The following is a 265,802-nucleotide window of genomic DNA, read 5'->3' on the forward strand; positions in this document are numbered from 1 at the left end:
AACTTCATCAGCACTGAGTACATGAGTGCGCTGTTCTCGTCCAAGGGAGCCCCACAGTGCACAATAGTCACGCTTTAAAAATCTCTTTCTCTAAGCCTCTTTTTAGGTGTAAAACTCAAACATTTGAGGAGAAAACCTTCAATAATGATCATAATAAACAGAATATAAAGAACCTATATGCTAAAACTATGTGTTCTTTTCTAGTAAACTGAATTTTATATATATATATTTATATATATATTCTGTAATTAGTTAATTCAATGAATGAATGGACCTCAGGCTTCATCCGGTTCCACTCTGCCCTTTACGAGGGAGGGAAACAGCCCTCTGAGTGAATGAAGGGGGAAGCCTGTTTAATATTGAAGGGATTACTTTTTCTCCAACGTCTCCCTCCCCTGGTAGAAGAGGCCAGCACGTCCTAAAATCAGGACCGTCTGTCTATTCAGGGTCATCCTGTCTCCCGACCCACCCTCCCTGATTCTCTGTTTTTTCACGGGACAGTCTCATCACAGAAGTTCTCTGGACTCCAACTCTGAGAACTTTCTGATCAGTTCTCTAGTTCCCATGAGCAGCTGTCACTGAGCACGGCCTCACAGTCGGAGTGGAGGCTTGCGTGCGTCTGTGTGAGCCACACGGCGCCTCGTGACTTCCTGAGAGCCAGGCAGGTACATGACAGAAGCAATTAAAGTTGTCCCCAGGAGACCAAAACTGCAACATTCCAAATGTTGGCTCCTGAACACAACAAGAAAAAGGAAGTTACTCTTCATGGGAACTCCACCACATACTTTGTGCTAAAAGCATCATCAGGCCCTGACCAATGTGGCTTAGTGGGTTGGGTGTCATCCCCCAAAGCAAAAGGTTGCCGGTTCGATTCCCAGTCAGGGCATATGCCTGGGTTTCAGTTCAGTCTTGGTTCCGGTTGGGGCACAAACAAGAGGCAACTGGTGTTTCTGACTTCCCCTCTCTCTAAAAATAATAAGTAAAAATCTTTAAAAAATAAAAAATAATCAAAGCATCATCGGGATGATGAAATCACAGGATTATGACAGAATTGTACAGCCAAATTTGACTCATAGCAGCCATTGTTCATGCTTTGTATCACTGAACTAATATTTTCTGGCCTGTATATTCTGGATGCATTGGTATAAAGTCATAAAAAAAAAAAGCCACTGCTGAAAGTGGCTTTCGAGATTATCTATGGAGTTTTAAAGTGGTGAAAAGGAGAAGGGTGAGCATGAATGTGTATTCACTGAAGAAATGGCATCATTCTAAAATGGCATTCAAAGTCACATCAGCAATTCTCAAGACTCACAATAGGCGAAACTATCATACTAACAAGATGTTAAGATCATTAGCACAAATGTTTCATAGGGATAGGAAACAGATGGTGTAACAACATACTTAAGAAGGCAAACATAGTTAGCATTAAAAGAAACAAGATTAACGTGAAGAAAAATGTTTTAAAATACCTTATGGTGTTTAAAAACATACTTTAAAAATGTTTTCATATCTCATTTTAAAAAACAAAATGGAAAAGTCTTTCCACTAAAGACTATTAAAGTCTTTGAAATTTTAATAGAGGAAGGCATAAATAGAACAAAAGAAAGTTTCAAATTCAGTTTAAATTATGGTTGCTATAATTTAACATCATCCCTAAAATTAGGAATCAATAAAACAGGTGTGTCTAAAGATTCAGAAAGAACAACAGCGCTCTCTAGTGGTAATACTCTTGTATTTGCATGGAAAAAAATCCACTCTCAGAAGTACAGCAAAATATGCAATAGATAATAATGTTTTAAGAATTTCATTCACTATTTGCATGCAGTCAGGTTGCATTCTTTGAGCATGAGTTTATTATAATAGTCCAGAATACACGTATAACCTGTATTACGTGTATTCCAGGACGGAATTGAATTGTATAGAAAATTCAATTCCGTCCTGGGGCTAGAGCTGGAATTCTGTCTGTGCTCCCGAGTGCTTTGATGCAGGTGAATGGAGGTGGTGAGGGGGCGGGGGGGCGGGTGTTAAGGCATCTGTGAGGAAGGGCAAGGGAGGAGCAAGGCCCTGCAAACTCAGATGAGGGAGTCAGGGCTGTGGCCATCCCTGACTTCAGGCACCACCCAGAAGCCAAATGACAAGTGTGTGGTGTCTCAGTGGGGACACATCTCTGACGTGTTTGGCCCTGTCCCCTAGAGCTGCTGTCCAGTCATATAAACTCGGAACTTGTAAGATTTGTCTCAAATAGAAAGATAGATAAATGAGTCAATACATTATCTAGGACATAAGGTACAAAAGCCGAGGTGGCAGAGTGGGACAGGGGGTCACGTGTTGGTTAGGGCGGGCCTCTGTTCCCGGGCAGATCAATAAAACAGGAGATGGACTATGAGCCCAGCAGGCAGACAGTGACCTCTAAGTGAGGGGCTCGAGGTGAATGGAAGGAAGTTCTTTCCAAGCCCATCAGACCCCAGTTATCATTCTTACAACGAAACGAAACAATTCTTAAAATCAAGCTAGCTAACATTTTGTAATAACCTGACATTGTCTTTAAAACAAACCTAAAGCCTCATTATTATTCAAATATTTTTGTAATACCCTCTATCATTTTAAGTGGAAATCAAAGATTATATCATCTCCCTACACAGGAGACTTTTAAAAATCAGTTACTACACAACTGTCTTCTAGAAGGGAAATAAAGGAAAGTCATGTTTCCTTTTAAAACATGTGTTGCAATATAAGTAGCCAGGTGACATAGCAAATAGATCCGTGAGTGCAAGGTTAATGCAGGCTGCTACCGAGTTATGATTATCTGGTATCAGTGTCTCAAACACCATGCTCTTGTGAACAAATCTTGCCACATAGCTATTAAAAATGTATACTTTTACCCTGGCTGGCGTAGCTCAGTGGATTGAGTGCAGGCTGCGAACCAGAGTGTCACAGGTTCGATTCCCAGTCAGGGTACATGCCTGGGTTGCAGGCCATGACCCCCAGCAACCGCACATTGATGTCTTTCTCTCTCTCTCTCTCTCCCTCCCTTCCCTCTCTAAAAAGAAAAAAACTTTTTTCCTCAATTGGCTTGCCTGTTGCACTTTTGAAAAACTTAGTAAATCTTAACTGACACCATGCAAAAATACTTCGTGTTTACATATAAAATGAAACGTGTCTAAATTCAGGTCAATGAAAACAGATTTTCAGCTCCAGGGAGGTATCTCGGGACCTTTGAGATGTCTGACACTCGGGACAATTATTCATTTTGTAAGCCTTTCCGCGTACGGAAATGGTCTCTTCTCCACGTTCTTTTCCTGTTAAACGCTAGTCGAATGTCACCTTATCATAACAACAATCAAGCCCTTCAGAAAGCAATGTCATCCAGAGACCCCTGCGCCCTGCTGAGAGCCAGTACTGGGACAAGACGTGGTCCAGAAGAACCACGGGCCACCTGGCTGATTCGATGTCCCCACTCAGCATGTCAGGGGAACCAGGCAGGGCTCTGTGAGGTCGTCTTGAAATCCTTAACAGTTTAATATTCAGATGTCGATTTTGTGTGTCCAGTGGGGTACGGAGCATGCTCCGGATGCTTGGAGCACCCTGCCAGTCCCCCACCTCTGTAGGACAAGTTCTTGGCTGCTGGCTTCCCTCCCGAGGCCCTGCCGTCCCTCAAGCCCCTGACTAGCCGCTGCTGTTCTTTGCCTGGAGTAGCGATCGGGTCCCACTGAAGGGGGGAGGCTCATATTTTACAGACCCTCTCTGTCTGCAGGGGGACCTGGGCCCTGACACAGGGAGGGAGGGCCTGGGCCGGCAGCACCGCAGTGTGCTGGGCAGGCAGCTCAGTGGGGGCGAGCCTCTTGGCCCCCCTGGACCAGGTACTGAGAATGAACCAGCTCACGGACTGGCATCCCCTGAAAGTCATCCGCGTACCGTGGGTGAGGCAATAAGCCTTTGGGAGGGGAAGATGATCTTCCCTGACCCTGCTGGGGCCCAGAGCTTGCTTCCAAGGATGGCGGAAGGAAACCAGCACGCGCACGAGTGCACGCGCACACCTCGCGTCCCGCAGCTGCGGTCCTGGCAGCGGCGAGGGTCTACCCGTGCCCTGTCAGTGTCTCCGTGTCCAAGGGAGCGTTACACTCAACGACAAATACGAACCACCAAGACAAGAAAAACTTGTATATCTTTGTACCTTAGATGGACCATTTTGTTGTGTTTTGAATAAAGGACCCTCCAAAATTATGTAGTCAGCCCTGGCCAAATTCCAAACACCTAGACCCAGACTGGGCCTGCGTCTGAGTTGGCTCACAGAGCGTAATGCCCTCAAGACCCATGCGTGTGGTTGCAAATGGCCACGTCCCTTTCTTGGTATGGCTGAACGATACTCGTGGGCATGCGAGTGTGGTGGGACACACTCGATGTTAGATAGAGATAGGTATATATGGTGTATGTATAGATATCTCTCAAAATATATCTCACCATTCCTTTATCCGTTCATCGGCTGATGGACACTGCAGCTGTTGCCACAGCTTGGCTGTTGCAAATGATGTCGCAATGAGCATGGAGGTGCATATATTGTTTAGAGTTAGTGTTTTCATTTCCTCCAGAGAAATAATCAGGAGCGGCATTTCTGGGTCATCTGATAATTCCACTTTAATCTTTTTTTTTTTTTTGAGGAACTTCAGTGCTATTTTCCGCAGTGGCTGCACCAATATACACTCCGCCAACAGTGGGCAGTGGGTCCCTTTTCTCCACGTTCTCACCAACACTTGTTACTTGTTGCCTTTTCTATACCATTCATACCGACAGGTGTGAAGTGGTATCTCGTTGTGGTTCTGATCTGCATGTCTCTGGTGACTCGGGGTGCTGAGCAGCTCTTCATGTACCTGTTGGGCGTGTATGTCTTCTTTGGAATGCATGTCTCTTCAGGGCCTTTGTGCGCTTCTTCATCTCATCGTTTGGCTTTTTGCTCTTGAGTTGTACGAGTTCTTTATATATTTTGGATATTAACCCATTTTTGGACATATGACTTACACATATTTTCTCCCATTCACTAGGATGCCTTTTTGTTTTGTCGATGTTTTTTCTTGCTGTGCAGAAGCTTTTACATTTCCTGCCCTCCCACTTAATTGATTTTTGCTTTTGTTTCTTTTGTTTTTGGTGCCAACCCTTGGGAGTCATTTAAGAAACCAGGACATGTTTCTTTATATATCTTGTAAACTGGTACTTGCATCTAGAGGGCTGATCAGATTCAGGTTAGACCTCTATGGCCATCATACTGCCCTGGTGCTGCTGTGTTTGTCTACCAGGAGAATCTGAGGTTTGGTTGGTCCCCTGTGCGATGACAGCAGGTATTTATGTTCGATGTTCGTACCGAAACATGATGATATTCTAATATTTCTTTTCCATTAACTGGGCTACCTCTGTTCACAGAAAACTATTTGATTATCCAGTAGTACACTTTGTATTTTAAACAGGCAGGATGAATGATGGATTCTTTCCTTTATTTGTCATTTCAAAATAATGAGTTGGTTTATTAGCAAACTCCAGCAGTGACTAAGGGTCTTTATTTTAAACATATATTAGAACTCATGGATTTAAACATATTTTGTCACGATCCCTTATTGAACTGTTCTACAGTAGGGGTTTGTTAAATAAATTATGGCATTCTATACGACGGAGTAGTAGTACATTGACACTGAGGATAATGATGTAAGTGTATGTTATTCACCTAAAAGTTATTCATGATATTTTATTTAAAATAACTTTAATGTTAAATACATAATCATGGTACCAAAAGGAACATGGTGAGAAATTTCTCTTTCACCTTGTTGGCAAGCCACCCAGATTTCCTCCCAAGCGCTCACTAAGTGTGGGTGTCCTTCCTTTGTAGCCTTCCGGATGTGTTAGAGCTGATCATTCAGTGGCGGTGCTCTGGCGTGGCCACGTGCGTTGTTAAAATAATTAAGGACTTCCGTAAGTTTGTACACAGTCACTTCCCTGGCACCCGAGTGCTCTCCTTTCCCTTTTGGGCACTCCAGCCCCTCCCCCATCGCCCTCCAGATGCTGTCCACCACCCAGCAATCGAGGGTGAAAGTCTGGGGTCTGGGGGAGCTACAGCGCCCCGCTCAAGCTACAGTTTTATCCGTTCTGTTGGTCTTGGCCTGTTCTGTACAGCCGCAAATATTTAATGTTACCTCTGGAGATTTCTATAAGATCAAATCCACCATATATATATATATATATATATATTTAAGGAGAAAAGTTGCATTATAGAAAAATATAAATATATTCTTAATACATACTAAACTTATAAAACATATAAACTTACATTTGTAATGTAAATTCCATGTTTAAGTGGAATAGATTCTGACCTGATATGTAAGAAAACATTAAAAGTAATTTTCTCTGGTGGCATGATTATGATTGATTTTTTTCTTTTTCAAACTTAACTGCCTTTCCAGATTTGTCTACAATAAACACATTATTTATTAACACATCAAAAAAGAATATACCTAAGGTGGTTTATTTTATCAAACTATATATATTATATACATATATATTTATTTAAAGTAACATTAATATTTTCAACAGCTCCATCTGCTGGCTGCTGACAAAAGTTTATTTTCCAATATTACCGTATTAGTTTTTACTGTAGCCAGGAGAAGGAAATGAATTCCTGTACTTAAACAAAAGATGCTTCTTGCATTCTATGAACAATAAGTATCAGAAATCAAAGCTCTGGTTGGCGTAGCTCAGTGGATTGAGCGCGGGCTGAGAACCAAAGCATCGCAGGTTCGATTCCCAGTCAGGGCACATGCCTGGGTTACAGGCCACGGCCCCCAGCAACCATACATTGATGTTTCTCTCTCTCTCTCTCTCTTTCTCCCTCCTTTCCCTCTCTAAAAATAAATGGAATCTTAAAAAAAGAAATCAAGTTAATTTATCTGGGATGAAACATGGTACAAAAACAGGCTGTTTGCCTAGAACAGAAACATAACATTGAAAACTCAGTTTGGTGTTTTGGCTTAGACTGGCACACTGATTTTGTTGATTGTGCAAAATAAAAACACCAGTTAGTAATTGTGGGTATGCATGAAATGTGTTTTAGAATTTCATGTGCCTTTGCACAAATATTCAGAGCTGCAGTCTAAACTCCTATGTCATTCTCATTATTTTTCAAGTGACATTGCTCTTGGTTTCATAGCTGTTTATTATTTCCTGAAGTTGAATAAATGATAAATGCTTTGCTAAACACACATCTCTCCTTTTTAGACTACAAAAACCTCTCTTTTGTAGTGAGAGGTATGAAATTTTGTATAAATATCTCCCAGTCCTCTAATTTTAGAACTCTTAAAAAAGATCTATCATTATGTTGAGACGAGACCTGTAAGACAATGTTTAAAGCAGAAAGAAATTCAGAAGGAAACTGCTTTGACGGATGTTTTCTAGCCCTAGCACGAAGCAGCATTATAAGGCCAAGGTCACGTCCCAACCCCTTTCCCTAACTTTCCCTTGTGGCCTCCTTCCGCCTCCTAGCTCTTCCCCCGCGCTGAAAATCCTTGTGCCTATCTCAGCCCTGCCTCTAGTATCTGTCTCCACAGAAAGAAAAAAAATAAAAAATAAAAAACAAACAAAAAAACCCCTCTGCAAATGGAAAGCCAGAAAAGCAGTGTGGGCCGACAGGCACGTGCAGCTTGCAGATTTGGGGGTTCCTCCACCCCACTCCAGCCTGGAACCACTGTTCCACACCATAGGGGAAAGTAGACTTCTTCCAGGAATAATTGCATTTTTAAAAAGATTTTATTTATTTATTTTTAGAGAGGGAAGGGAGGGAGATAGAGAGAGAAACATCAATGTGCGGTTGCTGGGGGTCATGGCCTGAAACCCATGTATGTGTCCTGACTGGGAATCGACACTTTGGTTTGCATTTTAAAGAGAGTGTCGGCATGGGCACTGGGCGAAATGCAGGGCACTGATCCTGGGAGGAGGGGTTCTAGGCACTGGAGCTGAGTTAGGGGTGAAGGTTGGGGAGGGCCTCTGTGTTTTCTCAGCGAGGCAGCGTTGTGAACAGGGTGTGACTTCGGGGGCTGGAGAGGACTGCCCCAACCCTTCACCCTGGGCCCTAATGCCTAACGTATCACAGAGTTAATGTCTGCTTAGCTTCATCTCTGCTCATAAATACTGATGGGCTAATAACTGGTTCTTTTTAAACTAACGCAACCGCATTTCCACGTGTGTTCTGCACGTCCAATGCCTTAACCTGAAGAATTAGTCTGATGGCAATCTCAGCACTGACCACTGCAGGCTGGTGGGGGCGTATGTGCAGCTTGGCTGGACTTCAAACTACACAGAGTAAGTAACAACCTATGTATCCAGGTGGGATTCAGTCTCCTCATTACTGACTATCTGTCATGCTTTCCTAAGGATGATAAACGTCTCACTGCTCTTGGAAGTGAAATAGTAATGTAAAAAAGGAAAATGATATATTTGCTCTGATCAGACATGGCCTTTCAGAAATTCTCTTTGTCTTTTTTTTTCTCTTTTATACACTGATACATATCTGATTACCACTGCATTTTGAAAGTGATTCTGACTTACAATATTTTTGCTATTCGGATATTTCAATCAATATAAGTACAAACACTAAGCACTATATTTCCAGAGGACCACATTCTTGTAGCATTTCGTTTACTTCTTAACATGCACAGTATTTTGTTTCAAATGGTAGAAGTTCAAAAAGTCCGGAAGATGAATTCTCCCCTAGGCCCTGCAGAAAGGAATGCAGCTGGGCCAACGTCTTGGTTTTAGCTCGGAAAAACCCGTGCCAGTCCTCTGAGCAATGGAGCTGTAAGACAAATTTATGTTGTTCCAAGCTACAAATGTTGTGATTATTCGTTAAAGCAGCAATAGAAAAACTAGTACAGATGGTGACTGGATTTGTGGTCCCTTATCATCAAAGGTAATTTTCCTAGCCAAGTTTATATAAAATCGCCATTTTAAAACATCATTCCCATACAATTTCTCTTTATCAGGGTAGACAACGTTCACAACTGATTTTTGAATGACTTATGTTTTTTAACAAAATTATACCACATCCAATTATATTGCTCCTGATGAATTTCAACTGGCTTACATTTTGGACTTAATTTTTTTTTTTTTAGAATGGTTTTAAGCTCACAGCAAAATTGAGAGGAAGGTAGACACTTCCCATATACACACTGGCCCCCTCACTCCGGTATCTTAAAAGCCCTAAACATAGTTTATTTTTTGTTTTAATACCAATTGCACACTCCAGTTTTCCTAAACAGCGTTGCTTTAAATGAAGGTTTTCATGACTAATTTTTGTGAATCCATTTGCTGTTGTATAAAACATACAAAAAGTATTTTTTGTTAGGGACTACGTCTCAGTGAGGCCTTAGATTTTTTGTCTCCCTCCGTCCTCATAGCAGTCGCCACATCAACTGCTAACTCCCCGACGCTGCAGGAGCGCGGAGCCGCAAGTCTAGGAACCCACCCCCTGGACATCCTCGTGGTCTTCGGACTGTTTCTCCCGACAGTAAGGGCATTTGTGACCACACAACGAATGAATAGAATGTTTTGTTGCAGGCTGTGTAACTGTGCCCCGCACTGCCTTCCCCCCAACTAAGCAATTCTTCAAAAGGGGAGAGCTGTGAGATGAAGTCAAATCGTTAACACACGCCTGTACAAAAGCTATTTTATGGCCCTTAGAGATGATTAGGTCGGAGTTAGGAGCAAAGTAGTTAATACCAATCTTATTTACTTAGGACAACATCAGTACTCCATTTCCGTGTTTTGGCTTTTTTTCATGCCCAACTTTTATCCAAAGAGTTAGAGAGATGGATGACAATTTACGTGGCTCTCAACAGACGAGCTGCAGAGGTACAGAACGCATTTGCAGAGGCCGGTCTCTCCGCGATCCGGGCCGCAGCGGCGGCGCCTTGGCCGTGTGGCTGCGTGCGCGCGCGACGGGGCGGAGCGGAGCGGAGTCGCGCGCACGTGCGCGCGCACGGGCGAGGCGGCGCGGAGAGCGGCGCGCGCTGGGGCTGTCGGGTCGGCAGGGGGCGCTGCGCCCCCACGCCGCGCTCTGCCTGCCCCCGGGTGCCGTCCGCGGCGGTTCGATTGGAGCAGCCGCCGAAGAGCGCTTGGCGCCATTTTGAAGCGAAGAGGAGGAGGAACGGCCGGGCTGGCTGCGGAAGGGGAGGGGGGGGAGGAGGCGATTGGATGCGGCGGCGGCGGCGGATCCCGGAGACCAGCGGAGTGAGAGGAGTAGGGAGTCGGGCCCCCGGAGGTAGGAAACAATTCAGTTAACGGAAAGGAAAAGTCTCTCTTTTCTGGTCGCCGCGTTCCATTTTCCAGCGCCCGCCACCGCGGCGGTGTCTGGCCGAGCTCCGCGCCGCCCGTCTCCCAGCCGAGCTGAGCCTCCCGGCTTGGGAGACTGCCGCCGCCCGCTACCTAGCGGCAGCCGGGGCCCAGGGCGGCGGGGCGCGGGCCGGGGGCGTGGGCCGGGCTGAGCGGTGGGGGTGGGGAGGCCCCGCGGCCGGCGCGCGCCCTCCACGCCGCGGGCTCCGCCGCAGCCTCGGCAAATTGAACTTGCCGCCCTCGGCCCCGGCCGCGGCGGCGGGGGCGGCGGGCGGTGACCTTGCGCGCGGGCCGGGGTCCGCGCCGGGCGGCCGGGCCGCCCCTCCCCCCGCGCCCCGGCCCCGCGGCCCTCGGCTGTTTCCCCGGCGGCGGGCGGGCGGGCGGGCGGGCGGCGCGGCGCTCCTGTTGAATCCTCGCGCTGGCGGGTTTCCCCCCTTCCGGGCGAGGGGCGGGGAGCGCGGGGCGCCGGGCCCGGCGGAGCCCTGCCCGGGCGGCGTGCGGGCCTGCGGCTGCCTCGCGCCCTCCGCCGGGCCCCCGCGCGCCTCGCCTGCGCCGCCCAGCCTGTGCTCGGGGCGAAGAAAACGCGCCGTGCGGTGACATTTTCACGCGGTCCCCTGCCAGAGGGCGGATAAAGCGCGCTCGCCGCGCCTCTCGGCGCGGGTGTTAAAGGAGCCAGAGGACCGACCGAGTGGGGCCCGAGCCCCGCACTGGGGAGGTGTCCCGGGCGGCGACTGGGTGCGCGCTCTCCTCTGGGAAACCTCGGAGTCGGGGCGGCTGGGAACACTGTGTGTGTGCCATTGCAGTGAACGGTTTTGCACTCTCGGAGCTCCGTGACACTCGAAAAGTTTGTGGTCGGGAGGAAAACCTTGTCGCCGTTGCGGCTGCTGCTGACTTTTGGCGCTAGAGCCACGCTCGGGAGCGGGACAGTTACTCCGGGGCGTGAATTGGAGCCCCCGAGCGCCGCGGCTCGTCGTTGTCAGCGGTGCGTGCGCCTGCGCCCCTCCGCGCCGGGCGGGCGGCTCGGCTCTCGGCCGCTCCGCGGACGCTTTTGGCGTCTCCAGCCCCCAGGAGCGGGGTCCCCCCCGGTTTTTTTTTTCTTTTTTTTTTAACTTGGAAGAACGTACTGCAAGCGTTCTGCTCACACTGTGGTAAAATGATGGATGGTCACTGCTGTCCTGAACGGCCCTGCCCTGCTCGTTAGCAGTTTCGGAAACTTGGGACGGAGCCCCTAATTCCAGGCGGGGTCTGCTGCCTGGAGTGAGTGGGGAGCCTTCTCCCGCCGAATAACCGCTACGTGCTCAAGTGTGTTCATAAATGAGACGAACTGCAGATAAACCGAGACTTTTTAAAACTTGAAGGGTAACGTAATCATTGCTCTCAATTCGTACATGTTCCAAGATAGAACATTTTCTGTATTAACTCATGCAGTAGTCAAATAAAATAATTAAAAATGGAAAAGTAGTATTAAGCAAAATAGGGCTGGAGAGGGTGCTCTTAGCTATGCAGTGCTCCTTGTGTCAGGGGTGTGAGCGTTTTTCCAGACAGTAAAGGAGAGCGCAGGTGGGGTGCGCAGGTCAGGGTGTGGGGCGGTTAACCTTGTGTCTCACCTGTGTGCGGTGCTGGGCAGGTGAAGGTTTCAGTTGCGGACTTATGTTAAAGATAGACTTATTCTCAAAAACATGGTATCTTAAGTCAGAGCATTATGCCTTCAAAATAAACCTACAGGTATACCCTGCATGTTGAAAAGGCAAACTTCAGATTCTCTTTGATCACTTACGTAGCTGAAGTAGTAGTAGGTTTTTTTTTCTTTTTTGCCTTTTTTATGGTTCAATAATTACCCTCTTCTCAGCTGGGTTTTACTTGAAGGTGTACGTTAAATGACAGTGTGGTGTTTGTGTTGGCCTTTTTTAAAGAAGCACTTTTGTGTCCCCCCTCTTTATTTTCTCCCTTTTTGTTGAGGTTGATTCTTTTTGCATTAACTTTGTTTCCATAGCAGCCTTTGTTCATTTTGGCAGGTTTTATTCCTGTCTGGTTCCCTCCTCCTTTTCCCTCCCTTGCCCGAGAGTTGGAGGAGATAGCACGCGTGGAGGATGCTGATTGTCGTGGTCACGAGACAGTTTGCACTGGGCTTGTTTGACATGTAGTTCTACTGAGTTGGCTGTTGGATAAAGTTCTTGTAATTTTTTAATCTTATTGAAAATTGCTCTGTAGCATTAACAGTGACAGAGTAATATTTTTGAGGGCTAGGTTTACCAAAAACTTGTTAAGCCTAAAACCAAGTGAAATGTGTATTAGACAGGCGGTGCCTGCTAAACTAGAGTGCAATGGTAGAATGTACCCAAAGCTTTGTACTCCTTTGTACCCCAAGGGGAGTGTTTTAGGAGGTCGTGTTCTTTCTGTGGCTTGCAGTATTAGGGCGGTCTTTGGCTTCCTGGGTACGACTTTCTGATCGTGTGTTCCTGGAACTGATGGGAATGCTCACTGTGATTTGGCTTGGATGACAGGTACTGTATTTAGTTTACATTAGAAGAGAGTAAATTTGTGTTTACTTTGTTCGAGTTAGATAGCTACAAGGAAAATTAAACATGATCTCCAACCCACTCATCATATACATGAGGAATTAGGTTCAGTTTGTAACTTGATTTATTCAAAGCCATAGTCATAGTCATGGGGTGGCATTGGGGCAGCCCTTAGGTCTCCTGGGAGCACAGAGGCGTCCCCATGGTCTGCGTTGTTCTATTTAGGACTTAAGTGATATTTAAAATTATTGCCAGGTTGCCGTTATTGTGCGTCTCCTTCTCCCCTTTTCATTCATTCAGCCAAGAAATAAAGTTCCAAGGTTCCACGGTTGACCATCTGTTTCAGAGTCTGGTTCTAATTTCTGCCCGGGACTCAGTCCATTAAGTTGTTTCAGAGATAATCTCTCGCTTGTCTCTGTCTCCTGCAGCTGCTGGCTCTTCCTTGTGTAACATTATTCAACATGGCATTTATTTGTTCTGTGTAAAAGTTATAAGCCAGAAGGTTTGGGAAAGCTAGTATGGAATTTTACTTTGTTATAAGATGTATATGGTATATGATTTTTTTTTTTTAAACACAAGTTTCTACACAACTCATTTGTCACTTATAATATCAGTAGGTAATTGATTTAAATATTCCTGTTTGGGAATGCTAAAAATTAGAAAAGTAGTTTAAAGATAAACTCAGTAATTTCTGTGAGAATTTGTAAGCCTACTGAAGAAACGGTCAGCGGTTTGCACTTCTGACCCCTTGGGTCTTAGAGGTCAGCTCTTTCCTTGTGCTGCACTGTTACCAAGCATCTGGTCATAACCATTTCCCCCCATATGGGGAAAGGGTTTTAAAACCCTTTCTCAATAATTAGCTCAGAATTAAGGGTAAGTTTGCTTTTTTAAGACTGTAGTTCTTTTAATTGGCAGGGGTGATCATGTACAGTGAGAATATCACAGGTTAAACTCAGATGAATAAAACTTAGTTGTTTAAAATCAATCTTGCTCTGGCTCGGGTGGCTCAGTGGATTGAGTACCAGCCTGAGAACCAAAGGATCGCTGGTTCGATTCCCTGGCGGGGCACATGCCTGGGTTGCAGGCCAGGTCCCCAGTTTGGGGTGCATGAGAGGCAACCACACATAGATGTTTGTCTCCCTCTCTTTCTCCCTCCCTTCCCCTCTGTCTAAAAATAAATAAAATCTTTTAAAAACATAAAATAAATCTTAAAGCTATTAATTGAGATATTTAAAAATATCTAGAGTAGATGCTGTGCTCTAATGATTAACCATTAATAGTAAGTGATACTTAGATATACTTGATTCATCCAAGGGCAGTGGAGGAAAGACTGAAGCAGGAAGATATTTTGAGGCATCTTTGAGAGGCCTGTGACCTAGAAGTACTCCACTAACCTCCCTCTCCCTGGGACAGAGAATGTTCTGGACAGATTCAGTTACAATGAACATGTGTTAGGCTTCCACACACACACAGCACCCAGGCTGAGAGGCTGCCTAGAGAAGTGAGGAGCGCGGCTGACGCCCGCACCAAGGGGGTGAGAGCACCAAGGGGGTGAGAGCCGAGGGAAACCAGAGTAGGGTCCCTGCTGTGAGGGATGGTGTGGGGGCTGCGTTGTTTCCTTAGTGTGGGAGAGGGAGGTTGGCCGGGACTAGATACAACACTGATGGGGGGAAGGGGGGGGAGGGGGATATCATGACCACAACCATTCTCTCCTGGAGGGAGCGGTTAGGGCCTGGAAGGACCCGGTCATGGCTCCCTGGCAGTGCAGGGATTCTTTTCCTCTTCTTTCGTGTGTGTGGGGGGGGGGGGGGGATTTAGAGAAGTGGCGAGATTTTCAAGAAAGCCCGAGATATATATCCAAAAATATACCCCTGAAATTCTGTCACGGCCTTTCAGTTCACCTTCGATACCGGGTAGGCATGGGGGTTGGATAATTGGCGGTGAAGGTTCGGGGGAATCGAGTGCATTGAAGAATTGTGTATTTTAAGTTATAATATGAAAAAAAAATTCTAATGCTCCAGAAAAGTAAAAACAAAAGCTACCTTTCTTCCTTTAAAAGGTAACTCACTGGATTGAGCGCGGGCTGGGAACTAAAGTGTCCCAGGTTCGATTCCCAGCCAGGGTACATTCCTGGGTTGCAGGCCATAACCCCCAGCAACCTCACATTGATGTGTCTGTCTGTCTGTCTGTCTCTCTCTCTCTCCCCCTCTCTCTCCCTCTCTCTCTCTCTCTCTCCCCCCCTCCTTTCCCTCCCTAAAAATGGATGAATAAAATCTTTTTTAAAAAAAAGTTAACTCGCTATTAACTGTTTCCAGAAAGTTTACTTTTTCAAAAAACTTTATACAAATTGTACTATATCGTACTATTTACTTTTTTTAACTGCAGTTTACTGGTTTTCAATAGTTAATGTCATAGGTCTTTTTATATTGGCATATATAGATCAACATAATTTAAATATTACTAGAATAATTTATTATATGGAAGTACAGTAACTGTTGTCACCCCTTGTGAGTGATAATTTAGGTTGAACAATTTACAGTGGCCACCAGTAGTGTATGAGTACACTTATTAAAGCATGCTGGTATTGGACTTCATTAAACTTTATGCTTTTTGCCAATTTAATATGTGACATTTATATCTTGTTTTGGGTTTGCATTTCTTTGATTATAAGTGAGGTTAAACATTTTTTAAATATGCTTATGGGGCAGCAGAACCTTGCAGCACATACAGGGTTGACCAAAAAGTTCTTTATGATTTTTCCATAAAATAAAAGACATTTTCACCAAGAACTTTATTGATGTGGCTATTTTGAGTATGTCGGCTATCTCCTGTTATTGACTTCTAGTAGGTAGAGGCCAGGGCTGCTGCTAAACATCTTCCGATGCATGAGACAGCCCCACAGCAAAGCATTATTTGGCCAAAGTGTCAACAGTACCTAGAAACGTCAGTAACCACTTATGCTACATGTGATCATTCACAGCGCCTTCTCCATACAGTGCACAAATCCTTCTTTTTGCATTTCAGTTGTGTTTTTATCGTTCTTGAAATAAAGCATTATATGCCAAAAATGTACTTCTTCCATCTTCTATATTAAAATGGCTGCACAAAAGTTCACCAATTTAGGTGGTTTTTAAATGCACGGTGATATGACAGCTGTTACAATACAGTCTAACAAAGTAGTTTTGAATGATGTTAAACACAACTAAGCGCTACTGAAGCCATCTTATGGAGAAATGTAACGGACTTTTTGGCCAACCCAGTACTCCAGATTGAGTCGCTTACTTTCCGTGTGTCCCATAGGGAGGTGGGACTTTTAGAAGGGAATAAGGTTTTGGAGTCCATGGCCCCTGGAGCAGCGCTCTGAATGGAGAGGCTACTGGGGTAGGCCGTGGACAAAGGCTTCGTCTTTCTCATCAGGGAAGTTGACTTTTCGTCAAAAGGAGCAGTTGTTTTTTTTTAATTATTGATTTGAGAGAGAGAGAGAACACATCGGTTTGTTGTTCCACTTACTTGTATTTTCATTGGTTGATTCTTGTATGTGCCCTGACAGACAGGGATTGAACGCACAACTTTGGTATATAGGGCTAATGCTTATCAAACTTGGCTACTCGGCTGTGTTAAAAGAAAAGCGGTTCTTGCGTGTCTCCATTTGGCAATGTCTGGAGACACTCTGGTTGTTGGGGCGGGGTGGGGTGGGGAGACTGGTGCTGCTGGCATCTCGTGGGTAAGCGGCGAGGGATGTTGCTAATAAACATCCTTCATGTTTTGGAAAGCCCTCCACAATGAGAAATTACCTGGCCCAGAATGTCAACAGTGCAGGGACTGAGAAAGCCTAGTCCCAGCAGAACCAGTCCAGGAAGCCCGCTGCAATTAGGCCCGGCTCAGCCTCGCTAGGTATGTCCCTGCGCAGCCGCAGTTAGCCTCGGCTCAGTTGGCCGGCCAAGGCTCCGCGCAGCCGCAGTGGGCCCCGTAGGCTCGGTTAGATCCCGCGCAGGCGCAGTTGGTCCCGCGCGGCCACGTTAGGCTCACTCACCAACTTAAAAAGCAGCAGTTGTGAAGCAGGCGTCGAGAACAGCGACCTTTTGTGTGATCTCGTGCTGAAAATGGCTGTGGCCTCATTCTCAGGATGGTAAGCGTTGAAATGTAGCCGTTGAATATTTTCTTTTTCTCTTCGGTACCTTCCTTTTCAGGTCTTGACTTCTTCCCTCCTTGTGTGGTGTGACATCATTGGGTTAAGGCTTTGCAGTTCTACTTGGAGTTTAGAAGGCCACTGGCATTTAAGATGTGAACCCTAGTGGGAGCACTCGAATATTGTGGAATTTCATATGATGCGTGATGCGCCAAGGCCCTTTGCAGGGAAGGCAGAAGAACGTGGCGGTTAAGCTTAAGGACTACTGAAGAGTCGAGACTGTGTGGGACAGGATATCTCCGCCGTGAGCTAGCTGAGTCACCGTGAGCAAATGACTTAATCTTGCCAAGCCTCTGTTTCTTAATTTTTAAAGTGGGGATAGTAACAGATACCCATTTTGAAAGACAGATTTATTGATATAATTCTCATAGTGTAATTAACTCATTGAAAGTGTGTAATTCACTGTTTTCTAGATACTTGAAATTGAAAGTTTGATCAAAAGAGATTGATTATGTTAGGCCAAGAGTGCGAGAACCACAAAAAACTTCTAGAAGGAGGGACCATTCTGGCCAAGTATTAGATGATAAATATGGGACTTGAGCTCCCATTGTGCTTTTTCAGGTAGTGGCAGTAGTTTCATGGTGTAGTATCTTTTTGCTGCATTTTGCTGCTGTCAAATGATTGGCTTATTCCCACACCCTTCTTTAATATTGCTAATCTGTTGTAAACTTGGAAAATTATCTAAGTTCTTGGTGGGAATTTAGCTCTTACTAACTAAGCTCTTGGTGGGAGCCTGATGTCGGTGAGAAAAGGATATGGGTAGGTGGCCTTGCGCTCTTGGCAACTTTGAGTTGCCTTTTCAGTTTGTTCTCTGGGGTAATTGGGTTTCTAGGATAAACAGTCTCTAGATAAATCAGGCTCATGTAAACATTTTCCTCTCCAAGGCTTGTGCTCACACCTGTATCCCCCACTCCTGCCCAAGTTTCCTGCCTTCTCTTATCGGTGTGCTGTTGGACACAGCACCTCCAGCACCGTGGGCCCAGAGACTGCGCTGCCTTCCTGCGCCGCTTACCGTCAGCTGTGGTTACTGACGCGCACCTTTCTAGGCTCTAACGGTCGGCCGGGTCGGCCGGGTCTGTTACCGGTCAGGAACCTGGGGGTCGGCCTGACTGCTCGTCTCCTTTACTTCGCACATCACACGAGCTGCCAAAATCTGTTGGATGTTACAGCATTTTCAGTTTATTTTTACACTATACACAGTACTCCAAAAGTAAAAAACCAAAAAGAGAAACAAAATGCAATGAAAAGTCTGTCCATCTGCCTAGTTCCCAGATTCCTGCAGTGGTTTACTAACATTATTGATTTCTCGTCTATTCTACTGGGATTTAAAAAAGTGCAGCCAGATAGAATGTGTTTAGTCTACTTCGCTTCTCCCTCCACCCCCATTTTACACTAATTCTGGAAACTTGAACTGTTCTGTCCTTTACTTTTTTCATGTAACAACATTCCTTTGAGATTCTTTCCATGCCATTATGTAAAGTGCCGGTGTGTGCTTGGGCTGTCAACAGCCACAGTGTTCATCTCTACTTACATACTCCGATTTAACGAGCCCATTGGAGGAAAGTGAGATTGTTTCTAGTTTTTAGTTTCACACAAATGCCCCATCGGCACCTTGTACATGTATCATTTATTGTCAGATATTGTCACTTATGCACATGCAGGTATGTCTGCAGGACAAATTCCTGAAAGTGGAATTGGTGGGTTACAGAATTTAGCAGATACACCGTTGATACATACTGTCAAATTGTCCTTCACAGAGGTTGTAAAAGTAATGTATGTGTGAGAATATTTGTTCTCCCATACCTTTCCAGCACAATGTATAATCCCGCTTTCTGGATTTTTGCCAACACAATAGGTACAGAATGGTCTCATGGTGTAGCTTTAATTTACATTTCTATTGTGAGTGAAACTGAGTATCGTTTTTGACTGTTTAAGAGCTATTTCTATCTACCTATTTATTTCTGTGAACTGCCTGATCTTAATCTTTATGCATTTTCCTATCCGTCTGGGGATTCTTTAATCCCTGCCCAGTCTGTGTGCCATTGGGTGTTGTGCTAAGAGTGGGCGTGACTCGCTGGCTCTGCAGCTGCCTTCCGACGGGTCTCTGCCTCCAGCCGCACTGCCTGCGGGCCCGCCCCCGCCGCTCACGGAGCGGCGGCTCCAAGGGCTCCTTTTAATGTGCCTTTCCCGGCTCACACAGCTGTTCAGTGGCGCTTCCCTGCTTGTGATCCGGACACCTTGGCCTCGGCGTGGTGCCTGCCCTACCTGCCTTGTCCTTCCTCGTAGGGTCTCTGCACTTGGAAAACACGCGCCGGCTCCTAGCTCCCTGTTGGGTGAGACCCTTCGTCTCCGTGTCTTTGCACGTGTCACCCCTCTTCTGTAATGGTCCGCGTGTCTGGAGTCCAGCTCTTCATCCCGCACCTCACTGGGGGCTGTCCCGAAACCCGACTCTTCCGTCAGGTGCCGGGGTGCTCTCTGTTCCTCGTGGGACCTGCGCCGTCTCTGTGAGGGAGACCCTCCCCTCGTGGGGTGTCGTTTCTTTCACGAGGAGTGTGTTTCCTGGTTAGCTTTGTGAGGGCACAAGCTTTTAGTTGTCTTAGAACCCCAGCGTAGTGCTGGGCGCATAGTAGGTGACAGATGCGTGCGTCTGCATACACCAAGTGCGCTTCTGTTGTGAGACAGGTGCCGCAGTAAGGTGGTCAACACGTTTGTCGCCTCCCACAGTTCTCACCTGTGTGGGGGCGCGCGGAGACTTGGAAGATTGCTCTCAGCAACCTCCAGGCGGGCAGTACAGGACTGTTGGCTGCGGTCGCCATGCTGTGCACGAGGGGCCCAGCGCTGTTCATGTACTTGGAGGTTGCACTCTTTGACAACAGAATCTCCCCATTTCTCTTACCCCACACTGCCCTGGCAACGACTCCCTTACTCGGTGTTTGTGGGGGTTTGAGTTTTTTAGGGTCCACAGTGTGAGATCACACAGTGTTCGTCTTTCATGCCGTGACACTGGGCATCATGCCCCCAAGGTTACTCGTGTTGTCGCCGATGGCTGAGTGACATTTCATTGTAGGTGGGCGTCCCATGTCCCCTGCCCATTCATCAGCCAGTGGGCCTCCCGGGTGTCTCCGGTCCTGGTTCTCACGACGGACGCTGCAGTGAACGTGGGGTGCAGATGGAGTGAGTCCCGTTTTCAAGTTCTGTGCCCTTCCGTTCCAGCATTTTATTTAGCTGTTTTTTAAAAACCTTTTTTTTATCCTCACCTGAGGACGTGCTTATACTGATTTTAGAGAGATGGGAAAGGAGGGAGAGAAACATTGATGTGAGAGAGAAACCTCAGTCGTCCCAAACAGGATGGAACTTGTAACCTAGACATGTGCCCTGACTGGGAGTAGAACCCGCAGCTTTTCCATTTGCAGGACCATGCTCCCGTCAGGGGGGCCACCCCCGCAGGGCTCAAAAAACTGATTCCATTTGTTTGTTGAGATTCCCCATTGTGACCATGTTTTCATAAGGTCTGTGACCAGATTTATAGTATTTGCTTTAAAGTCCCTGTTAATTCCCTCATATGAATTACTTCATGATCTGTTTCTGTTGACTGCTTTTTTTACCCTTGACCATAGGTCAGTTTTCTGCTTTTCATGTCTAGAAAGTCCTTATTGTAGAGTGGAGATTGTGGATGATATATCACCTTCAAATTTTCTTTATTCTTGTCATATGAGTATAGTTAAGTCATTGGCTGGTTCCCTTGAACTTGGGAAGGCTCAGTCTTACACGTCTAGATGGGTCTGCAGAAAGCTTGGGCTGTTTTCTGAGTCGTTGCAAGTTGGTCAGACTCGGACTCCAGGCTCATGGCCGCTGTGCAGTGGGCAGCAGCCGAAATTGCGGCTGAGTTACTTCAGTCTCCCGGTGGTTTTCTGCAGGGCAGCCTGGAATCTTCCCTGAGCGCGTGCAACTCAGGGGCCGGTGCAGCGTCCCGGGCTGTTGTGTAAGCTTTGGAGCCCTCCCCTCATGTGGCCTGCTCCCCTCCTGACTTTCCCCTCTGGCTCTCGGGCCCTCCGTGGCCGGACCTTCCTAAAACGGCGGCTCCTGGCTTGGGTTCTCCGCCGCAGCTGTGTAGGGCCTGCAGCGTGCTGGGGGCGTCTGCGATCTGGGCGTCTGCGATCTTCCTCCTGCGTCCGCCTGGTGTCCGCCTTCTTCCGCAGTCCGACCTCCGGCGTCGGCCTGCTCCTGCGTGATTGCCTGCTGTTTCGTCTTCAGGTCGTTTTTTAAGTGTTCTGCTGGGAGTTCATCGCTGTTACCTGCGGGAGGCCGGCTTCAAGAGGTGGGGGGGGCGGGGGGGCGGTGCTCCTCCACCGTTAGAGCCGTGTGCAGACTCATTTTCATTCTTGGCGCCCGGGGCCTGTAGGCACGGTCGCTGGCTTACACGCCTTGTTTTCGGGCTGCACGTTTTTAGAGTGAGATACACATTCACTGTAGCTTTGGTCACTTACACCTGGTGCACATGGTCAGAAGCTTCAGTTCTGGTGTGAGAAGCCTGGTGTGAGCGGTGAGCACGTGTCCACCGCCGCTGCTTTCCTCTCCCCGGGCAGCAGCGGGACACCTGGTCCCGGATCGCATGGGAAGATGCCAGGGCCAGCCGTCTTTGACCTGTACTTCCTTTGGTATTTCTACTCTGAGGAAAAGTACTAAAATGTGAATGTTTGCCTCAACTGCTCCTGTCTCCGAATCCATGTTCGTGATGGGGCTGTTAGATATTTATGTAACTTTAAATGGTAGCTGGACTAGGTCAGGTCCAGAGGGCCCGTTAGGATCATCCTACAAAAATCTGAGTTTATGGCTGTGACTTGAGCTGGGCGAAATTTTTCCTTTAAGTGCGTCCCTGAGGAAACGGGCGAGTGGTGGTGGAGGTGGCACGCGCATCTTCAAGGTCATTGCCTGTCCCGCAGGTCTGAGGCCCACACCACGGCGGTCTAAGCACATTGTGAAGGTGCGCTGACTCTGACTTTCTTCTTGAATTTGGGCAGTGCCCATTTTGTTGTAAAACTTTGTGAGAAGGTGGGTTCTAAAGCTTGAACTTGCTATTTCAGAAGTAAGTATAGATGCTTTGACAACTTAATGTTCTTCATGCAAATCCCGAAGTACCTGCCGGTGGGAGGAAGGTGAGGTCCATGGTAACCCTGGTGATGATATTTGACTTTTTTTCTCTTTAGTTAAGAGATGGGTGGACTCAGTCCGCCCTTTCTACTGCAGTCTGACCCTAAATAACATTTCCATCTCTGTCAGTCAGGGTTTGAAGACAAGTGAGATTATTGCAGAGGTTGGTTTCACCAGCTGTGAGACTGGTTATACACTTCGGAGTCTGTGCTTGGAGTCAGCGGCCGGCAGACGGGAGGTGGGGGGTGAGGTTGGACCGGAGCCCGCGAGGGTGGCGCTCGAGGACAGAAGCCGGACCCGTGTCACTCCCTCGCTGCTTCCCAGGCTGCAGGGGGGTACGGGTTGCCGGCAGTCGCCGTGGCACGCCTCATCCGGGGCTGCTGCTGCGCAGAGGCCTGCCCCGGTGCGGTCGCACGGGCAGAGGAGGGCATCTGACCGCAGGTGGAGGGGCTGTGGGCCGGGCTGCTGCCCCGTGCCAGCAACGGTGAGCCCAGAAGTCCTGGAGGGTGTGTGAGAACTGCAGCGTGCCTGACCTTCTTTTGGCGTCTTGGACATTTCTGCTGCTTCCCTTTTGTTTTCTAAACCTCAGGGGAATTTCTTTGTAGGCCAGCGCTGACCCACAACCATGCAGGCAGCAGAATTTGGAGAAATGTACTTGTAACTTTGATGAGATGGCAATAAAAAGCCATTGCAGTTCATCCCGTGTCACCATGGCACCTGCACACACTACTTTTAATCATATCTAACTTATAAAGACGTGAAATCATACTTTTAAAAATAATCCTCCTTTTTTAATTATTTTATATGTTTTTATTTGAGAGACAGAAACAAAGAGAAACGTGGAATTGGTGTTGCGGGTGCTGACACACTCAGTGGGTGATTTTCGTGTGTGTGCCCCGGCTGGGGATCAGACCTGCAGCCTGGGTGTGTCGGGCGTCACTGCCACCGACTTAGCTATGTGCCCAAGGCCACAAAATTAACTGTTTTTAAAAAAATTCTCACTGGGAGATACGTTGTTGGTTTTAGAGAGGGAGAGAAGCATCCATGTGAGAGAGACACATCGATTGGTCGCTTCCCACATGCGACTGGGGCACAAACCTGCAGCCGAGGTGTGTGCCCTGACGGCGGGGGTCAACCCGCACCCTTTGGTGCGTGGGTGATGCTCCCGCCAACTGAGCTACCCGGCCAGGGCACGAACTTACACTTTTGATGAACAGTAGTGTCCTTTGTTTAAACATGCAAACCTTTTCCTTAACAGAGGATACAAAATTACTTTATCCATAGTTGAGTTCATCTTAATATTTTATAACTTAAATACTTCGAGGTGTGATACGAGATGAACTATTATTAGATGATTGCAGAAAGGGAGATAAAAGTACGTTGGTTAAGATACATGTAAAATTTTTATATCAAAACAGGGAAGATACACTCGTTAGGATCTCCATGTCTTCAGCCAACCGTGTGGCCGTAGTTGCTGCCTGTAAGCCCCTTCTCCTGCTCTCATTCCACATGCCCCCTGTTCTGGCAGCTGCTCATGGGCATGGGCCGGGGGGGGGGCCTCATCGCATCCCAAAGGGCCTGGACCCACAGCATCCTGCCCACCTTGCTGCCACCGACCTGAACCGCAGTGCCGCGCAGGGAGCTCTAAATGGCGTCCCCGAGGAGCTCCTGCTTTTCAGACGTGCTACTCCTCATCTGTGTGGCGGTGACCTGGCCTCCCCTGGGGGAAACAAAGACCCCCCCCCCCACTCCCCCGCCAGGGAACTGTGTCAGCGCAGAAGCACACCGATGGGGAGAGGATGGGCTGGGCCCTACGCTGGTGAACTGGGAAGCCAAGCACATTGATTAAGAGCGAGAATGAGTTAGTGCAAATTAATAGATACATTTCACAGTACTTGGGGAGTTTATCAGGATACTCTAGACACAGGTATTTATTTACATTGAAAGTGTTGTAACTGTATCCAGGGAAGTGTATGGAGTGTTTTATGCAGTACTTAATAAAGTAATGGGCCAATGGTTGTTCATAATTGAGTTCTAATTCTAGGTCTGCTGTGTTTTTTGGATTTTTTGGTGTACTTAAAGAAGGAAACGAATTATATTTACTATTTTGAACTTTTATATACATGATTTTAAAGTCATAAAATAGTACAAATACTTTCTTCCTTTTTCCCTAGGGAAAGTACTCAGTAGCACTGCATGGGGGGTCTGCTCTGAAACTGGAAGTTACGTAATACCGTGGTTCAGGGGGGTCTTGGGGTCGGGCTGCCGGGCTTCAGTCCCAGCTCTGCTGCCTCCCTGTGAGCTGCGTGTGGCTCTCGTTCTGTTGCCGCAGCCCCACTTCAGTGGCTTACAACTAGTGAGTGTTGTCACTCATTAACCGGTGGGTCACATGGGTGTTTCTGTCGTCTGGGGTACATGGGCCCCCTTCAAGCGGGGTGCTTTCATCCAGGATCACTCCTCCTCCGTGGTCACTCGGCAGGCGGGTGGGGGCCTGCTGGTGCAGGGCGGCTTCCTGGTTCTGGTGTTGGCCGCCTGTCCTCCCGGCGGTGCAGGGCGACTGAGGCGTGTCTCTCACCACGCGTCAGGCAGGCCCGTGCCGGTTCGTGCGGTGGCGGCGGCTGTGTTCTACGAGAGGTAGTGGGGGCGTGCAGTCTTTTGAAGTCTACACTTGGAACCGACACAGTGTCCCCTCTGCCTTGTTCCCTTGACCAAGGCAGGTGGTGAGGCCAGCAGGGTGCAGGGTGTGGGGACTCGAACTCTGCCTCTTGCTGGGAGTGAACTTGCAGGAGTGTGGGTACCGGGTTGGGGGGGTGGAGAGTTGGGGTCGATTTATATCATTCCGATCTTGGTCAAGTTTCTTCATCTCTCTGAATCTGTTTTCTAGCCTGCACAAATGATACTTTCAGCAATGATACTTTCCGAGACAGTTTAGAGGGTCAGGTGAAATTACCCTGTGTGAAGTGCTTGGGGTAGGTGGGGTCCTGGTGCGTGCCAGCGTGTGCCCAGGAGAAGGAAACGATTGTGAGTGCGGCACCCACGCAGATGTGCTGTGGTCCTGACCACACACTCGGTAGTCCCCTGACACTGTCGCTGCTGCCTTCCGACCATCTTCAGTTACCAAGATGCCAAAGGTTGGTGGTAGATCTGACATTTGAACCAAGGTTTTGTTTTTTGTTTTTTGCTTTTGAAAATCTAGTACTTACCTTTGAGAACAGCATGGTGGCTAAACATGTGGGCTCTGGAGCTGCCCGAGTCCCTGCCCCACCCCTGCGAGCTCGGCAGCCGTGGGCAAACTGCACAGCCTGTGTGTGCTGCGCTCCTGGAGAAGGGGTCGCTGGCCTGCGGGGCCCGGGGGAGAATCAGACGTATTGACACACGTTGCACGCTTTGGACTGTGAGCCTCGAGTGTGGTAGTTTGTTTCTCATGTGTTTGGAGCTCCTTGAGTAAGACCAGATTTTGTTGTGCTTAATATGTGGGAAATTTGGGGGCCTAAATTGAGATTTTTAAAAGCTCCACAGAGGATTTGCTGTAGCACTCACTAAGAACGGGATTCGTTACATACTGGAGACTTTCTGGGGTCTTTGCTGAGAGGGGACCGCGGTCCGGCTGTGCGCACAGCGGGCACAGGGCTGACAGGGACGAGTGTCCTCCCGCGGGCAGGGTGGGGGCGAGGGGGCGGGGTGGAAGCGTCCCCGCAGACCTCCTCACTCGGGAGCGCGGCGGTGTGCTGACTGTTTTCTGCGGGGTCTGGGGGCCCTTGATGTGTGCGCTGGCGAGCGGGGTGTTCGCTCGGTCGAGCTGGGATTTAAAGCCAGGCAGCCTGGCGTCGCCGCCACCACCACCGACGTCGCCGCCGTGTCATCGCCCGTCCCCCCCGCCCCCTTGCAGCTTGGACTGCCTGCTCACGGCCGGAATTCTCTTGTTTATGGTCGCTACTCTTCGCATACAAATATCTCCATACTTCACTGAGCTTACTAATTAAAATTTAAAATTCTTTTGTGTCTTTCTGTGTTACCATTGTGTTTCATTTGGCCTGTTTTGTACACCTTTTTTAGACTCTGTCTCCTAATGTGCTTTTTCATTTATCCCTATGCAGTTATATTTATGAAGGGAATTCTAAATGAGTCATTTTTGGTAGCGGGTGTGGGCTTCTTTAGCAGTTTATACCAATTAGTATTATTTTCTTTAGATGAATTCTCCTAAGGGGATGGGTAAGTCTAGTTTTGTCTCTTGTGTGGGTTATCCCTGCTTTGGTAAATGAATTGACAGAGAAAGAAGCTTTTAAAAAGTTGGAGTATTTTTAGGGTTGTGCGGGCTGGGAGCGTACTGCCAGAGCGCGTGTCCCCCTGAACAGGACAGATGGCCGAGAGAACGCCTGGGTCACAAAGTCCCAACGTGCTTTATCTTGCGGAGTCTGCGCCGAGCCCGGAAAGCAAAATCTCTGCCTATCTTCATTTTGTTTTGGTGTCTGGTGGACTTTCAGAATCTCGTCTGCCTTGTTCTCTCAGCTGAGACTGTTATCAGGGGTTGGGAGAGGGGCGGCTGTGGGGGCCGAGCTTGCTGTTGGGAGATGCAGGTGTGTGTTCTAGGCGGCGGCCTGAGGCCCGGGACGCGCCGCCTCCTGTCTGGAGTCCTGCGGCCGCCTCCCAGCGAGTCCAGCGAGTCCTGAGTCTGCGCGTCCCGACTGTCCGCATTGTAAGTGGTCTTCTGGTTTCTGGCTCTGCTCTCGTTTTTCTCCTTACTGTTATATTTCTTTGGTCATTTTAATGGGTTTGGGGAAGAAGAGAGATGAAGTTATAATGCAGTTGTCTACCATAAAGTCAGAAGTTCTATTGAGAAAGAGGTTAAGATTTATCTCTTGTTTTCAGCTTGAAAAGTTTTTTAACCACAGATAAGATTTTGATGATTTTATTTTTTATATTTAGCTCTAATGCATGCACCCCCCTTTTTATTGTTTTTGTTTGGTTTTTGGTTTTATGCATGATGAAATGGAAATTTTATGTTTTTTTGTTTGTTTGTATTTGTTTTTACCTCTCTTCTGTCTCCACTCACATTAATTTTCGTTTTCTTGGTTGTGAAGTCATTGAGGTAGTTTTTAGGCCAGAGTTTTGTAAACAGGGTTTCAGTTGGAGTAGAAAATCTCAGAATGAATGACACACAAGAAGAATATTCTGTAATCAGAGGTGTTTGCTTTCTTTCTTTCTTTAATAAGTGTGCTTATGTACTGGGTTGTATTGCAACTTAAAAAAAGTTTGAAAGTGATTGCCCTGGCTTTAGCCTATGGCTTGTAACTTGTGCTTTTCAAGTAAATCGTTCTTTAAGCGAGATCCTTTGTAAAGCTGAGCTGCTCTAATTGAAGGCTGGCCCCCTTCCCTGTAACAACCTTGACGCCACATGTGGAAGCCCCGTGAATACCACCGTTACCACCACTGTTACCGGCGTGGAGGAGGAGGAGGAGGAGGAAGGCGGGTCTGGTCTGGGGCTCTCCTTCCCTCCGCCACAGAGGCTTCTGCTGAATATTTTGTAACTTAGAAGTTGGTGGGAGATTTTGTTTCAAAGTAGGGCTCAGCTGCTGAAGATAGTGAAGGCTTTGAGACTGAATTAGCCTTGTCTTGAAACAAACCAACATAATATGGGGCTGGCCAAAACGTTTTCTCTGTTTAGTTTTTTCCATAAAAGACACATTTTTCATTCTCACCAATAACAGTACTGATTTGGATATTTTGAGTATGCCGGCTGTCTCCTGTGTGGTAGAGCACCGATTGTTCTCAATTAATGTCTCGATTTGATGGCTATCCACTCAGCTGGTCTACGCGACTGTGGAGCGTCGTCCAGCGAGAAATCTCCACAAAACTCCGCAGGCCACTTCTGACACGTTCGGTCAGTCCCACACCTCCTCCGTACGCTGCATGAATCTGGTTCTGCGTTTCAGTTGTGTGTTTGCCTTTCCTGAAATAATACAACATAACATTTCAAAAATGTTGCTTATTTTCTTCCATCTTCAATACTAATATGGCTCCACAAAAATTCACTTATTTTGGCAAGTTATTTTCTTTGCTGCACCGCTGATGTGACGGCTGTCGCGATCCAGTGTAGCATAATTATTTCAGATGACGTTAAAGATGACTGAGGGCAACAAGAGCTATTTTATGGAAAAACCCAAACAACCCTTTTGGCCAACCCAGTATAAGCAACGTTTGGGTATTTTTTCTTCTTTAAATATTGTCTTCAACCTTTAGTTTTGTCTACTGCTTTTCTAGAATGAAGTGTGGTAGAGAGCAGCCTGTTGCCCTAACTCATTTTTGGGATTTTTTTTTCAGTCTTCTTGGTTTGTATAAAAAATTGTCTCTACCTGCCACCCGCGCACAGAGGGTGCAGACGACGCGCCCCTGAGCTGCTCGGCCGGGTCCGGGGCCTCCGGCCGGCATGGCCGGCATCGGCGAGAGCGGCCCCGTTCTGGTTCCCGCGCGGCACCCGTGCCCGCGGCGTTCCGCTGTGTTTCGTGTGGCGCCGAGAAGCGATACCTAGCAGTTCTGTTTTAGTTCGGTACGACAAGCTTAGTAAGTAGTAGAAGGTCTAAGAATTGTACATACATGGAAACAAAAAAACGCTGCTTTTTATTCTTAAATAGCAACAGCCACTTACTGACGGAATGGGATGTCTGCCTGTTGGGCATGGGCAGTATCTCACGTCTCAGAATCAGGGTAGACAGCGCCACCTCGTATTCTGTTTCACACTGACTTCCATACAGTATTGTTTTGTCTCATCAGTTGCCCCAAACCCAGTTTCTCAAAGATGCAGTACCTTTAGAAGGAGTACAGAATGTTGATATGGAAGTACCTGGAGCTAGTAGTTCACCTGGAATCTGCCGGATCTTAGGACCGCTGTGTTCTTCTCCACAATCAGAAATGTCCCGCAACGCCTGTGAGTTTGCTGTGGGATCTAGGGTGTTCGAGATGTATTGGTGGACACTCTAGTAGCCACAGGCGCAGTGCTTTGCAGTTTATACAGCAGTTAAGCGCACAGTTACTGTCCACATTTTATAGAACAGAAAAGGGAGCTGTCTTTGCGGTACACACTCACAGGTGTTTGTACAAAGCTGGTCTACTGAGCTGTCTATTTGCATCTCAGAAGACAGTCGACGTTTTAAAGTTTATTTCTGAGTGGTATTTTTGCAACAAAGTTCATTTTCTGAGTTTTACCTTTTTAATGGAGGAAAATTTGTTTGCCACGGGATTGAAAAGACATATCTTCTTTCAAAAGTGGAAGATAGCAAAACCATTTTTACATCAATGTCTTTATGTTGCTAGTTTGTTTTCCTGAGAAAATGTAGGAAAGAGGTCAAAATTAATGTTCAGTTGAGTAACGGCAGTTATTAATGTGCATGGGTGGATGAATGATGAAAGGAAACGTGTGTGGTTTTCATCCATTAAAAAAGGTGGAAATCTGACTATTTGTGGCAACATGGACGGACATTGAGGGCATCATGCTGTGTGAAGTAAATCAAAGGAAGAATCTTAAAAACAAAAACCAAAAAGTCCCAACACGCACATACAAAGAGCAGATTGGCGGCTGCCAGAGTTGAAGGGGTGGGTGAAAGAGGTCGGAAGGTGCAGACTCGCACAGACAGACAGACAAGTCGTGGGAGGTGTTGTAGCGCACGTCCGTGGTGGTGCAGCTGCAGTGGGTAGTGCTGCATCATTCACTCACGCTTGCTGCGAGAGGAGCTCTCGGAAGTCCTCCTCACAAGACCGTTTGTAACTATGGTGATGGATGCTAACCCAGTATCTACATAAATTGAATAATTAGAAATTGAATCATTACATCATATGCTGGAGACTAATAATGTCAGCTATATCTCAATAAAAATTTAAACAAATCATAAAACGTGGGAGCACATGTTGTATTTTAAGTTCTGTTGGATCTAGGCGTCTGACAAAAAAAATTTGCTAGTGTTATTGTGCTATGAAGGAAGATATGCCCTGTGAGTGCTCCATAGATGCGGTGCAAAACCCTGAAAAACCCTTTGTGAAATTGCCTTTGCTTATTACACACAGGAGATTTAATCGTTTGGAGAATCCCTAATCTTTTTTATTTTTTTTTGTTTTAATTTATTGATTGATTTGAGAGAGAGAGAGAGGTTTGTTGTTCCACTTATTGATGCATTCATTGGTTGATTCTTATAAGTGCCCTCACTGGGGATTGAACCTGCAACCTTGGCATCTCAGGACAGCCCTTTGACAAACTGAGTCGCCCTGCCAGGGCAGTAGTGTTTCTATACGAAGCTACCTGGTACAGCTTAAAGTGCATGTGAAATATCTGTGAGGTTATTTTCCCCACATTTAACAAAAATTTGCTGTCACTGGATTAAAGTTTTAATGTTGCTAAAAAATTTTTCCTAGTACAGATAAGTATCTTCAAGGAACAATCTTTAAGGAGAAAGCCTGACTTCAAGATTTAGGACTGAAAAATTTTATGATGTTGGGAACAGATGCCAATGGGGACTGACTATGCTAGTATTTTATTAGGATTGTTGTTTTGCTAATGTTCTGTCCATTATTTCTAAAGTGGGATTCTGCAGAATGTCAGGTTTTCCTGGAAACACACATACATTATAACAGATAGTTGTGCTTGTTTCGTTCTTTGCATCGGGCATATCTTTGTACTCTCGTGTTACTCAGCGTCTCCACTGCCAGGACCCTCACCCAGCCACCTCGTTGGGTCACGCAGTGTAGCTTAAATTCAAGCTCTCTGTGACCAGCAGCTGGGACTTTCTCTTCGTCTTCGACAGGACGAGTTGTCCCTTCTTTTGTGTTTCCTTTAACACACTCATCTTCTGTGGACACGTCAGCGACCTTCAGTAAATTTAGTGTGCGCCCAGTGTCCTTCAAAGACCACTCTCGTTCACGTGCAGCCACTTCCCTCCCGCCAGCCCCCCGGGGTGACGGGCCTGTGTTCTGTTTCTCCAGATTTACCTCTTCCAGATGTTTCGTATGAACGGAATCATACAGTATGTAGTCTTCTGTGTCTGGTTTCTTTTCCTTGGAGTTTTTGAGGATCATCCATATTGTTCCTTTCTGAGTAGTATTTCATTGTGTGCGTATAACAAATTTTATTGATACGTTCATTGGGTAGTAGGTATTTGGACTGCTCAACTTTTGGGCTGTTAGGATGCATTGTTAGTCAGCTTTGCATGTAAAAATACTCATGGAAATTTTTTCAAGTCCAGGTTCAGCCTGAGTGTTAGGGGATGCAAGTGTGCTCCATAGACTGAGAACCATTAAGGTAAGGGGAGAGGCCTTGGGAATCATATATAGGTTAGTTCCAGCTCAGTTGCTGGATAACTTTGACATAATTAATCTCTCTAACCCTCAGTTTCCTCACTTGTTAAATGGGCATCATTTTATGATTCACTATTAAGGATATTTGTTGAGCTCTTGCTTTTTGATTATCATTGTATTAGGTGAACAAAATAGGATTCTTGCTCTCACACACATTACATTTTAGAAGGGGAGCCAGATATTAGAGGGTAAATCTTCACAGTTATGGGGAGTTCTTTGGAAAGGGACAGGAGCAGCGGGACAGCGTGTGGTAGGGACTTAATGTAGCTTGGGTGAGTGGGGGGCCGTGTCCCAGAGAAACGGGTGTGGGAGTCTCGAAAATCCGCAGCAGCCAGGCAGGAGCAGAGCGACAGCGAGCAGGTGAGAGTCGCAAGTGGGAAGAAGAGCACACTCTAAGGCAGGCCCAGAGGGCGGTGGGAAGGCGGTCAGAGGGGTGTGGGAGGAACTCACTCTCGGGACAGAGTTGTAAGCGAGGCAGTGCTGTGCAGCCATGCGCCTGTTAAGACGGATGTCGCTGCTCTGTGGGGGATGACTTGGAGGGTGGCTGAGATTCGGTAGTGGTGAAGTGACGGCCTCGTGGGGGGGCGTCCTTTATGTTTTGCAGTTAACGTTTACAGGACTCAGTGATAGCTTTTAAATGTTGGAAGAGAACTGTCAAGGGTCACTTCCAGTTTTCTGGGAAGAACAAGTCAGGGCACACTAGGGACCAGTTACAGGGAAAAGATTGAAAACGGGGGGGGTGTGAGTGTGTGTTTCAAGAGGGAAGGGGTTAGGAGAAAGTATGTTGTTTGGTTTTGGATATTTCGTGTCGGAGGTGCCTCTGAGGGTAGCCGGGGCAGGTGCTAAGTGCACAGCGGCCCTGCGCACGGAGGGGGGGGGGTGGGGGGGGAAGGAGGGCTGTGGGTGCGGAGCGTGTGACTGCTCTGAAGCCTCCAGAGTGCGCTGGGAAGACCCAGGGCGGGCGGGCGCCGGGGAAGAGAAGACGCGTGTGGGTTAAACAGGGAACGGAGGTTCCGGAACCGAACTCCTGCAGGAGGAGGGGACAGGACACAGGCGTGACCAGTAGGGAAGGAGAAGAAGGAGCGCCGTGGGGGGGGGGGGGGGAAGGGTGGTTTGAGGAGGAGGCTGCAGCCGGCTGTCTACACACTGCTGAGATCAGTACAGTGAGATTAGAAAAGTGTTTCTTTGATTTGGCAGCATGGAAGTCAGTGACTTTTAAAAAGTTATCTGTTCAACATTTATTGCATAAGCCCCAAAATGTAATGGCTTAAAACCACCGCCATTTGTGTAGCTCCCGACTCTGCAGGTTGGCAGTTTGAGTTGGGGCAGTTCTGCGGGGTCTCGGTCACCGAAGCCGATGCTGCTCGTGCACCTCCAGGTAAATGCCTGTGGTCACCTGGTGGTTTGGCTGGGGCTGGCCTGCTCATGGTGGTTGTGGTGGGAGTGTGGGGGCCTCGCTCCGGGCTGCCTCTCCTCACCTAGCGGGATAACTTCGGGGCTGTGCATGTGTTAGGAGCAGAGCTCCGAGAGCTCGTAACCCAGCGGCATAAGCAGCCGTTAAGTTGCCCAGCATCCCATTGGCGAAAATAAGTTATAAGAACATGTCACATTCAACTGCTGGGAAATACTCTTGCTCCCCTGCCCCCGCACCCCCCAAAATGTCCACCACTAATAATCTTTTTAACTCTCTCACCTCTTGATGGGAGGAGCAGCACAGTCACCTTGCAAGGGTGTGGATGCAAGGAAGGGACAATCTGCCGTCCATTTTGACGCCGGCCACAATGATTATGGCAGAAGCATTTCTGTGGGCGGCGGCGGTGGGTGCTGGACACAAGATTAGGTCGGTATGGAAAGTGGGTGGAGCTGAAGATTAGAAGGGAGAAAGTGTGGCTGCGCTCTGGGAAGGTCGGCTGGGAAGGTCGTGGGGAGAGGAGACAGTAGCTGGGAGGGCATCTGGAGTTGAAGCAGGTGTGTTGTGTTTTCTTCCCCTTCCTGCCGTTCTTCTCCTCAAGAACAGAGTATCATTGCACACTGAGAGAAAGGGCCTAGTAGAAATGGAGGAAGTGGGAGGCAGCGAATGAAGTGGAGGCCTCCGAGGAACCTGCAGTGGGTGCGATTTTGTGCGCCTGTGAGGGCGTCGGGTTTGATGTAGTGGTGGTGATGGGGCGGGGTGGGGGAGGCTGCGCGCCCCTGGTGCCTGGAAGGAAGCAGGGAGTGGGTACCAGCAGAGATTTAGTGCCAGGGTCCCAGGAGGGTTCCTGTGGGCAGCTCTGTTTTCTGGGCGAAGTGGGGGCGGCCTGAGAGAGAGGGTAGTGCAAGAATGTGTGCCCGAGGTTTGGCGTGAACCGCAGAGTGCATGATTCTGTCCCCCCACTGAGGGGGCAGCGAGCTGACCACCTACTAGAGAAGCAGCAGCCATCCAGGGGAGGAGAGGCAGTGCCATCATTAGTGTGAAAAGGGCTGCTGTAAAGCGAGGGGACAGAACACTTTGTGTTGCCAAGTTAGAACCTGGTGTTAGCTGAGGTGTCCCAGGGCCTGGGCTTCTTTCTGTTTGAACTGGCTGCTGTAACTCGATTCCCTTCTAGAACACTGGTTTCCTTAAAAAGAGCGAAAACAAGAGAGTAAAACTGTGTTTAACCTTTTATACATAAACATTAACTAAAATATGAAAAGAATGGGTCAGCTTTCTAAAAGGTCTTCCTTAAGCATTGAAATTACTTTGTTTTTACCAGAACGCATAGGAAAAACAGGGACAACTTCAATGTAGTTCATTTGAATTAATAAGGATTAATTCAAGTCGAGTGGTGGGTGAGTGGTAACATTGCACATAGGGAAAAAGCAGCTTTTCAGTTGGAATAGTTGGGAAGTATGTAAACATGGCCTAAAAGTTTTATCTTAGGGGATAACAAGGTAATCTAATTTGTCTTATTTTCTCTTGGAAAATACTCCAATTAGCTCTTCAGTTGCCCCTGGCCAAGAATGCCCAACTCCTGTGCAGTGACTGTGTAGTGCGGGGTTGTGTTTAAGGAGGGTGCCATCTGCTGGTTGTGTGAGGTACCGGTGGTGGGAAAACTGCTTTTTGCAGTTGACCAGGCTCTTCACAAAACTTTGTGTTCCTTTCCTTCTACTTAAACCTCGGACCTGGAGTAAAGTCTCAGGAGGGAAAACAGCTTTTAGTAAACGTGGTCAGGCTGGGATTTTAGTAGTGGTATGCTTCCATTTCTGTGACTGAACTTCTTGGTACATACTAGAATTTAAAGGAAAATCGTCATGAAAATGACAGATCCCTGTCTTTATTTCTTCCTAGATCAATTAAAAAACATGATTATTGCTGCTGCTCTTGCCCCTGCCCTTTAACCCAGTCAGTGTTCTGTTCTCTTGTGTTCCTTGAAAGGGCCTTCACTCTTGTGCTGCTGTCTCTTGTTTAGGGTCTGATGCTCTTTCGCTTTTTCCTTCCCAGAGCCCTTAGTGTGATTTAAAACAAAATCAGTGGTTTCTTTAATGGCCGTTTTATTTGAACTTATTCAAAGGTTGTAGAAGTTGTTTAATATTAGAGTGTTGTGTTTTCCTTACTGTTCATGTGGACCTGTAAATATTTATGACTGCATATATTATTTTCTAAACCTAATGGCTTTTGAAAATATTTGTTTCAATGTACCCATTAAAAGTAGGGAAATCCTACATTATTTTAGTTTTACTGTAAACTGGTGGTCCATTTTAAATGAAAAAAGAACTTAATTGACATGCTGTGCTATAGTGCATGCAGTGTATAAAGTGGATCCTGACAGGTTGGTTTCCCGTAGATTGTTTCGTAAGTAGTTTCTGTTTTCTCATCTTCATGGTATCTGCCGTACCTGACATGTGAATAATTGAGATTCCACAAAGATGAAAGGGATTAGGTTAGATAATTTCTGTGACACTCGTTTAAGTTCAGAGGAGGAGCTATGAACCAGTACCGTTTCGCCATTGATTTCCAGTAGCCGTCAAAGATCCTGCTTCTTTGGTCTCCTCCTCCTCCCTGCGTCCGCATTGCCTGCTCTCTCCTCCCTGGTCTCCTGTCCACCTCTTTTCTCTTACCTTCTAATTTGGTGTTCGTTCTTTTTCTTCTCTGGACACTCTTAAAGATCACCTTACCAAGTCCAAGAGAGGTCCGCCATCTTCGAACTTAAAAAACCCCCACCTCATTCTTATTTTCTACCTTTCTTGACTTCTGTCTTCCTTCCCGATTTCCCCCTACTCCCATAGCTGTATAGATATTTCCTCAAGGTTCATTCTCAGTGTCTCAGCTCACTCCACACATTTTCTTTATTGATCTTGTAAACCCACAAAGCTTAAAGCTGACATCATCCTAAAATATTTCCTGACCTTAACTTTTTCCTAGAACTTGACATCTACATCTCCACTTGCCTTCTAGACCAAACATAATTTTCCCAAGCTTTGATCTCTGATTTTTCCCTATTTTTATTACAATGAGGATAGAGATTTTGTTTTATTATGCATTTCTGATGCCTGGCATAGTACATTGCACCAAGTAAATTCTCAATAAATGTTTAATTGACTTTCCAGGAACAAGAGCTTTGAATCTTGTAATAATCTTCTCCTTCCCTTATAATCATTCATAAGTCTCTGAATCACTTTTCTTGTTTTCAAGTCATCACTTGCCAGCAGCTAGTCATTACTTCCTGCTGGGGATCGGGCAACAGCTCCCTGACTGGTTTTCCTGTACTGAATTCTCCTCTGTCTAGCCTGACTGCCAGTGGGGGCCACCGTTTCCCGGCGTAGTTCTGGCCATCCACTCAGCAGGTGTTTTCTGAGCACCTACTTTGTGCTGCGGTCTGCAGTAGATGCCAGCGTAAAATAATATACTGTTCTTGTCTTAAGGAGCTTATAGTGTAGTAGAAGGAAGAGACACAAATAAAAAGTTCACTAAGTATGATGTGATGAAGGCTAATGGTGCTAATGTTCACCGAGCTCTGTGGGAAGGAGCCTAATTCTGCCTGGAGAGGCCAGGGAAAGTTTACACCTAGACTTGAGACTTCAAGGTACAACACAGAGAGTTTGCTGACTAGACAAGGGCCAGTGAGCACGTCTTACTGGGAGGAGCAGCCTGCGTGTTTTCACGAGGTGCTCCAGACCTCTGCCCACAGCGGCGTTGCTGTGGGGGCTGAGGGGCGCCCTGTGCAGCCTGCTCCTTTGTTGGCGCTTATCTCCCCCACCCCCAGCTCCTTCTGCTTCCTTCCAGCGTTTCCTCCAAGTCTCGCTTCCACACTGGCACCAGTGCACACTTTCTTCGTGGAGATTTATTCACTTTGTTTTGTCTGACCTTTTTACCCTTTCTCCCCCACTTGTTTATAGAATGGGCCTTCTGTCAGTCTTTTTTCCCAAGCTTGTTTTAAATTTTAGAGTTTATTGTGATTTAGTTACTTAGGGAACATCTGTTGCCTTTAATAGATTTTGAGACCCATCCCACTCACTGCCGAAGAGCTCTGAAAGTAATAGACACCTGATCAATTTGGACTGCATGGGTGAATATACTGTCCAAAGGCACACGGTCCGCATACTGAGCTCCAGGCTGCAGGCTGTGCTCACAGTGTGTGTCTGTTGTTGTGCACAGCGGGTGTGCAGCTTTTGCTTTCCATGAGGCGAGGTAGAGAAAGTTTCTGCCACTCTGGCTCTGGGGAAGACTGGGAATCCTGGCCCCGTTGTTGACCTGCCGCTGGCACGGTTTGTCTGCAGCACTGTGTTCTCTGGTTGGAGGAACACAGCCCTGAGGTTGCTTCTTGCTAGACGGTTCGTGCTCTTGCTAGCCTGAGGTCATGGCATTGCTCTCCTGTATCACATTCGGAAAGCTTTCACGTTTTGCTTCCGTGTTTAAGTGACTCATCTGCCTGGCATTCGTTTTGTGTAAGATGTAAGGGATGGCTGCAGTACCTTTCCCCCATGTAAGTATGGAAGTGTCTCGGAATTTACCAGAGTTTATTGAAAATAATAAAAAGTTAAGCAACTTTATTGAGGTGTAACTTACATGCCATAACATTAATAAAATTCACTCATTTCAAATGTACTATTTCATAACTTTTAGCGAATTTAATGAAATGTGCAACCATCATGCCAGTTACAGCTAATCTCTTAATGGAGTCCCTGTGAATTTTCATCCTGAGATCCCTGCAGCATCTAGGACTGTGGGCCGGTCCCTGTCCTGAAACTTGGTGTACACCTTGCTTTCTGACCCAGCTTTTTCCAGGGTCCTCCATCTACCTCTTCAGTAACTCTCAGATTCTTTTGCAAGCTCTTTTGCCTCTGTCCATTTGTTGAAGCTAGATCTTCTCATCTCTTTTTAGGCCTGCCACTGGTCCCACTGGACAAGTCTTTCTGAATGCTTTTACCGGTGTCCAGGTTTTCTGTCACTAAGTACTCCTAACCTTTCTCTAGCTCAGACACCGCTCTGCAGGTATAACTGCCTACTGGTCATTTCTGTTTTCCTTCTTCCCTTCTTCCTCTTGTTTTCCCCAGCAAATGGGGGGAAACATTTATTTCCCAAAGGGTGCCTGGAATTTTTCTTAAATCTATTTTTACAGCTTTATTGAAGTGTAACTGATACACAGAAAAACTGCACATATTTAATGTATAATTTGATGAGCTGGGACAGATGCACACACAAATGATACCAGTGCCACAGTAGAGGTGACGGACACAGCAGTCACTCCCAGGCTTCCTGGTGCCCTTTGCTTTTTTATTTTGTGAGAACACTTAACACGAGGTCTGCCTTCTCGGCCAGTTTTTGAACGTGCACGGCTGTCGTGTGTAGAGGCCCGAGGTGGTCCAGCCAGTCCCTGGAACGCAGTCATTCTGTGTAACTGCAATTGTGCACAGCTGATCGGCTCCCCGTTTTTCCTTCTCCCGTCCCTTGGCAACCGCCAGTCTGTCTTCTGCTCTCAGTTAGACTGGTTTATATACCTCATGTGAGGAGGGTCATGCGATATTCGTGACTGGTTCGTCTCACTCAGCATGTCTCCCAGGTCCATCCATGTTATTGCAAGTGGCAGGATTTTTTCCCTTTTTTGTGAATAATGCTGCAATGAATGTGGATGTGCAGATAATCTCTTACGGATTTCCATTCTTTTGGATAAAATAGCCAGGTCTGGGACTGCTCAATCATACGGTAGATGTAGCTTTAATTTTTTTAAAGAAACCATTACAGTGTTTTCCCTAGTCAACAATGTCATTTTACATTCCTACCAACAGTGAACAAGAGTTCTAGTTTCTCCACCCTCAGCAGTACTTGATTTTCTTTTCTGTTTTTTTGGTTATGACCATTCTAACAGGTAGGAAGTGATACCTCCTTATTTTGATTTGCATTTCTCAGCGGTGAAAAATGGAAAGCTTTTCCTCTAAGACCAGGACTCCCACTTCTGCCTTTCCTACTCAGTGGTCCTAGCCAGAGCAGTTAGGCAAGAGAAATAGATAAAACATATTCAGATTGTAGAGGAGGAAGTAAAATGACTGGTTTGCAGATGGCATGATGTCATATGTAGAAAGCCCTAAAACCCTGGGAAAAAGTTCTTAGAACCAATAAACAAATTTAGTAAAGTTGCAGAATACAAAATCAACATGTAGAAATCAGTTATGTTCCTATATACTAACAATGAACTATGTGAAAAAAGTTAACAAAACAATACTTTTATAATAGCATCAAAAAGAAAAAGTAACTTGGGAATAAACTTTACCAAGCATGTTAAAGACTTGTATACTAAAAACTAACAATACAATGATGAAAGAAATAAAAAAAAAATTGAAGGAAAGACATCTAGAGTTCATGGTTGGAAGACTTACTGTTAAAATATTAACTGGTAGTCACAACTTTTTATTTTGTTCTCCCTGCCCTTTTCTTACTGATGCACCCTGCCTCTGTTTTTATGTGTAAAGTTTTGTGTTGTGTAGGTCTGTTTTTAGGGTGTCTGATATTCCCCATTGTGCTTTCTCTGTGCCAGTCCCACACCATCTATAAATTACTTGGGCTTTATAATGGGTTTTACTACCTGGTAGAATTCCTCAGTCTCCTGTGTTTTTCTTTCATTATCTTGGCCTTGTGCATTTGCCTTTAAGTTTTTTTCAAAAATGTAAACCTGTCGATGAAACTTGAACACCTTTTGTTTGATTTATTCCTGGGTAGCTTACGCTTTTCAATGTAAACTATTTTTAAACGTTTAGTTGCTATTCCTATGAATATAATAGATTGACTTTGGCTTTTGGCTTTTAAACCCCTTTTTTGTGTGGAATAATTATAGACCAAGTTGCAGAAAAATAGTACATAGAGCCGTGTGAACTCTTCACCCATGTTCCACCAGTGGTGACATGTTATTATGTAACTAGAGCACAGTATTAAATTTGGAAATTGACTTTGGTGTGACAATGTTAGATTACAGACCTTACTCTGTTTTTTTCATTTTTGCATGACATTTTCTGTGTGTGTGTGTGTGTGTGAAGTCCTGCACTCACCTCACAGCACAGAGTTATTGGACTGTTGTTGACTACGTTCCCTCCGCTGCGTTTCACATCCCCGTGACCTTCCTGTTAACTACCAGTCCGTACCCCGCAGTCCCTTCATCTTTCGTACCTGAACTCCCCACCCTTCCGCATCTGGCAGCTGTCCAGATGTTCTCTGTATCTATGAATCTGTTGCTGTTCTGCTTGTTTGATTTTTTAGATTCAGTTATTGATATGTGTTTATTGCCACTTTGTTCATATTTTTCATCTTTTTATTTTTCTTAAAGAACACCCTTTAATATATCATATGATACTGGTTTGGTGGTGATGAATCCTTTAGCTTTTTCTTGTCTGGGAAGCTCTTTATCTGAGCTTCCATTTTAAATAATAGCTTTGCCGGGTAGAGTAATCTTGGTTGCAGGTCCTTGCTTTTCATTGCTTTGAGTATTTCTTGCCACCCCCTTCTGTTGTGAAAAGTTTCTGTTGAGAATCAGCTGACAGTCTTATGGGAACTCCTGTGTAGGTAACTAACTGCTTTTGTCTTACTGCTTTGAAGATTCTCTTTTTGTCTTTAACCTTTTGCATTTTAATTATGATGTGTCTTGGTGTGGGCTTCTCTGGGTTCATCTTCTTTGGGACTCACTGTGCTTCCTGGACTTGTGTGTCTGTTTCCTTCAACAAAATAGGGATGGTTTAGGTCATTATTGTTCAAATAGATTTCCAGTTTCTTGCTCTCCTCTCCCTCCAGCACCCCCATGGTGTGAATGGTGGTGTGCTTGAAGTTGTCCTAGAGGCTCCTTACACTGTTCTCATGTTTTGGATTGTTTTTTCCTTTTTGTTGTTCTAGTTGGGTGTTTTCTGCTTCATCTACACCACTATTGATTCTCTGTAAAATGTATTCATTTCAGTTATTGTGGTCTTCATTTCTGACTGGCTCCTTTTTCTAGTTCTGCTTTTATATTTCCTATGTCTTCGTTTACAGTCATCTACTCTTCCCATAGGTTCATTGAGCATCCTTCCATCCAGCGTTTTGAACTCTGTGTCTAGTACAATAGATTGCGTGTTTAGTTTTTTTCTGGAGTTTTGTTCTGTCCTTTCACTTGGGCCATGTTTCTTTGTCTCCTCATTTTGGCAGCCTCCCTGTGTTTGTTTTTATGTGTTAAGTAGAGCTGCTCTGTCTCCCTGGCTTGGTACCGTGGCATTGTGTAATAGGTGTTCTGTTGGGTCCAGTGGCACAGCCTCCCTCCCTGTACTTGACTGTCGGTGAGTGATCAACGAACCCTCTAGGGGACTCACCCCTTGTGTGGGCTGTGTACACACTCCTGTTGTAGTTTTGCCTTGATTGCTGTTGGCACATCAGTGGGGAAGATCTATTCCCCAGGCTGATCGGCTGTAAGGGTGGCCTTGACCACCGACCACCAGCCTCCAGTCACTGGAGAACCAGCTGTGCAGGGGCCCACCTGGCAGAGCAGGACTCACCTCAGTGGGGCTCTGGTGCCCCTGAGTCTGCTCCTGAAGTGTTTTGCTTCTGGGGGTGGTTGCGGGTGGTGCTTCCACGTGGTCCGAACCTGCCCACTGGGTGCACTGGCGCTGGGGCCTCCTGGGAAGTGCAGTCCAAGGTCAGCCACCGCCTGTGTTCTGTCCAGGATAAGCCACAAAGTGATCTGCATCTGGCTGCTACTTTTGCTGGACTTGTGCCCAGATGAGGCCGAGCTGCAAACCAGGGCTGTCAGCTGCTAGTGCCGGTCCTGGCGCCACTTAGCAGAGCTTTGGGTGCTCCTTGAGGCCAGATGCTGCTTGTTTGAGAAATTTTGGGAAAATCTGAAGCATGGACCAAAACAGGCCATTCATAAGGAAAAGCCACTGGAAACAGTTTGGGTGGGCCGTCGGGTTGGGTGGGGCGGGGCCTGAGAGAGTCACGGGGCGGGGCCAACCAGGTGAGCCAGGGCGGCGGAGGCTCACACGTGGCGCCGGCCTGCTGGCTCTGGCGCGGGTTGAGAGGGGCTCAGCGAGGGAACAGGGGCCTCCGCCTGCACTTCTGTCCGGGAGAAAGCCGTCCCCCAGCTCCCGCCGGGACACTGAACCCCTATGGCTCTGTGAGTCTCTGGTGGCGTCGGGGCTGCGGGCCCAGCGCTGAAGCTCCGAGGGAGGGGGGCCGCGGGAGTCCAGGCCTTCAGAGGGGAGCGGCCCGGGCTCCGGCAGCCTCTCCCGCTCAGCCGCCGCCCCGCTGGGCCTCCCGGCCGGACGTGTGGGGACGTCTCCCCCGGCACTGGGGCCCTGGGGTGGGCCGCCGTGGGGCCGGGTCCCCTCGCTCCCGGGGGGGGGGGGCGCCCCCGCAGCTGAGATAGCTCTGCTGGTGTTCGTCTGCCGCGCATGCGTGCGTGTGGGGCCGGCCCGGCCTGCGTCTCGGTCCCTCTGCCCGTGTCGCCGAGGCCCCTGTGATTTCCTAGCGCTGGGGCTCTCGGTCAGCCAGGGCCAGGAGGTCCGTAGATCCGGGTGGCTGCGGTGGTGAGCGGCGGCGGGCTCCGCGCTGCCGCCCCGCCGGGAAGCCGCTCTCTGCTGAGTGCGTGTGGGGTGGGTCCTGGCGCCCACTCTCCAGTTTTTACCTTGAGATTTCTGTGGAGCGGGGACTTCCGGCAAGATGGAGGCTTAGGTGGACCCACCGTACCTCCGCGCACGGCCAAGATGAGAACAACAATTTAGAGCTAGAATAACACCCAGAACTGACAGAGAATTTATCTGAATGGAAGTGGGACAGCCAAGAAGTTTAAGTAGACCGGATCATCCAGACCGGTAGGAGGGGCTGAGAGGAGGAGTGCGCGCGCGGGGAGATGGGGAGAACTGGGTGCAAAAGGCAACCGGGAGCGCGCAAAGCCTTCTGGGGTGCGCGAGATCGCAGCGCAGCGGAGGGTCCTGAGTGCGCAGGCGGCGGCTGGCGGACCCAGTGAGGCGCATTGTGGACCAGGGTGGAGCGCGCAGCCCAGGATCCCAGAGAAGGGACTGAGATCCCAGGAGAAGGGAGCTACCGCCATTGTTCCCTCCTAATCCCGCCCCCACGTACAACGTCACAATCCAGCGACTGGGGTGCCCAGCCCAGGGGAGCACCTAAGGCTCCGCCCCTCTCCATAACAAGAGCGACCAGACCAGAAAAAAAAGGAGGAGGAGAAGCTTAGGAACCTCCAGGGCATCTTTAAATGTTCCAACATCCGGATTATAGGGGTACCAGAAAGGGAAGAGGAAGAGCAACAGATTGAGGACGTATTTGAACAAATAATAAAGGAGAACTTCCCCATTTTGGCAAAGGAAATAGACTTCCAGGAAATCCAGGAAGCTCAGACAGCCCCAAAGAAGTGGGACCCAAGAAGAAGCACACCAAGGCATATCATAATTACATTAGCCAAGGTAAAAATGAAGGAGAGAATCCTAGAAGCAGCAAGAGATAAGGGGACAGTCACCTACAAAGGAGTTCCCATCAGACTGTCAGCTGATTTCTCAAAAGAGACCTTACAGGCAAGAAGGGGCTGGAAAGAAGTATTCCAGTCATGAAAGGCAAGGACCTACATCCAAGATTCCTCTATCCAGCAAAGCTCTCATTTAGAATGGAAGGGCAGATAAAGTGCTTCTCAGATAAGGTCAAGTTAAAGGAGTTCATCATCACCAAACTCTTATTATATGAAATGTTAAAGGGACTTATCTAAGAAAAGAAGATAAGGAAAAGACATGTATAGTAAAAGGACAGCAAGCTCACAATTATTAACAACCACACCTAAAGCAAAACCAAAAGAAACTAAGCAAACAACCAGAACAGGAACAGAACCACAGAAATGGAGATCACATGGAGGGTTAGCAACAGGGGAGTGGGAGGAGGAGGGGGGGGGAAGGTACAGAGAATAAGTAGCATAGATGGTAGGTTGAAAATAGATAGGGGGAGGGTAAGAATAGTATGGGAAATGTAGAAGCTAAAGAAATTATAAATATGACACATGGACATGACTAAAGGGGGGGAATGTAGGTGGGAGAGGGTGTACAGGGTGGAGGGGAGTGAAGGGGGGAAAATGGGACAAGTGTAATAGCATAGTCAATAAAATATATTAAAAAAGAAAAAGAAAGAAATTTCTGTATAGCTTAGGGTGCTCTCCTGTGGTTAGTCATTGCACGATGGATTTTTCCCTTCTTTTACTTTTGGCGTCTTGTACCTGCATAGTTTACTGTGTTTTGGTAAGAATTCTATATTGAAATTTTAAACTGTCATTAGTCTTTTAACCTGATCGTGTATATCATACTTACTGTGTTAAGCAATGTTTTATGTGATATATGTATATGTAAATTTATTATAGCTTTTAATTTTTGTTTGGCTAATTTGTTTTTATTTCACTATATTCTTGAAAATTACGTTCCCTGAATGTAAACTTGAACTTTGCAGTCACACGCCTTTCCCACGTTGAAGATGATGTTTTGCTGTCTTTTGGATCGTACCGTTACCCCGGAGAAGTCGCTTGTGACTTGAGCTCGCATACTCGTCCTGTCAAGGGGGTATGCCTGCCTTAAGGTTTCGTTTGTTTCCTGGAGTTCTTATGAACGATATTTGGAATTCAGTTGTGTAGCTTCTTGAATTTGCGGACTGGCGTTCTCCAGTGTTCTCAGATGGGGCCTCGCCTCGTTGCTTCCTGCACTCCCACGAGTCACGAGTTAGACCTTCTGTCCTTCGTTTTTCTGTTCATTCCGTTGTTCTGTTTCTCTTTTCTGTATTTTTGGGTACTTTTGTCTGTGATGTTTCTTCCAGGTCACTAATTTTAATACCTTTTTATAATCTGCTAATAAACTCATCCATTGAGTTTTTAATTTCAGTTCTTTTTAAAATTTTTGTAAGTTCTGCTTTTTTGTTCAAATCTTTGTCTACTTTTTGTCATTTTTATTCCTTATACACTTTAGTGTTGTCTTTTATTTCTTTGAAACGGTAAATACAGATAATTTGTAATCTGGTCACTGACATCCGCAGTCATCGTGGTAGGTCAGTTCTCTGAGGTCTGGCCCTCCTGCCCCAGGTGCTTTGGTTATTTTTGACTTGGTGATACTCTTGGTCCTAGAAACACCGCAGTGGATGCTCTTTGAGGCACAGAATGAAAACACTGTCCAGGCCGGACTGGGAATTACTGATGCTAGGTGCCTGGGACACCACCGGCCGGCCGTCAGTGAGTTCGTGTGCTTAGATTTCTCTGGCCTAGTTGGGTAGTGTGAACCTCAGTACATAAGCAAGGCCATGGCCAACACTCATTAGCTCTTGTCCCTTGTATCAGTTATTACTTTACTTACTATCAAGATAGCTTTTTCTGCTGTTCCCTGGGCGGAGTCGGGGGTGATGGGGACATGGGCACATTTTGATTTCTGGTTTACTCTCTCCTTTGCGGGTGCTTATCTTTCGGGGGTTGGCATACTGTTCACATTAATGTCAGGAAGGTCTGTCACTTCCTGTTGTGCTTTGCCAGGTCTTGGCTTTTCTGCTCTCAGTGCCTTGCAGGAACACCACAGCTGACCTCTGGGTCTTTCGGGGGTACCGGTGCCCGTGGGCGTGGGTGGGCGTGCTGTACCGCTCCAGTGAGCCGTTTACCTGTGCGGGCTTCTGCACACTCTTAGATTTCGATCCACGCTGTTTGTGGTGCTTTAAAATATGCTCATTTTGGACATTTTTCTCTCGCACGTATAGTTTTTGTAGTTGGAGGGTTAGTGCAGATAAATTAGTTTACCACTAATGAAAACGAAAAAGATTAAAATTAAAAATTTGGGAAATGTTCAGTAAAATGCTTTTCATTAATTAGGTAAGTGAATTGCTGTAGTAGATAGTTACAAATTATTGGGTGGGCAGGTTAGTTTTCATGTTTATTATGAATGTTGTTTATATTTATTTTTTGGTTTGCATCTAACAGCTTCTTTGTTTCAGGGGTAAATATATGTCCATCATGGCTCATTCAAAGACGAGGACCAATGATGGAAAAATTACCTACCCTCCTGGTGTCAAGGAAATCTCAGATAAAATATCTAAAGAGGAGATGGTGAGACGGCTAAAGGTGAGTAAAGTTGGGTTATGGTTTCTGGATGTCCCTTAGGGGTGTGGGGCTCACAAGGTGCTGTATCTTGTTAAGGCGCCATGAGAAAGCAAATCCAGGCAGACAGTGGCCGAGAAAGGATCTCCGGGAGGGGGGGCAACAGAGAACTGTAGGGTTTCCGTGGCTGCTGTTAATGGGAGAGAATAGTCAGAAAGGTGAGGCTCAGAGCTCCTTGGGCCCCTGTACTTGGGTATAAAGAACAAATCCACAATCCTCAGTCATTTTTGCATGTGGAAAGTTGTCCCCTACTTCTGTCATTTATTTGATAAAAACAACTATTTTCAGAAATGTTTTAAGTTTTTGTACTTACTCAGGCTGTACTTTATTTTTTTATAAGTTATTTGAGAGGAGGTTAAGGAGCTTTAATGTAAGCTCTTTCCTCTGCTTCTGACCTGCAACAGTGAATCAAGATTGCTGGGGAACGCGTATAGATAAGGAAGATTATTCAGAATGGGCCCCTTTTCTCTGTGACCTGCATGGTCTCTGTGATTGTTAAAATGGTTAAAGGAACCAAGTGGCCAAGGAGAATGTCAGTCTGATTTATCAGTCAGTTCAGATGGGTTTTGGTGTTTTTTTTGGTTTCATGAATTACCTTATTGTTGTTAAATTACAGTTGTCTGCATTTTCCCTGCACCACTCCCCCCCACCCCTTCCAAACCCACCTCCCTCCCTTGCTTCCACCCTCCCCCTTGGTTTTGTCCATGTGTCCTTTATAGTAGTTCCTGAAAACCCTTCTGCCCACAGTTGTTTTCTATTTGAGTATGTTTTTTCCTTTACAGGTTATATCTGCTTAGTCACTTATATTGCTTGGTATAGTGTTATTTACCTATATTTCAAGACTGGAAGGAAGACTTGCCGTAATTACTTATTGAAGGCCCAGGAACTTTAAAGCAGTAGTTATTTTGTAGTTATTGCTGCATGGCTTATTTTCATCAGCAGTAAAGAACCCTAATACTACTATGAATTTCATGTAAAGTCTTAGTGTTATATATCTTTATGCATAAAATATTAGGGTGTCAAATATCAGATGTTTATTATTAAAAGGGATAGATATTTTTTAAGCAGATTCAATTTACCAGTATGAGTATTTTCTCTAGTTAGGAACTTCTGTATATTTTATTTAAAATAGTCAAGCTACGAGCCCTTTCTGTGTGTCAACATTCTCTTGACTTGATGATAGAATTTTTAGGGCAGTGGATCCGTTCATGTCCTCAGATTTGTCCCTGCCTCCGCAGTGACGGGCGCACAGCCGGTGGTCTGCTGAGAGCCTGGCAGTGAGCCCAGAGACCACCTGCAGGCGCTGACCTGCGCCTGGGGACTTTCGGGGGCCTCATTTCCTCAGACTGCTTTTTTCTTTTCGGGGACCCACATGAGCTCCTGATGCGTGTCTGGCACCAGCCTCGGCCGTAGGCAGCAGGGAGGGAGCCCCGTTACCGAGCCCCGAGCAAACCTGCTGGTCGGGTCTGAGACCGGTGCTCACACCTGGTGTTCGCAGCGCGCTCATCATTTTGTAGGTACTTTTGCCCAGCAGTGATCTGGTTAATATACTTTATCTCCTTTAAATTTTCTAATTTGTACTTCCCGCTCTTTTAGCAATCTTCTTAGAGAAATACGAACAAGATTTAGTGTGGGATAATGATAATTTTTTACATGTACAAGTACAGTTGTAAGTTTTATAAATTGCAACAATTTGTTAACATGTCAGGTGTCCTTGTTTATATCATTTCTAGAGTTTCCTATAACATTTCATTCAAAATATACTTAACCTCTCACTCTTGTGTGGCTAAATTATAGAGAAAGGAATAGTTCTTCGCATAGAGGTCTTTTTTCCCCTTCGACTCTCTTTGTAATACATTAGGCCCTCAAAGCGTGTATCTTAACAGCGATTAAATTGAAACGTTAGGAGAGTGGCCCTGGACGTGGTGGCCTGGAACTCACTGCAGTGCTAGGCTGGAAGGACAGTCTGCTGCTCGCCCTGGCCCCGGACCCAACGGGACCAAGGGTGTCCCCGGGAGCACGCGCCCCAGGGCTGCTCCGAGGGTCGGCCGACACGGTGCACGTGTGCCTCTCCCAAGTCCGGCTTGGCAGCGGAGTGGAAGCCCTTGCAGCTCGTCTCCAGGACCAAGTCCCAGACGTGGATACCTGGCGGCCAGCACTGCTGGATGATCAGTATTTGCAGCACCACCTAGTGGATGCCAGAGGGCCACTTTTCCTGCCCCTGCCAAGTCAGGCGCTTTTGTTAAGTCTCCTGTGAAGTGGGAATAGTACAGACCAAGGTTCATGGTAACTACTGAGACTGAGATTAGAGAAGACACTTCAAGAATTCAGACTATACTGTTCCTCCTCATTCTTGTTTTCACCCCACTTTTATGTAAACGTTTTTGAAAAAGGAACCATTTCTTCTCGGTTCCCTAGGCTCACGCTGTGCATGCCACCAAGTCTGGTGAATGAGCTATCCGTATCTTGTTCTCTGTTACTGTGGAGTAAGAAATACTTTGTTGGATGCTGTGGTAGCCTCTCGTGGTAGCTTTTTCACATATAAGGATGCATCTTCATCATACTTTCTGTTTCTGAATTCTTTTTTAGCTGAGTATATCAATCCCTGTATCTGGAGTGGTTTATGGTTCAAATGGAACAATAAATTGTCACTCTAGGTTTCTGGTGAAAGGTACACTTTTTCTCCTAATAAAAGGATTAGCTATATTATTTTAGAAGGATGCTGTTAAGGAGGACATACTCCATGTAGTTCAGTTGTAACACCGAGATCAAAAGCACTACATAAGGATAGTTTTAAACTTTTAAAATCTGGTTAACATGTATGATGGGTAAGTTAAAAATATTTTATTTACTCTTTTAAAAAAAGTTACCCTGTAGGTTTGGAAGGATCTTGTTCTCTCAGATCCTTTAGGGAGGAAAATGAAAACATTTATTGGAAGCTTAACCTTTGTAATTAATACGGCTTTTATTTCAAGTGACTTTTTTACATGAAGGATTTCATTAATTGATTATTGTGTTTGTGTATAGATGGTTGTCAAAACGTTCATGGACATGGACCAGGACTCGGAAGAAGAAAAGGAACTTTATCTAAACCTGGCTTTACATCTTGCTTCAGACTTCTTCCTCAAGCACCCGGACAAAGACGTCCGCCTGCTGGTGGCCTGCTGCCTCGCGGACATCTTCCGGATCTACGCCCCCGAGGCTCCGTACACGTCCCCCGACAAACTGAAGGCAAGCACTGAGGGCGGCGCTGCCGGGCTGCGGCCCTCCCCGAGTCTCTGGCTGGGGCGGGGCGGTGTCGAGGCGGTGTCTTCGGGTCCCCGGGCCTGGCTGCAGCCGTCTCTCGTTGGGCTGCTTCTGTGTCCTGTGGAGCTTCCAGCGCCACAAGCCCGGTCCGTGTGGTGCTTGCTTGTGTGGAACGCGTTCTGGTCTTCCGGCGCCTCTCTGCTCTTGATGTCATCCTTAGCTCTGTCTCGGTGTCACTGGGGGTGCTTCCTTCTCCCTTTCAAAAGGAAGTCTGTGTTCAAGACCATGTTTGTTATTTAAAAGGAGGTATCTAGTGTAAATCTGAATTTGTATGAGTCCTAATTCATTTAGTGGAAGGTGTGATGTACATTGCGTTGAAGAAAATAAAATAAACAAAACTGCAGTGAAAAGGTAGAAAAGACATTCCGTATTGGCTACAGCAGTCGTAAGTAAAGCCATATGCGTGGGAATTCTTTAAGAGATGAGAAAGGAGGTGGAAGACCATGCTTCGTCTGTCTGGTGGAAGGCATGCCGTGAGTATATTGAACGAAGCAAGTTCAGAAAGTCAGAAAAAACAATAATAAAAGATAATTATGGAAACTAAGGGTTAGAGAGTGAGCCCACAGGAAGATGATTCATCCTGAATGTGGAGAAATGGCAGGCACCTCGGGTTTATTTTATTTAACAGACACTGATGTTGGTTACGTGCCAGGAACAGGGTTTACAGTGGCGAACAGAGGACCTCAGGTTGGAGGTGGTAGGGAGCAGACTTTGTCATTGGAAAGCCGAATCGAATTGTAAGAGTTGAGAGTGTCCCCAGGCTTAAAATAGATGGGCGAGCTGGTCTGTGGGGTTGTGTGCCCCGGTGTCTTACTCTGGCTGCGAGCATCTCATTTTGACGCACCGAGCTGGTTTCAGGAGTGACCGCATCGGATGGGTGGGTGGGCGGCGGCCTTCCCTCACCAGGTGTCTTTCCGGCACTCGAGTGGAGAGGGGGGTGTGGCTTGAAGAGCGCTGCCCGCGATCTCCCCCGCCCCCTGGTTGGGTTTCCCAGTTTGCGTCACGGGAGCACGGGAGACCTGCGTCAAGGCTCTGGGTGACGGGAAGCCCTCCCCGAAGGACAGCCACAGGCCTGTTCTGTTTAGGACGGGACCAGCATGAGCAGAACGGGGAAGGGCTGGGGTTCAGTTAGAGCCTCTGCGTTACTGTGTGGCTGCGAAATTTAAGGTTAACTTGTTTTTTCTGGTCAGTTTTTGGGTCTTAATTTAAATACCTCTTTATTTTATTGAGGTAGTACGTATAAATTACTCACGTTGAGGCAGTTTTCTAAATATTTATGGGATGGTTCTAACTCTCTCTGCATCGGAGTTGTAGTTTTCTCTGCTGCAGAAGTAGCGAGAGAAAAGGGTCACACCTGGATCCACACCTGCCGCCGTCAGGTTGGCGTCGTCAGAAAGCCCTTCACGCGCTGGACTTCACGTGTAGCTCAGTGATGGCCGGAGAGATCGTCAGTCACGGTCTGGCCTCTGCGTCGCAAGGCAGGGTCAGCGCGGCGGCCAGTTAGCGCGGCCAGACCAGCAGGGCCCGTCCGCGGGGGACACGTTTTACACAGCACCGTGGGAGTGACCGTTCTCGGAGGGGGCGCTCCGTGGCGTGTTTCTTGCACATCTGTTTGGTCGTCTGCATATTACAGTTCTGCCCTTTTAAAAATAGGCTGTTTATCATTTTACTTCTAAGAGAAACATTTTTTCTCTTTTTATTTATTGATTAGCATGCTTCCTTTGCAGAATTAGCTTTTTTAATTTCAACCTTTTTCAAACTTTTCTAGAACATTATTTTCATAAAAATTTGACCCAAAGTGACATTGAACCTATTTCTGTCCAGGTACGAAGGAAGTTGTAGCAAAAAAGCAAAGCCAAGAGATAGGGGTAGACTGAAAAATGGTGGGGAAAAACAATTACATTAATTAGATAGGAAGCTTGACAAATTAACTTTAAAGGTGCTTTTAAAATTTCTAAGCTTCTGTGATCTCTTGTCTTTTGATTTGGTGGTTTTATTTTGGAATGTTACTGCTCCTAGACAGTGTTCTTGCTACACACTTACCACATTGAGTGCTGTTCCCTCCCGTAAAGTTGGCGTAAATTTCAGTCTGCTCAGTTTTCAGGTCTATTTTTTTTTAACTTGCTGAAAGGTGAAGTTTTCCTGGACAGTCCAATGATGGTGAATGAGTCACTGTTTTCCTGTGAAGGGTATGAAAATAATTAATTGGTGTTTTCCTACAATGATGTCCTTTTAAAAACTTACAGCCAAATATAGCTTTTCTGTTGCTTCTTTACAGTGTATCGTGATAGATACACGTGAGCGCGGAGCGTGCTTTAGGAGTGCAGGGGGTGTGTCGAAGGTGCGTTCGTAATGTGGTCAACCCTTTGTTTTCAAGGACATATTCATGTTCATCACGCGGCAGCTGAAGGGGCTCGAGGACACGAAGAGCCCGCAGTTCAATCGGTACTTCTACTTGCTCGAGGTAGGCGGCGCCGTGCGTCTCGGGACGGTGCTTTAAACTGTTGCTGTGCTTCTTGTGACTGTACGTTTTCACTGATTAAAATGTGTTTCTTTCCTCTCTTTTCCTCTTATTTTTAGAACATTGCCTGGGTCAAGTCATATAACATATGCTTTGAGTTGGAAGATAGCAATGAAATTTTTACACAGTTATACAGAACATTATTTTCAGTTATAAAGTAAGTTTATTTTATTAAGAATGTAACTTTTTTAAATACAAAGAATTTGTAATTTACAAGTTAATCTGGTTAACTCTGTTATGCATATTGTAAGGCTAAGAGTTGTAATTTAAGACTTCATCAGCTTTTTTTATAGATGCTTTAAAAACATTATAGAACTTAAATAGAACTTAATCACTTTGGTGATGTAAATAATAATGCAAGAGTGGCATTAAGGCTATCTTATACCTACTGTAAAATATATTTTGAATTGTATTTCAGTCTTTTATTTAAATTACATATTGCTGATCCCTTAATGCATGTGAATATTTGAATTATTTGTGCTCTTTAAAATTACTAAAATTACCTTCAATAAAACAATTTGATTTTCTGAATTTAAAACAAGTTGCAATTTTGATTTAATGACTTTTGCTTGTGAGACTGGTTAAAATTAAGGAAAAGTAATCATGGAAATGTAGTATAAAAATAGATTTTGGGTATTAAATAAGGTTTGGGGGTGAGAGAAGCTTTAAATGAGTATAAAGAATTTAATTTCATTAATATTTTAATATCATTTAAAAATAAAGTATAATACTTGTTAGTATCATGTTATGAGTAAATAATGAATCCTTTAGTTATACCCTAAATACCTTATTTTGAATTGCAGCAATGGCCACAATCAGAAAGTTCATATGCACATGGTAGACCTTATGAGTTCTATTATTTGTGAGGGTGATACAGTATCTCAGGAGCTTTTGGATACAGTTTTGGTAAATCTGGTACCTGCCCATAAGGTATGTATTAGTTTATACTGCAATATGTGTAAAGCCTGTTAATGTTAAGCCCCAGAATTTGTGCTTCTGGTTCTAAATGTAATTTACTCATTAACTTTAGTTTTGGAGAATGTTTCATTGGTTAATATTAATAAATATTAATTGTGTTTAATGTTGAAGAGATGTACTTATTAATCACAAATGAAAGTGATAAAATATCTGTAATAACTCAGTTTTGAATAATAAGATATGTTTCAAGAAGTGAGTTTACTGGCTACTTAAATGCTATTGCACAACTTTAGGTGCTGGGAGATGCATAACCAAATAAGACCTGGTATAGATGAAGAGGAGGGGTAAAGTTAGTTTGGGGACAGGGGATAAGATGATGACAGTGTTTCTTCCTTTGGTGTTGTTGATCAAGGAGAAGGGGTGTGTGTTTGTGTGTGTTCTTTGAAAATAACTTTCAACTAAGCAGTTGGAAACATTGTTCTGTGATTCACAAGGGTCAAGGTTAAAGAGGGGGCACGGGAAATACTGTATAAAGATCTGTGCAAACTTAAAACCTTTCTGGGAAGGTATAATCTAAGTTTATAGGAACACAGCATTCACATAAATAATGTTTCAATAAGAATGACCTGCTAATTCAAAATTTCCAAACATTTAAAATAATCTATCAGTGCCAAAACTCAGACACTGGGAAAAGCAAGATTAGGTCTAAAAATTCAGATAATTATTAGGTAAAAATAATAAAGTACCCTCAAAAGGATTAAAGATATAAAAATAAGAATTAGCAAAACATAGCTAGACATGTGAAAGGAGGTTAAAAAAATAGAAATGAAAAAATCGTCATTAAAATTCAAATCTTTATTGGATTATAAAAAGATAGAGAAATGAGAGATAGGTCTGTGGAAATCATATATTGGGTTACCCAAAAAGTCCGGTTGGTTTTTTCCATATGATGACTCTAGTGGTGTTTAACTGTCTTTAACATCATTTGAAACAATTTTGTTAGACTGTATTATGTTAGCTGTTACATCAGTGTGCATTAATAAAAAACTTAACCAAAATTGGTGAATTTTTGTGTAGCCATTTAAAAATATTGAAAATGGAAGAAAACATGCAACATTTTCAGCATATTATGCAATTATTTAAAAAAAATTAAAAATGCAACCGAAACTCAAATAAAAGATCTGTGCAGTGTACGGAGAACGTGCTGTGACTGACTGACTGTGTCGAGAGTGGTTGTGAAGTTCCGTGCTGGAGATTTCTCACTGGACGGTGCCCCATGGTCAGGTAGACCGGTTGAAGTTGATAGTGATCAAATCGAGACATTATTGGAGAACAATCAACATTCTACCAAGCAGGAGATAGCCGACATCTCAAAATAGCCAAATCAAGCTATGAAAATCATTTGCACCAGCTGATGTTAATTGCTTTGATGTTTGGGTTCCATATAGATTAAGCAAAGAAAAAAAAAAAAACTTCTAGACCTTATTTCCACATGTAATTCTCTACTTAAACGTACCAAAAATGTTTTGTCTTTAAAACAAATTGTGATGGATGATGAAAAGTGGGTACTCTACAATAATGTTGGACCAAAAAGATAGTGGGCAAGTGAAGCGAACCCCCACCAACCACATGAAAGGCCAGTGTTTATTCAGAGAAGGTGATGTTGTGTATATGCTGGGACGGAAGGGAGTCCTCTCCTCTGAGCCCCTTCCGGAAAACCACATGATTGATTCCACCTGAAAGCAGCAGCGCTCGATGAAAAGCATCCAGAGTTAGTCAACACAAAGTGCGTAATCTTCCATCAGGATGCCGTGAGAGTGCGTGTTTCTTTGATGACCAGGCGTACACTGTTAAAGCCTGGCTGGAAAAGTAGGATTCATCCACCATACTCGCCAGACACTGCACCTTCAGATTTCCATTTATTTCGGTCTTTACAAAAATTATCTTAATGGAAAAAAATTGCAATTCCCTGGAGGACTGCAAAGGTACCTGGAACAGTTTGTTGCTCAAAGAGGTAAAGAGTTTTGGGAAGATGGAAGTATGAAGTTGCCTGAAAGATGGCAAAACGTAGTGGAACAAAATGGCGACTACATTGTTCAGTAAAGTTATTGGCAGGACGTGAAAACTGAACAAACTTTTTGGCCAACCCAGTAGATATGGTGAGATAAAGAAAACATTAAAGATACTAAGACATGAAAAATATGTGGAAAGGTCCAATATGTTTAATAGTAATTTCAGAATACCAAGTAGAGAGTGGAGAAGAGATATTAAAATAGAAATATGCTTAATATGTTCCAGAATTGATGAAGGTAATGAATTTATGGGTTAGGAAGCAAAAGGGTCATGAGCAGAATAAATAAAAACCCCAGTCCAGGCACACTTGGGGATAGTGTGGAATGCTAAAACAGTGTGTAAAGCACCTCGAGGGGAAAGGCATACTTTCTTACCCACGGAATGAAGGTTAAACTGCCGACTTTTTGGTAACAAGGATAGATGTCAGAACATAATGGAACTGTATTTTCACAGTGATAAGATAAAATCAGTTGTGGGGGGGTGTGCCTATCCAGTATGAGTGAAATTGAGACATTAAATGTTCATTTGTCAATAGATGTTTCCTGAAAGAACTACTTTGTGAGTACTCGACAGTGATGGGAATTGGATTTAAAAGGAGTGAGGATACAAGAAATAGTGGCAAAGAAATCCTCTAAATGCAAAAGTAGCAATCATGATTATAATGATTAATTAAGGAGGTATTAAGATGATCTTAAAACGCTGGGTACAAATAAACATAAAGTTGAAGGGAGTTCAGAGTGATGGGATCCTTGTGATGTCAGGAGTATAGATCTGTTGGTTAACTCTTAACTTAAAGAGGTATGTAAGTTAAAAATCTAAGGATTACAATAAAAGGAAGAACTACAATGAATGTAAATGGCCCAAATTTAGTACTTATGGCAGATGATCAGATCAGACTGAAAGTAATCTAACTGGTCGTTGTTAATAAGAGATCACGCAAAAATACCGTCACAAAAATGCTGGAAACAAAAGTATAGAAAAAAGACTGCCAGGCACATAGTAACTGAAAGGAAACTGAGGTAGCTTGTATTAGTATTAGGTATAAGAGTTTTTACTGGGTAAAGAAGGGATTTATGCAGTGGATTAGTTTGCAGGAAGACGTCTAACTTTTTATGTACATAGGCTCAAAATGTGTAAATCATAAATTGAAAAAAGAAACTCAGTTTGGTGGGTTTTTACACGTCTTAGTGATGATAAATCAAGCTGGCCAACAGTTTGTAGGAATATCGAGGATGTGAAACCCAAGACTAATAAGTCTATAGCAATCATACAGATTTTATCAAAAAAGAATCATAATGGCAATTATAGACTATTTAGAAATGATTAAAATGACCATACTAAAACTTGCAGCAACTTAAAATGTTTTTTTAAATTTAACTTTATAGCTAAGCGTCCATTCAGGAAGCTATAAAAATATCATCAGAATCTACAGAGTGTAGGAGGAAGAAAACAGTGGAGAAAGCACAGCAGTGACCGGAGCACACAGCGACGTGCTGCCGCAGACCAGAGTGGGTGGTCTGAGAGCGTGCCACGTAGACAGACCCTGCACAGGGCGAACCGGGAGAGGGCAGATGGTCGCAGCCAGCGCAGGGCAGGAGTGCATCACACACGGTTCATTCTTGTGTCGTTACTGTTCGCTGTGCTGTTCTTCACACGAACAGCTGTAAATCTCCCTTGTCCGCCCTGTGTGCAGCTTCACAGTGAGGTGGGGGACAGCCGACGGTACAAAGGTCAGAAGACAACTTCATGAACAGCACTTTTTGCTAACATATTTGGAAGTAAACAAATTCCTGAGAATTATAACGTGCCCAGTTTGTTTCGAGAGAGAAAATCCTAACCTTTAACCGATAAGATATTTTAATTTATTTTTAAAACTATCCATAAAACAAAACTTTTCTTTCCTAACAATGGTAGTAGTAGCAGCATCAGCAGTAGTGCTTAAACTGACCACAGAAGCACTTCAACTTAGCACCAGGAGACTTTTGCTAATCGTTTAAATGGCATATTCTATATTCAGCAAACTTTTCCAGATTATATAGAAAGAAGGAATATTCCACAACTCACTTTGAGTTTATAATCTTTATAGGGAAGCTAGACAGAATCACGCAACAAAGGAGAATCATAACCCCTTAAATAACAAAGGAGAATGTTCTTTAAAACATAACATAAATTCAATATAAAATAGCAGTAGTATCCAGAATAGTATAAAGTAATACTGATAAGCAGCAAAATGGCTTTGTTTTAGTATTAAAAGATGGGGTAACGTTAGAAAATGTTAGCAATAAACGAAGATATTTATGTAAATTAGTAGAGCAGAGAAAACACCAGTGGATGCAGAGAAGAACATTTGGTAAAGCTCAGTATAAAAGTACGGAAATTCTTAGCGGATGTGAAGCAGAAAGGACCTCCCTTCGACCGGTCAGGGTGTGTGAGCGGCACCGCACTCAGCGGTGAGGTTGGGGACACTGGGAAGACGCTGCTTCCGCTCAGAAAACAGGCAAGCGTGCTGGTGCTCAGCACCGTTAACTGGAAGTCTTCAGTGGAATAGGACGAAAGGAACAAATAAAAGGTAAAAGGATTAGAGAGATGAAACAAAACGGAAATTATTTGCAGATGGTAAGGCTGCCTGTGCTGAAAGCAGGGTGCAGAGTTTCCAGCATGAGAAGATTCTTCAATGTTGCTAGATATAAGATCAATGTATAAAAATCTGTTAGTATCACTTCAAAAATGTTCACTTGTTGCCTTAAATAAAGACTTGAACTGCTTAGAAATTTAAAAAAATGTGCGTGCATTTTATGTTGAAAGTCATTGAATTTGACTGGAGAGTACAAAAGACTTAAACCTGTTGTGCTTTATTATTTACGGTTTGGGGACCTCGGCGTCATACTGCTGTCAGCTCTCTGCACATGAATGGATAATCCAATCAAAATAGAAACGGAAAATGTCTGTGTGCGTTTGTCTGCAGTTTGACACACTGATTTAAAATTCACATGGAAGAGCCAATGGCCAGTAGTACCCAAACAACTTTGAATAGGAGTGAGAAAGCAGGGACTCACCTACCTGGTGTTAAGACAGTGTTCCCTTCGGACAGTGGTGGACAAAGAGGCGTGGCAGCGATGGGGAATTCACAAATGGAGGCGCGGCTGTAGGGAAACCTGAGTGTGTGGGTGTTACATGTCACGGGAGGGGATAATGGTCCATTTAATGAATGGTTTTAGGGTCATTGAATATTCATATGGGAAATAATATTAGATTCTTATTTTATACCATACCTAAAAAATAAATTACAGGTAAAATAAAGATTTAAACCTAAAAAAGCAAGTCTTTAAAATTTTAATCGAACTTGACGTGGGGTGGTGAACACAATGCAGTACACTGATGATATTTTATAGATCTGCACACCTGAAACCTCTATAACTTTATTAACCAATGTCATCCTATTAAATCAAATTACAAATTTATTTGAAAGCATAAAACACCTTAACCACAGTGTAGAAAAGAATTTCTTAAGAGAGAGAGAAAGCACCGGGAAAACAAGTGAAGATTGCATTGAGTTTGGGAGCTTCCGTGTGCTCCGCGATGCCCCGACCTGTGTTGGAGAGACAGGTGCAGACCAGGACATGTTGTGAGCCTAGCTGGCTGAGGTTTAAGTGCACAGAATTTATAGAAAAACTCTAAAAACAGAGGAGGAGGGGAAAATCAGATAAAATTTTGAAAAATAGAGATAGAATTTACAGAAAATAATTTCATGTATGTATGAGGAGTCGTGTGCAAGACATGTAATTCAGTGTCTGTGAATAGGGAATGAATAAGCTGTAGCATGTTATGTAGTAAAATACTAAATACCCATTCGAAATGAATGAAATAATACAAAACAAGCATCAATACAAATCTAAAAATTTGCTGAATGTGAGCTTCAACTTTTTAATTCATTTATCTATCTATATCTATCTTTCTATTTTTTCTTTATTTCCTGGCTTCTGTCATATGTTTAAACGAGAAGTTGTACTGATTCCATTTTAGATTTTTGGTCTTGAATCCTATTATCAAAATCTGTTCAGAAATACATATTCTTTAATATACTTTTTCTCGCACCCTTTTTCTTTTCATTCCTTGTTGTGTTTGTTGTTGTATACTTGAACTTAACCGTGCTCTGAGATGTGCTGGAGTAGGTCTACTCCCCACAGCTGCTCTGAACACTTGTCTTTCCCCTCCTGTGGACATCCCTGTGCGGCCACACTGCCACCCCCACCCCAGTTCCTGCCCACACGGGACCCCAGTTCCCCTTCCTAGGGTGTTGCAGTTCTTCGGGGCCTGAAGGGAAACAGCCTGTATTTATCCTTGGCTGAGCTGATTTGACCTTGGGTCTCGATTTAGAATGACTGTCTCCTCTTGAATCTACCATACATTTATTGACCTTTTTATATGGTTTACATTATGTTTTAAATAAAATAAGAAGAACATATATAATTACCCTTGCTTGGAAGAGATGTCAGGCATTAGACCAGTTAGTCTTAAGAGAAAAAAAGTGATTTTGCCTTCTCTTTTTTGAGTCTGAGACAGTTTCTCATTCATTTGTTTGAGTGACTTTCTGCTTTTGTTTTTTCAGTGGCTTTTTGAATACAGGTAATATTTTGTTTTTCATAGAGAAATATAACACAGATAATATTTTTATTTTTCAGAACTTAAACAAGCAAGCATATGATTTGGCAAAGGCTTTACTGAAGAGGACAGCGCAAGCTATTGAACCATATATTACCAATGTAAGTCTTACTTATTAGATTAGTTGTCTGAAGAATTAGCCAAAATTTTAAAGACTTCTGGAAGCAAATTTTGGAAAGTAGTATGTACTTGTAATTTTGTGTTGTGTTTAATCATTAAGTAATGTATTTTCTTTCTTCTTATTTAAAATGTTTTTTGGTTAATATTTTGTAGAAGGTTAACTCTCAACTTGCTTAGTCATTCATTTGCTACTTTCAGATTGCCTAGGAACTAAAACAGCTTTTATTTTGGTTAGCAAGATACACTGTTTTCTACTGTTAGAAATGTAATTAGGTAAAACGTGGGACTTTTTATTATTCAGAGAAATTGTTTATGTATGTACGAATGGCACAGGTTGGGCAAAAGTGGGCCGTCTTGCTCTGCCTGGGGTAGACCCTTTAAAGCTGCCTTTTCTTAGAAAAGGAAAGAGCTGCAGTGAAATGAGCCCTTTCAAAATTGTTCCAGTTCTACTTGATGTACAGTTGACATCCTCATGTTTGTTTTTAGGAGACGTGATTTCAGCAGACGAGCTCACGTGTGGAAGGTGACCATGTGCTTATTCGGGGGCGGAGCCGGAACCGCTCTGCTCTAGCTGGCACCGTTCCCGCCCCGCCCCGCCCCGCCCCAGGGTCCCCGCGGGAGCCAGGCCAGCACGGGGCCTCGGCCTCCCTGGGCAGAGAGAGGCCCTGCCTCCCTGCCTGCTCTCCGCTCCCACCCACCTTCCCACACTTACTGGGTTGGCCCTTTCTTAAAGTTCCTTTGTTTTTTTCCATGCGATGGCTCTAGTGGCGCTTAGTTGTCTTTAACTTCATTCAAAACAATTTTGTTCTATTGTGACAGCTGTCATATCAGCATGCATTTAAAAAATTATCAAAATTGGTGAATTTTTTGTGTAGCCATTCTAATATCGAAGATGGAAGAAGATACCCAACATTTTTGGCATATTATGCTTTATTATTTCAAGAACGGTAAAAATGCAGCTGAAACCCAGATTTGTGCAGTGTGTGGGGAGGTGCTGTGGCTGACTGAACGTGTCAGAAGTGGCTTGTGAGATGGGGTGAGGGGGACCCCCCTCTGGATGGTGCTCCCCGGTCGGGCAGACCGGGCGAAGCTGACGGCGACCAAGTCTTGACTGAGAGTTGAGAGTAGCCAATGTTATGCCACATGAGAGGTAGCCTACATATTAAAAATATCCAAATCAGTAGTTATTGGTGAACGTGAATAATGCGTGTTGTAGTTTAAGAAAAAAACCTTACTTTATGGCCACCCCAATACATTGTTTAAATCTGTTCTGGAAAAACTGAGAAAGCTTCTTGGAATTACATATATACTTAATTTTCCTGAAATTTATTGATGGAGAATTTTTCATATATTGAATAAAAATTAATTCAGTGTATAAAATACATCATGAAAAGGTATGCTTTGAAAAGTGATGTGCTTTATTTAGAAAACAGTACCTTGGTAAATCTCGATTTTCGTTTTTGGTTTATACATTGTTTTAGAGGGTGAGCTTTCAGAAACTGGAGAATCAAATTACATAATCTATCTTAATAGCTCAAAGATTGGCAGGGAATTCTGAGTGTTGATTTCTGTAAGTTTTGTGAGTCTCGGGTATTGGCTGGAGTAAACTGGTTAGATTGAATGGATTGAGTTTTTTCCTTGATGGGTTTACTGGCACTTGCAGTGACCTGAGCCTGCTGTCTCCATGGCCCATTAGATACACTGGGTGAGCTCCTCCTGGTGGTTATTTATTTAATTGACATTGCCAATCCCATGCTTTGTAGGAGAACACAACTTCTTGGATGCCTTCTTCTGGCGTGAAAAGAAGAGAATACTATACCATGCTAATATTTTTTTATGGGATTGGGAAATAAAAGGGCAAGAAAGTTCAAGATAGAATGGTGGTGTTTGTTGGCGCCACGTTCTTTACTGTTGTCACAACATTTGTGCATGCTTCAAAATATTGACACTAAAAGTTAAAGATAAAAGGGCCAAGGTAGGGCTTAAGTGATCCCAGATAAATCCAGGTAAAAAGGGTGTTCCCATCACTGACGTCTAAGTTCCTGTCCCCCCCTCCCCCCGCCCTACACACACACACACGCACACTTGCTGTGGCAGCTTCACCAGAAGCTGAGCGGGAGGCGCAGCCTTGGTAGACTGGTCCCAGCACGCATGCAGCTAAGCGCTTGTTCCCGTACTTTGCTGTTTCCTTGTTTCTCCTGTCCTCTTCTCCCTCTCCTTACCTGCGGCTTAGCTGAGACGTTAGTAAGAATTACCGTTTTTCTCCTCCTTTACTCCTTTATGAGCCTTATTTTTGTGCCTCACACCTGTACATGTGAAATTACTTTCTAATGAACTTAAGTGTCTTGTAAAATAAAATTTAGCACCGATAAAAGGTATTCTCGGCCTTTTGAACTTGTACATGTAATAGCCATTATTCATTTATCTTCCTAGTAGAAAATTAGCAAAAATAGAGGTAGGATACCGTGGTAATAATAACCCTGCTTTATTCCTTGTTTTTAAATTGGTGTCTTTTTCACTCTTATGCATGGACACATTGAAGTTTGTTCTTTAGTTTACGTTTTTAGATTTTATTTATTTATTTTAAGACGGGGAGGGGAGGGAGAAAGAGCGGGAGAGAAGCCTCACTGTGTGCGGTTGCCTCTCATGCGCCCCCAGCCGGTGGCCTGGCCACAGCCCAGGCCTGGGCCCCGACGTGACACATAGTGATTCCTACATGTAAGAGACTTACGACACCGCTATGGTGTTGTAGGTTATTTTTTCAGATAGAATTTGTTGTAACTTGACAATTCAGAAAACTAGAAACTGTATATATATTTTTTAAAGTTAAAACAGTATCAAACAAAAAGTACATAGTGACAGTTCATAAAATTTCCTGCATGGATCACTTCTTGGTAATACTATTTTCCACCAGATCATTTTAATCAGAAGGTTCAGAAAATAGCACAAAATTCTTTTGTTGTATTGAAAAAAATTTTTCAGATCTACCTTGATGTAGGTAAAGTTTGATTAAATTGCTTAATCTTCCTCAGCCTCAGTTTTTGCATCTGTAAATAGGGTTAATAATGCTTGGGTGCGATGCTAGAGAATGCGAAAACGCTTCTGTAATTAAAATTGAATGCTTAACTCGAAGGTAGAATTTATTACTGACCTTTAACTCATACTCCTTCCACTAGGAGGTAATTGTTATAAAATAATTTAATTTCTAGTATGAATATTAGTTACCCATTTATAAATGAAAAATTAACTTTTTGGATGGACCTACTTAATCAAATCTGTTTTCACTTCCTCCCTAAACTGTGGGCCCTCGTGTGGGCCTTGGGTGTTTATGTCTGTGAGACAGCACCTGTCACACGGTCCTTGCTCGTTTGCTGGGGACGTGTCGGTCACGTACTCTGCAGGCGCGGCGCTAGGCTCTTGGCACACGGCGGAGGCGGCTGACTCGGCCCTTGCCTTTACGGAGGTGATGCAAGTGTTACTGTTTTTGATGGAATTTGTAAGAAGTTAAACCTGGGAATGATTTTTTCTTTTAATTTGCAAGTGAGTTTTCCCTAGACTGATAGAAGAGGATGGTTTGATCATCAAGGTGGTCATATTGGAAAAATTAGTTTTTTGTTAAGGAAAAGTAGATTTATCATTTTTAAACAGGAGGAGATTTGTGAATTTAAACAATGAAGCCACTTTATTTTCAACCTAAATGAGAATTTAATGTTTGATGTCATGAAATCCTTTGCCACAAAATTGATAAACAAGGAGGGAAAACAAGTTATTTTTAAAATCAATAAAGAAAGCATAGTAAAACAGAATCTGAACAACCCAAGAACTGGAAGGAAGCGGGAGAGACACAGAACCATGAGGTCCTTGGCCTGCACTCGGCATGTGGAAAGCCTCTTCAGACCACGGGGCCCACGGGGCCCACGGGGCGAGTAGGGCAGCCAGCGAGGTGCGAAGTCCTTGCCTCCTCCTTCAAGGAGACAAGCTGCCGTCAAGACTGCGCGGTGAACACCCTGGGTTAATCTTTAAATGCAGAGGAACTTGCCCATTGTGCCATGTGTCTTTGCTAGTTAGAGCAGTGCTGTGGTCTGAATGTGGGAATTAGAGATGGCTGCTTATGGAAACGAAGTTGTGGAAATTTGAATTTTCTCTGTGCGTGTGCTTTTAATTGGATTTTAATTAGTGCTATAAACCTTGTATATTATTTATTTCACCTATGAGAACATAAAAGAAGACAAAAAGGATTATAAAGAAGTTTTGCGTTATAAATGTAACGTTCCATATTTTAAAAATGGAATTGGCTCTTACTGTAAAGGTGTTAAGGCTTTGTCTCTGCTGTTCTCTCATACGTGATAAGGTGAGCAAGAAGTGATCCCTTATCCCTGAGCAATTTATCTGGTAGAAGATTAAGACAACTAATCCAGGGTACAGTATAGCAAGCATTGTGAGGGAGGATCAAGTGTGTTGGGCAGTAGGGTGCTTATCAGTATGCTAATTGATGGGCCAGTATGAGTTACCAGTTTTTAATTGTGTACAAGGTAGATTCCGTGCTTTATCTTTTCATAGAGTTCATGCTGGTTCCCCACCTGCTGTTAGAAAATATCTTGATACGTGTAGTTTGACTTTGTGTAAAATAATAATGAATTTAAATGCATAATAGTTAAGATTTTAGAAAATCCATTTTGCCTGTGGAGTTTCTATTAATGGTACCATTTCTGTTTCAAAAGTTTTTTAACCAGGTTCTGATGCTGGGGAAGACATCCATCAGCGACCTGTCGGAGCACGTCTTCGACTTGATCCTGGAGCTCTATAACATTGACAGTCACCTGCTGCTCTCCGTGCTACCCCAGCTGGAGTTTAAACTAAAGGTAACATCTGGAAATGGCGCGCTCCTGTGAATTGAGTTGGCAGAGGGTTCCTTCTTGTCCTGGCTTCATCTGAGTGTGACCGATGCAGTGGTGCATTTCCGTGGTGTGTTCATGCTTGTGCCTTGCCTGTTTGTGGGTCTCCAGGGCCCGCCATGGCTCCTGACAGGTAGTGGCAGCTTAACTAATGATTGAGAAGGATGGTGTTTTCCAAATAAAGTCTCACTTTCCCGGTCATAGCTATACATTGAACTTAATGTTTTCCAGACACAGTGCATAGCGGTTCCCCAGACCCCTTGTTCAGGCCCTGACAGCAGCGTGGGGTCCGTCCTCCCCGTGTGCACTTCGTGTGCACTTCTCGCACACTCGCCTCGGGGGTGCGGGCACTGCTGTTCAGTTACGGCCACAGCCTTGAGTGTCCCTCGTATGTTGGGGATGTGCTTTTCTCTTTCACGTTACCATGGGAGGAGTAAACAAAGCCGGTGCACCCCAGTGGTGAACCCCAGTGCACCACCCAGAAGAGTTCTTAAATCATTTGTGTTATATTGGTGGTTTCTAAAAATTTTGATTTGCTTTTTTCAAAATAACAAAATCAGCAGTCCACGTTGGCAGTGGGATAACCCTTGTGTTACTCGTGGGCATCTTTCCGTCTGTTTCTCGGGGGGGCCGTCGGCTCGCCTGCCTCCCTGCCCTGCTCCCCCCGGGCAGTCGGTGGTTTCGGTGAGGCGGAGTCGGGCACACCTGTGACTATGTGTCGGTCTGATTTTCTCTAATAAAAACATTGAGTACCCTAAGAAAGATAAAAATAAGAATTGTCATCCCTGCTTTCAGCAAATTTAACATCTAGTATGAAAGGAAGAGGGAAAATAACCCAGACCTAATGAGGCCAGACACTATAAATGTCACGAAGATACAGACAGCTCACAGTTGGAGCAGAGGGAGCACCGTGCAGAAGCGCGCGGAGGCAGGAAGGTGCCGGGGGCTCGTGGGGCGCAAGGGGTGCGCAGTTGGTGGTAACGTGGGGTCAGTTGAAATCGTTCCCGGCCGAATGGTGGAACCTGCAGCGGTGGGGCCTTAACAAACAGTAAATGTTCAGGCATTAAACCAACCAGTTGATCAGAGTATCTGGCATAGGGTTTAGGTATCGGTTGCCTTTTTACTTTGTTTTGGAGTGTCTTGTGTGCATGCTTTTTAAAAAAAATATAACCTTAAAGGTCATTCTAATGTTTGGCTGGGGTTGACAAGTATCTCTGTGGAAGGAAAACGAGAGAGGTATTAGAGATAAATGAGGTAGGTCATATTATGGGAGCTCTTAAGGCATGGCCAAGGCATTGGTTTAAAAATTTTTAAGAAATTGTGCGATGCTGTCCATCACCCCTTGAATATCAGTGCTCTTTAATATTCCCGGTGGTCACATTTTGTGTTCAGTTTCAGAGTTGTGCTGGCTGTCATTAATCATTGTCATCTGTTGGAGGTACCAAAATCTGTAGTGAAACTGAGTTCTTGTCCCCAGGCTACCCACGATACAGTGTAGAAAGCAGAAATTTTAGTTTTTGCATGTGCAAGGCACTTCATACTGTGAGGCTCCGTCACGAACCCAGTGTGCGAACATGAGCTAGGTGCTCTGTCGGGCGCCTTCGGCGCGTACTTGTTTCTGCAGACAGCTGAACCGGCGCAGCCGCGTGGAATTCTCTCCGTCCCGAGGGCTCGGCCTCTGTCGGCCTCTGTTCTTACGAGCCCCAGCCACTCTGTCGAGTGTCCTACGTAGGTTTCAGGAACATTAGTTTTTGGATTTGACTCTGAACGAAAATAAGCCTTGATTGTAAGGGAGGCGGGACTTCTAACATTTGTTCAAACTTTAGAAGGTGTTTTCACGGAGGGAGTACTGCTTTCCTGTAACCTGAGATGAGGGGCGCGGTGGGGGTGCAGTTTATAAAGGGTCTGGGGAGCATCCTGATGTATGGTGTTTCAGCCGGGGCTCGTGGACGGTTTTGCGCGCAGCTGGAGGGCGCAGAGCTGTGAGAACGCTGCTCTGGACGGGCCTCCCCGCGGCCTCAAAGCTGCGGCACTTTCGTTTCAGAGCAACGACAACGAGGAGCGGCTGCAGGTGGTCAGGCTGCTGGCGAAGATGTTCGGGGCGAAGGACTCGGAACTGGCTTCTCAAAACAAGCCCCTCTGGCAGTGTTACTTGGGCAGGTATATGGTTTCGGTGTCCTGTTGAAAGTACCGTGTGTGTACACCTCCGTGCATCGATGTGTTGACAACACCACATCCACAGTTAAATCGTTCTCTGGAATCATAAAAAAATGAAGTATTCTGTGTTGGAATTTTTGAATGCTCGTAATGATTGGTTATATTTGTAATTTTCCTTTTCTTTTCATCTTTTCTTTGGTAATTTTTATTTTTTTAAATGTATTTTATTGAGTATGCTATTACAGTTGTCCCATCTTTTACTCCCCTTTATTCCCCTCCGCCCTGCACACCCCCTCCCACCAGCATTTCCCCACCTTAGTTCATGTCCGTGGGTCACGTGTTTAAGTTCTTTGGCTTCTCTATTTCCTATACTATTCTTAACCTCCTCCTGTCTATTTTCTACCTCCCATTTATGAGATGCATTTCTGTACCTTTGCCCTCATTTTCTGTACCTTTGCCCTCATTCCTCCTCCTCCCACTCCCCTGCTGATAACCCTCCATGTGATCTCCATTTCTGTGGTGCTGTTCCTATTCTGGTCGTTTGCTTAGTTTGTTTTTGTTTTTCTTTAGGTTCGTTTGTTGTTAGTTGTGAGTTTGTTGTCATTTTACTGTTTGTATTTTTGATCTTCTTCTCTTTCTTAGATAAGTCCCTTTAACATTTCATGTAATAAGGGCTTTTTGATGATAAACTCCTTTAACTTGACCTTATCTGGGAAGCGCTTTATCTGCCCTACTGTTCCAAAAGATAGCTTTGCTGGATAGAGTCATCTTGAATCTAGGTCCTTGCCTTTCACGACTTCGAATACTTTCCAGCCCCTTCTTGCCTGCAAGGTTTCTTTTGAGAAATGAGCTGGTAGCCTTATGGGAACTCCTTTGTAGGTAACTCATTTTATAAGTGTAATTACATTATGACACTCAATTTAAAATCTGTTTTATATAATGTAACAAAATTACAATTTTTACACAAAGATACTCAGTATATCTTTAAATCAGGACTTGGGTTTCCCAACTTTATTTTATAGCTTGTTTGGAAGAAAATGCCTAATTTAAATTTGTTACTTTTTTATTACTTTGCATTTTTTTCTTTTAGTATCAGTGACATAAAAGTCTGTGCAGAGCCGTGTAACCAGTGGCTTGATTTCAGTGGGTGTGTCGTGCCTGTGGTGGTCAGATGGGTAGGGCCAATGTGGGCGTGGCTTCCAGGTCGCGCCCAGGGGTGGGTGTGGGGTTTGCGTGAGGTCCGCCGACCGTTTGCGAGTGCGCGTGTTCGAGAACGAGCACTTCGAGGGAAGGCTCTCTTCCCACACTCATGTGGGGTTCATGTGATACATGTGGGAACTGCATGCACACACTGTACTGTCATTAAACATGTATTGGAAAGTATAACATTTTAGGAAAAATTTTGTCACTTTAACTTTTGTATTTAAGCCAAATATGTATTGTTCCTTGAAAATACAGAATTCTCATGGACATTGTCCTAGTTTGATAAGGAGGTTTCAAAGCATTTGTACACAAACAGTATGTCACAAACTTGGATAAATTGTCTGATTCCACTGAGAATTATCCTACATAGATTTTTCTTTTAATCAAAGAAATAGGTGTAAGTGCTAATTAAACGCATTTGTTTCTCTGATTTTAAAGATGACTCTGCCTTTTTATTTTATCAGGTTTAATGACATTCACGTACCAATACGCCTGGAATGTGTGAAATTTGCTAGCCACTGTCTCATGAACCATCCTGATTTAGCAAAGGACTTAACAGGTACTGTGTACCCATAACAACAGATACTTCTGGATGCTCGGAGAAAAAAATTGGTTTTGTGTATTGGGGAGAAAAAACAACCTTTTTGTTATTATAGGTAACATCTTGTTTCAGTTTGTCATCATTAGAGTTTCTCTCTGAAGCTGGAATTTTTTTACCTGCTGGTGCTGACTTAGGCTAGAAGTGCCTATAAAATGTTGGTTATACCGGAAATAAGATTAATTTCATAGTTTAAGGACATTGAATAAAAGAATTTCAGGCATTTCAATTTGAACACGTCTTATCTTTGAGTAAATTATAAACCTTTAACATTTTCCAATATTTTGAGAACTTGAGTGAGAGTCATTAATATGTAAATTAATTTAACTATCCTAAAATGAATTTAAGTTTTTTGAAATACATATAAGGCAGTTCAGAATTTTATATTGATGTAGTAATGAGAATATCACGTATTTGACTATTACTGTTCTGTTAAGTTTTTTAAAAGTTTGGAATAGTTCAGAAAATACAGGTAAATATATAGCTACTGTGTATTTCTCAGAAATAGCATTTTGATGTGTTTGCTTAGAGATTTAAAGAAGGAAAATAAATTTTAGATATTCTTAAAATGCCCCTCACAAACTACCCTCCTCCTTACTTCTCCAGAGGGTGACCACTGTACTGAACTTGGTTTGCGTCCTGTTAATGTTTTTCTGTCTAGGCCACAGGTGTACCGCTCCATAAATTATGTATAGTATTGTCATGTGACTTAAAAGCTTTATTTAAATATCATTTGAATTTAATATAGTTGATCTTATTCCTGATACCTTATTTTTGTTCTATTTTTCATGCTTTTTTCTGTATTTCTCCCTCCTGCTTAATGAATTTCCTTCGGCTCATTTTCTCCCGCATGCACTTGGAGGCTAGGGCGGTGAAGCCTGTAAAGTTAGTCGGAGTCCTCTGGCTTCTTTCTGCTCAGTCGGGGGCCTTCGAAGCTGTAATTCCTAGCGCTGGCCTCATAAGTCACACTGTTGCTTGTTACTTACTTCCTCTTCTTTAAACTTTATCAACTTGTAGTAAACTTGTAACTGCTTTTCTATACAGTATTTGCTCACAGTTGCTTCCTAAATCTTCCTTCTGATGGAAATCAAAGTGTAGCTTTTGGTAATATTTTTAACAACAGATTGTCATAGTAACGCTTTCAGGTTTGTTAAATTCCTATCAGCTTTCAACAGTAGGTGTTTATCAGTTTCATCTTTTGACAGGGGTCGGGTGGGGGTGGATACCCTGCTTGGAACCCTCTGCCCACCCACTCACATCCGAAAGAGGACTGCTTGCGCGGGGGCTGCTTCACAGCACCAGGCGGGGGCGGTCTGCTCCCCCCTGTTCACCAGCCCCCCCCCCCCCCGCCTTCTCTCCCCTGCGGTGCGGTGCGCGCAGGCCGCTCAGGGCCTCTGTGCCGCTGTCTCCCTCCCTTTGTCCTCCTCCTCCTGGCTCCCCAGCGGCGTGCCTTCTGCTGCGGCCTCCTCCTCCGGCGTCTCGTGTCGTCCGCGCAGTGGCCTCTGAGAAAATGAGTGGCCGTGCTTTGCGCAGGTTTTCTTCTTCCTGTGGAATGTTTCAGCTCACTTGTTTTTCCCACTTTATATTTGCTTTTCCATTCCCCACATCAGAGGCTTTTTGTAAATGCTTGACAGTCTGGCTATTTGCTCATAATGAGGAGTCGGGGGGCTAAGTAGAGAGCGGGCCAGCAAGCTCCGCAGGGGCCGATGGGGTTGTGGACTCCGGCCTGTACGCTAGGACAGCTGGTGCGGGCTGTCCTCGGAGAGCCTGTGGATGATTCCCCTGGAACTACTCAGACGCCCCAGGGGAGGGCGTCCTATCAGGAGTTTAAAAGTCTAGTTGCTAGTGCCCGAGATTCTTATATTCTGAGTGTATTTATTTTTTATTATTGAGTAGCATTTTATTGTTACAGATGCACCATAATTTGTGGATTCATGTTTTCCTCTTCCTGGATGTGTGGGTTGTTTTGGTTTGGGGTAATTGTGACCACGATTACTGTGAGTATTCTTGTACTGGTGTTTCTGTGGACTGACGTTTTTATTCCTCTTTGGAACCATTTAGGAGTGGAATTGCTGGTCATAGGATAAATACGTGTTTAACTTTATAAGAAATGACTAAGTTTTCCATTTTGCTTGTACTGTTTTCCACTTAACATCAGAAATGTTTGAGAGTTTCAGTTGTAATGTGTATCTTACCAACACTTCGTGTTGTCAGCCTTTTTTGTCTCAGCCGTCCTCGTGGGTCTTGCTCTTTGGTGGTCTTCATTGGCCTTTTCCTAGCGACTAATGAGATGGGGCATCATTCTGTGTGCGTATTGATGCGTTATGTTTTGTGTGAAGGGTCTGTTTCAGTTTTGAACCCATTTTTTAAATCTTGTTTATTATTTTTGTTGTTGAATTACAGTTATTTTATATGTATTCTAGATTTCTTTTTAAAGTATAAAAAATTTTAAGCACTTTTCCATAGTCAGAACTTCAAAGCAGAGTTGTTATTGGCTAAGTAGTAGGTGTTTCAGTTTTTTATAGCTATCTAAAAAATACTTTAGATATGAGTTATTTCACCACTTACCTTATTAGTCCTTCCAATTACTTTGAATGTGTCTGTCGCTGTGAGAAACATCCAGACTGGTAGTGAATTTGCATAAGAGTGTGTGTGAACCAAACCGACAGCACAGGTGGGGCACACGGTCTCACACGCTCCTGAGGGGAACGGTTCTGCAGCTTCTGTTACACGGTGGAGGCTGGGGAACCTGAGGAAGATCATGAAGGGGTGAGGGAGCAGTTTGGGAGTTGGCTTACAGGGTGGTTAACAAGATTACGTGCTCTCTTGAGGGTTAGTATCCTTAATACTAAGGATATTACTGTTTTTAGTTTTTTAAAATTTTATTATTTTATTCAATCTTTTTATTTTTTAATTTTACTTTAATTGTTGTTCAAGTACAGTTTTCTGCCCTTTACTCCCACCTCAGCCCACCTCCCCTTATTCAATCTTTATTGTATTTTTTCCCATTACCATTTAGTACCCTTATCACCCCATCTCCACACTGTCGTCCTTTTCCCTGAGCCCTTTTTCCTTTTTGCTTGATCCCTCCACCCCCTAACCTACCCCCCCTTAGCTGTCATCTTGCTCTCTGAGCCTGTCCCCATTTTCCTTGTTAGTTTAGTTTGTTCATTAGACTCCACATACAAATGAAATCATACGGTATTTGTCTTTCCTGACTAGCTCATTTCTCTTAATATAATGTTCTCCAGGTTCATCAAGACTGTTGCAAAGGGTAACAGTCTTCTTTTCCTTCTTTTTTAATGCCAAGTAGAGTTCTATTATGTACATGTGTCCCAGATGTTTTATCCACTCATGTACTGATGGACGCTTGGGCTCCTTCCATATCGTGGCCATTGTCAATAACGCAGCACTGAACCCAGGGGTGCTTATGTTCTTTCGAATTAGTGTTTTGGGTTTGTTCAGATATATTTCAAGAAGCGGGATAGCTGGGTCCAAAGGGTATGTATTACTCCTGGTATTTCCAAGGTGTGTAAACCTGGGTGCACAAGGACAGTAGACATGGCTGGCTTAAAGCCCTTCCTTAAAGAAGTTATGTGCCTGGGCCTAACTGCCCACCATGACCTGCTTGCTGAGTGAGGAATTATGATCAGATCACCTGGAGGGGTTCCTTTACACAGAACCTCCTTTTTTGGTCTACTGTTTGCTTTAGCTGAAGACAGGACAGTTGTCCCTCAGTGTCCACGGCAGTGATTCCAGGACTCCCTCACCTCCACCATGCAGATACTAAATCTGAGCACGGTTAAGCCTCTTACATAACGTGGTTTAGTTTTGCATGTAATTATATATGAAAATATATACTATATACACTCTACCCTATACTTGAAATCATCTCTAGGTTATTTATAATACCTAATACAATATAAATTCTATGTAAGTGTTACCTGCATTGATTAGAGAATAATGACAAGAAAAAAAGCTACATATTTAGTATAGACACAGCCATTGTAGGCCTAGTGGCATAGTACACTTCATCAACTTAACTTAAAAAATTACTAATTTTTTAGAGAGAGAGAAACACTGATTCATTGTTCCATTCATTGGTTTGATTCTTCTTTGTGTCCTGACCAGGGCATGAACCTGCAGCCTTGGTGTATCTGGACGAGGCTCTGACCAACTGAGCTACCGGCCAGGGCTGAATATTTTATTTCTAAAATTAATATTCAGTTGTGTGACTTGTTTCTTAAGCCCAGTGCATGATTACTGAAGGTGGTTCGTTTTTCTTTCAGCGTTCCCAGGGCCAGGTCTGAAGTCCCCTGCTTAGCTTTGAGACCCTCCTGTAGGCACTCGTGGTTTTTAACCGTTTCACCTCCTCCGTCTTCCCGTTGGCCTTTCTCAGTTCGGTTACGTGGACTTGCCTGTGGTCCTGCCTGTAACCCTGTTTCCTGATGTCTGGGACCTCAGTTTCGTTCTCTCGGTCACCTCGCGGAAGGTTTCACTGATTAAAGAAGAGAAACTTGAACACTGTAGTCTTTCCTCGTAGGAACACTTGTCTTGAATATTTTAACATTTAAACAGAAAACAAAGGTGAAATACTTAATGTCAGCATGCTGCCTGGTTCATGTACATGGTTGGTTTAATCAGAGGGTAGGACCCCTGGGAGCAGCCACCCTGCAGCTGCCGATGGGGGGGGTTTGCAGGTGGGTTGGGAGCAGAGTGTTGTGTCCGGGTGGGAGGACTGACCTTCCTTTCTTTGTTCCTCCCTCCCGCCCGCCCCCCCCCGGGAACCCTGGGCGCTCTCCTTGGGTTTGCCGCTGTTATGCCCTGCTTTCAAGGTCCTCACTCGGTTTTAAAGCGCATGTCAATTTTGAGAGTTCCATTGTGATCGAGTACAATTTGATCTTTCAGAGTATCTCAAAGTGAGATCGCACGACCCTGAGGAGGCTATTAGACACGATGTCATTGTGTCTATAGTCACAGCTGCTAAGAAGGATATTCTTCTGGTCAACGACCACCTGCTGAACTTCGTGCGAGAGAGGACTTTAGACAAACGGGTGAGTGGGGGGAACAATTGGTGTGAGTTTTCCTTGTGACTATTTGAAGTTGAATAGTATTTTCTTTGAAAATATTGAGATTTAAATATAATTATCCCTTTTGGGGGGTAATAGGCATTTTAAAATGAAAAGGTTTTACTTTTTGCTACGTTAAATTTCATTACATTTTCTTGATTGTTTGTTGCCATCCTACAAGGGAGGTGTCTTTCAGCCGTAGGCAGATACTCAGCTCGTACGCTGGCTTTAGTGCTGGACTTCCCCAAAGGGCCTTTCACGCGGCTTCTCGCTCGTCGCTGGCCCTCTTTCTCCTTCACGCGGGCGCGGGCCTGGAGCCCCTTCCCTGGTCGGACTGTCACTTCACGGGACGGGGAAAGGAAAGACGCCTTTGGTTCGGCGGAACTGCACCGGAGGTGCTCCAGCCGGGGTGCCGGGACCCCAGGCGTTCCTTCCCGAAGGGCCTCTGGGGTCTTTGCTAGTGAGCTGGGCCTGGAGAGCAGGCCTGGGGGGCTTCGTGGGCGGGGTCGTGGGCTCCTTTCACGGAGTGCTCACACCCCTCTCCTGCCCGTGCCTAGCCTTCCTTCCGTGGTGTGGACCTGAGGGACTTATACTTCAGGGTAATTTTGGTGAAGGATAAAAAAAAAATGATGTTTTTAAGGGTTAATTAGTAAAGAAAGAGCTGTGAATACTTTGACTAAGTAACTTCAGTATTTCAGTAGTTGCTTATAAGGCTTGATGGCACCATCTCCATAATGTGCTTCTCTCTGATCGTGCTGACGGTGCATGCAGAGGAGGTGGGGGGTGCGCGGTCCTCCCTCCAGATCTGTGGGTGTCAGAACAACCTGTTTTAACTGACAAATTTAGACTATCTTTACTGGCTGTTTCATTGGGGTATTGGACAGTGAAAAGGCCAAAGGGCATAAAGAAGGAAAAGGAGAGTTGTATCGTGGTGGGAAAACAGCCTGCAGAGTGACTTGGAGTTGAGACAAGTGTGTTTTGTTGGGGTCTTGGTTCACGTATATTTTTTATTATCGTGTCATGTTCATTTTAGGGCGGCTTGGTTCAATCATATAAGTATTGAGTGCCAAAAATAATTGAATATATCTATATTTTTGGTAGTATTAGAATGTACTCTATCTTTAATTTCTCCTAAAAACAGCAGTTTGGGGGATTAGAGTTAGAGATAAGACAGAGAATTAAGAGATGAAATTTTTACAAACAAATTGAATTGATTTTATGAGTAAGACTTCTAAAGTCTTTTATTTCAATACCTATGTAGTGGATGGATAAGACTATTTTTAATCTGCAATTTAAGGAAAACAAGGGAAGACTATTGCTATGAATGATATTCTGCAAAGGAAAAATGAATAATCTGTACAGATTCATGATGTTCTTAGCATTACTAACATCCTGCTGACTATGACTGTAGTGTTGTGTTTATGTAAAATGAAAGAATAAACTCATTCTAAAATAAGCCGTTTTAGACATACTGTAGTATAGCCAATATGTATTTATTTTATTTTAAAGATTTTATTTATTGTTAAAGAGGGGAAGGGAGGGAGAAGGAGAGGGAGAGAAACATCAGTGTGTGGTTGCCTCTCACGCACCCCCACCAGGGACCTGGCCCGCAACCCTGGGATGTGCCCAGACTGGGAGTCCACCCGGTGACCCCTTGATTCCCAGGCCAGCACCCGGTGCACTGAGCCACACCAGCCAGGGCCAGTATGTATTTAAGTGGTTGAATATATTTCTCTTATACTTGAACTTGATTTCTAGCTATATAAAGTGAAACACTCAAGTATCTTTACAGTGTTTGATAAAGCCAATATCATGTATACTTTTAATGTAAGTATGCTTAATGTACACCATAATTTGGAAAAAATTATAAGGGAAAAGTTACAGTTTATCAGTCAACTCTTTCTTTGCCTTTAAAAATTGGCAGCATGTGTCCCTAGCAGTTCCGAGTGACGTTATGCAGATTGCAGTGGACTTTTATTTTTAGGGTAGGTGATGGGTTTAAGACGCCAAAGCATTAAAATTCTTTGTGCATGTTGATACATTTGTACTTCACATAGTAGGTGTATTTAAATGGTAGTTGTGTTTTTTATCTTTTCATTATTAATTGATATCTACTAACTTAGGTTTCATGAAAATAAATTGTGTGAAGTTTATTACAAACTAGAAACCTAGACTTTCCTGAATTAACGTAATGGAGGCATTTTCATGTTACAAGTAAACGCCTGTGTTTCTGTTTCAAGTGGAGAGTGCGCAAAGAAGCCATGATGGGCCTCGCCCAGATTTATAAGAAGTACGCTCTGCAGTCAGCGGCTGGGAAGGATGCTGCGAAACAGATTTCCTGGATCAAGGACAAATTGCTGCACATATATTATCAAAATAGTATTGATGATCGGTAAGTTAAGGGTACTGTATATAAAATTTTGGGTGGTTATATAACTGTTGTTGATCTGCTTTTTGGGCAAACTATTTTCTTTATAATTTTAAGCTCTTTCCTCAGTTTTAATGGTGAAGTAAAGGTACAGAGTGACTAGTTTTCTTCCCTTCAAAGCCATGCATGAAGCAGTAGTGTGCATATAATTTTACGGATGGATACAGCTTTTATGTTCGTTTTTGTGTATTATTTTAGATCAGAATAATAGTTAAAAGTAGGAATGTATGTAATTATAATTTACATTTTGTTTCATAGGTAATTGTGTTAGAAGGAATACAATTATTTTTCAAATAAATTTTTTTCAAGTAAGATTTAAATGAAAATAAACCCTTTGGATTATAGACATTTTAAATAAAAATGATGTCTACTCAGAGTTAAAACATACAGTTCATAAGTTTGTGTATGTATGCATCTGAATATGATCTTTCAGTTTTTCTATTCCAGTGTAAGGTTCGACTGTGTGTGTATCCTAACCATTGAATAGTTAGGAGACCTTTAAATCCTACGGACTGAGTGTCTCAGGTTAACGTTACACTCTAAGCAATTTCATAGTTATTGTCTTAGGAGAATTGAAGTCTTTAGACTTCTGAGTGTGCAGCACCAATGCGTGAAGGTTTGCATTATGATTTAATAGAACCTTCTTTGTACTTTTTAGCAAGATATTTTTCATCATAGACACTAGGAAACTTCAAAATATCTTAAAAATTTTGTTACAGTTTTAGCTTACAGATGTTTAGAATTTGTCATTTTGAAGGACCTGGTGTGGTTTTTCCCAATACTTTATTTTTTAGGTAAGAAAGTTGACTTCTTGATATGTAACGTGCCTAAAGTAATGCAGAAGTAGTTAGCTGGGTACAGTGCTGTTTCCAGTACATCCAGCTAAATTCCTTTTTGCCCCGTTATTTTCTTTTTTAAAGTGCAGTTTGCATTCAGCACCTTGCTGTAGTAGTTTCGGGTGTGCAGCGTGCTGGTTCAACATCACACTGTACAGAGGGCCCCTCGGTATTTCAGCACCCACCTGGCGTGACACAGTTACTGCAGTATCCTTGGCGGCCCGTTTTCGCAGGAGGACGTCTTTGATTTGTGACTTTCGTCTCCACTCAGAAAGCAGCACTGTCTTTCATATGCTTTTCTTACGTGTTTTGAAATTTTATATACAAATGTAATGCATACTTTAGAGACCAAGGCAGTGAGTGCCTCCTCTGTGTTCTTGCGCAGATTGCTCGTGGAGCGGATCTTCGCCCAGTACATGGTCCCCCATAACTTGGAGACTGCGGAGCGGATGAAGTGCTTGTACTACCTGTACGCCACGCTGGACCTAAACGCTGTGAAGTACGTCTCCCCAGTCGGGTTGTTCTTCCCGTCTGTTCAGTGTGATGAGTTCTGTGGAGGGAAATAACTTTTTAAATAGTGACAATTTATGTAATGTAAACTTTGTTTGAATGGCCCGTCAGTGAAATATACCGCAGTTTTGTTTTTTGTTTTTGTGTGTTTTGTTTTTTTTTTCAGAATGTACTGCTTTCAACATGATTAACGTGGATTTCTGTAAACAATTAAAAATGGGAATTCCTTTTTAATTTAGGCTATAGTGATAATAGTTTATAATAAGTTGTAGAATTCCATGAGATTTCATCTTTAAATCAGTAGGAGAATGATAGGTAAAATCACTTGTGCTTTAAGTGAAGGCAAGTTTCAGCATGCAGGCCCCTCAGAAGTTGTAGGTAATAAGGTGTAGGACGAGATAGAATTCACTGACTTTGAAGCTCAGAAGTATTTCACAGATGACTACTTTACCTTTGAAAATTAATGTTTTTAATTACATAACTCTTGGCTGTTAGTTTCCAATCCTCTGGTTATAGTCATATGTCTTTTAAAGATTACATTCACTTCCACACCCTGACCTACAGGCGTATTTTAGTTAATGATTGATCTTACCTAGTTTTTTTATTTTTTTATTTTTATTTTTTATTTTTTTTTTGGTTTGAGAGAGAGACAAACATCGGCTTGTTCACTCAGTACACAGTCATTGGGCGCTTCCTCTCTGCGCCCTGACCTGGATGGAACCCACAGCCCCCACCGGCAGGGGCGACCCTCCGGGCGGATGAGCTGTCCGCCGTCCGCCGGGGCCGGCTCGCTTCCCTGCGCTCACACACGAGAAGAACCGCCACCGCTGATGCGTTCTGTCGATGCCGCTGTCTCCGCAAATGTCATGTTTTATTTCATGCCTCTTTTCTTCACACGTCATCAGTTGCTGAGTCCTGTGACTTTTACTCCTCTCTGTCATCTCCTTTTGTAATATGAACTCTAAAAAAAAGTAATATAGTTAGAATATTCTGGAAGGACTTTGCCCTTTGTTATTTAAATTTACATGTTTGTATTTTTCAGAGCATTGAATGAAATGTGGAAATGTCAAAATCTGCTCAGACACCAAGTAAAGGATTTGCTTGACTTAATTAAGCAACCCAAAGTAAGTTAAATCTAGTGAAAAGTTGTCCTTTGAGGTTAAGTTTTATCTTCACCATTGCTGCTGTGTGTGATGCAACTCTTTCTGAGTGGAACAGTTTTTGACTCTAAAAGCCCTGATTTCTAACTTAGAATACTGAAATGTTGAAGAAACTTACTGCATGGGAAAATTGAAATGTATCGTACCTGCAAAGGTGACACCTGGCAGGAAGAGAGTGTGCATCCGTGCGCTCAGAGCAGAGGGTCTGGCGGGCGGGTGGGCCGTCGCGTTAAATGGAAGAAAAGAGCGCTGGTGGCAGAGGACGGCTGTGCTTTGACCTGGCCGCGCCGCAGCGCTGCCGTTGTCTCTAGGGCCTTGTTGTTGTAGACAGTTTCCATGTGCAGGGTCAAGTACCTTGATGTTTTTACTGCAGTTAATACTATGGTACTTGAAATGTTCTTCTTGGTCTTCATGTACTTTTTGGACATTTAGAATGATTCTAGGTTTTTTGTTTGTTTTTTCCTAGAATAATGTAAGTATATGAAAAGTATAATTCATTGGAAAAGCTGTGTGCCTGGTCATTTTAAATTGCATCCAGGAAACACTGTATGGTGTCATTTTTCATTTCTTTTTCAGTCCACGGTTTGGACAGTCCCTCCTGCCCCTCATAATGTGCACCTCGTGTTCGTAGGGCAGATGTCAGGAGAGGGGAGTCAGTCATCTGAGGGGAGAAAATCTCCAGTTCTCCTAGGTGTACATTTGGCCATTTGCCACAAAAATCAATGAGTTAACACTGGCTGTTTGAGTGATTTATAGTAACCCACTCACTGTAAATACAGGAATTACCTAATATTCACTTTATACCAAGAACTCTAGTAGACATTATAGAGTTAGAGTTAAAAAAAATACGAAGCTGTGTTTAACTTTTGGGTGTTGATATTTCTTCCCACTTTGTTGGGAAGACTTAATACACTTGATCATTAGTGTGTATTTTTTGCCTTCTTCATTATTCAGTCTGATTAAAATTTTATTCTCACTTAGCTCTGTGTCCCTCAAAGTGACTCTAATTTCCAGGATTGTACTTTTGTTGGTGACGTTTCTTTTTCATGTGGATCAACTTCCCGAAATCCCAGCACCACCTCTTTTCTCCCAAATTCAAATACTTTAAGTTCCAGATTTTGGGGAATTAACTCCTATCCATACTCTGTTGTGCTTTGTCTCTCGCTCTCAGCGAGTGCCTCCTTAATAGGGAGGGTGTGTGTGTTTGTGTACTTGGTTTCTCTCCTCCTCCCAGAGTTTTTCTAGCTCTGTATCTTACTTACACTGTTGTCCAATGACAGTTTTTGAAAATAACATTAACCTGCTGCAACAAATAAGTAGCATTCTTTAAAATATCTTTTATACATGTGACTTTACAGAGTGCATTACATGCAGCACAGTGTAGTGAACACATTCATTCACTAGAATATTAGGAATACTATTACCTGGTATAGCAAATAACTAGCCCTCTTGGAAAAATTGTACTTAATTTTCAACTTTTTTTTTTTAAGATCTGAGTAATAATTTGAAAACCCACCTTTCAGGTTATCTTGTTCCTTTTCTAAATTTAGTTGCCCTGTTTTTTTTGTTGTTGTTGTTTTTTTGTTTTTGTTTTTTTTTTTTAGTAAAGAAGAAAAACAAGATACCTTTCTGTCCCAAAGGTTGCTGCTGCAGTCTGTTCTTTCTTTTTTCGTTTTGGAGGTGACGAACGTAGCAGGTGAAGGGAGAGGTGACCCTGTGGGGTGTGTGTCACTTCCGCCTCTCACCGAGTCAGTCCAGAGCTCAAACGCTGCGAGAGGAGGGGCCCGCAGAGGTGGGCCGGGCGTGGCCGGAGCGCCGCAGGCTGCGCTTGCGGAGTTTTCTGAAGAGTCTGAAGGTTGTAATAGTGGTTACTCTTCCTTTACTGATAATTTTAATTTTGTACTTTTTTCTGTGCTTCTCAGACGGATGCCAGTGTCAAGGCCATATTTTCAAAAGTGATGGTTATTACAAGTAAGTTATTTTAAATATTATATGTAAAATTTAAGGTTTAGTTGAAACATCTCTGATAATTTAAAGGTTTTCATGGAGCTCTGTTTTAGGCCCTGATAATAGAGAAAAAGACAAAAATGTTTTTGATATTTTTGACAGCTCAGTCTCAGCTTTCCCTTTTCCCCCTGATTTGTATTTACTTTGCATACAACACAGAATTCTTTTCTCGTGTGTTGATACAGGCAAGAGCTGGATAAAGGATTTATATAAATTTATTTTTGAGAAATAATTTAATTTAGTACTGCCTTGTCCGGTGTGGCTTAGTTAGTTTGGGGTCGTCCTATGAAGCAAAAGACACCAGTTTGATTCGTGATCAGGGCATGGGCCTGAATTGCAGGTTTGGTCACTGGTCGGGGTGCGTGTAAGAGGCAACAGATGGATGCTTCTCTCCCCCTTTTTCTCCCTCTCTCTCCTCTCTCTAAAAGTAAATAAAATCTTTTTTTAAAAATGTATTATATTAGGTGACTATTAAAAATGAGTCTGTGTTTTGGTGTTGCTTGCTCTAATGAAAATCTACCTGAAGCTAGTTCCATTTTGAGCCAAAATTTAGAATGAAAGATATACCTAATAATTACAAAAGGGCTTCTTTGAAAAAATATATTAATTTGCTGTTTTGCTCTTGGTGATTTCAGATAAAGTGTTAGTTGCACTGACCAGTAAAGACGGAAGGAGTGTGTAGCACGTGTCCGTTGTTTAGTGGAGGGCGAGACCGCGGTAGCTGTTTCAGCAGGGCCTTGGCTTTCTGCCGCCTCGGAGGCCGCTGCGACGTGCACTGAGGGGCGGGGGATGAGAACCACCTGGGGGGGGCAGCCCCTGCGGGACCGCCCACTGGGCGGTGACGAGGACAGGGCAGGTGGTTTTCCGAGATGCCAGCAGGTGTTCCACCGAGTGTGTGGAAGTAACGCCAAGATGCTGAAGACCTGGCTCACTGGGTTTTAGGCTGAGTTGTAGGGTTTCAGCATGAGTAGGGCTTTAAGACCAAAATCTAGCTTAGTCCTGGGCAGTTAGATGTAAACTTGTTTTTGGTTGCTCTGGATAATTCCCAGCCCAGCAGGTGATACACTCTTCCTGCTTTTTTTTACAACTGTCTCTTGAGCACTGGTGTGGCTGCACCCCTGCAGGGTGTCACCTCCTGCGCTGTTTCTGTCCCCTGCCCGCATCCGTCTTCTCCCTGCAGTTGCAGCACTCCCCGAACTCTGCCCTGCGGAGTGCCGCTGTCCTTCACAGTCAGTAGCACTGTTAGGGAAGAGGCTTCCTAAGCGAGGCACCTTCTGCAGGACCAGTGTGAAGGGTCCGCCTTTCTCTCCTTCGTCCCTCCCTGCCTGCCTCCCTGCTTTCCCCCCCCCCGCTCCATCCCCGTCTCCCTCTTCGTTTGGTTTGTTAAGTGCTGGGCCTTCCTGGAGCCTTGACTGCCACGCCCGCGCCTCATGCAGGGGCTGCCCAGTGTTTTCCAGAATTACTGGAAAACACTACAGTAGACGTTTTCTACTACAGAACCACGAAAAGATTATCAGTGAAGTATTTGGGGGGCAGGGGAATTTGTTCTTAATACATTCAGCGATCTACCCAAGAATTAAAATGGAATTTCAAAGTCGTATATGAAATTGAAGAATACATTTACTATAATTATATTTTAAGATTGATTTGAATTTCTACTACTTTTATTAAAGTCCGTGGTCCTTAGGATAATTTTTGTTAGACATATCTATTTGGTTGTCTGGAACAGTTGTTAAGTAGCCAGAAAAAAAGATTCTGGGAGCGACACTTTATTAGCTGTGACAGGTGTTTTGGCACGTAGACATATTAGGAGAGCAGTGTAACGCTCAGTATGGACTCCACAAGGACTCGCCCTTCTCGCACAGTAATGGCACATCTGCAGTGACCCCTGGGACGTGCTGCTCAGCGTGCGCCGGTGCCGGGCAGCACGCCTGTGTGTGTCATTGGGTGGTTCAGTAATGAACAGCGGGGTACGAGAAACTCCTATCTTAAAGGTACACTGCCTGGTCTCTTGTTGGGAGTTAAAGTGAACAGTGTGTATGCAGCAAGCTCGGGGGCTAATAAAGTGGACACTGGTCAGGGCGACATTTAATGCCCGTCATTATTGCAAGGAGTTGTTTAGAAAGAGCCAGTTCAGTCTTTTCCCACGTAGACTAAATTAGGATTATTAATCAGTAATAAAAATAATGAAAATTTAATCCTTTTATTTGAGAAATTTCTAAATTCTATTTTAATTGAACTTCATTTTAATTAAAGGAAATTTGCCAGATCCCGGTAAGGCTCAGGATTTCATGAAGAAATTCACACAGGTGTTGGAAGATGACGAGAAAATAAGAAAACAGTTGGAAGTGCTTGTCAGTCCGACGTGCTCCTGCAGACAGGCTGAGGGCTGTGTGGTAAGGAGACAGCCTAAAAGAGCTGACGTTTGAAGGAACCCCACGCCTTTGTGTGTCCCCTTCTGTGAACTGCTTTGTATTCCTCATGTAAAGTTCAGAAAAAGTCACAAAAAATGACAGTACAGTTACACCCCAGTCCCCGTGTAGAGACTGTTGCTGTTTTATGCACGCACGCGCGCGCGCACACACACACACACACACACACACAGAGCTCTTGGTGCGTCGTGCTCACACTCATCAGTCTTGCGCAGCACTGGGTGATGAGAGCGCTGGAGCACACCGTCGGACGTGGTGTGTCGTGCTCTGTTGGGCAGTTCGCTGTCAGCACATTGAGGTTTTTTCCCAGCTTTTGATTAAAGAACAGTTCAATATCTTTACGGTTAAATATAATTTTACAGTCTTACTATTTCTTAAGGATAAATTTAGTATTGGCCAGTTTCACTATTGGAAACAAAACTCAAACAAAAACATAAGTTATTTTTATAGGATTTCTCTTTCTTGGTTGCTATTCATTTGACCCTTTTTTCTCTCTGGGTGTATTAGCCTTTCATATTCCTTTTGTTCATGTTTCTTTTCTGTTTTTAATCTTTGCCTGTTTACCTGGAATAGCTGTCTTATATCTTACTGATTTGTTAGTCTGTCATGGCAGTGGATAGTAATTAAGCGACAAGTAATTTTCTGTCAGTTGTAGTTTGCCCTTTCATTTTCTGATGTCCCTTATATACTATAGTTTTTTTATTTAAATCACAGTTTGCATTCAGTTTTTTTTTTTAATTAGTTTCAGGTATAAAGTGTAGCCATAATTTTTTTTTTTTTAATTTAGCTGAGTCTATCAGCATTTTCTTCAAGGATTTTGTCTTTGGTGTCCTGCTTACAAAATTCCATTCTGTATGACAGAGTCAGGTTGAATGTCAGTTTCTATTATTCTCTTGCCCCTGTATCTTCCAAGGGGCTTTAAAAATAAATCCTTGGCTCCCTCTCAAGTTGACAAAATGGGAATCTTCACAGTGAGACTCACAGATCTGGAGCTCAGCTCGTTCCCCTAATAATTGCATTTGCTAAGTTTAGTTTCGAAGTCCTGCAACTCTCGGTTTCATTCTTCAGTATTTGTTTGTATCTTTTTAAAATACTTTTGGTGTAAGGTTTTTACTGTCACTCTGTTTTCATTCTAAATGTCTGTTCAGTTATTTCAATATAATATACTGAATAATCTAACTTTTCCCTACTTGAAATGTTACCTTTCTCATATGCTAAATTCTTAACCTTGTCTATTTTTTGAATTTGTTCGATTTCTGTTGCTTCATTTATTCTAGCACCAGTACTACACGGTATTAATTACGGTAGGTTCTTAACATTTTAATGGAATTATTTAAACATACCTTTGTAATACTGTTTAAAAATCTACATTACAGCGTGAAATTACTAAGAAGTTGGGCAACCCCAAACAGCCTACAAATCCTTTCCTGGAAATGATCAAGTTTCTCTTGGAGAGGATAGCTCCTGTGCACATAGATACTGAATCGATCAGGTATTTGTATGTAAAATACGAAATTTTTATATCTGTGTGTCATTCATGCTCTAGTCGGGCAGTCACCGCCGATCACCTCCTGTCCCAAGGCACTCACCTGTGCAGCCTGATGTGTGCGCGCCGTGGCCTGATCTGCACGTGTGCACGAGTGTGTGTGTCTGTTAGTGAGTGCGTGCATTCATCTGTATATCTTTGGTTTTATTTATTTTAATTTTGAATACTGCTTTATTTTGTGTGAGAAATTATGAATCCAAGCCTCATTTTTATCTCTTACGAGTGTACCGAGAGTTCCTCCTTGCATTAGCTTGTGTGCATTGGGTGATACAAGCAAACCACAGTGTCTGCTCAGGAAGAAGAAACTGGATGAGCGTGCTGTGAAGAAACATGTGATGCGTTTCCACAGATACTTGAGAACTGAAGATGTTATTTTTAAAACCACCATCCTTTAAAGTTTCAGCTTTGATATTACTGTGATATCTTGGAGAGCACTTTCTTTTTATTGTTCAACTGTTTCCTAAAATGTTTCAATTGGCTAAAAAATGAACTAATTATTATATATGTGTGTGTGTATGTGGCATACTGATTTATTAGTCGTCAGTAATATCTTTCAGAAGCACATTAGAATCCAAAATAAATAATGCTAATGGTACCTCCTGCGCCCAGTGCATCCCCTTTGGGGACTTCTGTTGGGCGTAAAGGGGACAGGGTGCAGCTCTGGGCCCGCACTCCCTTGCCCGCCCCTCCCTGGCGTGGGATGTGGGACCTAGGGAGGCCCAGCTTGGGATATCTGTGAGTCACTTCGCACTCCTCTTGTGTCAGTTTTCATCTGAAGAAGGGGTTCTATAGTTCAGGGAAAAACAGCCAAACAAAACTGTAACTCTCCTCATTAGTGTGAGGAACAATCTGAATCAGACTGAATTTCGCTGGTTAATTAATTATGTGCCTACTCCCTTGAAGGCATTGCCTGTCAGATACTGGCAAAGCACATTCGCACTTCCTGCTGTTTTCACCAGCCTTCTGTCGAGCAACGTAATGAAGAGTCTCAATCAGGAGGTGGTATCATAGTTCCGTGCAGTCAGTGCAGTGGCGTCAGACGACTGGAAGACGTCTCCCGGGGCAGCATCAGCCCCTGGGAGGAAGACCGGGGGAGACTTTGTTTCCGCAGAGAAGGGACGGGGAGTGTTCTAGGAGGGGAGAGCGGGTCCGGCCAAGCTCTGCCTGGACCGAAAAGGACAAGGTGTAGCCGTGCGTGCCATCCGTTTAAACTGCAGCACAGAGAGGCGGTCCCTGAGCACACCTGGGGTCAGAGGGCAGACAGCATCTAAAACCTGACTTCAGAGCTTTCACCGGATGTTTCGGTCCGTGCAGAACCTCGGGCGGAGGCTGCAGGGCAGGCAGGGGCGAGAGCCACGCCGCTGAGGCCTCGTTGTGCTGTCTAGATGAAGGGAGTGGGGCGGAAAGGAAAGAGGGTTTTTCTCTCTCTAAAACAGAGGGTTCTAAAAGAACCACCTAGAAAACTAGGTCACCTCACTGAAGACGGGGCGTAAAGATAAGGAAGAGTCCGCGGTACCAGAGTTCAGGCCTGAACGACGAAGAGAACAGACTCGTGACCCTTGAGCACAGTGCAGGGGCTGGCCTTCCAGGAGGTGAGAGCGGCTGCGCTGCCTCCGTGGAGGCGGCCCGAGTTTCCGTGCAGCAACGGGGCGGGGCGGGCGAGGGCGACGCCGACTGGGGGTCACCTCTTGGGGCCAGGGGTGCACAGAGAGAAGCGGGAGGATCCAGGGGTCATGGGTCGACCCTCCGTTAGGAAAACGTAAGAAAATGAGGTTATTGCAGCCGTTTTCAACCCTTTTTTATCTCGTGGCACACACAAACTAATTACAGAAGTTCTGCACACCGGCAAAATACAGCTTTTGCTGATCTAACAAAAAAAAAACCAGGTATAGTTTTGATTCATTCACACTTGATGGCTGTTGTGTTGGCTGTTGTCATTTTTCTGTCCGCCAGTCTGAGAGGAAAGACGTCAGTGCTTCTGACCTCTGCATGTTTTACGGATCCTTGCGGCACACTGGTAGAAAATGGCTGGGTTTTTGCGATGTTTTCAAAGTTAAGATGAAGAAAGTTTTCAGAAATAATTTGTACTACAAACAGGGAGAGGGAGAGGTGAGGAATGAAACGGGCCTTTGGCATTAGTGGTCGCGGTTGGGTCCTGGAGGTGGAGAAGGCGGGGGGCCTTAAATGACGGCAGCAGGTAGAAGCAGCGCGTGTGTGCGGGGCGCCTGCGATGGCTCGGACAGTTCGCGTGTCGGAGCTCACTACTTCCTGACAGCCTTAGACGAGAGATGCCGTTACGCCCATTGTACAGATAAGGCGCAGTGAGTTGGACAGATGCTGAGTAACTTCTCCACTGCTGGGAGGGGGGTGACACTGGCCCCAGGAGTCTGGCTCCAGGGCCCTGGCGAAGCCACCCACACTCGGGGGGTGTCCGGTCCACCTCGCTCTTCCCACCAGTGGCTGTTACTATTTCCAGTCTTTGCTGTTTTTTAGGTAAATAGGTAGGTATTCTTTTTTTTTTTTTTTTTAATTTTAATTGTTCAAGTACAGTTTCCTGCGTTTTACCCCCATCCCAGCCCACCCTCCCCTCCCCCCCCCCAGCCCTCCGGGTAGGGACTCTTTTAAAATAACGCACCTTACTCATAAAGTTGAACATTTTCTCCCCTGTGTATTTCTTGGCTATTTGAAGTTTATATTTTTCTGTGACGGGCTTGGAAGAATGGTCTTCTTCTTATTAATTATAAGAATGCTTTATAATACTTCCGGCGAAGATGGAGGCATAGGTAGACACACTGTGCCTCCTTGAAAAATCAAGATAGGGACAACAATTTAGAAACAGAATAACAACCAAAACTGTCAGAAAATTGATTTGAATGGAAGTCAACAAGGAGTTAAAGTAGACCCATTCATCCAGACTGGTAGGGGCGGAGTCGAGCGGCCGGCTGGGATAGTGGCGCTGAGAGCAGAGAACTCTGGGACTGGCGCTTAAGGCATCCGGGGCGCACAAGACCGCAGCGGGCAGACCCAGCGAGGCAGCGATTGTGAAGCAAGGCCCTGCGTGCAACCCAGGATCCCTGCGCTGGGAAACAGAGCCTCGGGACGCTGATTGAAAACCCCTGTGGGGGTGGAGAGAGAGACTCCTGGCCTCACAGGAGAGGTCCTTGGAGGGTCCCTTGGTGTGCAGAAGCCCACCCACATGGGGGTTGGCACCAGAGAGGCCCAGTTTGCTCGGGGGAAGTGGTGGAAGGGACTGAGGTTCCACAGAGAGCGGAGCAAGGGACCATTGTTCGCTCACAGACCCTGCCTTCACATACAGCGTCACAACCCAGCGACTGGGGTGCCCGGCCCTGGTGAACACCTAAGGCTCCGCCCCTCGTTCCTTACAGGCTCCACCAGACCAAAGTGGGGACGGGTGGGAGTGGACGACGGAGATGGCTCAAACAGAATTGGAAGCCCCGCAACCAGTTTTTTAAGCGACTGAGAGATAGCCAACCTATCAGATGCACAGTTCAAAGCACTGGTGACCAGGATGCTCACAGAATTGGTTGATTTTGGTCGCAAATTAGATGAACAAGTGAAAGCTACAATAAGTGAAATGAAGAAAAATGCACAGGGAACCAATAGTGATGGAGTGAAAGCTCGGTCTCACACCAATGGAGTGGACCAGAAGGAAGGAAAAAACATACAACTGGAAAAGAATGAAGAACTAAGAATCCAAAAACACGAGGAGAGGCTTAGGAGCCTCCAGGACATCTTTAAATGATCCAACATCCGAATTATAGGGGTATCAGAAGGAGAAGAGGAAGAGCAACTAGTGGAAAACTTACTTGAACAAATAATAAAGGAGAACTTCCCCAGTCTGGCAAAGGAAATAGACTTCCAGGAAGTCCGGGAAGCTCAGAGAGTTCCAAAGAAGTTGGACCCAAGAAGGAACACACCAAGACACATCATAATTACATTAGCCAAGGTAAAAATGAAGGAGAGAATCCTAGAAGCAGCAAGAGATAAGGAGACAGTAACCTACAAAGGAGTTCCCATCAGACTGTCAGCTGATTTTCAGAAGAGACCTTGCAGGCAAGAAGGGGCTGGAAAGAAGTATTCCAAGTCATGAAAGGCAAGGACCTACATCCCAGATTGCTGTATTCAGCAAAGCTTTCATTTAGAATGGAAGGGCAAATAAAGTGCTTCCCAGATAAGGTCAAGTTACAGGAGTTCATCATCACCAAGCCCTTATTATATGAAGTGTTAAAGGGACTTATCTAAGAAAAGAAGATAAAAAACATGTATAGTAAAATGACAGCAAAGTCACAATTATTAACCACCACACCTAAAACAAAAAGAAACTAAGCCAGCAACTAGAACAGGAGCAGAATCACAGAAATGGACATCACAAGGAGGGTTAGCAACAGGGGAGTGGGAGGAGGAGAGAAGGAGAAAAGGTATAGAGAATAAGTAGCATGGATGGTAGGTAGAAAATAGACAGGGGGAGGGCAAGAACAGTATGAGAAATGTAGAAGCTAAAGAACTTGTAAGTATGACCATGGACATGAACTAAAGGGGAGGAATGTGGGTGGGAGAGGTTGTGCAGGTTGGAGGGGAATGAAAGGGGGAAATGGGACAACTGTAACAGCATAATCAGTAAAATATATTTAAAAAGAATGTTTTATAAAATAAGGCTATTAACCCAGTTTGATTGACTTTAGTAAATATTAAACTATATAAAGAAATCTACCAGTTGTCCTTGTTATTTCTGCTTTTGGTATTAAGTGGTTATGTTCCTGACATTAAATCTTCAATTGCTCTAGAATTTGTTGTAGTATAAGGTGGAGTTAGCGTCATCCTTTTAAGCATGTGCTAGCTAGTTGTATGAACTCCACTTACTGAAAAAATTGTGTTCCTTCCCATTTTATCTGAAATATTTCCTTATTACAGCATAAATTTTTATATGATTTGGACTCTTACTACATTTTCACCTAGGTTCCTTTGTGTTTTGAGGATTTTACTGTACATTTTTATCTCATTAACAAAGTTGTTTCATCCCTCCCCATTAAAATTCAGAGGTTATTCCCAGATGTTAATTTATTTTTCAGATGAGCCATAAAATGGGTTTGTTGAATCTTATCCCACACCAAGTTGTATTCCCTTGAGATATTTAGAGACTTAGTGAAAAATGTCTCTTGTATAATATTGCATTTCCATCTTAGGAAAATACTTGCCTTGATTTATTTGAATCTGTATGCAGCCTTCATCTAATTTTAGAGTTTATATTCTGTGCGTTTAAACCTTTTTCTGCCTACTTACTTTACATATTTGAGTTGTCTTTTGTAAGTAGATTTTTCCCCTCTATATTTTAGGTGACTTTGGCTGACATAGAAAAGCATTACTGATTATCTGAACTTAGTATTTTTTTCATCATTTTAGTTGATTTCTTCTGTTTTCTTGGTCAATGCTTCTATTGACAGACTTTTGTATGTGTAGCTCTTATCCTTAGGTTTTCAGCTCAGTTGTACCTTTTCAGAAATGTCTTTTCTAGCTGCTCTTGGTAGAAGAACTTCGCTTCTGGTCTTGGCCTTTTTTCTAGTCCTTACTGTTCCTTGATTGCCATATTATCTATTAGTTTGCTTTCTTTTTGGCGTTTCTTCACTAGAATGAGAGCTTTGTGCTCTTAAAATAATGCCTTTAATTTTGGATATGTGATATTTTTCATTCCTTTATGATGACATCTAGTTAAGAAAACTTTGGGGCTGTTGAAAATAATAGGGATAGGGTTCAGGCTGAAGGTTTTTATTTGGGATGGATAGAGCTATGAGAATTGATTCATTGGGAAAAATGGGTAGAAAAGGAGAGCAAATATCCTCAGAGACACCAACTGTTAAGGACATGATAAATATGAAAGGTTCCTGCAAGAGACACTACATTTGACTCCTAGCTTGACCTTAAAATTTGAGTACATAATATCTTTGTAGAAATACAGATCTAGTAAAGTTACTAGAGGCCATTGAATAATGAATTTTCCCATATATTGTTACATACTATGCCTTTAACCTGGTGTTTGTGGTTTTTTATTAAAAAAAATAAATAAAATAACCGCCCCGGCTGGCGTGGCTCAGTGGATTGACGGAGGGCTGGGAACCAAAGCATCGCAGGTTCGATTCCCAGTCAGGGCACATACCTGGGTTGCAGGCCACGGCCCCCAGCAACCGCACATTGATGTTTCTCTCTCTCTCTCTCTCTCTCTCTTTCTCCCTCCCTTCTGTCTCTAAAAATAAATAAATAAAATTTTTTAAAAAATACCAGTATGAATAATTATTTTAGGTAATTGATAATGCATTTACAAATGTTCGTCTTAAAGGTAACATAAGCTTGTTTTTAGAAGAAAATGGTAAAACATGTTTCCTTCTTGATCTACTGTAATGCCCCAGTGAGACAGTATTGCATGTCCGTTGCTGGGCATTCCTGCCCCTTTTAGTAGCAGCGGCAGCAGCGGCAGCAGCAGCAGGCCGTGGTGTGTCTGGCTCTCCCAGCGCGTCTGCCCCCCAGCAGTGCGCACCGAGGGGTGTGAAAGTGCGTAATGCTGTCACTCAGCCTTTGTGTCAGCACGGATTCTCTTCTCACTGGGCAAGTTACGGACTTTAGATGATTAGAAAACCTCTGTCATTCATGTGTTTGGGCATAAGCCTTCTGTGGAAAATACAGGAATAAAAATACAGGCGACATTAGTAGACAGCAAATGAAATAATATCTGACTCATTTGAACGGACAAAAGAAAATACAGGTTTTTCAAAGAAGCATCTCAAAATACTTCTTTGTTTTTGTTTTGCAGTAATGTTTGGAAAATCACATTTGTATATGGTTTGGATGGGGGCTATCTAGAAAATATTTAGGGTTTTGTTTAGACATTGGTAATAAGGTACAGTTAAAAATGACTCTCTTTTAAATCTTTCTTTAGTGCCCTCATTAAGCAAGTGAACAAATCGATTGACGGGACGGCGGACGACGAAGACGAGGGCGTGCCGACCGACCAGGCCATCAGGGCAGGCCTCGAACTGCTGAAGGTGAGCGTGCCCCTGGGGACTGCGGAGCCTCGGGGGGGATTTCCCCGTCATGTTCAGGGCTTGGGGTGGCCAAAGGGTTTGGTTTTTCCGTAAAATGGGTCTAGAAACACTTACTTGTCTTTAACCTCATTCGAAACAGTTTTGTTAGATGGTATTATGACAGCTGCCATATCAGTGTACATTTTCAAAAAAATTGTACCAAAATTGAATTTTTGTGTAGTCATGTTAAAATAGTGAAGATGGAAGACTGTACGCAGCATTTTTGGCATATTATGCTTTACTGAGAAAAGTGAAAAACACAACTGAAACACACATACAAAAAAGATCCGTACACTGTATGGGGAAGGTGCTGTGACTGATGAAACGTGTCAGAAGTGGTTTGCGAAGCTCTGTGCTGGAGATCGCTCACTGGACGATGCCCACGGTCAGGTGGACCGGTTGAAGTTGATACTGTCAAATCAGGACATTAACTAAGAGCAGTCAACTTTATGCTACATGGGAGATAGCCGACATACTCAAAATATGTAAGCCAGTAACATTCACGAGAATGGAAAATGTGTCCTTTATTTTATGGAGAAAACCATACAGACTTTTTGACCAACCCAATAATTGATTTGTAGGATTGTGGGGTTTTGTTTTGTTTTGTTTTTTTAAGTTCTCACCTGAGGAGATGTTGATTGATTTGAGAGAGAGAGAGACATGGATTGGTTGCCCCTCGTTTGTGCCCTGACCCACAAAAAAAGGGGTCACACCCACAGCCCTTTTGGTGTTCAGGGACAACATTCCAACTAACCTAGCCACCTGGCCAGGGCTAAATATTTTTAGTTTTAAATTGTGTATTATAGCCTGATATTAATTATATTAAAATGGTGGGTTCTAATTTGAAGGTTTCATTACTAAGGAGCAAGAAACGTGCTTGCCCTGTCCGGAAGGAGAGAAATTCTTTTTCAAACTGCATCTTATCTTTTGTTAGCTAATGTACTAGTGCTTTACACTGATCATAAAAATACTGGTTAATGTTGACAACTTTTAAATGTAAAATTATAAAGGACAACATTCATAAATCATACATAAATACTTCTTTTATTCCTTTTAATCTTTGATTTTTACAGAGTTCAGATCAGACTGAATGTACAATTTTATATCTTGACTATTCTTTCTTATTAAAATATAAGCTTTTTTGTCTTTAGTGTCTTCTAAGACTGTTTTTAAGAATGTAAAAAACATTGGGTTTCTGGCTGTCATTCGGTAGATGTGTGCTTTGGGGCACGTGACTTTGCCTTCGCGCCTCATCTGTGATGCAGGGTGACAGTGATGGTGCGTAGTCTGCTGACGACTGAATTAGATGGCGCACGGGAGTTGTGTAGTAAAGTGTCTGGCTTACAGTAAAAATAATTGTGTTTTGAAGTACTGATTCACTTTTGGAACGTCATAATGCTTCCATCTGTTTCTCTCTTGCTGGATATTTAGGTATTTTACATTTTATACCTGCTGCCACTACTAAGGCACACGTCCCTGACATCTTCCACTAAGGTTATTGAGAAATTTCCTAATCTTACAAGCAAAAATAAGCTTTTAACTTGCATAGTTGTTGCATAGGTGTACTAGCAAGGTACACCTTTCCTGTCAGTCCATTAGTGTTTTACCGATGAGGGGTTCATTATTTTTGTTCTCTGTCCATTTTCTGCTGATAGCTCAATCTTTTGTTTGTTTGTTTTTTACCTGATTTAAGTGAGCTTTTTAATTTCTTTTGCTGTTTCATAGGACATATTTGATGCACAAACATATTCTATTTGAGTGTAAAGTAAGCTGTAAAGCATGTTAGTAAAACGAGTGCCAGTGAAAAGAACACAGAGTGCTGATGCTCTGCCTCCCATCGGAGCTCCTCGAGGGCCCCGGCCCCGCCCCCACCCCCACTCCCACCCCCCACCTCCGCCTCCCAGTGTGGGGGTCTGTCGTGTGGCGCTGCTGCTGCTGCTGCTTCCCTTCGTGGTTCTGCCGCCCCGTCTGCCTGTGCATCTCCAAATAACTGCTTGTTTTGGCTATCGTACATAATGTATTTTTCTTCTTGCTTATTTTCCATTCCACATCTGAGTCCAGTTAAGCTTTAAAATAAGTCCCATGATTTTCAAAGAATTTTACTTGTTTTTGTTTCTTAAATCCTGAAACATAACCTATCTGAAATTTATTTTGAAACTTTTTTTGGGGGGATGGCCCAATTTGATTTTCTCCAAATAACTATTCAGTTTTACCAAGACTATTAAAAATCCCATCATTCTCATTTATCTTCTCTTGTTTTCTCTATAATTTATTATACTCTATATCATCTAAGTTTCTATATGTACTAGGGTCTACTTATTACCTTTCTTTTCTATTTTATGTTTCTTCTAATGTTAGTGCTATGCTGACCTGACTATTGTAACCTTATCACATCTTTTACTAGCTGGTGTTTTACTTCCCCAGATTACTTTTTCCCCCAAAATGTTATTAGCTAGTTACTCTAATGATCTTTATTTAGAGGAATAGAGATATTTTGTTAAATTCTTTTCTTGGTTCTTTTTTCTCCTACCCTCATTTCCCTTAAAAAAAAAATGAACCGAAATCCAAATTATTTTAAGTAAAATTATATTAACAATTTAATTTTGAAAAAATGAGTTCTTTGGATTATAGTCTTTTTTTTTTTTTTTTTAAATATGGAACGCTTCACGAATTTGCGTGTCATCCTTGCGCAGGGGCCATGCTAATCTTCTCTGTATCATTCCAATTTTAGTATATGTGCTGCCGAAGCGAGCACTGGATTATAGTCTTAAACAAGAATATTCCTGTTGCGTATTTGAGCATATTTTAAATGTTAAAGTGCTCTCATTTACTTTTTAGCATAATTACTTTTGTACTTGATTTATATTTCTACTACATAGTAGTTTAGATTTATACTGTAGAGATGAAGAGGGTTTACAGGTCATTTTTATGACTGATTTTTTAGGTGCTCTCATTTACGCACCCCATCTCGTTTCATTCTGCGGAGACATTTGAGTCCCTCCTGGCTTGTTTGAAAATGGACGATGAGAAAGTAGCAGAAGCTGCACTCCAGATCTTCAAAAACACAGGAAGCAAAATTGAAGAGGATTTCCCACACATCAGATCGTGAGTCGCGTTTATTCTGATAAATATTCTGGAAAATAGAAAAGTAGTTTACTGTTTCTTGAATTATGTAATAGAATAATTTATCCTTTGAGGAAATAATGGCTGGGTTATCTTAAGTGGATAGAGTTTGCTTTCGATCCTCATTTTCTGGGAGAAAGCACTTCTTGGTGTTTTAGAAGATTCATGAAAACGTGGGGTGCACGTGTCATTCCTTTCGGAAGCAGCAGCGTTCCTGAGACAGTTCAGTGGAGCCAGCCCGACAGTGAAGCAGGCCTGGGCTGCCGCGTGGCGCGGAGACGCCTGTCTCGGGACTTCAGGGCCCAGGGGGGCCGCAGGGGCCTTCCGCAGGGCTGGGTCGCCGGGGTTCCGGAATGAAACGGCGCTTTACGTGGCGCAGGGAGGCAGGGGACGTGGCTGTGTGTGTGATGTGTGTGCGTGCGTGTGCCAGTGTCCGTAAGAACTGGAATGTGTGTGTATTGTGGGACTCTCCAGTGGCGGTCGGTTGTTGGTCAGGGCTCTGCAGTACCTCAAACACTAAACCCTCCTCCGTGTGGACCCCGCTCACCGTGCTCTGTGCACTGCTCCCCCGCCCCCGGGGGGCACGCCTGGGGGGCGGCTGACATCTGAGGTCGCTCCCGGCGCCGTCCTCGGAACCACTGGTGCTGGTTTGGCCTCTGCCTCGTGACTTCTCGAGTCTTAGCCACTGGCTAGTTAGTGGCGGGAGCATTGCTTCCCAATGCAGACAGTCTGTTAGTGTCTCAGGTGTCTTTTTTACTATTCCTGTCTGTTCGTGGGGACTTAATTTTAGAAAGTATTGGTAAATAAGACAAAGGCATTTATTAAAGATGAGTGAAACATACCATAGTTTTGTGACAGTAGTCTCCTTGGGCAGAATAAGAAACTTTATGGTTTAGGACTGACTGCTTAATTTTTTAAGATTTTATTTATTATTTTTAGACAGGGAAGGGAGGGAGAAAGAGAGAGAAACATCAATGTGCGGTTGCTGGGGGCTGTGGCCTGCAACCCAGGCATGAACCCTGACTGGGAATTGAACCTGCGACACTTTGGTTCGCAGCTCGTGCTCAATCCACTGAGTTGCGCCAGCCAGGGGTCTGACTGCTTAATTTTTAAGGGAGCTTGAAGCGTGGACTTGCACTTGGCGTGGTGCTGTCACTCTTGTGTGCAGGTTGGCAGTCGGAGCATGGACCCCCCCACACACACACACACACACACACACTGCGTGTGTAAACTCTGTACGTAACTCTGTACCATTTACGGAATGCCTGGTATTGCACTACTTCACTTCGACCTTGTAACACTCACGAAAGTGTAGCACTTAGCGTCTTAGTCTTCCATGGGAGGGGTCGAGTGCTCTCTCGGGGTGAGTGTTTCTGGGTCATTCAGTCAGCAAGCAACAGAGTGGAGACTGAAATCTGGGCCTGTCTGTCGGCAGGGCCTGTGGTGCCATATGTATTTGGCACACTTTCTTGATTAGAACAGATTTTAGTGACATTTGTGTACTGGAGATTTTTGTCTTCATTCCACACTGTCTTTCCTGGTACCTGTGATATTAAAAAGTTGTTTGATTTTTCTATAGGAGAAGTGCAAGATGAAGGTAAACAGGTCGGCATTTTAGAACATGCGTGGGTATTTTAGAATCCATGCTGCTGTCATGGAACTGAAATGCGTGAAAAGTACTGGGTTTGCAGGTGGGGGGTGTCTCGCGTGTCTCTCCGAGGAGAGTCCGCCGCCGCTGAGCCCCTGCTGTTCGCACACACTGCCCTCGGGGAGGTGACTCACAGTGCGTGTCTCCAGGGGCTCAGACGGGTAGGCCACGTCTGTGTGTTCAATGATTAAATTGGGTGAGTTGATTTTGGAAAAAAAGGACAAAGTAAATATTTTATTACATTATTTTCTTTTGAATTTACCAAAATAATTTACAAGAACCGGCAGAAACGGTGTCTAAGCAGACGCTGCAACAAAAACACGCTAGCGCTAGGAGAGCTGGGTCCGGAGTGTCTGGTGCGGCTCTGTCTGCGCTGGCGCGGAGGGGAGGAGACTGAGGCACAGAGGGAAGGAGACCGAGACGCGGGCTGTTGGAGAGAACCGAGGAAAACCTCGGTCCAGCTGCACTGGGACTGAAGGCGAGCGTTCCCGGTCATGCTGGTTGTCTTTGGGCTGACCTGTTTTCCTTCAAAAGGAGGAGCAAGTCTCCTGTTAGAATCATGAAGCAGGGTTATTACCAACTTGCAGGAACAGAAGAAATTATGTGCTGACCCACTAAACAAAAATGATGGCAAGTTTGGTTTTCATTCTGACTCAGCCTGTCTTGGAGTCTGACCGCCCCCAGAGTCAGCTTGTGTGCAGATCCAGAGAGTCCCCTGGCAGCGTGGAGCAGAGCCATCGCTGGAGCGGGGCCTGGCTCTCGCCCTGGAGGAGTCTCGGCAGCCTTGGAGAGCGGAGACACGTGGATGGGCCCACGCCCGCCGGGCCCTCCTCCAGCCCCTGAGCCTGCTGACGGTGCGGGTGCAGCTGAGCTGGGAGCGGTGGTGGGGATCTTCAGGAGAGCTGTCCACTATTAGTCATCTGGGTGACACTGCCTGCATTTCTGTTTAAAAGGCGGAGCCACAGAGAACTCCAGTTATTCAAACGAGAATTAACAGAATACAAATTAACAAACATGAAACTTATGTAAATATTTCAGCATTAAAAAGCTGATAAGCACTATTTGGAAGAATTTCATTTTTCTAAGAAGAAAATTTAAACGGTTTTAAACTGCCAAGAAAGTTAAACTGCAAATGACATGTGGGCGGGGGTGGGGGAGAACAAAAGTGAGGTAATGTGTTAAAAAGGAAAGTGGCCGAGCTAAGGGTGAAGACGAGCAGAAGCACGTGGCTTATAGCACACAATTTGTGACGAGCAGCAAGGAGTAAACGGACAGTACAGAAAACGTGAGCGGGGAGCTAGAGATGAGCGCGAGGCAGTTGCACGGAGTGTGGGGGCAGTGGGCCCAGAAGTGAAGGCGGCGGAGGAGGAGGAGGAGGAGCTGCAGACTCTGAAAAGCAGTGGCTGGTTTCTGCAGAGAAGACAACAGTTATGCAAAGTGCAGACTCTTTTAAAAAAGTAATCGTAAACTTACTTAGAATGAATGAAAACATGAAGCTGGAAATGAAAAAAGCTCATGTTTTAGGAAAATTTCCTGATAGAGTTTGCTGCATTTTTAGGGATTACAGCAGTGATTTCACAAACATAAACATCAAGGGAAAAAGGAGGTCATGCACAGCCAAGGAGGAGTGAGGCTGACCAGGTTCTTCTCGACCGCATGAGATTTATTTCCAAAGCCAGTGATTCAACAGCTGGGGAGTTTGGGTGGACCAAAAAATGTAACTAAAGCATTTCCTAACCAGCCCAGCTGTGTTTCAGAGCCCACGAAGGGTGCTCCTTAGGGCGCAGGGATTCGGAAAATGTGCCGCCCCTTCTGTTGTGGGGCCACCCTGTTTACCGAGCTGTACTCCTTTTCCCTTTGCCTTCGGTTTTGCTTATGCTGCCAAATCCAGCTTCTGTGTTCTTGTGTCCGTATCTCTCATGTGTCTTTTCTCAACATTTTCCTCTTAGTATTTAAGTCTTAAGCGTGGCTATATCTGTTTGGAAACTTGGATGTTTTTAAAGGATGATATAAAATTGACCCAAGAAGAGGGAAGAAAAACATAATTATTTTTTAAAGTTTAGGAAAATTACTCTCTAATAAAAGTGCCAGTGAAGTTGTGTGTTGAAGAGGTTTTCTACAGGCAACCTGAAACCCTAATTCTCTTTCACTTATCCAGGAGATGGTGGCGGGGGGGGCATTCAGATTGCTCCTGAAGCCAAGATAACTAGCAGTAATGCTCAATTCCCCCAGAAGGAAACTAAGACAAAGCTTAACACACACTGATGCTGAAATTATAAATAAAATACTAGTGAAAAGAGAGTATGCTGCTGTAACATGAGAATGTATGACGGGGGACCCAAAAGACCCAAAATTTATTTAGAGAAAACTGTATTTATTCTCACATGTTGAAATGTCAGTCACCTTCAAAGTATTCTCCATTTGATGGAGTACACCAGTCAAGACATGTTTCCTACTGCTCAAAACAGGTACTGAACTCGTCAACTTGGATGCCTTTTAGTGCTTCTGCTGGGGGCTTTTGTTTGTTTGTTTCATCTCTTCCACATCAGCAAAACATTTTCCTTAGAGGACATTGTTCATCTGGGGGAAAAAAGTAACTGCAGGTGAGATCTGATGACTGGGGAGGGTGGGGCATGGGGGTCGTTCTGTTTTTGGCCAAAAGCTGAACACGCAGCTCCCTGTGGACAGATGTGCTTGTAAATCTCCCATCACGAAGTGGGCCAAGTGTTGAAAGAGTCTTTAAAAAAAAAAAAAGTTCACTAAAGCTGAATGCAGCCTCTCACAACAACACCAGCTGGTCCACTGATGGAGATGGGTTCCTAGAACACTCACCTAGTGGGGGAAGCCTGTACTACAAGGCTTCCAGAAAGATAATTTCAGGTTTTTGGGGTCCCCTCTTGTACTATGACCAAATGTGGTTCGTTCCAGGAATACAAGAGTGTTGCTATCAATAAGACTAATATTCGTGTTACAATTCATTATATAAGTGGGTAAAGGGGAAAGTCACACAATAGATCATTTTGATAGATGATGAAAGGGCTCTGGGTTTTGTGGGGGGGGGCTTAAGATTTTATTTATTTTTAGAGAAGGAATGGAGGGAGAAAGAGAGAGAAACATCAATATGCAGTTGCTGGGGGTCATGGCCTGCAACCCAGGCATGTGCCCTGACTGGGAATCGAACCTGCGACACTTTGGTTCGCAGCCCGTGCTCAATCCACTGAGCTACACCAGCCAGGGCCAGCTCTGGTTTGTTTTTTTTTAAAGTCCGTCTATTTACAGTAAACCCAATAAAATAGGACCAAGTGCCTCCATGACAAAAGAGGCAGTAGGCACCATCGTACAGGGAAACGGTAGACACATCCCAGGTGAAGTAGGGGACCGGGGGAGGAGACGCTGCAGCTGTCACAGTCTCATGTTGGCAGGGAGCACCAGCTGGTAGGTATAATTCTGTAAGGAGATGAAGGTGGGGCAGCCGTGGCTGTGGACCTGGCCGTGGCATGGCAGCTGTCCCAGAAGCAGGGCGTCACCCTGCGCAGAAGCACCCAAACCCTGGCCCAGTGTTCCCCTGTGGCATCAGCGGCGTTTCACACCAGCGTGGCACGGATCCCTCCGAACCCTGCTCGAGCGCGGAACGGGGACTCGCCGCCTCACCTTCGTTGTCTCCCGTTGCGTGGTTTCTGGTGGAGAGTGTCCGTTCATCCTCTGTTCCCCGGTGTGTTGTGTGTCTGTCTGCTGTTCCGAGGAATTTTCTCACTGATGTTTTTAGGAATTTGATAATCGTGCGTCTCGTAATAGTTTACTTTCTGTTTCTCCTGCTGGAGGTTTATAGTAAGTCTTGGGACTGTGAGTTTACTTTCATCGGGTTTGGGAAATTATTTCTTCCGACATTGTCTCCCTCTCCCCACCTCCTGGTTTCTGGGACTCCAGTTGCGCACATTTTATTTCTGACTGCTCGGGACCGGCTTGCGGGCCGCTGCCGCTCGGCGCTCCTCTCTCTCTGTCTGCTCGTTCCATTTTGCGTGTTGTGTCCTGCTCTGTCATCACGTTCACCGGTCTTTTTCTTCGGTGATGTACACGAGTGGGCAATAGCAGGTTTAGAGTTGTGAGTGCATAAAACAGTTTGTTCTTGAGAGTCTATCATTATTTTTTCATACAAACCATTATAAACCTACTTTTGCTCACTCCTGGATACTCTGCTTTAACTCCTACCAGTATATTTTTACTTTATGTATTGTTCATATTTAGTAGCTCCATTTAAGTCTTATTTATGTATTTTATTTCTGTGCTCATTGTGTTGACTGATGTTTTCTTCTGACCTTCTTGGGCTCATGGAACCTGTTTATAGTAGCTGTGTCAGCACCTTCGCGTGTTCCGTCAGCTGTGCCGTCTCTGCGCCTGTTTCTGCTGATTGACTTTCTCCCGGTGACGACGTGGTCCGTCCCCAGAACTCCGGCTCTTTCTCTCTGCAGCGCCCTCCTCCGGTGCCCTGCCCCAGAGAGGGGGCACCGCCCGTGGCCTCCCTGGACCCCTGGCCCCGCTCCCCTCCGCTCCCCGCGACCCGCAGCCTGTGCCTGGGCCCCTTCTTTCTGCACCGGGCCGGACGCCCCCTCCCTGCGGCGGGTGGGGGCGGGTCTGCGGCTCCCGCACTCCCCGTCTCTAGGGGCGGAACCCCTGCCCGGTGCGCGGAGCCTGGCTCGCGTGTGGGCGCGTGTTCTCCGTGTTCTCCGGTGTGCCGCCTGTCCGCGGGAGGGGAGGGAGCCCGCGCTCAGGGGACGGGTCTGAACCTGAGGCCGAAGTCCTCTCCGCGGCTGAGAGTTGTGTTCTTCTGAAAATAAGAAGAGGTGAAAACCTTTTCGTGCTCCACAGCGTAATTTGCGTTTGTGTTTTGAAGACCTTTCTATTCTTTATGTTCAGCCCATTTTCCATGATCTTGTTGGTCTTCCCACTCTCTGTCTCTGTCTGTGGGAGGACTTTGAAGGGCAGGGATAGTGATCCCCTCTCTCTGACGTGGGTGTACAGTTTCCACTCGCGTTGCCGTGTGTCTGTTTAACTTGTTCTCGGTGTCTTTTGTGCGACTGCGTCATTGCTGTGGCGTGTTGTTGAATCTCTGAGTCCGTGGTCCTGGGGCACCGGGCCGGTGCTGGCAGGGAGGAGGAAGGGGACGTCGCCTGCACTGTGATTATTCGGACAGTAGCTGAGCTCAGAGGCTCTGTTTCATCCAGTGTTTGTTGTGACTGTCTGTGTTGTGCGGTGATGAGATGAAGGAGTGTTCTTCCAGGTGCCTGCGCGACTCACTGCCCAGCTCCCTGAGAACCCGCTCCACTGTTGCTTCTCTGACGACCCTGTGTAAGCCTGTGACGCGCTCACAGACCCTCCCCACTCCTGTCCCTGCCCTCTTTCTCTTTGTTTTCCTCGATGGCCATTAATCACCATCTGACATAGCCCATATTTTGCTAATTTATGTGTTATCATTAGCCTTGTCCCCAGTATGCTGGTAGCATGAAGGCGAGGATTTGGGACTTTTAATGCTGTCTGGCACATGGAAAGCACTCGATTTGTGTTGGTCAGGTGATCAGATGTGCCTTTCCCCAGGTTGCGCTGGAGCCAGGTGGAGGAGGAGTTGAAGAAGCGTGGGGCAGAGGGGTCGGCAGGTCCCTTCTCAGCGGCCGCGTGTGGGAGGCGGCAGGGTAGTGGGAGCGGCTGCAGAGAGGGTCAGAGGGGAGGCTGGCGGGGTCAGCCTCCTCGTGTGTGCTTGCGCTTGTGAAAGGGAAATGCATTGGGATGATAGTTCTAGTGTAGATACTTAGAAAGCAGAACGATACACGGTTGAAAATGAGTCTGAGTGGACAGTGTAAGTACCTAGTGGAAGTCATGCTGATTTTTCTGATTTTTTTTGTTTTTCTCTCTTTTTTAGAGCTTTGCTTCCTGTTTTACACCACAAGTCTAAAAAAGGACCCCCCCGTCAAGCCAAATATGCTATTCATTGTATCCATGCAATATTTTCCAGTAAAGAGACCCAGTTTGCACAGATATTTGAGGTAAAGAGAAAAAGATTCTTTGTTTCATATGTTATAGTTACAAAAGAGGTACTAATAATTTTACAGAATGTTCTCATTTGGAGATACATCATTTTATAGTATACAGTAAGTCCTCACTCAACTTCATTGATAGGTTCTGAGAGTTTGAGTGAAATGACATCTAACAAAAACAGTTTTACCATAAACAAGAGTTAAGTTCCTGTGGCATCTCAACAACATGACATTGTGTGAGAACCTACTGTGTTTTCATATTTGAATCATATAACTAATGCTGACTAGTGGTTAAAATATGGCAGTATCTGACTATTCACATGTTTATGCTAACTCAGATTAAGATCAAACAATTGTATAATTTTTAATATGTATATATTATGTTATGCATTATATTTGGTGTATTTGGTATTAGGAAACAATAAGTAATTACATATAAAATTATACCTATTGATAGGTAATAGATGATTGTTTTGTCATTTTTCAGGTTTGAAAATTAGATTTCTACCTAAGAGATACTAATGAAATGGGGGGTTTTGTAAGTCAATACTGATTGGTAATATAAAGCAGATAGGGTTATACTGTCACACTCAATTATAATAAACTAATGACGGACCTAATTTTATGTCATATTAAAGTATATCTTTTCAGTGTGTATTTTATGTTATTTCTTCTAACTTATAATTTTAGTTCACGAGTCTTGAGTGAAATCAAAACAGTTTGGGAATATGTCGAAGCTATCTACATAAATACTTCGACTTGTGATCTTTGTCTTATAAACATTGACTCTAACGTCGTCATATTTTTATGTATTATGTTAAAGAACTGAAGGAGGAAGAGAAGTCGTATTTTTTTTCCAGTAAAATTATCTTTAATATGAAGGTTGAACAGTTATATTTAACAAAATGATAAATTGATCAATTATTCTACTTTAACTCAATGAGCTTTATATATAGTCATTAAAATGATACTCAGAGATTTTACAGATAGATAGGAAAGAGTGATTATAAAATTGAAAGGAAAACATGAACCAATAATTGCAAATGCCGTGTAATTACAATTAGGTACACATATATGCACTAAATAGAGACAGTAGATGTCTCTAGTTGTAGATGTTGTAGAACATACAATAATATAGTATTCGTTGTAGAGTGATAGGATGATAACTCTTTATAACTTTTAAAAATTATGAGAAGTTGTATTCTTTAACAACATTATCTGTAATGTGTTTTTGTATGTGAGAAGGACTTCAGTGAATTCATGTTGATGTATGGAAAGCTTTTGTTTTTTTTTTAACCTTTTCTTTTTAATGATGGGGAGAAGAGGACAATGCTAATAATAACTGGAATTTTTAGGATACTTGTATTTTCATTTTGATAATACCTATCATTTTATTTCATTTTTACAAGAACCTAACCTGCAGTCCTCCTAAGACAGGGTTGGCTGGCTTTCTGAGAAAAGGTCTCATAGAGATATGTGATCTTTATGAGGTTGCTGTTAGTCCAGGCTCTGGCCATCACTGGTGCTTTTTCAAGACTGATTTTATTATTTTATTGTGGAAAATTGTCACACTCATTATAATAAACTAATTGAAACTAATTTACATGATCATATTTTTGTTCGTAACACGAACAACAAGCTGGAGCTCGGATGTGCGATGGAAGTATTGAGGGAAGTCGGCAAGAAGTTAACTCGTTTAAATGCACTTTTGATTAAATGGAGCTTTATATTGTCCTGATACATCGGGAGAGTGCCGCTCTGTGCTGCTTTTCAAGCTTAGGTTTCTCGGTGTTCAGTGTGGGCGGGTAGGGCGTCTATTCAATCGGTCATTAAAATTTTCAGTAATATATTTACTTGCTTCACAATCAAAAGATGCAGAACAAATATCCAAATAGTGACAGAGTGGTAAGTTTTATGCTCCTCCCAACATCTGTGTCCCCAGCTACCCTGTTCCCTGTCTCAGAGGCAGCTGATGTCACAGTGTGTAATGTCCTCTTCTGGACCGATTTCGTCGGCACACAGATAATGCAGATACAGACATGCACGGCTTGTCCCTTCCCCTTCGGCCAATGATAGCATATTATAGTCTCTCTCCTGAGTATTTGATTTTAAGAATTAAAGTACCTTTGAGATACTCTGTATGTGAGTATAGGGAGCTCCCTTCTTTTGTCATAGCAAAATAGGTATTATTGGTTGGGTTTGGTATCAGAATAATAGTTTTATTAGTTATGGTATTTAATATGTGATGCTATAAAACTTCACAAGGAATGCATGTGACTATATAATAAAAGCTTATTCCTTGCTCCTGAAAAAGTCCAGTGGGGTGTTTGGGCTTCATTCCTGCCTCAGTGGCTCTGGCACACGCAGTCTTTCTGACCAGCAGCTGCCCGGTGAGGCCCCTGGACCCGTGGCTGTCAGCCAGCCAGCGAGCGAGGAGCAAGAACGTGCATCCGTGTGGGCACGACGTACCTCGCTCTCTCTGTGTCCTGCTCACCTGAACCGACTCACCTGTCCCTGCCTGACTGCCAAGGAAGCCGCGCCTCGAGGCACCCTGTGCCCGGGAAGTCGAGCAAAGACGAGTGTTGGTGAACCCGCTCAGTCTCGAACATGGTCTCCATGCTGAGATGTTTCTTTACCTGCCTCTAACTATGACCAGAGCGAAACCAAAAATACTTTCCTGTGATAGTATTTTCTAGACTTGAAGACCTACGGAAATTTAAATGTGAGCTTGAGTTATTAATTATGCCATGTAAGTGTGTAAGAACTTCGGTAGTTTAAGTTGAAAATGGAATGTGTGAGCAGTCACTTTGCATGTTGATAGAGTTGGATACGTTTCCCTTCCCTCATTCTCAGCCTCTGCATAAGAGCCTGGACCCAAGCAACCTGGAGCACCTCATAACGCCGCTGGTCACTATCGGCCACATCGCCCTCCTCGCCCCCGACCAGTTTGCTGCTCCTCTGAAGTCCTTGGTAGCTACTTTCATCGTGAAAGACCTTCTCATGAATGATCGGGTAATTTGCATTTTCTGTACTCGTGTCCTTCCGAGTGTTGTCTCCAGTACAACGGAGACATGAAATGACACAAATAGCACTTCCATTTGGCTGCCTTGTTTTAGGCTTTCCTGTCTTTTCAGCAGGCTGTCTCTCCATCGTGAGTGGAACAACATCGACACTTCTCCTTAGCTCATGCCTTCCTTGATAAGCACTAAATACCCCCGATTCTGTCCTCATCGGCCGCGCAGGGTTTAACTTTTGTGATGACGCCTCCTTTCCGGCGTGAAGCCCACAGGCGTGCTCACTGTGTGGCTGTTGGGACAGGAGCGGCCCCTTGCCCACACACGGCAGAGAACCGCCCCTGAGAGCCCCAGGAGGGGACCCCCGGGAAGAGTGAGGGGTTTTGTCCGTCTTCGGGGTGTGAGTGCAGTCGTCCCCCTCGTCCACAGCTGCGCCTCTGTGCTCCCCGTTGCCCACACTCGATGGCGTTCTGAGAACGTTGAATGGAACATTCCAGAAATAAGCAGTTCCCCAGTTTTAAGTAGCGCGGCATTCTTGGCAGTGGGAGGAGATACGGTGTGGTCCTTCTCTGCTCTGCCTGGGACGGTGTCCCCGCTCTGTCAGGTGTCTCCGTGCTGCACGTGCAGTTTCGTGGGGTCCTCGGGAAGATGGAGACAGTGACCATAGTCACACAACTTCTATTGTGGTATGTTATTACTCTTGTTCTGTGTTTATTGGTGATTAACATCTCACTGTGCTGTATGTGAAACTTTATCGTAGGTATGTACATACAGGAAAAAGAGTCCACACACAGGCAAAAGTAGGTTTACAGTTGTGGTTCCCTGAAACGGAGTTTATTCCTGTTTATTAATTACTGTATTTTCCTTATGAACAACTGTAAACCTGCTTTTGCCCCACTCTCTCTGCTAGCCACTGGAAGACACATACAGCTATTGAAATTTTAGGTTTAAATTGAATGTAATTACACATCTATTTACACATTTCAGGTGCTCAGTAGCGCCTGCTACTGGTAGGGGACAGCGCAGGACTGCCCGCCGTCTCGGTTCCGCTGGGCAGTGCTGCGCGAAAGGCTTCATCGTTCTACCTTTCCCACTTTACGGTCTGCTTGGGGCCGACTTGTATGCTATGATAGAGACGTCCTGAGTCATTTTTATTTCCATCTGACGCGGCACCATTTACTGAAGACTTTCTTCCCTGGTGCTTAAAAAAAAGACATGAGATTCAAATATTAACATCAAATGAACTATTGTAAAGGGTACGGTTCAGGTGGCATTTACTGCGTTTACAGCGTTGTACAACCACCGTCTCTGCCTAGCTCCAGACCGTTTTCATGACGTGGTCACCCCCCGGATACTTCCCCGCCCCTGACGGACACCGGTCTCCTGTCTGTCTCAGTGGGTTTGCCTGTCTGGACTCTTTCCTGTAGACGAAATCACGCAGTGTGTGGCCTCTTGTGCCCGGTGTCCTTCACGTGGTGTGTTTTTGAGGTCCGTCTCACCGCAGCACGTGTGAGTGGTGCATTTCACTGGGTGGCCGAGGGGCGTTCTGTTGTGTGTGTTTTCCACAGTTCGTGTGTGTGTGTGTGTGTGTGTGTGTGTGTCCATTCGTCGTCGGGCACTTGGGCGGTGTCTGCCTTTTGAATCCACAGTTCACTGTTGTGCACAGTGCTGCTGCGAGGGCTGTGTCTGCCTGTCTGTCCGTCTGTTTTCAGTTCTCTGGGGTGTGTTCTTAGGAGTAGATGCGCTGATTATATGACAGTTTAACTTTTGAGGGACTGCCAAACTGTTTTTCCCAGTGACGGCATCATGTTATCTTCCCACCAGCAACGTATGCAAGTTCCAGTTTCATTCCACCCTTGCCAGCTTGCTGTTTTTTGTTAATTCAGTTGTAGCCATCCTTGTGAATGGGAAGTGGTATCTCATTGTGCTTTTGATGGCGTTCTCTGATGACTGATGGAGTTGGGCAAGTAATGTTTGTATTACCTCTTTCTACACCTTTTTTGAAGCAATGACTGTTCAAGTACCTTCTTCAATGTTTTGTTTGTTTGTTGTTTTGTCGAGTTGTAGTAGTTACATATATATTCTAGATAAAAGTCTCTTGTCAGATACATGATTTGCAAATATTTTCTCTCATTCTGTAGATTGTCTTTTCCCTTTTTTAAAAGTCCTTTAATTTTTTAATTCATATAATTGACATACATCATTATGCAAGTATTAGGTGTACAACATAATGTTTCAATACTTGTATGTATTGTGAAGTGATCAGTTAATACACCACACATAGATATACATTTCTTTTTCTGTGATGAGAACTTAGGAAATTACTCTGTTAGAAGTTTTCAAGTGTACAGTACACCATTATTAACTATATTCACTATGCTGTACATTACATCCAACGACTGACTTACGTTATAACCGGAAAGTCGTGTCTCCTCGCCCCTTCACTCATACCTCCCCTCCTGCTCTGGGAACTGCCAGTCTCTTCTCTGTGTCTGGGAGTTAGGGTTTTGTTGTTTTTGTTTGGGTTTTGCTTTGGTTTCTGGTTGGTTTTTGTTTTTTAGATTCTACATGTAAGAGAGATCGTATGTTTAAAATGAAGAAAGGAAACACCCACTAGAGGTTTCTTTTGTTTTGGGTTTTTTTGTTTCTTTTGTTTTGTTTTTCAGCACAATCACAGAATAATCCTGAAATGAAAAACTGCAGCTACTGAGAGAGGGGAATGCACAGTGGCAGCCAGGAAATTAAATGAAGCTGACAAAAAGGCTGAACCCAATCTTGAAAGCCTGGGGGCCCCATTTTTACTCACGGCTGGTAATTTGTGGTTTTCAGAAACAGCTTAGGAAACAAAAATTAAATACCAGCTCAGGTAACCCTTTGATAATAGGATAGATATCCCTAAAATCCAGCAGGCAGACTTCCCAAACACATATTGCTGAAAATTTAAATAGAGCCTAAAAAGCAGTTCTTTAATTGAGAAGTGCCCTCAAAGTATAAAGTGGAAATAATGAGGGAGAAATCACAACAGAAACATTCCGCTAAAATTTCTGAACTAAGTATGTGAGAAAGATCCCCAAAGTTTCCATGGGGCAACCTACCAGAAAAGAAGTAGGAATCAGATTAACCTCAGACTTCTCAGCTACAAATCTAGTTTCCAAAAAACAGTGTTATAATTTTCTGCTACCAAGTGGCTTGAAACTGAGGATTCTAAGTAATTTAAGAATGAGGGGGAAAATACTTTCAGAAATCCAAGACCACGTTTCCAAATTACAGGGCGTTTTGAAAGAATTAGTCAAAAATACATTCTACTAAAATATATACTTTACCAAAAATAGTTCAGTCTGCATGGAAAAATGTATAGAAAATACATGTACAAATATGAGGAATGTATACAGATAAAATATTAGAGGATTAGAAAATAATCAAAATTGGCATGCTTCATACATTTGATTAAAAATAAAGAGTTTAGTTCAGTAAGGACTTCTGGCTAAGATGGAGGCATAGGTAGACACACTGTGCCTCCTCGCACAACCAAGATAGAGACAAAAACATTTTAGAAAAAGAATAACAACCAGAACTGACAGAAAATTGATCTGAATGGAAGTTGGACAACCGAGAAGTTGAAATAGATCCGCTTATCCAGACCGGTACGAGGGGCGGAGTTGGGCAGCCGCCCGGGTGGGGGGTGGAGAGCAGAGAGCGTTGGGACCAGGTGCGTAAGGCACCTGGGGCATGCAAGACCGCGGCGGGTGGACCGTGGGCACCCAAGCAGCAGCGGGCAGACCCCGGCCAAGGGTGGCCAACAGCAGGCCCAGCGAGGCAGCGATTGTGAGGCAAGGCCCTGCGTGCAACCCAGGGTCCCTGCGCTGGGAAACAGAGCCTGGGACGCTGATGGAAAACCCCTGTGGGGGTGGAGAGAGAGACTCCTGGCCTCACAGGAGAGGTCCTTGGAGGGTCCCTCGGGGTGCACAAGCCCACCCACACGGGGGTTGGCACCAGAGAGGCCCAGTTTGCTCGGGGGAATTGGCGGAAGGGACTGAGGTTCCACAGAGAGCGGAGCAAGGGACCATTGTTCGCTCACAGACCCCGCCCTCACATACAGCGTCACAACCCAGCGACTGGGGTGCCCGGCCCTGGTGAACGCCTAAGGCTCCGCCCCTCGTTCCTTACAGGCTCCACCAGACCAAAGTGGGGACGGGTGGGGGTGGACGACGGAGATGGCTCAAACAGAATTGGAAGCCCCGCAACCAGTTTTTTAAGCGACTGAGAGATAGCCAACCTATCAGATGCACAGTTCAAAGCACTGGTGATCAGGATGCTCACAGAATTGGTTGATTTTGGTCGCAAATTAGATGAACAAGTGAAAGCTACAATAAGTGAAATGAAGAAAAATGCACAGGGAACCAATAGTGATGGAGTGAAAGCTCGGTCTCACACCAATGGAGTGGACCAGAAGGAAGGAAAAAACATACAACTGGAAAAGAATGAAGAACTAAGAATCCAAAAACACGAGGAGAGGCTTAGGAGCCTCCAGGACATCTTTAAATGATCCAACATCCGAATTATAGGGGTATCAGAAGGAGAAGAGGAAGAGCAACCAGTGGAAAACTTATTTGAACAAATAATAAAGGAGAACTTCCCCAATCTGGCAAAGGAAACAGACTTCCAGGAAGTCCAGGAGGCTCAGAGAGTCCCAAAGAACTTGGACCCAAGAAGAAGCACACCAAGACACATCATAATTACATTAGCCAAGGTAAAAATGAAGGAGAGAATCCTAGAAGCAGCAAGAGATAAGGAGACCGTAACCTACAAAGGAGTACCCATCAGACTGTCAGCTGATTTTCAGAAGAGACCTTGCAGGTAAGAAGGGGCTGGAAAGAAATATTCCAAGTCATGAAAGGCAAAGACCTATATCCAAGATGACTCTATCCAGCAAAGGTTTCATTTAGCATGGAAGGGCAGATAAAGTGCTTTTCAGAAGGTCAAGTTAAAGGAGTTCATCATCACCAAGCCCTTATTTTATGAAATGTTAAAGGGACTTATCTAAGAAAAAAGATAAAAAAAACATGTACAGTAAAAGGACAGCAAACTCACAATTATTAATAACCACAGCTAAAACAAAAACCAAAAGCAAACTAAGCCAACAACTAGAACAGGAACAGAACCACAGAAATGGAGATCACATGGAGGGTTAGTAACGGGAGTGGGAGGAGGAGAGAGGGGAAAAGGTACGGAGAATAAGTAGCATAGATGGTAGGTAGAAAATAGGAGGAGGGCAAGAATGGTATGGGAAATGTAGACGCTAAGAACTTATGACACATGGACATGAACTAAAGGGCGGGGGATGTGGGTGGGAGGGGGTGTGCAGGGTGGAGGGGAATGAAAGGGGGAAATGGGACAACTGTAACAGCATAATCAATAAAATATATTTAAAAAATAAAGAGTTTAGCAAGAAAGACGGTATAAGATCAAATCTATAAAATAGTTCCCCAAATTAACCACAAACATAAAACCCACTTTTAACAACCAAAGTACTGAACAAGTTGTATAAGAGAAAATTTAAAATTTTCTTTACAGAGAAGATTAAACACTTGCGTGAAAGGCATCTTGTGGGTAAGCCGACAGAGCCGTGGGGAGGAAGAGAGGCGATACATGGCATGAGCGGCGGCCGGGAGGAGGAGGAGGAGGAGGGTGGACTCGGGAAACCGGGCTGTCTTGCTGGGGAGGAAAGGGATGAGGGAGCCTTGAGTCTCAGCAAACAGAGAAAACCAGTCAGTTCCAGGTGGGCTAAGTGTTCAACGTGTGAAAAAATCCTTAAAACTTTTAGAAGAACATATGGGAGATGATTTTTATGACATTAAAGTAGGAACGGATTTTTTAAATAAGACATAAAAACCATGAAGTACAAAAGAGTGATCAATTTAGCTACATTAAAATTAATAGCTTTTTTCAAAGGACACCGTAAAGGGAGGGGAAGACACACCAGAAATTAGATTTTATGTATTTTATTAAGATACTAAAACATGTACCTGAAAACAGTAATGTGTATAAAGATTAACTCTGAAAAAATGAACGCAGGGGAGAAGAGGTGCAAGACATTAGAAGGGAATTTGGAAAGGAGGTATCAAGAATGGTGGTGACTACATGTGTAAACTTCATTGGTAGCCGGGGAAATGCAAAATAAAACTGTAGTGAGACACTTCTATATTAATCAGACGGGAAAATTTGAGAAATCTGGCAAGAATTGGTGCTACACACTGCTGATAGGAAAATAAGTTTTAGCCATTTTGAGAAATAATTTAACAAATTAAAAGTTAAATACATGTTCACACTGTGATTTGTCAGTTTCACTCATGAATATAACAAATTCCTGCTAATATGTATCAGGATGCCTCTTTTAGAACATGTATTGAGTTATTTTGCACAATGATAATACAGAGTAATAATGAATGAACTACATTCATTAGTTTATTAGCTAGATTTAATAACAGATTATTGTAATAAAGTGTCGTCGAAGTGTATATGTGGTGTAATACAACTTTTATAAAGCTCAGGAACTAGCAAAACTAGTACTGTTTAGGGAGAGATATATATGGGAAGTGGGGTTCTGTCTTAGTTGGGGAATAATAAACCCAAAATTCAACATGGGTTGGTAACCTGAGGCGGGAAAGAAATAGGAAGGAAGGTTTGGCGAGTGACAAAACCAGGAGCTAACAGTTCATGGGCGTTCATTCTGTTACTGTAAAACAAAGGGCACAGATGTCACATACACAGAGCGCTGGGCACAAGTAGCTGTACAGCTGTGGGTATGCGAAAGCTTGCTCTTGCACTTTTGTTGTGTTACTTATTTGTATTACAACTGTACTTTCGCCCACCCCTTGTGTTCCTTTGTACTTGTTGAACAGAACGTAAGATAAGACAAACCAGTGGATTGGAAGAGGTGGGAGTGAGCTCTGTTCCTGACGAGAGCCGGCCAGGCTGTGCTGAGCCGGTGCTGCCGCCGGGACAGACTGGACACAGCCGGACACGCTGGTTTTAGAAGGCAGTGCGAGCGCAGCCGAGAGCCGCCGAGCAGTGGGAGTTGGCAGGGCGGGGGTTGCCAAGAGGAGGGAGATGGGGCTTGAGGCCGGTGCTGTGGTGGTCTTTTGGAGACGCGGGGTGGTCGACTCGGAGCCTGAAGGAGGCGCTCGTCGCTGTGGCAGCGGGAAGGGGAAGATGGGACCGGGAGCCCGGTGAAGAGCAGAGCCCTGGCCACCAGCCCGAACCTCGGGTGGGTCGCGTGTGCGGGCGAGCCTTCTGGACCTCTGCGCTGTCCGTCCTGCTGCTGGAGCGTCTGGGGGGCGGGGGAGGGGGGCTACTTGATCCCTGTTTTGGAGGCTGCCTCTGGAAATGGTCTGTGTGACTGGGGGGTGAAAAGGGGACCCCCAGGCTGCCAAGGCTGGGTTCAGCCTTTTTGTCACCCTAATTTAATTTCCTGGCTACACTGTAAACTCGTATCTTTCATTAGCTGCAGTTTATCACTTCAGGGTTCTTCTGTGATTGTGCTGATTAAAAAAAAACCTTTTGGCAGGTGTGTTTCCTTTTCGCACTCGTATGGAGATGTGAGCCCTCTAGTTCCGTCAGTGTTCTGCTGTGTGTCTTGAGGCTTTGCGGATTTCCCCGGGGTCTGGTTCTGTTGGGCCCCTTTCGTTTTCTGGCCCTGTGACTGTGTGGGTGTGTGGCCATTCTGGTGGGGTTAGTGACCAAGTATTAATGCATGTTTTCTGTTCTCTTCAACTGCACACCTTTTACTTTTCCCCTGCTTAAGGTTTGTGTGAATACCTTTGCCTTTGTTTAAGAAGCACACTTTCTGGCTTCATTAACTTTTATCCTTGACCTTGCCTGCCACCTTCAATAATTGAGTCAGTCTCAAAACGGATATTACGGGAGTGTACGTAGGCCGGGCCAACCTCCGCCCTAGGAAGACCCCCTGGGTGAGGATAAGGACTGAACATTGGCGGTGGGGGACACACCTCTTGGCCTTCTTGAGTGACAGGGGTTCAGGAGGTTTTTTCTTATTTGTAGTAACTGTCACTTCGGAAGATACAGTTTCATTCATTCACTGAAAACTAAACCTGAGCATTTATGTTCACATTTTAAAGGTCTTAATTTTGTTTAGCTTCCAGGAAAGAAGACAACTAAGCTTTGGGTTCCAGATGAAGAAGTTTCTCCTGAGACAATGGTTAAGGTGAGTAATAGGCATGGGTTTATTGATTTCAGGATATTTGATGTGTCCTTAATGTAGGTGTTAGCATTTCTGTTCCTGTTATAGGGGTGGCTGTTACGTCATTCACGCATTTATGTTCGTTCTGCGGCATTGGCCCGGGCCCTGGGCAATGTGAGACGGCAGTGAGAAGCCCTGGGCCTGGGGGCAGCCGCCCGAGATCTGATCTGTGAGACGGGAGTGTGAGAACCGCTCCCCGCTGCCGCTGCTGCTTAGATACCCCCTTTGAGGGGCAGAAGGCAGCGGTGGTGTCCTCAGGTGTGTTCTCCTGCTCAGTAAAGGTGACTGTGCAGGTTTGAAGACTATTTATTTTTCCCACAGGATTTGATAAAACTTAGTGTTTTGACTTTTTTCAAAAATTCAGCCTGGCTCCTTGACTGAGGAGTTCATCATAAAAGACCACTGGTCACCAGTGTGGAGAGGGTTGGTTTACTGAAACCACTGACCGTCTGTCATTTCAGACTCACCTCCGTCCACTGCCCAGAGTGTGCAGGCGGGGAACGGGTGTGCACCGTCGTCTTTGTAGTCCTAATTTCTTCTAGGTAGTGCAAGGGGTATATTTCACGTTATTTGAACAGCCTTACCGCGTTATTTTGGCTTCAGGTCCATTGTGTACGTGGACACTGTTTGTGAAGGCCTGTACAGCAGTTCTTCCTTTAACACTAAGTGGTGCCTGACCCTTGCGGTTCCAGTGCAGACCTGTGTTCTCAGCTCTGCTCGGAAGCAGCAGTTCGGTCCAGGCAGGCCGCACTGGCTGGAGGGCAGGCCCCTGCACACAAGTCGGTTCCGACCAGATGGCCCCAGAGAGGGATGTTCAGGGCATCTGACACGCGGCCGCTGGCCAAGACCCACTGAGCCCTGCGCCTTGGAGCTGCGGAAGGCTGAGCTAGCACGGGAAGAGAAGGGCACAGCGGTGCTCAGGCTCTCGGTCGCTGCAGCCTGCAGTGCGAAGGGGCGGGGTGCCGTGTTTCGGACACACAGGGCCGAGTGCGGTTCGCAGTTCGCAGGCTGGCTCGTCTGCCCAGGGCGGCTAGCAGGGTTTCACAGGGTCTCTGAAGGGCAGAGCGGGGGTCGGGGGGAGTGTTTTACAGAAGTAGGAAGAGCAGTCTTTCATTAAGTTATTTGTCACTGACCTGGGGGGTGAGGTGTGTTCAATGGAAAACATTCAAAGTTACCTTTCTACATGCAAAAAATAGTAAGTTTTTCCTTTCCTCCTTTTTTAAAGGCATCCATTAAAAATTCCTTTTTCATTTTTTTAAGCTTGATACAGAATTTCTTTGAATAGTAGCAATGTTTCATTTGTCTTTGTCTGTTGAATAGATTCAGGCTATTAAAATGATGGTTCGGTGGCTGCTGGGCATGAAGAACAATCACAGTAAATCGGGAACCTCCACCTTGCGGCTGCTGACGACCATCCTGCACAGCGACGGGGACCTGACGGAGCAGGGCAGGATCAGGTGCGGCCGGGGGCGCGGCGGCTGCTGCGGGGCTCGGCCTCCCGGCCCCACGGCGGGCGGCGGCCGGAGCGCTCCTCTTCAGCAAACGCTGGTCTTGCTCTGCGGGGATTCGTGCGCTTATGTCTCCCAGAGCGCTCTGTGCGGTGGTGCCTGCGTCCCCGGGGCTGCTGCACGCTGTGATGATTCTGAACAGTGCCTGGCTGCTGTCTTAGTGTCTAATGCGAAGAAGTCAGTGTGCGAATGAGCAACTGATGTTTTATTTTCTTGTGCGTTGATGTCTAAAGGATAAAACCAAACTGCACAGAAAACAACTTACTGAATCTGCTTCCAGAAGCGTAAATACTCACAAGACTTTTAAATGCACTTGATGTAAATCATTTAAAATATATCCGTTTTGTTTGTTCTGATTTGTTTAAAAGGTGGAGTATAGCATAGAGGTTGGAAACACAGCCTCTGGAGCCCGGGCTCAAGTTCCGCATCCTCCCTAGCACGGGGACCTTGACCGAGTCACTGTCCCCAGGCTGTCCCACGGGGTCCTCGCAGGCAGTGATTGTGATGAAGTAACAGTCACTTGTGCGTCTGAGGTGCCTGTGGCGCTGCCCAGCACGCAGGAGTTGGAAGTGCTGGTGGTGGCAGTGGTCCCTGCGGCAAGGGTAGCTCAGATTTAGACAGTCGTGTCCGGGAAACACAGGTGTCACTGATTGACTCTCTTTGGTAATGAACATGAGAGAATAGCCTTTCCCCTCATGATATATCTAGCTGAAAGACTTCCGTGACAGAGGATAAACACGCGACAGCCAGCCACTTTCTCTCTTTCCGTCTTCGTTGTCAGCCTCCTTAGGTTCTGCTCATGCTGCCCTTTTTGCATAGACTGTTCAGAGTAGCACGTTTTATCAAGCAAAGCAAATAAAAACAAAACTTGGTCAGGCATTCCACATGTACAACTCACTTATGTAGCCTCTTTCTGTCTAATTAGTTGTCTTCACCTCCCTACTCTTATAATTTATATATGCCTGTGTTCAGGATCTACCTAATAGGAAAATTTCCCTTAGAATTAATCCATTTTTGTCTCTTAAATGGGTTACATTGTTCATGTGCACATTTGGATCTGATCTCATGTGTTTGTATTCGTGGTATTCTTTAACAAAGTCACATGTGTTCTCAGATTCTGCAGCTGTATGTGAATTACATTGGTTGCACCATACCTGGTCTTCAAAACCGTAGTTGTAAAACAGTTATAGTTAGCTACTGCTCTTTATGCGAAATAAAACCCAAAGAGAAAAAGGCTTCCCTCCAGCAGTGGCGGAGTGGCTTACCGCGGAACAGCTCACGGGCTGTTGCTGGATGAGCTGAAAGTGCCCCTGGGGCGTGGAAGTTCAGAACGTCATTTGTCTTAGAAGTTCCTTTTGTAAAATAATGGTTTGTTTTTCTATCACAGCTGATACACAATACTATACTAGTTTCGGGTATACAAGTCAGTGATCAGACCTCTATATAACTTGGGAGGTTTTATTTTCGGGGAGGACTGGAGGCAGCCACCAACCACCAGGGACGACCAGCTGTGCCGGGGCCGACCCCGCAGAGCAGACTGGCTTCAGCAGGGCTCCGATGCCACCGCGTCTGCCCTGGGCGTGCCGCTCCTCTAGGTGGTTGAGGGGCCTTTGGCTTGGTCTGAAGCTGTCCTCGGGGATTGCTGACTCTGGGACTTGCAAGCAGAAGTCAGCTACTGCCTGTGCTCTGTCCCGGGCCAGGGGCTGTGGAGCGACCTGCAGAGGGCTGCTCCTTGTGCTGGGCCTGGAGGGGCCCAGGAGAGGCCACGGTGCAAATTAAGACCAGTTGCCTGGGGCCACTTACCAAGAATCACAGGGCCTGCCGAGGCCAGATGCTGCTTGTTTGAGAGATTTTAGGAAAACAGGCAGCATGGGCTAAGACAGGCCGTTTGTACGGAAAAGCCGCTGGAAATGGCTTGGGTGGGCCCGCACGGTGGGTGGGGCAGAGTCTCAGGGAATCACTGCGCCAAACGGCGTGAGCCACATTGAGGGAGACTGAGATGCGGCGCTGCCCGCTGGCTGGGGGAGCTGGGGGCTCAGCAGAGGCACATAGACCTCTGCTGGCTCCTCCTTCTGGGAGAAAGCAGTCCCTCTGGCCCTTGCCCATGCACCAGACAATTCCTTTCCTCTCCGTGTGTTCCTGGCACCCTCCAATCTGCTGCCCTGGTGCCGGAGCCCACGGCGAGTGACTCTGAGTTCGGCCTTGCTCCGGCCCTCCGAGCTGAACGGCTTGGGCTCCGGAGTCCTTCATCTCGCTCAGCCACCGTCCCCTGCTGGTTTTCCCAGGCAGGCAAGACTGGGACGTCCCTTCCCAGCATTGAAACCCTGGGCTGGGGAGCCTGGTGTGGGCTGGGATGCCTCACTCCTGGGCGGGTCGGGGGGTGCTGTGCAGCTGGGCTCGCCCTCCTGATTTTCAGCCGCCACACGGGGGTGTGGGGCCAGCCTGTTCCACATCTCCCCCCTCCTGTCTGTCATGTGGCTCGCTCTTTATGTTCTTAGTCAGGGGACATCTGTTCGGCTAGATTTCAGGCGGTTCTCAACGGTGGTGGGTCTGTAGTTGAGTTGGAGTTTCGACCTGGTTGTGGGAGGAAGCTAGAACCTCCTCTGCCTGCTCCGCCATCTTTACTGGAAGCCTCAGAACCTCACTAATGTTGTCTTTCATTCAGTCGATATTTGTGCATTATCTTAGAGAAACAGAAGAAGGGTCTTAAACCAGCTATATCGTTACATTTTGGAGGATTAAGTTATAACTTTCCCTTCTCAGATTAGTCCAAGATCTCTACTTCATCTAGCATATCTCACTGTGTTAGGAAGGGGTTGTTTAGGTGTATTTACTAGTCAAGAATTTACTGCTCTTTGAAATGTGTCCCATTCAGAAGAAGTATTTTTTTCTTAAACTTAAAAGGAGCCTCTTTGTAATGTTTGAAAAGTTGAATTCTATTTAAAAATTGTAAATGTTTTATCCACTACCCTTGCTTTCATTCTGCTTCTTTTGTACTTAGCACGGTAGTTGTAGTTGGCTGATGAGCATGTTAGGGCATTTTTATGCCTAATTTGCAAGTAAACATGTATCCAAAATAATCCATATGGAATGCTAAACATCTAACAAACAACTAAACATACAAATACATTTTTTTCTAGGCTTGGCTACAACCTGGTTTGCTGAGATGAGAGAATTAAATGACTTCAGCATACACCAATACTTTTCAGCTTTTTTCATCTCATGACATGCATAAACTAGTTACTAAAATTCTGTGACAACCAAAAAAATATATTTTTTGCCAGTGTGACCACAAAAGTAGGCAAATTTTGATTCCTTCACACTGGACAGCTGTTGTTGGGTTGGCTGTTCTCGTTTTTTATTTGACAATCGAAGGGAAAAGAGGCCCATGCCCCTGGCTAAATACTCAGGGACTGCATGCTTGAAGGTCGCTAGCACAGACTTTAAGTTCAAGAGAAGTATTTCGTAGTATTGGATACCATCTTAAATATAATACAGTGTTCAGTATCACCAAACTGTTCACTACCTTTCTTTTGGTCAAATGCAGTCTACGAAGCAGGAGTGTTCTTGTGCACACGGTTAGAATCTGACTGACATTCCTTCTTGTGTGTGTTGCAGCAAACCAGACATGTCCCGCCTGAGGCTGGCTGCGGGGAGCGCCATTGTGAAGCTGGCCCAGGAGCCCTGTTACCACGAGATCATCACGCTGGAGCAGTACCAGCTCTGCGCGCTGGCCATCAACGTAAGGAGACTGGCTGTGGAGCACAGGGGTGGCTTCAGGTGGTCTTTGGCTTAAAAAGTCCACTGTGCTACACAGATAAAAAATCCTGAGTGTTTATGTTTCCTTTGAAAAACTAATGCATGAGAAACGTTTCAGAGTTCTAAAACGATAATTTGAGTTTGAGGTTGCTAACGTAGTACAGTCGATTCTTGCTATTTGCGCTGGTTCCAAAAAGTCATCCCAAGCACTGAACTCAGAACCGCGAGCCACTGCTCGTGGGGGAGGCACAGGGCGGTCCTGTGCGCCTGCAGCCACAGCCCTGTTCCCAGCCAGCCGGTGCGCGGCCTCCGTTTGCGTGGGTCTGTTGGAAGCCGCCTTGTTGTGCGGCCGTGCATTCGCTCGAGCTGGCGGCCCACGGCGCCGTCGCGCAGGCCCGAAGGAGGCCGTCGGACGCACGCGTTGCCCCGCGAGGCACAGCCCGGCCTCCTTGCCGTCAGGAAGAGGAATCAGAGTTTCAGCGCTGTGCTTGGGAGCTAGTTTAAACAACAGTCACCAGAAAAAGGGCAAAAATAAAAACGTGGCACTGAGTAGACCACCAGAGGACACGTGTTTGTGGGAGCCGACACGAGGAGGTGGAGCGAGGCCTGGTTCGGCCGCCGCTGAAGGTGTGTAGGCAGCTCCCCTTTTCGCTGCTCAGCGCGTTGCCTGGGAAGAGCATGGTGGTGTTGCTTTGGGTCCCAGATAGATTCGGTGGGGGTTGAGCTCACAGATGCAGCACGTGTGAGTCATGAGGCTTGACTGTACTTCATTTTTAAAAGGAAGAAAAAATGCAGGAATTTACAGTTTTATAAGGACATGGTCTAGGTTAATTTCAGGTCCTAAGCATTCTGTATTAGTCAGTTAAAATTTCTAGTTATTAAAAGTGATGTTAATGGATTTATGAGGTGGGGCCCCCAAAAAAGGGGTTACGTTCTGGAGGGCAGGCCCCTTGTCATACAGGCTTTCCCCACCTGTTGAGTGTCCTAGGACCCCGTGTGTATCAGCGGTATCGTTGCCAGAGGCTGCGTTCTGCTTCAGTGAATGTTTTTGAAGACTTTCCCTGCATTTGCCCGTTTCGCAATGGGTGATTAACAGCACACCTACCCACAGAATGCTGAGTGTTCAGCAGTTTTTGACCAAAAAAAAAAAAAAAACAAAAACCCAGCGTGACCCCCCTGCCCCACCCTCCCTATTCACCAGAGATCTTACCCCCAGCAACTTTTTTTGTTTCCCCAAATGAAAAAAGTTCTCAAAGGGAAAGGTTTTCCTTGAGGAAGGGGTGAAACAAAAAACAGCAGAAGCACTAAAAAGCATCCAAATTGATCAGTTTAAAACTGTTCTGAGCAGTGGGGAAAAACATCTCGGTAGGTGCACTGCTGCAAGGTGCCTGAGGTTTCAGTGTGTTAGAATGAATACATGGTTCTTTATAAATAAATTCCAGGGATGTTTCGGGTTCCCCCTCATATAGTCTAGTCTTACGGATTCCATATTGTAGTAACATAATGTTTGAATGGTAATATATCACTTGAGAAGTTTTTGGTGCCATTTGAGAAAGTTAAAGGACTTCCGTAACAGTAGAACTGGTATTCCAATACTAGTTTTTCATCCATAATTTAGTTATTTTACACTTAGTTTTGCTGTTCTTTTTCAAACAGTCTTATCTATAAGAATTTGGCGTTTACTTCAGGAATTACTGTAATTATTTTCCACTTCCCCTTTTTCTATTGCTTATTTTTAAATTGCAGCTTATGTTTTAATTATAATCGTTTCCTCAGTGTCTGGTGCTTTAGTCTGTGGGTTATTGCAGATCCTTTATAATTTGTTTTAGCTTTGGTGTCATTACTCAGGTATCAGACTAAACCAATGAGATTTTGAGAATCCCTTAATTTTCTGATTTAGTCTTCCCCATTTAATTTTGGAGATTATCTTGTTTTTCAAGAAAGTGAAAATTCTTTAAAAATATATATTAAATTTCCTAGGAGAAACAAATCTATGTAACTGTTTTTTTTAAATTGGTAGTACTTGTAATTTGTTGATTTATCAGGTTCTTGGTCTTAAATTTCAGTATCGAAGTAGAAATAAATTTAAAAACCAAGAAATTATGGGGACGTGTTAAAAGAGGGGCTATTCCGAGTGTAACAAGTATTGCAAACCATGTCAAATGTCCACCGCGTGAGAAAATCCTTCGTTCATGTTAGCTCCCAGAGACTTCCTTCCCGGCACAGTCTGGGATGCACAGCACTGCCTCGTCACGGGTTCCGGCAGGGCGGTTCTGACTACCCCGGCTACACGTTTGCTCTGGGATTCTGTTGACTGGGGAGCATGTGTTAAGGGTCAGATTTCATTATTAGTACATAGTAACAATTCACAAACGTAGGAGGTTACCTTACCTTCTTCTAAACTAAACTTTTTCCTAACCCTCGGAACCACATGCCCCTCTTCCTTTTGAACTTGCAGACCTCAGACAAAGAGGAACCCTTGTCCCTCTTACCTCTCATCACTGCTCATCTGCCTTCAGTGTTTTCCAGATGCCGCACTAGCCCCAAAGCCGGTGACGTCGGTCTTCACTGTGCATGTCCTTCCTGCATCATTGCACACAGCTCGGCTCTTCCTTCTTGAGTCTCCCTTCGGCTTCCATCTCCTGGTTCTTGTTGCGCCGGATTTCCTTACAGGCGACTGGGAACCTCCTTTTGCCACCCCCCCACCCCCCACTCCCCACTCTCCTTGGGCCGTCTCAGTTTCTAGGTCCAAGATTCCTGCACTGCCACTTCCACTGCCAAAGAGAATGTTCAGACTCCATGTTCTGTGAATGTAGGACTGAGTTCGTGCTTCACCCAAACCTGTTCTTTCCTGACATGCAGAGTCTCGACAAACCTTCAATAAATCTGAATGGCTTTTCTTAGACCTACAAGCATGATTTGTATTTGACTGTTCGCTAGTCTTTGTATCTCATAGTGAAAGTACAGCTAATTCTGTCCTGATCTCTACTGTATCTTATTTATTCATACTTCTTAACCATTCTCATTGCTGTAACCATCATTAGCTCTCACCTAGATTATTGTGAGACTCTTACTGGCTAACTTCTCTGTCATGGTTTTTGATCATGATATTCCCCATTCACAAATATTTGGGGCCTTATATTCATAAAAAAACTGCATGTATTGTACAAGCTGCCATTCAAGTTCTTCTCATATTTGGACTCAAATACACATTTAAAAACCTCGTTCCGCACACATTACCCTTCACCTGCCCTCATTTCAGTGAGGTGGAACATTTCTTTAACGTGCCTATAATTTGCTGCCTCTGGTTTCCTTCTCACCCGCTATTTCTACACATGCACGTCACCCTTGCTTCCTGCTAGTCAAGAGTCAGACAGTCTCCTCCACGAAGCGCTTCTCGCACTCACAGCTGCACTCCTGACCCTGGTGGTGTGACCTGCTGTCCCAGTCCTGCGAGTCCGTTGCCACAGGCACCTGTGGCTTGTTGCTCTTGCTTGCCTTGACCTTGCTTCGAGCTCCTTCGAGGCAGTCTTTTATTCTGTTAACTTCTAGAGACTTCCACCTAGCTCTCATATAGGCCCTCGTTATGTACTTGAATAGAAATAAATCTGGAGGAGGAGAAGTCAGTAATAAGAATCTTACCGTTTAATAATTACTAAGCTAGTTTAGAATTTGGATGCTGCTGAGAAAAACCTACGTGCTGCTCTGTGCTGCATGTTGTTGTAGGCGCCGTAAATACAAAAGTGAGTCGGTCGCGACTGCGGCCCTCCGGAACAGAGCCTCCTAGGAACACGGGGAGTGCGCCGTGTTCACAGCACGGGGCAGTGCACGGAGCGGCTGAGCCGCTCACGAGGCGCTGGAGGGAGGTGGTTCTGACAGTGGTGTGCACCAGAAAAGGCCACCGAAAGCAAATTTTCTTAACATGCAGACTACTTAAGATGAAGACTTCATTCATAGCCTGTAGTGAATAAAAGGTTCGTATTGAACTTTCTACTGGGGGAAAATATATTTTGTGGTATTAAACCCTCGTTTTTTAAAATTTTGAACCAATTACTGGTCATAACCGTAACTGTGAAATATCAACTACTTGCTTTTTTGAGAGTGTTTTTGGTGAATTAAAGTTGTGTTATAGTATCCTTCACATTTAACTTTTATAACATAGTGAAAAGGATCTTTTCAAAAAACAAACATTGGAAGACCCCCTCAGTTCCCAGGAGCGCGTCTTTCGATCTTCACTCAGGTGGTTGAGTCTCTTTCGATGCCCCTTCCGTGTCATCATGTGCATCAGATTTCTCAGCTTTCCTCGTTAGTGCTGTCAGTTTCCTTGCATGTGATTGATAGCTCTGCTCTAATGTCACTTCAGTGACTTTTTAGAGCCACACTGCTTTTGCCATGGGGTTCCCAAACCGGCTTTGCCCTTCATTTGCGTTGGGTTGTTGGATTCCACATGATTAGTGAGAGTGACCGAACCGTGGTCTTGCTAGGAAATGCATCTAAGTCGGGGGAGGGGTGTTTGGAGATTTATTTTAATGAGTGGTCTATTCACTTGTGAATGTATTTTGATATGCTGATTTATACAAGTTGTAATTCGGTATTTTCATAATAAGTAACTGATCGTGAAGGGCCTGCCCTGTGGGAGTGATACTGCGGAAGGAATGTGTTCACTGTAACTTCGTTTCATTGGGTGTGAGGGTGGATGACAGTGTTTATGTGACAGCTAGACTACCTTTTTAAAAGGAGGTGTTAGCGTGAGAAACTAGAGTTTAAATTAAATGAAAAGATGCACAAGATAAAATAAAGATTTGAAGATAAGGGCGGGGTGTTATGGCCTACCCCATGACAAAAGGAACTTTCTAGGAACAGTGGTGTAGGTAAAGCTGCAAAACTAGGAAACACTCCATACCCTGTGTCGTTGGGTGGAGGGTAAGCTACCATTATAAAGGTCTCTGTGGGTCTCACCAAGGACTCAAAAGTCGTGTCAAGCTTTCCCCTGACTTAGCAGAAGTTGTGATCGTCTGGGTACAGGATACTGTGCTTGGAGTTCCAAGGAACGGGCCGCGGGAGGTCAGCCAGACGTGACCCCGCCGTCTCAGTGCTGTGTCCTGACTGCCCCGCAGGGGGCGCACGGAGTACTGCGCGTGTGCGCAGGCGGGGGCAGGGCCCCGAGGGCGTCGTGGCCCCGTGGCGCCGGAGGCGGAGGGGGACTTGGCCACAAGGGCGGGGGCGGCTCAGGACGGGACGCCGGGGGGAAGCGGGTCCAGCGGTTCATCTCTTGAACGGAAGGAACTCGTTGTATCTGAAATTGATTCGTCACACTTGCGTCAAGAGTGAGTTTTCTGCTTTAAACGGCATTCAGTCCTTTCTGGCACTTGCCCGCGGTCGTTACTCGGCTCACGCCGCGGCAGTCTCGCGAGCCGCAGCAGCGGCTGTCGGGTCACCCGCGGGCCGTGGGCCGCAGCTGAAGCTGTTGCTCCGCGCCGCCACGTGGGTAACGTGTGGAACGACCGTGTCTCCGCAGGATGAATGCTACCAGGTGCGGCAGGTGTTCGCGCAGAAGCTCCACAAAGGCCTTTCCCGCTTGCGGCTCCCCCTGGAGTACATGGCCATCTGTGCCCTCTGCGCGAAGGACCCCGTGAAGGAGAGGCGCGCGCACGCGCGGCAGTGCCTGGTGAAGAACATCAACGTGCGCCGCGAGTACCTGAAGCAGCACGCCGCCGTCAGTGGTGAGCACGCGGTCGGGCGTCCTCCCCGGCCCTCCCCGGGCGAGCGCCTCGTCACTGCGCCTTGTCCGAGCCGGGGGCGCTGTTACATGAGTTTTACTGTTTCCAGTAGTAGCTGCACCTTTCGGTGGTTCGTTTTTTAAATGGAGACACGTGGGTGTCTGATTATCAGCCCGTCATGTCTCCTCGTGTGACAGACGAAAGGCCGAGGGAGTAAGCAGTGACTTGGGCGGGGGCGGGCGCCTCTCATAGGACAGGGATGAGCGTGCACCTGCGCGACGTCTGGGGCTGGTGCTCAGCTGCTGCAGGTGTTGTGTGGGCTGTGCGAGTGCTGTCTTAGTCTGCGTGCTTCCTCCCACGGCACCCCTGCGTCCTGTGCCTCTCCAGCTGCCCACTTGTTCACAGGGTTAACATGCCCAGTTATCCGGGCTGGAAAGTGGGCACTTCTCACACCTTTTCTCCCCGCCCCTCGGCCACCAGACCCTCGGACGCCTCTCCCCGGCAGTCCTGCACTGCTGTCTTTTCCTGGGGTTAGCGTGACACTCCTGACCTCCGCCCCGCCTGCAGCCAGGCCGCCCCACTGTCAGGGTTACCTTTGTCGGCCAGACGGGGTCCTACCCTGCCCCGCTGGAAATCTGGGTCGATTGTGTTTTGCCCACATAATCGAGGAGAAACTCGTTAACTGACCCTATTGAGCTTGCACTCAGCCTGAGTTTCAGGCTTCGTCTCTAGCCACTCTCTACTGTGAATCCTGTGCTCCTTGCACTCTGGATTGTGTGAGATTTGCACAGCCCGCTTTTTTCTCTGTCGCCAACACTGGGGAAGTTGCTTCCCATCCAGGCGGACAGATGAAACCGAGGAGCGTGGTGGGCCCTTCCGAACCCTTCACGCTGCGGGTGTGGTGCTGCCGCGGGTCACTGGGTGCTCTCCTCCCCTCGGCTCGGGGGGGTGGGTCTCTGCAGTCGGGTCCCGCCTGCGGCGTGTGTACGCACACTGCGTGAGCAAGACGAGCCTTGATTTTCTTATTTGGAAAATTGGTATAATTGTACTCATTTCTTATGGTAATGACGAGTACTGAAAAGTTACGTATATAAAGCACTTGGCACAAGGCATGGTCCAAAGGAGCAGTCAGTAGCTACTAACTATTTTTGTCGTGGGGTGCCTGCCACGTTGAAGGGTAGCTCTGCCCCGTGCTTTGTCATGAGGGCTTTGTCTAGTGTCGCTCGTCTTTATATTTAAGGTGGCAAGCCTGAAAAACTGTGGGCACTCAGTGAGTGTTTGGTAAGAGTTTAATTTGAATCTCACTGAATTTCGAACCTTGATGCTTTTTCTCCTCTACTGACCTTAACATGAGGGATATTACACACACACCATTCTCTTTGAATTCAGGAACAGAAGCAGAGCTTGGTGCCTGATTGACACATGCTGTTCTCCAGGGTAAACGTCTAGCTGAAAGGAATTGTACCGAGTATGAGTCCTAGTCTTTCTGAACAACCTTAATTAAACCAGTTAGTGTTCTAGTTCTGACCTTTAGCGGCATATTCTGTTGTCAGTTGAAAAGCAGAAATGTTTTAATTTAAAGAAAATGTTCCTTTGTTACTTAAAATGTCCTAGAAACTATTTATTTATGTTTGTTTTTTATATCTGTTCTGTTACAGATACTATCAAACACTTCTGCTTATTAAACCCTCTACTTCTTACTTTTGTGTCATACTGATGCCGAAAGATCCACTAGTTTTTGATTTTTCTCAGCAGCTCACAAGGGAGTGTTGAGCATAAGGTTGCTCATACTAACAAGAAAAATAGATCTTATGTTTCTTAGTCTCATAGTTTGTTTGGGTCACCTTTTCCCATATGCATTTGAGAACTGAAATAATAGTCTTTGTAGCCACAGCACATGATACATTTAGTAGGCACTTTGATGTTGGGTTTGATGGATGAACCAATAAACTGTTTAATTTATGGTATACTTTAGCACTGGGTATTTCAGTATATTTTTCTTCTAGTTGTAATGTAGAACTGTTGGGATGTAGGAAATACAGGATCAGAGAGAGAGAAAGAAAAAGATTCGGTTTTCTAACCTGGATGTTTTTGTTTTGTTTCTTTTTTTTCTTTTTTCAGAAAAATTATTGTCTCTTCTACCAGAGTATGTTGTTCCATATACAATTCACCTTTTGGCACATGACCCAGATTATGTCAAAGTACAGGATATTGAACAACTTAAAGATGTTAAAGAGTAAGACTTTTTCCATCCCACTTTCTTACTTTCCAGAAGTTTTTATTTTCTTTCCTGCTGACATGGAACCTCCGTTATTATTAGTTTATTAGATTTATTTTATTTTTTAGGAATTTAAGGTTTTTCCCTTTATTTGTTCTTTTATTTTTCTTCTTTCATACCATATCTTCATGTTTCATTTCTTACGTAATTTTTTAAAACTTAATTCTGTGTAACTACTGTGCATTGCTCTGCTTCCCTACCATTTCTTTATTGAAACAGTTTATTAAAAAGTTTCCATTACAGTTCTTGTCTTTTCCAACTTCTAAAACTCTGTAGATTTTCGCATGGGGTACAGGCATACTCTCCTTTTTCACACGGAAAGCACCTTTTTTTGCAGAAACTCTTCCGCCAGGAGGAAGAGAAAGTGGTCTGATTGGCCAGCCGGACAGCCAGGGCACACCCCCACGCACCGTGCCCGGGGGGGGGGGGGCTGTGCCGCGCCAGGGTGGCGGCAGCGGTGATTTTGTCCGAGGTGGCTGTGGAGAGGCCGGAGGGCCGTGAGCCTGGGCGGGGAGCCGCAGGTCACAGCGGTAGTCAGAGAACCTGCGCGGGGCCTGCGCCCGGCCGGGTGGGCGAGGGGACTTGGCAGGGCAAGGCTGTTACCCTCTTTTTGCCACAGCTCCTCTTTTTTAAAACAAGCAGTTCAGTTCTCCCCAAATGAGGCCTGTGTTAGAGTAATTATAACTGATGAAAACTTCTAGCAATTCCTCTTAGAGAACATTGGCTTTTGAAATAGACGAAACACTCTTTGGAGTTTGCTATATATTTTTGGCTCTATCTCTAACTTGCCCCAGTCTGTGAGAAAACCATGGCACAAGAATTTATTCTGTACCTGAGACCCTAAAGGGTTTTTTCCGCTTTAGAGTGCTGCTGTTCTGTCAGGGCCACACACACAAAGCACCTTTTTTCCTAAATAGAAGTTTTTGTAATTAACATTAAAGCTGAGCTAACTTTAAAAATGAAGCTTTTTACATTTTTTCCTCTTTAAGCAAAGACAGTATGTGCACTTACGGGCCATGACTTTTTTCTCTGTGCTGATGAAGATTCTTAATTCCTGAACAAGGCAGCTGTACTTTCTTGAAGACGTCTGTTGGGACGACAGCTAGTCTTGAGTGCCTTCGGTGTCCCTTCAGGGCCAGCTGTCCCCTTAGGCAGTCCTTCCCCTCCCATCAGAGCTGACCCCGCTTTATTCTTCCTGAGTGTGCCCTTCCCACCTCCCTCCCCGGAGAGGTCAGGTTGGCGGGGCTTTGAGAGGGGTTCTTGTGAATTCACACTGATTTTGCCGATACAGTGTGATATGGATGTGTGGCATCTTTTTTTCTCTTGATTGTAATTGTTTGTTTTTAATTTTTTCCGCTCAGTGTTCATTATATTTAGAATTATTATATTTGCGTCTAACAACTAATTTTTCTTTTCTGTTTCTTTTGTTTTTTTAGATGTCTTTGGTTTGTTCTAGAAATATTAATGGCTAAAAATGAAAATAACAGTCATGCATTTATCAGAAAGATGGTAGAAAATATTAAACAAACAAAAGATGCCCAAGGACCAGATGACGCAAAAATGAATGAAGTATGTGATTATTTGTAAATAATTATGATTTCGTGTCTATGTAAGCATCAGAGTGTAGGATATGGGACTTCCGTAGTATTGGTAGACACTAGTATTGGTAGACACCAGTCTTTTCTGTTAGCAGTAAATAATCAGCATTTTGATAGTAATAATTAGACTTGCACATATAGTTACTAATACAAAATCAGAAGTAACATTGTTTCTAGTAAACTAACGAAAACAAGTCTGTTTTGAATGCGCACTGTTGTATTGGAAACTGCGCGCTGAGTCGTAGCACGTGTTGTAGAGCTGCTTCCAGTGCAGACTGTGGGATGTCAGCTCAGGCCCACTTTCCCCTGCCGTGGCAGAAACTGTACACCGTCTGCGACGTCGCCATGAACATCATCATGTCCAAGAGCACCACGTACAGCTTGGAGTCCCCCAAGGACCCCGTGCTGCCAGCCCGCTTTTTCACCCAGCCGGACAAGGTAGTTCCCGCAGAACCTGTGTGTGTGGGTGGGACCGGGGTCTTCTCGGCATGCGGTGGCGCGGGGGTCCAGCAGGGTCAGCTACAGGAAGGCGGTCGCCGTGAGTCTTTCTAACGGGTTTCCAGGCCGGAATAGGGGCCGCAGCAGAGGTCACGGAGAAGGAGCAGAGATTTGTTAGCTGGGTCTACAGTTTGTGTTCAAGGTTGTTCGCCAGTCTAAGGGCACAGGCAGAAAGGCCATCAGAGCGTGTGGCTCTGTGAGGTAATGGCCACTGACCCGAGGTGGGAAGGAGAAGGCGGGCAGAGGCCCGGTCCGAAGCGCTGGCCCCTTGACCGAGACCTGTCACCGGTGTGGGGCGGCCAGTGACAAATAGACACCGCCCTGGCCCGAGACTCGGGGGCTGCTGCAGGCGTGTGCCCCCTGTCCCAAAACTCAAGGGTGGTGGGCAGCGGCGGGGGGTGTTTCCGGGGGTAACAGAGCGCAGAAACCACCACTACCCTCTTTGTTCCCGAGCAAGTGCCAGTTCAAGTCCAGAGATTGGCCCAGCAGCCAGGAGTGGCTGTCTGCCGTTCCACACTCAGGGGCCGGGTAGCGGCAGCCGCAGTCTCTCGGGCCTCTGTGGGGCGCGCCAGTGAAGCGCGTGGGGCCAGGCAGGCCCTGGTGCTGAATTTGTATGTGCTTTAAAGCAAAAGCTGCTCTCTGTTGGGTTTTGAGCCTCTCAGATACAGAGTTTCAGTATTCACTGACTACATCTTTTTCCTTTCTTGTAGAACTTCAGTAATACCAAAAATTATCTGCCTCCGGAAATGAAATCGTTTTTTACTCCTGGAAAAGTAAGTTTTGAGAATGGTTTTAATTCTTATGTAATGGTTTATTTTAGTGTGATTAATGGCATAATTATGTTACTTTGTATTTCTTTAAACATCGGTGTATTTTAAGTTAGAAAATGTAATTATTGTCCATTTACTGGAAAGAAATAATTTTATTTACTACGTAGATGCAGGCTGATACATGAACTTATTTTGTAGCTTATAATAAAGTCTCTGGAGACTTTGAACTTAAGTATCTATCCTCTCATGCCAAGGTAAAACTCTTAAAGTGAAAAGACACCTTCTTACGTACTCCTGTAGCAGGGTTAGCGACGTGTCCACCGCCGGCTGTGCGTGCGGCTTGTTCCCGCTTCCTCGTGAGGCTGCACGTGACTGAGGGTTTGACTCTCTCTCTCTCTGTAGTTTGTTTGTTCAAGTAAGGTTCAGTTTACAGTCCTCGTTTTGCTTAAGAACAGACACACTTTTTCATCATTTGTATGCAAATACTTTGACAGATACTATATATAGTCCTTTAAATGTAAATTTCTTTAGGCTTTAATCAAATAGAAAGAGATGCACGTTTTTCATTCCAGCCGAAAACGACCAACGTCCTGGGGGCTGTGAACAAACCACTCTCCTCGGCGGGCAAACAGTCTCAGACCAAGTCGTCGCGCATGGAGACCGTCAGCAACGCCAGCAGCAGCTCCAACCCAAGCTCCCCCGGAAGGATAAAAGGGAGGTGAGCACGTCGGAAGTGCCGTCCTTCAGAGGGGAGGGTTCCAGCGAGGCCCTGGGACCTGGGACGGCGTAACGCACAGCACTGGGCGCCAGGGAGCGGGCGTGAGGACAGGCCGCCGGGCCTGGGTGGCCGCTCGGTTCACGTGGCTGTGCTCGTGCGTGCAGACAGGGCCCCGCCTCGCGCACGCACTCCGGCCTCGGGGGACTCCGCTTGTCTGCGGTCATGTGTCTGTGCAGTGGAGTGCCCAGTCGCTGAGGATGGCGAGGCAGGAGCTGTGTGAAGAGTTTCCACAGCACGTTACTGAGTGAAAAGGCAAACAGGAACAGCGTTACAGTATTTCTGAGTTTTTTGAAAGGATTTGTATTTCCATTTGCTTACATATGCATAGAACGTTTTTTGGCAGGATGCATCGTATCTTAATAGTGTTTACAGAATCTAGTATAGGAGGGAAATCATTTTATATTCTTCGGTATGGTTTAAATTTTTTTTTAGCATGTACACGTGTAAACTTTTTGTTTGAAGAAAAAAGAAAACGTTTCACACGTCCCTGATCCCATCCCGTGCCCGCAGGAGGGCCCTGCGCGGGGCCGCGCTGCCGCCCGCGCGCTCTGCTGAGGAACCGCGTGAAAGGCCGGTGCTGTCTCCGCGGTGCTCGGGGCCAGCTAGTGAGGGAGGCAGGTGTTCTAAAGCGTCTCACCAGTCTCCTTCCAGTGGATGCTTAAGCGATGAGTAGTGCAATAAGAATAAAACAAAAATACGTCTGTAGATGCCTATGCTAATGTGTATTAGTTACTTACACCTAAGTGACTGAAGGGGCACCCATATCGTTTGGACATTTTCTAGTGAATATCCTCATTCTTAAAATGACCAAGACAGTTCCAGCAAGTAATTTCTAAATTACTGGGCTTTCTCCCTGGATTCCTGGTGATAATCAAAGATGACCTAATTCACCACGTCATCTGGGCCAGAAGCCTCCAGACTGTCCCTTTGACACCCCCCCCCCCGCCCCCCCCCGCCCGCTGCCTGCTGCCGGCTGCTTTCCCTGCAGTGGTGCTGTGTGCCTCTCCTCCTGCGGTCGGCATCCATCCGTTCTCTCCAGCTGCCGTGTGTGGCCGAGGAGCCCGACCACTGCGGGATACTCTTTCTCAGATGCTGCTGGGTGACGGTTATTTCACGGCTTAGAAGTCTTAATCGGCTCCCCTGGTTTGTTTTCAGGATAATTAAATTTTACCTTGTCCTCAGCTCCTATTGTTATTGTTACTGAAAACAAACGACTTCTAATTTTCCTACAGTACTTTCTCAGTGTACTTCGGTAAACTAACTCTCACCCTTTGACTAATCTTATTTTGCCACTTTTTCCGCCCAAATCCCATCAGCTTACTAGGGCTCTTTCTAAGAGAAGGAGCTACGAGTGTGTTTGGTTGGAGAGTGGGAATGAGAGAATAATGGGTCAGAGAGGAAGTTGAGGGGCGGCCAGATGAGGTTTGGACTTTGTGAGTTTAAGCACAACTGGATGATAGTGTGGTGGAGTCCGGAGATCTAATTTGTGCTCTGAAAGATTGCCCTGATTATTTAGAGAACGGCGAAGCTAGGATGGAGGCAGAAGAGCCAGTCAGGAGTCAGCTGATAGTATTTTAGGGAAGAGATAGAGAGGGGAAGATAGTGGACAGTGAAATCTGGGACTTATTTTGATGGTAGACCGAGGTGGTCCTGCTGGGGTTAGTTGTGTGCAGCTGGGGGAAAGGACGGTTTGAGGATGTACCTTGGCTCTTTGCCCGAACCCCTGGGTAGACAGTAGTGGTGGTAACTGAGACACGAATCTGCGAGGAGGAGCCGGCTGTGTGTGTGAGTGCACGCGTGCGTGTTTTGGGGAGGTGAGGAGAAGAGGTGCCCAAGTACCAGTCTTGGCTGTGGTCAGGGTGGGATGCCCATTAGAAATTCAGGCGACTGGGCAGCTGGGTGTGCGAGTCTGTAACTCAGGCCAGCTTCTTAAGCCTGAGATTGAAGTTCAGGGCTCAGTGATGTTCAGGTGGGGTTTAAAGCCCAGTGCGGGTGAGGTCACGCAGGACAGGAGACGGAGCCTGCACGCCAGTGTGTGAAAGCATGGAGTAGGCGCCGCCTCCGCGCCGGGCACAGACCCACATCCTTGAGTGTCCTTGAGTGCACACGGGCAGGGGACTGGCAGAACGGCAGTGCGGGTCTGCTGGGGGCGGGGGGCGGGGGGAGCTGGAGCGGTGGTGAAGCTGGGAACCCCTGGCCCGGCGGAGGCTGTCGCGGTGCGGGGAGCAGGTGTGCTCGGGACGGGGGAGGGCCGGGCGGGGTCTGACGCAGGCCAGTCCAGCTTTCTAACGAGAGAAGTTTCAACGGACCTTCTGTTCCTGCTCCACTCTAGAATCCAGGTTTTTAGAAAGAATTAGGGGGAAAGGAAATTTGTGGTTTTTTCTTCCCTTTTTTGTTAAATGTGCTTCTTCACTTGTTAATTTGGTGCTAAGTGTGATAGAATAAAACCAATACTTTTCTAATGGAATGAACTTTTTTTTTTTTTTTCCATAAAGCTACATTAGAGAACAGAAAAAGCTTTTAGGTTATTTGATTGTAATAACAATTATAAATATCTGTATTAAAAGGCTTGACAGTTCTGAAATGGATCACAGTGAAAATGAAGATTACACGATGTCGTCACCTTTGCCGGGGAAGAAGAGTGACAAGAGAGACGACTCTGACCTTGTAAGGGTGAGCTGTTTGCTTTCCCTCTGTCGTCGTCGTTGCTGGTGGTGGTGGCGTTGCTTTACTGTAAATGATTTTTGTGCACTGAAACCATTTAACAGTATTCTCAAATTTGACATAATTTTCTTTTAAAGGCTTTAATTAGACATTTGTGTTTATGATTATCCTCTACCGTGTAATTTAAGTATATTGAATTTCTTGTGTTTTTTGTCATTCTACTAAGTAACCTTTTTTTTCAGGTCTTTGGACTCTAGCATGGCAGTTTCATACTCAGCCTGCTTGTTTTTTTTATTTTGTTTGCCTTTTTTTAAAAAACACAATAAGTTTAGACTTAGCCTTAGAGAAAGGAAACAGAATGAGAGTCCTTAAAGGCTCCTGCATTTTAGTGATTTCTTGAGCCTTGAAACAGTAAATAAGCTTGTAGTTGAAGATAAGAAATGCGACAGTTCTCACATAGTCCTTGTTGAGTTCCTGCATCTTACCAGCAGCGGTACCTTGTGTGAGGGATGCAGTCGGCACAGGTCGTGAGAAGACAGTTTGGTGGTCTGGGTGCAGACCCAGAGCACAGCCGTGCACTTACACACACACACACACACACACACACACCCCACCCCACCCCGGCGGCCCGCGTCAGTGCGCCCATCCGACTCGGGGGTTTGCTCTGCACGTCTCCGTGACAGCCGAGGGGGCTCTCCGAAGCAGCTTCTTTTTCCGTAAAATGTGAATGCTTACCTAGTAAGGTTTATCAGAATAAATGAATTAGCCCAGATGAATTGTTGTTACAAAGACTAGTATTGTTGATTAACGATTACTGTAAAAGTTAATATGTTTGAATCTACTAAGTTAATAAAGGTAGAAGGTTATTAATAAAATACTTCTGCTTTCTCTGAGATACATGGGGGCAAAAGTAAGTTTACAGAAGAAGAAGACAGATGATGCAATAATGAATCAGTACTACAGGAATAACCTTTGGGGCACTCACAACTGTAAACCTGCTTTTACCTGCCCTTATGTTACCGCCTCCTTGTCTTCCACGGGCCCAGCTTTGTGTAGCCAGGAAGTTTATGTTCAGTTGTTGGATCCTTGAATTGGAGAGGATATTTATATCTTCTTGTCCTAACTCTCGCCTCATGTGATAATTCTCCCATTATCACGAGAACAGGCTGCCCGGGCTGGAAAGTGCCTCCAGTGCAGGAGCTCCCACGTCCCCTCCTCCACTGGGGACCGGCCTGGGCCCCCACGTCCACTGCAGACCGCGCCCCCCCCCCCCCGCCCCAGCCCCTCACATTTGGGAAATGAGGTTTTGATTCTTAATGTTCTTTATTCTATATATTCTGTAAAACGTCTATTTTACCTTATGAAGCAATGCAAAACACAGTCTCTTTTTCATAGAACAATTTGAATTTCTGAGCTTTGGGGATTTTTCGTATGTTTATAACGAAGAAGGCCTTTGGCTGCCCCTTGTGGAGCATTGCATTCGTTTCTGAAGTACTAGAGCCCGTTGGTTTAACTTGAACTGAAACACTCCCAGAGAGGGCAGAACTGTGAGGCCCATGCGCGACAGGGGACGGGGACTGCCTCGTTTGCCCGTTTCCAGCCTCATGTTGTATTTCATGGACAGGAGTTCTTCGTAAACATTTGTGTTCAAACTGCAGTTTTACAAGTAACATCTTCTCCCCGTTTTCTGCTTTTAGCCTCAGTTTTATACACCTTCTGCTCTTAAAACAATGCAGTGAAAAGCGAAAAAGAAATGAGAGAATGGAGTGCCTTAGCAAAACACATTGTTTTACGGTGTTCTCAGAAAAGCGGGTTTCCTGCTTCCCGCTAACCTTTTCCACAGAGTAAAGGAATTAAACCGTCCTTTTAGATCTTTGGACATCCAGATGAATCCCAGCATTTAAAATGGGAGGGACACTTTAAATTCAGTTTTAATTTAATGTTTCTTTTCTCTTCCCATCTCTCAGTAAAAACAATTCATTTTTAATTTATGTAAAAAACTAAATAAATACTAACAAATTAAAACCAGTCATTTATAGGTCTATTTTTCCTGGAATGCAAGGATAGTTTAATGCTACAAAAAAATCTCTTAATATAGGGTATTGATACACAAAAGAAAAATATTAAGAGAATCTCAGGTCATGCCAAAGACATACATTTTCAAATATGAATTCTTAATAAACTAATACCAAAACAATACATCGTTAACATGCTAAAAGTTTTGTCTGTTGAAATTAGTAGTGAATGATTTAGTTGGAGTATTCTTCCTAAAGGCAAAATACTTGAAGCATTTCTATGAAAAACTAGGAACAAAGCAAGCAACCTCTCACCACTATTATTAAAAATTGTTCTAGAATGTTTGGTCATTTCAAGAAGACATGATATAGAAGTCAAAGGTATGATAGTGAATGAGAAGAGAAATTCATTTTTATTTTTGTACTGTTAAAAATGAGAGAAGTAATTCAAAAACTGCGAGTGTAGCATGGTAGCCACGTATCTGTAGGTATGTGTCTGTGTAACTGACGGTACTCCGGTGGTGGTACTTCATACTGGGTCTGCACCTGGGGGAAGGGGCCTGCCTCTCCGCAGGAACCGCTGCGGCAACAGAACCAGGCAGGCAGGGAGGCAGGCAGATCTAAACATGACCTTAAAAAGAAGTAGTGAAAACCTGTGTGGAGAAAATAACGAAAATGAGAAACAGACTTCGAGAGAGAGAAGAGATACCATGTTCTTTCGGGGAAAACTGAATTGAAAAGATGACAGCTTTTTCTGAGCGAATGTATAATGGTAAAATCTCAGTGTGATTTAAGTCCATGTAGAAGAATAAATGAGTACAAAAAAGAAGAGAAATAATGATAAGGTCAGCCCACAATACTGTGCTGCTGTTACAGTAGCCCCAAAACATTAATTTTTAAAACACAATAAAGAAAAAAGGATGCATTACAAATCAGTGATTTGGGAATAATTGTTTGGGGGTGAGAGTAGGTAAAACAGTTTAGAACCTCATCTCACACCCGATGGTGAAAAGCAGGATAAACTGATGTCTCCCTTCTCAGGCTGCCGTAACAAAGCACTGTCGACTACTGGGCAGCTCACACAACCAGAACGACTGTTCTCCCGGCTCCGAAGGCTGGGAACGAGGAGAGCACAGTGCCGCCGCCCAGTCCTGGGGAGGCTTCCTTCCCGGTGGGCGCATGGCCCGCCCTGGGTGACGTCACGCGGTGGGGAGAGGGGTGGGCGCTCTCTGGTGGCTCCTCTGAGCTCCCGTCCCACGGACTCCGCCCTCGTGGCCCTTCCCCAGACGCCGTCCCACCAGAGGCTGCGCCTGCAGCCAGTGCGTCTGTCTGGTGGGGACAGTTCAGTCCATGTCAAATGGGAAATAAAATTCTGAGATACACAAAAGAGTGTAAGAAGATAATGTAGATCAAAACACTAACTAAGACTCCAGTACACGAACGGAGAAGGGAATAACAGTAATGACATACTACAGTTAGGCCATTCAGACGGGAAATGCAGGTGACTAGTTAAACTCGTTGAAAATTACAGGTAGGTCATTTTGTTTTCATGGATTTTTAAGAGTTGAATTGCTACAAACTTCTGGAAGTTAACTTACAGATACCCGTATTTGTGAAAATGTGTATTACGTGCGTGTGTGTATGGAGAGTATTGTATGTGTGTTCATACGTATTCTTTGTTTTTTTGGAGGATTTTTTCGGTTTCAGTCTGCTGATAAATGTATAAATTCTCTGAATATAGACTAGGATTTTAAGTTTGAAAGTCACTGATTTTTAAGTTATTTTTGTTGTTAATTAGTTGTACCTGTGAAGAAGCAGTATAGTAGATTCAGATGTGTGTTTAAAACTTCTCATAAATGATATCTTCTTTGTATTTTGCAACTTTCATTTATAAAACAGTCCTTTTATGATGTTTTAAACATGATATATGATAGCTGATATGTCTTATTATATACTGTGTGGTAGAATTATCCACGTTGAGTACAAAACAGAACCCTTGTAGTTTAATATAATAATCTATTATTCCGGCATTGAATTCAGAATGTTCTTTTTATGAAATACCTCTTGCCTAAAATTTATAATTTAATAAAGTACTGGTTTGGAGAGGTCTCCGTTTGAGGCTCTCTAGCTTAAGTGAAAATAAATAAATTACCCTGATACCCCAGATAATTTTTTAATTAAAAAAATAGTAATAGCCCTGGCCGGTGTGGCTCACTGGACTGAGCACCATCCTGTGAACCCAGAGGTCATGGATTCGATCCCCAGCCAGGGCACGTGCCTGGGTGCGGCCCGGGCCCGGTCGGGGTCGTGTGGGAGGCAGCCGATGGGTGCGTCTCTCACTCCATGATGCTTCTCTCCCTCCTTTCCCTGTCTCTGAAGATAGATAAATGACATCTTAAAGAAAAAAACCTAATAATAAAAGCAAGTAAAGTTACGGTTCTGATGTATTTAAGAACTCTGCGCTTTAATTACGTTTTATGACCAAAGTTGGTAACGGCTTTTTTGCGTGCTGTTCTTCAAAACACGCTTCCCGATGCTGCTGCACTTGACACGGTGGTTTTCGTCCGCAGCCCGAACTGGACAAGCCCAGAGGCCGGAAGAAGGCGCCCGCCGCCGACCCGGAGGAGAAGCTGGGCCTGGACGAGCTGGCCAAGCTGGCGCAGGAGCCGAGGCCCAAGGGCGGGCCGCGGGGGCGGAAGCGGGGCCCCGCGGCCTCCGAGTCCGACGAGCAGCAGTGGCCCGAGGAGAAGAGGCTCAAAGAAGACCTGTTGGAAAACGAGGACGAGCAGAACAGTCCACCAAAGAAAGGCAAAAGAGGCCGACCGCCAAAACCTCCTGGCGGGGGAGGCGCAGCCAAAGAAGAGCCAGCGGTGAAAGCTTCTAAAAAAGGAAGCAAAAAAAAGTCCGGACCTTCGGTAGCGGAGGAAGAGGAGGAGGAGGAGAGGCAAAGTGCAAACACGGACCCGAAGTCGAAAAGCAAGCAGCACCGGCCGTCGCGCAGGGCTCAGCAGAGGTGAGCTCGCGGGCCCCCCGCGTGTGTTGGGGTCCCTGCTGGAAACCCAGATTGGATGCTGCCCGCGCCCGGGTCCTCCCCAGGGCAGAGCAGAGTCCCCTGAGGCCAGTGCCGGTGAGCCCACATCCCCCGGCCCCCAGAGAGGACGGGGGAGACCGTCCAAAACGCCATCCCCTTCACCACCGCAGCCCCCCAAAAGTTTGTAAGTTGTACACAATGTTACATTTCAAACCAATTTCCAGTTCTTTTGCAAAAGCTCATAAGTTTTTACATATACATAGGGCTGCATTTGAATGCCATATAGGTAGCCCCAATACACTAGGTAAGAACATTTTCATAGACTTACCTAGGTGATTGATAGCACAGTTAACCCTTTGGTGGCTTCTGTGCATTTTTACAGGTTTTAAACAAATCTTTACCTAATGAATGCCAACCAGTCTGTTAGCTCCAATACAGACTTTATGGTACCCAAAGAGGTGATAAAGTATTTTTCAATAATCACAGCATAGTGACCAGGTTGCCTTACCATTCCATACTACAATTTTTCATGTCTTTCCTCAGTAGCTTTTTAAAAAATAGCTTGTATACTTTTTGCTTTTATTGTTTTAACTGTGTAGGAAAGTTACAGGCATTGTTTTTCTTAAATTGCATAGAAATTATCACACGATGCTGATCTCAATTTATGATATATCGGTTTTTTTGTTTTCTAGTCAGATTAACACATCTGTATCCACATACAGATAGATTTGGGTGGTCACACAGTCCCGTGTCTATGTGTCAATTATAATAACAGATCTCTATAATTTTACAGTGACGGGAACATTTATGCTCTAATTTGTAATTTTTTCACTCTTTCGTCTCACTTATTTAACTGGAAATAGGGCGGTGTGTCTCTGCTTAGTCAGAAAATCTCCAGGTTTTCTCCGCATAACCCCATCACATAACTGCATAGTGGCTTGATTCTTCCGAGTTGCCAGCACACTTTCGTGAAACAGTTATGTCAGCAGTTCCTCCTCCTCCTGTGTGTCGCACAGGAGGAGGAGAGGTCGCCTGAGTGTCTGGCTAGTACTTTGTGTTTTCTTCCCTTTAATTTTTCCCTCAGGTAAAAAGCAAAGGTGAGTACATTTTCTTGGCAGCTTCAGTGTATTTGGATTCAACCATGGAAAGTCACTTGTTTAAAAAAAAATAATTTTTAAGGAATGTTAAATTCCCATGATTAATTTTATAACGAGGAAATAGCAGGGGTAAATATCTTTCAGGCTTATAACTTTAATTTGTTTATATTGGCATCATAAAATTAAGGTCTTAATTATTATCGTGTTCTTTCCTAAAATTTCACAAGTCCTTACATTAATATATTCTAAAACAAACACATACTTCTTTTAAAAATCAGCACAGAGGTTCTGTATTCTGTGTTAGCAGCCTCCTGTCCCTTTCACCATGAGGTTTTGTCTGAGAGCTAGTAAAATATAACGTGTTACATTCGCCTGTTTTTCTTCCGTCTTCAGTGGATTTAGGGACTGTTGCATTCTTCTCTGTATAATAGCCTGTATTTCCTTCTGTTCACTGTGCGGGCGGGGGGTCAAGGTATGCAAAGGCGTGGGGAGGTCCAAGATGACGGCTGAGTGGGTGGAAGGGGCACTCGCCTCCTCCCAGGACCACACAGGAGTCCCAGCTGGAACACGGAACCGTCACCCTGAACGGCCAGCACAGACTAGCTCAGCAGAAATCTTGGAACCGAGGGCTCGCAGAAGGGGCCACTTGGAGGCTGGCAGTAGGAAGGGCACAGAAGCAAAAGGGCTGGCATCGCGCCCTGTGTGGTGACCGAGCCCCCGGAGGGATGTCTCGGCTGCAAAAGGTCCCCCCTGAGGAGAGGGTGGTCTCGGTCCCGCCCTGGTGCTCTGGCTGAGAGCACCGGAGCCAGGACGAGGAGACCACCCAGGGTCTGGCAGTGAAAACCAGTGGGGATTCTGTCTGCCAGGGAGAGACTGGATTCCGCCGGGGACCCAGGGATCCCCTCAAAGGGCCAGGCACTCACCCCTGGCCCAGCCGGGGCAGGGCAGGCCCTCTCTGACGGGGGGGTTGCATGAGGAGGCACGGGCTGTGTGGCTGCAGGGAGAGAGCTGCAGGGACAGCCGCCGGGCCCTGTGCTGAGCCCTCCTCCCACCCTGCACAGTGCACAGACACCCTCTTCGTTGGGCCCCGCAGTACCTTCCCTGTGGCGTCGGCCTTGGGGGGTGCTCTGGCCCTGCCCCCTCACGCCCTCCAGAGGAGCCAGCAGTCTGGGCCGCTGGCCTGGGGACCCCAGTGTCAGGGACCGAGCTGTGCGCCCGGGGGCGGGGGCAGCGCCCCACACCTGTCCTCCAGCCCGACGCACCGAACCCGCGGGCACCCCGCCCTGCCGAGGGCAGGCTTTCCAGAAGGCCGGGGAAAGTCTGGGGTGGACGGAGCCGTATGGCCCCGAGATTGGGCGTTTCCCCCTCTCACACCTTGCCGGTGCGGAACCCGCCCTTCACAGGGCCGAGAGGTAGTGAATGTGAAAGAGGACATACAAACGATAAGAACTGGTCAGAAGTGAGGAAGACAGGATCTGAAGTGAAGAATACACTAGAAAGAATAAACAGTAGGTTGGATGGAGCAAAGGATTGGCTCAGTGATTTTTAAGGCAAGGTAGCAGCAAACACCCAATCAGAACAGCAAAAAGTGAAAAGAATTCTAAAATATAATAGTTTCAGGGCCCTTTGGGACAACGTGACGTGTAAAACATCCACATCACAGGGTCACCGGAAGGAGGAGAGGGCGAGCAAGGGGCCGAGAACCTGTTTGAAGGAACGGTGGCTGGAAACTTCCCTGACCGGGTGGGGGAAGAGGCACGCGCATCTCGAAGCCTGAGGCTCGCAACCCAGGAAACGGAATGAAAACCCCAAGGGTCCAGGACGGAAAGCCGGAGGCAGAAGACTATCCGGAGGATAAATAAATGACCATGGAGAAAACACAGTACCGAAAAAAGACAGAGGGAGTCTTAAAAGCAGCAAGAGAAAGACAGTTACCTACAAGGGGCTCTCATGAGACTGTCAACTGATTTCTCCACAGAAACATTTCAGGCCCAAGGGATAGTCACGCAATATTCAAAGTGATGAAAAGCAAGGACCTTCAACCAAGGCTACTCTGTCCTGCAAGGCTGTCATTTAAAATTGAAGGAGAAATAGTGAGCTTCCCAGACAAGAAAAAGCTGATGGAGTTCATTACCATCAAACCAGTGTTACGGGGAATGTTAAAGAGTCTCCTTTAAGAAGAAGAAGAAAAACAGGAATGTAATTATAAAGAATAAGTAGCAGTAAATATGCACCTATCACTAGTCAATTTAAATGTAAATGGCTCAAACGCTCCAATCGAAAGACATAGGGTAGCTGATTGGATTAGGAAACAGGACTCATCTCTGTGCTGTCTACAAGAGACCCACCTCAGAATGAAAGATGTACACAGACTAAAGGTATAGAAGAAGATATTTTGTGCAAATAGAAATTTTAAAAAGCTGATTTTATGCAAACAAATTTTAAAAGGCTGGGGAAGCAACACTGACGTCAGACAAAACAGACTGGACGACAGACGCCCTCGTGGGGGGCAGAGGAAGACACGGCGTCGTGAAGGGGCCACCCCAGCCCCGGAGCACCTGGGTGGGCGCGTCGTGCTGGCCCAGCAGCGGGAGAGCACAGCAGTGCAGTCCCGGAGGGAGCTGAGCACCCCACTGACGTGGACGGTGCGTCTTCCAGACGGGGAATCGTCGAGGAGACACTGGCCTTTAGTGACACATACACCAGGCGGATTGAGTTGGAATCTTCAGAGCATTTCGCCCAAAAGCAGCAGAATAGACGTTCTCTTCAAGGGCACGTGAAACATTTTCCAGGTTAGGCCACCGAACGAGACTCAGTGAATTTAAGATGAATGTAATCTGAAGCATCTCCTCCGAATCAGTGGACTGAGACTATAAATCAATCAAAAGAAAAGAAAAAAACTGAACAACACACAGCATGGAGCTGAAGAACACGTTACTGGACGATGAGCGGTTCAACACGCAGATCGAGGAAGGGATCAAAAGATGCCTTGGGCGGCTGCCCCGGCTGGTGCCGCTTGTGGGTTGAGCACGGGCTGCGAACCAAAGGGTCACAGGTCCACTCCCCCGTCGGGGCACATGCCAGGGTTGCAGGCCAGGTCCCCGCTGGGGGGCGCCGCAGGAGGAAACCACACACGGATGTCTCTCTCTCTCTTTCCCTTTTCCCCCTCTCTAAAAATAAATAAACTATTATTTTAAAAGATGCCTTGGGGCAAATGAAAATAAATACAACAACCCAAAATCTGTGAGAGACAGCAAAAGCAGCCCTAAGGGAAATCCACAGCATTACAGGCCTGCCTCGGAAACCGAGAAGAATCTCAAACTAACCTTTCCCCGAAGGGAACTGGAAAAAGCGTCGACAAACAATGCCCAAAGTGAGCAGAAGGGAGGCAGGAACAAAGATCACAGCGGAAATAAATGAAATGGAATAAAAAACAACACAAAAGATTGCCCTGGCCGGTGCGGCTCAGTTGGTCGGAGCGTCGTCCCGCGGACTGAAAGCGCAGAGGTCCAGGTCCCAGTGAGGGCGCGTGCCTGGGTGCGGGTGCAGTCCCCTGGCAGGAGAGATGCAGGCTGCTGCAAGGGGGTAACGGGCGAGCTGGGAAATTGGGGACGTGTTCTTCCGGGAAAGTGACAGGTTGATTCCCTGAGAATTACAGGACTCAGACTGGTGGAGTGCAGGGAAAGGCGCATTTCAGGTGGGGAGGCCAGTGTCTTTGGCGGTTGTGGAGCAGGAGCGGCCTTGGCAGGCTCAGGGAGCTGAAGCGTGGGGGGGGTGCTGGGTCGCCGTCGTGGTGGGGAATCGGGGCCTGGAAGGAGATCCCAGTGGGCCCGAGGGCGGGGCCCGGCGGCGGCGTGAACAGATGTGCAGAACCCCCCGCGTGCAGTGGGCAGCTCTTCGGGGGGAGTGGTGTTAGCTGTGTGTACTGTTTAAAAGGTGACTGTTACCAGAGGAACCAAGAGATGACAAGCGCTTGGAAATACAGGCGGGGCCAAGGAATGGATTTGAGGTCTCTTCGTAAACTGAGCCCACCAGGCCGGGTGGAGAGTGGTGTGCTAACTATTCAGCAAGACTGGGGGCTCTGCTCTGCTCAGCTCGGGACACACGGGTGCCTTTTCCTCGCTGGGAGCGACGGAAGAGCAGAGTTTGAGTTACGTTTTTAGTTCCTCTGTGCTGGCGGTCTCCGTCACACTTGCTTCTGTTACTTGCTTGATCTTTATATGGAACATTCTAGGGTTAAACACCGGTTTAGGGCGCAGAGTGTAAGAACAATGTTTCTTGTTTTATAAGGCAACTAAACATTAAAATGACAGTCTGAGAATTCATGAAACATTTAAATCGCTCCCTCCAATGAGGTGTGAACCGACCTGGAGAGCAGCGTGTTCACTGTGTTTTCCGTGTGTGTCACTCCAGCCGTGCGGGGCGCTCCAAACAGGCGGCTGCCAAAGAGAACGACTCCAGTGAAGAGGTGGACGTGTTTCAGGGCAGCCCCCCCGCCCGCGAGGAGGTTCCGCCGGAGGAGGCGGAGGAGGAGGAGGTCTCCCCAGTGAGTGCATGTGGTTATCGGAGCGGCTGTGTGGGAGGGCGGGTGTGGGAGTGGGGTTGGTCAGTGCTCGGTCCCCTCTGCTTAGCGCCCGCTGTTACTTACCATCCGGAGTATTCACAGGTTTTTCTTCATTAGATGGTAGCACTGTTTCCTCCACCAGTTTGTATGGCGGAGAACACATCTTCTTCGGAAGCCTGACACGAAGTCAGAAAGGATGTGGCCTGGTGAAAGTGTAAATGTCGGGTTCAAACTGAATGTGGAGAAGAACAGGAACCAGTGTGGTGCTGGCACTTCAGGCATTGTTGTGCCTTTACTTTAGAGCACTGGTGTCTGTTAAATATACTATGGTTTGTTTCGTTAGTTTTGTTTGAGTTTCACAGTAGAAACTAGAGTTAGTCAGATCATGCAGAATCAAGATCTTTAACCAAAATCAGCCTTTGGAATGAATAAAATTGGCAATAGACACTTGTTTTACAAAGGTGCTTGTAGACTGTGGTGCTTCCTGAGATACTTTTTGAATTATTTAAGTAGTGACTGGTTTCACATCTCAGATATTTCTCTTTGGAAGAGCAGTAACTGAACGTTGGAGTGAGAGCTCTTCTCTTGGCAGCAGCGACGCTGAGCGCGGGGATGAGCCCGGCCGGCCGGCCGCCCGCCCCGCGTGGGAAGGGTGTGCTCTGAGGCCAGGCCCCGGGGAGGCCCTGCCTCTGCCGGCCGCGCCCGGGCTCCTCTGTGCGTGGGCGCCGCCCGCGGGAGAGGGCGCGCACGCTGCTGCGCTGTGGCCTCGGACTGGCCGGGCGTGTTTCCTGCAGAGCGTTTTGAGGATGTGAAAATAAGGTGGAATCGTCTCCAATATCCTCATCAAAGGAAAATAATTAAATTAAAATCCCGCTCTGTTTATATTCCTGTTGTTAATACTGATCTTTTTTGAACTTAAGTTTTATGCTTTTGTTAGCTATTGCCAATCAATAGTAATACGTCTGAATTTCAGCTTGCTTATATTTATTTGAGAGGTATTAGGATCTAAACTCAGGAACTATTTTCCCAGAAAGACAGCTATAAGCCTAAGTTTGTAAGTACCAAATGTTATCTTTTACCACAGAAGTATAACTACAAAGGTATTTGCAATTGTTTTACTTACTGTTGATATTTTGTTCATTTCTTTTGAAAATCATTAAGTAGAAAAGTAATTTTCTCCTGTTCTGGGAAAAGGTATTTATAAACATTCAAATATTACATAGGTCTAAATAAGGGATGCCCAGGCAGCAAGTTAGAATAGGAGAAAGGTTTCAAGGAAAGAAAAGCAAAGAAAATCAGGAACAAGTAAGAATAATGATTGGTTTAAAAATAATAATTATTCTTGCTATGTCTTACAAATGTGTACCCATTTTAACTGAGCATATGGTGATTTTTCCTTGAAGGTACGACGGCGAAGCTCCAAGAGAGAGAGGCGATGAGCACACGTGATCAGTCTTCCCCCTGCGGACGCTGTAAGAAGTCACGTCTTGTCGAGCTTGAGGCTGCGGAAAGCCTTCCCTGCACACACCGGGCCTGAGGGGGCGGGACAGTCGTCGGACCTTCGTCTGCTGGCCTCGCACGCTGCGGTCACACGCTCGGCCATGTGCGTGCTGGTGACCTTGACTGTGGAGTGTCATGAAGGTGTAATTTGTGATGGCTGTGTAGAAATAAACTAAAGAAGAACCTTGTAAATATACTTTTCTTTTTTTTTTTTTTTTTTAATGTTTCTGACTTCTGAAGTGCTTGTATAGCTTTTATCCGTGGCTTTAAACTGACGGTGCCCAGCTGTTTCTCGGATCTGTGGACTCCGAGAGCGTTCGCTAGGGTAGACCTTCAGCAGTCCTCTGTCAGTGTTCGTATTTGTACACTCTGCAGTTTTACTGTGAAGAACTTTTTGTCCGACCAGTGGTGTCATTTCTCGATGTCACCGTTTGTTGGAGAGTTAAATGGTCTCTGTCCCTTGTGTATCTCACCCAGTGCTTACTCCCGGGCGCCCCTGACCTCCAGAGGTGCTAGCCCACCTGCATCACACCTGCCAGACGCCTCGGAGGCGGGGGGCCCCCGCGCACGTCACGCCGCCGTCCTGCCGCGGTGGGCGTGTCGACACCTCAGTGTTGGTCCCAGAGTTTTCTGCCTTTCGTGGCAATGAAAATTTTAAGAGAGAGATTTAAAATATTTTAATTTTAAAGAATGTGTTATAAAATAATGTACTGAATTCTTTATTCCATTTTATCATCCCTTTTCAGTTCTTATTAATCTACTGTATCAATAAAATTCTGTAATTTGAATTAGTTTTTAATAGTCTAGAATGTTATTGTGTATAGATATTTCCTCTCGAACATGATGTTCAGAAAATGCAAATTATTACACTATAATATAAAATCTGATATGTACACATTAGAAAAGTTCCAGTTCTTCATAAAAATGTAAAGGTAATCAGAAAGAAAAAAATTTATTGATGCAGTGTGTCTTTATAAAGCTGTTCTCGAAAGCAAGTGTTTGTATTTTATATAGTGAGTTGCATGTTTATGAAAAATGCTACAACTGGGATGTGCTCTTTCTGTAAATTCTTGTTTGGCCATAGTATATGATGGATTGTCCCATACCATAGTTTTTCATCCAGAGTTTATTACTGTACTTTATTTTGGAGCCAAAAAGATTGTTTGGGGAAGGGGGTGGGGGCGCACACCCACCCACCCACCCACGTGAGCTACTCTCGGCGTTGCCCCAGTCCCACAGTCTGGATGAGAAACTCCACCTCGTCCTGGCTGGGGGAGTGGGGTTTGTTTGCATTCTGAGAAGACCTTTTTTTTTCCCTTCATTGTGACTCTGCAAAATTACTAAAACAAATTACTTAAGGCAGTATCCTTTTACAGTTTTATAAACTGTTATCTTGAACCAAAACTTACACGTTATCACTACTCAATACCTAGCTAAATTCATTTGAGTATTCTGGGTGCTGTTCTTTATTCAGAGTTAACATTAGAAAAGAAGGTCATACTCTAAATTATTAAACTTGTGACATTGAATAATGAAACATTCTCACATAATACACCGTTATGTTTAAGGTATATTTCCAAGATTGATTATAATAGAAGGGGGATATAATAAAGAAACTATTTTGGGAAATGACAGTTTACTATTTTCCGATGTATATCACAATTGATGTGATGATTATTTTTTTTTAGAGATTTCTTCATGTTTATGAAACTGCCTTTTATTTTTGAAAAATGTTTTGACTTGAGTCCTACTCTCTCGATACTTGACCCCTCATTCACAACAGTGACCCATTCACTGGTGTTGGCGGTCGTGGGGGCTGCTGGTATCCAGGCAGCTGCTGTCGGACCAAGACACGTGGGCGTGTAAACTTCTCATCAGCTCAGCTCTCCCAAATGTGCTGCTTCTGTTTCAGCAGTGCAAAGGCATGTTTATAAACCCACAAAATAAATAATGAGGGATAGCTTTGTATTTTTGTCATTGCCTAAATTGCACCAGAAATGTTTATGGAAATATATCTTTAAGACCCTTTTATAAAACAACAAAAAAAAATGATTGTGGAGGATTTTTATTTGCATGATCATAGTGAAGCAGATTTTATTGTACATTAATCCTGTACATCAGTTCACAAAAACGTTCATTGTAAATTCTGTTCAACGCCAATGAGTCTGTGATTTTCTAAGGTGTCTGTTCCCTTTTTGGGGAGGATTATGATGTAAATTTTCCATTTTTCTGTAGAAAAATAGGTGCAATAATGATCCAAGTTTTGATGTCCCGAGTCTTCATTTTAGGGGATTATCTTATTATTGTGTTTAAACTTAACGTTTCACGTGCTGACATTTGGAGAGCCACGTACTATAGCTGAAGTAAAATGAAGTAGATACAAAACATTGATTGCTAAGAGTGCTTAGCAAGCTCTTCAGTGACGATGTTCACTTTGAAACTATGTATTGTGTAAACGTGAGGAAATACGTAGCTCACTGTAACAAGTCCCATGATGAAACCCGCGGTCCCCCATGAGGCCGCCCTGCCGCGGCGCGGCCGGAGGCCGGGCCAGCGGTCTCCGGCGTGCGCACGTGGGGCTGTAAACCCCGCTCCGTGTATGAAAGGTCAGAGCACTCCCTGTCTCTCCTCACTACCACCTGTAAGTACGGTTTCTGAGGTTCCCTCTCTGCCCACTTGAGAAATGTCAGAAATGGAAGGCTTTGTTTAACTTAGGCATATTTCCCTTACCATATAGTATTATGTCACCATAATGAACAATTGGAATTTAGATAAAGAACTTACTTTCGGACACATTTTTGGATTTTCTCTGAAGTTGAATAAACATGAAAGCTACTATATAATTGTATTATTTCATTTATGTGAAACTATATCTACTTAAATATGCTCGCTCAATGGAGCAAAGCGAATTCTGATGATGTTTAATTTCATGAAGAGTCTCTAATATTTCCTAGTAACGTTTTCTTCGAAGTTTTTGTTTAAACTCGCAAAATCTTGGCTGACAGGCTTACTAAGTACTATTTAAAGCTAAAGGACTGCGTAACTGAAGACTGTAAATGTATAACGCAGACTTTTAAAGGAACCACTAAGAAGATAAACTGCTAGTGGCGGTTTTATTCGTTCAGCAAATACTCACTGAGTGCCTGCCCTGCGCCGGGCTGGTGAGGGAGGATCAGGCCTGATGGGGACGGAGGGGGCCGCTGCCCTTGGGAAGCTCTGCTCTCCCCAGGCATGGGGGAGGGGGCGGCAAGAGAACAGGAATCAAATACACAGGGTCATACTGCGAGAAAAGTCGTAGAGGGTGGAAATGGTTGGAGAAGCGACTTCATATACTTTGAAGCGATATTATTTGATACATACAATCTAAGAGTGTACCTTTTTCATGAAGTGACACTTAAAATTTTAAAATGTCACTTGGTGTCTGTGTGAGTACGCCGTGCCTCCTTTGTCTGATGGTAATACAGCCGCACCAGGCTTGGTTTGGGTATTGTTTGCATGACAAGTTCTTTCACTTTCAACAAATGTTTGATCTTATATTTAAAGTGTGTTTTCTAAACATTTTATACTTCTGTCTTATTTTATCCAATCTTAGAATCTTTGTTCTTTCATTAGACTCTGTGAACTATTTTTTGGTGTAATTTCTGACATTGTAGGTTTTAAGTCTACCTCCCATCTTGCTATTTATTTTCTTTTTGCCAGTCTTTTTTCATATATTTTTCTCTTTTTCCTGCTTGCTTTTGGCTCGTTAAAATGTGTCTTACTGTTCTATCTCTTCTGTTAGCTTTTTGTTTATGCCTGATTGTATTTTCTTTTTTTTAGTGGTTAGTCTACAGATTGGTTATGTTTGGCTTATGATGGTCTGTGCTACATTAATGCTGGTGCCGCCTCTCTGCAGTCTTGGTGCTGTACTGACATGTTTTGTGGTGATAGATGCCACTGTATTGCTGCTTCGAATAGTGTTCTTTCTCTTTGTGCTTTTTTAAAATACAGTTTTGTGCTTCCATCTTAACTTGTTACTTTCTAGCACGAACAGCTTCTTTTAGTATCAGTTCCAGCGCAGGTCCAGGGGCGTTTAATTCCGATACTGCCGGGGAGGAAGGTCTTTGTCTCTCCTCTGTTTTCTAAGGGTATTTTCGTTGGCTACAAAGTTCTAGATTGGCAGCTTTATTTATTGGGCAGTTTAAACGTTGGCTTTCCATTTTCCTTTTGTTTTTCATATTTTCTATTGTGAAGTGAGCCCAACACCTTTTTGCGGTTTGTAGATAATGTGACTCTTTCTTGCTGCTTTTAGGATTCCCTCTTTATCTTTGTTTCAGCGGTTTGACCGTGGTGAACCTAGTTCTTGCTCACACCGTTGTATTGATCTTGCTTGGGGTTTACTGTGCTCTTGAATCTGTGGGTTGATTGATGTTACATCAGTTTTGAAAAATTCTTAGGCCTTGGCGAGTATGTCCTGATACGTCCGGGTTGCAGGTTCAGTCCCCAGTCGGGGCACGTACAAGAATCACCCAATTGATGCATAAATAAGTAGAACAACAAATCAGTGTTCCTCTCTCCTTCCCCCCTGCCTCTCCCCTTCTCCCTCCCCTTCTCTCTAAAATAAAAAAAGGAAAAAGAAAGCCCGGGCTGGCGTGGCCTGGTTGGTTGGAGCGCCATCCGGTGCGCTGGAGGATGCCCGTGTAAACACTCTGGGAGAGGTGGGAATACTGTTCGCATCTTTTAGATGTTGCAGGAATGTCTGGGGGTCCTGAGACCAGCTTGGCAGCAGAGAGCTTTCTGAGTTGTGGTCGAGCTGCAGGGAGATGACCTTGCACAAGCAGTTCAGGAGGACGCTGTGTAGGGCTTCGGGCCCCGAGGCCAGCTCAGGGCACCGCTGGCAAGATAATGAAACTCTCAATGTTTAACACAGCGGATGTCAGAAAATGAACTAGAAAGGAGATAGAAACAACCACAGACTTTGAAGCAAAATACAGAACTAATCAGTGAGTTCACTACATCAGGATTTTAGTCTGGGTCGCTTCCTCACTCACATACACCTGTGTATCTTTTTACGTGAGTAGGGTCATACTCTGCCTCCCTACACTTTGCTCGAAATATCCCTACGCAGCTGTCAGCACGTGTGAGTTCATCTCGCCCTTTTAACAGCTGCATGATGCACACCGGGTGGGCATGCTGTGGTCTGATGCACCGCTGCCCTGCGGACGGGCGTTGGGGTCCCTTCCGTGGCCCACGTTCACGGCCAGCGCGGGAAACGGCCGTGCCTGCCCAGGGCTGTGCCGCAGTGCACGGCGGGGAGCGGTCTGCTGCACAGAGAACTGGGGCGGTTCTGTGGTTTATTTAAGCTCTGCCCTACGGCCTCCCCGAAAGTGCCCCCGTGAATCCTGTTCCTAGTTTCTGTCAGTCCAGTAGATGCCAGACCACCTTGTTTGCATTTGCATTTCTCCAGTTCCAGCTGAAACGGCATCGTTGCGTGTTTCCGTTTCGATCGGCTGTTTCTAGTCTGAATTGTTTGTTCGTGCTCTTGGCCCATTTTTCTCTTCAGTTTGTCTTTTTATTGTTCTTTTTAACCTCTGGGTTAAAAGGGGTGGGTCGAGGACTTGAGCCACACTGTTAATTTTATTTCTCACGAAAAGGTGCTGCAGTTTGGGCTAGCGTGTGTGCTGAAAGTGGATTGACCATCTTTCTGCAAGCTCCTTGCATAATCTCATATTCTCTTAGATTTTTATTGTTTAGTTACCGTTGTCCCCATTTTCCCGTATTACTCTCCCCCACCCTGCTCACCCCTACCTCCCACATTCAGTCCTCCTCCCCCGTTGTCTTTGTCCTTGGGTCCTTTACACGTGCACTTTTAACTTACTTTTTAAAATTTATTGAGGGAGTGACAGGCAAACACCAGTTTGCTGTTCTGCTTACTTGTGCATTCCTTGGTTGGTTCTTGTATGTGCCCTGACCCGGGACCGAACCCGCAACCCTGGCGTATGGGGGCGGGGAGAACCGCCTGGGCTTCTTCACACTGTTGTCCTGTCCGGCGTGTGGGGGCGCTCTTCCGGCGACGTCGTGAGCTGGTCTCTCCGTCCTGCAGAAGGCTCTCCTCTTGGCGAGTGCGAGTCTGTCCCTGTGGTTCATTACGGCTTCTGGGTTCTGTGCTTGCCTGCAAGATTTTGAAAGTGTTGTCGTGTGTTTTCTAATACTTACACTTCTTTTTCGTTCACTTCATCTAGCCGGATCTGTTTTAGGATTCTTATTTCACTGATCTCTTTTTCTATGCCTGTACCAACATCTAAAGTAATTATTATACCTACATGTTTTTATATTTGGCCTGAAATTTTCCCCTAAATTTTAACTTTAATAGTGTCTTGTTCCTGACTATTCTTGTGATTTTCTCTGACGCAGAATGTCAGCTTCTTTACAGTACTTAGTCGGCCCACGGAGACAGGCCCTTTGAAAGGCCTTCCCTTTGATACACTTTTACTGTTTTCTCAATACGAATAGGCCTTGCACCTTAAATTTTTTACGGATTTTATTATAGCTAACATTTTTATTGTCATTCCTTTATTTTCTAATTAGTTATACCTGCTATAGTATGTTTTCAGTCACTTTGCTGAACTTTTATTAGTTGTAATAGTTTTCAGTTAACTACCTTGGATTTGTTAGCCAGAGAACACTCCGCAAATAACTGTCAGTATCGTTTCAGGTCGTTCTGATACAGAAGTATCATGCTTTTCTGGTCTGACGCCACCAGAGGTTATGAAATAGAAAACATCCTTTTTCCAGTCTAAGAAAATTTTTTAATTTTTGTCTAAAATAGAGTCTGGAATCGGTGATGAGTTTCACGTCTGCACGGCATTCATGTTTTGTGGAGAGTATGAATGTCATGAATCACACTGAGATTTCTGACGTGGAACCACCTGCTCCTGGTTAGGGCGGGCCCCGCGTGGCCGCGTCCCCGGCCTGAGCGCTGGAGGGCTCCCCGGGCACACACACACACACTTGTGCTCCACGGAGCGGTGAGGGCCGTGCGTGGTTTTCCCTCGCGTCGTCCTTGTTGGAGGGTTGGGGGAAGGGGTTTGCAGACCTCCTAGGATGAGTGTGAAAGTATTCATATTTTCCTACGAAACAGTGTATGTAAGAGTTGCTTGCTTCCTGAAACCCCGACAGAGCTCATATTTTAAAATTGTACGTGGCACCTTTTTAAACTTTATTCTTTAAAATGTCCAAGTAAAAATAGCTGAGGCATCCAGGACGAACTAGAGAGCACGGTGGTCGCTCTCCAGTTTAGAAAGGTGTCGGCGTTGCGCCCTGCGTGGGGGGGGGGGGGGCGGTCCTGGCGCCGGCCCCTCCCCGCAAGCCCGCCCCCGCCTGGCGGCGAGCGGGACGGTCTCAGGTGTGCTCTCAGGTGTGCGGGGCAGCGGGGGTTTCTGCCTCGTGTCTCGGGGGACAGTCTGTGATTGTCCCAACTCAGTTGCGTCACCGACACTGGGCCGCGATAGAAATTGCATCCGTCCCTTCACCGGGGGGAGCAGCTCACTTTTATTTTTAGTGTGTGTGTAAAAGGGGCCCCCCCTTTTTTTTTCTTTTTTAACAAGCACAGTGTTAAAGAGGTGTGCTTAAAGGTTATAAACCCTTTGTGCCTGGCCCATTGTACACCTGATACCAGTGTGTATCATTCCCATGCGTGTTTTCGTCTTCATTTTACATAGATGTATTTTAAAAAATACTTAAGACTAATCTGTGAAAAAGCCCCTAGCATTTGGAGTTTCGAACCCTGTTTTCCACTCAGGGCTGTGTCTGAGCTGCCGCCCTGTGGGTGCATGTGGACCTGCTCCTTCCCTCACGGCAGAGCCGCTCCGAAATCGGGGTGCTGCTCGCGCTGGCGGCGGGTCAGAATCGGCTGCACTTTCTGTCCCAGTGACAAAATAGTGGCACACTTCGTCACTGGTTCCATCTTAGGTTTTGTTAAATCCTGTAGTTAGTCCCCGTAATGGATTTTGTAAAGCGTTCTGTAGTGTGCATACGTCAGAGTTGATCACTTCTCTCTCTCTGAGTTCATCATTTTCTCACGGACAGGTCATCAGACTGTCGGCGCCGTAACGACGCCGACCCAGCGCCGAAGCAGGTGTCCTTCCCTCTCGTGAACCAGCTGTTCTGAGTGGAAGTGTCAAGTTTAAGGGAGATGGGTGGTTTGCTTTGTGGTATCATATCTTGGTGGCAATGATTATCCACAGTGATTACTACAATACATTCACTGTATTATTACAATGAATGTAGACTGCATACTCCCAGCACTGATGTACAGGAGCTTTGTTTGCTCTTTATTTTCAGACCTGCATCCCTTGGAAATGAACTGCGTGTGTGCCGTGGGCCCGGGGGGCTGATTTGACCCTCAAATGCATGGCCATTCACCTCAGCACTCTGGCTCGTTGAACAGTTTCTTCCTTCTGCTCTGAGTTCACTGCTGTGTCACGTACCGAGTGCCAGCAGGTGTGGAGAACACCTTCAGAGTAATGCACTTACTCTCACCCATACTTGGTGACATCATGTTTCTAGGCTCTCCCGCGATCAGGAGTGTCTGATGTGCTCCCATGACCAGCGTGCTCCCATTACTGTGGACGTGTTGGCGCTCGTCAGAACTGCCCTGGCCGTGCTTTCCTTCCCACTCCTCCGCGGGAAGTTTCGGATAAAGTTACCATATGCGGGGACAAGTCCTTAAGGCTCTCTCTGGCAATTTCATTGAGTTCAAAAAAGTTTCTTTTGAGAGAGAATGATCATCTTTATGACATTGAATCTTCCCATCGATGAGTATGTCCGCCTTTTATATTCAGTGAAGTTTTACAGTTGTCGTCATCACAGTCTTGCAAATTGTATCTTTCTTTAAGGTGACTCTCTCTGGTGGTTGCTGATAGGGCCGCTACCTCAGTCAGCTCTTACTCCTCGACCCTCACGCCCCTGCAGCCCAAAAGCTTTTTTCGGAGCGGAAGCTTTTCTTGGCTTAGCCAAAAAGTTTGGCATTTTTGTTTTTGCTTCTGTTTTTATGTGAGATGGCTCTCGTAGCACTGAGTTGTCTTTAACTCACTTAAAAACAATTTTGATAAGACTGTATTGTGACAGCTCTCATATCAGTGTGCACTTTTTTTTAAAAACTTACAAAAATTGGTGAAGTTTTATAGAGCCAGTTTAGTATTGAAGAACATTTTCAGCATATTATGCTTTATTATGCTTTATTAATTCCAAGACAGGTAAAAACACCTGAAATGCAAAAGGTTTGTGCAGGTACAGCGGAGGTGTGTGACTGATAGGTGGTGTCAGAAGTGGTGTGCGAAGTCCCGCGCTGGAGATTCCTCGCTGGACGAGGCTCCACAGTCGGGCGGACGGGTAGAAGTGGGCAGCGATCACGTCGGGACGTTCATTGGGAGCAGTCAGCGTGCCGCCAGGACGTAGCCGGCATGCTCAGAACATCCAAGTCTGCAGAGCAGGGAGAAGGAAAAATAGTGTCTTTCATTTCACAGAACACAGACTCTTGGCCCACCCAGTATTCATTTTAGCTTCTCTGTTGTTCAGTTAATGCAGGTTTTTCACTTGTTCCTGAACGAAATTTGTAGCTCGTGCTTTCCTTGGAAGCCACGCAGGTCTAGATTTTGAAATCCATTGGTTGGAGTTTCGCGTTGGCTGTGTTCGTTTCGTGGTCTCCGCAGCGCCTCTGAATCCTTACCTTTTCTCGATTCCGGCACTTTCTTGTTACCTTCTCTTCCTCCTCCCACGGACAGGAAACAGCGTCTGGTGTCATGGAGCATTTTTATGGTTGCTTTTTATTTCTGTAAATCTGCCCCGGTCTTCATCCTTTCTTTTCAGCGTCACTCTTCAGCCTCATGGGTTGCAGACTTAGTCCGTTTACCGTCAGTCTTGGCCTCCTCGAGCGTGCGTTTCTCTTCGAGGGGCTGGCTGGTTGCATCTCGGAGACTCCGTCCTGCAGTGGTCTCCTCAGACTCATTTCCAGATAGCTCATGATTGCCGTGTTGATCTTCAAGTGTAGTGATTTTCTCCTCCCCAGAGGACTTAAAACTTCACAAAAATAGAAGCGCGGGGGTGTTTATTTTATTATCTTTCTGTGATTAATTTTTGCTTTAACTGAATGTGGGCCAGGAGTGTCACTTACATAATGTTGCTTCCTGGTCTGTACTGAGAGATTTTTTTTTGGTGTCTGTCTCCATATGTGTCTGAAAGGAAGGCTTATTCATAGTGTGTGTGGTACTGAGTCTCACGCCCGTGTGTGTGTGTGTGTGTGTGTGTGTGTGTGCGCTATTTGGGAGATGAAAGTTTTATGGTTTTGTACTTAATCCATCATCGTGGAGCCTTCCCGAGCCTCTAATTAAAGCCAAACCTACTCATCTTCAGCACGTCTGCTCCACAGCTGCTTTTCTCTGGGGGGGGGGGTCCCTCGGGTCCCCGGGTCCCCGGGAGTGTCCCCTGTCCAGCCCGGGGGAGAGCGGCCCATTTGACAGGATTCCCGGGGGAGGTTCCTGGTGGTGGCCCCCAGTCCTGCCTCTCCAGGCCTCTCTCCGGGTCCTGCCTCTCCAGGCCTCTCTCTCCGGGTGACTTCTGTACGCCACTGCTTCTGGGCTGGCCTTGCGACACCGTTAGAAGGGGGTTTTCTTCCTACCTTACTGTCGTTTCCACTCGTGGCTTGTGTCTTCCACCCACTCTGCCAGGGGCTGTAACTTAACGCGAGAGTTCGTTCTGGTCCCCTTCTCAGGGCAAAAAGCAGCTGGACTGATGGCCGCACAGTAGGTCGCACTCTTCGCATCACCGATCGAAACTTTCCCGTCTGTGTGTGCAGCCCTGGCCGCGCTGTGAACGTGCCGTACACTGGGTGGGGGTGTCCTAATACCCGCCTTTGGGGGGTGTCCCTGAGTCTCTGCCCTCTGCCCTTGCCCAGTTGCAGTTCACCCAGCCCGCCGATCAAGTTGGGCGCTTTTCCCCCATTTTCACTGGGGTAAAACACACAGTGTAAAACTTACCGTCCTCACCATGTTTTGTTAGCACCGGCCGAGCCAACCGGCGCCCACCCATCTTAACCATTTCTCAGGTGAACAGGACAGCTCAGCGGGGTTAAATGCGTTCGCCATGTGCCACCGGCACCGGCGTACCACTCCAGGCCTCTCTTCCCACCACCAAACCGGGAGGGGGGGACCCTTCCGCGGGGCGGCCCCTGTTCCCCGCCCCTCCCCCCGGCCGTGCGTGGCCACCGCTGCCCTTCGCCTCTCGCGTTTGACCGCTCTCGTACCGCACACCAGTGGGATCCGTCGGTGTTCGTCGCGTCGTGACGAGCTTGTTTGGCCCAGGCGACGTCCTCCACGTGTGCCGCGTGGAAGCCTCTGTCCCCGCCGCCGCCTCCGAGACGGGAGCACGTCCCTTGTGCGCAGATGCCAGCCGCGCCGGGCCTGCCCGCTCCCCCGCCGTGGGCGCGTGGGCCGCTCCCACGCCCTGGCTCTCGTGCCCAGTGCGGCGTGAGCGTGGGGGTCGCGGGGGTCTCCCCCCAAGAGCCTGTCTTGAGGAGAGAAAGCAACAGCCCCGGTGCAGTCCACACGCAGACCCTCGGGCTGCAGCGGCCCGGCGTCGGGGCTCGGCTCAGGCGACCAGGAGCGCGGGGATCGTGGGAAACGCCGTGGGACCCCCGCGTGTTCCGAGTTCCCGCCCCCAGAGTCCTGAGCTGGAGCGAGAAATGGCCACGACGCGCAGCCGCTGGGCCCACGCGCAGCGGGCGCCTGGACTCGGCCGAGGAGCAGCAGGCGGCCCGTGGAGCCCGGGGGGGCTCTGCAGGAGGCGATGCGGAGCCTGGGTGCGGGCGTGCCACCGGCTCCCCGCCCCCCTGCCCGTGGGTCCGCGTGGGCTCTGAGGCCCAAATGGAGGCTGCTCCGTGGCGGGATCCTGGGTGTTGTCCACAGGGGCCTGGAGAGGGAGGGTCGCTGCGAGCAGAAGGTGAGAACCGCAGGGAGAGGCGCTGCTTCGTCACGGCGGCCGGTCTGTACCCTTTCCCTCCGAGGACCGAGGACCGGGCCGCTGGGAGATTGGGGCGGGGAGGACACGCATCGACGGGAGGGCCCGGGAGAGGGGCTGCCGAGTGTGTTCCCTGCGTCCAGAGGAACCAGAGCGAACTCGGACCCAGAAAAAGAGCTCGGAAGCAACGAGACCGCGGAGATGAACGCTGGCTGGCAGGCGCTGCAGACGGAGGGGCGCGAGGGGCCGGACTCCAGGCCCCCCGACGGCCAGGCGTGCGCGGCCTGTGTGGTGTGTCCTCGGGGCGGATGGGACCTGCGCGAGCTGTCCTGGGTCACCTGCCCAGGAAGGTGGCTGCCGGGCCACAGAGAATTCCAAAGCCCAAATGACAACCAAGGACACCCTTACCTGGAATGTTTCCCTGGACTCTCGGGGCACGGGAAGGAATAGACGGATACCTAGGGGGTGACTTGGGAAGGCGGCAGGAAAAGCAGCCCCGAGCGGGGCAACAGCGGTTTACTGCTGCTGGTGCGGAAAGCAACGATCCCGGAGCGGCCGTGTCTCGCCCACGCCCAGCTGCGAACCCGCTTCCACACGCCCCCCCGAGTCTGAACCGCATGGCCGGGAGCGGAGGCTCCGCGGGGACCGACTGCCTTGCGAGCCAGGAGGGAGGGCCGGGCACGGAGTGAGTCCCGCGGGGTCGGGGGGCGCCTCGCAGGCTGTCCTGAGGACCAGGCCTTCCCATGCTCAGTGGACGGGAAGCCGTCGGAGGTTTTGATCGCAGGAATCCTGTCCTGCGGCCCGCATGGCCGCCCTGGATGGGAGGGCCGTGCCTGGCGCAGCGAGGAGAGGAGTGGCCCGTGGGTGATCGCGAGGAGGGGCTGATGCATCATCGTCAAGGAACCTGACCCCACGGGGTGCGGAGGGGGAGGTGCGTGTAACCACCAAAGGCCAAAGCTAAGCAGTTCTGGGAATCGGTGCCCTTTCGTGAACAGGGGATTGGACTCTGAATTCCCGAGGAGGTCGTCCGGAGCTCTGCTTCGGGGAGAGATGGGATGTGTACGGATGAGCCTGCTCCCGGGGCGGGTGGGGGCCGGGGGGGTGGTTGAGCTGACACTGGGGCTTGTGTTCCTCGTTCCCGGGCTCGCAGGATGCCGTGGGGACGCCGTGGGGACGCCGTGGGGAGTGGGCAGGGGCGGGGACAAGCGTCTGGCAGGAGGAGCCGGAAGAAGCCGTGGCGTGGCCCTTTGTCCCCTAGTGAGGGTGCAGGACGAGGGGTCCCTCTTGTGAAGGCACCCAGCCTCTAGGCTGGGGGAGTCTGCGGGCCCCCAGCTTTAAAAGGGGGGGGGCGTGAGAGGGACAGATGGAGGGTGAGGGACTGGGTGAGGGAGAAACCTATCAAACACGACTCTTTTCACAGTGTCTTGTCACCTTACTGCCACCTTGGGGACATTTGCAATCAGCTGGGGGGATGGGATCTGCCCGGCAGCCTGGCGCAGACACAGAGTGCCCAGTGCCCACTGACCCGAGGCGGGGAGGGAGCCACGGAGTCCCCGGGGCCGCTGGTTTGGGGTCTGGTAGCCTGGGACTTCCTGGGGCCTCGTTGCAGAGCGGGATGCGGGGAGCAGATGGGAAGTCGGTGGCAGTGGGGAGCGATTCAGAGGAGTTTGGGTGAGCAGGAGAGAGGGGAGGGCCCTCTTTTTTTTGTTTAGGGATGTTCAACTTGGACATTGTTTTCTCCACTGGACAGTCATGGTTTGGGGGCCCGCCCCCAGCCTGTGTAAGGCCCCTGCTGTGGCCCGCAGCCCGGAGCCTCCGTCTCCACCTGCCCCTGCGCCCTGGGACCTAGGCACCGTGTGACCCCCTGGGTTTTCCTCCAGGGACGTGAACCCCTGCACACAGCGGTCCCCCATTGGTCATGCGTGCGCAGCAGAGACAGAACCCACGGGCTCCCCGCAGGGCCGCGGGCACGAGGGAGGGAGACCCGGGGAAAGAGGGCTGGGCCGGGCGGGGGCTGGGCAGTTCCCGCACTCCCTGGGCCTGTGTTACCGCAAGTCCCCCCGGCCGGAATCTGGTGGGAGGGGATTCCAGTTCCTCCCCGTAACAGGACCCCACCTGGAGCCCTCTTCCTGGGCCTTCCCGTCTTTGCACCCCCCATCCCGGGTGGGCTGTGCAGGCAGGTAGCGGAGCATATGAAAGCAATGTCTTCACCTTGTCACCCACTGTGTCCTACACAACGGAGTGTCCTCAAGAAGCTCCGCCCAGCTGGACCGGACAGGGCCCGGCCCCGCCTTTCCAAATGTCCCCACTGTTTGGTGATGTTAACCTTGCTCCAGCCAGACTGAGTCACACCTCGCCCCCCAGCACCCTGTTCCCCGACACTCCCACTGGCCACTCGCCTGTCTCGTCACAGTGTGGGTCCCCGGGCTGTGCCCCAGGCCGCCCCCGCACTCGGTCTGCGTTTCCTAACGCCTCGGTGTACAGCGCCCTCCTGCCTAGGTTCCCGCCCAGGGCTGCCTGTCCCGGTCCCACGGGATCTTCCCAGCCGGGCACGGGTTCGACTGCTTGACTGAGTGCTTCCTGGGCGCTGAGCACTAGCATGAGCACACTGTGTGCGCGCCCTGAGCCCCACAGCAGCTCGGCAGGCGTCAGCGCCGCCTCACAGGTGAAGGGATCGAACCTGCATGTTGAAACAGCGTCAGAGCCGGAATTTGAATGTAGCTCTTGTGGGGGAGCTCCGTCCGCAGGGCCCGCCCAGCCGCCACAGATGAGAACAAGTCTACCAAGACAGGATCTGCTTGGGGAGGATAGGTGGCGGATCTCTGAAAGGAGAAGGGCCAGGAGCCTGTTCCTCAATGGGCTTTTAGTGGGTTCATTTGCACAGGAATTCAGGTGAAGCTTATCAATCATTGTCGGGCAGTAAGGATCAAACAATAGATCGCATACAGGGAACTCTGAGGGCCTATTCTGAGTCAGGGTCTGTTAGCTAAAGGGCTACAAAACTTTGGGAAACAAACTCATTTCCTGCTTGGACCCTTATCAGTTAATTGAGAGCACTCTAAACAAAGCAGGTTTTACAGGATTTTACAGATTCTTTCTTAGGCCTGGTTGCCCCGGGGAACCCGCCCTTTACAGCCTAGGGCGACACCGGCCTCTGTCATTGTTTCAGGCTTAAGTCAGGCAGGAGAACTAAGGCAGCCAAGAGATTGGGAGACTTCTTGCAGACAGAAAGAGGACTCAGGCTTTGTCAAAGCTGAGGGGCAAGAGTCCGTCGCCCCTTTTACTATAGCCCCTCTATGTCCTTCCCTGGGCCCCCCCATGATCGTGCCTGTCTTAGGTCGTACCCCCCTTGGGGAATCTTACCCATCATTGGCTAACCGACTAAGCACTAGGGGCCAGTTATGGATGAAGTAAAAGGAGCAGAAGCGGCGCTCCTGCCAGGGAGATAAGCTTTGTCTCCTTGGTGGCATATGGTCCGAAGGTCGCTCCCTCAGCCTCAGCCTTAGCCTTGGGGCGGGGGGGGGCGGGGGGGCGGTTACAGCTCCTGAAACCAGGCAGGGCGGCTCCCAACAGCTCTTTTCTCATTCTGCTTCGGAATGAAGAAACACGCATCTTTACAGCAGCAAGAGCACACGACCCCAAGGAACACTACACTTCGGAGCATTAACTGTAAGGACTTGTCATCATCACCTTGCAAGCTGCAACTATGAAATTATCTCGGCAGGAAACTGACAGCCCAGCGAAGAGATGCTGATGGCCCTGCAGGCGAGTCCCTGCCGCCTGCACCGCGTCTCTGACACCCGAGGTTCTCAGCTCATTAGGACTGATGGGACATCTCGCCACACCATTCGCAGCGCACGCGTCTATGAAGCAGGCTTTTTAAATGTTGCAACACCTCCTACTTGCAGACGCCTCAGTGCTCGCACACGGCAGACACACAGTAACTATGCACTGGGTCCCCGCATCCTCACAGTCGCGGCGTCCTCGTCATCCCTACCTGGGGCTCTGATTCCTCGCCAGAACATGATTCCCAGGCTTCCCACTGACCTCCCCCGCCGTCCGAACCTGCCGTTGTCCCGGCTTCCCCGCCTTAGCCTAGCGAGGCCGGCGTGTTCGAGATTCGGGCCCAAACCCCGAAGTCTCTCTGGACTCCCGGGTTTCCCTCCCTCGTCGGTCAGGAAGTCGCGCCGACCTCAGTGTGTCCAGAGTCTGTCCGACCGAAGCTTCCACCGCCCAGTGTGCGGCCCAGCCCCCGGGCGCATCTCTGCCGGCGGGCACCCCAGTCCGCGGGGCCGTGCCGCTGAGCGCCGCACACGCACACGGGGTGGCTGGGACAACAGAACTGGGCCATCTCACAGCTGTGGAGGCTGGAGGTCGAGGTCAGGGTGGTGGCAGGGTGGGCGGGTTCCTTGGGGAGGGGGGTCCCCACAGGGGGTGGGGGGGGGACTGGCAGGGAGAAGCCGTGCCCTGCCTCCTCCTCCTCCTCCTCCCTGTGTCGGCACATCATCTTCCCCCCGTGTGTGTCTCCGCCCGAATTGCCCCTTTTTATTAAGACGCCGGTTACCTTGCGCCAGGGCCCCGAGCGACCTCTCCTAAACTTGACGGCCGCTGTCAAGACCGTGTCTGCAGGGCGCATTCTCGGTCCCCTGAGGAAGGCCACCACGGGTTGGGGCAGGGCCCAGCTCAGCCCAGAACACGGATCCCCTTGCAGCTGCCCGCGGGCCGCTCTCCGCCCTTGCCGCCCGGAGCCCCCTTTCCGCGGGGGCCGAGCTTCTCGTCTTCCGTGGAAGTAAAATCCTGCGTTTCTTCTGCCCAGCGTCCCCCAGCGACCCCCGCCCCCCTGCAGTGAGGGCCTCGCCCCTCCGACTCCGTCTCCCTTGTTCTCTCCGGCCTCCGCGTCGGCGGCCCCTTCCCCGCCAGCCCCCACGCACCATCGCGCCGACCCTGCGCGGCGTCCCCTCCGCCCGGAACGTTCCTCTTCCGGAGCCCCGTGCCTCCCTCCTTCCAGGCCGTTCACACGCCTCTGGCCCGGGCGCCTTCCCGCGCTCGGGCTCGCGTGGGCACAACGGCGCCCTCGCCAGCGCTGTCCCTGCCCTGTGGTGCCCCGCGCTCTCCGTGTCCTCCGCCCTCGGCGGGAGCCACGCCGTGCGCTCCAGCGTTCGCGCTACCGTCTGCCCCCCTCCAGCAGAGGGGCGCGGGGAGGTTTGCGCTCTGTTGCCCCCCGCCTCCGCCCACCCCGGGGCTCGCGCGGCGCCGCAGCACCGGCTGGCAGGCAGGCCGGCAGGCCGGCCGCACCTGCGCAGGTGTGCAGGGAGGGACTCGCTCACCTGGCGCATGCTGGGCCCGACGCACAGAGCAGCGGCGCAGCCGTCCAGGCCGCGCGGGGGAGCTGGCGGAGCCGGGTCCGGGCCCAGGAGGGGGCCTGCGGGTTCGGGGCTTTCTGCGCCAGATGGCGAATACTTCCTCTGTTACAATGACATCGCCGTGTACGCTCGCTCGTGAACGCTTAGAACAGAGATTTCATTTTCATTTTAGAGCCTGTCTTCTGCTGGGTAAGGTTCTTTCCGTCCTAACAGCCAATGAAGGCGGAGCCTCGCCTGGCGCTGCCAGTCTGGTCCGGGGAACCCTCCCCCGCAGGGCAGACACGGCCAGCTGTCCCCGCCCCCCACCCCACCCGAGGTCTGTCCCCCCGACTCAGGGCAGCATCCCGCCGTGGGCAGCCACGGGGCGTGTCAGCCGAAGAAACGGCCAGCCCTGCGAGGGTCTTTGTGCGTGTGTCGGAGCCACACTGACCACAGCGGCCAGGAAGCAGACCCCCACGGGCTTGAGGAAACGCTGCGGAGAGTGATGGCGGCGTGGCTCTGTCTTCTACGTGTTCCAGTCGAACGGGGAGGTGACAGTGGTTTCCGTGAACTCCAGGGGTGACCACTGAGGGGCGTGGGAGAGCGCAAAGCGGGGGAACCTCTGGGAGGGGGTGGAAAGTACAATGACAGACACGTGTCCACGGGCGGGCGGTGGGTCGGCTACCAGTGGTCTGTGAACACGGTGACAATACCAGTGAGGGGTCCGTGGTCGGCCCCCGGGCGGTGCCTGTGTCCCGAGGGGTCCGGGGAAAGGAACCTGACACCCCAGAGCTGTGTTATCAGAGACGCAAAAGGGTAGCACACAGGCTCAGTTAAGGTGAAGACTGGCTTTGTCAGGGAAGATGCCTGCTGGGACGTGACTTATTGGCCGTGACCTGCCTGTAGTTAGAGAGTCTTAACTTCAGACCGTCCTGTGTGGCTCCTTCCGGTCTCCCAGTTCGTGGGGCCACGCAGGCCCCCCCCGGGCTGGTCAGGCTCAGCCTGTGGCCCCTTTCTGTCCGCATAAGTAATTAATAATAATAATAATGATGATGATGATGATGATGATTGCCTATAATGTTAATGATAATATTAACAATAAACCAATATTTTATATGAAGATAAGTTTCAAGAAGCAACATATTGACATGGTTAGAGACACAAACAACTGTTATGGAAAAGGCTGCGATAAAACGCCCCAGACTCCCGGACTGTGCCTCGAAGCCCTCGCTCTCGCCACTCTCTCCATCTCTCTCTCTCCACTCCCCAACCCCCCTCCTCCGTCTCGCTGCGCCCTCCCGGCGGTGACTCTGCTGCTCCCCTTGGCGGGACGCAGTTCCCTCGACCTCACGCCTCCTCCGTAGGCGATGGCGTTGTTTGGCTGGAACCGACTATACGTAGACGCTTGCTTTCGCAAAGTGCACTGTGGGTGCCTCGGTCTGACGGCCGTGGAGAGAAAGGCCTGGGAGTGGAGGCCAGAGAGCCCGGGAGAGATGGGCTCCGCCCTCCTTGCGTGGCCAGTTAGGTAGCCATTGGAAAGGTTGACCTCTGTGACCTGGGGCCCCCCGGGTTCCCGTCCCGTGCCAGCGCCAGCCTCCTTCCCTGGGGCTTTCTTCTCTGCACTTCACGCTCCCCTCGGTTCCCTCCCGGGTCAGGGGCAGCTGCGGGGCAGGCCTGCCCGTGTGGGGGAGGGGAGTCAGGGCCTGCAGTGACAGCAGCGGTGTAATCCGAGAGGCAGGCACAGCTCGAGTGAGGCCTCCGTCCCTGTGTGCCGGTCCCTCTCGTTTTCCCCTATTCCGTCTACACGCTCTCCTGCTGCAAACACACACACACACACACACACACACACCCCTAAAGCTTCAACGCAGGGAGCAACTCATTTAAAATAAAATGGATTGCACTGGGAGAGATTTATTTATCTTCTTGGCAGGAGGATTATTCAGAACCTGCAGTGTCAGGGATGACTCGGCGTGTTTGCAGGCCCCGAGTAAGTGGCAGAGCCGCTTAGAGCTCAGGGATGCGTGGCCACAGCCAGTATGAGATGAGATGCAGGAGGCCCGGGCCTGCGCGGTTCCTCTGGCAGTGGGCAGTGGGCAGTGGGCGAAGGTGGGGAGGACTGCTAAGAGGAGTCGGAAGGGTCTCCCGTGGGCGGGGAGAGACGGAGCAGCTGACTGTGCAGAGGGAGAGGATTTCTTGGGGGAAAAGAAATGCGTTATGAGAGCCCCTCCCCCCCCCAACACACACAGGGAGTGCGGGAGGGGCTTGCTGGAGGTCCTGGCAGGGGCCCAGCCCAGGCTGCAGGGGCCTGAGGCAGCGCCCAGAAGCGACACCCTGTCCTCAGCTGGCCCGGGGGGTCCCCAGCGCAGAATCCTGGCCGCCGACCCCGAGCCACGGCGGTGAGGGAAAGCCTTGGAGTCATCCGGAGGAGGTTTGCCTCCCAGGGAAGACCGGCCAGGACAGGGCCCGCTCGCTCAGCGGTGGGTGCTGTGGGGGATCTGAAGGGCCGGCGCTGAGGCGGGGCGTCCCGCTGACCGAAGGGCACCCTGGAGAGGGGAAGGGCGCATGAATGAAAGAATCTGCTGGAAGCATCTGCCAGACCCAGAGATGGCCTACCACTCCATCACGGCTAAGAGCTTTCTCTGTCTCACCTGTCCCCACTCCTTAGCCGCAACCCCCCCCCAGGGTGCACCACGGGGCCATCAGAAACAGCCGGTGTGGGGAAGAAACTGAGCGTCACCTCCCCAAAGCTCAGGCCACCACCGCGGCCAGGCTCTGCAGGCCCTGAGCACCCCGTCAGGGCTGCATGGCGGCCCTCGTGGCCCTTCCACGGCGCCGTGCCCCTGGGACCCTTTCCAGGGTGGAGGCGTGGCACCCACGCAGCGTGACATGAGAGCAGACCCTGGGGAGCACCTGGCCGTCCTCCGGCGTGGTCACCGCTCTGCCCGCATTCACGCTCACAGCCCGGGGGATGTTTCTGTTGCAGAGAACGGGAGTTCGAAGATGCTGATCGGATGTTCACTGGAACACGGCGTCGGCACCAACCACCTCTCTCCGTCCCTCCCCGTGTCTGTCTCTGCTGCCCTCCCCTCGCAGCTCCCTCCCTCCTTCCAATAGGAATCGTGTGGACCTCTGAACACAGGCCCCTCGTGCGTGCTATCTGCTCCTGTAGGGGCTCCCAAATATTTTCCCAGAAAGAACGGGTGCAGGTTCCCGGGGCAAGGGCACACGTGACCCGTGGGTGGTGGCTCCCTCACCCCTGTGGCGTGCCGTGACCGCAACCTTGCTTGGGTGTTCATGCTGCCCTTTCTGCTGCATCGTGCTTCTTCGCTGGAAACATTCTTAACAAATCTCTTAAGAAGCTTTAAATAATTAGCCGTGTTTTATGTGCAAATGCCAAGGTGGACAATCTGCTCTGAGATATTTAATTAAACACGGAGTAAGCTTATGTGGAAATCGAGAAGGGGCAGATTATTTTCTCCTAAATATATTTGCCCACAAAGAGAGTGTGATAGGAGGCCGGAACCCAAGAGATGCAGGGCTTGTATTAATTGATCCTCAGGGCAAGAGTTCAAGGGCATCACACCATTCGCACCACGCTGGTCCGGTCTGATTCAATGGTGCACGTCTCTGCGTCACTCACGGGCATCGAGCCCGAGAGTAGTCGTGCATGTCAAACAACAGTCCAAATATGAAGCTTTTTAAGTATTTCTTAGGACAACTGGAAATGCGATGGCCAGGCCCAAATATTGAAACACTGAGACAGCAGTGTTGCCATGCAGACAATTATAGCGGGGTGGATAAAACTTGCCTGAAAAACATTTTTTTTAATTCTCACCCAAGGACATTTTTTCATTGTTTTTTGTTTTTTGTTTTTTGAGAGAAAGAAAGAGAAAGAAACACTGATAGGCTACCTCCCATATGCGTCCCAAGGGGATTGAACCTGCAACCTAGGTATGTGCCCTGACCAGGGATGGAACCAGCAACCTTTCAGTTTATGGGATGACACTCCAACCAACTGAGCCACATCGACCAGGGCTTCTTACATACATCGTTTCCACGCTGCCCTGCCTCCCACCGCCAGAGGCTTTGCCAGGTGTATCACCGACCGGAATGTATCACTGCCCATGCCTTCGCCAACTACTTGGTAAGAGGAATAAAACGAGCATGACTTTTGTTTAATTGACATTTTGCTTTATTTGACCTGTTTATTTATACAGGCAAAACAAGAGAAGTTAAATAACACATAAATGCCTTCTTTTTATGTGCAACAAAGCTACCATGGTATTAAAGCTTTAGCATTCACTCCTCTCTGCGGGCTCTGCACAGATTACTCTCGGGGAGGAGGGGATTTTCACCGCCGGGCTTAGTGCTTCTCTAGGATTCCCATATGTGTGCATACCCCCGGCCTGCCAGGAGATAAAACGTCCTTTATTGTCTGTGGCATTGTAGCGTCCTGAGTCACAGGGCAGGCGGGGTTTCTGAGGAAGGCTTTGTAGATGTGACTCCCGCGTGGAAAATGTGGACTCTGCACCTCAGTAGAGGGTTCCGTCCAATTAAGTGGCGTCTTTGGCACAGGCAGTATCAGCTGTCCTGGCCAGGAAAGGGCGTGACTGTCACTGGCTGTTCCCCCCAGAGGTGGATAAGCTGTATCAGTTTGTTTGGCAAATTAAAAAACAAATGATAAAGTATAAAATTTGGTCACGGAAAAACAAGGGACTCAGTATAGGTACTTTCCGTATTATTTAATCTTTGTTATCATTGTTCTGTAGATAAATCCAGTCACTGTAATCTAAAAAACTTATTTTAAAACAGTCTTGACGACGTATTAGCTTATCAGTTCTGCCTTGTAGGACGAGATCTCTCAAGGGATTTCTCTTCTAGTTTTCTTTTTGATTTTGAAAGTTCATCTGGAACAAAAAGCCATGTTAACAGCGCTTTGTTCTGGTGTAAGAGTAGGTATAACCGGTTAAATGGAGACTGAGAGAGAGAGAGGAAACATTTTTTCTAATGCAGATTTAAATAAAACATGAGTCATAATGAAATCAGCGCTTACAAACCCTTGGGAACACACATCCACCTTCATTATAACTCCTCTTCAATTATTGAAACTATCGAATTCATTATTCAATTTACTTGTTAAATAAAAGTCCAAGCTCTCTGCGATGTGCGCGGACGGTGCTTTCCAATCCAGGGACAGCATTCGCTGCGACTGGTCGCAGTTCCCTCCTCCACTTCCAGACCCATGCGCAGCGGGATCTTAATGTCGTTAAATTAGCTAATAATGGCTAGAGGGGGAAGATGGCCTCCAAGATGGCCCATGATAACGCCCCTTCTGAGAAAAGAATTACGGCAAAGTTGTACTTACTTGTGAAACCATTAAACTTGTAAAAGCATGAAATTGCATCTTAGGTTGTGCATGAATTAATGTCGTCTTTGTGCCTAGGGTTTCCCCTACGCGTCGCTCGGGCGCAGCAACGCCGGGTGGGGCTCTTGCATGGTGGAGGAGGGCGTAGCCAACCGGTGTCACCCGCTGGAAGACAAGCCGAGATGAGAGAAGGAAGGGGAGGGAAGGAACACCCAAGAGCGTTGCGACAGTCCAGGAGGGAAGCGCACTTTGAAGAGGCCTTTCTTCTGGGTACCCCGCTCTCCGTGCTACGTCCCCAGTAGGGGGCGCCACTACTTCCTGTGGGCGCACGACCTCCATTGATCTGTGGGGGTCTCGCCTGGCTGACCCCCGGGTCCCGGGGAAGCACAGTCTTACATGCAGAGGCTCAAGGCCAGGCCAGATGCCCAGCTCCTGCTGACGACGGCGTTGCTGCCCCGGAAATGCAACCGCTAAACCAGGTCGTTTGCAAAGTGCCGCAAAAGCCGGGCAACTTCGTTCCGCGAAGGGCAGTGAACTCCCCGGCTCCGAATGGGACAGAGAGCAGCTCGGAGACATGGGCACTTCCGAGTGCGTTGCCTGGCTGATGCCGAAGGGCAGAGGGAGGAAGAACCGGCACCTGCTGTGAAGCCGTTTTTCATTCTTTTGATTTTAAATAAGAGTGAGATTTCTTTGGCCCCTTCCAGCTTGAAAAGTTCCCTGTGTAGAAACGGTATCTCTGGCCTGTGTTTCCATGGACGAGTTACTGTCCACAGGCTGGGGAGCAAGGCCCTGGACTCGGGAAGAGCAGGCGTCTGGTCTCAGCTCTGTGGTCCCGCGCGCACCCCAGCTGGTTCTTGTTCTGTGCGGTCGTTTCGTTCTGCGCGGGCGCTGTGACCACGCAGGGGCCCAGCGAACTTTGAATCACTTGCTACGAGAGGCAGCAAATCAGGGAAGGGTCCCGTAAGCCACTTAGCATAGCGTCTCAGCAGCTCAGTCATGGACGTGTCACCTCGTCCGATGAGTGTGTCCGTGTAAAGATACTGTCCTTAACACATGTGGTTGCTTCCTTAACATGGCACTCAGGACCCGGAGACCATAAAGCGCACCTCCCGAGCGAGGCGCGCTGAGCATGCGCGTTTTCTCTGTAAAGCACGTTCTGGGCTTCTCGCTGGTAGGACGGCTGGACCGCAGCCGCAGCCGCAGCACCGCACGGGGTCGTCTCGAACAGTGAAATCACCGGCAAAAAGCACAAAAATGCACACGCCTGGCACTAAACGGAGCGTGAAAGGACACTTACAGGAGTGTGTCAGGGGGCTCGCATTTTTTTGCTGCTCTGCGCATATCCACAAACGGCAGCACCAATGTGCTGCAAGGCCGGGTTTGGGGTACAAACCAAGTGAGCGAGCAGGTGAATTCGAGACCGGGGATGGGCTGCACTTAGCCTCCATGCACGTTTATCTCCGCGTCTACGAGTTAGAGATTTTACGACCGAGTCCGGAGGGCTGCTGGGAAGATGAGATGAGGTTTTCACGGCCCCTGGCTCCTGTTCAAGATTTCCTGTGCATCGATTTCTTCCCCTTTGTTCTCTGCAGCCTTGTCTCAGGGCCATTTTGGTCCCTCCCAGGGCACACCCCTCCAGACTCCAGGGGTCTCCCACCACATCCGGCTAACCCACATTCCCCTCTTCCTTTGAGACGGGGTTAGACTCCGCGTGGCCAAGGACGTTTCTGAACGGTCTTACCCTCACACAGCCGGAGCCTCGTCAGTTGAGACGGTAGCTCTTCGTTTGCACCCGGTTTTCAGAGTCTTGTCTCCTCAGGCCTGTGCACGTCTGTGGCCAGGGACCGTGCCTTCGGGCTTTGCTGTCCCCCCTCACAGCCTAGATGTCACAGCCGGGGGCTCAGAGCACCCTCTGTAATTGATGTTTAAAGAAATGAATGATGAATGAATTCACGGAAGAAAGACGTGTCCAAACCAGCCAACCTGGGTTTCCTACATGGCATGCGCTTGCCCTTCTGTCTGCTCTTCATGACCCAGCGCAGTCTCATCAAGAGGCGCCTGCGGGTGACTGGTGCTTCATGGGCAGCTGTGCCGTGTGGTCGGAGGGCTACCTGTTGTCAGAGCCCGGGTGGGTCCCCGCGGGGAGGCAGGCGAGGACAGGTGCAGCCACGCAGGTGATTCGATGCTCGTCCCCAACAAATGCATGGCTCAAGGTATTTTGGATGGAATCTTACAAATACTGCACTCTGACCCGAGTCTCCGGCTGCCTGAGTTCCCTCCTCTCTGCTTCACACACGATGTGATGGGAGTCCAGGCGTCCTTGACCGCTTTCTGGCCGCCAGACCTGGAATCGGCCATTTCCTTAAGAAGCCCTTGTGTCTTTCAGAGACAAAGGGTCACTTCGGGACCCCGTTAAAGACGGCCATTTTATTTCCGGTCCTTTTAAGTTAACAGGGCCAAAGAAAAAAGGAATATATATATATGATAAAATTACTCATAATTTCATATTGATAATTCCAATTAAAATTGGAGACTGTGAAGCTTTTATTTAGCTTATTCTTTACTATGTCACCATCTCCTTTCTTTGCTACCGAGAAGGCTGGTTCCCAAGGACACAAGGAATGGCAGATTTAGAATAAACCATAACCACCTATTTTTAGATCCCATAATCCCATGGCATGGTCTCAGAAAAACAATACTGTGAAACCAACATGGCCACTGAGAACAGAGCAAAACAAAACAAAATCTGCATATGTGTCTTCCACACGTGATTTAGCCTCCGTGTCTTTGTGTATTTTTCAGTTTTGTTCTGTGATGGATTTCTAGTTTCACAGCATTATGGTTGGAGAAGATGCTTGATATGATTCCAGTCTTCTTAAACTTATTGAGACTTGTTTTGTGTCTTAACATGTGGTCTATCCTAGTAAATGTTCCATGGGCACTTGAGAAGAATGTATATTCTGCTGCTTTGGGCTGACATGCTCTGAAGATACCATTTAAATCCATTTGGTCTAGTGTGTCATTTAAGGCTCCTCTCCCATGTTGCTGTTCTTTCTGGAAGATCTATCCATGGAAGTCAACGGCGTGTTAAATAACATGTTATTAAACCATGAATGGTTTAACAAAGAGATCAAGGAAGAAATCAAAAGATGCCTTGAAACAAATGAAAATGAGAACACAGTAACCGGAAATCTGTGGGACACTGGGAAATCAATCCCAGGAGGAGCATTCACAGCCTTGTAGGCCTCTATTAAAAAGTAAGAAAAAGTTCAAATAAACGATCTAACTTTACACTGAAATGAACTTGAAAGAAACAACAAACAAAGCCCAAAATGAGTAGAAGGAAGGAAATAATAAAGATCAGAGCAGAAGTAAATGAAATAGAGTCTAAAAAATAAAAATGCAAATGATCAATGAATCCAAGAGCTGGCTCTTTGAAAAGATAAACAAGACTGACAAACCTTTAACCAGACTTATCAAAAAGAGAGAGAGAGAGAACCCAAACAAATGAAATCAGAAATGAAAGAGGAGAAATAACAACTGACACAAAGAAATACAAAGCATTTTAAGAAAATATTACAACTATATGCCAACAAACTGGACAACCTGGATGAAATGGATCAATTCCTAGAAACATACAGTCTTCCAACACTTAGAGAATCTGAACATACAGATTATAACTAGAGAAATCAAAGCAGCGATCAAAGAGCTCCCAGCAAACAACAGCCCCGGACTGGATGGCTTCCCAGGTGAGTTGTACCAAACACTCCCAGAACTACCACCTGTTCCTCTCAAGCTATTCCAAAAAATTCAAGAGGAGGGAAGACTCCCAATCTAATGATCTAATTCCAAATCAGATAAAGACACTACAAAAAAATTATAGGCCAGTATCCCTGATGAACATAGATGTTAAAACCCTCAACAAAATATTAGCAAGCCAAATACAACAATACATCAAAAAGATCACACATTACAATCAAGTTGGATTTATTCTGGGGATGTAAGGTTGGTACAATGTCTGCAAATCAATAAATGTGATATACCACATAAACAACATGAAGGATAAAAACCACATGATCATATCAATAGATGCAGGAAAAGCTTTTAATAAAATCCAGCACCCATTTATGATCAAAACTCTCAGCAAAATGGGAACAGAGGGAACATGCCTAAACATAATAAAGGCCATATATGACAAACCCACTGACAGCCTCATACTCAGTGGGCAACAACTACAAGCGTTCCCCTTAGGTTCAGGAACCAGACAGGGATGCCCACTTCCACCACTCTCATACAACATAGCACTGGAAGTCCTAGCCCCAGCAATCAGAAGAAATAAAAGGCATCCAAATTGGAAAGGAAGAAGTAAAACTGTCTTTATTTGTGGATGACATGATACTGTACATAGAGAACCCTAAAGAGCCCATCAGGGAACTACTAGAACTGATCAATGAATTCAGTAAAGTAGCAGGACACAAAATTAATATGTGGAAATTGGTTGCATTTTTATATGCCAATAATGAACTATCAGAAAGGGACATTAAGAAATAATCCCATTCACAATTATAAATACCTAGGAAAAAAATTAACCAAGGATGTAAAAGACCTGTACTTGGAAAACTATAAGACACTGAAGAAAGAAAATGAAGAAGTTACAAATAAGTGGAAGTACATACCATGTTCATGGATAGGAAGAATTAACATCATTAAAATGTCCATACTACCCAAAGCAATCTATAGATTCAATGCAATTCCTATCAACATACCAATCACGTATTTCACAGAATTAGAAGAAGTATTTCAAAAATCTATATGGAACCACAAAAGACCCTAAAGAGCAACAGCAATCTTGAGAAAGTTGAACAAAGTTGGAGAAATCATGCTACCTGATATTAAATGGTATTATAAGGCCACAGTAGTCAGAACAGCATGGAACTGACATAAAAACAGACTCAGATCAACGGAACAGAGTAGAAAGCCCAGAAATAAACCCATGCCTTTATAGTCAACTAATATTGGACAAGGAAGCAAAAGCATACAGTGGGGTAAAAATAGCTTTTTCAAAAAACGGTGTTGGGGAAATTGGACAGGTACTTTGCTGCAGAAAAATGAAATTAGACCACCTTATTATGCCACATAGAATAAATTCAAAATTTATTAAAGACTTAAATGTTAGACTTGAAACCATAAAAATCCTAGAAGAAAACACAGGCAGTAAAATCTCAGACATTGCTGGTAGCAATATTTTTTCTGATCTATCTCCTCAGGCAAGAGAAACAAAAGAAAAATAAACAAATGGGATTATGTCAAACTAAAAGGCTTTTCACGGCAAAGAAAGCCAGTAACAAAACAAAAAGACAACCCACTGAATGGGAGAACATGCCAGTAATCGCCAATGATACATCTGATAAGGGGTTAATATGCAAAATTTATAAAGAACTTACACAACTCAACATCAATGGGCAAAGGACCTGAATAGGCACTTCTCCAAAGAGGACATAGAGATGGCCAATAGACATATGAAAAGATGATCAATGTCACTAATCATCAGATAAATGCAAATTAAAACACATGAGATACCACCTCACATCTGTTAGAAGGTCCATCATCAATACATCAGCAGACAAATACTGGCGAGGATGTGGAGAAAAGGGCATCCTTGTGCACTGTTGGTGGGACTGCAGAATGCAGATTGCCTTATGACCCAAACCACTTTACTGAACTATGACTGACATACAAAAAGCTGTACACAATTAGTGTATACACTTGATGAGTTTGGAGATAATATACAGCCATGAAACTGTCACTGTACCCAATGGCACAACCATGTCCTCCTGCCCTATCCACCTACCTAGCATCTATCACCCAGCTACATATTCCAGCACCGTTACGAGTGCTTCCCATACATTCACTTACGGAACCCTTACAACCTCCGTATGACATATATCCACCTATGGGTGTTGGCGCCAGTTCAATGCCAGCAGGAATCCCCAGTTTGGGGTGTGGTGAAGAAGGAAACTATGCAGTGCCAACAGCTCGTTGTGGCAGAGCACAGCTGTGAAAGCAGCACAGCTGCGAGGCGGCCGGGGCCCGGCTAGCCAGCTGCGCTCTGGCCAGGCTGCTCGGCTCCGGCTCTGCTTCTGCTCAGCGCGGGGCGGGGGAGGGTTCTTGACCTCTGGTGGAAAGGGAAAGTGCGTTCTCGGGGCCAGAGGGACCCGGCCGGTGCAGACAGCGGCCCCTGCTCCCGGTCCCTGATTGGTCTGTCCTCATGCAAATGAGGACTCCTAACCGCCAATGTTTGATTGGTCCAAAATGCACTTTCCTGATTACTCAGAATGGCGCTGCTCCGGTTGGTTGGTGAAGATGTTGATGGGGCTATAGCTGCGCAGCTCTGATTGGATGGGGAAAGCCCCAGTCCTATTGGCTGAACAGGACGCAGGGAACTCCTCTGTAGGGACTGGCTCCGAGGGCAGAGAGGGCCGCAGGCAGCCCCATGCAGGCTCCTCCCTGGAATGCAGCTCACGGGAGAGGCCCCCAGTGAAGAAACGCCCTTTTCCGCAGGTAGGTGTGATGGTATTGTCTCCATTTTACAGATGGGAAAAGTGAGGCCCAGGGAGGTAGTTGACCGTGATGAGTCAGTAGAGGTGGGGTTTGCCGAGTCTGCACTTTTAACCGCTGCCTTGCACAGTCTTGCTGAGAAAGCGCGGGGCAGCGCCTGTTCCCTGCCCCCACGCTGGGTGTTGCCTTAACTGGGTGCTGTGTGTGGATACAGGCGCGTGCGTGCGCCTGCACCCAGGGCTCAGTGCTGAGCTCCAGGAGTGCGGAGACCTTTGGCTCACGACTGTGTGTGTGTCTCCAGCACCCAGCACCACCGTGCTCAGGAAATGTTTGTTGACTCGTTGAAGAAACAGATTTTTCTGAGTACAGGGCTCGGGAAGCTCCGTTGTTAGCCGTGAGTTTGTGACCTTCATTAGGATCCAGTTTTCCGTTCTCATTTGGGTGAAAAATGACTTTGGCCTTTAAACGGCATGACTTCATTATTGATATTTTAAAATCTGCTCCCACCGTCAAATTTCCCTTCTGCTATTTTGCTACTCCTGTTATATTTAGATACGCCTGGTTTTGTAGTCTTTTTCTTCCTACTTTCGAATCGATAATGCATTTTAACGAGGAGTATTCCATGAATGCGAAATGGTTGTATTTTTATTTTAATTTATCTCCTCTGCTCCATAATAGAGGTTAAGAATAGACCCTTTTTGATAACAGAGAACTTCCTTACTATCTTTTTGACTGAATAGGCAGCGAAAACTCCATAATTGTGTGAAATGGTCTGATTTAGAAACTAATTATCAGGAACATAATTACTAATGAAATATGCATGGAAGTCCTTGCTTTGCTGCTTCTAATGTCACCGTGGACAAACGTGTAGCCAGCAGGGACTTGCATGAGGTGCATTCAGAGCCGGCCGTTCTGGATTCTGTCTGGAAAATCTCCTGGCAGCCGACCCTCTTCCCTCCCCCCGGTCTGCACAGAGGGCTCCTCCTGCTTCCGGAGGCATTTGGAGCGCTTTTAAAAACTGGGGAGCAAGTTGTTTCTCCTTACTAAATTCTTATTTTTCCTTGGTTTTTGTAAGCACGGATGCATTGAAACCCTTTGCTTTTTTGGTTTGGTGAGGAGTGTGTGGAAAAACTGGACTCTCTCATTCGGAGGCGGTGGCTGCTGTCAGTTTCGTGGGAAACATTTCTCTTTGAGGATCAGTCAGAGAACTCGAAAATCCGAGTACTGATGACTCCTCTAAACCTTTTATTATCCTGAACATTCCATGTGTCCTTTCAAATTAAAAATAATTCAAGGCAAGTAAAAAATAGGAATGTTTTAAGCTTTGATTCTTTTTACCATTTGCCTTCCTCCCCCAGCCCTTGTACTGATGGGGAAAAGGGAGGGTTAGTGATGAACCCATATTTGGGGGGGTTTGTCCAAAATGCCAGGCTGAGAATAAGCATTTAAGTCCATGTAGCTGTGAGGAGCTATTTCAGAAAGTCCTAAAATGAGGGGCGGGGTGCAGCGTTTCCCGTCCCAGCTTATGGGGGGCCCTGGACGCTGGTCACTCACGGCGGGAGGAAGGGCGAGAGCAGTGCCAGGCTCCCAGCGACAGAGCCTCAGTGTCCCCCTCGTGCCCGGAACGAGAGCTGCAGGCCGAGGGGCGGGTGTGCCCAGGGCCAGCGTCTGAGTGAGCAGCTGGGCGGACCCCGATGAAAGGTGAACGAGCCAGGGCGATGCTGGGAGGAGAGTGAAAGTGAGTTTGGTTAGGTCCCGAGGAAGTCTGCCTAGCCGGACCGTAGCCGAAGCAACCCTCTCGGCTCTGACCGGTGTGTCCACCCTGGTCGGGGGCCATTTCCACGGAGCAGGTGCAGAGGGGTGCCTAGACGGGGCTGCCGGGGAGCGGGCAGGCGGCAGGGCTGGGCTGCGGCTCTGACACCCTGAGGCTGCCTGCAGGACGCGGCAGAGGCCCAGGCTGGCTCCCGTTGTCCTGCCTGCCCGCTGGGCTTGAGAGGCTGAGCCCCACCCCCAGGGTCTGCTGCTCCCCCAGGGTCAGGCCTCTCCAGCCGCTGCTGTGGCTTCGCCCTGTTCACGCCCCAGATGCAGCAGCCGAGTGGCTGGCGAGCACTGCACGTGGTGCCGTTGGTGCTGCAGCCGATCTTCCCACGTCTTTTCACGTCTGCGGATACTGTGCACGGAGCCAGGTGGGCGTGGGTGTCCCTGGGGAGCGGCACGGAGACACCCACTTTTCTCCGGCTTCTCCTGCAGACTCGGAGAGCGACTGATGCACTGAAGGCAGGGGAGCCTTGTTACCCAGCTAAGAGGTGTTCCGGGCGTCCTCACAGCCTGTCCCTCAAGCTGTGTCCCTGCAGGAAACGCCCAATGAAACAAAAAGTGGTTCCCGCACTCCCGTAGGTGGTAGCAGCAGTGAATCATTGCATCCCTCTGTCTTCTTGTGGGTCGTTTTGTGTCTCTTCGGCAACAGTGGGGTGTCTGGCTTCACCGTGAACCCGAGATCCTGGTCGTGCTTTCCAGAGCGCGGCTTGCACCCGCCCTGCGGCGTCCCCGGGAGGACCCCTCCAGGCTGGAGGTGGAGGCAGGCAGGCGGGGAGGCAGCCGGGTGGCAGCTCACCTGTGAGGGGCGGCTGCGGGGGCGGCCCTGCCCCCTGGGCTTCTACAGAGAAGAGAGGGCTGAGTGAGCTCTGGCCTGCACGCCCAGTCCGTGCACTGCTGGGGCTGAGTTTCTGCCCCTGCCTCGGGAAGTGTCGGAAAGGCTCGAGAAACCTCAGCGGTGACTCTCGTGGGGCACTTGGAGGAGTGGACCAGGTGGCCTGGGAGCCCAGAGCAGTTACCAGTGAGCCGACACACACGGGTGCGGGCAACCTGCCAGTCCTTCTAAGTGCCCCCCCGGCTCCCCAGGCCGCATGCACGCAGGGCGGTCTGCTCTGAGTCTGCCTTTGCTGGGACAGTCACACTCAGTCACACGGCCGTCAGCCCAACCTCTGCTGGGGCTGAGGGCCAACGGCTCCCTCCCCCACGCCTCACCGAGGGCCCTGGAGAGACGCCTGCCTCGCTCAGCCCTGGGTCAGCAAGAACCTCCTTCTCTGAAGAAACGTGACCCTTGATGCCATCGTCCTTTTGTCGAAGTTCGCTCCTTCCTGTGTTTCCTTCCAGAACTGCTGTCCTCACAGCACCTCACGGAGAGCCCCGGGCCTAGAAGGAGCAGGCAGCCAGCCTGGGCCCCCAGGAACCTCTGCTCCCGGAGATTCACACCCGGGACTGAGTGGCCTGGGGCCGGGCCACCTGCAGCTGAGCTTTTTATCTGGTCTTATTAATGGTTTCCCTTGGCGAGACTTGCCCCTGGAGGCAATTTTGCGAACTGCAGTCTAAACGCTGCAAGAAGACGTGACTCACCAGAAGCTGGGCCTGCTGGGAGGAGGGCCTGGGCCTGCTGGGGGAGGGCCTCATTCCTGCCACCCAGGCCTCTGCCTGCCAGGAACCGAGCCAGAGGCGTGAAATGCAGAAAGCGCATTTCAGATCCTGCAGAGGCTCTCGGCCGCCCGTGGCCGGCCTGCCCTTCTGCTGCTCCGACCATGACAGGAGGTTTGGTTTTCGGCAGGCAGGCAGGGCACCACCGGTGCCCCCAGGAGTGCAGGAAAGGCCTGGAAACACCAGGTCGGCCTTCTGTCAGCTGCCTGGCCCAGCTGGGGAGACAGCCCGCAGGCTCGTGAAATGCCCCGGGAGCTAAGGGGACACGGTCACAGCCTGGCCTGGGTACACCGAGGCCCGAGCTCCCCAGGGAAGCCCCTCCCCTGCTGGGCCGTTCTGCGGCTGTGTTGTCTTGTGCGCCGCTCTCGGCCACCCTGGGTGCTCATGTTTTGAAAAAGTGACCTATGACCTTGCCCAAACGCCCGGACTTGCAGGCTCCTTGGAGACCCCGTGAGAGCTCTTTCAGCGTGGCGGCCTTTGCTCATAACAGACTCCGGTCTCTTAGAAGCGATGCTCGTGAAGGATCAGGTAGAGCCAAATCAATGTCGGAGGGCTTCCTGGAGGAGGCGACTTTCCGCCTAGGTTTTGAAGAAAAGGGTGATCTTAGATTTGGTGATTTATCCTCCCCATTTTTTTCCTTCCATTTTGTAGGTGTGTCTCCCTCCCTGTTCTTATGTTTAAATGTGTCCGACCCTCCGGGCCCGGATATATAAACTACTCTTTCTTTGATCATTGTAACTCCTCCCTGGCTCCCCAACTTCACTTCCACGTTTGCGGGTACCCTGTGGCAAGCACACACCCTGTCAGCCCCGCCTCCCGGAAGGCACATCCTCGAGTGCTCACGTGCCCTTTGAGTGCCTCGCGCTAACAAATGGCACGTGGCCGTGCTGAGGGGTGGCACACCCGTGACCCCGTGAGAAATGAGGGTGGCTTCCCCTCACCCGCAGACTCTTGTGCCTTCCTGGCTCACGCGCTCGGACGGCGATGCCCCGCTGGGGAGGCCCGCGTGGCAGAGGGACAGAGGGTGGCCCCTGGCCAGCAGCACGCAGGGAGGGGGGGCCCACGAGGAACTGAGTCCTGACCCCACCCCCTGGGTGAGGCCTCAGGCCAACACCGGTGTCAGCTGGCCCCTGGACCCCGGCCTGGTGAAAGCCCTGGGTTCCAGAAGGACCCAGCCACGCGGCGCTGATCCCTGAGCCGAGGAAACTGTGACGTGCGTGTTGTTCGAGCCACTAAGGGTGATGAGTTGCATCGGAGCAGACGGGTGTACACCCAGTGACTCTGGTCTCCGGGGCAGCCAGACTGGACTCCTCCCCCTCTCCCTCCCTGGTTTCTGCGGCCCCCTCCTCCGGCCCCGGGGTCCTCTCGCTGCCCCGAGACTCAGGGACCCGGCATCACCCCCTGCCCCTCCTCTGTTATCTCTCGGTCTCCAGGTCTGTGCCTTTCCCCATCTCCTGTCCCAGCAGGGTGTGTGGCCCGGGCATCAGCAGGGAGCGAGGCCTCCCACCTGTCTCTGCCCAGCTCCCCTCCTCCAGGCCACCCTGCCCACAGGGCCCGTGCCAGTCGCCCATCACGCCTGCTGATCCCTCCTGCTCTTTCGTGACCTTGAATCACAAGATGGGATTTTACTGACGGCCGCCTCCCTCCCTCTGCAACATCCCTTCACCCCACGGTTGATTCACGGCTCCTGGCAGCCGTCTGCGGAGCCTGAGTCAAACCACCCGTGTCGCTGATTGGATGGTCTGATCTGATCCCATGGGCCTGGCGACAACTGTGCTGCGGCATCGGAGGCGACAGACCACGTCCGACCCCCCTCGTCTGTCAGGATGCTGCGGGTCCAGGTTCACCTCTGCCTGCGTCTGGCTCACGGGCGAGCCCATCGCGCTTGTCGCCACCCAAGGGAGACCCAGAGGGACAACCCGAGTCCTTCAAGACCCTTGGGCGGAGCGGCGGCCGGCGCATGAATTAGCACTGGAGCTGCAGCGGTTGAGCGTTTAACCACGGCCCCGGGATGGCCGGCGGGCGGGAGCCGAGAAGTCCCGTGAAGGGGCCGGGGCTGGGCCGGGGCTGGGCGGGGGCGCCTCCATCTTCATGGACTCCCTGGGCCTGGAGGCAGGTTTCTGGGGAGCAGGAGACACCGGTTAACCTCTGACCCCAGGGCGGGGGCCTTCTCGGTGCAGCTGTCTCCTGGGCTTCTGCCTGTTCATGGGCAGCCCGGAACCCAGAGCAGCTCCTGGGCAGGAGCAGAGGCCCCCTGGGGAGCGGCAGCCTTCTGGAAAAGCCCGCCCGAGGGAAACAGTGGAGGGGGTGAGGAGATGTCACTTGTGGGGTTGCATCTGTCATGCACATGAGAGCACGGCCACCAGGTAAGCAAGCCCAGGGCCCAGTGCCGCCGGGGGCCCCCAGAGAGGACCCGCAGGGCACCGAGCGAGACCCTCTTGGTCCCACGCCCCAGCTCCCTGGCGGGACGGGGCTTGCGTGGGAAGCTGCCTCCCTAGAAAGGGCGCAGCTGTGAGGGCGGGAACAGACTCTGCTCTGGTGTCAGCGTGCGCGAAGGGTTCCGTTTCCCACAGAAACGACGACTGCGCACCCAGCCTGGACGCCCTCCTGGCCGGGGAGAAGGCTGCGGCCCTCCCCTCAGTGTTTTCATTTCCCCACCGGGGCCCTGACGCAAACCCCGCACCGCCCTCCGCCCCGAGAGCCTGCTCCTGCAGCCTTGGCCTCCCGGGAACTGTCCAGAGGCCCTGGATTTGAATTTCGAGCACTCTCGGAAGGGCCGGAACTGCATCTGTGAACCTAGCGGCAGCCGGGACAGAGCAGAGGGAGCGGGGGTGATTTTTCCAGCACCTTTACCATTTCTTTTCTCTTCAGCTCCATCGGGGAGTGGTTGGCCTGCAGCAGTCGTGTCTACCTAAGGTGCAGGTGGCGAATGTCGACCTGTCCTCGAATGTTTACCACCATCTACCCGGTGACGCACCCGTCACCCCCGCACAGTCCCGCTTTGTTATTTATGCGTTAGTCTTTTTGGTGAGAACCATTAAGATCTGCTCTCTCAGCGAATGCAGGCACACGACACAGTGTTGTCAACTCTGCACAACTACTTTCTCACGTCTCTGTGGGTCGGAGCCACCTCGGAGGTGGAGAACGGAAGGCGCCCCTGACAGCCGGGCGCAGGTCGCCGCACGGGAGGCTGTGCTGCTGCAGCTGCCAGAGTCTCCGGAGGATGGTGTGGTGGGGGGAGGCCACTTGAGACTCGGGAGAGGCAGTGACTCAGGCCTTCGAGGCGCTGCGATCCTCGGAGCTTTGGTTCCTGGGCCCCGTGACGCCCCGGTGACGCGCTAGGCCCCACCGGGCACGGGTGGGCACAAGGGTGGGCGCAGTGACTCAGCTGCTCTGCCTGGGTCTCTCCGTGTGGCTGGGGGCGGGGGGGGGGGCACCCAGCAGAGGGAGGAGGGGTCACGGTGTGGGGGCCGAGGAAGGGCCTTGTGGGAGAGGAGCAGCCGCCGCCGCAGGAGGGGGAGGGAGGGAGAGGGGAAGCAGGGGCCATGGCTCCAGCCCGCTCTGGGCCCCGAGGCGAACGCAGGGAGAGGAGAGGAGAGGAGAGGCGCCGCACTCACCCCGGGCCAGAAACAAATCCCGGACACTGCTGGAGCTCGGCGCCTGCCGCGGACTGCCAGTGAGGCAGGGCAGAAGGGATGCGAGACCATTTCCCGAACGGACAGGGCAGCCATAGACGTTCCCCGCGTGGAGAGCGGCTCCGTGGGCCCTGGGGCCGCAGGCGGGGCCCACCCACGGAGCCTCGCTTTCCTTCCCCGGGAGGCGGATGAGCTCCAGGCCTGGGGGCGGGGCGCTGGCTCATTCTCGGGGCTAGGGGATTTGGGGTTCCGAGCTCGGTGCAGCTGCTGCGTCCACGCGGCTCAGCGTTGACCACGCGAGGACAGCGGTCGCTTTGGCGTGTCAGTCGCTCCGCGGAGCTCCCTGGCTTCTCCGCAGATTCCAGACGTTTGAAAAGGCGTCCATATGACTTACACCCTTTGCCTGGGAAAACCCAAGGAGCACCATTCTTTGGGCGACCCATGCTTTCTGCCTATTTTCCAGAAAAACAAGTCCTGGAACGAAAGAGTCGGGGGAGGTTGCGGACCCTGCCCCCTCCCCGGCCTCAGTTTCCTCGTGCGTCCCAGGAGGGGGGCTCCTGCGCGGCGGGTTCCCGGTCTGGGCGCTGCGCCCACCGAGGCGGTCCGAAATCGCTCCGCCCGGCCTCGGACCAAGCTCTGAGCTCTGAGTTCCCTCGATCTTTTCTATTGTATTTCTGGAATCCATTTCATCTTGTTTTGCCCTGACTTGGGTTATTTCTGTTAATATTTCCTTAGTGTGTGTAGGTCCTCTGCAGTTGGGTGCATGGAGATTTACGATGATTATATACTCGTGATAAATGGACCCCTTTATCACTGTGTAACGACCATCATTGGCTCTCGTCACCATATTTGGCTTCCAGTTCATCTTGTCCGGTGCCAGCAGAGTCCCTCGTCCCCCTGACTCCCGGTAACTCACCTGGTGTGCGCGCTTCCGGCCCCTGTACCTGCGGGCTCAGCGGCATGCGGGGCCCTGGTCCCAGGTAGAGACGCGGTAAGGGCTCCCCCAAATCTCAAGGGATTGGGCTTCTCCTTTTAGTTGGCCCAGCAGGCAAAGAGAACAGGTGTCATAACGACAAAGGTAATAGACCCCGGTCATCCTGAAGGGGAGGGCTGCTGCCCCATCACGGGGCAGGGAAGATGGGTCTGAAACTCACTGGGGCGTTTCTTGGTGCGTCCATGGCCAGGAGTAAGTATAAGTGGGTGAATGAGGCAGCTGTGGCCTCAAGGGCACGATGGCCAGGGGCTTGGGCACAGCAGAGACGAGAGTCTGTGTGTGTCACGTCTTCAGGTGAGCGACCTCACTCAGCAAGTGACCGAATTCTCGGAGTCCCCTCCCAACCGGACTCGGCGGATCGGAGGGAGTCTAGAGAGTGCCGACTCGCCCTGCTGAGCCCGACTCGGCTCTGCGTCCTCCTCCGGCATCGGCCGCCGCACAGCCGTGCTGGGGAGTGCGCGTGGAGAGTTGTTCCAGGAGCAGGTCGCCAGCTGAGGCCACGGGCATCACGCAGCAGGCGGGCACGGTCCCCAGGAAGGGCCAGGGCAGGCCCGAGTGGCCTGGCGAGTCACAGAGCACTGGTGCAGCCTGTCCCCTTAAAGAGATAGCCGCACCTGGCTGGCATAGTTCAGTGGATTGAGCGCAGGCTGCGAACCAAAGTGTCGCAGGTTCGATTCCCAGTCAGGGCACATGCCTGGGTTGCAGGCCATGACCCCCAGCAACCACACATTGATGTTTCTCTCTCTCTCTCTATCTCCTTCCCTTCCCTCTCTAAAAATGGATGAATAAAATCTTAAAAAAAAAAGAGAGATAGCCACAAAGGAGCCCCGGGGTCACCCAGTGTGCCTTGTCTGTGGAGTTGGGTTTTGTGAACTGGGGGGGGTTGATGTAAGTATTTATCTGGGTTTTATGTAGAGATTGGTATATATACATCTTCCTTTGCAAATCAGTGTTTTTATTTTTGCAGCCAAGTGATAATTAGTTCTGGGGTGGATGTATGGGGTCCCCGTATCTGAGCAGCTCTGGCTTTCTGTTCACAGTGGCCCCCAGAACCGACTCCCCCACACACATACACCCAGAAGGGGCTCTCGCTCCGCTGTGTCACCCGGTCAGGTCGGATCACGCCCGGCCCTGCGCTTCCCTTGCCCTTCCTGCTTCCACACCGGCCTCCTCACTCAGTCAGTGTTGGTGTTGGCTCGTGCTCTGCCCCAGACTGGGGCCTGTTGGTGCAGGTCGCCCTGGCCTCCCGTCCTGCGCCAGGAGGTCGGAGGTGCTCCATAGAAATCACGTGCACAGGTGACCTTGGAGCTGCTTCCGGGGCCGCCACCTGGTGCAGGTCATCTCCCTGTGGCTTCTAACCCGCTGCACGAGGGAGCAGCCGGGCTTGTTAGGATTTGGTGTAAGGTCGGCGGGGCCGTGCCTGTGACCGACGTGGCTGGGCTCTCGTGTCCGGCTGGTGCAGGAGGCTTCCCCGGGCATGTTCCCAGATAACTGTGGTGGCCGGAGGAGTGACCTCCGGGCAGAGACAGTTAACGTGGCGTCCCGTGGCGGCTGTGCGCAGAGAAGTGTCTGCGGACCGCGTGGCCGCGGGCTCCTTTTATCCTCGACTCAGCCGTGCGCCCTGAGTCCCCCCCGCAGGCCGGCCTCACGGCGGTGGAACGAGGCCCTGAGTTCCTCGCCCACCGTCACGCAGCCGGGAGCCTCGGCGCTGGGGTTGAAACCCAGTCGTGCTCGCTCCGGACACGGTGCCCTGGGCGGGCCCCCCGGTGCCTCCCGGCAAACGGCACACACACACCGCACACCCACCCGCCTGCCCACCCGCCCACTCGCCGTCCCACCACAAACGTAAGAGCCTCGTGAAAGGAACGGCTTCCATGGAACGACTGTGTCTTTAAAGACCGAGTTAAACCCGCCCCGCCCCCCCCCCCGCCCCCCCAAGCTCCCTCCTGGCTGTCGGACTTGGAGCGGCGCGTCTGCAGTGAATAAAATCTCTGTCTAGGATTTCGAAAGCAACAACAAGCACTGGAAATTCTGACAGCCAGTTGGAGTCCACCAAGTTTTTCCTGGAGAAGTCGGGATAGAAGCTGGCTGGAAATCGTCTGATGTGTGACTGGTATGAAAAATTCTAGGAACTGTTTTGTTTGCTGGCGTTCTTGGCGAATGCTGTTCCGGGGAGCCTTCCCCTGTTTTCTGCATTATGTGCTGAAAGTTGACTCAGGCTTTTATGTTCTCTTCCCCAAAAGCTCTGAAGGGTTCCCCCCCCGCCCTCCGTTAGGACTAACCAAGGCATCTGCCTGTCCCGTAGGGCTGCCCGAGATTTGATTTTGTGCCTTTGGTCTAACGGTCCTGTCAAAGGGAGGGCCTGGGCATAGATCTGGTGGCACCCGACGACCACTCACCTCTTCCGGGCTCAGTTTCCTCACCTGTACAGTGGGCAGAAGGAACGAGGTGACCTCCCAGGTGTGCCCGTGCTTCCGAGGACGTCCAGCCATTTCTGGGAGGCGAGCCTTTCTTTCTACCCACGTTTCTTCTGTGCGCCTCAAAACCCTTCACCTTTGACACTCGGTTTTTGACTAAAACATCTTCCGACAAGACTTCCTATCTCAGAAACTAGCATTCAGAAAAAGGGATGGTTGCATTTTTCACATCAGACAAGTCAAAAGCCGCTTCCTCCCGGGCTCACGGGTCGTTTTCCGTTGGCTCCTGCGCCCGTCTGGTGGGAGGGAGCGCGCCAGCCAGCCTCTGAACGTCGGGGGGGCCCGACCTGCAGCCGTGGGGGAGGCTGCGCCCCGGCTGGCTCTGCAGACCAGCAGGTCTTGTCGGCGGGAGCGAATGCTGGCACGGCTCGCTGCTCTGCTGGCGCCTGCCCTGGAGTGCGCCACGGTGGCATTCACGTTCTGATTGCGGTCCTTTGTCCCTCACCCCCTCCACACCTCTTCTCGGCTCAAAAAAATCACTGTCGGCAAAGACGAAAACAACTTGCGGTCAAAACAGTAACAGCCCGGTGACTGGAATGGCGGTAACGTGGGCTAATGTCCGTTGAAGGCTCGGCCCGGGCCGGGCCCTGTTCCAAATGCTCTGTGCGTGCGCCTTCTTTGAAGTGGTTATTCTTATCCTCCAGTCCCTCGGCCGAAGCCCAGAGAAGCTAAGTAATGGGACCGAAATGGCACAGCTAGCAGTTTTCTGAACCTCGGCTTTTAAGGCTGGGTGTGGGGTGGGGTGGGCAGGTCCAGCTGGAGGCCGAGATGCATCCCAGCGGACTGGGGGGGCTGCATTCGGAGGGGGTTTGCCGACTGGACTCCAACAGCTTTAACAAGATTTTGTTTTTTCAAATTCTCCCCTGTGGTCCTATTTATTGATTCTAGAGAGGAAGGGAGAGGGGGGAGAGAGAAACATCGATCACTCGCCAGCCCCCGCCATGTACCCCAACTGGGGATTGAACCCCCAACCCAGGCATTTGCCCTGACTGGGAATCAAGCTCGTGACTCTTTGGTGCAGGGGACAATGGCCAGGCAACTGAGACACACTGGCCAAGGCGATTCTGGCAGCTTTAAATTAATATTTAGTGGGTAGAAATGCATGGAGAGTGTTTCCTATCCTAGATGCTTCAGAATGAAAGACATACATGATGCTTTCATTCATCCATCTACTACAGAAATATTCGCTCAGTATCATGATGTACTGGATGCTCCAGAAGACAGAAGCCTGGAGTTGGAGGAGTGCCTTCCAGCCACAAAACAATAGGGCCGAACGAGACAAATACTATCTTATCTACACGGCCGAGACGCGGTGGGCTGGGACGGACAACAGAACACACAAAGGCTTCCAGGGAAGGAGAACATCCCCATCTGGTAGGAGGAACACGATATTTAACAGAATATCAAGAGAAGTGGTCCCGTGAGTGAGCGAACACAACTGGTTGTGTTGTCTGTGGAGCTCCCTCTCTCTCTCTCTCTCTCTCTCTCTCACACACACACACATACACACACACACTGCAGAACCCACAACGGGATCCCAGGGCCTCAGTAGTCAGTGGGAAGAGTTGAAGGTGGTGGGAAGCCGGCTAACACCCTTGGACAATCAGACCCCAATAATTCAAGGAGAGTTTGGCGGACAGGGAATGGAATGGTGGGGCAGTGAGGGGAGCTTCCTTTATTTCCAGAGATCTCGGCCGGGCTGGGATTTCCAGAGGGCCAGGTGGTGGTAGAACCTCATCTGAGCATCCAAAGACTAAAGCCCAGAGGAGCTGAGACCGCTCTGCACGCTGGCGGGTGTCCTCAGGCCGGGGCGGGGCAGCCGAGGCCGAGAGGAGGAGGAGGGCTTTGGGGGCGGTTCAGTTCCCCAACTGTGTGAGCATATTTCAGTATTTTAATACCCTGCTCGGCCATGCAGGGGCGCCGCTGCCTTCTTCCCCAGACTGAGGACAGGCGCCTGTCACCGTCCGTTTCTGTGACCCCTGCTCTTCGTGGCATGGGCCTCTGCTTATGGTGCATGAGTGGGGAAGGCGTGGGGACTGGAGTGAAAGGGAGACTGGAGTAAAACCCTTTAGCTCAGAAAGACAAGAGGCTGCAGCATTGGTGAGGGAGTTGCCCGGGCTAGGTGTCGCTGTGAAAACAGCCCCGGCCCTTGGTGACGTATGACACAAAGGCTCATTTCTCTTGTAGAGGGCTTATCTGCTGCAAGCCACCTGGTCCAGGTCCCTCCCCTCCGGGACCCAGGCTTGTGGGGTGGCCGCCGTCGGAAACGCACGGTCGCTGTGGCAGAAGGAAGAAGAGAAAGTGGCTGTTGTGTGCTGGCTCCTCCGGCGTCTGCCAGGAAACGACAGGTTATTTTGCTTCTGTTCCGTTGGCCGCAGCAGGCCTCGTTTGGGGCCCACTCTTCTTTCGTGAAAGGCAGTCATCCTAGGTGTCCCGAGGTAGGCATTCTGGGCCCCAGGCCGTGCCAGGGTGCCGCGGGGAACCAGGTGCGTAAGGCGGCGCCCCTGCCTCGGAGCCGCTCACCTCCCACGAGGGTGGAAACAGTGTGGAATCAGATGCCCTCAGTGGGCCCGAAGGGGCTTTTCCCGGACTAAGAAGAGGAGGCCGCTTCTGTGAACTCCTCGAGTGGTTCAAGTTCACTGCCAGCCCCTCATAGTTACAGAGCACAGGCTTGAGGCGTTTGAACTTCTGTGTCCCATGCGTGTTTTTCCCTACGTCACGATGAAGCTTCTCCAGGACTATGAGTTCTCCCCCCGGCCACGTGGTCCTCCCACCCTCGCCCTGGAGAGCAAAGGCGCAGGAATTAGTCTTACCGACCTTTGCCTGGCCGCGCCGGGCGCGCATGTGCGGCTCAGCGGGCGCGGAGGAGGAGGCGAGAGCGCGAGTGACTCCTCGGCCCCTCCCGCAGGAGCCTGTCCGTCTGGTCTGCCTGGGGGGCGTTGTCCTCGTCCCTGCGCTCCCGGGGTCCACCCTCCCTGGCCGAGCACCTGTCTCATTGGCTGTTCACTGTTGCCTCCCTCCCCTGCTGCTCTCTGTTCGCGTAGCCTGCGGCTCCTGCCGAATGGCCACCCGGTGCCCACGCGGCCGCGGCCCTGGCCTGCGCGCCAGGGTTTCACCCACTCGCCTGCCGTCTGGCCTCCGCGAGGTTGGGGCTGCTGTTTATCCTCAGGCGTTTGCTCTGGGGCATCTGGAAATCTGCCAGTTCCTGTGTGTGGTGGTGTGATTTGTGCTGGGTTGGTGAGTGCCCCCCTCCCCTAAAATTCCTGTGGACCCAAAACCTCACGATGTGACCTTATTTGGAAATAGAGTCTCCGAAGACACAATCCGTGACATGGACATGAGGTCATCCGGAATGAGTGCGGGCCCTCGTCCAAGGACTGGTGCCCTGACAGCAGGAGGAAGCAGGCGCGGGGCACACGCAGGAGAACCCGGCGCGGTGACGCGGCGACGCTGCGCCACAGGCAGCCTTGCAGCGGCGAGGAAGGGCCCTCCCCCGGAGCTGCCCGGGAGGGGTGGTGCTGTGACACCCTGACTTGGGACGCCTGTCTTCTAGGACAGGGAGGCGGAGTATTTCGGGGGAATGTGACCGACTGGCTGAGATTAGCACCTTTTTATTTGCTGTTCACGGCGCTCATCTTGTCTAATGAATGTGACCCTCACTCATCAGGGAGCACCTTGTCTGCCGGTCTTTCTCAACACCACCCCCACCTCGAGTCCCCCCACCCCCACCCCTGTGAGTCCCCCTGGATGTCCCAAAATAGCACCAGCCCGCAGAAGAGGCTGGGAATGGAGTTTACTGACATATTTGCCGAATCACAATTTCAGAAGGTCCTGGCAACGGGTGGACGAGGTCATGCTTTCAGCACAGAGGAACAGGGACCTACAGCAGGGACAATCGGGAGCTGAGGCCTGGCGGCCTGAGGCACTTGGCACCCACAGCGCCCCTCGAGCACCCCCAGCACTGCGCCCCTGGTCCTCCCGTGAGAAGTGCGTGGGGAGGGTTCCTCCTTGGCATCAAGTCCGCGTAGAGAGGAAGGCTCCCAGAGGACAAGGGACGTGCCCAGGGTCTCCCAGCCAGTTACGGAGGGAGCTGGGGTTCGAATCCAGCTCTTCCCACCCGGACGGTCAGCTTTCTCAGGAAGATGTGCAGTCTCTTCTCTGCATAGTGGACCCCCTGGCAAAGTGCCAGCCCCCACAGGCGGCGTCCTTGGCAGTGGGCGTCTGAGCCACCTCTGCCCCCAGAGGGAAGTGGACCAGAAAAGGTTCCGGATGGTCCCCAGAGCGTGCACAGCTTCCCGGCTGACTCGTTGGGTGGAAGCTGGCCTCAGGTTTGGGCTTGTGATCAGCACCCGGAGGACCTCGTTGGTGGCTGTGACCTGGAGGTTGTGGCAGGAAAACCTGACCGTAATGCGGAAGAAAGGGGTGCGCTGAACCAGGATCACGTGCCCCGCAGGTGGGCGGGGCTCACAGGGAGGTCGGGAGGTTGCACCGGAGGTGCCCGAGGTCGGCCTGGAGGAGTCCTCCCGTTCCTGTGGGAAAAACATTCAAAAAGATGCCGGTCAGCCAAGGGAGAGCAGGCTGCAGGCTGTGCCACTTTGTGTCCAGAACAGTAAAACCCGCGGAAGACAGCTTCCTCCCGGGCGCTTTTCTCACCCAGAGCTCTCCGAGGGCTGGGAGCGGATGTAGGACGCCACCAAAGCTCAGATGGCCCTGCTCAGCCCAGAGGCAAGGACCGCGTCTGGAAAAGCCTCCTCCTCCGGCCCTAGGCAGGCAGGCCCCGCAGAGGGGATTCCGGAGGCCTCTGGCGGCCTCTGCGGTGTGGACGGACAGACGGCAGACAAATGGGAGCAGCTCCGAGCCCGGAAAGAGCCGGGCCTGGAGGTCACCCTCTGGCCTCCCACTTCCCTGCACGTCTGGGGAGGCAGAGCCCATGGCTGGGCGACAGCAGTGCTGCCAGCTGAGCACCTCACTCGCTGCCGACTGTGCTCCTCCAGGGGTGTCCGGGGTCACCCCTTGGGGTAGGTAGGAGAAAATACTGCCCAGGAGGCGGTGGGAGAGTGTGCGAGTGTGCGAGTGTGCTGGTGCTGCCCCAGCGGGTCACTAGGTCACCACAGGCCGGCGCTGTATCAGCCCCGCCGTTCACTTCCCCCAGTTCCGAAGGCCTGCTGGCAAGCCCAAGGTTAAGGTGCTGCAGGGCTGCTGTCCACTGGGCCGCTTCCTGGCCCACAGGCAGCCCTGTTCTTGCTGAGCCCTCCCCTGTGGCCCAGGGGGGAACTCGCTGGGGTCTCTGTAACAAGGCACCCGCCTCCTTCACAAGGACTCCGCCCTGCTGGTGGGACTACCGCTCCGAGTCCGCGCCTCCAAACCCCATTGCCTGGGGGCCAGGTTCCAACACGGCGTGTGGTGGGGGGGCACAGCCCCTCGGGCCACCGCAGAGGGGAGAGGCGGCAGAGAAGCGCGTGGGTGGGTGCTGGGGGAGTGAGCAGGAGGGGGCGTCCCACAGTGGAGCTGGTGCTTGACTCTGGTTGCACGCCGCCGCTTGTGGTCTGTGCCTCAGCCGGGGCGTGAGAAGGACAGCCAGGGACCTGCTGGTCCCACCCAGGAGGAGGAGGGACACGAGGGGCGGGGCCTCGGCCGGTCCTCACGCCCCTGTGACCTAGTCACTTGAACGGGTTCTGCTGAGGTCGTGGGACCCACTCAACGGAGCCCAGCTGGGTCAGGACCTCCAGATGCATGGACCCCGGTTTTGTTAATAGTGACGACGCGCCAGCACCGGATCGGCCCAGTCTTGTCACCGCTGTCACCGTTTGCTGGGTACTTTCTGTCCTGACTTCTCAGCTGCTGGTGGCAACCCTCTGACCTAGCTCTGGCCAGAGAGAGAGACACTGTTGCTGAGAAATATTTCCCTCTGTGATGATGCAAACAAAGCCCTTGCCTGTGCGCCTCTTGCTTTAGTGCGCGGGCCCTGTTATGACTGTGATGCCTGGAACTATGGAAGCCATCTTGTCACGACGAGGTCACAAGTTCAAGGACGAGAGGGCCTCCTCCTAGGGGTGCTCAGAGAGAAGGATGAAGAGAGCCTGAGTGTTTTATTGCGTTGTTGAGCCTCAGAACAAAACGGACCTCCAGCCTTTACCGAGTAAACAATGGTCGTCTGTCTGTCTGTCTGTCAGGCAGATTCCCCAAAGCACTCTTGAGGCGGTGGGGGCGGGCCGTGGATGACAAGTGGGAGGAGTCAAGAACCGGAGCCCTTTCCCTAAGTAGCCGGGTAACCGTGAGTGACGTGCCTGCCTCTCGGGCCACCGCTGGGCAGATATGCACAGAGGATTTGGGGGAACTATTCATTACGCCCAAGGAAAATATTGAGAGTAGTTTTTCTACAGCCCATGCGGAGCTCCCGGCCTGTGGAGAATTTTCCTTTTCATTTCTGAGTCCGTGTCTCATGCATTTTGATGTTGGCGAGTGCGTGGTCTGCTGTCGGGGGCTTTCATCAGATGCTCATTAGGTGTCTTGTTTATAAAGCGGGATTTGCATGGGGGGGCAGCGGCTTCTTTCTCAGGAGCAGGTGTGCGGCGGGATGAAGAGAGACCTGCAGGCTGACGTCTCGTTACCCAAAGCCACGGGACTTTCCGGTATCCGGGCAGGTCTCCTGCACCGGTCCGGGGAGAGAGCTCAGGGGACAGAGCTTCTGAATGCATTCGTCTGTTTCTGCAGCTCCTGGTTCTGAGAGCAGAGCTCTGGCCGGGTGCCAGGGAAGCGTCAGCGGGGGAGGTCGCCCTGTTTTCTGCTTCAGCCGACGGCCGTCTCCTGCCCGGGCTTTGCAGAACACACCCGCCTCCTCCACCAGCTCCTCCGGCGACCTCGGTCCCTCCCGGTCTTCTGGCTGCACGTGGTCCGCCCCCAGTCAGATCTCTGCAGTTCTAGTGGATTTTTTCCCCCCAAACCCATTTTCCCTTAATTTCTCCTTGCTCGTCCCCACCTTCTTCCCCAGTCACATCCATTCACCATTTCCCTTGTCTTCCAACTCCCCCCACCTTCTGTCATTCCTCTGCATCCCCCTCTCCTCTTTGTCCTTCTGCTGCGATGCCCTAAAGAGCTTCCTTGACTTTTGAGTGGTGATGTTCTTAAACTCTAACGAGGCTCTGCCCGGGTAGCTCGGTTGGTTAGAGCGTCGTTGGTTAGAGCATTGTCCTGAGACACCAAGGTTGCAGGTTCAGTGCCCGCTCAGGGCACGTGCAAGAATCAACCAATGAATGCATCAATAAATGAAATAACAGATCGATGCCTCTGTCTCTCTCTTATCCTCTCTCTCTCTCTTTAAAATCGATTTTAAGAGAATCTAATGAGAACTCTGGGAGTCCTCATCACCTGATGTAATCACACAGAAGTATTGTACTAGGTGCTGTTTGCAGTTCGAGGACAATTTCACAGGCACGGCCCCGCTCCGCCTTCCTTCCAGCGTTTGGTAGCGGGACGCTTAGTGCCGGACACGTGCCGGGTAAGAGTGGGACTCGGGGAGGAGGGCATATCGGGGCAGAGCAATGGAGACCCCCAAGCCGTGACTGTCACCGGTTTGCACGCGCCGTTTACAGACCCGTATCAGAGGCCCCCGTGAGATGCGAAAGCGCCGAGCTGAGGACTGCAGGGGAGACAGGCCGCCTCACACGCGTGAGTGCGGTGTGTGGAGCGCCCACAGACGAGGGGCAGGCGGGAATCGCGGAAGGAGCAACGCCCACTCAGAGGGACACGTGCCCAGACTAGAGGCTGCGCGGCGTCACAGCTGATTCGACCCGGCTGCCGTGGACGGGGACACCAGACCCCGCTGGACCTGCCGGAACACTGTTCCCTGACCGTGGGCAGGTGGACCTGTTCGACTCCCGGGCGGATCTCCGGAGTCCCGGCGAGGAGGCCGTGGTCTCCGCCAACGCTTTTCCTGCACCGAACATCCCGGCTTTCCCCTGAGCTCACCCACCATTCAGGGACGTTTCCCCTCGTGTGTGTGTGGGTCCCTGCCCGGCACGTCAGTCCACTGGCTTTGCGGATTTTATTGATGTCACGGCTCCAGGAGTCTGGGCCTCGTTATTTCTCACGGGGTAGGCTGTAGGAGAGCCAGTGAGTGTTTAACAACCAGCAGCAGCACATGGAAACATCTGAACATTAAGAACAACTAAAGAAAAAAAAAAAAACCCAGCCCAGCCCAGCTCAGCCCAACCCAACACCAAACCAACAACTGCGGCAGGACCAGGACACAGCACCTCGCGCTCAGGAGACTGGCCCGGCCGGGACGTGAGACCCGCAGTGACCAGCTTCTGACCGAGAGCTGGTCTCACCTGCACGTGGCCAAAGTCAGCGGTGGCCCGGTGCAGATCTGAAGATCGCTTCTAGATGCTTGTGAGGTCTCTCTGGTCTGCCGCTCCAGGTTTAGCGGACTGCTAAGAAACAAAAGCCACAGTTTTAACAAAGACAACTTGCCTGTTCCTTTGTAATGATTCACCGGCCGCCGCCAGATTTGGCGAGTTTGGGTAAGATTATGTGTGCTGCGTTCACTCTGGGGCCGGCGGCTGGGTTTCCCGGGGAGGATGCCCCCTGCGCTGGAGTCCATGTTGTTCTGTGGGCTCACTGACGACCCCCGGGAGCGTTCAGCGCCCCCCCCCCCGCCGCAGGGCTGCCGCGCAGCTTTCAGACTCCAGCGCGATCAGAGTCCGAGACCCCGTTCCTCCCTGGGAGACGCCCGGCACTGCCCCCACAGGGCGCTCTGCTCCCACGGCTGGATGCCCTGGGGCCCTGTTTTCCGTCCCTGGCGATCACTAATGCGCCACGTGGACGCGAGAGGAATTTATTGAGCAGGCAGTAGAGTTTATTTATTTTATTTTATTTTAGTTCTGATTTTTATCTCAGTCCGTAAAAAACAGGCCTTGGAAAGCAGACCCTATCCGTCCTGGAGGTCTCATTATTATGTAATGATCATCACTGAGGCTTTAAGTGACCGGTAACGGCAGGGTTTTGTTTAACCATTAAACTGTAATGGTTTTATTCTGCTCCTGGGAGCTGGAGGCGGACAGGAGGAAGTGGGCTCCCACTGGCTCTGCCCTGGCCTCGAGCGGAGTAGAAAGGTGACCCTGGAGAGGTGGCCCCTGTGATCTGAAGCCACTTCCAGCCACCCAAGGGTCCTCTGCTGCACCCTCGCCGGGCGACGTGGCACTTCCCAACAGCTCTGAGTGTTTTTGCTCCCCCAGACGGCCAGTGGGTCCGAGGGAGAGGAATTTATTGCCAATTGCCTCTTTCCTCCCTCTGCTGCCGTGACTGCTCTGAGGCCCAGGAAGTCCGGTTCCTCCTAGGAATGGCGGGCTGGGGCCCAGGGCTCACACTGCGTGTGCACTGTTCTAGTCAAGGTTCAGAAGTGCCCTGAGGGACGTGGAGTGTTACTGCTGTTTTACATATCAGGATGTCGAGCCGTAGATGTCAGGTAACTTTCCGAGTGTCCCTACCTCGAACGTGAGAGAAGTGAGATCTGGGATCCATTCTTATTGGATTCCAAACAACGTGCTCTTGCCACCACCCTACCCTACTTGTCCCTGAAAGACCACAGAAGAACCTGGGCCCTGGGCTGGGCTCAGGGCCACCTCCAGGTCCCAGAGCGGCCCCCCGCGTTGTTCTGAGTGAGGGGCATGCCGGGATGCTTTTGGAGTGCGAGCGAACCAGGGGCCGTGGCACAGACACCACGACAAGTGCTCACGCGGCTCTGCTGTGTCCCAGACCCTGCCGTAGGGAGCGTGTCAGCGTGCTATCCCCCCTGAGTCCTCTCGCAGCCCGTTGTGTGGGGGACTGCCATCCCTCTGTGGCACGGCTAAGTCACAGAGACCTCAGGTAACTTGTCTGACGTCACGTAACCCGCAGGTGGCTGAGCAGGGGCCCGGGCAGGCTGGCCCCCAGGTCCCGTGCTCCTCCCCATTCCTATGGGGCCTCTCTGCCTGCGACGGGAAAGGCGGGGGCAGAGTCTGTGGGGCAGGGGGACAGCTTACCGACAGTTGTGTCTGAGCATAGGACACCCGAGGGCGACTGCTGGGTGTCCCAGAACAGCTACCAGGAAGGCACGTGCGTGTCCTGTCGGCGTGATCAGCACGCAGGCGGTGTGTGAAGCCAGAGCTCACAGGGAGTTAGTTTTCTCCCCTGTAGAAGATGAGTAAGTGACAGGGGTGGGAGGCCCTTGGCCTTGGCCACACCCCAGGGCGGGCAGAGGAGGGAGGGCTGGCAAAGGACCCAAGTGACCCTGTCCTCTCTCTCACACTCCACACGCCAACCTTTGGTGGGACCCCCACAATCCCCCCATTCTTTTCTACCGCCCTAGAGGGCCACTCCTGCAACCTGGGGTCCCCTCTGCCAGACAGACAGACAGACAGACACTCTGGGCTCCGGCCACGCAGCCCTCTGGTCCTGCACGTGCAGGCGGCTCCCCTGGGGACCCGCCCGGCTCTTCTCTGCGCCTGCAGCGCCTTGCTCAGAGGGTCCGGGCCTCTGCCCCCGCTTTGTTCAGGTCCCGACTCAAGCCCCGCTGGGGACCTTCCCTGCCCACTCTGTCCTTGAAAGAGCACCACCGCGCTCTCGCCCCCTCACCTGCGGTAGCTTCCTCCCCAGCCCCGAGCGCTGGGGACCCGGTGGCGCTGAAGGCTCTGACGCAGCCGACTGAGTGAGTGCCGGAAACTGCGGAGCACCCCCGCCCACCCCCGGATTAGGAACTGCTGTTTGTCAAATTAAAAAGTACCCCAGCCACCCCGGGGGAGAGTCTGGGTAGTCATCCTTCCTCATGAGTAACTTCTGACGGAGAATAACACGAGAAAAGCAGCCCGAGTTCCGGATGAGAGGGAGGGGCTGGGGGCCCCAATTCCCACCCCTGGTAGTTCAGCGGGCATCTGCACAGCGGCCCGACCGTGCTCGAGGTGTTCGTACCCCAAGGCCGGTCCTGCCACGGGCGGAGAACTTACTCATGTGTAGCAACGGTGCCTTCCTGAGCCCGTCCAAGGTCACGGTGATGGCCGCCCTGTTCTGCTCCTGCTGGGGGGAGGAGTGTCCACTTCGGGCCCAGGTCTCAGCACCGGAGCGGTGCCCAGAGGGTGCGGGGCCCTCCACTGGGCCCTGCACTGGGCCCACCAGTCAAACCAGCAAGTGCTGCCGGCCCCCTGGACCCCCCAGGCACGGGCCTCACACCTCGCCCACGGCTGACTCGCCCCCTCCATGGCCAGGGGGCGGAGGCAGTGCCGAACGCCAGTTAGCTTGGCACGCACACACCCAGCTCCCCCGCAGCCAGGCCCCGCGTTAACCCGAGGCCTGAAGACGGGCCGGCGGGCTGGGGACGGAGCGTCCTGTTGAAGGACGTGGTTGGTTCCAGGCCGAGGTGAGGAGGTCAGTGCGCGGACCCTTCTGCTCTGCCTTCCCAGTAGGGCAGCGCGTCCCGCCCCATACCGTGGGTCCCAGTTAAACCTTTTGTCTTTCTGTCTGTGTGTGTGGGGGGGTCATCAGGGTTGGGTTGGGACACTCTCGTCCCTGTCAACCTCAAGGACTTGGATGGTGGACTCCTCCCCATCCTCTGTTAGGGGTCCAGAGGTCCCCTTTGCACTTGGTGGCTGTCCCCTACCACGGAGAGTCCCCTCTGACGGACCGACGCCACAAACTAGGGAAAAACGGAAAGAGAGGAGCAGCAGCACCCTGCTCGGGATAAAGCCTCCCTCTGGGGAACCCAGAGAGCACCCGTAGACCCGAGCCCTGGTGAAACTGGGGCGGGCAGACCCGTTCGATATCCGTTTGTTCAACCGTGGGAGCCGGAGTATGCGGATGCCGGTGCATGGTCAGAAGTTCCTGGGGAGCGGGGTCGGGCTAAGTAGGACCCCCCTTTGGTGGTCCGGTTTCGGCTGAACAGAGAGGAAAGGAGGACAGACAGGAACTTTCTCTGCCTCTTTGCTGGAACTCTACCTGGTGCCCAGGGACTGGGCCCAGCCCCGGGAAGCGTGGGCTAGGCTAAGAGTGAGGCGGCCTCGACCCCTGACCTTTGCCCTGGACGGTTCTGTAAGACCTGAGACGATCTGGTAGAAAGTGTGGAGGGAGCACTCCTCCTTCCCCCCGATAATTTGGGGCGAAGAGCATTCACTCGGGCCCCTTGCACTCTGGCTGAGGGCATTCCGCCCCGCAGCAGACCGGCCAGGTGACCGTTTGTACTAGAACCGGTTCCCCCTTCCGTCCCCACGTGCCGAACCCCAGGCTCCCCTCCGCGCCTGCAGCTGCGTTTTCCGAGGATCTGTTGGTTTTTGCCCGGAGGCATTCTTCAGGTGGCTGGCCAGGCTCCCTGGAGCTCGGGCCGGGCTGCACGTCCCCGTCGCCGTGGAAAAAGGCCCAGAGGAAACATTCATCAGCAGCGAGTGTCGCGGAGGAGCACGCAGTGCGGGAGGGAGCCGGCCGATAGCAGCGTCTGTCTGGCGCTGGCCAGGCCTGCGCCCTGGGGGCGGGTTGCCTAGCAGCGCCTGTCACTTCAGCCAGCGCTAGGCAACCAAATGCAATTTGTCAGCCGCAGCCAGGCCGCGTTTTCTGCCTGGTTTTTCCAAGACTCGCAGGTATTTCAGAAGCATCTCGTCAGCTTCCATCTCGATTCCTTCCCCGTCTGCATCGGGTGTTCTAGCTCAGCCTCCCCTCCCCCACCTTCCCTCTGACATTCGAGTGCTCTCCTCTCAAAGGAGGGGAACCGAACTGCGACTGCGGCGGGAAAATGCTGTGCGTTGGCGAGGACAGGAAAGGGAGAACGTGTCCCTTTGGGGACAGGAGACATTTCCCGCTCTCCAGGAGGCCGGCCCTCGGTGGCCGCTGGCGAGGCTCCTCGCCGACCCCCCCCGCTGCCCTGCTGAGCACGGAGGGCGCAGGGCGGGAGGTTCCAGGGCGCAGCAACCCATGGTCTTGAGTGTGCACCCCCTGTGTGTGTTAATCCTCTTCTCCCTTTTAATTCTCGAGGTAACCCCGCTATTCTTAGTGCGCGGCTGAGAAGCAGAGGCGCGCGAGTTCGAGCCTCCCAAACCCCTGGTTCTTCCGCAGCTCGAAGAGGCACCCGCCGCCTCCCCGCCAAAGGCCCTGGGCTCATGGGAAAACTCGGGGGTCCAGTGAAGAAGCTTGTACTGATTCCGCAAGAAGAGTGTTGTCGCTTTGGAGTCCAGGACAGCCTCCGACTTAGAGGGACTCAGGGAAGGGCGCCCGCGGCTGGGCGTCCTGCGGGGGCTGAGCCCCGGGAAGGGCCCAAAGGCGTGAGGAGGGGTCGCGTGCTCTCCCGAGCCTCTGTTGGGGGAACCCGCCCGCACGCAGTGGCACCTGCTGGCCCCGCAGGCCAGCCTGCAGTTGTCAGATGGCAGAGCAACACCTGGAGGCGACGGTGAACCCGGACCGGCCTCTGCCCACTGGCCTCGGTTGAGCCGCGGAAGTCACAGTCCGCGAGCCCGCGTGCGCCTGTGTCCGCTCCCACCCCCGCCTCGGCGCGCAGGCCCCGGCTGCTGAGCCAGCACCCCCTCCCCCGCAACTAGATTGCAATAAGATACATATTAATCCTCCCCAGCACTGTGGCGCACAGTTGCCCAAGTAGGAACCAGAAAACAAATAAGGGGGGAAGCCAATGACCCAGAGAAGAGAAAGGGGGCGGGGCAAGGCTCAAGAGGCTGGGTTCAAGGTCACAGCGAGTCAGGCGGGAACTCACAAATGTACACTCTCTCTCTTCATTTCTGGAATGGCCCCCTTAAATGTTCGTTGCCTTTGGAAAGGAGTTTTGTGACACCTCAACGTTCTGATACCTGGGCACCATCCCCTGCAAACACTCACACACACTCACACTCACACTCACACACTCACACCACACCCAGGCTTGGTCGAGCTGCGGATTCTCAGACGGCTGACTGCTGAGGGCACTGTGTAGGGCGATGGTTCTTCACCCCCAGTGTGCCTGTCTGTCCTCTCGCTGAAGTGCAGACCCCGGTGGGGAGGGTAGCTGGAGGCTGAGGCCCCAGGAACCTCCCGCAATCGGAGCGGCAAGGCTGCCGGGCTTCCTGACGGAGCGAGAACCCGGCCAGAGGGCCCAGCAGGGCCTCCGAGGCCTTTAAGACATTACCTGGGACCAGAGTGTGGTTTAAGCTCGAACCATCAAAGGTCCCCAAACCGCCAGCCTCCCTAAACGTAACTCGCTTTATTCTCTGAAAAACTCCCTATTGACGGAACCAGTTTTCTCCCCAGCAGCAGTGAGGTTAGAAGCGACGCTGGACCCCCGTGTGAGATCCGTGCGGTCACCACAGCTCGTGGAAGTGGCCGCTGTCCCTCTCCGTCCGAGGTGAACGAGTCGACGGTAGGCGCCGATGTCGGGGCTGGAACCCACACCTCGCCTGAGAGTCCCAGACGGGACCTCTGACCTCCACGCAGAATCCCCTGCTGGACCCCCGAGGAGGTCAGGGCAGCAGGGGTCACTCAGTTCAGGTCTGACCAACCTCCTGGCGCTCGAGAGATTCTAGGAGGCCGGGGGCGGGCGCTGGCCTGGAAGCTCAGCCAGCTCTGAGGGGGGGGAGGGAGGAGCTGAGACCGTCCCCACCCACCTGTGTCCCGCCCCACCCCTGCCCAGTGTTTTGGCTTCCCTCCCCTTCCACCCCCCACACAGCCACACGCACGTGCTGTCCCCGGCCCGGCCTGGCTGGCCCAGAAGAGTTGGACTGGGATTCCCAAAAAATGAGACATGTTTTAGGATTAATTTCCTTGTTCCAGCAGCAGTGTAAAGATTGATAATAATATGCACCCACTGTACGCCTTGTCCAGAGCAGCAGGGATGACCATACCTGGTGAGATGCTGTTTAACACCAAGGATTGAATTTCTAGCGTGGAATCTGAGCAATTTTCTCTCGTGCACGTGGGAGGGGGTTGCAGAGGGGTGCCCACTGCCTGCTGGTGCTCAGCTGCATCCCCAGCAGTGCCAGCCCGGGCTGGGGGCAGAGGGCAAGACCCTCCCTCAGCAGCACCAGGTACCATGGCTTTTAAAAGGAGTTTGACCCCGTTAGAAAATAGAGTCACGTTTGATCCAGCCGATTACTGATGGGCACGTGGGCTGTTTCCAGCGCTTGGCTGCTGTAAATAATGCTGCCGTGAACACTGGGGCGCATGGGTGCTTTTGGATCGGCGTTTTAGCGTCCTTAGGGCATAATCCCAGCGGTGGAATTGCCAGGTCAAAAGGCGGTTCCAATTTTAGTTTTTCTGAGGGAATTCCATACTGCTTTGCAAAGACAGTGGAGGGCGGGGGGCGGGGTGGGGAGGATGGGATGGGGGAGGGAGGTAGGGCAGGGGAGAAGAGCAATGGGGGGAAAAAGGGGGACAACTGTCATTGAACCGTAATGAAGAAGAGAGCGCCGTGTTCGCTGAGCTTTCTCAGACGGGCTTGGGAGTGGCCGTGAGGCTGGAGCACGGACTCTGGGGAAGGAGACGGTGGTGGCTGGGATGCCTGCCGGGCCTGGCTCTTCGTGGCATTTTATCTAACCGCCTCGTCCACGGTCTGGGAGAGGGAGACGCTACGGAACTGTAATTGGATTCAGGGTGGATATTGAATTGCAATGGCTGTGACCCTCAGGCGGAAATGGGGGGGGGGCCGAACAGGAGGTGAGAAGGAGCAGATACAATGAAATCCAGCACTAACGGGCAGAGAGGCACACCTTTGCCACGACTCGCGTGGCAACGCTGCGGGTTTCGGAGGACGGTTGGTTCTTCCCCGCCGCACCGCGGGGCGGGTGCCGCTGTGACCCTTGTGCTGCAGGCGGGGGAGAGGGGGCAGGGAGAGGTGAAGCGGCTGGGACCAGACATGCAGGTGACAATGGTCCCGAAATCCCCTTGAGCCCGTCTGCCTCCTGCTGCTTTTAAAGCACAGGGCCTCCAGGGCCACCGCACAGCAGGAAATCCGTGCTTTTAAAAACCTCTGGTCATTTGGTTTTCGTGGAAATGCGTGTTTTGTGTATTAGCCTGAGGATAACCTAGTTAAAGAAATGTTTTACAAGAACAAAGAAAAAGACGTTCCTAGTGCCCATGCCATTAGCAGCTGAGCGGGCGTCCGGCGAGCCCGCCCTGCGAGGGGCCGCTGGCCGGAAAACACACGGTGTGAGCGGGCAGGCCTGGCCCAGCCTCCGGAACAGCGTCCAGAGCACAGGGCACACTCAACAAATAATTGCTAAATGCGCTTCTGCTGGGCCACACTGATCACATTCCAGCTTCGATCTGACGTCCAGAAAGCATCAGAGGGGGGCTCACAGCAGAGAGGGGGGCTGGGACGCATCTCTGCTCGGTGTCCTCAGAGGTCCTCGCTGAGTCATGACTGTCACTGCTGACGCGTCCCCTGGGCACAGAGCTGACCGCGGTCTCCTGGCCCATGCCACCGTGCCACGGCGGGGCCCTCTCTCCTGCCTTCACAGGGCGGGACAAGTCGGATCTGGAGAGGGCCATGAGGGCACCGGCCCAGGAGCAGGCAAACCACCCTCACTGCTTTGTCACCAGGAAATGCTTTGTGAAACTCGGTGGGACCCAGGATGCGCATCTGGGAACCGTGCCTGGGGCAGAGGAAATGACAGCTACTGGGGCCATTAGTCATTCTCCAGTGCGCACTGGCCCCTGCCGCCACTGCAGCAGGTCTCAGCGGTGGTCCCTGGTGACCTTGACCACAAGTGCACAGCGGGGTCCTCACCCCAGGCCAACCCCGAGCGTGTGCACACGAGGAACCAGCAAGGCCGAGACAGCAGAAGTCACTGCCGGGGAGCCTTGAGCCCAGCGCAGTTCGGGGCCCGCCGTCAGAGCCGCCTGTGAGCTGCACTACGTGCGCAGGCAGAAGGGAGGTCAAGTTCACGGGTCCGCCCTGAGGGTTTATTATTCCTGGGTGGGGAAGCGAGCGTGGAAACCTGGAATGCAAGGAGACACCCTGGGGTAGGAGTTCACCACTTCCCGAGACCTCTGCTGCCCTCCGGCCCAGCCCTTTCATGTTGCCACGAGCCCCCGACACAGAGAAAGCCCACGAGCCCAGGTCTCGGGCTTCGGGGGGTGGGGGGGCTGCTGGATTTGAACCCAGGCCTCTGGCCCAGGGTCTGGTCTGCTCCCCTCATGCTGCCTCAGGTACCTTCAGAGGGCCACATGGCACCTGGCTCTTGCAAAGAGGGGTGGCTAGTTTTCTACTTACGATGCTTGGTTTTGTTTCTGAAGGGGGCACGTAAGCCTTGCTCTTGTCCACGTGTGAGACCCGAAGACCCCGCCAGCGCTCTGCACAGCTGGTCCCCACGAGACCAGCTGTCCGTCTGCGCCGGTCGCTGCCTACAACACCGGCCGGGAAAGCACAGGGTCACCCGGGCCGTGCGCGTGGCCTGCTGAGCTTTGTGGTTCCTGGAATTCCGGAGTGGTCTCCTGCAGTTAATTGTTAACTTTTCTAGGTCTGTTTTTTTGGAAATAAAATTTGGATCTTGCCGAGAGAAAACCAGGAAGGCCCTGGAGGCTACTTTGTCCTCAGAGACTCACGTCACCGAGAATTCAAAGTGCTTCTTGTCCGCCGGGACCGGGGAAAGATCAGTCAGTCCACGCAGAGAAGCGGGCGGGCTCTCCGGAAGGGAGCAGCCGCCGGCAGGAAAGCGTCTCCGCGGGCTTGCCCGCTGGACTTTGGACGCAAACGGGCTACGGCCTCTCTCGAGGTTTTCCGGGCTCTTCTCACGCCCGGCCGTGGCCTCACGGACGCTGTGACTTCTCAAGTCCTCGCAGTTCTGGCCTCAACACGCCCCCCCATGCACTCGGAGGTGAGAGCCACCTTCTTCCTGCCACTGGGCCCTCGAGTAAGGCGTCCCCAGTGCCCTGGTGGCAGATAAAGCTGAACGTTCGAGGGGACACTTCCTGTGGCCCCCAGTAGGAGCGGCCCCCACGTGAGACCCGGAGCTGGTTAACCGCCAGAGCCCAGAGAGGCGGGGGTGAGAAATGCGGCCCCCCCCACGCGGTGATCTGACCCGTGGGGCCAGCCCTGCCCCCAGCCCCGGGTGCCCGGGCCTGTGTATGGGTCCTGCTGTGGTCACATCACTGGTCCCTGGTCCCCGGTTCAGGACGTGGACTGCGTCCTGCAGGAAGGTCCCCACACATCGGGGTATTCCCGCACCGGGACCGCGGGCAGCGGGCGTTTCACCAGGAGTTTTGGAAATCGGACTTCTTGCCGGCCTCTGACTCATCCATGTGACATTAGGAGAAAATTAACAGGCTGCGATGACCTCAGAGGACAGCTGGGGAGGAGAAGGCCAGGTCCAGGCAGGACTGAGTCGGCCGCAGAGAAGGGGGAGCCGGGTTTGCCCACGAGCACCGGGTCGTGCGGAGCCTCCCTCCGTCCCAGCGGACGGCGGCGCCTGCTGCACTCAGCTGGGGCCCAGGGCCACGGAGGCTCTGCTGCGGGCGGAACAAGCCGGACGGCCCCCTTGTTCGTGCCTTCCCCTCCTGTGACACCTCGGTACGGGAGGCTGCCGTTTCCCTCTGAGCTGTGACAACCTGTGGCATTGCGTAGGGAGACAAGGCCCCCTGCTGTGTGAGGGGTAAAGAACCTGGTGATACTTCCGACTGGAGGGGGCTAAACACTGTACAGAAACATAAGACGGTGCTTCTATACATGCACCCCCCCAAAAACAACCCCCGATAAATGAAACCAGTCCATCAACTCCCTGAAAAACAGGCAAAAATATGGTTTTTCGTGTTTTTTTTTTTTACTTTCATGTGAAATATGTCATTTAAACCAAAAGTTCCCCCGTTTTTTTCGGCTGCTGTGGCCACGGGAGGTGCAGCAGCAGAGAGGGCAGGAGAAAGTCTGCGGAGAGCCGGTTCTGGTGGGCAGACTACGTGCAGACAGACGTGTCTTTACAGGGAAGGAGCTGTAGGGTTGTATTCCGGCTCAGGGAAGGCAGCCGCGGGGGTGGGCGCCGGCTGGGGGAAGAACTTCACGCCGACTCACTCCTGCCTAGAGTGTTCAAACAGAAGCGAGTTCGTCTGTGGGGAGCTGTATTTGTTTTATTTTTAATGTATTTGCACGTGGGCTCACTCACTCCCCAAACACGGGCGGCTGCCGTCGCTGTCGGCCAGTGAGGAAGTGGGGGGGACGCCCCCGGCCTTCCAGGAGCCCCAGCTGCCCCCCACATCAGCTTCCCCGGGCCCCCCTCATTCCCCAGAGACTTCCTGTTTTAAGTCAGCTCCAAGTCCGCATGGAGGACAGAGAGGTTGATGCAGCGGCTCATCTAAGACTCAGCCATACAACAGGGATGACAAAGAAATGTTAATAAGCCCACAAGGCACCAGGATATGAAAAAGAAAAAAAAAGGATACGAGAATTGTGTCTGTCAACGAACTACCCACGTGCACGGGTGAACTGTTGATCAGAGTGGACGAGCGTCTTTGTTCCAGTGGATGAATGTCCTTCCCCACCTACTCGAAAGTGTTTTCCAGGACATTCGCCACTGACAGAGGGTCCCGCACCGTAACCGGCCAGCGGTCACCTCCTGAGTGGGAGGATAAGCTCTCACCGAGCAAGCGAGTTTGGTTTCAGGAACCACAGAGCGCCGGTGAGCGGCGGCGGGGGACTCGAGCAGCGGGAAGTCTGGGTCTCAGAGCTGCGGTGGCGCCTTAGGACGCGCTGCGGAGCGGAGGGGCGGTTCTTCCCGGGGTCCCGGTGCGGCCCGGTGCGGCCCGGTGCGCGCAGAAACGGAACAGCCGCGTTTCTCTCTGCATCGATTTTCCATCGGCGTGCCGCGCAGGGGGGTGGCCGCTGTCTTTGGGGCCGCCGACCCCGACGCGGAACATCCGTCCTAGCAGAGGAATCCGTGGAGCGGGGAAGTCGTTCCGCGCATCTCACCGACTTCCTTCCGAACGGCCTCGGGCCACGTTCTTGCGCCCGGGCGCGGTTCAGCCCTGCGGATGCTGGCACCAGGTTTGTGACGCCGATGCGCCCTGCCATTGCGGAGAGGCCGCGCCGTTGTTTTCCCACCCAAACTGGAAGCACCTGTTCTTCCGTGGCTAAGGCGACACTGTTTGTCACCAAACCCTTGGACCTTGTCAGTCTGTTCCTGGAAGTGGTCCCTCACCGTGGTTGTATTTCACAATTCTGTAATTATGACCCAGCGTGGAAGTCTTTGGTGAACACATATGTATGCATTCATGTATTCATGCATTTACTTGAGAGAAGGGAAGGGAGGGGAAAAGACAGGGAGAGAAACGTCGATGCAAGAGAGAAACACTGATTGGCGGCCTTTCGCACACCGCCCGACTGGATCCAGACACGGGTGATGGAGGGCTCATCCGATGATGGAGGGTCTCCCGGCTCAGATGACCCCGTGCACACAGCCGGGACCCTCGCTGCTCTGCGCCCTGGGATCGCGACTCCTCCACTCGCTGCACCGCCACCTCCAGCTGCACTAGCTCCACACAGAGCGGAGGGAGGGCCGCGCCCCCTGCTCAGAGGGCTTTGGCCTGCCTTTGGTCCCCGCAGGGGGCTCTGGGTGTGCTGAACCGGTGTCCGCAGCCCCCTCTGAGGCTCCTGGCCAGGCCTCGGCTGGGGCCCTAACATGGGGAGCTACCGCTTGTGGCCAGAGCAGACGGCGTGACCCCTTTTGTCTGCCATTTTACTCCAGATTGGGGGCCTGTGTAGCCACATGGAAATCAAAGCTTGTCTGAAATGATTTTCCAGGACACAAACCTGAAAAGAATCAATGAAATTTTTTTCCTAGAGTTGGCGGAGATAATGCACGCAGGTAGAATTGTAAATCTTCCCATCCAAACAATAAAGCCCGCCGTACCTGGCAGAAGCATCTCCCAGTTCAGCCATAGAGTCTTTTGCTTATTTATTTATTTAGTGAGAGAACGAAACGCTACAATTCATTCCCTCTTCGTGACTGCAGACATCACGGAAGGAGTCAACAAGGCAAATGACGCAAAGTCCTCCCCCCGCCCCCCGCCCCCGTTCAACCAGATACACAGTGTTTCCAAATGATGTCTATGCTAGTCATCGGCGGGCCCACAAGCGGATCACCTGAAAACCCGGTTTTAAGAGGACGGAACAGATGGAAGGGGCAAGGAGAAGAAACGGTGTGAGCGGAGACCCCCAGAGCCGGGGCCCCTGCGGTGGGCGAACCCAGCGAGGGGGGAAATGGAGGGGGCACGCCTGCTCAGCCCCCCCACGAGCACAGGGCTGGCGCTGGGCAAGGGCGCCTCCCCTGGCTTTGCGTCCTGGCGCCTCCCCTGCCTCGCCCTGGCCTGGCCTCATGGGATTGGCCGTTCCTCTCTGGAGGAGCACACTGCCCCCCCCCCTCGGTGTACCCTCACTTATTCTTCCTGGAAAGTCACCCTTGTAGAGAGGCTTCCCTATGATTTCACTCACTGATGGCAGAGGAAGATGTAGAAGCCCTGGCGAGAATTTTCTGGAACCGCCAAGGGTGAGAAGTCGGGACCGCGGAGACCTGGGGTCTGCCGGCGGAGCCGGGGGAGGAGCCAGAGCAGTTCCAAAGCCCAGGCGGACCCTGAGGCTCCAAGCTTTCTCCTGCAAACCAGGCACGCAGCCGAAGTGAGGACATACTGGTTGCTCACAGAGATGCTCCAGCACCCCAAATTCTGTCCTTCACCCCTTCCTCCTTCGGGTCAGAACCTCTTCCTTTGAAGAGCAGGTCTGCCTTCTTCAGTTGCAGGAGGGCGGGTGGTGCGGTCAGGGTGTCAGCTCTGTCTTATGCATTCACTGTTGAGATCATTTTCCATAGCGGGGAGGTTGGAAATTCTTCACAGTATTTTTCTCCCCTAAGGTTAGCACACGAGTCCAGGGGCTCCGGTCATCTGAAGAGAGTACGCTGGCCTTCTGGTGCTGCTCAGTGTGGGGCTCCATGTGCAGAGCAAAAAGAAAGTACCCGAAGGAATCTCGAACAAAAATTTACGTTGAATGCTGGCTGTCCTGGTCAGTGTCCGTGCTTGTTACCGATCACGTGTGCCTTAGCTTGGGCCGCTACAAGAAAATACGATAGATTAGGTGCCTGGAAACAATGGGCATTTATTTCTCTCAGTTCTGGAAGTTGGGAAGTCCAAGGTCAAGTTGCCTGGGAATCTGGTTCCAGGTGAGGGCCTGCTTCCTGGCTGACGGCAGCCTCCTCGGCGGAGAAGGAGAGCTCTGGTCTCTCCCCTCCCGGGAGGCCCCTTACCTGTCAGGGAAGGCCCACCCTCAGGGACTCACCTAAACCTAATTGCCTCCCGAAGGCCTCACCTCCAAATAGCATCAAGCGGGAGGGGGTGGGGGACAAGGGCTTCGACGTATGTAATGTGGGGGAGGGGCAAACATTCCGTGCCTAATAACAAGGGGCAGATAACATACCAGGAGATGTTGCAAAAACTGCTAGGCCAGCTGCTCATACGTTAGGTTTTTTTTTTTCAATCCTCACCCGAGGACATTTTTTTTATGGCTTTTAAAGAGAGGGGAAGGAAGAGAAGGGAAACATCGATGTGAGAGAGAAACACTGACTGGCTGCTTCTCCTGCACACCCAGGCCAGGGATCGGACCCACAACCTTTCAGTTACAGGACAACGCTCCAACCAAGGGAGCCACACTGGTGTGGGCTAAAATGTTAGCTTTTCAACTCCAGTTTGGCGTTCGTCCATTCCTCTAGTTTTGCAGCCAGTTGGCCTCTTGCTCGTGGTGGTTCAGTGTACGGCCTCTTGCTTCTCTCGCAGAGGAAACGCGTGGTCCTCACAGCTCAGCGGCAGATGGCCGAGGTTTACACACCACCGAGAAAACACACTCGGTGTGCGAACACAAACCTCACCGCTGACGTCGAGCCGCTTCTTTCATCGTGTTTTGATTCCTGGGGTAACTGCACTCTAATCGGGGAAAGGAAACACTGAACATCATTTAAAAAGCACAAATACCCCATTTAGCTGTTCAGAACAGGGTTGTTGTTGTTTTTTTTTAAACGGCCTTGCTGAACTGCTCCTCAGGGATTGGCTCCATACGGCAGCCTCGCGGAGAGAGTCGCTGGTGTGTGTGGCTTCACACTGTTCCACTGTGATGAAAATAGAATGATCTTTCTCAGGGTGGTCTGTGGAGGAGAATGTGCTAGGCAACATGGTATTAATGAGAAACCTGGAAGAGGATTAAAAAATAATTACTGTTTACGCCAAAGCTACTTAGCTACTCGTGCAAGAAAATCTCTCCACTTCAATACGACCTCCTTCTCCAAAGGCCAAGGGGAAGCTCACACGTTAGGGTCCACTGAATATGCAAACCCCACAGAGCTTACTCACGGTTAGTCAGAATGTCTTGGGGATTATGGAAATAGGAAATCCAGGTAGAAAAATAAGTGCCTGGCACACAATTAATTTTTTTATTTATATTTAATTGATTGGAGCCAGTTTTTGCAAAAAAAAAATATTTTTAAGCCCTGGCTGGTGTGACTCAGTGGATTGAGTGCCAGGCTGTGAACCAAAGGGTCGTAGGTTCAATTCCCAGTCAGGGCACATGCCTGGGTTGCGGGCCAGGTCACCAGTAGGGGGCGTGTGAGAGGCAACCACATACTGATGTTTCTCTCTCTCTCTTCCTCCCTTCCCCTCTCTCTCAAAATAAATATGTAAATAAATCTCTAAAAAAGATGGTTTGAAAATATTTTTAAGAAATCCCCTTGATGCTGAGCTTAAACCCATCTGAGTCCGCAGCAGGACGGTGGGAGCTGTGGGTGCAGCAGGAGCACACGCGTGCGTCTGTAACACTCTCTGCACCCTGTCTCACCCCGCTCCACCTCCGTGGGGATCGCAGGTGGGGTGGTCAGGACAGAGAGGGTGGAGAGCCAGGGCTCTGGGTGCCGTCAGCAGCCGGGACTCGGGCGAGCACACGGCTCTGCAGAGCGGCCGGACGGTGTCCATGAAGGACAGGAAAGTGGCAGCCTTTCTCGCGGACGCCCCAGCCCCTTGCGGAAGGCTGCGCTTCTAGGAATTCAGCTAGGACCCTAGTCACCTGGGGGCCTGAGGGGAGAAAAGAATCACACCACCTGTGAGCTTTTTTAAACACGAGATTCCTAGAAGAAGAAGATAAGGGGTCACCGTAAGGTGACAGAGGAGGGAGGATCAGGCAGGGAAAAGCAATGGAGTGGGCAGGCTGAAATGTGCCACAAGACCTGCATTCTTTCCCGAAAGTTTAAGGTGCTGTAATGTCTGCGCCGTATATAACCTCACAGCCCGAGAGACCATACACGAGTTAGAATAGTGGACTGCGTTTCTCTCACGGTCATTTGTTTTTCTTCTAATAGTATCACTAAAGAAGCGAGTCATCTTTGCTGATGAAGAAATCCCGGTGACTTCAGTGCTCGATTATTTGAGCGTACTCTAAGACGGTTGTGCTAGTGAGGTCCCATGACACAGTTTCCTCTGGGAGACGCGTATCTGGACTGAACGCAGCCAGGAGACAGTGACACGCGGTGAGTGCGTAGCGTGCTGCAGACCGTTCTACGTGCGTCACTGATGTCACCTCATTTACCGAAAGGGGGGGAACAGCGCCACAGAAAACATGACTTTTATTGTTCGCAAACTAATTCACTTCTGACATTTGGAGTTCCTACATAGAAGAAGGTGAAAAGAAAACATTTGTGGTCCAAGGCATCGCCAAGAGATAAGAACTCTGTACTGCCTAGATGCAAGAAGGGATTAATTTCTGGATTATTCTTCAGCACGTCAACAACGCAACACTCCTGTGGAAAAGCGGGGGAGATCTGGAAAAGACCACTTACAGAAGAGGGAACTCTGTGAGCTGATAGACATATGCAGGGTGCTCAAACACTGATAACAAAAGGAATGCAACTATCATAGCGAAGTATCCCTTGTGCCCATTAACTAGGAGCTAATTGGTGGGCTGGACCGTGCCCACTGCTGGCCGGAGAGTGGACGGAGGCCACACTGGAGACGCAGGGACGCCACCCAGGGGCCCAGCCGAGCGTATTTCCAGGGGTGCTCACGGCAGGTCGCCCGACGCCCTGCATAGGGAGTGGGTGGGTGGAAGCTGAGGGTGGGCGCCCACAAAAGGCTTTGCCCAAGTTAGAAGCAAAAGATTCAATTTCATAGAGGAGCATGAATAAACCTTAAAATTATTGCGCTGAGTGAAAAAACTCAGAAGCAGAGGGAGGTATATAATTCTATTTGTGTAAATTAAAAACATATCTTATCAGTACAATAAATTCTGTAAGGGAACATGTGAGAGAAAGCTTCGTGATTTAGACTTGCCAATGATTTCTTGGGTATGACATGGCAAGCAAAGTCAGTGGGGAAAAGGTAGATCAGCTGGACCTCATCAAAAGGAAAAACTTGTGTGTGTCCAAAAAGCATCATCCAGGGCGGGAAAAGGCAACTTTCGGAGTGGGAGAGAGCATGCGCACAGTATTCTGTACAGGCTCGGTGCCCAGGGTACGCAAAGAGCTGCCCCATCTCCCCATCAAAGCCAACAAGCAGCAAGACAAACCCAGGGAAAAGGGGGCAAAGGACTTGAGTAGACACTTCTGCAGAGATACACAGATGACCAACGAGCACATAAAAAACAATGTCACTAATTGGGGAAATGCATATGCCCATTACAGCAAGATACCACTTCATACTCATGAGGACAGTTATTAAAGAAGAAAACAAAAACAAAATCCAGAAAACAGCCAGTACCGGCGAAGACACAGAGAACAAGGGTGTCCTGTGCCATGCCGGCGGGCATGTAGACGGTGGAGCCACTGAGGCGCCGGCTCCTCAGACGCTGGAGCCAGAATTGCCGTGGGGCCCAGCGACCCCACCGCTGGGCGCGCAGCCCGGAGCCGTGGAAGCCGGACCCGTGTCCATAACGGCGATCACTCTCCACAGTAGCCAAGCAGTGCACACAACCCGGCGTCCACCAGCACGTGAGCGGATCACACAGGTGGTCTGCACAGAGGACGGACTATTATTCCGCCCTGAAAAGGAAGGAAATCCTGACACAGGCTACCGCGTGCGTGCCCCTCGGGGACGGAATCCATGAAATAAGCCAATCACAAAATAACAAATATTGTATGGTTCTGCTCATAAGGAGATGCCTCGAGTAGCCAGGTGTATGAGGACAGACAGTGGAGCAGTGGTGCGGGGGTGGGGGGGACCGGGAGTTTTTGCTGAATGGGCTCATAGCTCCAGGTGTGGGTGACGAAGACGGGCTGGAGGTGGTGGTGACAGCTGTGTAGTGCCGTGGATGTCCTGCAGGCAGCGGAAGTGCACGCCTAACGGCGGTTAAATTCTACGTTTCCTGTGTGTGTTTTCCACAGTTAAAAAATAGATTTAAATAGACACACACGAAAAGAAAAAAAATAAGCGGATAGTTTTAGAGTAGGAGTGTAATACTGTACTCTTCAAAGGAGAAGGGAGATGACGTCTTTACTTACGTGAAACAATCAAAACCACACGTAGTTAATTAAGTGGTCGATGTTATGCAGAGCTTTTCATTAAAAAAAAACCTTTTTGACATGGCTGGCGTAGCTCAGTGGATTGAGCGCGGGCTGCAAACCAAAGTGTCGCAGGTTCAATTCCCAGCCAGGGCACATGCCTGGGTTGCAGGCCACGGCCCCCAGCAACCGCACATTGATGTTTCTCTCTCCCTCTCTATCTCCCTCCCTTCTCTCTCTAAAAATAAATAAAAATGAAATCTTAAAAAAAAACTTTTTGAGAGAAAATGTACTTGTACACGGAACAATAAATAGGCATTTCTAGGTGTTGGTAAACCACCCCAGACTGTTTGAAGTGTGGGGCCGGGCGGGGACGGGCTGGTGACAAGGACGACAGGGAATGAACCACCGACGGCACAGGGCAGAGGAAATGCTGGCGATCTCACCACTTAGTTCCGTTTAATAAACATGTATCCAGGCTCTACTTCTCCCAGACACTTTATCTGTGTGTGTGTTCTTTCTGATGGCGTCTGAGCCTCAGCGTGATTTATGAATATGAGATAACAAGACTGTTCATTAATTTTAGAGCATTGCGTATGCCACGGGAGCAGAGAGAAAAATAAAAATTCACTGCTGGAAAAAAGTATCGTTAAAGACACCGTATCTTGCTTGTATGGTAAGATAAATTGACATAGAAGAAATGAGATTCTATCTTCAGTACTTCTTTTGTCTCAGGCAAGGCTGTTAAAGCATTAGATGCCAGGAAATACAATTAAAAATAAGCTCTGACATAAAATTACATGATAGGTTTGGAGAAGAGGAGATGTTATTTAGGTTGTATATTAGTCTTTTATGAAAAATAAAACCTCAGAGGTATGTTAAGATGTTTCTAAGCCCCAAGTGACAACCACCTCAGCCTGTTCTGATAAAAATGAATCCTAACAATGCCTGATAATTCATTAATTCAACAAATATCAATTACACTGTTACCACGTGCCCAGTACTGGTGCTCAGATATCATCTCACACACAGTTTTACATTCAAACCTCGACCCCAGACTCCTCTGAACTCCAAATCCCCAGCACAGCCGTCTTTGTGTTACCGCCCGACCCTCTCGCAGGGGCTCGGAGCCCCAGGTCCACAAGTACCTCGTGACCCACCCCCCAGACCTGTCGTTCTTCCTTCTGTGTTTTGTGCTCAGACAACGGCTCCACTTTCCATCTAAGGGGCGCAAGCCAGACGCAAAGTGATCATCGTGGATGTCACGGTCACTTGTCTCATCCAGCCTCTCCCCCAAGTCCTCTTAATTTTACCTTTTAGATGTTTCTCAAACCGACTGTCTTTCCGCCACCCTCAGCCACTATCCTGGTCTGGGTTCTTACTGGTGTCTCTTATTTCCGGACGGGACTTGGGCCCCCAGCCCGCCGGGCCCTCCGCCTCACTCTACACGGAAGCCCAGTCTGGTTGTGTCGTTTCCTATCCGCCTGCCCCCGCCCCATGAAAGTCTGTGCCTCCCCATTGGGAGAACAGAAGCTTTATGGTGGCCAGCAACGCATTCACGGTGTGTCCCTGCCTGTGTCTCCACCCTCCCCCCATCCCACCGTCTCCCCTCCCCCATCTCTCCACCCTTCCGAGCCAGCCTCTGAGTCCCTGCGTGCGCCAGGCGCCCCCTGGCCACAGGGCTTTGGACATGCTGTTCTAGTTGAATTGAAACACCCCCTCCATCTCTCCTCCCTCTCCCCCTTTTATTTTAAATTTACTTTTTTATCCTCTGCGTATTGATTTTTAGGGAGAGGAAGAGAAACATCAATGTGAGAGGGAAACTCTGATAGGTTGTGGGGACAGAACCGGCGTCCCAGGCACGTGCCCTGACCTGGAATTGAACCTGCGACCTTTTGGTTTAATAGGACGATGCTCTCTCTGACGGAGTGGCACTGGCCTGGGCTCTTTTTCCTCTTTTGGACATAGGTCATCCATTCACTCACACGTGTTCATTGAGAACCTGCCGGGCCCCGATTCAGGTGCTGGGGATTCATACCGAGATAGCCTGCCTGCCCGCCTGAAGCTCCCATTTGGGTGAGCTGAACTTGGACCCTGGTGGACTAGCACTGACTGAGCCCCGCATCTCTTCTTCAGAGAAGTCTGCTCGCCCCCAGTCCGCCAGGCCTCCCGGTTATACGCGCTCCAGACCCCACGCGCCCCTTCCTAGCACGTAGTGCGCCTCGCAGCCGTGCGTTTATCTGCAGGCTTATCTGAGTAATATCCGCCTCGCCCCAGTCTGTGGGGTTCCTGCCGGGCAAAGACGTGTCCGCCTTCACTCATCACAGCGCCAGGCGCATAAAAATAAAATCCTTCATCCAGTACACGCGCACCGAGGGAATAAACCGCGGCTAGAAAACGGTTAATCCGGTGCAGACCGCAGAGGAGGGAGTAAATGAGAAACTGGGGGAAGGACGCTGACCCCGAAGTAGACACACGAGCTGAAGGGACACGAAAGGCCCCTCACTTTATTATTGTTTGCAATGGGGAGACACACATTTATATGAGAGAGTTAGTGGTCAGGAGAGAGAGAAGCTGCTGCAGGAGGGAAAGGCGCGGAGGGAGGAAGGGTGACCTCCCCGGGGAGCGGAGGGGGCGCGTGCGGAGCTCTGCGCAGGCGCAGGCGCGCCGGGCGGGGGTCGCTGGTGCGCCCTGTCGGAGGGCTGTGGAGTCTTTGGGGGTCACAGGTCAGATCTGCCCTGCTCGTCACGGAGGCCACCTGCCGCGTGTGACCCCCGAGCCCTTGATCTGTGCCCAGTCTGCAGGACGCACACTCTGCGTGCAAAATACGCGTTACATTTTAAAGACGCAGCACCACAAAGTAATCATTCGTATGTGAATTATCGTTGCATGAATTACCTGCTGAAACGATTGGACAGAGTCAGCGCTCAGGGTCTGTGGCAGCTGCGTGGTAGGAAGTTGCTCCACCAGGGGTGTCCAACCCTTCGGCGTCTCCGGCCCACCCTGGAAGAGGAAGAGTCACTCTGGGCCACATTAAATACACAGGCACTAACGAAACCTGATGAGCAGAAAAGAGGTTTTAAGTGAATTTACAGAATCCTCCAGGCGCCTCTGGCTGTGAGCGGGGGCGGCCCGGCGGGGCTGGGCTGCGCGTCCGCCTCTCAGGTGTGTTCCCAGCGGTTCAGGAGTCGTCCGAGGCCTAAGGCTCCTTTTACGAAAAGGAGTTCTGCAGCTAGAATGAAGTTTACAGGCCATTGCCCTAGGCTTTGTAAGCAAATGCTGAGGCACTGGGGTGGGAGGGGGCAGGGACTCCCGGGGAGCAGGAGGGGCTCCCAGGGGCGCTGGGCCGAAGGTGGGGGCGGAGGTGAGCCGAGGGGAGGAGGGCGTCCCTTCTCCGGGGGTGGGCAAGGCAACCTTGGTCAGAAAGGAGCTTTGTATTAGGTGACTGATCCCTGCACGGGTGGGCACTTTGGGTCTGGAGGGTCCCTGAAAACCGTTTCATGACCAGCCGCTGGGTGCCCTAGACACGACGGAAGTTCCAAACTGGACGGTCACTGGCGTTTGACCCTCGGTCCCCCTCGGGGTTGCGGCGGACCCCCCTGCAGCCATGACGCGACCGTGCTCGGAAGGCGGTGTGTATCGCGTCTGCAGGGCAGAGCACCCAATGAAGGGACGACGTCGCCCGTTTTCCTGCACGGCGGCCGCTTGGGAAGGCAGGTCGACCCCCTCGTCCCAACTCCCCACACTGTCCTCGCCCGGGGCAATCCTCCTGGGCTCCCAGTTTCAGAAGATTTGGGCATACAGAGCAATAGCGATCGTGATTTTTATTCTTCCTCGTGGGTCTACGGAAAACTACCCTTCCTACCGTGAGCTTGCAGCTTCTTTGTGTTTTTATTTCTGTAAGTGGCTTTTCATCGCAGCAGCCCCAAAAGTGAATTTAACAAGTGGTAGAGACCTTAAGAACTAATTCCTTTCTCCTGAGGTTTGAAGAAATGTCCTTATTGTCTTGTTAGGGCTTTTGTGCTGCTCTTTGTACTGCGGGAACATTATTTCTCGGCTGCACATAATTTTATATTCATGCATGTGTTTACAGACTGCCGTTCTGTACTTCCTAAAGCAAACTTACCACATTCTTGCTGAGTTATTGTTTAATATACACTTTGCAACCTTGATCTTCCAGGGAGACACAAAGCGAATTGGACCCACGCTCTCCTTATTTGGACACGGACGGCTCATCTCCGATTTCAAAGTCACTTGAAAGCTTGTCCCTCCATTTTCTTTCGAGAACCCCATCATTACTTTGAAAACCAAGGTACCTCCTCCGAGCCTTCGCTGGGCCAGCCCGCCCCTGCGCGCTAGTGCACACAACGCCGTCGGCTTTTCCAAAGCGACTCTCTGTGTCCTCCTTGTGACGCGGCCTGACGTCCCTCCCCCTGGCTGGGTCTCTCGTGGGCAGGTGTCTTTGCCAGGCCGCCTGCAACGCAGCTGCAGCCGTTCCTGGCAGGTTTCCGGCCATCCCACGGCTGTTGGCACACGGGCGTGCCTTCCGACGGTTTCTTCCCGAGACCAGCTTTCGTGCCCTTGGGGATCTTGAGTCTTGCCAGGCTGCCTGCCGAGCAGGAGTCGGTCTTGCCGTGTGCTCTGCCCTCAGGATGAAGTGAACCCATGGGGGCATGAGGCCGGCCGCCCGCCCACGGCTTTCTCCCTCCGCTCGGGCTGCCTGCGGGGGCTGTGCGCTGGGGCAGCTCCCCGGTGGGCCTGCAAACTCCATGCAGCTGTTCCTCATCAACATTTTTTCCTGATTATGCAACTAATAGCCTCGAAACTTGGGGAAATATTAGAAAACTCAGAAAAATTAAAATTGTTTGTCCTCTCACCCGACAGAAGGAACTAGCGGTCGTATTTTGCTGCATTTCTTTCCAGTCTTTGTTGCACCACACACACACACATAAATACACCTGGAGATGTAAAAGGGTGTCCTAGTGGGACCTAAACCGGGTCGTTCTGGGTGCCCGGGGGCCTGACAGCGGACCCGCCGAGCCCCGGCCCCACCTGTGGTCGTGGCCGGGCCCAGTGGGAGCTCCACAGATGCCTCCAGGCTCCCCTCCGGCCACCACCCCGACTTCGCACGAGCCCAGACTCACATACGGAAGGAAAGGCCCGTTCCGCAATGCCGCCCCCTGAGCGTGGCGTGGGCTGTCTTCCTCATTCCACGGGGACTTTCTCCTACGTAATAACTTCATGCCACCCCATGGCGATCGTCTTCACGTCGTTTGCGTTTCCCTAAACAGTGCCTCTCACCAGAGGGACTGTGTGTACTTTCAGAGATGGGGGGACTGTCAGGGATGTGCGCCCGGGATCTGCAGTTTTGCCGACGCAGAGATGTGTTCCGCTTTCCCACATCGTTCATTCCGCCAATAGTTAGGCACCCATTGTGTACCAGATATCAGCGAGGGCCAGGACCGCAGCCCTGAGCTGTTCAAAGTCCCTGCCCTCACGGAAGCTATCGTCTGGGAAGACGAGACAAGCAGCACACGGAGAAGAAGAAACACATAATGCACTGTCAGGTATGCGTGTCATAAGGAAAACCAAGAGAGTGATGACCTGAGGGATGCTGTTTGAGATCGTGCAGCCAGCAAAGAACTTTCTTTGTGCGCTGGCTTCTGTGTGGCCGGCCGAGAGCCCATCTGTGAGGACAGTTACGGATGGACGTGCTGGGCGGAGGGATGGACAGATGCAAACGGCCGGAGTCGGGGACGTCCCTGGTGGTTGGAGGACAGTTTGGGGGCCCTCAGGGCTGAGGGAAGAGGGGCAGGCGCTCCAGACCAACGCCGATGGGGTCCGGATCCCGCGGGGCCTGGTAGGTCACCCCAGGGACTGAGGGTTTCTCCGAGTAGGATGGGAAGCCACTGGGCGATACCAAACAGGACAAGGGTGAACTCGACGTTTTACAAAGGTTGCTCTGGCTCCTGTGTGAGGAATCTGAGGGCAAGAACGGGAGTAACGAGAAGGCGATTGCGGGAATTTGGGACATCGGTGATGGGGGGGGGGGATGAGGGCGACAGTGGGCGCTATGGCGACCGCCGGGCAGCTGTGGACTGGTCCGTGAGCCACGGACTGACGGAGTCTGCTGGAGGGTGGGTCAGGGCTACGAGCCGGAGAAACTCAAGGCTTTTGGCTTCAAATGTTTTTTTCCCTTTTTTTCAAGTAGGAGAGAGTGGTTAGCCCTGTGAAATGCGGCTGCAGATTCAGTACCTTCAGTGCCGAGCCTTACCCGTTGCATTTAGCAGCAGAGACATGATCCTCAGTCTGCACATTAGGGATTGGAGCGATCGGACCCCAAGCATGACTCCAGTGGCTTCAGAGGGGGCAGGCTCTCTGTGTGGCAGACGGATGGATGGGACGGAGGGGGAGCTCGCGGGGCAAACCGAAGCCGTCGGTGACCTGCCGGTTCCCTGGTCGGGCGTCGGTGGGAGAGCTCATCAGGTCGGCCTGTGCTCCCCTCACATGGGCAATTCACACGTTCCCGCCCGTGGTTCCGACAGTGCCCTTCCCACGCTTTCCACTGACCAGAGAAGGTTGTCACAGAAGCGGGTAACAGCTCTCATGTCATCCTTCAGTTCTGCTTCCCGGACCTGTCCACGCTCAGAGGTCGCACAGCCTGGCCCACAAGGTCGCCCTCTCTGCATTCACTGTGAGCCTCCTCTAATACCTCTAGGCAAGGTGACGGGCGGCCCCTCCCTTCCTCCCACCCCGGGAGCAGGGCTGTGCGTGGAGACAGGGGTGGGGGGGGGTTGGAGGAATGGATTTTAGAGGAGAGACTGAGCTCTCCTCTAAGGGCGGTCACACTGCAGTCACGCCGGCACCTCAGCGCAGACGTAAACTGCAGTTCATTTGTTTTGTTCGTTCCGCCCACCAGTGCTGCCCGAGCCCTGGATGAGGCCCGAGGGCACCGGCTCTGCCCTGGGGGAGTTCACGGGGACGGCAGGTCCCGGGAACAGGGACCGTCATCGGAGTGATTGACTGGGCTTCCTCCGAACCCCAAGCACGGCTGCTGGGCGCCCGGGCTCGGTGTGGCTCCCGGAGACAGAACTCAGACCCTCCGGCCGGAGGCACAACCAAGCAGGTTCTGTGGGAAGAGTAGCGACTGCTTTGCTGTGGGTGTCGGGCAGCGCTGTGGGCTCTGGCCTGGGCAGTGTCGTCCCCGCCACAGGAAGGTTTGGGCAGGAGTCAGGCGGGATTCAGAGGACCCTGCACGGGTGGGAGTTTAGATCACAGGACTGTTAAGCTTCCTTCCAAGTCCACAGCTTTGGGTTTGAGTCGTTTGGGGCACGAGGCTGATAAAGCCATAGGATTGGTAGAAGATCGGCCACGGTCAAGGTCACTGTGAGCTGCAAACAACAGAGCCCACTCTGGCTGGTTTCAGCAGAAAAGGGATTCGTTTACTAAAACATATTAGATCGCTCACACCACGGGATGCTTTCCAAATACGGTGGAGGCCGAGCTTCCAGAACAGGACACCAGTCCCGCTCCTGCGGCCACTGAGTGCTGGGCGCTGGCCTCACCGAGAGGGACTCTAGACTCCTGGAAATGGTCACATTTGTTCTGATTGGTTCTCCGAGTAACTCTTTGCTTGTGTGATTGGCCAAGGAGAGCTCGGTGACCGTGAGATCGGTGCTCGGAAAGGCCCAGCGGAAGTGCCGGCAGGCGCAGAAGGGGCGATGTGAGCGGGCAGGGAGGGGGCCGTGACGGAGAGGTCACAGTAGAAGTCGCTTCACCAGTTGACCTTGGGGGCAGCTGAGCTCTCAGGAGAAAGGGGGAGGGAGAGAGAGAGAGAGAGAGAGAGAGAGAGAGGGGAGTCCTAGGAGGTGGGGACGATAAGCAAAGGGGAGAGGAAAGTGAGCTACACGAAACCAAAGCCCGTCATGTGTTCCAACTAATTAATGCACTTTCCACACCAGACAGCGCCCCGATGACTCAGGAGACCTATTCGAGTCTGTGGGCAGCAGCCTGGGAGGCTGGGCCAGATGGATGCTAATTGGGTCTCCCAAGCTCTCAACTGCTGACCTTGATTATAATCATCAAAGGAGAGGGACCCTATGCAAAGACACGGCAAGCTTGGCTTTGTACTGCATGGACTTATCACTGTTTCGTTACCTCAGTGAGACAGAGGCCTCAGGACTGTGCACTTTAAACGCAGGCGTACAGGCAGCCCGAAGAACTGCATCCCACGTGTGAGCGGTGCGTGTGGTTGGTGTGCACAGGCGCCTCAAACACGCGTGCTGTGCAGCTTCGCTCTCGCTGTCGAGGACCGTTTCCGGCATCTTCCGTTGACTGCTCTGAAAATTCACTCGTGGTCCTTGTACTGTTTTGCACACTCACCCAGCTTGTTCCCCCTCGGCAGCTGACGGGCCCCTCTGTCCCACCAGAAGACAAAAACCATCAGTTTCATGCTTCATGTCATCCCCTCGGCCCGTGTCAGCCTCTCAGCCCAGATCACACGGGTCTGCACCCCCGTCTTTGCCTTCCACTCCCACTGGGACGCCGCCCCGTCCCGTCCCCCACTCAGGAGGACACGGTCCTTTGGGCCAGAATCTATTGGCCTGTACTCCCTTTCATTGGCACGCAAGTTAAAAAGTCAAATATCGTTGAAGGGTTTTATTAAAAAATCATCCATCTCAGCCCTGGCTGGCATAGCTCAGTGGACTGAGCGCAGGCTGCGAACCAAAGTGTTGCAGGTTCGATTCCCAGTCAGGGTACGTGCCTGGGTTGCAGGCCATGACCCCCAGCAACTGCACATTGATGTTTCTCTCTCTCTCTCTCTCTCTCTCTCTCTCCTTCCCTTCCCTCTCTTAAAATAAATAAATAAAATTTTTAAAAAATCATCCATCTCACATGGTTGTATACCTTTCAACTGTTCTGTTTGTGCTTGGCATTTCACCTCGACGTTTTAAAATAACATGTAGGTACTTTTTTCTCTGACTCATTTATGCAATTGCCCAATACAGTCATAATCATAATCCTCCCTCCCATTCATAGTAAGAATAAATATGCAAAGTTCACTCACAGCTGAGGCATGCAGGGCATATGAGAGCGTTCCTTCAGTCACACAGTTTTTCCCCCGGAGGAGTGACTACTGCATTTTTTTCTTCCTTCCTGGTTCTGAGGCTTGACCTACCCCTCCAGACCGTGTTTTGTTTTTTCCCCTTTTAGCATGCTTTGTAACTGTTGAGAGCTGGACGAGAAGAATCAGGTCAAACAGACGGAGGTGGACGGTCTTCCCTGTGCAGTTCTGTGCTCATCTGGCTGGGGCTGGGCTGTGTTGACTGTTTCTTTTTCTGTGCTGTCAGAATCTACAATTTTCTCTAACGTTCTCGGTTTTCTTCCCTCCTATCGTCTTTGGGTTTCCCTAGGGATGTCCTCCTAAATAGGGCCCGAGGCCTGGAGTTCTTTGAGCTCCTCTCCCGGGTTGGTCCCCGGGAGCCCTGCTGATGTGGTGGGCGCGGGCGTGGGGCAGGGAAACACTCGGAGGTCCCGTGGTGGCGGCGTCTGCTGCTGGGCCCGCGCTGGGCACGTCTCGTCCTCCCTGCCAAGGGCGGAGGGGGCCGGAGCGGGGGATTTCCTGCCCTTCACCTAAGCGAACGTTGGTGAAACCCCAGTTGTCCGGCTCTGGCGCAGTCCTGTCCCTTGAGGGAGCCGAGTGAGTTAAAGAGAACAGAGAGCTGCAGGTGGGTTTTGGGACACCCCCTCCCTCTCCCCCGCAGGAGCGCGGGGGATTTTGGTCCCCTCTCTGCGCTCAGAAGCTGGTAGGGCCCATGGAGGTGGAAGTCACAGAAGTGTGGAGGGTCCCCTCAGAGTCTCAACTCTCGAGCTCGTCCACACCAAATCCGTCCATCACAATGTGAAGTCACCCTCCCGGGGTCGGCGCCCGCGGTGGCCTTGGCCTGGGTGAGCTGTCAATCTCCGTACTACCGCCCTGTCTGTCCAGTTTGGGGGCGGGGGAAGTGCTTCTTCGACGCATCTCAGTGGCTTCTCAACTTGCGCGATGTTTTCTCCGTGTGCGAATGAGCGTGATGGCTTCCGAGCTTCCCACACAGCGGGCCAGGCACCTGAGACCCGTTGCTTCGAACCCCTGGCTCCGGCTTCTCCTTCCCGCCCGGAGTCCTGTAAGACCTCTCTCGGCGAGGGCAGTCAGAAACAGACTGTTCCTCTGGTTCGATCGTTCGTTTGTTTGTTTGTTCCTTTGTTTCCTGGGGCCCTGCCCTCAGAGGCCTGCATTCTCCCGCCCCAGCCGGACGCCCCTGCTCTGAGCTGGCTGCGCCCCAGCCTCCTCGTGCTGCGACCCCGTGAGCCCCCTTCCCATCCACGCTCCTCCGGCCTCCCCGCCTCTGCCTCCTGCTGCCCACGCTTCCTCTGCCTGCTTGCTCGTTCGCACCCTCGTTTTAGCGGGGCCCACGTTCTTACACCTTCACAGAGAAACGTGCTTGGAAAGCGTGCTTTAAAACACCTCTAATGTCTGCACATGTCTATACTGCCATCACACTCGGCTGTTAGTTCGGCGGACTGCAGAATTCTGGGCTGAAAATGGTTTTCGCCCATAATGTCCACGGGTCTCTAATTCTCACTGTTACTGCTGAGAAGCTCCACACTCCTGTGGTTCTTGTTGTTTATTTATTTTTTTCCTTCTGGAATCTTCAGGGTTTATCTTTACGTCTGGGATTGTGAAGCTCCACAATGATGCACCTTACTTTGGGTCTTTTTTCGTGATTGCGCTACAGAGGCCCTTTGAACTGGAAATGCGTGTCCTTCAATCGTGAAGTTTCTGTTTTTCTTTATTCTGTCTCTCGGACTCCTATCAGCGGGATGTTTGATCTCCTTAATTTTCCTTAACCTTCCTCTCTTACTTCCTAACTTTTTTCCCTGCTAGTTTCTAACAGATTTTCTTGTGTTCTAATACTTTTACCGATTTTCAAATTTTATTGTTGCCATCATATTCTTCATTTCCAAGAGGCTTTTCTTCTTCCTCTTGTTCCTGTTTTCAATCTGATCCCGTTCCTGTACCATAGACGCAATCCCTCTCTGACCGGGAAGTGTTGACGACAGGCTTTGTCATTAACACTGAGGAGGTTCCCGCCTGTACCTGCTGCCCCTGGTCTGTCCTTCACAGCGAACCGGTGCGTCACTAGGGCGCGGTCTAGAAAGTGCGGCGCAGGGCGGGGCTGTGGCCCACGGGGCTTTACGGCTGGGAGTCCGGAGCTGACCTGGGGAAGAGCTTGCTTTGCAGAATGTGCCTTAGTCCCATGCCCCACCCGTCCTATCCCCCCCCGACGCTGTCCCCACAGCCGTAGCCTCTTCGCGTCCACTTCCTGGGAGAGGGTAAATGCCCCGTGAGCCGGGGGCGGGCAGTGCCAGGCCCCGTGAAGGGCGGGAGATCGGGGTGGGACGGTGGCTGTTTTCGGGCTGCGGGCTGCCCCCTCCTCTCACGGAATCCCCGGCCGTGAGCCTTTCTGGAGCAACGCCAGGGGCCCAAGGCGCCTTGCCTCTCGTGCACCTGCCCCTGGGCCCACTCACTCAAACCAGTGCTTCCTCACCTCCGTCCCTTCGCAGGCGCTGACCTCTCTGCATTCCGCTGGAAAGACACAGGGCTCTCCTTCTCCTTGTTGAACTGGGGGCAGCTTTGAAAGGAGAGGGAGCAGAGGCATCTGGACCCCAGCAAGGGTGCGCCCCGAGTCCTCGCCGTCGTGCTCCCTGCTTCCAGACGTGAGCCCAGTGAGGACGTGTTCCAGGGTGCGGTGTGTGCAAGGCGGCCGGGCTCTGGAGGCCGGGCTGTTCTGCAGGAGGGCGGGCGCGGCGGGCGGGGGTAGGGGGCAGGATCCCAGCCCTCGGGCCCCTGCCCTGCCCCCTGGAGGTACCGCCCCCCAGAGGTACAGTGAGGTTGGGGGGCCGCAGCAGCGCCCAGAGCCCCTGCCGCCCGGCGTCTCCACTGTCCGCGTCTGTCCCGGAGCTCACCGGGGACCCGTTTGCCGTTGTCTTGAAGCCTTTAGGGAGCTCTCTCTCTCTTTTTAAAGATTTTATTTATTTATTTTCAGAGAGGGAAGGGAGGGAGAAAGAGAGAGAGAGAGAAACATCAATGTGCAGTTGCTGGGGGTCATAGCCTGCAACCCAGGCATGTGCCCTGACTGGGAATCGAACCTGCGACACTTTGACACCGGGTGGTGGGGGAGACCCTCCCCCAGACCCCAGTCCTCCTCCCCTTAGCCTGCCCGCCTCCGTGCGCGCGCATGCGCAGAGTTCCTCGTCTGCAAACTCTCCCTCCGAACTGTGCCAGAGCCTCGCCCGAGCACCCTGGCTCCTGCCTTCCACAGGCCAGCTCCTCGGATGCACGCGTCGCGGCCGTGTTTTCCCGCCCCTCACAGACCCTCGGTGATGCCTGGTACTGCCGTCGGCGGAAGCCCCCGTCACGATTTCAAAAATCCGTTTCCAAACTCACCCAAAAGCCTAATTTCCAGACCAATTTCCTTTTCTCATCGAGTCTGATCATCCCTCCTTTTCCAAATGCTCAGCCCCGGAGCGTGAAACACACATTCATCCCGGGACTTCGGGCCCTGCCTTTGGGGTGTGGTTTTCTTTTTCTTTTTTGTCTCCGTTGCACCCGACCCACCCCCACAGATGGAGCCCCACGCGTGTCCAGGCTCGGCCCTCCCTTAGCTGCTTCTTTCTGGTTGCCCTCGCCTGGTTCCCTGGCCTGGCACCCAAGTTTCTGGCCCGAACCCCCAGCCTGCTTTCTGAGCTGCAAAGAGGTGGACCTCCAATTACTTGCTTAGTATTCTCTTACATCTCGGATGGACACTGGACGTCGGCACAGTTAGCCTGGAATTCATCTTTCATCAGAAATTAACGACGGCCCCTCCTCCATGTCGGTACGTCCACGTGGCAATTCTTTGTACTTTTAACTAAGCTCAAAATATTTATATCCTCACCCCGTGTTCCCTCTCCCTCACCTCCCACGCTGAATCAGTCGTCCTTGTGTTTTGCCTCACACCTTTCCTTTCTTTTTCTTGGCACCTTCCCCACGCTGGGCCCAGGCCTCCCTGCACCCGGTGTCCAGGTGACGGCCGCTGCTCCCGAAGAGACCCTCCAGGTGACAGCCCCTCCCCTCCATCAGTGTTACTGCTGCGTCATTTGGCTGGTTGATACGGTCCCTTCCTTAAAGCAGGGCGAGGCCTCTTGCTCTTGGCCCCCGTGGCTCCACCACTCAAAACCCTGCCATGGCTCCTGAGTTGAGCCAGGGTACGCAGACTCTCACAGATTTGAAGTTCGACTCTTGGACAGTGAATCATTTTCATTTTTGTTTTGCTGGCAAATAAATATGCAGAATAAGAATCCCCCTGGGTGGGAGTGGATGCCTGCCGCCTTCCTAGCTCTTCCCGAGGGTGCTGATGTTTCGAGGTTCTGAACACTTCTGTGGGGCGAGGAGTTTGCTGGCTCAGAGAAGCCTGACACCCTCAGGTCACGGCCTCGTCAGTCTCTCTGGGCTCATCAGAGGTGTGCCGGGTGTGCCGGGTGTGCCGGGGAGGAGGGTGATGTCCGCGCTAAAACTTCCCCCCAGCAACGTGGTTCTGTCTTCTACTTCTCGTGGCACCATCGGACCCACCCGAGGTCACAGCGGAGCGGGCTTGGGCCACGGCCGACCCCGGCACGTAGGTGGATGTCCGATGCGGTGCTGGTGTGGCCGCTTCTCCTTCCTGTGCTCAGGGCAGACGTGGGTAATCAGTCACGGCCTCCTTCAGAACCGGGATGCGGCCTCGCCGTTCTGAACAAAGTGCTCGGGCCATTTCTTACCAATCCATCCGTCCATCTGTCCATCCGTCCATCCGTCCATCCATCCGTTCACTCCACAAGCGTGGGGAACGCCCGCAGCGTGCAAGCGCTGCTCTAGCTGTTGGAGACGCTTCCGAGAGAAAAAGCCAGGCGCCTCGTCTCACGGGGCTTACCTACCTTTACAGTTGGGGATGGAGACAGGAAACCAGTAAACACACGAGATCCTCTGAGTTGCTCACGAACCCGAGAGAAGAAGAGAATAGGGCGCTGGAACAGAGGGCGACCCGGAGTCGCAGCTTTCCATGGAGAGCTGAAGGACGCAGCTCCCGGAACTCGGCTTTTGCTCCAAGGCCTGACTGAGGAGACTCGGGCCGGCCAAGCTGCAAAGAACATTCCGGAGGGAGCTGGGAGCCTGTCCAAGGCCCTGAGGCTGGGAGCCAGTGTGGCTTGTTGCCAGGACGACCTGGAGGCCAGTGTGGCTGGCTGGGGGGGCAGGGAGCGGGAGAGGCGAGCAGCGGCGGGACTCGCTGGCCTGCACTGCTGGCTGCTGCTGGCCCCCCACCCCCCGCCCCCTTGGCCCTGGACCAGCGCCGGGCACACACCAGACCCGTGGTTAACGCGTCGCTGAGGGCAGAGGCTCGGATGCATCAGAACGGCAAAACCTTAATGTTAAAGCCTCTTTAGGGGCTGTCCCCTCCTGTCCTTTCAGTTCACCCTTTCCTTGCACACATAGATTTTTGTTTTACTTTATTTCATATTTCATTCTATTCTATTTGTTTTATCACACAGGCTCTGCAAACTCTTTTTCTTCCATGTTTTGCTTCCCTGTTCTCCTTGTCTTTGGTCCCCTTGCAAGTGTCTCTCAGCTGTGATGTCACCCTGTGAGACTCTCCCAGGCCACCGGCCAGGAGGTCGCTTCTCCGTCCCCCGGGTTCCCCTCACAGCCTTCCCCGGTGTCATCCGTCCGTGCTGAGCACGACAAACTGAAGAACTTGTCTACCGCCCTGTCTCTATCCTGGCTCTCCTGTCCGGTGTTGTCTTGGAGGTCAGTGGCTGTCGTCTCTGTTTTGAAGTCCTGGGCCCCCCCGGGTGGCACTGCATGTGGCTGTCACTCGGCGTTGGGGACGACACCGGGAACTCCCCAGTGAGGCTACGTTTCTGTGGCGGGTGAGCGGAGACCTCGCAAGGTTGGTGATGCGGTGGAGCCCTTGAGGGCCAGCGAGCCTCCGTCCCCGGCCTTGGCCACCGAGGGCTCCCGGGTCCCGGGAACCTGCAGGAGAAGAACTGGTCAGGAGGGGCTGATGAAGGGAAGTGTCGGCTCAGTGACGGCAGTCAGGTTGTTGGAAATCATCACCGTGACAAGTCGGCAGGGGACGTTAAACATTTCCTTTCCTGCAATGCACCGACAACGTCCTCTTTATATGCAAAGCACAGTAAGCAATAACGCTGTTTTTTTTTGTGGGAGAACAAACCCTAGAATGAAAGGCATATGTTAGACGTCGGGAGGTAGCGACGAACGGTGAGAACCCAAATAAAACAGAGCGAACCGGAAGCGGCGGCAGCGGTTGGTCACGCTCCCGGGACCCAGGACCTCGACAAACCTCGCGCTCCGGGAAGAAAGTTCAGTTACTAAATAATCTTTATCGTGGGGTTACATCAACGGTCACCCGGGCACATTTCTGCAGATGCTGAAATCGCTGATGTTCTGACTTAGGGGGATATTTGTGCTTTACTCCCGTCCCCCACCCCAGAGAAACGTGAACTTTAAGTGTGAAGCATTTAGCCCTGGCTGGCGTAGCTCTGTGGATTGAGCGCGGGCTGCAAACCAAAGCATCGCAGGTTCGATTCCCAGTCAGGGCACATGCCTGGGTTGCAGGCCAGGTCTCCAGTGGGGGCCATGTGAGAGGCAACCACACATTGATGTTTCTCTCTCTCTCTTTCTCCTTCCCTTCCCCTCTCTAAAAAGAAATAAATAAAATCTTTTTAAAAAAATGTGAAGCATTTAGTCAACTTGGTCCTTCTTTTTAATCACTGTTCTAAAAAAAAAAGCCTTAAATGTTGTTGTTACCGTTGGCTAAATAAAAGTAGCACTAGATAGAGTCCGCCCTGAGCAAACAGACCATATACACCCATAGGTGAACTCTCCGCCTGAGCTGTCGCACTCTGCACGAGACCCGCGGAGCGTTTCTCGTGGGAACCTCAGCTGCGGCGCAGCAACGCTCCCGTCCCCAGCTCCAGGAGGGGATTCGGCCCTGAGCCTTTGAATCCGGCTGGAGGAGACTGTGACCCTGCACCTGGGTGGTGTACTCTTTTAAATTGCTGCTGTGTCATGTTTTTATTTTTAAAATTTTAGATTCCCTGAAACATATAAATGCCCCACGTAACCATAGCAGTAAATCTTGTTCTAGTCTGAGGGCTTCCTGTCACTAATTGGGAAAACAGATGCTCGCTGCAGTTGGGAGTGTTTAGCAAACTACGGGGGTACATTTCTTTCACTTGCGTGATAAGGGAAGGGATGAGAGGATCTTCATCGGCAACATTTAAAACTTGGCTGGTTTTGAGTTTGTGCGGAGCAGCCCAGAGTGGTCCCCGGGCGAGAGTGGGTGCGCCTCCGTGAGGACCTGGGTCGCTCCACCTGGGTGCGGGAGTGTGGGCACCGGAGGGGAAGGGTTTGTTAGCAAGATCTCGTGTTTATCTGGGCTCTTCACGCGAGAGTCACCCATGCGCCCACTGTCTCCCGTGAGCTTCCCAAGACTCCAGGCTGGCGGGGTGGACACAGCCGTCACCCCGTGATCCGTGAGGACCCCGAGGCTCCTACCTGCCCAGGTCCCAAAGGGGGAGGGAACCCAGGCTCCACACACACCTGGACCCACTCAGATGGACACGGTGTCGCCTCAACTTCTGTCCAAAGGGCTCTGGGGCAGCTGGAAGGACCCCAGCACCCTGTTTTGTGGCAGAAGGAATGGGTGCCTGGTCTAAATCTCGAAACCTTGGTCTTTTGTGTCCCTTTTCCTGTCGCTTAAAAAAGAAGATGAATAATCAGCATCCGTCACTGAAGCTCACCAAGTAATTCCGCAAGATCCAATGAAAGAAGACAGCGCTGGAGTGAAAGGGTGAGAAGACAGCAGGAGGAGGAAGGGCCCCAGGACCGGGCCTGGGGGACAGCCGTCGGGCCCTGCGCCCGGGGACCGCTCTCACCTCCATGCCTTCGCTGGCAGCATCCTGAGTTGCCACCCAAGCCCACCCCACCCCCACCCCCCAACCTTGCCATCCCAATATGACTTCTTCAGCCAATTCCGAATCTGCTCTAGTCACGTCAGCCTGAAGCTTCCCTCGGCCTCCCGGGGGTAGAAAAGAGCGAGCAGGTGTCACCGGGCCGCCGGGCCCGCAAGGCGGGCCAAGACCCCGCGCGGGACTCAGGGAAAGTTGGCCGGCCGCCTTCCCTCCTGGGCCCACACCGGCCCCGCGGCTCTTCCCGCAGCGCGCGCGGATGGGCAAGAGAAGGCGGCGGCGGCGGCGGCGGCCAACTCGTGTCGCCCGAACGTCCTCCGCGGCGCCCGGGCGCGGCGAGGAACAGGTGCCTCTTCTCCGACGTCCCGGATCGGCGCCTGCGGCCCCGAGCGGCCTGTCGCGCTCCCTCTCCCGGCACCCGCTCGCCTCTTGCGCCCTGGTCCCCCCATCGCGGGGCGGGGCAGGCGCCAGCTCGCAGGTAATTATTGCCAGCCGGGCCCGCGGGGGAGAGCGGGGGTGGGCGCGCCGGCGGGGGGCGGGCGGCGCTGCGGGGCGCGGGCATAAAGGGGCGGCGCGGGGCCCCGGCGCCCGGATCCGCTCAGCATGCCGGCCCCGGCCCCGCCGCGCAGCCCGCGGTCGCCGCCGCTGCTGCTGCCGCGGCTGCTGCTGCTGCTGCTGGCGCTGGGCGGCCGCCACCTGCGCGCGGAGCCTGGAGACGGCGCGCAGGTCTGGAGCCGCTTCGCGCGCCCTCCGGCCCCAGAGGCCGCCGGCCTCCTCCACGACACCTTCCCCGACGGCTTCTTCTGGGCCGTGGGCACCGCCGCCTACCAGACGGAGGGCGGCTGGCGGCAGCACGGCAAGGGCGCGTCCATCTGGGACACGTTCACCCACCACCCGCCGGCGCCCCCAGGTGACCCCCAGGCAGCCAGCCTGCCGACGGGCGCCCCGTCGCCGTCCCCGCCCGCCACCGGGGACGTGGCCAGCGACAGCTACAACAACGTTTTCCGCGACACGGAGGGGCTGCGGGAGCTGGGGGTCACCCACTACCGCTTCTCCATCTCGTGGGCGCGCGTGCTCCCCAACGGCAGCGCGGGCGCCCCTAACCGCGAGGGGCTGCGCTACTACCGACGCCTGCTGGAGCGGCTGCGGGAGCTGGGCGTGCAGCCCGTGGTCACCCTGTACCACTGGGACCTGCCGCAGCGCCTGCAAGACGCCTACGGAGGCTGGGCCAACCGCGCCGTGGCCGACCACTTCAGGGACTACGCCGAGCTCTGCTTCCGCCACTTCGGCGGCCAGGTCAAGTACTGGATCACCATCGACAACCCCTACGTGGTGGCCTGGCACGGCTACGCCACCGGGCGCCTGGCCCCCGGCGTCCGGGGCAGCGCGCGGCTCGGGTACCTGGTGGCGCACAACCTCCTCCTGGTGAGTTCCAGGGGCCAGGCGGAGGGACCCGCCGGGGACCGGGCCTTCGGGGACGCCGGGGGCCAGAGGGGCGCCTGAGCCTCCAGCTCAGACGAGGCTCCATTTGAACACGTTTTTGAGGTAACTTAGGAGTCGCACGGGGTGGGGGGTGGGAGGTGGGGGCGCGGGGACTGAGCAGTTGAAGCTTTTCCTCTGGGGCCCGTGGAGTCGGGGATGGGAAGGAAATCCCGCGGCGCGCGCGCGCGCGCGCGAGTGCCCTGAGCGGGCGCACTTTGCAGCCACTTGTCCGGGGGAAATCGGAATCAGTTTCTTGGGTGAGAAGAGGGAGCTCCTTCCTCTGGGTGTAAGGGAATCCCTAGAGGTCGGGTGCGGAGGATTTCCTCGCAGAAGCTGTGGGGAGGAGGAGGAGGAGGGCGGGGGGTTGGTGACAGACGCAGGTGTGTCGGGAAGGTGCGCAGAGAGCGTCACTCTCTGCCCCAGTTTGTGGGGACCGCCCGAGTCCAGGGACCGCCCAGTGGGATCTCTGTTGCTTGTGGCTCCGTTCACGCCGCATCTCCGGGGTTTAAGAGTCTCTGGGCGGTCTCTCTGTCCATCCTTACTTCACTGGACGGGGTGCGAAGGCCCCTATAACCGTCTGAAACAAAGCTGGCCGTAAACATACCCAACCGCGGAGGGACACGCACGGCGCCCTCCCTCAGAGCGCAGCCCCGCGACGCTCCCTCCCAATGGGAGCGAGCATTCCTCTGGGGCGGGGGCGGGGGCGGGGGGGCTCTTCCCCTCAACAAACCCGTGCAAACACCCTGTGGGAGAAGCGTAATGCGGATGGACAGTGGAGACTGTTGCTATGCGGTGAGGAAGCTGTCGTCTCCCAAATAACTCTGCCTCCTTTTCCTGCTCTACTTAGGGTTCAAGGTCAGGACCCTTGATCTGAGGGTTCCTTTATGATAACGCCAGTTGTTGGTACACTTGGTACAGTTATTGCCAGAGACTATTTTATGTGTCATGGACAAACATTTTAATGCCAGTGTTTAAATGTAACTTTTGGTCCCTGTATCTTGGTGACTTGTGGGTCGCCTGGAAGACCTACTTTTAAACTTAGAATTAAGCCCCAGGTTTTGAACAAATGTAAGAAGGGCCACTTCTGCATACTTGTCAGTGAAGCTGCAGCCCATGGGGGCAGACCGTGGTGGGTTATGGAGCTGGCTCAGTGCCCCCAGCTGCCGCGGTAGTGGCTTGGATAAATGGCGTGGCAGCTCCACAGAATCCGCTCCCACGGATCATAAAAGAACACTGGATCTGTTTGAAACTAAAATCGAGATGTCAATGATTTCAGTTGATATATATCTTTTCATGAACATAGTTCAGTGCAACACTAATACACTCTTTCAGTCTGGCTGTCCTTTTCAGGAATCAGGGACCCTGGGCACCACCTGCTTATGGCTGGGGACAGAGCAACCGTGGGGAGAACCGGCCCCTCTTGTGAGGAAGACAGGAGCACATTTCAGTCCACACCAGAAAAAAACAGTCCGAGGTTCACGGGCAGCTGGGGGACCAAGTAGACCACTTCCGCAGACTCAGTCCTTCCGGTTCAGATCACACGGGTTACACTGTTAGGGTGCGTGGAGTAAACTCGGTGTGTTTGCAAGTCATCAGTTGCTATTTTAGTGACTTTCACGATTATTTCATTTGGAAAATAAGGAACTGGGACCTCAGGAGCTTCCTGGGACTCTGGCGTTTTATATCGTGCACATGCTTTTGATTCCTGTGCCCATTCTCAGCACTTTGATGAGATTTTCAGCTATATTTTTGGATCCTTACACACACACACACACACACACACACCCTTGCCAAACACTAACCACCCTTCCCAGAAATGCAGTGGACTTTGAATTTGTAAGAAATCAGTGACAGGTGGACACCGCTTTTGCTGATACCGCAAACAAAATGCTGATGGCTGTGAAACATTAATTTTGCTTCTAAATTTCTCTCGCTTGGAAGTGAGTCGTTTTCGTACCTTATAAAGTCAGTGGTCATTATCAAAGGATACTTTAAATTCATTTTTCTCGAGGTGCTTTTCTTCTGTTTTTTCGTGGTCTTTCTTGGTGCAGTGTTGTGGGGAGGGGCATAAGGAAGCTCTGACCTACTAGAAGAGATAAGACATACTCTGCGGGTTTTGGTAATAGAACACTTCAGCCCAGGGTTTGATGTTGCTGTTAGGGGCCGCTAAGCTCCTCACGTGGTCCTGTGCATTTGGGGTCTGATGCTAGACAGGGACTAACGTGTCCCACACCCCTCCCCCGCTGAGGATACCCCCTGGGGACACTAGACATCGACACCTCTCCTGTCCCCAAAGAGATTTAAGTGCCCTTGTCTGGTGGCCAGGAGGCCAGGAGGCCGGCCAAAGGGACTCTAGGAAGAGTCATGGGTGCTGTGCTCAGAATGGGGGTCTCCATGCTCTTTTGTGGGTTCCTGGCACTGGGGAAAACCTTGACAAAAAGAGAGAGGGAGGTGGAGGGAGGGAGGAAGAGAGAGAGAGAGAGAGAGAGAGAGAGGGAGGAGAAGGAAAACACGGGACTTAGAACTGAAGGCCTTCCAGGCTCCGGGGGCCCAGGTGCTTGCTCACCTGAGTCTGCCCCAGGGAGACAACACAGCTCGCTCTCTGACTTGAAGAGGGACCGCGTGCCGCCGCAGCTCTCCAGAGATGGCTCCTGAGGGCCCTGGGACAACCAGCAAGGAGCCCTGTGGTTGGGAGCTCAGCCCCGGCGCCACCTCTGCGTGTGCGCCCTGCCCCTGGGGTTCTGAGTGGCCCGGACTGAGCTGAAGACAGCTCCGTGCACCGGGGTCGGCGGGGCCAGGAGCTACTACTTTGCGCGAGCATGTCTGGGACGAACAGGACTGGTCTGAGCGCCGACCTCCACGTGGACACCCGTGCCCACGTCTCAGCGGACCTGTCCGCGGCGTGTGTCCAGCGCTCTCCTCTCTTCCTTGACGCGCCTTCTCAGCCTGGCGTCCGGAACCACTCTCTCCTGCCGCTCCTCTCGGCTCCCTGGCCAGAGCGTCCCATCCCCTTCGCCTGGGCCCCCTCGCCCGGCCTCCTCCCCAGGACGTCACACTGGGGCCTCTTCTCTGGACTCACCCCCGCTGATCTCTCTGAATGCTGTCTACTCTCCCACGGCGGCAGACGGGGAGTCTCCAGCCGTCACTTCTGCCCTGCGCTCCAGACCGCCCAGGTGTCCCCTAGGCCCGTCACATGGGACACGGCCAGACACAAACTCCTGTTCTCCCCCATCTCTGTTATGCCCACTTTGTTCTTTCAGTCGGTTGAGCCCCCAAATCTGAACTCCTTCCTTTCTCTTGAGTCTTCTTTTCAACCCGTCAACAAGACCCGACAGCTCCAACGGCCCCGAAGATGGACTTGGAATCCCACCACGTCCGTCCGCACCTGAGGCTGCAGCGTGAGCAGCACTGACCTGAGTCTTCGGAACTGCTTCCCGGCGGTTGTCCTCGCCTCCGCCCTCACTGCACCCCCCCCACCACACTGCCCCGTGGACCGTGACAGAGAGCCTCTAGGGTATTGTTCTATGTGAGCCAGACAGAGCCCCTTGTTTGTGAAAACCCCACCTTCAAGAACCAGCTAACTGGGCCCGCCCCGGAATGCTGGTTCTTCCCCCCGTGGACTCCCGCAGTGCCGCCTTCTGATGTCCCCTACCTCGTCGTCCCCCACACCGAGCCCGGGCAGTTCCTTAAGTGAGGAGACTGTGTCCTCGTCCTCTGTCTTAGAATGCCGTCTTGCCCTTGGTAGGTGCTCGTGACCTCTGGCTATGTAGGGGCCCGACCCTCCTTTATAAACGGTGCTCTAGGGCTCACTCTCTCTGTCGGCCTTGCTCGCTGCTTTCCGGTGGGAGGTACCGAGTCCCAACCTTGGATAGGAAGGGCGGGAAACATAATGGGGCGGAGTTTGACATTTTCAGTAAAAATGGAGGGTTCATCTTCCAATTTATGACTCTGTTGTAAAGATTTTCAACCCGTTAAAAACCGTCTATAATCACCATGGACACCGTGAAGAAGTTTTCCGAATGGGAGGGGGGGATAGTGCCCTGGCTGGCTTTCGGAGCCTGTGTGGCAAGTGGCTTCATGGTCGGGTTGACTTTTCCCTCCCCCAGGAATGGGAGAGGCAGTTTATCTACAGGGTCCGTGTGCTGAAAAGAGACACACTGTGTGCTTGCGGGGAGCGCTGTACCCATTCCCCTCTCATTACAATGCACTCGGTACATGGGCGGAGCACTCACCTGGGTTGAAACAATGTGTTCTTTTAGAACAGTACTGAATTCAATCGTGCATTTCATCAGAAATAGCTAACATATCTCCCAAAGAGCTTGACTCACTTCTCTTCGAGTACCTGATTGAACATAGCGGTTGCTGAAGGTCACCGTCAAGTTCGAGAAAGAAAATTAAGAATAGGGAGAGAACTAATACAACTATTTTAAAATCGTAGCGACGCGTAACAATGTCCATTGTTTCGAGTTGAAGAGAAGAGGGAGAATGCAGACCACTCAGCATTCAAATGGCAGCGTGCACTTCTCACGCACAAAATGAACGCACGCGCAGCCGCACCGCCTGGGTGTGCGGTTAGTCACGGCTGTCACACGTAGGTGTCTTCTGCGCCATCTTCAGTTCTCAAACAATACGATTTGCTCTAAGCCAGAATTTTAGCATAAATAATTCTTACAAAAGGTGCCTTTCCTTTTCAACGAATTCTGTCTTTTAAGGCGTAAAGGAAATGCGAGCTGTAGGAGGAGAATAGAATGCATACCTATTGGGGAGGCAAGAAATACGGAGTGCGTAAAAATATGTGCCGTGCCGGAATCTTCCAAGATCGAGTCTTCTCAGGAAACTCCGAGGTTATGTTTGCAATCTCTGCTTAAACAGATACGCATAACCTGCCTTTGGCTTCCTCTGTCCTGATGTATTCTGGGTACGAAGTTAATGCGAAGGAACAGTCTCCCTCTTCCCCACTCTCCCAAGGATAAACTCTTATCTATCTTCCAGAAAGTTGACACGAACACTCTCACTGTGCGAGGACAACAGGCAGCGCAGACCCTGTACTCGTGTGTGATTTCCTGGGATCAGAGGTTGTATATCATACTGAGTTTTCAATTTTTAGTGCTTTTCTCGGCCCTTGGAACAGAAGAAATATTGGACACAATTGTTAACGAATGAATAAATGTAGATGTGAAATCATCTCCCCTTGTTTCAGCATGCCCCTCTTCTTTCTTGTAAATCGGATGGTTGCAATCTGCTTTCTCACACAGTATCTGGGAGGGGGTTTTAGAGCAAGGAAGTAAACAGTCAAAAATATTGGTGACAGTCGTTAAAATGATGCCCCAAGACGGATAAAGACGATCTGAGAAAGACAGGAACGGGGAAGAAATTCCTGCCTAGGTAGCTGTATGACCTTTCTCATTCCCAGGGCCAATGGCATCCTTATTTCCTCCACTGCACAGGAAAGAGGGGGAGGGGAGGGGCAGAATGTGCCTGATTTGGAAGCCAGACCACTCCCATTTAAACTGATTTTAGAAACGTATCTCTTCTATATAAGTTCCATCAGTCCAGTAGTATTGATTGCCTCCATCTTTTATACTAACACACAGGGTCTGGCACAAATAATGTCCCTCCATTATCACAAACCCTTTTATTATAAAATCATGAGCAGGTGATTCTGTAACATAACAACACCACACTCAAGCACACACCGTAGGACATTTCAGGTGAACTGTTCAAATTAAAGCTATAAATTGTCACACCCACACGATGACCCTACCAACCCCACTCACGCAGGCCTTACTTCTGCCGGACCCTGTATTATATTTAGTTTGTAATTTTGGGTTTTATTTCATGTGCACGCAGTGGTGCTGAAGCAGCCAGAGTGCCGCATGGTTTGGTGTGTTGACAAGTTCGAGCTCTTTGGGGTGACCCACTGTAAGGTGGGGTGACCCGCCGAGGCAGACGCGCTGTTTGAACTGAGTGATGCGGGCCAGGGGAGGGCCAGGGGAGGGCCAGGTGGGGCCTTTGATGAGCATTTGCCTCGACCAGCTGGGCGTCAGGAGGGCTGAGGTGCGCCTCTCTGATTTCAGAAGAAGCCAGACACTCAGAATCTTGTGTGACATTTTCCCATTTCCCGACTTTTAAAGATTGTGTCAAAAACATTTGGAGCGTGACGAAGGCCAAACAAAGCTCAGTGGATGTTGAGTTCGTAGTCACTGACCTACAGCCTCGGGCTGCTGGGGCGGGAGCCTGACGCCCAACCCTGCAGGGGGCCTGGGCCAAGGTCCGTGCCTGAGGCCGACCCCTGGGGCTGGGACCTCCTCCCCGAGGGTGTCACCTCCCACTGGGCGGGGCTCCCAGATGCCGACCTCCCGGGAAGCGAGCGGCGGAGGACGGTGGAATGGCGGGTTTTTGAGCACACAGCTCCGTAATATATGGGTCCCGTGATATATGGGTCCCGTAATATTGAAGACATCGTGATACTCGTTTAAACTTGTTTTATCCGATGAGACAACTAGGTCTCTGTTGAACCAGGAGACACTTGATGTCGTCCCCTGGAATGCGCACCGTCTGGCCCCGCTCCCAGGCCCGGGACCGCGGTTCACTTTCGGGAGCAGCTGGAAGAGAGGGAGGTGGGCCGTCGGGGCACTGCGCAGAGCGGGGGGACTGGGATGAGACTCCGGGATGAGCACGGGGACCCCCTGGAACGGTGGCCACCACGTTCCCGTCCCTTCCCCACAGCCCGTCCCTCCGGAGGCAGAGGGTGTCTGTCTCCCTGGCAGGAAAGGGTGGGGGGGTTGTTTCTCTCTGAAGACCCTGCCAGGCTCCAGGGGAAGGGGCTCAGAGGCCTTTGGAGATGGGTCCCCACTGAAACGGCTGGCCCCCCGGCTGGCCCACACAGCGGCAGCTTGCTCTCTACAGGGTGTCTCCAAGGCTGTAATTTTTGGTACTTCTTCTTCTTCTTCTTTTTTTTTTTTGTAGCTACAGTTGTTTTCTTTTTTTTAAAAAAAAGATTTTATTTATTTATTTTTAGAGAGGGAAGGGAGAGAGAAAGAGAGAGAGAGACAGAAACATCAATGTGCGGTTGCTGGGAGCCATGGCCTGCAACCCAGGCATGTGCCCTGACTGGGAATCGAACTTGCGATGCTTTGGTTCGTAGCCCGTGCTCAATCCACTGAGCTACACCAGCCAGGGCAATTTTTGGTACTTCTAAGTATGAATGGACAGCCGAACTTCAAAAGATATTTGAGGAAATGGCTCAGTAGGAAACAGAGAAAATAAAATAAACCAATAGAAAAGCAACCCAAGAAAACGTTATGCAGGATATTAACCATAGACACACTGAACAGGGAACAATCAGAACACTGAAACATTCTTGAACATCAACAATAGGGCTGTGGAAGTAAAAAGTTTGGTAGAAAGATTAAAAAGAAAAGAAACGCCCCCAACACAGTACAAAATGACAAAGAGATGCAAATATCAAAGAGAGGGGGAGACGGTGAAAAGACCAAGCGCCGAAGTCCCGCAGCGGACTAGCCGGAGTTCTGGAAGGACAGGAAGGGGTGCAGGGCAGACAGTTGCGAGAGAAATGCCGGGAGAACCCGGCCCGCAGCAGCAGAACACCGCGCTCGGCTCGCAAGGCGCTCCTGCGGTCCTCGGGCAGTGCACGCAGAGACCCAGGCGCCAGATGGGCCTTCTCTGTAGTTTCTGAAACAAAAAAGCTCAACATACACATTACTTGCTAGATTTATGGCTATTTACCTTAAGCTAAAATTCTCCAAGTTTCGAGTCCCCTACCAAAACGATTACGTGGTAACTCGCCCAATGGCCACGAGACAGCACCTTTCACTTGGGACCTTTCTTGTTCTTTTTCCCGCTCGATCTCCGTTGCCGGGAAGTGAAGGCCACAAAGACGCGTCACAGGAGGACGCTGTGAGGTGTGGCGGGCCCCTCGCGTGGACGGTACGCCGGGAGAAACAAAGCAGAGGGGGAGGGCAGGGCAGGGGAAAACCAAGTCATCCACAACCCGATGAAGAAGCTTCCTTTTCCCTCTCGCTCTGGCGCGGAAGCCCCGCGGTCTCCCGTTTTCCCCGTGCAGCCCGAGGTCGGCGGGTCAGGCAGCGGTGGCTCCTGCATCCCCCGGGGCAGGCTTTGGGACACACTAGCCCTCAGTTCAGACTCCTGCCCCTCACTCCCTGCCTGCGGCCACGGAGCGGGTCTGCCTGTGGGGCCTTGAGTCCTTTTCCTCCGACTCTTCCCTCAGCCTGGCTGGTGCCCCCACCCTGGCGCCCACCTCCCCGAGGCCTGTGCCTTCTCAGTGAGGCACGCCCTGCCCCCCCCGCCCCCCGTTTCTCCCTGCCTCTCCCAGGAAGCCCACCCTAGCGGAGTGGGGGGCAGAGAGGACCACTTCCTGCCCAAGAGGTGCTCCCTGGTGGCTGGGATCTGGGGAGCTCCCCCCAAGGTACGGGTCCTGCAGATGAAACGTGTGAAGATGAGTGTCTTGGCTTTGGTTTCTTCTAGCTTCTCGGCTTGAAGGGCAATTACAAAACAAAAAGTAACAACAGACAACCGAACGCCCTCTGGCGTAACACTGGCTATCGAAAACAGTCTTCGACTCCTTCTGGAAGGATCCCCAGACAGAAGCCAGGTCTTCGGATTTAGTAGCTGCTCAGCGCCGTCGGGGCCGAGAGGCTTATGCGTGTTAATTAACACCCCTGGACGGACGTTTGTCCAGGGATCCAACCTAATCCTGGGACGTTATTTGTGATCTCAAAGGGAGACTGTTAGGAAAAATTTTCCTGGGCTTGGCAATGGGGCGGAAGGATTACTGTAGCTGGCGTTTTGTAAGCACTTGTGGAATGAAAATATCTCTCAAATCAGTGACTTTCAAAGTTTTTGACCTTGACCCACACAGTAAAAAAAGCATTTTTCACATGTTGACACACACACGACTGATACCAAAATTTCATGAAGCAACGTTTACGGTTCTCCATGCGGTGCACGCTGATATTTGCTAGTTAGTCCTGTTCGATTACAGTTTTCAAACGGCTGCGGCTACGCATAACCTTGTTTCACGACTGGGAAAGCCCATTGAAGAGCGCGGAGAAGCTGGCACCACGCAAAGGCGGATGGCAGGCAGAGGGCGACAGGGCTGGTTGGTCGGTCACTCCGCTCTCAGCGGCTCCATGAAGCCTCTTTCCTACCCCTGCGATCTCACCGTCCCCCGTTCTCTGGGTGAAGCGTGTTCTCTCCTGCACGCGGAATGCAGTGGTTTCCAAAGCAGCGAGCCCCACACGAGCTTGAGAGTCGGTCGGTGGCCCATCCTCAAGTCTCAGAGTCTGTAGGTTGGCATCTGCCGTGGGCCGTGCAGAGCAGGAGAACTGGGGGAGCAGGCAGGTGGAGGGTGAGCGAGCACGGGAAACGTAAGGGGGACTGGTGTGGAAGACACTGCTTGTCGTAAAAGTGTGGCGATAGATTGGGGAGCCGCGGCTCCGGCAGGGCGTTGCTGGGCTGCTTTGGTGGCGGCAGCGAGGGCCGTGCACCGAAGGGATCCCCGGCGGATGGACGGGAGAGCCGCTGGGGCCTCAGCAACGCGCTCTGGGCCTCAGCCCTTTGTTTTCTGGTCTCCGCCTCTCCTGCGGCCTGAGGTCTCCCTGCCTGTGCCTTCGTGCTTCCGGTCACGTTGCTACCAGAAGAGCAGATATGAAAACCAGGGATTGAAGGGCCTCTGGTCCCTGATAACGTTGTGATTAATGGGCCAGACAGACTCTGGTCCCAGGCCAGGCAGTCTGTTAACAACCTAGCATTGATAATTCGGAAAGATTTCCGTAGCAGCGTGATTTAATATTAAACAGAATGATTTAACTGATGTCAATTAGTTCTGTACAGATAAATGAAGGAGTCGAGAAACTTAATCTCTGATTTACTGATGTGTTTACCCAAAGTGAGTTATAAAATCATTTTTTATTTTCTTTGAAGGGAGTTATTTTTTAAAACGAATAAATAAAGGCCCTGGCCAGGTAGCTCAGTTGGTTAGAGCGTCATCCTGATGCACCAGGGTTGCCGGTTCAATCTTTGGTCAGGGCACATATAAGAACTGAATACATCAGTAAGTGGAACAACAAATCTCTCTCTCTCTCTCAAATCAATAAGTTAAAAAAAGTGAATAAGGCTTTTTATGTAACCTACTTTTAGGAAGTCCAGATGAAATGATCATAAGTAACTAGACTCCAAAACTACACTATAATTAAAAAAAAATCTCCCCTGGCCTTTACTTTGCCCAGTTGTGAAAGCACGCCTTTAGCTGAGTTCTTCTAGAACCTCACATTGGTGATTACATGTACATCAAGGACTGCTCTATATGCGAATGACCAGTGCTAAGCAAACCTCGGTCCAGGGAGAAGAGGGACTCGAGTAGAAAGAAGGACGCGGGGAGGACTCACAGAATGGGGGAAAGGACGCTAGGCATTTCGGGAATGGAACTTGCAAGCCACCCTTCCTGTCGAGGAGGGCAGTCTCTCTCCCTCACTGCGAATGGGCCCATGTACGCACGCCCCGGTCAGCACGGCGTCTGCACACCCCGCTGTGGAAGGGCTCCTCCCACCCAGCCACCGCAGAAGCACTTCCTCCGCCCCAGCCTCCACCCCAGCGGGTAAGCCTGGGGGCGGGGTGGGGGGGGGAGGTGTCTGCTGGCCCGGCTTGGGGTGTCCCACGGAGCTAGGGGAAGAGAATCTGTGCCCTTTTCGTTTTGCAGCTTTCCCGCCAGACCAATGAATAACAGTAAACGTGCCTCGAGAGCAGGTGCTGGGCCTTACCCATGCCCTGGGCTTCCAGAACCTAGCAGGCTAGTATACAGCAGGTGTTTAATACACGTCATCAAACTGTACACTGAGAAATGATTAGCGAGTAAGTTTTATGTTGTGCACATTTGCCACAGTAAAAAAGTAAAATAAATATATTACCTAATGTTCTGTCCGCCTCTCAAAACCAGCGTGTGCATCATTTCTTGTGATTTCTGAGAAGAGCTCTGTCTCGGACTTAGTTGTGTGGGACGGAAGAGTAGACAGTGTGAGCAGCCCTACTCAGCCATCGGTTTCACTTTGAAGGTCTTAACCAAGGTTTTAAATTACAAATTTTATGGTATGGAACATACCGATATACTGTGGCTGGGCGCGAAGGTCTTAATATCAGGACCCTACACTTGCTACTTGGTGAAGGTGGGGGGTCAGTTTCTCTATCCGTGCTACATGGGCAGGGTTAATGGCATATATCGAACTAACCCGGATTTTGTTCGTTTCTGTATTCCCATTCTGTAGTTCGTGTCCATGGGTCACATACATATAAGTTCTTTGACTTCTCCATTTCCCGTATTATTCTTAATTTCCCCCCTGTCTGTTTTGACCTACCATTTATGCTTCTTTTTTTTTTAGATTTTATTTATTTATTTTTAGGGGGGAGAGGGGGAGAGAGAGAGAGAGAGAGAGAGAGAGAGAGGTATCAATGTGCGGTTGCTGGGGGTTAAGGCCTGCAACCCAGGAATGTACCCTGGCTGCGAATCAAACCTGGGACACTTTGGTTCCCAGCCCACGCTCAATCCACTGAGCTACGCCAGCCAGGGCCATTTATGCTTCGTATTCCCTGTACCTTTTCCTCCATTCTCCCTCCTCCCCCTCCCCACTGAAAATGCTCCATGTGATCTTCATTCCTGTGATTCTGTTCCTGTTCTAGTTGTTTGCTTAGTTTCTTTTTGTTTGTTTGTTTTTTTTTTGGTTTGGTTGTTGATTGTTGTGAGTTTGTTGTCATTTTACTGTTCATAGTTTTTGATCTTCTTTTTCCTAGATAAGTGTCTTTAACATTTCATATAATAAGGGCTTGTTGATGATGAACTCCTTTAACTTGACCTTATCTGGGAAGTTCTTTATCTGCCCTTCCATTCTAAATGATAGCTTTGCTGGATGGATTAATCTGGGATGTAGGTCCTTGCCTGTCATGACTTGGAATACTTCTTTCCAGCCCCTTCTGGCCTGCAAGGTTTCTTTTGAGAAATCAGCTGATAGTCTTATGGAAACTTCTTTGTAGTTAACTCTCTCCTCTTCTCTTGCTGCTTTTAAGATTCTCTCCTTATCTTTAATCTTGGGTAATGTAATTATGATGTGCCTTGGTGTGTGCTTCCTTGGGTCCAGCCTCTTTGGGACTCTCTGAGCTTCCTGGACTTCCTGGAAGTCTATTTCCTTTGCCAGATGAGGGAAGTTCTCCTTCATTATGTTTTCAAATAAGCTTTCCATTTCTTGCTTTTCCTCTTCTCCTTCTGGCACCCCTATGATTTGGATGTTGGAACATTTAAAGTTGTCCTTGGAGGTTCCTAAGCCTCTCCTCACTTTTTTGAATTCTTATTTATTCATTCTGTTCTGGTTGAATGTTTATTTCTTAATTCTGCTCCAAACCATTGATTTGAATCCTGATTTCCTTCCCTTCACTGTTGGCTCCCTGTACATTTTCCTTTATTTCACTTTTCATAACCTTCACTCTTTCCTCTATTTTGTGACCATATTCAACCAATTTTGTGAGCAACCTGATTACAAGTGTTTTGAACTGCACATCTGATAGGTTGGCTATCTCTTCATCACTTAGTAGTATTTTATTTGGAGCTTTGATCTATTGTTCCATTTGGGCCATTATTTTCTATCAATAGTAAGGGGTGAAACCTTAAGTGTTCACCAGGGCGGGGCAACCTACATCACTGCATTGTGGAGCTGTATGTGGGGGAGGGTCTGAGAGGGAACAGTGCAGCTTGCTCTGCTCTCTGCCCACTTCCAGTCACTTCCCTTGCTACCCACAAGCAAACTGGGCCCTTTTGGTCCTGATTCCCGGGTGGGTGGGTTTGTGTATGTTCTAGGACCCCATGGGTCTCTCCAACAAACTCTCGTATGAGGCTGGGAGTTTCTCCCGCTGCTCAACCCCTACAGGTGTTTTCAGACAGAAGTTTTAAGGCTTTATTTGCCCACTGGAGCCCTGGGTTGTGCAGTCTGTCTCGCTCCCCAGTTGTTCCTCCTGGTTTATCTGCATGCAAATGTGGGACCACCCACTCTGTCAGCTGCCACCTTGCCCATCCAGCCCCGCCTCACCCACCACAGTCCTCCAGCCACAGCCTTGCTGCGAGTCCTCTCCACCTGGTTGCCCATCTCTCCGCCCTCCTACTGGTCTGGATGAATGTTTCTTCTTTAACTCCTTGGTTGTCAGACTCCATATAGTTCGATTTTCTGGCAGTTCTGGCTATTTTTTTGTTGTTGTTTTTTTAATTTGTTGTCCTTCTTTTGGTTGTGTGAGGAGGCACAGGTATATCTACCTACGGTTCCATCTTGACTGGAAGTCGTCAGTTGCATTTCAGACACATGAAAATTTTGTCATCAGTCTTTCATTGTAGGCATTCCAGTGTGTGTGACTGCTCATTGTGGTTTTATTTTCATCTCCTTGAAAAGTTGACGTTGAGCATTGGTGTTGATGCTCTTGTGAAAAGTCTGCTCAAGACTTTCGTTCGTGGTGGGGTGGGGTGTTGTTTCTTTTTTATTATTGACTGTTAGGGTTATTGTGTTTATTCTGAATAGAATTTTTTTTGTCAGATGTATTTTTAACATTTCCCTTCACTGGTTTACCTTTTCATATTGTTAACTTTTCAAGAGCAGAGTTTTAATTTTGATGAAGTCCAATTTATTATTTTTTCTTTTTATTTTTTCTTTTGTGATGTGTGCTTTCTGTGTCCAAAGAAGTATTTTTCCTATCCCATGATCAAAAGGCCATGTTTTGAACTAAAAACTTAATAGTTTTAGCTTTTACATTTGCATCTATGATATGTCTCAATTGAATTTTTTTGCAAGGTGTAAGGTTGGGTTGTTTTTCCCCCATACATTTTCCAAACACAGGACCATTTATTGAAAAGGCTCTCCTTTCGCCACGTAAGCACTTTGGTGCATTGGTGAAAAATCACTTAGCCGTGGGTTTAGTTTCAAATTCTCTGTTCCTTTCTTTAATCTATTTGTCTGTCCTTATGACAGTATCTCCCTTGGTTGATCATTATAGTTTTATAGGAAATCTTTAAATCAGGTAGTTTGAATGCTTCAACTTTGTTCTTTTTAAAACTTGTTTGAACTGTTCTATGTCCTTTGAATTATCATATTCATGTTAGAATCAATCGCCAGTTTCTACAGAAAAAATTGTTGAGATATTAGGTGGGGTGGCATTGAGTCTATACTTCGGTTTGGGGAGAAGGGACAATATTGAGCCTTCCAATCCATTAAAAAGTGGCATCTCCCCCCATTTATTTAGATCTTAGAAATGTCCAGTAGATGTCACAGTAACAGTCTTGCACATCTTTTGTTACTTTTGTTAAATCATTCTTAGGTACTTTATGGTTTGGGTGTTAAGTGGTATTGTATTTAACATTTATTTTCCACATGTTTATTGTGTGTATATAAAATGCAATTGATTTTTGCATATTGACATATTCTGTTAACTTGCTAAGTTTCCTTATTAGTTCCAATAGTTTATTTTTAGATCCCTTAGGATTTCTATATAGATAATTGTGTTTTCTCTGAATAATAGATTTGTTTTCCTTTCCAACCAGCTTGTCCTTTCTTTCTTTGATCTGTCTTGCTATTCTGGCTGGGACCCAGTATAATGTAAATAAAAGTTCTGAGAGTGGTTAACTTTATTCATAAATCTTTTATTCTTTTTGAACCTATTATATATTGAAGAAATTTCAGGAGGAAAAAATACACAGTAGAGAGCTGTGTTTTTCTCTATACCATAGGAAAAAACAGAAGTTTTCCTTTTACAGTGATTTATTACATTGATTGATTCTTGTGTATTGAACTATCCTTGCATTCCTGGGACAAATCCTTCTTGATTCAGGTATATAATCCTTTTAATATACTGCTGAAATTGCTTTGCTAGTATTTTTCAAGGTTTTTTTGGTATCTATTTAATAAGGGATATTGGTCTGTAGCTTTGTGTGAGAAGGATTGGTGTTAATTCTTCTTTAAATATTTGGTATTATTTACCATTAAGGCCACTCACCCTCAGTTTTTCTTAGTTGGAAGGTTTGTTGTTTTTTTTTTAAATGTATTGATTGATTTTTAGAGGGAGAGAGGAAGTGAGAGAGACAGAGAAAGAAACATTGATTTGTTGTTCCACTTATTTTTACATTCATTGGTTGATTCTTGTATGTGCCCTCACTGGGGATCGAACCTGCAACCTTGACATGTCAGGATGGTGCTCTAACCAAATGAGCCACTTGGCAGGGCTGGCAGGTTTTTGATACTGATTCAATCTCTTGACGTTTATTTTGCATTCCAGGATGTGGCTTATATTTATAAACACTTCACGTACAACTTGAAAGTATTGTTGAGGGTAGTGTTGACCTAAACCCTAAATGTCAGTGAGCTCTATTTGGTTTGTAGTATTGTTTAGATAATTTATATATTTATGAATTTTTTGCCATTTCCGCAATCAGTTATTGAGAGAGAAGTTAAAATCTTCAACCCATTGCCAAATTGTCTACTTTTAAAAAAAATCTATGAATTTTTGCTTTATGTATTTTAAAGCTCTGATATTGTTACACTTAGAATTATATCTTGTCAATGAATTGGTCCTCTTATCATTAAGAAATATCCATCTTTATCTCAATACACTTCCTGTCTTGAAGTCTATTTTGTCATTAATATACCCTTGCAGATATTTTAGGTTTACTACATGCCTGAGACATCTCTTTCCATCTTTTTTCTCTCAATTTAGCTGAGACGTTACATTCTAAGTGTATTTCTTGAACACAGAATGTAGTTGGAATGTATTTCAAAATCTAGTTTGATAGTATCTGTCTTTTCCTTGGAGCATTTAGTACATTTTTATTTACATAATTATTGATATATTTGGGTTTATGTTTACCATCTTGTTATGTGATTTCTAATTGTCCTATCAGTTCTTATTTCTTTCTTTAGCATACTTCTCAGTGAATCAAATGTTTCTTGGTATTTTATTTTTATTATTCTGCTGGCCTTTTAGATATAACTTTTAATATATTTTTATTACACTATTTATCTTTATCATATAGTCTATACAGAATTAATAGTGTTAAACCCATTCAATGAAATTTTTATTTGAGATATTTTACTTTTCAGTTCTATAATTTTTATGTTTTTCCCCCCATTTCTCTGTGTTTATTCCCCAGTTGCTCACTTTTTACAGCTACCTTTTCCTTGCCGTCCTTGCACATGTTTCTAAAAGCTATGTTAAGATCCTAGATCTTTTTGGCTTTGGTTTGTTTCTTTGGAATGTTTTTCTTAAAATTTAAGGTTTTACTTTTCCTTCTTTTTCAATGTTTAGTGATTTTTTATTGTACCCTGGACAATATGAACGACACACGATAGCGGGTCTGGCTTCCGTTGCACTCCTCTAAAGAGTACGCTATTGTGTTCTGCCAGGCAGGTAATCGCCGGGGGACTGTTTTTCCACCTGCCAGGCCTGCAGTCAGTCTTCGCCAGCCACCCGGCTGTGCCTCCCCCGGGCAGCACTGCCCCATCCCGGCCTGAGCTCGGGTGGAAGGCTGGGCTGGGGTGGGGCTCACCCCCAGGTGGCCCTTGACCCCTGTTTTTAAATGCCTTAGTCATGGGAACATTTGTGTTGGACTGTAGGAAGGATACAAACAGGTAAACGAAAGGTGCTTGCAATTTAAACAGCAAGAAAATGTGCTATGAAATTCAATGTATTTTACTTGACTTCCGAAATTTGGTGATACTCGCTGATTGGTAAAGAAATACAAGATCTATTTATTCTAGACTTTTCGTACTCTGCGTTTCAAAATCCGCATCGTGGCTGGTAGGAAAGTGAGGAGGACTGGGTGGAGGGGGGCAAAGGGAGAAAAACTGGGACAACTGTAATAGCATGATCAATAAAATATAATTAAGAAAAAGAAAGTGAGGGGATATCATATCCTGCAGTGTCTTTTACACCAAAATGGACCACTAGTGCATTCTGAGTAAACACGGTGTTATTCTTAGAGGGCTACTGTGCCCAGTTCCTTATAATTTACTTTTTAATGAAGTCTGCCTGAAAGTTCTCTCTTAAGGTCTCAGAAGGAAAATACAACCCGGACATCTTATGAAAGAGTTCCGCTGCTCTGGCGCAGAAAATTGTTTGCTTTTGTCCCGGACTTTTTGATCTGGTTCTTCACGCCAGCCTGCATCCTCCATGGCTGTTTATGGAATACTTACTCCACCCAGATACCTCGCTGGAGTCTGAGGCCAGAGGGAGAAAAGCCCGGTCGATGCCTTTGAAACGCCTACAACTTAGACAGTTAGATAAACGCAGTGTCCTGTGGTTGAGGTGTCTGAGAGGGACCAGATGTGGAGACACATGGAAAAGACATCTAAGGGTAGGGAGAGGGAAGAGGTCAGGGAGGGCTTCCTGGAGGCGGTGATGTCTGAGCCGAGTCATGAGGAGGGTGAGGCCGGAGAGTCTGGGAGTAGGTAAAACACGCGAGGGCTGATCCCGCAGACACGCGGGAGCCTCGGGGATCTCAGAGCTCCGCGTGGGGCTCAGTGTGCCTGGGAGCGCGGACTGGAGGCAGGGGCTGGGGGCAGGTTGGAGGGCAGCCGGGCAGGCTTTCATGACCTCGCGGCTTTCACAGAGCCACCACGGGTGGGTCCAGCAGGGCCTGCCTTGCAACTCCTCAGAGCTGCTTTCCTGTTTGGAACTTTAAGTGTCTGTCTTACTTCTAAAGCAACACATGTGTGTGGGAGGAAATGGAAACCACAGAGATAAGCAAAATGAAGACCGTGCTGTCCTCCCCCCCAATCCTGGCCTTTCCTTAACAAGGTATAAACCCTTCTAGATCTTTGCATACATATTTTCCTCAATAATCTAAATGTTTTCTCTAAAGTGCTATGCAAACCCACATATTGCTTTGTAATCTGCTTTTTTGTTCAGTTAGTATTTTAGCAACATATTTTACATGTTAATAGACATCCCATTCTTCTGTATTATTTGTAACATCTGACTAGGAGCATTGCTTTAGTTGTACCGCAGTGTGTTAAAACAGGCATAGGATGGTGTGAATGTCCTTGAATATTGGACATTTTGATTGGTTGCAGTATTTTGCCATTAGAAACAGTATTTAGATAAACATTCTTGCTCATGCCCTAAATTATTTCCCTGAGTCCTTGTCAATAGCTTTATTAAATTTTAATCTTAACGAGATTATAAGATTACCATACCCAGAATAATTAGAAAGCAATGCAAAAGCATGCATAACCTTTCTCTATTAATCATCCTTCCTTGTTACAATGCGGCAAATGGTGACCTTGCTACTACCCCTTGCCTCGTAGCCTTTGGCTACAAAAACCCACCATCTGGAAGTGAAATGCACTCAGGAGGCGGTGACGCGGCATTTGGTTAAGTGTGACAGACACCGCTGGGCCTCTCTCTGTGTGCCGGGTGGGGGTGGGGAGCGAGGCAGCCCTTTTGGGGGCTCAGCTCGGGCTGGAGAGGCAGGGGAGAGGTGGAAGAAATAGGGGTCCCCAGAGGCTGGCCCTGCAGCTCCGTGTGGGGAGCTGGGACAGGAGTGGGGGTGGGGGGCTTCCGGGAGCAGAGGCCCCGCCTGGAGTGGCCCCCAGTTTGGGCTGCAGTAGAGAGCAGTCAGATATCAGATCCAGTGGGGGGGGCGGTTTGGAATGGGGTGGGGGGTTAGCTGAGCAACACCTGAGATGCTGCTCTCTGTGCGAGTCAGGGCTCCCCAGGGACCCGGGCCGGCGGGGTTAGTTTGGACAGAGGTGCACCGCGCGGGATTGGCTCGCGTGTACGGAGCCCGAGTAGCCTCCCGATGGGGAAAGCCGGTGGCGTGGTTTCTGTCCCCACCCGGAGGCCTGAGACGCAGGAGCCAGCGACCCAGACGGCAGCGGGTGGAAGTCCCGGTGAGGTCAGCAGGCGCAGGCCCGTCCTCCCCTCCCGTTTCCTTCTGCTCCGGGCTCCGCGGGACCGACGCCCGCCCTCCTGGGCGAGGGCGGCCCTCCGCTCTTAGTCCACCACCGAAGCTAATCTCCTGCCGCCAGACCCTCACAGGCAGGCCCAGAAATGATGTCACCACGGGTTCGTTCAACTGGCGTGCGCTCCACAGAACAGAGGGTGCTGCGAGGCGGCCTCTGTGTCACGACAGAGCACCGGCGCGACTGGAGTGGGGGTGCCGGGGGAAGTTCACGGCAACACACGGGACGGGAAGGCAGAGCAGGGAGAGAGAGAGACAGGACCAGGGACCGGGCCGTTATTACGGCCTGTGGGTGGCGTGCTTTGGGGTTCCCAGGCCAGGGCCAAATCGGTCGATTCAAACCAAAAGATGGGTTTAGGTAAGCCCCACGGGGGTCTTATCCAAAACACTCAGAAATGGTACAGGCCCAAGGAGGCAGGGGAGACGGTAGATCCCAAACTCTTGCCGGGAAAGTCCCATCGGGAACTCGCCAGGGCTGATGGCCGCGCAGGCTGCTCCCTGGGGCCTGTGCCTGCGCGCGAGGCCGGGTCAGTGCAGGCCCCCGCAGGACGCTGGGTCAAGCAGAACGGACGTGGACCCAGCAGAACCACACAGCAGCTGGGCTGGACTCTCCCCCAGCGTCCCACCAGCTGTCTGGGGTCCCTCAGCCCCGCCAGGCTGACGCACAGAATGAACCGCCCTGCCTTGTGGGGCTGCAGATGTGCGCGTCTCTTAGTGACGGACAGCTTGCTAGAACCTCTCATTCGCATCCTGTGCTGTAATCCCCACGCTGCCCCCACAGGAGAAGAGATGCTATTCCCCTTGGTCCAGGGAAACATCCAAGGCTCCCGCTGGTAATGGGGAGAGGACGCGGGATCCAAAGCCGCCTCTTCCAACCCAGCCCCCACGTGGTATCACGGCACCCCATCCGCGCGCCTCTGTGGACTGCGCCCCCCCCTCAGCGGGCGTGTTTCCCTAGAGGCGTGCGCCGTCTTCCTTTTCGGCCTGCGCGCCCCTTAGGGACAGAAGGAATACGCGTTCATGGAGACCCTCCCCCTGGCAGGCTTTGCGTTGGGTGTTTTGCCTGAAGCCTCTCATTTCCCCTTCCTAAGGGCCGGGGAGTGACCCGGGAAAGGGGGTCTTCCCCGCGCAGGTTGGGGAACGCGGTGAAAGGCACACTACTGACTGCGGCGGAGCAGGAGTTTCATCCGAAGTCGAAAACCGCGCGCGCGCGCTTCTGTGCAGCCTCCAGCCTCCGCCACCGGTTTCCTTGCCCACCGTCCTCTTGGAGCGGCGTCCAGGTCCTCGCAGCTGGAAGAGGGAGCAGTCCAGGGCGGCGAACAGTCCCTCCGCCCGGCTCTGACTCCAGCTGCCAGCAGAACGCACCCCGATTAGGATTAGGAAGTCCTGGGGCTGCCCTCACTCCCGCCCGACCTCCGCTCTGCCCCCTGCGGCGCTTGCTCTGCAGAGGACGATGAGACGTTAAGGGCCTGGCTGTTAGGCCTCCAAGTGCTGGGGCCTGGCATCCCGAGGAGGAGCATGAACGGGTTTCTTTTCTGTTTCACCGTTCAGCGTCAGGCTGAGGTTTCTTGTCCGTTGGAAAAGGAGCGGCCGGACACCAAGGGAGAGGACGGCAGAGAAAGGTGGAGGTGGCCTCACCAAGCCGGCAGTGTCTGAATCACCTGTGTAGACGCCACTCCTGTTTGGATCCACATTTGATTCTGCATTTCCTCCTTAGTGTGCAGAGAGCTGCTTTGGGCCCCGAAAAAAGAAAGATACGTTCAGTGAAACGAAACAGATATTCAGTAAGAAACTACAGATGAGGGGTCACCATAAACTCTTCCATTCCACGCAAATGCTTGGCTGAACTCCTCAGAACAGCGGTGAGGCCGCTGTGGGGCCCACACCCCCCACACCCTGCCACCAGCCACGAGGACGACACTCAGACAGACATGGAGAGGGTGCTGGGTGCACTGCGTGAGCGAGCTCCTTGGGGCCCAGGGAGTGGGGCGGAAGTTGGCGTGACGGTCGCGGAGAGTGTGCGTCAACCCGAGTTGAGCGAGTTTTTGAAGATGATCTGTTAGTGGGGCCCAAGGCTGATGAACAGCACTTGTATTTTTAGCCAAACAGAGTAAACTGAGGAGTTGAAAAGCGAAGAGAAACATAATTCAAGTGAGGTTGGAAGAACTCTACTACACTCCCTTTCCTTTACGAAGAGAAAGGACACAGGGACCACGAGACAGCAGGGGTCAGGCAGGTGTGACGGGAGCGCGACCCCGCTGTCGTGGGAGGGAAGCCCATCTCGTTGCTGCAGGGGGGTCCGGGCTGGGAGCTCACTGGCCGCGGGCACCGGGTCCCCTCAAGGCTGCATGGGGGTGGTTTTCCGCTCTTTGCGGGGACCGTGGGCCTTGGGCCCTGCGGGAAGTCGGCGCCGTCCCTGAGCTCCGGGAGGTCGGGGGGGTTAAGTTCACGTACCGCAGTCGGTCCTTTAGTTTATTCCACGGGTTCCTCTTAGGGAAGAACAAAGATGGTGAGAACATGTGCCAGAATTGTATCTCCGACCGATGACTCCAAGATATTAAATCGGCTCCAACAGTGTGAGCCAACTTGAAAACTCTCAGTCTCTTAGGATAGAAAGAAGTATACATAATCCTATTTGGAAATTCCTGGTGCGATCACGGATTTGGGTTTGGTCGTTTTCACGAGGCCTATTCATTACACAGTACATAATCCAAAGTCAATGAAGCAGCACGATATTATAACAGATTCTTATTTCGTGAATTTTCAAAGTATGAATAATAACTACACATTCAACACCAAAAAAAATTCACATTTTCCACTGGACTGGCGGCTGAGGACGGTGGCAATGATCCCAGGCTGGGCAGCAGCTGGCTGTGGGCTGACCTCCCTCTGAGATGATTTATGGACGCCAGGCGACACTTCCCTTGCGGGGTTAGTCATTAGGTTAGGCTTGATGAGAAACAGATACAAATAGGGTTGGGAATTCAAATATGTGTTACATCTCTCTTCACAATCAAACATCAATTTACCCTAGCCTTTCCCTTTTGTTTTGATTTGTGTAGGCTCATGCCAAAATCTGGCACCTCTACAACACCTCCTTCCGCCCCACCCAGGGGGGCCGCGTGTCCATCGCCCTGAGCTCGCACTGGATCAGCCCCCGGAGGAGGGCGGACCACGGCATCCAAGAATGCCAGAAGTCTCTCGACTTCGTCCTCGGCTGGTTCGCCAAACCCATATTCGTCGACGGTGACTACCCAGACAGCATGAAGAACAGCCTCTCGACCCTCCTGCCGGCCTTCTCGGACCCCGAGAAGAAGTTCGTCAAAGGAACGGCCGACTTCTTTGCTCTTTCCTTCGGGCCGACCTTGAGTTTCCAGCTCTTGGACCCTCCCATGAAGTTCCGCCAAGTAGAGTCTCCCAGCCTGAGGCAGCTGCTGTCCTGGGTGGACCTCGAGTACAACCACCCGCAGATCTTCATCGTGGAGAACGGCTGGTTTGTCTCAGGGACCACCAAGCAAGATGACGCCAAATATATGTACTACCTCAAAAAGTTTATAATGGAGACTTTAAAAGGTAGGCTTGGGGATGAAATTCCAATTTCCCGTCCACATCCACTGCTAAAACAATCTCTCAGATGATCTGTAATAAACCATGTGAACTTATCGTTTCTTATCAGAATGTAGAGATTGCTTTTGGCTATAATAGGAATGAATTCCTGTCACACCGTTGTCATTTGGGGACTTGAGGAACTTAAATTAATTTTTAAACTCATTTTATAAATGAGAAGCTCTAGATTATAATGTGTGAAATCACTTGGCTTTCAGGACGACTGCTCTAGGTGTTTAGATTACATTAAGCATTAAGGAAACCCCAGGGAGCTAGCTCTCCTTACGTGTTTTGAGTTCTTACGATGTGTACAGAATGAGGCACTTAAAAAAAAAAAAGGAATATCGACATCCAGAGAAAAGAGTCAGTACTTCGTGCTTTCAAAGACTCCCTTCGTTTATGACATCAGACGCCGCGTCAGGTGCCGAGATAGAAAGGGGAGCACACCTGGCCAGGTCCAAAGGCCAGCCCCTGGGAGGAGGGAAATCCAAATAAAGACACAGTGGACACGAGTCTGTTGGTGCAGAGCGTATCTGTGGAGTTATCCAGGTTGGACTGGGGCCTTTGCAGGCCATGGGTTCACCAAACAGTAAGCGCCCTGCGGAATTTCCCATTCCCTCACACAGGAAGGTCTCCAGGGCTCGTCCATGGCAGGCGAGCGTCCAGCGAAGGGTCACTTGCCGCTGTCCTCTCTTCCCTCTGCAGCCATCAGGCTGGACGGGGTGGACGTCATCGGGTACACGGCGTGGTCGCTCCTGGATGGCTTCGAGTGGCACCGGGGCTACGGCATCCGGCGTGGGCTCTTCTACGTGGACTTCCTGAGCCAGGACAAGAAGTTGCTGCCCAAGTCCTCAGCCTTGTTCTACCAACAGCTGATCGAGAAGAACGGCTTCCCCCCTTCACCCGAAAACCAGCCCCTCGAGGGGACCTTTCCCTGCGACTTTGCCTGGGGAATTGCGGACAACTACATTCAAGTAAGTCAGCCAGCGAGCCCATGAGCGCTGTCACCGCGCCCTCTCGCTCGTAAGTAGCGCCTCCTTCTTGGGGGGGGGGGTCCCGGGTGGTCCCGGCCCCTCGTCCGTCCACCCTCCTCCTCCGACCGCACACCGTGCCTGAAGGGCATCCTTCGGAACGCTGCTGCGTCCTTCCCTCCAAAACTCTTCCTAGCTCCTCCCCCTTGCCCTTCAGATCGGCCCCCAAAGGGGCACAGAACATGTATTAATATTTAAGATCAGATAAGAGATACTCCTTTTTTTTTAACACAGTGGTTTTCAAAACTTGCAGAGTGCAAGTTGAGCTCCATAACCTTGACGCAGCGCAGAGCCCCGCCTTGTCTGAGATCTCAGCAGGGTGGCTGGGCCCCAGGCGGGCGCACTGGGCCGAGCCCCTCCTCGTGAGACGTCACTGGGGGTCCCCAGTCTTGCCGAAGGACACGCACGTAGCCGTAGCGGAGGAACACCCTCGCCGGAACTCGTCCGGAGCCCCCTCCCCCGCCCCGCCCCCCCCCCCCCCGCCGTTGTCCCTGCGATGGGGGAGGGGAAGCGCTTCAGAACGGTCAGCCGGTGTATCCACTGAGCACCTGCTCTGCAGTTCCTTCTCAGTGTTATTTGAATTTAACGATTTAACTTAAGAAATTCAAACTGTAATCTTCAATTTAAAAAATAATGTGCGTTCTAGAATTTGATCGAATAGTAAGTACTTGCTGGACAGCCAGCCAGCCTGGGCCCAGCCCTGGGCTGGTGGCTGGGGGTGCTCGGTTGGGGGTGTGTGCGAGGAGGCGAGTGAGCCTGACCCCTGCTCTGTAAGGAGGCTGGAGAGGACACGTTGGCCACATACGCCGGATCACACAGGGAACCGAGCACGTGGGAAGCGAGCGCGGCGGGGCGGTGCTGCTGCCCAGCAGAGCGTGGGAACGGAGCGCGCTCGCTATTGGCGCACGGGCAGGGGGGCATGGCGCGTCCTGTCGGGCGCTTCTGGCCAAACTCACTGGTTCTGCAGGGGAGGAAAAACAACGTCCCCTCCCCCCGTCTGAGTTCTCAGCTGAGACCCCGGTAATAAAAGACAGGTTCACAGGAGAAAAACACACCAAAGTTGATTAACACGTGCACCTCCGACATGCGTGGGGGATACTCGGAGAGAAAGGAGCAGCCCCCCCAGAATGGCTTAGAGTCCAGGCCTAGACGCCGTGTTAAGAGGGAAAGGGGAGAGGGGGTGCAGGTCTCTTAAGGGAGAGCAAATGGCTTTCGGGAAACATAAACGGGCCCTTGTAAGAACAGGTGGGAACTAGGGCAGTTTGGGGCCAAGTTCATCTGCGTGTGGAGCCGACCCCTCGTCTCCTGTTCTGTGACAAGGGCCAGTCTCCCCTGGCTGCTGGAGCTCGGGAGGGGGTGCATCCTCAGGCAGCTAAGGAGAGTGCAGGGAAGCCCCCCCCACCCCCACCATCCCCGCATCCACCGTGAGCTCCTGCAGCCCAGCACGCCAACACACTGGAGGCACCCGTTCTGGCTGGCTGTCCTGGGATCCTTCAGCTCAGAAGTATTTGGAAGAACGTTAGGATCTGAGGAAAGGCCTTCTAGTTGACATGGGTTGCTTTTTTCTTGTAAACATCAAATTGCCATCTTTCAGTTCCAGGGCAGTACGTCAACACCGTGCCTACCGTGTGTTTTGTGGGTCTGCATTACCCTTGTGTCTCCTTCAGACCCCCGGTTAGCTTTAGGGGCGGTCTCAGCAGTGAAGCCCTTCCCTGCAGGTGAGTAAGGACGTCCGAGGCCACCCCCAGCCCTGGCTGCTCTGCCCGCTCAGTGGGGGTCTCCAGCATCCCCCCACGCCCTCCCTCAGCCCCCTGCTCTCCGCGGTCTCCCAGTCCAAGCTGCCGTCCTGCGAGGGGGGTACCCAGTGGGGCCCTAGTGCCCCCTTGCCGTCGAGGGCGCAGGCTCCTCCCCGATCCCCGATGGCTGCCTGCGCCCGGGCAGCCATCCCCATTCCGTCCTTTGTGGAGAGCCGTCCCAGCCAGCACCTCTGGGCAGACGGCGGCGTGAGCTCAGAGAGGTGGGAGGGAGCCCCTGTTCCCTCTGCTCGGCCCCCACCCAAGGGCAGAAAGGTTTGCCTCGGAGACAGGTAATGAGTGAGGAAGTCTTAAGAATGTATCCTATTTCCTCAGAAGAGAAGAGGCACTGTGGTCAGATGCAGCAAGAATGGCAGTGAGGCGGGGTTGGGAGGGGGACGGGGCGAGAACCCCGCTTCCTACCCCTTAGAAGCACTGGCTCTAGAATTCGATCCAAAGTCAGGCCGCACCCCCATGCACATCATCAGGTCTGCGGGGGAGCTGCTCCTCCACCCAGCGGAGCCCCAGGGCTCTCCTGTGCAGAGCCAGCCAAGCACAGGGTTAGGCAGGTTCTCTCTCCGCCTTGCGGTGGACTTGAACTTCTCCCGGAGATCTGTAGTGGGAGGAGGCTGCCACTGCAGTTCTGTTTTCACTGCTTTGCCCCGCTGAGCTCTGCGTTCCCCCAGCAACGCCCTCCCCCGCCAGCTTCCTGGCAGACACAGTAGGAACAGGGTTTGTGGGGGGGGCCGTCTCTGGGAGTGTGGGCGAACGTTCTAATTTACAGGCTGCAGCGTGTACTTATAGAATATTGCATCGAAGTCCTGAGAAGTGACTTTGAAACCATGGAAAGGCACCTTTTCCCTCCGGCCTAGCGTTTCAAAAATCCTCGCATAAATGGGGCATGCATTTCACTTGAAAAACTGTAGAAATCACGCCCCTGAGGCACACCCCCTGTCTGATGTCTGACCTCAGGCGTCTTCGCGAGGACTGTCACGGTGAGGGACCCATTCCCCAGCTCACAGTGTCTGTCCCCAGCTACTCACTCTGACCATGGACTTGGTGCAGAGCCCGCTGCCTGCGGCGGCTGGGGCTTCTCCAGCACCGGTCACGTGAGGACCGAGGCTCTTCCATAAGATGCTAAATACGTGCTTCACGCCTGCTCCTTCCGACGGGTTCAGCCTTATTAGCTCATTTGTCTTTATTGAGAAATACGTCAACTAACTAATGGAGTTGAGATCGAATTTTGCCTGAAGTCCATCATTTCTCAGTGTCCTGTATTTTTAAGAAATAGATTCCCCCCCCAGCCCAAAACACGTATACTTTAGTCTCTCCTGTTTGTTTTCAAACGGACTGAATAAAAGCTGGTGTTTGGGGGACAATTGTGGTAGAAAAGGTACGAATTTAGCCAGCTCAGGGTTCCGTAAAAATAATCCAAAAATTCCTTCAGGCCGTGAGCACTTTCCCTTCAGAAGAGCATGTGAGAGTCTTTTCTCCTGCAGAGCAGAGCAGGCGTGCTGTGTGGGTGCATTGCGGGGAGAAGGCAGCTTCTGGCAGCATCCCCGTAACACTGGGGAGACGCACTCCTGGGCGAGCCGCAAGGGGCCCTCCTCCCGAGAAAGCAACTTCCCTCTGACGCGCTGATCTTTATTAAGACGTTCCTTCACGAACGCAGCACCAGCTCCTGCAGAGAGGCACACGGCAGCCCGTCGGCAGCGGGCCCCAGGAAACCACCAGGACACCTGTCCTAGAGGTCCCAAACTGGAGTTTGCCTGACCTTGGCTTTTGTCCAGAGGGTCACCCCATGTAACCCTCTCTAAGGAGACCCCGGGGTGCAGGGGCGGCGGGCTGGGGCGCAGTTTCAGTCTGCATCCCCTCGCTGGTGGACACGTGCAGGGGGCATGTTGTCATTCTGGGTTTACAATTCGTCCACTTTCCCGAACGCTTAGTTTCATTTTGGAGGCTTTAGTGTCAGGTGTTGATCGTCACAGAAAAACAATTAGGAAAAGAAAATTAGCCCTGGCTGGTGTGGCTCAGTGGACTGAGTGCTGGCCTGCAAGCCAAAGGGTCCCTGGTTCGATTCCCAGTCAGGGCACAGGCCTGGGTTGTGGGCTGGGTCCCCAGTAGGGGGCGTGCAAGAGGCAACCACACATTGAGGTTTCTCTCCCTCTCTTTCTCCTTCCTTTCCCCTCTCTGTAAAAATAAATAAATGAAACCTCTAAAAATTTTTTAACTATGTTAAAAAACCCATTATGGGTGGATGACAGTTTCATTTCCTATGTCCACCTTCTTCATCACTTCCCACTGTCAGATAGAATTCGCTCAGTTCAGTCACCAGCCCCAAAGCTAACAGAAGGGGACACCTCTGCTCATCCAGTGTCTTCGTTCCTGAGAGCAATGCCCAGCACAGAGCGTGATTTCTGAGAAGCACGATTTCATTTCAAAGGCCATGTTATTTTTTGACTCTCACTCACTCAGGCATTAACCTTTATCTTTGCCATTTAAAAAATAATTTCGAAGTCTCATCTCGTCAGTCATTTTGTGTATCGAAAGAAAAACGCCCCCAAATCCTCTGCTGCTTCCCGTGGACCAGAGATGTGTGAGCACTGTGGCTGATGTCTGTCATCTGAAGCAAGGGGAAAATTCGGGTTTTTAAAGCAGTGCTGGAAGTCACACAGAGATCTGTGATTTTAGGGGTGAGACAATGGGCACTAACGAAATGGCTGCTTTCTTGCTCAGGAGCTCGTTGTTACTGAAAAATCGTGTCGGCGTTCTGCCAGGAGGGGTCCTGCTTTCGCTTGCGCTGCGGGCCAGTTTCGCTGGAAGAACTGCACGGAACTCTCCTTCCCCGCGTGCAGGTGAGCCACATGTACGCTCCTCTGTCCCCCCAGGTGGACACCGCTCTGTCCCAGTTCACCGACCCGCACGTCTACCTGTGGGACGTGCACCGCAGCAAGGGGCTCCTGAAGGTGGACGGCCTCGTGGCCAGGAGGAGGCCGCCCTCCTGCGCGGACTTCGCGGCCATCCACGCCCAGGTGGCCCTCCTGCAGGACACGCACGCCACGCACTTTCACTTCTCGCTGGACTGGGCCCTGGTCCTGCCGCGGGGCGACCGGTCGCAGGTGAACCTCACCGCCCTGCACTTCTACCGCTGCCTGGCCAGCGAGCTGGTGCGCGCCAACGTCACGCCCGCGGTGGCCCTGTGGCGCCCGGCCGCGCCGCACCAAGGCCTGCCCGAGCTGCTGGCCCGGCAGGGCGCCTGGGAGAACCCCCGCACCGCCCTGGCCTTCGCCGACTACGCCCGCCTGTGCTTTCAGGAGCTTGGCCCGCACGTCAAGTTCTGGATCACGATGCACGAGCCGCCCACGCGCAACATGACCTACAGCGCCGGGCACAACCTGCTGAAGGCCCACGCGCTGGCCTGGCGCGCCTACGACGGGCAGTTCCGGCGCTCCCAGAACGGGAAAGTGTCCCTGGCCCTGCAGGCCGACTGGATCGAGCCGGCCTGCCCCTCCTCCCCGAAGGACCAAGAGGGGGCGGAGCGGGTGCTGGAGTTCGACCTCGGCTGGCTGGCCGAGCCCGTGTTCGGCTCCGGCGACTACCCGCGGGTGATGCGGGACTGGCTGAACCGGAGGAACAACTTCCTGCTGCCCTACTTCACCGAAGACGAGAAGCGGCTCATCCGGGGCTCCTTCGACTTCCTGGCCGTGAGCCACTACACCACCATCCTCGTGGACTGGGAGAAGGAGGACCCCAGCAAGTACAACGACTACCTGGAGGTGCAGGAGATGACGGACATCACGTGGCTCAACTCGCCCGGCCAGGTGGCCGTGGTGCCCTGGGGCTTGCGCAAAGTCCTGGGCTGGCTGAAGTCCAAGTACGGAGACCTGCCCACCTACGTCATCGCCAACGGCGTGGACGACGACCTGCAGGCGGGCCAGGACCGGCTGAGGGTGCACTACCTGAAGAGCTACGTCAACGAAGCTCTGAAAGGTAGGGCCCCCGAGAACTGTCTCTCGAAGGTGATGTTGCCCAGGGCGTCACACCTGTTGGGAACTCTGAAACACACACACACACACACACACACAGACGCCTTCAGAGCAAAGTGCTGTCCGTGTTTGCCACACTGAAGACGCCCTGCAGAGAGTTGGGGTTTCCCCCTGAGATAAAGGGGTGCAGCTACATGCTGTAGACTGAACATCCCGGCCACCTGGCCTGGGCCTCGGAGGCGCGGACTGCCCTGCCCTCTGCCCCACCCCTGCCCCCCTGCCCCGCCCACAGCGGTCCCACCTGCTTCTTGGGCACGAAGATGCCCCCAAGTCCCTCCTGGTAGGGTGCATTCTGTAAAACCCACGGTGTTCCATGTAGCTCCGCATTTGTCTCCCCAGAAAAGAAGCCCTTCCTGATGAAATCCAATTTAACCTGAAGTTCTGTGAAAGGGCAGTAACACTTCCCCGGACACCCCAGGGACAGGGGCACCTCGTGTGCTGTGTGCGGAGCGTGTCCCTAACTCCCCCTCTGCCCTCTGGTCTCCGCAGCCTACGCCCTGGACGGCGTCCACCTCCGTGGCTACTTCGCCTACGCGTTCAGCGACCGCACGGCGCCCAGGTTTGGCCTCTACCGCTACGCGGCCGCTCAGTTCGAGCCCAAGCCGTCGGTGCAGCACTACAGGGAGATCATCGACGGCAACGGCTTCCCGGGCCCCGAGCCGCCGGGCGGACTCTGCCCGCGGGAGTTCGAGCCGTGCACCGAGTGCGGCTTCTTCCACACCCGGAAGGGCTTGCTGGCCTTCATCGCGTTCCTGCTCTTTGCTTTCGTTGTCTCGCTTTCGCTCATCTTTTACTACTCCAGGAAGGGCAGGAGGAGTTACAAATAGTCCCGAATCGAACATTGTAAAGGCAGGAGGAGTTACAAATAGTCCCGAATGTTGTCCTATGTATTTATTTTGAAATAATCGTGCACACACGTGAGCTGTTTGCCATTTGCCCCTGCCGGCGTTGTGACGCTGTAGCTTTCGCACATCTGATTTCTACAGAAGCTTTCTGCAACGTGGGACGGAGGGTTTGAAGTAAGCTAGGTGGTTGTGAAATCTTGAATGCTATGAATAGTGCCTGGGGTTTTTTTGCGGGGGGCGGGGGGGGTGGTCAAAAACCAAAGGGCCATCAGTTCTACGTGCGACACCTTGTGTAACAAAAGCCCGAGAAACGGGAACCATTCTGTAACATTTTTACAGACATTTAATGACAAGGTTAGGATATTTTTGTCTGTGTCCATTCCTAAATAACGTATTTTACTTAAAGTCATCATTGCAAGGGTTGGAAATCAACGTTAAGACCCGAGCGACCAAAGTTAAGTCCCAAGCAACCGTCTCCCAGCCTCCACGAGAGGCCCGATGGTCTCCGTCCAACCGAGTGTCCCTTGCAAAGGAAGGTGACAGAAGACAGCAGAGATGACGGGGGGAGGGGGAGGGGGGCCCTAGGCGGGCGCAGTCCTCCCAAACGCAGCGAGTTTCTGCCCGATGCTGCTGGCGTTCGTTAATCTGCATCTGGTTCACGACCTGCCTGGCGGAGCGAATGGTAGGACCTGCTATTTGTAGGTGACTCTCCAGGCCCCCCCGAACCCCTGAGTCCTTGGGGGCTTTCGGAGCCCTGCGGAGGGCCGGCCTGCTCACGAGGGACTTTGCATGACTTTGCACAAAACCAACGTGACTCAGGAGTTGCTGGGTGCCTCAGGAAGCACACACGGATGCCGGACGCGCCGTACTGCCGGGCTCCGGGCTCCGGGCCCCGGGAGGAGGGAAGGCGTGGAAAGTGCGTGATCGGAGCAATGGGACGACGGACTTGACTGTAAACCCTGTCCTTGTAGAAAGGGCCTCGGAAGGAATGGGGCGCCCTTCCGGAGAGAGTCAGAGGACAGTGCTGACTCACCCGGTGAAGAAGGACTTCACCTTCTGCTCGTTAGCGTGCGCCGTCCGTCCTGTGAGCTGAGCTTGAAAACCGCTCCCCGGGTTCCGGAGCCCTCGGCCCGCTCGCACGGGAAGGTTCGTGCCGGCGAACGCTGAGTCCCAGCTTCCATTGTTGCTGCTGCTGCTGCTGCCGCTGCCGCTACGGGGGAACCAGCTCGCAACTAGTTACACTTTGAAGTGTTACGCCGAAACAGGCCGCTGATGTCCTGATGCCCTCCCATGCCCCTGACCTAAGTCTTGCCGACACTCAGACAGGGAAATCTGTGGCACTGGGGCGGTGGGTCATCTCGGTGTTTGTTTCCTAGATGAACCAGCATCGTGTCCAGTCAGATGGACCAATGCTGTGCCAGGTGTAACTACTCCTGCTGACAGTGTTACCAAGGATAAGAATACTGTACTGTATTACGCATCATCTTTAGAGGCGGTATGATTTTTTTTTCCCATGAAAGATAAGCTTTCGGCGATCCTCTTTTAGAAACTGAACTTATCAAAATTGGAAACTAGAGAATCATAGTTTATTTTATGTATATATTTTTCTGATTATAAGAGTAATATATATTCATTGTAAAAAGTTTTAAAACACAGAAGCTGTATGTAAAAAAAATTAACCTGTGATTTCACCACCTTGAAGCAGCCACTATTACCATAGGCTATGTGTTTTATTTTATATAATTGGAGTCAGATCATGTTGTAAATGGTGACGTGTCTTTGTTACCTTTAATTGTGTGCATCTGCTTTGTCATTTATCTTTTCAAAAGCATACTATTTTTAATAGTCATAGAGTAATCCCACCATATGAATTCGTCACAACTTATTTAACCTCCACCATTCCTGTGTGTTGGACTAGTTTCTTACTGTTAATTACTGTTCAGTGAGTGTTACTTTAAAATGATTTTCTCGCTACCGCAATTCCTTTGAGTGTCTGGAGAAGCGGTTCCGTCCCTTGATAAAGAGTTACAACCAATCTGCCTACGATGTTGCCTTTTTCTATAACCCTGTGACGTGTTGCTGGATGAACGTGCCGAAACAGTGTTCTGAGTTGTCTGAACCACACAGATCAGAGTGGGGAAGAGACAGGCCTGCCGGCAGGAGGGAGCAACCTGCCCGGCCGTCCGGTCGGGGAGGGCGCCCCGCTGGTCTGTGCGGCGGAGCCAGAGCCCAGGGATCCGCTGAGGGGTCACTTCAGACTCCGAGAGAGCAAACTAGGGGGAGGGCCGGGAGGGACAGAGCAGGCGCCAAAGTATGGAGGAGAAAGTCTTGTTACTTCCAAGTCATGTTACTGAGTTACAGGGAGAGCAGCACGCTAACCCGGAGACCCCGTGAGCCCCAAGGGGAGGTTGGGGGCCCCCGCCAGCCTGGAGGAGACAGGGCCCTCTGGGGTCCGTCCGGAAACGTTCAGCTCATCGGTGAGCGGCTTCTCAGAGCAGCGCCCTCCCACAGACACTCTGCTCTCAGGGACGCTGGGCTGTCCCCACGCCGCAGACGGGGCGGCAGAGGTAGGTTTGAGGTTGTGTGTCAGCGAGGTTCTGCCGAGTCTGTAAAGCTTGTGATGACCAGGGCCTCCATGTCTCTTCCCATACAAACAGCTATAAACCTGCCTTTGCCCACCACCCCATGCATGTATATACAAATTACACACACACACACACACACACACACTCTTAAATACAGAGACCGCCCCCCTGGAACTCTGACCTCTCTTGGCAGCTGGGGGCCGTCTCTACAGGGGCACTGAGCGGGAGCTGTGGTTCGTTTTGCCTGGGGCCCATAGGCCTGGTATTCAGATTCATGAGGGCCATTTTTCATTCCTCTTTTTTTTTTTTTGTCTTCCACAGACAGTATGAGAATCTACTAATGCCTTGGAAGCTTTCCTTGACATTATTTGTAACAGCGCTCTCCGACGGAGATACAATGCAAGCCGCATGTTTTAAATTTTCCAGTCGTCCCATTATGGAAATAAAAAAGCACAGAAGAAACGAAGTTTAGACTGCCCTGTGCTTTTCCTGCATACCCAAAATATTATCATTTCCACAGGCAGTCAATGTACACATGATGAACACTTTCACACCCTCTCCTTTGGTGCTGAGCCTTAGACACCCCGGGCGTGCTGGGCAAGTGCGGACGCCGGAGCTCTGCGTGGGTCGGCGGCATGGGGGCGGGGGCCCTAGAGGCGAGTCTGTGGGGCGCACAGGCCTTCGGCGAGCACAGCCCGACTCTGCCGAGCCAGCAGCATGACTGATGTATCCAACGTATTCAACAACTTGGAGACTGAACTTCTCTCATGTGTCTTCTAAGCACCCTGGCTGGGGTGGCCCATGGATCGAGCACCAGCCTGTGAACCGAAAGGTCACCAGTTCGATTCCCAGTCAGAGCACGTGCCTGGGTTGTGGGCCAGGTCCCAAGTTGGGGGCGTGCAAGAGGCAACCAACTGATGTTTCTCTCCCTCTCTTTCTCCTTCCCTTCTCTCTAAAAATAAATAAATATAAAATCTTTAAAAATAAAAGAATCTTCTAAACTCTATAGTGCATAGAAATCACTGGAAGGCAAGTTTACAACGAAGCTTCACTGCTGGCTAAAACAAATACTTCAAAGAGGTCCACATGGACAGGAGCATTTTGCAATCCTGAATGTCAGTTCAGGATTAAACTGCTTTTCTTCTTTACGCAGCCTGTACTTCTGCCTTTTCTCTAATTCCCGTTGCCCCTTTCCAAATGACTAGAGCAGTTGTACTGTTCTGCAGCGTCTCGGCTCCAGGTTCGCTGTGAACGGCGCTGCTCCAGAATGCCTGCCCGGGAGGGGAAATGTTGTTCGGGTGCCACGGACCGGCCTGGGCAGCGGGGGAAGCAGGGGCCCTGTCCTCGTCGTTTGGTTGGTTGCTGTAATTAGCCCCGTGTCTGTTAGCAGATAGTGTTCTGGAGTGCTGATTAGCGGGACGGAAGCAGGAGTGCGTGGCGGAGTAAGCCAGCGAGCAGAACCAGCTCACTGAGTTCGCCCGTGTCCAGAGACGGGTTCACAGGGACCAGCGGCCATGCACGGGAAGGAGCTGCCGTGTGGGAGGCGCCACACGCCTCCACTCCACGGGCTCGGAGGCGGGGCTGGTGCACTTGTGTGGGGCCACCTTCCAGGACCTGTCTTTTTTTTTTTTTAAGTGGCAAGGCTGTAGAACTGCTGTCCTAAGTCGTCACCTCTAGCCTCATCACCGAGAAAACTGTCATTTTTTCCTCCATCAGGAACCGTGTCCCTCAACGGGTCCAAGCCTGTTTGCGAGGCTGGTCGTCGGGTTCCGTGCTGCGTCTGCAAGTGTGAACGGGAAACGCATTGTCTGGAAGGGACAGACGGAATCCCTTCACATCACCTCTGAATGCTTATAACTCCTTAGAACATGTAGCTTTTTGCTCAGACCGTTATGTTTTTCCATTTATAAAAATCCTTACGCAAGGATTTATGTTTATTGATTGGAGAGAGAGGGGGAGGGAGAGAGAAGGGAGGGACCCAGGACCGAACCCGCAACCTTTGGGGTGCAGGACGACGCCCCAACCACCTGAGCCACCCGGCCAGGGCATGGCTGTTTTTGTTTGTTTGTTTCACTTTTATAACCATTAAATATTGTTGGAGTTTTGTTTGTTGCAGTGCATTTTCTGGAATATTTTTGTCTCTGACATTTGTGGTAAATACCCATTGTCTGAAATCAAGCAGAAAGAGGTGAAGAAACGCACCCCCCCCAGGAGCCCTAAGTGAGGAGTGGACACGCCACTAGTGGCTGTGACAGGACGCCTCAAATACGGCGCATTCACGCCGGAAAAGACGTGGCGATGGACATGCCAGCCCCCTTTTTTGACCCAGTAGAGGTTAGAGATGGAAATAGTTCACTCTACGTCCTAATCGAGTCAGAAGAGCACGGGGTGCGAGTCAGCAAGACCTGCTGCACTCGAAGGGTCGCTGAGCGTCCATGCCCTCACCCTGGGAACAGGCAGAATGCCTGCCACAGCGCAGCGCTGAACGTAGTGAGTAGTCAACAAGTAAAAC

General features: G+C 49.6%; 2 protein-coding genes, 1 long non-coding RNA gene and 1 other non-coding gene across 6 annotated transcripts; 3 read left to right on the top strand and 1 right to left on the bottom strand.

Annotated features, from left to right (window-relative positions):
- Positions 1 to 10,177: 10,177 nt before the first annotated feature.
- On the top strand, positions 10,178 to 148,386 carry PDS5B (PDS5 cohesin associated factor B). Of its 2 annotated transcripts, none has more exons than XM_045839039.1 (34): positions 10,178 to 10,294; positions 45,992 to 46,118; positions 49,182 to 49,385; positions 51,838 to 51,924; positions 52,041 to 52,138; positions 52,785 to 52,911; positions 59,655 to 59,735; positions 64,476 to 64,616; positions 66,694 to 66,809; positions 68,474 to 68,568; positions 73,516 to 73,661; positions 75,917 to 76,068; positions 77,326 to 77,439; positions 78,493 to 78,574; positions 80,533 to 80,581; positions 82,874 to 83,013; positions 84,426 to 84,541; positions 91,545 to 91,650; positions 94,634 to 94,794; positions 102,375 to 102,498; positions 105,343 to 105,501; positions 113,659 to 113,727; positions 115,084 to 115,220; positions 118,890 to 119,013; positions 124,549 to 124,753; positions 126,872 to 126,986; positions 128,465 to 128,597; positions 128,945 to 129,064; positions 129,835 to 129,897; positions 130,467 to 130,612; positions 133,240 to 133,345; positions 137,922 to 138,364; positions 143,893 to 144,025; positions 145,447 to 148,386. In XM_045839039.1, the coding sequence occupies exons 2-34, from the start codon at positions 46,002 to 46,004 to the stop codon at positions 145,480 to 145,482; spliced, it is 4,245 nt and encodes a 1,414-aa protein (XP_045694995.1). In that variant the 5' UTR covers positions 10,178 to 10,294; positions 45,992 to 46,001; the 3' UTR covers positions 145,483 to 148,386. The 2 variants fall into 2 exon arrangements, with proteins under 2 accessions (XP_045694995.1, XP_045694996.1); XM_045839040.1 differs by having other exon boundaries at positions 133,240 to 133,339.
- On the bottom strand, positions 94,338 to 94,444 carry LOC123818978. The gene has a single exon (XR_006785742.1). It is a non-coding gene; the product is annotated as a U6 spliceosomal RNA (small nuclear RNA).
- A 73,253-nt stretch (positions 148,387 to 221,639) lies between the features above and the next one.
- On the top strand, positions 221,640 to 225,656 carry LOC123818886. The gene is made up of 4 exons (XR_006785722.1): positions 221,640 to 221,777; positions 223,437 to 223,598; positions 224,195 to 224,749; positions 224,915 to 225,656. It is a non-coding gene; the product is annotated as an uncharacterized LOC123818886 (long non-coding RNA).
- A 3,811-nt stretch (positions 225,657 to 229,467) lies between these two features.
- Positions 229,468 to 262,740, top strand: KL (klotho). Of its 2 annotated transcripts, XM_045838878.1 has the most exons (6): positions 229,468 to 230,306; positions 252,447 to 252,957; positions 253,696 to 253,964; positions 258,703 to 258,933; positions 259,129 to 259,804; positions 260,350 to 262,740. In XM_045838878.1, exons 1-6 carry the CDS (start codon positions 229,485 to 229,487, stop codon positions 260,685 to 260,687), a joined length of 2,847 nt encoding a protein of 948 aa, XP_045694834.1. In that variant the 5' UTR covers positions 229,468 to 229,484; the 3' UTR covers positions 260,688 to 262,740. The 2 variants fall into 2 exon arrangements, with proteins under 2 accessions (XP_045694834.1, XP_045694833.1); XM_045838877.1 differs by having other exon boundaries at positions 258,703 to 259,804.
- The last annotated feature ends 3,062 nt before the right edge of the window (positions 262,741 to 265,802 follow it).

Source organism: Phyllostomus hastatus, unplaced genomic scaffold, assembly GCF_019186645.2.
Source record: "Phyllostomus hastatus isolate PE091 unplaced genomic scaffold, TTU_PhHast_1.1 phas_contig_29, whole genome shotgun sequence".
Classification (NCBI taxonomy): Eukaryota; Metazoa; Chordata; class Mammalia; order Chiroptera; family Phyllostomidae; genus Phyllostomus; species Phyllostomus hastatus.

What these genes read in the sequence shown, in the direction of transcription:
- PDS5B (XM_045839039.1), top strand. Translation starts at nt 46,002, where the DNA reads ATGTCCATCATGGCTCATTCAAAGACGAGGACCAATGATGGAAAAATT. An exon ending in ACATTATTTTCAGTTATAAA is followed by an intron (nt 52,139 to 52,784) that starts GTAAGTTTATTT and finishes TTTGAATTGCAG; the next exon opens with CAATGGCCACAATCAGAAAG. An exon ending in CCCGGAAGGATAAAAGGGAG is followed by an intron (nt 130,613 to 133,239) that starts GTGAGCACGTCG and finishes CTGTATTAAAAG; the next exon opens with GCTTGACAGTTCTGAAATGG.
- KL (XM_045838877.1), top strand. Translation starts at nt 229,485, where the DNA reads ATGCCGGCCCCGGCCCCGCCGCGCAGCCCGCGGTCGCCGCCGCTGCTG. An exon ending in TATAATGGAGACTTTAAAAG is followed by an intron (nt 252,958 to 253,695) that starts GTAGGCTTGGGG and finishes TTCCCTCTGCAG; the next exon opens with CCATCAGGCTGGACGGGGTG. An exon ending in TTGCGGACAACTACATTCAA is followed by an intron (nt 253,965 to 258,702) that starts GTAAGTCAGCCA and finishes CTGTCCCCCCAG; the next exon opens with GTGGACACCGCTCTGTCCCA.